This window comes from Apteryx mantelli, chromosome 7 (assembly GCF_036417845.1).
Source record: "Apteryx mantelli isolate bAptMan1 chromosome 7, bAptMan1.hap1, whole genome shotgun sequence".
Taxonomy (NCBI): Eukaryota; Metazoa; Chordata; class Aves; order Apterygiformes; family Apterygidae; genus Apteryx; species Apteryx mantelli.
The window spans coordinates 25,154,806-25,443,163 of NC_089984.1; the positions used below are offsets into that span (position 1 = coordinate 25,154,806).

At 39.4% G+C, this 288,358-nt stretch overlaps 5 protein-coding genes and 1 long non-coding RNA gene across 19 annotated transcripts in view; 2 read left to right on the plus strand and 4 right to left on the minus strand.

The window, feature by feature from the left end:
- LIPA (lipase A, lysosomal acid type) overlaps positions 1-4,897 on the minus strand; it is a 20,644-nt gene extending 15,747 nt beyond the window's left edge. For both annotated transcript variants that reach the window (XM_067300042.1, XM_067300041.1), the window contains exons 1-2: positions 4,668-4,897; positions 2,834-2,954 (exon numbers count right to left, since the gene is read on the minus strand). In XM_067300042.1, coding sequence (XP_067156143.1) covers positions 2,834-2,954; positions 4,668-4,799 — 253 coding nt within the window. In that variant the 5' untranslated portion in view covers positions 4,800-4,897. The remainder of the gene's footprint in view (positions 1-2,833; positions 2,955-4,667) is intronic.
- An 8,976-nt stretch (positions 4,898-13,873) lies between these two features.
- On the plus strand, positions 13,874-18,455 carry LOC106487841 (interferon-induced protein with tetratricopeptide repeats 5-like). The gene is made up of 2 exons (XM_013946643.2): positions 13,874-13,949; positions 16,492-18,455. The coding sequence occupies exons 1-2, from the start codon at positions 13,945-13,947 to the stop codon at positions 17,924-17,926; spliced, it is 1,440 nt and encodes a 479-aa protein (XP_013802097.2). The 5' UTR covers positions 13,874-13,944; the 3' UTR covers positions 17,927-18,455.
- A 2,690-nt stretch (positions 18,456-21,145) lies between these two features.
- On the minus strand, positions 21,146-60,734 carry SLC16A12 (solute carrier family 16 member 12). Of its 3 annotated transcripts, none has more exons than XM_067300044.1 (8): positions 60,666-60,734; positions 59,899-59,981; positions 34,127-34,344; positions 31,956-32,059; positions 30,514-30,657; positions 27,529-28,120; positions 26,176-26,435; positions 21,146-24,239 (listed from the first exon to the last, which is right to left on the minus strand). In XM_067300044.1, the coding sequence occupies exons 3-8, from the start codon at positions 34,234-34,236 to the stop codon at positions 23,977-23,979; spliced, it is 1,473 nt and encodes a 490-aa protein (XP_067156145.1). In that variant the 5' UTR covers positions 34,237-34,344; positions 59,899-59,981; positions 60,666-60,734; the 3' UTR covers positions 21,146-23,976. The 3 variants fall into 3 exon arrangements, with proteins under 3 accessions (XP_067156145.1, XP_067156144.1, XP_067156146.1); XM_067300043.1 differs by lacking the exon at positions 60,666-60,734 and adding an exon at positions 60,135-60,202; XM_067300045.1 differs by lacking the exons at positions 59,899-59,981; positions 60,666-60,734 and adding an exon at positions 56,908-56,928.
- Positions 60,735-62,485: 1,751 nt separating this feature from the next.
- On the minus strand, positions 62,486-64,892 carry LOC136992417 (uncharacterized). Its single transcript, XR_010884652.1, has 3 exons — positions 64,881-64,892; positions 63,096-63,177; positions 62,486-62,516 (listed from the first exon to the last, which is right to left on the minus strand). It is a non-coding gene; the product is annotated as an uncharacterized lncRNA (long non-coding RNA).
- Positions 64,893-73,835: 8,943 nt separating this feature from the next.
- On the minus strand, positions 73,836-125,185 carry PANK1 (pantothenate kinase 1). 9 transcript variants are annotated; one of them, XM_013946648.2, is made up of 11 exons: positions 125,062-125,185; positions 120,745-120,922; positions 116,732-116,833; positions 115,502-115,615; positions 115,053-115,171; positions 94,704-95,056; positions 83,937-84,190; positions 81,340-81,516; positions 80,800-80,923; positions 75,994-76,119; positions 73,836-75,349 (listed from the first exon to the last, which is right to left on the minus strand). In XM_013946648.2, the coding sequence occupies exons 6-11, from the start codon at positions 95,037-95,039 to the stop codon at positions 75,290-75,292; spliced, it is 1,077 nt and encodes a 358-aa protein (XP_013802102.1). In that variant the 5' UTR covers positions 95,040-95,056; positions 115,053-115,171; positions 115,502-115,615; positions 116,732-116,833; positions 120,745-120,922; positions 125,062-125,185; the 3' UTR covers positions 73,836-75,289. The 9 variants fall into 9 exon arrangements, with proteins under 9 accessions (XP_013802102.1, XP_013802099.1, XP_013802100.1 ...); XM_013946645.2 differs by having other exon boundaries at positions 115,481-115,615; XM_013946646.2 differs by having other exon boundaries at positions 115,481-115,615; positions 116,706-116,833.
- Positions 125,186-125,516: 331 nt separating this feature from the next.
- Positions 125,517-173,379, plus strand: KIF20B (kinesin family member 20B). Of its 3 annotated transcripts, XM_067300050.1 has the most exons (33): positions 125,517-125,562; positions 128,087-128,253; positions 128,756-128,842; positions 128,947-129,063; positions 129,255-129,393; positions 132,063-132,247; positions 135,683-135,731; positions 136,400-136,594; positions 137,004-137,115; positions 137,608-137,679; positions 138,122-138,268; positions 140,126-140,288; positions 141,302-141,550; positions 142,375-142,514; positions 143,088-143,235; positions 144,239-144,506; positions 146,990-147,051; positions 147,296-147,415; positions 148,988-149,153; positions 152,957-154,172; positions 155,562-155,700; positions 156,764-156,886; positions 157,386-157,446; positions 158,068-158,193; positions 158,463-158,602; positions 159,949-160,104; positions 161,280-161,456; positions 162,376-162,543; positions 167,872-168,075; positions 169,085-169,165; positions 169,916-170,063; positions 171,638-171,780; positions 173,122-173,379. In XM_067300050.1, the coding sequence occupies exons 2-33, from the start codon at positions 128,098-128,100 to the stop codon at positions 173,197-173,199; spliced, it is 5,535 nt and encodes a 1,844-aa protein (XP_067156151.1). In that variant the 5' UTR covers positions 125,517-125,562; positions 128,087-128,097; the 3' UTR covers positions 173,200-173,379. The 3 variants fall into 3 exon arrangements, with proteins under 3 accessions (XP_067156151.1, XP_067156150.1, XP_067156152.1); XM_067300049.1 differs by lacking the exon at positions 125,517-125,562 and having other exon boundaries at positions 128,041-128,253; XM_067300051.1 differs by lacking the exons at positions 125,517-125,562; positions 137,608-137,679; positions 138,122-138,268 and having other exon boundaries at positions 128,041-128,253.
- Positions 173,380-288,358: the final 114,979 nt, after the last annotated feature.

Consider the following 288,358-nt stretch of genomic DNA (forward strand, 5'->3'; position numbering starts at 1 on the left):
TGCAATCAGAGCAAATTCCTGGGAAAGCCAAACCAGCACTGGAGCTAGTATAGTTCACCACCACTTTTTATTCTGCTGTTCTTATCATACTTCATCGTTTTATTAACAGCATGCAGGATTTTCACAACTAACATTAAATTTGTTTTCAACGATGTTCATTTTTAGTTTTGATGCTTCCCTCCCCCTTTAACTCAACTCAGATTCACCAACTTCTGTTTTTTGAAAAACTCTCCCCTCAGGCTGCTACTCCCATGTTTCATAAAATAGGAAGGATAAAAAGTGTTTAACTATTTTAATGCTTTAATTTCATCCACTGATTAGCCACCGATTTCTGCCAGTTCCTTTTTCACTTATAAAGCAATCAGCAGATCTACACATGAAATGCACAGTCATATGACAAACTGACATGGACAATGATAATTTTGTAGAACCTTTGTTCCTAAAATCCCCAAAGGGAGAACAAGGGAAGGAGAATCTTAAACTATTCTTTCCCATATAGAATATTTTTTTCTAATCACCTCCCCCCTCCCAAATTCTAAATGCAAAACACTCTTCAAAATTTAAATAACTCCCATTCTTACCATCATCACCCCTTTCCGTATTACAGCTGCAACTTCTTTCAGTAACACAAGTTTATTAATTTATAACTGTAAGGGGCATAAATAAGCTTACTGAAAACAATTAAGTAGCAGAACCACATTTTAGGACTGCAAGTTCTCACAGCTGACAAAAACAAAGAAGTTGAAGAAGATATTATTTCCATACCCTATTTAACCATGCTATGCAGGGTTTTTTTTAGATTTTTAGTTAACACTAAAATTGAAAGTCACTGATGTTTTGGTTTTAAGCTCTCCAGACATTTTGCCACATTTTTTTTTAGCTGTGGAACCATAGGGGATTTTTTTTTTTTTCGCAAAACATCATGTGATACATAACTCCAATGGATCCTATTCACATTAAGTAAGTATTTCACAAGAAGAATTATGGCATACATATGCCAGGTCAGCAGTAACACATCATTAGTATCTTCTGAGAAAAGATACCAGGTCTATAAAAACTTTAGATCAACATGAACTTTGAAATGTTCATTCTTCTTCTAGGAGATCATACTTCCTCAAACGTGCTTAGTAATCCTTGTTTTTTTAAATTAAGGTACTTTGCAAAACATGAACTTGGGGTCGAGGGTGTGGCAAGGGGAATGTGGAGAATTCCCACAGGTCAGGAAACTTCTGTTTGCTTATGTCATAGATGAAAGAGCCAACAAAAAAATCAACACCTGCAAAGGCAGTCTGTCTTTTCCCTGGGGACCATCCTGAATTTTTAAGTACCGACACCTGTATGGTTTGACTGGCATCATCCATGCACTGATGTCCACACATCTACCCTGTGAGTGACAATGGTTAGGGCAAACATCCTAACCCGTATAATACCAACAGTTAAGGTCAGGAAGATTCTTGTTTGGCCTCCGGTAGCTAGAAGGTCTTTTCTCATAGGTCTTGTTCATACCCCAGGCTGCAGGACAATCACTCTTTCCTTATGTGAGCTGCATATTTATACCCCTCACTGCAAGTTTTTTAAGTTCAAAAGGTAGCCCATAGGATATGTACAGTTTCCATGCAAATGGACAGCTTTTGTATGTGTGTATTTGTTTGTAGAATCCTTTGTAAAGGATTGTGACATAACTGATGTCTGCCAAATTCAGTGATTGTTGTTCAGATACACAAATGCCATTTCTGTATGCAGAGTAAGAGCATAGCAAGTTAAAGGTTTGTGTCTCTCTTCTTCCAGACGCATTTTTTGTCTCATTTTTAAAGCATCCCATCATTCAGTCCTTGCAAAAACCTTTGCCCATATCTCTCCCTATCACTTAGTCTCAGCTTCCGCTACCCTTTTCCTTCTTCTTCCCATGACTCACCACCCAAACACCCCCTGCATCCCTTCCCACAGTTTTCATAGTAATTCTTACAGCTTGCAACAGTTCTGATGGCATATGCCAGTGCTCTTCCCCAACCCCCTCTATCAAATCACATCCAAAAAATAACATGGTGTGGGCTGACTGTTGTCAACAACCTGTCAGGCATCCTAATTTGCAATGTATTTTAAAATGTGTTGTACTCAGCATGTCCAGAAGGGATATTACTCTTATTATAATGTTTATCTATTTAAGTACCTGTGTATAATATAACATCACAGCAGTATGCAGTATTGCTCTAGCTTGTAATTTACTGCAAAGGCAGCTTCAAAAAGGTTAAAATTAACAAATTAATTCTTATCTCATGCAGAAATCAGACTGTAATCATTTTGTGAATGTTCTGCTGGGATCTTTTGTGGTTTAGTTATATTTCATCAAAAGAAAAATATGAACTGCCTCTACTTCTGAAAATGGTCAGGGAATTTTAATAAAATTCTTTTTATAAAAAGGTATTTTTTAAAATGTGGTTTGAAACAACACAACAGCAATATAATCACTTATCAAAATATTTTATTACTTGCGGGAAAAACAAAACAAATCTCACCCAGTGTTTTCTCTTTACTAGAAAATTCTGACATTCAGCCCCTCAAAAGTCAAACAACAACAAAGAGTTTGCATTAATGTCACAAAATACAAATGTCAAGAAAATACGGGTTTCTAAATTCTTCTCTCTTCCTTTACTTAAGTCACTCTACATACGTCTAATCTATTTTAGCTATAATATTCATCATTAAAACATTCTAACTGCACAGGTCATACAGGCTTTAATCTTTCTCTGGGTTATTATAGGAGCAAAGGTTTTGTAAATCAAAGCAATCATTTTCACAACTTTCCTTTTTTCCTAGCAAAAATTTATCTTACCTTTGTTCCTCTCATAACTTTTTCTTCCATAAGGAATTCTGTTAACGGAAAGGATATATCCATCTTCTGTTGTCACTTCATACTCCTCACTAGGGTATCCCCTGAAGGTAATAATTTGACTCTGAAGAAAGAAAAGAAACTGCCTTGGAGACAGACTGTCACCCTCCTTAATTTGTTAACATTCGTAAGGTACTCTGGGACCCTTGCACCGAAGGTGATGTAAAACTAAAGCATGCGGTATGAATGTGCCATACCACTCTGCTCTTCTACATAGACAAGTTTTCTTCTGAGACTCATCCTAACACAGAGTCAGGACCTATCCAGAGCACAACCCCAATTTAGCAGTTGAGGAGGACTCCCTACCCTGCCCTCATCCACTGTCACCGTAGTGAGACACTTACAGTGAGAAGGGAGATCAGAGCATTGAAAAGGAGTCTGGGAAAAGGAGATCACGCTAACAGGGCAAAGGACTGAGACACAGAAGTGGCAGATAAAAACCGAAAACAATGCCTTCTCTCAAGAAAAGCAGTATTTTCCAGCAACAAACAAGTTATCACACCAAAAGCCATCAGTGCCGCAGTGGCGTGTGGAGGGAAAAGAAGGAAGAGTTCATCTCTTTTCTGAAGGGAAAGACTTTAAGAACATTTCAGATTTGGATATGAACTTCATGCCTAATTCTGTTACACAGGGAACACGCCCACATTTAGGCACACGCTGAAGCGAACCACAGACACAACTCTGAAAGACCGCAGTCACATGCTTCACATGTGCGAGCGGCTGACAGTACCACCTCAACTTGTGGGTTCAAGTGCCATTTCTTACTCCCCTCTCTCCTAAAACCTTGCTTCTGTTGCATAGCTTTAAGCAAGTTTGCTGACAAACTATACAAGAAAATAATAATAATAAAAACAAACCACACACTTTCTTAATACTATGATTTCATTAGCAGTTTTCTCTCTCATCACTTACATCTCATCCTTTTTGTTATTTTCATTTGTTGCACCAGGCCCAAACTCCTTAAGGATAGAGAACTTGCTATTTAATTGTTTTTATGACACCAACTCCACTTTGAGAAAATGTAAAAAATGCAACAAATCTATTCTTAGGCTTTAGGACAAGGAAGAGAAATGCTCTGGGTAGAGAATTTAAGTAGAGCATGCTATTTCTTTTAAACATATCTTTAGTCATCTACAGTGACATTAATCCCAAGATGATTTTAAGACTAAACTCCAGTAGCTTTAGACTAAATGACTAGTTTCAATACACGAGATGAGATTTAGATGACATTAAGGACTCGACCATTTCTTTTCATACGGACTGTAAACGCTTCTGGGTCGAAATAGCTCTTCACACACGGTGAGAAGCGGCACAGTTTAGGTGGGGGAGAGGGAAGAGTGACCGACACAAGTTGCCGGCGGTACACACTTACTGCAGCTGGCTCTTGCGGCAGAAGGAGGGGGAAAACCAGAGGGTGAAGCCAAAGGGGGGAGGCAGCTGCGGGGAAGTGTCTGAGAGGAGAGGGCTGCTCGCAGGTGCGCGCTCGCCACGCGCGGACCGCGGCAGGGACACGCGGGGGAGACGCCGGGAGCCGGGGCAAAGCAGCGGAGGCAGGAGAGCGGCAGGACGCGGCACGGGCGCCCGCCGGCTGGGGGCCGGGGCCTTCGCCGCCGGCTCGGGCAGGGGCAGCGCGGGGGACGCGGGCGGGCGGCCGGGCCGAGAAGCGGCCCGCTGAGCGCGGTGCCCTGTGCCCGGCGCGGGCGCCGTGACGGCTTAACGGTCAGGCGCGAGGCGCGCCCGCGCACAGCGGCTCCCCCCGCCGTCACGCGTGACTTACGATGTTCATATTCGTCTCGGGATCCACACTCCGCCTCCCTCTGCCCACGGCGCCCGAGCTGGCGGCGCTCTGCAGCAGCAGCAGCAGCGCGGCGGCCGCCGCCGCCAGGCCCCGCATCCTCGCCCTGCACATAGAGGCTCCCGCGGCGCGGCCCGATACGGCCCGGCCCGGCGCGGCCCGGCCGCTTTTGAGCCGCCGCCGCCTCCGGCACCGCGTGACCTGCGCGCAGGGCCGCCGCGGGCCGCCGGCGGCGCGGAGGAGGGCGCTGGGCCGGCGGCGCCCCCGGGCCACGCGGCGCGGCCTATCGGCGGCGCGGCGGCAGGGGCGGCCCCGGGCCGCGGGGCGGGAGCCCGCGCGGGGGCGGCGGCGCCTCCCGCCGCTGCGTGACGGGCCCGCGCCGCGCTGCCCGCCGCTGCCGGCGCGGGCGCGGCCCCGGCCGCCGCCCCCTCGCTCGGGGCCGCGGCGGCAGGTGGCGAGCGCCGCCTGAGGCGCCCGGCGCCCCGCCCGGGTCACACCGGGGTGGATTTGCCCCCCGCGCTCCGGTTTTCAGCCCCTTCGGCCGCGGAAACGGGGCCCCTGAGTTTTATTTACCAGCGCGCCTGCCCTCTGCGGCCTGTTCCTAACCGGAGTCACAGTAATCCTCCCCGCGCCGCCCCGCGAGGGGCTATTTCGTTTCGTGCCCTGCGTGCCACCGCCGAGGCCGCTCTCCGGGGGGGGGAAAGCCGCAGCCAGCAGCGGGCCCGCGCTCCCTGCCACGGCGGCTCCCCGCAGGCGGAGCGGGGAGGCGGCAGGCGCCTGGCACCGCTGGAGGAGGCCTCACGGCCTCGCCCATCAGCGCGCTGCACGCCTACGTCCCTGCAAGCGCCGACAAGTTGTAAGGACTACAAAGCATTGTCAGCATTGGAGAGGACACGCGGAGAGGTCATCTATGCCTTTGAGCATAGCCTAAACATATCAAATCTAATACAAGCAGGCTTAAGTTACATGCTGGCGTGCAGCTCCAGCACAGTTGCCATCACAGCTTCCAACAAACCTGTTTACCTTCTTGCTCTGGTGCAACTAATTGGCATTGCGCATCTGTGAACTCCCAGAGAAGAGCGCCTGTGGTCAGAGGATATGGGGCCATGCTTGCAGAAACTTGGACTGAATTCAGTCCTGAAGTATAATACAAATATTCATGTTACTAGGTCCACAGCAGTATCCTCAGAATAATACAGAAACCTGAAATAAAATACGCAGTGGTAGAGCAGGAATGTGTCAAAGAAGAACAGAAACATTCCTGATTATTCAGAGAACATTAAGATTTTCAATTAAAACCTTAATGCTTTTCAGAAACCACACCCATAAGAGAGCTCTCAATTTTCTCCTCTCCAGTATGAGAACACAGGTGTTGGCTCATGATACAGAGTGGAGGGATTGGGAAGCAGAAAAGATCGTATGATGGAGCGGGTGGATTGCAGTGCCTGGATACAACTGAAAAACTCAAAATCACAGCTTTTAACAAGGCTGTTAACGAGACTGTGTTACACTGCTAGGTAGCCAGGCTCCCCGCAGCCCAATGCCTTGGTCCCTTGCTCTGCGAGCCAACCAGTTGTGCTTGGCACATGGGGTCACAGCACACCATGTACAAAAGCCGCCAGGTTCCCACACTGCGAGTGTGTGCCATAGGTAGCAGAAAGTAAATCCGGAGCTAACTGACCATGTCTCACTCTTAGCATCTCAGATTTGAGAGTAGCAGTTCTGCAACTTTGCATGAGAAATGGAAGAATTCTTCCACCCAGCAAACAGCAAAACGACCCTCCTTTTCCTTAGATTATATCCCGAAGACCTATCCAGGATAGCCAAACTGTAACACCGACTCCACTTTCTGCATATCCCATTCAGCAGTAAGACAGTCTCAGTCTGCTCTGTTTGCCCCTTCCTTTACGTGCTGTATTTCCTACACAGAAATCTTATACAGCTGAGACATAGGGAAGGGGTCGCTGCTTGCTCTCCCCTTGTGTACCAGAATATGAGAGAGCTAGGAAGGATTTGCCTTGATGTTTGTTTCAAGTTTATAAACAAACACATTTTTAAAATAATGATTTTAAAATATTTTAAAGTATCCTTAAAGCATTCTACCATTGCATATTCTTGCAACTCAATTCCAGGCCCAGAGCTTTGCAATTTGCTATTGGCCTATTTGCTATAGGGCCTTAGTCAAGGACCCCAAACTTGTTCTGCAGTAGGGGAGGGGAATAATTATTTGGAAATTACTTAAAAATGTACTAATTTATAGCAGAGATGCTAAATATCAGCATCAGTTACTCAGAGGGTGACACTTTGGCATTTTGCTTAATAGCCTGGCAGTACTCCAAAGAAAGAGTTGGGCTTGTTGATCCTGGTGCCTACACAAATTCCTTCTCTGGTAATGACATTCTGCTTGGCTGAAATCATCCTGCACTTTCTCTTTTCCCCTACTCAAACTGTTTTACATTGGTGATTACTGTGCTTTATTAAGCATTCACTTCAGGACACTGCGTAGTTTCCATTGCCCTCACATGTGAAATGAAGCTAGACCTCTCACACTGTGTCGGAGACTGCTGACACTGCAGTCACCTTCAGGTACTAGGAAAGCACAACCTGCTCCGGAAGTGGAGAGCTATCCCATGCTGAGCTCCAGCCTACCGTGATCGCCTTGCAAGAAACAAAACTTCAGTTAATAAGCTTAAAAGTTGGATACACCTCTATGAGCTGCAGTACCAGTAATGACTGCAGAGTAGATACAGCCAAAGGATTTAAGTCTGTGGAAATTACCTCCTGTGCAACATGGCCTGTTATCCTCTCTCCCCCATGATGGGCATTTCATTAGACCGCTACACTATTACCATTAATAGCATTCTTCTCTAGCTTTGTCAGTGGAGGCCTGCGCCTTTGGAGCCAGTTTTAGGCAATGAGGTATACATCTGTTTTACTTCCACCATACCTGTGGAAGTAATTCTTCTTTGTGATTTTCCTGCTTCCTGCAAGGAATTTTTGGGATTCAGTTAGTTTACAGGGTAAACCATCAGATGAAAAGCACTATAAAAAGTGCAAAGGTAAAATGCCTGACATTTAGAAACAGAATATTATAAAATAATACTAATATGAGTCTCAAGGGCACTTTTAATAAATTTATAAGTTTTTCTGTAGTCTTTTTCAATCACAAAGATGCTAAGGCCACAGATGAACTGCCTTTGGGGAAATATGATAGAAGAAAAGAGCCTTCTAAGGCATTTCAATATCACAGCATCCACTTGTTCTGATATGTAGGAGGTAGTTTGCGCGCTTGATAAAAGTGATGATGCACCCTTTGTATTCCCGGATCCTGTTTCTTAGGGCATACTCACTTGTAAGCCTTAAGGCTTCATATTTTATTTAGAAGAACTTGGGTAGCAAAAATATTGCTCAGTGTTTCACTTCGATTTTTTGTAAAATTAATTACAGGGTACTCTTCCCTACAGAGAAAAACCCAAGTTATAAAATGCCACAACTGCTGCTGTCAAACATAGTAATTATATGCTAAACTAGGCTAATTGTAACTAGCATAAAATGGGGTATTTAAAGTGATTCTGTCATTTACTATGGTATAGCTCATCTACATTATTTTAATAACGTAAACTACATTTCAGACAATTATTTGGCTGAGCTAATGATCCTGGGGGAGAATTCTTTGTCAGCAGGTATCCATTTCAGCTCAAAGGAAAAGTACAGATTTAAATTTTATCTCTAAAATGTGTAAATATTTTTGAAGCCATTCATATTCTTGTGTGTGCTCTGAACACTCAAGTAAATTAAGCTTTTGTGTTAAATATGACTGCAGTTGTTGTTTTTTTCTAGCCCTTTTCTGCTCATGCGTTTTCCAAGAAGCGCTTGCATTTGCTGCTATGCAGTGCAGCTCTCACAGATACCAGCCAACCCAGCTGCAGCTTTCCCTGAAGTCAAAGCAGCAGGATTAGAGAAATGTTTCTGAATTTTCCTGTGTTCTGTCAAGCAAGTTACAAAGATAGCTACAGAAAGGCCTTGCATACATTCTTCTCTTACATTCACTTACTCTATTTTAAGCACTTTCCTGCACTTATTTTATTCAATGATCATTTCTGCCTAACTGAAGCATATGGATGCAACTAAATTTACAAAAATATGGATGCCAGCACAAATCATTGCTTTCCAGATGGAAAATTCCTGTATTCTCCCACACGTACACATGTGCACTGGAGAGTGTCCACACCTTCTCATCCTGTTTGAAACAGACTTTCAGGCCATAGCATGGATACAGTAACTATGAGACATGCAAAAACAGTGGTGAGGAACATGCTTTCTTCACTAGAAAACAAAGGACCAGCCTATAAATCAATACTTCAATTCCTTAGTTATCATATTGCAGCTTCAATCCAACCCTGTTCTTTCTTGCCAAGAGAAAGTCTGTGAACACAACACAGACTAAATGCCAAGCAAGCAGGTAATACAAGGAAGACAGCCAGCCAGGACAGAAACAGAAACAAGAAACCCATAGATACTTAGTAGCACAGTAAATCACTAATGTCTACAGTTGATTTTGGCCTTGCATAAACATTTAAATACATTTTTCCACAACAACCCATAGCACAGATTTTCCATAAAATACATGGATCTGTGTAGATCCCCTAACCCTTTTGCCTGACTACTTCACTGCCTCTTTTCACTGCTCATCAAATACCTGATTGCTGGAGCGTTGCATGCTATGCAGAGTAATAGCTGTGCCCACCTTTATCTGGAACTCTGAAACCTCAGCTCCAACAAAAAAATTATTCACCTAAATGAGACAAGAAGCCCATATCTGAGCTGTGATCCATAAAAGCCTTACTCAGTTGTTACCTGTACACAGACATGCCTGACTTTTTTACTTTTTTAAGTTTTCCGGAACTGCCCCAGTCATGATAATGCCAAGCAGCCTGTGTTTTACTTGGATTTTCTTTGGTCCAGCTGGCATCCAGCCAGAGCCTTTCTTCTGTCCCCATCTCCAGAGGGCCTGACCCAGAACATACCCAACAGAGTGATCATATGAAGTCTTTACAATATGCACTGGTATCTATCATTTTCTTTCAGATGAGGTAGTAATGATGGTTGTTTCCTTTTCCATAATAGCCTAATGGTTGGAGTGCTCATTAAGAAATGGGAGAACCAGATTCAGCTCTCAGCTCAGCCTAAACTGCCCAAATTCACATTTTTCACATATCAAGAAGGTGCCTGAAACACCAGACTATCTGCTAATATAATTTGGGGCATTCCCACTCCCATTAATGATGGCCAAGAGTCACAGTCACTGGATCTCAAATCAGAGCACCAGGAAAAAAAGTATGATGTGGTCTTCTGGCTCGAGCACTTATCTGAGAAGGGGAGTTTGGGATTCCAGCCCCTGTTGCTTCTAATTTTCCCCAAAGTTTCATTACTGGCTGTGAACCAACAAGTGGCTAATCTCAAACACAGAAAGCCCTCAGATCAGTACCTGGTACTAACTAAGGCTCTCCTACCTCTTGTAGGAACCAGAAGCTCTCATATGTAAGGTTGGCATTTTTTTTTTTCCTTGAAGAAAAAGGAATGAACTCTTCTCTATTTATTTGGGGAAAAGGGTGAGGCATGGCTTTCAGGCTGTGGATACCAAGTAGAGAGAGGTGACTCCCTGCAGCTCTGAGTGAGGCATCTAAGACCAAGAGAAGGACAGATCTTAATCTGTGCTTCACATGTGGTGTTAGCTTGCAGCAGCTCCCAGAGGATGCGCTGACTGTAGCTCCCTGCTCAGCGATTTCTAGTTGTTGACAATTTATCCTACAGCAAGGGCATGCCCACTCTCAGCAAAGTTGTGCTGTGCAGATATTCAAGCAAGGATCAGTGTTTTTTCACACATCATCCTTCCAAACATGGAAGCCATAGGGCATTTTACATTTACATAACACCACTGATATATGGACCAAGTTTACCAAAGGTACTCTCAAAATTTAACATGAAAGATTCAGAAAGTGAGGACAGATTCCCAAATTAACAAGGAGATTATATAATTACCAGTTAGATTACAGTCTTCCTTTCTAACCAAGGGGTCAATACTTGTTTTATCTGTGTTCTTTCTGCTTCATCACGATCTTATTCACACCTTTTCAAACTCCAGATAACCTTCAGGACTCAGGCTCTTTCCCCACTTTCCTGCGGCATGCCAAAGGTATCACGACTGCAGGTTGATACAGGAAGATACATCTCCAACACAAGTGCACCAATACTCCTATTTATGGATTGCCACTGCTGTGGGAAGGGAATCACTCTGTTCCTTCAGCCATCTTGAAGTTACTTCTAATACTAAGGGAAAGGAAAAAAACAACATTTATTAAAATGCAAGATTAGTAAAGCTTACTTTGTTTAGAGACAGGTATTCAGAAACAAAAGAAAAATCTCTCTATAGAGTGTGTATACTTTAAACTAGCACCTTAGTTTGTTTTTAATTCCTTGATTTGCCTTATTCAAATAAAAAGCTATCATATTACCACCACACCAGCAACATAAACCAATCCTTATGCAAAACCTGCATCCAGGACAAGATGTCAGCGAAAGGACAAACTTGTCCTAAAGATTCACTTCTCTCCTGGGATTCCATTCAGATTAAAATCTCTCCCCAATTTCCTGTAAGACCTACTAAAGAGATCACTTTGTAAAACGTCATTTATTGCCCTTATTTAGCTCCAGACAATCTGATGCTCATTAGAGCTGGCTAGATGGAGCCATCTCCTGGCCAAACCATGAGGATGAATGCAGTTTATCAACAAATCAAGAACTGACCTCTACTTTGAATAAATGATTCCTACACACTTTTGAGGAGGGGATATGGACTTTTCAAACTGCAGTAGGGAACCTTTTAAAAATTAAAACCTAAAACTCTTACAAGTGTACAATTTGGAAGTCACAGAGTATATATGGCTTATAAATAACAATGAGTACTGTTAATTTTTGTCTCTTTACAGAGATTGAACATGGTGGCGGCAGCAGCCACATATATACATATACTTATATATATATGTAAGTAAAGCCAATAATTTGTTGTTAGTGTAATAAAAATCTTAACAGTCTAATTCAAGAATCATCATTCATCTAGATGTAATTATTCCAGAGAAATGAAGAATGATAATGCAGTTAGAGTACTTACATACAGAAAAAGTCACAATAAGAGTAATAATACAATTAAAATTGTAATATACACACACTTCTTGGTTTCTATCTCTTTTCCTGAAGTTATGCTCACCCTTCCATTGCTCCTCTAGGTCTTAAGTCAGTAGTTTTGGACTGCTGGGGAGAGTAACACCATAAGTCGTCAACTTCTGAAGTTCTTTGCTGGGAGGAATATGATGTTGATGTCACTGGTTTCTTCTTGCCCTCCCCAGGATCCACTTGGGGTCATTTGCATATGTTTGCTAACATGCTTTTACACTTTTCTGTTTCTCCATTGGTCTGCAGCTCCAGGTTACATCCAAACTCACTATATGTGGTGCAGTTTATGTATGTTAGATACCACTACTTTGTTCTCTTTGTTACCATCTAAAACCAGTTTTGTCTCTCCATGTTTGCCTTTTTTTTTAACTGACCATTAGTGAGTTGTTTATAGCCAAAAGTAAAACTGATTAGCCCCAGACACTCGGTCAATTAGAGAAGCTGCTGTCACTGTTAAATGAAGTAAAACAAAGCTGCAGGCAGGTCAAGAGAGGTTCAGACAGAGCCAGCCTGACAAGCCTCAGATCTGAGGCCTTGCAAACTCAGTACACAGCTTATGGCCTCATACTAGCAACAGCAATAGCACATTAGAGGACTACACGGTTAAGAGTGGTGCACGTAAAAAATAAAGCAAACCTTCTGAAAGGCCTCATGGCCACCTTACACCCACGACCCCCCCATAACATTGTACTGGGGCTCCTTGGACACAGCTGCAGATCCGGGGCCTGCGTGACTTCTCCACCCTTCTTCACAAACACACTGGGAATATATTGCTGTCTCTTATACCACTTGTCATTGCTTTACCTTTATTTCAGCACTGGCTGTAACAATAAGTAAGTCACTTTCACGTGCTTTGAGCATTAACAAAAAAATTTTCAAACTTACTTACATAGACATTCGTTATTTCCACATAGACTACAAATCTGTCTGTATAACATGTCTGTTAGCACATCTTCCCATAATGTGTTTCCAGGATACAGAGCAGTCCTGGATAGACTTAAATGAGTCTTCTGCTTTGCTATTTCCTCCTTATTTTCTCAAGAGGATGAAGATAACTGATGTGAGTATTCTGGTTCTGATCATAAAGTTTATCAAAGAAAAAAATCCTGCTGCCTGAACAAAAACTATTCAGAATTAGTCTCACCTCTTCTGGAAATCTATTCTATAGCTTGGTCCCTATGACCAACAAACTTTTGTCCTTAGGGGTTTGTGTTCTGGACAGTTTTAGAGGAACCCTGGCAATATCTGCACCTATAGCAAAGGCAAGGGATGTTCAGAGGGTCAGCAAGTCTAGGAGATAACTGACTGACTTACACTTGGGAATACTTCTGCACCTTTAAAAGTGTGATTTAGCCATCTGAAATAAGAAGGCCTAGATCTTCAAAAGGAATCAGGCTTCTAATTCCTAGTGAAAATGGTACTAACCTAAGGGCCTTCTAACTGTTATGACCTACTAACAAGTATTAAACGAAGTAGTTTGGAGCACCTGAGGATCTAGGAAGTACGAATCTGAATTGTTTTTATCCTAAATGCAATGCTGAGTGACACAATACCTTTAAACTAGGAGCTTAAACTGTAGCACAAAATTTTGCAAAGATTCATCAGCAGAGGCAGGAAGGAGAGGTGACCCCATTCCCTAGTCTATACAATGGTATCAAGTTCAAATTGCATTAGTCTGAAATATTTTCTTTAACATAGAGGTCTTTGGATTTTAAGCAAATTAAAATGCTCTGAGCTACTAAAAGCTGTTGCCACTTTCTCTGCAGCACAATTCACTTTTTGGCATAAAGCCAAGATGAAGAAAAAACAGCACAGTCACTCCGATGTTTCTATTCCCCTACTGGCAGCTATTTCAGCTTCTTTAGGAGATTCAGAGAACAGTCTGAGTTTCACTTTCTGATTCCCAGTAACTTACACACAGATCACATGAGCACCGGAGCACATAAAAAGGAACTCGTAACAACAGCGAGCAGCACTCCATTGCTCTTTAAAGCTCCCCTAGAGCAGCTATCAGAGAAGGAGAACCATGAGGTAAGTCAGCAGCCCAGCCTCTGAACTCTGCCTTTTTACTGTGTTCTCATGTCACATGAAAATTGTAAGTTATTATTTGTAAGAAATGGAAGCAGTCAAGGACTTGGAGGACCAAACATTAGGAAAAAAATTACAGAAATTACAGAATATTTACTGGGAGAATCAAAATAAAATAAGGATTCTGTTGAATGCTGTAATGTTATTGCTTCTAGGACAAGGGCCAGTCTCTATTTTGTAAACAGAACTGCAAGAAAATCTCTGCATGCCTTTCATGGATGAAGTAATACAGGTTGTAGTAGTAGCTGGTGAACAGCTAGATGGGTGATTGGCACTGGTATTTCTGAGAATTTGTTTTCTTTTTTCTACTACTGTGAGGAATAGCAAACAAGATAGTGCAAGTTACGTACTGCAGTTTGTAGCATAAGAGAAAGGATAACATTTCTGAAGAGTGTCACACTCACCCAAATTCAGCAAAGCCAAGATGTTTATGACAATTTTGAAAATATCAGCACTTAGAAATTATATGTTGAATTAAGCTAAATTATATTTATATAATATTTATATTATTATATTATATTTATATTAATTTATATATTTAAATTATATCTGCATCACAAATCTGTTTTTATGATTTATTCATGAATATTAATTTTCCATGAACGTCTTTTCATTAATTACTCTCCACTGTTGTTTTCACCCATCAGTTTTTATGGTTAAAATAAGGATCTAATTTAGAAGTCTTATTTATAAAGCTGTGTTTACTTCCTTCTTTGAGGGAGGCAACAGATTCTAAGACATTCTACAGCTTTTGTCCATAGACAAGACAGTATGGACTTTAACACATGCAAATGATCAAACTGAGGCTAGGAGCTACATACCCAAACTTCTGCATGTCCAGTTCAGCGCATGTTAAAGCCTAAGTTGTTGCTTTTAGAACACATTACTTAAAAAGTAGTGGTTAAACCTAAGACAATATTTAAATCCTAGTTCTTTACATGAAGCCTAAATGGAATCAAGTTTCTCAAGTTTTATTTCATCTTCCATCATACAATATTTCCATAAATGGCCAAGGGATAAAACAGTGAAGATAAAGAAAATACTGGTAAACAGAAGCAAGACAGTATTTGCCAGAATAAGCAATCGGGCAAAAGTACAGATTCTTTTTTTTTTTTTTTTTTGCCATTAGTGTTATGCAGTTGCATGCCATAGTTTATTCACTTTCAAACTGTTTTCTAATACCCACTACCTATGAAAATAACAATAGAAACAAAGGAAGAAAAGGCATTTTATAGAAATACATCTTCTTTTATCACTGTTCTACATTGTTAATGTGAGCTTTTGAAAATTCTGATGTGTAAATATGGCTTTAGAAGCCTACAATTAGGCAATTACTTCTTCAAAATCTTAGCCACAACTTACAGCTGTTCTGCATCACACGCTGCCCCAATCTTTGGCCTGGTGCTCTCCTGATCTGGAAGAGTGGATGGAGCAAGGGATGTCACCACACAGCATCATGCAGAGAAGGCTAAAACTCGAACAAACTTGTGCTTGTTTACAAAGACAGTGGTGGCAGAGAGCTTTGGTGCTGACACCTTAACTTTTCTGCAACTACAGTGGTCATATTGTCTTTCCATATTCTGAGGTTATGTTTCATGAAGCCAGCAGAGGTGTGGCGCTGTCCAAACACTGGAGCAGCTCCTAAATATGGATGTCATTGGTGCAGGATATGACTTTTCAAATCAAAGGCACACAAGAAACACACTTCTGAATAAAAAGCAAGCAGGTGGAAGCATGCAAGGTTGGTTTGACATGGCATGATTCTAGGGCAGATCTGTTTTGGCCTCTAATGCCCACACGTGTGCTTAAAATATACAGAAAACAAGAGTAGTAAAAGTCAAGAAAATTTCTTTGTAGGGTGTAATAAGTGAGTAAAAATAAAAATAAGTAATAGAAACAAGCATATTATTAAAAAACCATTACAGGAAGCAATAATATTCACAAATAGCTATGGGAAACAAATTAAATATCAATTCATCAATATCATCAGAACATAAAAATGGTGTTATGATCCAACAAGCAAGCATTTGCAAATTCAGGAAATTCAAAATAAATTGTATAATACAAACTTTAAAAACTACAGAGGTATGAGAAAGGCACTAAATCACTTCCTCCAATTTTGGGGGGAAGCTTTTATTTGATTACCTCTTTTGGGTAGGCTTCAGTGAATATTTTAAGGGCAGAAATATACTCCTGAGGCCCTAAGGTGTGCTAGCTTTACAGTAGAGACTGACCCTCTTCTATGACATCCAGGATCTTTTGTTGTATAACAGGTGACCTCAGTTACATTGGCAAGAATTACTAGAAGAGCTATTCAGCTCTTTAGAATGATGGTTTCCCACAACTTTGGCTTACTTGATGTATTGTTGTCTAGTGGTATCAACTGAGTTATTGCCTGCTTTTAAAGTATGTCATGCCTGATTTAAAAACAACAGTAGCAAGAAGCAGATCAGATGTAAGTAAGCTTTTTTGTGATTTCTTCTAGTATCATTTCCAAGAATGACTTCAAGAGCACCCTGCTGCAACTAGAATGTCATTTTACATGGATTTTGCTGAAGGATGATGTGGATCTAGATAACCTAGAGGACAAAACAGGGCATCAGATTGAATTTCAGTTCACAGAATCCAATGCTGCAAGTTACAATATGCTAGCATATGTGTGTCACCTAAAGCACTTAAATGAGGATGCCCTGAAAAATCTACAAAAAGCTGAAGAAGAAATTGAAAAAAATTATCCAAATGAAACTGACAGGAGACGTCTTGTTACCTGGGGGAACTATGCCTGGATTTATTACCACATGAACAGATATGAAGAAGTTCAAACCTATTTAAGCAAAGTGGAAGACACCTGCAAAAAGCTTTCAAGTACTGCTCAATATAAGATTCAGCTTCCAGAGATCTATGCTGAGAAAGGGTGGGCATTATTAAAGTTTGGGAGAACATACTATGCCAGAGCAAAGGAGTGTTTTGAAAATGCTCTGAAGAAAGAACCCAACAACCCAGAATTCAATGCCGGCCATGCAATAGCAGTGTATCGCTTGGAAAGTATTTCTTGCGGAAGCAGTGAAGATGAAAGCTCATCCCTGGAACCCCTGAGGCGTGCAGTGGAACTGAATCCAAATGATACTTCTGTTGTGGCATTACTTGCATTAAAACTTCAGGATTTAAATCTAGCTGATGAAGGGGAAAGATACATTGAAGAAGCAATGGAAAAAACCCCTGATTCTCCTTATTTTCTGCGATATGCTGCTAAATTTTATAGAAGGAAAGGCAAATTGGATAAGTCACTGGAGTTGTTGAAAAAAGGCCTAGCAGTGGCACCAACATGTAGCTTTTTGCATCACCAGATGGGACTCTGCTACAGAGCAAAACTGTTTCGACTGAAAAAGGCTGCAAAATATGCCCCCAGAGAGCAAGTGGAAGAACTCATTCGACTTTGCATTTTTCATTTTAAAAGAGTGACTGAGCAAAAGTCAACATTTTTTCCTGCCTACAGTGACCTAGCAAATATGTATGCAGAAGGAAATAAGTATCAAGAAGCAGAAGAGATATTTCAGAAAGTGTTTCAAATGACGAATCTACACTATGCAGATATACAAGAACTCTACTACAATTACGGACGCTTTCAGCATCTTCATAGGAAATCAGAATCTGAAGCTATTAAATATTACACAGAAGGGCTGAAAATTGAGACTGATTCCCATGGGAGAATTAAGTGCAAAACTGCTCTGAAGAAATTGTTGGAACAGAGAATTCAGGAAGGTTCAGAAGATACAGCAGCTTTTAGTACACTTGGATTCATTCATCAACTAGACAATGAGAAACTGAAGGCAATTGAGTGCTACGAGAAAGCCCTGGAATTGGATCCTGAAAACGAGGAACATCTGAATGCATTATATAAGCTACGACTTTCCATCTGAATCTAAAACTTTCAAGAATTCTCTCACAACACCCTTCCCCCCCCCCAAAAAAAAAAGTTTCAACAAACTCTCAGAACTATTTTTAAGGTTGAAATTATAACCAGATGGAAGACATGGTAGCATCACATTCTGGTGATAATGTAGAAACTGAAAGCGTTGATTCTTCATTTACCAACTAAGAGTACGCTTGCTAACATTCAAGAGCTTTGAATGCTTTCTATTAAGGTTGTGTTTGAGTTGCGATCTCAAGGACACAGAACTTCTAAGTTAGAAATCATATCTTCTACTGAGAAAAAGGAAATAGTAATACTGTAACATTTAATCTATCTGCATGAAAGGCATGATGATACTAAAATGTACTGGATATTTCTGATACCGTTCCAAACATCAATAACAATTCCCTTTTAAATGTTATTTAGAAATAGCTTGTGTTGAAGACCTGTGTTGTTTAGTACCTCATGCTGTTCAATGCCTGTTTGGCTAGCTTACTGGAAAGCTTATAAAATGTGTATTATTGCTGTGAATTATTAAAAAGCATGGCATCAATCAACTGCTGCTTTTGGTATCTCTCTGCAGGCCAATCCTCATGTTAGTAGATGAAAGAAATAGAAACAGCCATTTGAAGAAGTAACAGGAATAAAGTTTTGGCAGGATATGAAAGGGTCAGCCCCATTTATTTCCCTGGACTCTGCAAAGCTGGCTTCAGAGGTGTTCCACTGAAGAATTAAACTCTGCACTGAGTATCATCTGTCCAGTTCAGCCAAACCCATGTTCTTGGGAACCACTACAGCAAACATTCAGTGAGGAAGGATGATGCAGAAGAGGTGGCTCTCTGCGGCCATAGTTGCCAGGGTCAGAAAACAAACCCAAGACTCGTGCTGCACCAGACATGGGGTGCGAGTGTAGCTACAGCAAAGAGTTGCATGAGCACTGGCGAAAGGGAAAACAGAATACAAGGTGTATGTAGGAAAGGGAGTGAATGAACAGAGTATGCAGGAATGGAAGTAAGCACTATTTTTGAGAACATGATTGTCTTCAGACCACCAGCTAAAAGCAGTATTTTTTACAACTTGTTGTTCTATTTCAGCAGTACTCCACCTTGGTATGATAGATAATAATGCTTGTGGAAAATTAATGCTGCACTTCCAAAACATTTCTGAGCCCTTGCTGCTAGTGTAGAACAAAGCAAATGGGTGACAGAGCCCAGGAATCAGGTTAACGTGCACGTTTCAGGGGCAACAAGCACCCGGAGGCATAACTGCTTTCGTCATCAGCAGCAGCCCTGTGCACAGACAGGACGATGGGCCTAACAGTGTATATAACACACTTAACCACACCTTCTCCCTAAAAAAAAAAAACCTAGGCTGGGGCAAAACCTATCCTCATTTTCTAACCACCCGCCAGGTTTCCTCTTACAAACAAAGGTGGCCCTGCTAGGGAAAGACAGGGGAGGGAGGAGAACAGGACGGACTGGGAGCAGGACTGATACGCCAATCCTGAAAGTTGGCAGGAACAAAATTAGGGTTGAAGTCAAGAATTGGTGATGCTCTATTGCGTTGCACTGGCTACGTGACCCCACCACCCTTATCAATCTTGAGGTGTCTAATATCCACACTGTTTCCCTCTAAACCGTCCTGAGGAATTCAAGACACGGCATTTGCACATCCCTGCTCCCCTCCATACCATGCTACCAGAGCCCATTCTGCCCCTTTCCTGGAAAATAAACCTTGCAGAAATAAAGAGAAGCAATAAAATATTCTGAGGAGAAAAATGTAACCCTGAAATTTTCATGATGAGTCAGAGAGGTTCAGTCTCCACCATGAGAAGCAAGTCACAGTGAGACCCCACAATTCAGGATCTCTTATTTATCGTGCCTTGCCTTGTTTAGGCTCTGGAGGATTGTGATAGACTGTGGTATGCTACCCCGGGATGCTCTGTGCAAACATTGTTTTCCAGCCCTTGTTTAATATCTCAAAAATGCAAAGAACTTATTTCCCACAGGGCGGTGCTGCTGCATTGCCTGGCATGGTCACCCAGGAAAAAGGCTGAGCCTGAGCTTTTGGTAGCAGACAAAATGAAACACAGCATACAGTGTCAAATCCCACTGCCAAAACAGAACCACACAGAGGCTGACCACATCTCATCCGCATTAAGTATGAATACCTCCATGGAGTCTATGCTTTCGATGCAGGAAAACAAAGGAGTAAAGACAACCCTGCACGGAGTACTCATTTATGAACCAAAATACAAAATTAAAACACAGCAGAGTTGTCCAAAGACTTACAAATATATCAACTTTAAAAACCAATTAAAGATCATATTCTGCACTTACTTACACTGAATTCACTTTCACTGCATGGTGTAGAGTATTATTCCAAGCAGGATCCATTTGAGGTAGGATCCACGTGTTTCTGTCTTGGACAGATGTTACCCAAGCCAGGTTAGACCACGCTGTCCCTGGAAGCTATATAGGCTCAGCAGGGCAGCGCTCCAGCCAAGCTGAACTTCACCAGTGCTCAGCAGGGCTAGCAGGAACGGGCAGTGTTATCCTGGCTAATTCTTCACTGCTAGCTTGGGTATCTCTGCCTACCACTGCACTGTGCCGCGCCAGCACATCCTGTATGGAGAACAGCTTGAATATTGTTACTGTATAGTTCTGTTTCCAAGCAAACATTTTCTGCTGAATTAGTTCTTTAAAACAAGAATTAATTGTAAGTGTTAATTTTAAGTGAAACATACGAATGGAAATGCCTACGAAAAAATATCTTGAAATAAATAAAAATATATCTGAAAACACTAATCATTTGTTACACGGTACTATTTAACAGAGTATAAATGTATATATTATTATTCCAAAATTCTTTCATAATATGTAATTCTGGCATGAATAACTGCTGACATGTCATGAGGTTGAAAAAAAGTAATTAAAATTTCATTAACAACAGCAGTGACTTATAACTTACTGAAATAGTATATTTTCTTTATAGACCAAACTACTCCCTATTTCTTGGTATGAAACTTTTGCACTTGGATCTAAAAATGACATTTTAATTACTACTAATTAGTAAACTGCCTTTAATTTTTTTTAATGGGCATATTGTTCCTAACTCATTTTAGAATATTTATGGAGAATATTTTTTCTTTTTTTAATGAATGTATCTTACAACCAAACTTAAGGCCCCTTGATATATTTCATCTACTGTCATGAGAGTCGCAATCAGATTACATCCCAGGATCACACAAACAAAATTAAATCAACAACTGAAATTGCCTTTTATTTTTTCTTAGGATACAAAAGTCTCACCAGTCCTGACTCAGGCTAATGGTCCTTCCTCACAGGCACAGACCAATAAAGACAGCACCTTCCCTCTGCTCCTGTTCTCACAAAAAGATGGCTGCATAAACCTGGAAGAATGACTGCAGATTATTTTAGCCAGAGGAACAGTCACAAACCAAAAGAAAAATATGGTTCAGACAAGTCAAACTTGCAATAATAACATGTTATGAATTTTGTTTTCTTTCGGGGGTAGTTTATAGGAAATATTCATTAGGAAACAGAGGTTGGTGGAAAGATGAAAGACAGAGTTCAGTCTGGATGATGAAAATTTGTCCAGATTCTTTGGCGTGCAGGTGTTTTGAACTTCAGCTTTCAAAAATAGCTCTTTTAGGCTAAGTTAACCAGCTCTGTTATATTTACAATCGGAATCTTGCCTGAAGAATGACATTAGCAATCCAAATTCTGACTGAAATATTTCTGGTGTTTGGCTTTAAATATTAGTTCAGATTCAAGATAAGATTTTTCTGGTGCAAATACTCATTTCTATCTGTTACCTGTATGTCCATATCAAACTTAGAGGCCCTCTCACCTTCACTGTGACCAATTTAAAAGCATGTTAGGATGAAATGAAGGAGTCCTAAAGCTGCACTTCTGAAAAATACACAAACCAGATGAAAATAAGTTAAAGCCATGGGCTAAAGTCATTAGTATGGTGGGTCCACTTTGCTTGGCACTAAAGATACATCAGCCCCACAGAGGAACCCCTTGATCAAGAGTGCTTCTCCCACAGGATACCTCCTGCATGTACCACTCCGGCTGCCTCTTAGAAGCTCAGTAAGGAGAAAGGGGCACATTTGGGGAAACCTTTGGCCTATGCAGATACCTGGGGTGCCCTGGGTCATTGGCCCTGTGGCATCTGGTGGAAATGCAATCCATCCTTGGTTGCTCCAACCTGACAGCACACAGAGCTGAAGTAATGCCATGTCACTAGTTTTAAGCAGGTTTTGCACTCCCCTCTCAATCTGTGTTCTATGCACGTAAATCATGCCACTTGCTCTGAACAGATTTCTGGAGTGTGGTCACTATAAACGCTTTGAACGCTGCCAACTGAAGTCAAACAGTATCAAAGTTATATTTGAAATATGCACGGAAAATAGAACTACTTAACACATGTACTATTTATATATATGAAAAATACATCATGCCCTTATGGTTGTGCTCTTTTTACTCTTGATCTAAATCAACTTCACAGTCTACGTTGCTTTCCCTTCTGAGACACTGAGTGGAACAGGACATCACAACACTGAATACATTGTAGATGATTATCAAACTACTAGTTTAGCACTGATGAAAATTATTTGGACTCTGAACAATTTACTAATAAACAGAACAAAGCTTTATACAGTATCAAAATACGGAAATGATTTGCATTTCAGAATGTGAAGTTCCTCCATCTCTGACAACAGCTTCATTTTGGAAATGCAGAAGCATCCCATTATTTAATAAATCAGCACATCAATAATTTATCCCATGAGGTACATTCAGCGCATAGCATTTACAAAGCAGCCAGCTGTAGTATTTTACTAGCACAAGTAGCAGGAAATCATCAGCAAATCACAGCTGTTGTTTTCTGGCCACCCATGACAAATGACCTGATCAACTCTTCAGCTGGTAAAAATGAGTAATTTACACCATGTAAAGACAGAGCTCCTGGATCCAAAAAAGGAGACAGCCCTGACATTACAATATGCAGGAACAACCTGCCTGCCAACATCCTCTTTCCTAATGGCCTGTGGAGCGAGCAGTTTCTCAGTTATCTGCTTGCACACTCTACTTCAACTTCAACAACTGCTGATTTCACAGAAGGGAGAGGCAGTGCATTTGGAAAAACACGAGCCTCTCCGCCTGGCCTCCCAGGCTGATGGGCTGCCTTCGCACCTCCACCAGCTAACGCAGTGAAAGCAGGCTCTGTCTGTCAGCGCGCCTGGTCTCCCAGCACAGATGTACTGGCAGCACCGCAGCCACCTTCCCAGAAAGGGGTCAGCTGGAGGATAATACTTGGAATGGCAATGCTTAGAAATTCAGGCTTTAATGATCTCCAGGAAAAAAAGCGATGACTGTCTTAAAATTTTGGTGTAGCAGAGGTTTGGGAAAGTAGCTCTAAAAACATACTTCAAATGAAGTTGCAGCTTGCATACAAAATTTAGGCACACTGTAAAAAAATAAAGCTGCCTCAGAGATGCTTTCAAAACAAACTACAGCTTCCTGCCAGATTTTCTTAAAAATGACTTTGGTATGTGAAACAGTTATTTGCAAAGAGTTTTATGCAGATGGATAATTGTGAAGGTTTTTGGTGGGTTCTTTGAATAGTCCACTGAAACATAATAGACCAGGACACCAAAAAGCTTATTTCTTCGACACTGTTTAAAAAATAATTTAAAACTTAAATTTTGTTGTTCATTTTGTTGACTGATTACATCACAATTTACTTTTATTATAGCCAATTGTCACCTTTGATATTACCTGCAGAGTCAACATATTGCATTAGAAACAAATCTGTGAACACTTGTATCTATAAACTCTCTTTACTTTTAATCCAGCTCTGTCCTATTATTTATTAACTTTGTATTACTGTTGCTGTATGTCGATTTTAGCCTACTAAAACATGACAGAAAAATCTAACTGGGAGATGCTTTGTTTCACAGGAGTAATATCTTCAGCAGCATAACACCACACAGCCACCTCTGGCTGTGCTGAATCTTGATGGCACTTGTCATCTGTTGCTGTAGCTGTTTGTATCCGCAGCCAAAAATTCAACATCCTTTTGGTCTAATTCTCCTGTGACGGAATAAGCTATTGCTCCATTTGTCCAGATGTGCTGTTTGGTGTTAGTATCATTGGTAAGTGACTGCAAATGTGTTCTTTTGATTTTCTTTGCTAGTCTTGCAAAGCACAATAATGTTGAACTAAATATCATAGAAAATCCACACAGGAGGAATGATGCAGTATAGCTGCCAGTTGTATCCACAAGCCAACCTGCAGGAAAAAAAAAAATCATGTTTTTTTAAGGTTTCCAGGTTTTTGATAATTTATAAATTCTGTGATCAGCAGCACTGCTGCAGTTTTACCATATATCAGTACAATTAAACAATATAGACATACACAGCTGTCACTATGCCTCGGGGGTGGGGGGAGAAGGAATTTGACTTTAATATCAGCAGGTAGCTAAGGTTTTTATGGGCTTCTTTTCAGAGGTCAAATCAATGAGAAAAAGCACAGCAGACATCACTATAGTACTAAATAAATATCTTCCATATGCACTGATTTAACTGTCAGTCTTGAGACATGCTTAGGGAGCTCTGGGATTAAATATTGTGTGTGTGAGATTCTCACACAGAAACGTTATGTGAGTCATGCCCTAGGCTCATGCATCAATTAGAAATATTCCATTTTGCAGTATTTTTGCTATGGCAAAGCTAAATTAAAAGCATCAGAAACAGAGATTAATTGGAAACTGATGTGAGCAGCAAATAAAATATGCAAGAGACATACTTATACACATGGCCTTTTTAAAAAGAACTCTGACCTTCTGCAATGCTCAAAATTGTCTTTTTACTCATCATTACTTCATTAGAATGACACTGACAGGAAAAATGATGTTTAGTTATTACAGTGATGAGGGCTGCATAAGAGCAGACAGCAGTAAAGTTGACTAACCCAACTCTTCAAAGCACTTCAGAAAGTAGAAGGGTAAGTCCTCTGGACTAAAAAAACTTGTAACCAAAGGAGAGTTTCTTTCTATTTTCAAAATCAAGTAATTTCACAAAGAATCCTTTGTTTTCCCCACCCGCACAATTTCTGCTTTTAGGAGGCCCATTCCATAGTCTTTCTTTGAATTTCAGATTGCTCCATGTGTAGAAATCACCCCATCAAGACAGTACTTAACTGGGATGTAAAGTCTTACAAAAAGTCTAGGTGTGTTATTTCTCTACTCAGGGGCTACCTTCCCATTCAGTGTGCATTTGTTGTCCCTTCTCTCCTATTACATCACACCAAAGCCCTACAATTCTTTATGGGAGACTGAAAAAAGAGATGACAAGGTGCTTGGCATCTTCTTCTCCCCAGTCCAATAAACACACTAGAGGAAGATCATTCTGACCAGTTCAAAGGAAAAATAACAGGACTGTAAATAATTTATCCAAAATGTTGCAAAAATACCTAGCTTGAAAATCAAAGCCGCAATACAGTACTTACTCTTAGCCACCAATCTCTTTATCTCAGTGTCAATACAGAGAAGAATGGATAAGTTCTGTTTTCATTTTTGTTTTTTGGGGTTTTTTTTTGTTTTGTTTCGTTTTGAAGAGGGTCAGCCTTCTTTTCTTGAAAATTTTTGCTAATCCTACTAAAATGGGGCAAGGAAGCACATAACAATGTGCAGTGCTACCTTTACACAATGTCCTCCTTCTACTCAGGTGGCTCCAGGCAGCCTCTCAGTTGTCAGACATTTTGCTAAGGAGAGTACTTAGCTGGATGCAGTGCTTGCTGCCAGTCCTGATGGCTCTGTCTTCCCCTTCTCTGGGGACACAGAAACAAGATGCAGGAGAGCAGCCCTGAGCTGAATGGCCAGACCCCTTCCATGGCAGTGAGGAGATCATGCAGGAAAGCCCGGACTCCACCAGGCACACACCTGGGCTTAGCCTGCCCTGCGCTTTCATCTCTCGCTACACACACTTCCGTAGAAAGAGGATACTCCATCAGAAGGTAAATATGAGACTCTCAAAACTTCCATGACTTTAATTTTCCCGAACGCTATAATCAAAACGTAAAACAGTCATTAAAAATGATAATGTTTACTGTGACACTGATATCCTTTTTTGACCAGTTCTAAACTAAATGCTGGACACTTCTGCTTTGATCCACAGGTAAATCTGAAGTAGCAATAAGATTATAGGAAAGTCATTTGTGAACTGACCTGCAACAGGCGGGCTCACTAGATATGGTATGGCATGCAGAAAATACACGACACCCAAAGCTGATGACAAGGAAGAAGTTCCCACTACATCTGCTGTCACAACAGGGATCAGCGTTACGTAGGCTCCATCAAAATAGCCAAAGGTAAATGAAAAAGGCACAAGCAAGGGGAAGTTCTGGAGAACTGGCAGGAAAAGACAACATAGGCCATCCATTCCCACCGCAAAGAGGTAGCAGAAGTGCCGATACTTCTTCAGACACCTGCAAATTTCAACACAGGAAGGAATAAGAGTATCACTGGACACAGTATCTCAGTTTCTATGTCCCGACATGTAGCATTTCAGCCTCTCTCTCTTTTATATTGCTCAAGTTTAAGTCCAATTGCATACACAAACTCTTCAAAATGAAAAGCTCAACCATCCATGAGCTCAGCTAGGGAAAGCTGGCCATCTACAGCTGAAGAAATGTTCTGGAAAGCAACACCAGAAGCTGCACACGCTGCTGCTGTGGCTCTTACAGCTGCCCCTGGTGAAGGAAGCAGCTCAGCTTCCAGGATTTTGCAACCCTTCAATCAGTGCTCTCAAGCTTCAGTGTTCAAAGCAATACTCCACTGGACATTACATTTCAACTCAGTACCTCTCTTAGCTGTCGTGCTTCACATCAGCCCTTAAACACTGGAGTTAGTGTGAGCTAAGTGAGATGGCAATTCCCCTTCTCCCTGCCCCACAAAACAAATGATTAATTTTTCCTACAAACTGAATAGCAGAAAGAATAATGTGTCCTTTAGAATTAAGATACTTCTTAGCTCAGCCTATCTTTACTGATGTTACGGCTACTGCCCAGCTATGCATATCAACAGTTGGAATGAGCTGGCTTAGCAAAGCAGTGAGTCCTCATATACTGGAAAACGTATAACAAATTTAGGTTAGTCCTTTTGAGCAGATGTGTGACAACAGTGGGCCAGACCCTTTTTCCTTTTCCACCACTTCTGTGCCTCTCTAGCAGCACAAAAGAGAGAGAGGGGCAGGAGAAGTAGAGTGATATCCTCTACGGAATAGGTACAGAGGCTCATGCTCAGTATACCTTTTGCGGTGGGTTACATTTCCATTGTTGAACTCAAGAGTTTTGCACAAGCACTTCATTTCTTAGGGAAAAAAATAAACTAGCAGAATTCAAGGAACTCAGAAAAGACAAAACCATTAAACAGCAAGCACTTCTATAAGTTAGAACGTTTGTTGCAAAAGTTATGCATGCTACAGACAACCTGTCCATAACGTTAACTTTTATATGTACTACACTTGTATCCAGCCTCCCACCAGCTAAAGCTTACATTTGTTTAGCCATAACCCATTACCTTCTGTCTGTTAACCATCCAAAGGTGATATTACCAACAATATCAATGACACCAAGTATGGACATGAGGAAGGCAGCCTGGTGATGACTCACTCCAACACTCAAAGCATAAGGCACTAAGTAGACAAAGAGAGGGCTACAGCCATAGGCCATAAATAAAACCGACACTGCCAGCACCATGAAGCTTGGCATCAGTAAAAAGTCATATTCCTTCCATGAGCAGTAGCATAAACATTCATGGGACCATGCTTTGATTAAAGGTGAACAGATGGACATTTGCTTTAAGTCTTGTTTCTGTGCCTCAGGGACATAATCCTGTTCAAGAAACTCAGGAGCAGTTTTACGGTCCTCCTTAAGAGCAATAGGCCGCATCAAGGCACCACAGACACAGAGGTTTAAAACAAAACCTCCCAGGATGAGTAACGCTCCACGCCAGGAAAACTGCTCAATTAAGAGCTGGACCACTGGGGCCAAGATGAAGGTACCAATTCCACTTCCTGACATGGCTATTCCATAAGCCAGCGCTTTTCTTCTGTTGAAATATTTGCCCACCATTGCAATGGCTGGAGAATAACAGAGTGCAAACCCAAGTCCTAGAAAAGAAAGTATAATGCAGATGGCTTAACACTGAACATGACACATGGAACACATTAAATTAAACAACATAATCTACTTCCATTAGCACAGCTGAATAGTCCAGTCACAGTGCAAAAAGAAACCAGGATGATTCCTTTCTTCCACTGTCAGCATCACTGACTTGACAAATCTAACAGGTCATCATTAATCTATAGTAACAAGACTCAGTAAGGAGTGATGGGGTTCATTTGATAATAAGCACAAGGACTATCAAGAAACATCAGTAAAACTATATGCCAGCCTCTACTGGATGAGGTCTTACCCCAGGGCCTGTGCAGCAAATGGCACTGGGCACACCAGCCTGATGAGGCACTGCTTTGTGTTCAGGCTGTTGCAAACCTGTCCATTAATTTTTGTCTCTGAAACACAATATAAGGAATCTGTCTCTATTACAACATGTTCTATGGTATATCCTTTTCGTCAGCTAAACAAAGTCCACACAGCAGCTGGTCAGAATCCTGACCATTTTTAAATCCCTGTGTACAAGTAAAGAGGAAAAAAAGCCTCAGAAGGCAAAACCATGTCCAAATTAGTAAATAAATAAGAACCATCTCTTCAACTGGGGAAAAAAGGCATGGCTTCTGCTGAAGAAACCAGAGTGCAGACTTTAATCATCAAATGCTTGCCCTAATACTGAAGCATATATTTCTGAATCAGACATAAAAATAAGTTCCTGACTGGGGTTTTGGAGCATGTCCTACATTCAAGTTAAAACTGTCCCCATTGCCTTTGGCAGAAATTACCAACAGGGGACACAATCAGCTGGAGCTGTGACAGGCTTGCAATGTTCTCCTGAAAGGCCTCACTGTGTCCGGCAGGCACTAAGCCTCCTAGGACAGGCTAGGGGGATTTCACTGACTCAGTGCAATGCTCGCCTGCTCTGGCGCTCATCAGGATGCAAGAGGAGGAACAGGGCCTTGGGCTGGACTTGTCGGGGCAGCAGAGCCTGAGGAGAAGCTCTGCGCTACACATCACCACTTGCGAACTGTGAAAGCTATACTCTATCTGGTGTATGCACCATTTTTTTTCCCAAGTGAAAATGTCCCCAAAAGCCAATAAATGTCCTGTGAAAAGTAAAAGGAAAATTTGGGACTGAAAACATGTACATACTTCTCAGAAGGAACTCCGCTACTTATTGCCAGTCCCCCACCTCCTCTCTGCTTCACCCTTCACAGTTTTAAGTCTTGCTGCTTTTACGGATCTAGACCTTAGTCAGTTATGTTGCCAGCTCCTCTCTGGGTTGGTTATAGGGTGGCTGTTAGTGCATCAGCACCAACCATTACCACGAATTTTTTTTCTACATTTGTCAGTCCTTACAGACTAAAAGTTCACTGCTTGTAGAATGGGCTCTTTACAACTCCATGTACAAAGCGCAATGCAACTGCTTTCCTACCTCAATATTCATAGTGGTTCTCATAAAGGAAGCCTCAGTGGCATTTGAATGGTATGTGATACGGTCCTTTGGGTTACAAGGAGCCTTTTTATTTGTTACAAACACATTTGTCAAAGATTAACATTGTAATGCAGAAGTGACCTGCACCACAATGAGGATTTTTTTTTTTCTTAACAAATAAGCTGTTGGCAGCATGTGAACAGCAGTAATTCCACCAACTTGTTACTAAACAGCAGGGGACCAAGTACAAGGGCTTATATCACCGTGGCTACCAGGTCAGTATTAATGAGTAAGGAATGTCAGTGTAACCACCAGCCCTTCTTAAGTTCTTCTGTGTACAGCAAACGGAAAGATTGAACAGAGCAAAAATATCTGTTACCATCACACCTGAATGCAAAGGGATGATCAGCTACAGCAACACAATCAACCAGGAATTTGTTTACTTTTAAAATGGAATGTGATGCAGATAAATAAGGTGTGCAACTGAGGTGCTAGATATTCACCCAGTCGTCCTCTGCCCATTTACTCATTTGTTTTTATTTAACATTTTTAAATATGCAAATATTTTGGGGCACTCAAACTCCTACCACAACAAACCTCTCCCAAATCACAAGCAAAAAGGAAATCTTTTTGTGCAGCATCTGCAACAGAAGTCCCTCTTGCCACTCATCATTTCAAAAGGTTATCCATAGCCCTCTCTCAACAGATACTAAAGAGTTGCTTTTGCAGTATGCCAGTGTTGGGCTGTATCAGACTCATCAAGTGCTGAAGCCCTCACAAGGACAGCCAAAAGCTCTGTTTTATAATGAAGGCAACACATTTGAGTATCTCTACAGACCAGTGCTTCAGCATTGTGAAACAGCAAAGGAGATTATCCCTCTTTAATGGGAGGATCATCATTTTAAACAATCCTGCATTGCTTTCCTGACTGGAAGAAACTGGATGAATGCCTCCTACCTGTAAGGACTCCTAATGACAAGTAGAGATGTTCCAGGCTGGTGGCAAATGAACTCAAAATTAGTCCAGTAGATGCAAGCAGCCCTCCTAGTATGATACCAACTTGGCAGGACACATGATTACTGATGAGACTCCCAAGTGGGGCTTTTGAAAATAAATAAATAAAATAAATAAATAAAGCTGTTAGTTAATGGCAGGTCCTTATACAGAGTTCATTGCTGTGATCATCAAGGAAAAGGAAACAGCAGGCAAACAGAAGAAAATGGTGATGACAGCTACACCAAATGGTGTTCCAATATCCTGTCTATCATAACAGTGTGAACACCAAAAACTTTTTGAAAATTATTTTCCTGAAAATCAGGGTAAAACTGAAATTTAGTGTAGCTTTCTCAGTGCCCACTTTAATAGATCTAAATCATTATGAGACACAGCTATTTTGCAGTTTTTGGGGGTCAAGAGAGGCCACAGCCACAACCAAACACGGCCCACACTGTTCCTTATTCCACATTTACAACTGGAGAGACCTCTCCCCACCTGGAGTCTGCCTTTGGCTCTCAGTAGCTTCCAGGTGTCCTTCATGCAGCCTCACTCCTCCCCAGCCATGCATGCTTCGTGTCGCGCCCGCACAAGAGAAGTCTCACATCTTTTGTAACCATTCCCAGGAAGTCTCTACGCCTTCCCCTGTGCTTCTGCAAAGGTGACGGTTACCAGATCACCCTGCCTCTGCCCCAGGGTGTCACCACCAGCCCTTTTCCTCTCTGCCAACTCGAATGCCAGGGCAAGGTTACCCTTGTATCTCTTTTTCCAAGATACAACCTGGCTGATGCAGGAGAGTGGCTATGTCTCATTCCAGCTGTGTCTGCCTTCTTGGCAGGCCCTGTGCCTTCATGGCAGTTCTCATGGACTAACCCTCTACCACCGGATTAGGGCTTGGATTTTCACACAGCTTTTAAGTAAACCCATGAGAAACTCGGGACAACTGCAGTATTGATGCACGTCATTTTAGTGGCACAGACTTTTCTTTTAAGGGAAAAAGATCTTTGTAAACACACAAGTTTACTAAAATCAGAATGGTTGTGACTTGATCTGAAGGAAAGAAAAATAGTGTTAAGTCTGAAATACGCTTCCAACCAATCGGAAAAGAAACAAGCGTTCATTTAGCTCTCAAACATGACTTGTCCCACTAGACATTGTCAAAAGCACATTTCTGAAAACTTACATCATTTGACAAAACAAAGTTCTGTTTCTTTTCAGTAGTATGAAGACCCTTCCTTCCTGCCTAACTATGCTGGGGGGAGCAGCTTAGATAAACCATACCCAAGAGAGCCTATAGCCACAATCTTCCCCAACTGACTCCACCGGCTGGTGAACGCACTAAAACTAGATGTCCCATGGAAATGAAGAACAAGCAAGCACATTGGTCTTAAAAGAGTAATACACACCACAGAGCATTGTGGCACAGTCTACAATGGAATGGATCCAAGCTGTTCTGGCGTAATCCTGACCAAAATATGCCTGGAACTCCACAAAAAAAATGGAGATGCACCTAGGAAAGAAAAATGAACACCAATTTGTTAAACATGGGGCAGTTGCCTAGCAGAAAACACTAGTCTCACTATTCAGGGAAAAAAGACAACCTGCCTGAAGGTCCTCTCCAGCTCCTGAGAAAATCAGATCTGTGGACTAAATGAGATGGAGAAATTTTTAAACAGTGGTCAAGAAGAACTGGAAACGAAGGACTGCCTTGATGCATATGAAACAAGACATATGAAATGGGGCTCTGTGATTCTGTGACAGGGCGTGCAAGTTGAATAATTACAACAGTACTTTATGTAAAGAGTTTAGGCTAGTGGGATTCAATGGGAGAAGAATCCTTACTCTGCATTGACAACAACTGAATCACAAAACTGTGTCCAAGTAATATTCCAACAGTGGGATTAGACAAATTAGACTGATTTAGATCCTATTTCAGACAGATCAAGCTAATACAGAGAGATTATGAACATTAACAGCAAGTTTCTCACTATGGTATCTGATAACAGATTTTTACAACTTTTTTTTTTTAATTGAAATAAAATTTAAAGTGTGCAATTATCACCAGCAATTTATATCCTACATCATGATGTTGCTTCCCTGGTACCCAAAGCTCCAGTTCCTGTTCTTGACTCACCAAGTTGCCATGCAATGGTGGCATTCACACCTGTGCAAACCAGAGGGACAGGGCCACCATAGCACCTATAGAACCAAAACCACCTATAGCTACGTATGAATGAGTGCACAAGTGCAAAACAGCGAGAACTGAAAAGCAGTATCTCATGAATACAGACACAAAACACGGCAGGAGCCCACGGACCTTTTAACAGTTTTATTAAAATGCTTCCAGGAGAAGTTTCTTTGCTCTCCTAACAAGATTACTGTTCCACCTATCTCTGCAGGGAAGCGGATTAAAAGGCTGTACAGTTTCACTCTAGTTTCTGAATAAGCAGAAGAGCCCCCGTTCCACTCTCTTCCTCCTCCTGCAAATCAAAGGTCACTTTCTTCAGCTCTATTCTTGCATGTATGTACTCTGGAAGGGTGCCAGTCGTTAGATGATTTCATGGATGTAACGTGTTTCACATGTGAAAAAGGAAAGAAACCCACCAAGAAATCTCTGTTTTATTATGGAGTTGGTATGTTTGTAGTAGATAAACTACCACTGTGTTAACATTTGCGGGCCCCATTTATGCTGTTTATTCCAAGATCTTAGACTTTAGATTCCTAAACCTGGCAGATTTATTTTAAAAGAAATATGTAATTTATGTAGGAAAACTGTATTTATATTGACTGTCAAACAAGATACTGTCTCTGCATCCCACACTTACAGGGTGCCTGCCTATCTCTGCTTAATATATCTTACATGTCCATGTTCATACAGACCAGCCTCCTTGGTGTCTGGTCGACAAATAAAGTCACCCAACACCAGCTGTGGAAGCCATATTGCCCCCAATGTATATACTGTGTTTATACAGGACAGAAGTCTATTCCTGTTCTTTCTATTTCTGAGAAATACAGGAAATATTTCCTGCATATTTAGGATACCAGAAGTAAATATAGAAAGGGGCCTCTCCAGGTCACTGACCTTCTCAGGCTGGATAGTACCTGAAATACTTGTGGTAGGAGAGGGGATTATTTACAGATTTCTCAGATAGACTTGGGAGCCAAGCAAATCCTCTGGAACTGGCAAAAATGACCACCACTGTAGGGTTACAGGGACACAGTAGACCTGAAGAGACCCTAAATGATTCCTCCCTCCCCTACCAAACCACCACAGCCTTAAATAACACTGCCTGCTTGAGATTTTGGTTCTGCAAAAAATCAATGAGAGGGTGTTGAGAGATACAACAGTTGTCAGACCAGGCAGGACTAAAATCAGAGGGCTCTTAACCCGTTAGCTGTCCCCACACCTTTGCAGATTTTAGGAAGCCTTTAAAAACATAGCAAAACAGAGGTATGCATCTAGCCAGAATCAACCCCTTCAGCTGTGGGCCATTAGAAGATATCTCAAATATATTCTTTTCCATAAGGAAAAAAGAGTAACACCAGAATGGATCAGAAAGACAAGAAGTCACTTTACCTCGTCACAGCCCTGGTACAGATGGTGACAAGGAAACAACCGGCAACAATCATCCATCCCCAGCCGCCATCAGGAGGGGATGTGCACGGAGCCCTCCGGGGCGATGCCATGGTGCTGGGGCCAGTCCTCCCTCTTCCCCTGCTTACTGGAAGGGGCTGATGCCAGCCGACATGTTGAGTGCACACGGGGGATTACCTGGTGCATGGGTTATTTGCCATCTGAAGAAAGAGTGAGAGAAAAAAAAAGGCAGAGGGGGAAGGAGGGTTACATTGCACATAGTGTAAAACTGCACTGTCAAGCTAGAAAATACTGCTTCGGTCTTATCACATAAAAGTGAGGATTTTCTTTTAAATGCAGCTGATCAAAATTTCTTAGAAGCAAGACTATGTCATCAAAATCTGGCCCACTACCTGGCATAATCTATTCCAGAGTAATTTTCCCAGCAGTTACACTCTAACACATGATAGCATTTTTCCCCCAAAATGTGATGGAACATACATTTAAGTCACATACTTTGCTGGTACCAATCACTGCAGCTCCTTTAACTTCAGTGTAGTTTGGCTTGAATTTTATTTTGGGTTGCAAAGAATCTTCCTTAGCAATAACTATACTCCCTTCTACATAGCTTAGTGGAAAATTCATGTTTGGGGGAATACAATTTTTCCTTTTGTATGAGAGTGAATATTCCTGGCAAAATTAGAGCAGAGCTGCGCATCCACTGTGGGAACGGAAATCACTTTGTTATTCTCAAACTATGAGACCTAAACCCTAAATGAAGTCTGTAATCAGGCAGGACATGGCGACTTTGGTTTCTGAGCATGGACAATTCACTGAAGGTTAGAGCTGTCCCCCCTTCCATCCACTTAAACCAAAGTAGTGTCTGCATCCAGGCCATACCTCAATGTGAGCTCTAAATACAAGAGTGGTGCAGGGCACCTGCAGGAGACCAAATCATACCCACTGGGCCCTATAAGAGGACCTGTTGCAAGTGTTTGAGTAGCTTCACTAATCACGTCATGGTCACCAGTAGGATTTGGACCATGTTTTAGCCATCACCAGAGGGTACCCATCCCCTGAATGAAGAAAATATTTATGAGAAATAAACAAACATCTGACATCTGTTATGTCTTTCAATTTTACTTAGAGAAAAACCTAAAATAGCCTCTATATTACATAATATGACAGATGCTGAATATGAAACATTCCCACTGACAAGAACCATAGACTTCCCAGGAAATGTTACCTGTTACAGCATATAAGAGGGGTGCAGAGCCACACAAAAGTGCAACTCAAAAAAGCAGGTGCATGGCTCATAACATGCCTTCGCAATTCCCAAAGCTGCTCTGTCAGGTGCTGCTCAGGGCTTGGCTCTACAAAGCCTGGAGCTCCCTGGCCCAATCCAGCAAGGTACCCCAGCACTGACCCTTGAAATCACTGCAGGAGTATCTTTGCGAAGTATTCGTCAGCTGCGTTTCCCAAGACATCAGAAGTTGCATCACAAAACCATTACAAAATTATTTTTAAAAACCATATACGCATTGCCAAGCTTAAAAGTGAACAAAGTGGGAGAAAATAGGAAGAACAACAGCAACAAAAGAATCACCTTTGAAAGTTCAACTTCATTTTTATTAGGCTGTAAATGATAGCCTGTAACAACACTGTGCAAGAGGATCAGCGGACTCTTTTTAAAAAGGATAAGAAGAATTATCCTAATGTACCTGCTTGGCTTTCAAAGCCTGAGCATTGCAGCTGATCATACAGGACACAATCAAGCCCTATATACTAAAGCAAGTCAGTCCATAAATGTTAAAACAGAAAAAAACGAGTAGTGTTGTCCAAGACAGGAATTAAGTTCAAAAGCCAATTACCACGCTGTAGCATGAGGCACCTGAACTGCCAACTGGAAAAAAAAAAAAAAAACCCTACACAGTGAAGGGGACTATCTGTACCCTCACTACAAAATGTGTGCTTGTCAGCATTTTCAAGCAGTGATTTAAGGTAAGGGTGTTTGAAATACTATCCTTGAAAAATACTCACAAAAGATGACAAAATTATATGATACTGCCATCCAGTTACACAAATTAACGAAGCTACCACAGAATATCTATTCCAATTCTCTGTATATACCTCAAGTACCATTTATTACCACCTATGTGCTAGTCAGCTGGTTAGCTGTCACTCACTTTACTTGAGGCCAGAAATACTGTATACTATTTGGAAAGAAGTAGCACTGTCCTATTTTCTCTCTTTTGTATAATAGGCTTTGCTGATACTTATTTGTATGTAAATATTTTTATAAAGCTTTTTAATGATTCAGAGCCCTAAGCTATGCCCACTATAAGCATTAGAACATGTACTAATGCAGTCTACTATTCTCTTCTCCACTGTCACAAACATCTGTTTCATCTTAATTTAAACTTTTCAGAAACACTTTCCAGGGTCTGTATTATCCTCTGCGCTTATGGAGCTTAGCACAATAGGGATCTTCCCTGCAGCTTGAAATGTGTACTATTACAATATAACATGCACTAATGAACTCAAAGAGAGCTCAGGTATGACAAAAAGAATACCTCTAACAACCCATTTTACTTGTCACTTCCATGGCTCTTTGGACAGATACACATTGCTCCAGTCTCTCTGATTATATAAATATGTCACTGTTTATAGAAAGAAGAGGCCACCTGACATAGCTACAGTTTGGATTATATAGCAATGGTCATAGCAGGTCACAAAGATCAAACAAGAATTCACAGCTGGGATTATTAGAGCTTTTGTAAGCAGCCACCAGACCTGGTATCTCAGTCCTAAATGCTTCTAAGTGAGTTTAAAGGGCCAAGCTGGATACAGTCTTTACAAGTTCATTCCTACAACTGATTAGAAAAAACACGAAGCAACTGTGATACAACTGAGTTTGCAATTTCAAATCTTATCTTCGAAGTATTCAATTGCTAGGGCTCAAGTTATCTAAAAGATCAATGAAAACTCTGGAATGAAGACCAGGACCAACAAATTTGCTTTTCTGACACAACTTTCTAAAATATGGTAAAACTTACTAAAATAGGGTACAACCTATGCAGCTGATAGAGCTTTCTAAGCAGCCTCAGCAAACACCCACATGAACCAAAGAACATCACCAGAAGCCTTGCAACCTCCTGCTTGAACTGTACAGTTCATTTTTTCATCTTACCTATTTGCTTCAGGACAAATGTACAGCAACACACGGACCAGCGTGTACCCGCACTCTCCTTCCCTACTACATTCTGAAACGGTCTCCAACACACACACACACACTCTTCCCTTGTGAAGGTGTAAGGACAAATAGATCAAAAATAGCAAAACAGACTGGCTAACCCAATATGATAAGAAACCATGTGTGTAGGCAAGGAAGTATAGAATTATTCATGAAATCTATGTGAAAAGAGCATTAAGGAGGTTGGAAATGCATGCAGCTAAAAGTCAGAGGATGCCAAGCACATTACAGAGGAGACGCATACAAGAACTTGCCATTCAATTACTTATATTCTGTATTTGCCTTCCAACATGCACTGCAAATTTGTGAGCATACCATACCTCTTGCCATTTGTTGAATCCGTTAAGACAGACAATTTTGCAGGGTTCATGCTACATTTGGACTAAGCTGACATGAATGATTCTTTATTTTTTAACAGATAGTGGCAATTATACATCCCTTTCTATATAGCTCCAAGCAACGACTGTCCTATTAAATATGTGCAAATATTAGATTGATCAGTTATCGAATAACTAAGGCTGTGGTTACATGATTTTTCATTCTGGATCAGTGAATGACTAGACCTTCAAGCAGCACAATTTGATGTAAAAAACAACCACATCCCCTTCTACTTGGCTGGAAAACAATATTCAACACTTTTGTAGGTGTCTGCTTCTAACCTGGCTGGGGAACAGCTGATATCCATTCTAGCATGAAGTGGCACAAATAGATTATACCCTGATTTGGCATTAAAGTCTCCCATTACAACATCTTCCTGACAAATTCACTTGAACAAGCAGAGCAAGGAACAGTGCTCTGCATGATGTGGCCACTGCACTTTGGATGAACACTAAGAGCCTCAAAGGTTGATTTATTGTATCATTACAAGTTTAATATGTTAAGTTTTAATGTCTGAATAGTTGAATAGCTCATGAAAATCCATGACAGCTACCTGAACTGAACAGTGAACTGATAAATTTGCAATCATTTTGTTCTAAGTTTTACTGACAGTCAAAAGTAATACAGTCTGGTGGAGTTTGCATAAATGTGTGATACATAAGAGGGGCCCTAAGCAATTCAGATATACCTCTATAGCACTTTTGTAGCACCATAGCAAAGCATGACTTCTCATTCTGGATTTGAGCAATATATTTCACTGCCTCATCTTGAGGGAATGAAAATTTCATTTCAAATTCTGACTATTAAGGGTGGAGAGTAAGTTACAGAAATGCCTGAAGGGGATAGCAACATTCCTGTTTTACTATACATGTAAAAGCAAGGTGGAATTATACACAAAAATCTTTCAGAGGAATTAATAATCTCCAAATATGGAGTTCTGACTAATTTTTACATACATAAAGCAATAGGTAGAGTGCCAGGACCTGAGCCTAGACCTCTGGCCCAGCTTCCCAGGCAAGGGTCAGATAGGGTCTGAGACCCTAGTCAGCATTTTAGCTGTATGTTAATGTACTTGGGAAAATTTTGATCACAAGTTAGGTTAAGTAAGCATAAATTCAGCATTTGGTTACATGATCACTTGCTAATATTTTGACAGAACCCTGTTTGCCAATGTACACGTGAATGGCAAACATTTAGTGAAGTTACAAGCAACCGAAAACAGTCTTATCCTAGGAAATGCCTGGCAAACGCAGTAATAGGCCACCCAGCCCTCCTATAATAGGTCAGTGCAAACCCCATCTCCTTGACTTCATGTTCTCTTCAGGGAGTACTGCGCCCGTCATAGTCACTGAACTCACAGACAGGCAACGACCCTTCTTGTTGCTCCTGTCTAAAATACACTTCTTCTGGCATTCTGGCAATTTTATTCTGAGGTTAGAAAACTTCTTTTGCTTACACCCTGATGCTGTTTTCTAATTATGCTGTACTGCAGATAGCACAGATTGTGGCCTCTGCAAATGAAGCCACCAAATAGCCAGAAAGCACACCCCTTGTTTGAGGAGCAGTGTCCTCCCCTTCCCAAACCTACCCTGGTCTGCTCTCTTATGTTGCATTCTTCCTGATGCTTTCTGGTGCAGGGTAAGATTTCCATTACAAATCTGTTCAACTTCAGCACAGCAAGGCCTGATCCCAACTGTCCGTACTGGTTGCTACTACAACACATCTCATACATACACAAAAGTTCCTACTGCTTGACCTGGCTGAAACAAAGCAGGGTTAAAAGAAAAGTTCATGGAAGAGCTCTGCACTTTGCAACTTTTGTTAGATAATTTTCACTCAAGAATTAAATAAATATGCTTTAGAGTGAATTCATAGAAGATGGCAGTGGAGTGAAGGTGGCAACAAATTCTGCTGACACCTAAGAAAAGCCTCAGTTACCCAGTGTGCCCTCAAAGAGTGACCAGTTAGTGAGCTGGTTCCCAAGTTAATATGTTAGGTTCTAATTTGGCAGGATAAATAACCTATCAGTTACTTAGACAGCTGTTTTCAAGAACTTTGGAAAGAAAACAACTGTTCCTAAGAGCACCTGCCCGACTCAGCCAGCAGAAAGGAGCGGGTGAAGTTGCTAAAAAGATACTGCCTTAATGTTGCTCCTCCTCACAAGATCCCTTTTGCTAGGGAAAGGAGCACAGAAATCCACTGCAGCCTAGCAACTGGACTGCACAGAGGACGTGAGCCACTGACCTTTTTAAAAAGTGACATGCAGCCAATGAAACACTAACTGCCCCTCCGTCTGTCTGTCCCTCCATCGTAAAGATTTTCTTCTTTAAAAAAATTGCTTCAATAATGATATCACAACAGTGGGAAGTGAAGACGCGAAACATTGAGTGAAGAAGCATCACTGCATTGAGAGAGACCAGATATATTTGCTTTGGACTGTTTGGAGTCCTGGAAGGTTGATTTTTCCTATCTGATTTAGCTGCTCAGTTCACAGCATTCGTGTACCTGGGCGTCATCATTTCACAAAATGCTACCTCACCTGGAGCACAGTTCAGATGCTTTTTAAAAATGCTCAGGTCCTAGTAGGAGGAGACTTTAGATGGAAAAACAGACACAGGGCCAGATCTGTATCACAGCTGCCCCACAGCAGGAGCATACTGCCCCTGGACTGACACCAGCTCTTAGCCTGGCTACTCTCCACTTCTTCCCACTGCCCTGCAGGGTACATACAGGTAACCTTAAAGCGGCTATGCATTAAGACGCCTTTGCAATTCCTTCTAGAGCTGTGTAAAAGGATTTTGTGTAGTTTAGTCCAAAGCAGTTATCCCAAATACACACCAGCATAAATGAGCAAAGAATTCAACATGTATTTTTACCTGACAAATAATAGAGAAATGTGCACGAGACAAGAATGAGGAGGAGACCAATTTAGATAATTTTCTTTCTGGATCAAGGTATGATTTAAATACATAAATATATATAAACTATACATGCCATTTGCTACCTTTGCTGTGAAGACGGGTTGAGCTAGGCCCAAGAAACTTGTGACAGTCTCTGTATCCAGAATGACAGAACACACTCCTTCAACAGGTTAATTCACACAAATGAATTCAAATTCCATTTCTTGTGAACAGGAACATACACAGCTTTGAAAGTCACTTTGAGAAGATTCGTGCAGATGAATGTTCATGAAGAACAAGCATAAAGCAGCCTAAGCATAGCTAGAGAAAATTAATGTTAATGAAAGGCTAATGGAAATCTTTTAAGGAGGGGCTTCCCTATGGTATCAAATAATGAGTAATATTAACAGCCTATTTGTATTCTGATAGTACAGTACTTCAGGACTTCAGATCAGGAAGTGGGTGTCATTGTGCTAGGCACTGTATAAACATCTAATAAAACTTGCCCATCAACCAAAATGTATCAAGATAGAGAAGATGAACGGTATGAGAGAGCAGCTTATTAACAGGTCACTCAGGATGCTGAGTGGCAAACGTTCTTCATTTGCTTAAGTTTGTGCGTAGGGGGGAGATGGTTGCTGAAGAGGACAAATTGGTCAGAGCAGATGTGGGAACAAGAAAAACATCGTGGAAAGTGAAGGGATGTTAAAAGGCTAGTGGGAAAGGGAGGTGTCAGGCACAGGGATGAGTGAGACAGTGCAAAAGAGGGGTGGGAGCTGAAAAAACTCCCCGTTACCCACAAGAGAAAATACTCCGAGTTGAAAGAGACTGTAAAAGTACAGGTTGCAGAATGGCACAACGCCTGTTAGTCCCCTCCCCACCGAGGACCGTGTCCCTGGGAAAGGAGCAGCCGGGCTGGCCGCCCATTGCGCTCCTCCGCAGCGCCGGCTCCTCCGCTTGTGAAGTTTGCCAGGAATCACTGAACCAAACGGCACGGCTAGAGGCCACAGCAGAAATAAACAGGGCAGCCTGCTGGGTCAGAAGCGCTCCAATGAAACGTGTAACGTGAACTGACCTTTTCTCTGGAAACCATTGCAAGGGGCTAACAGAAAACCAACAGCTTGACGGAAGTGGTCTATAACAAAAGGTTAAGCAAATTATAATGAAAATCTTTTGACCCTTTAAAGTAGTTTCTAAAGCTACAGGAATGGCTAGGTTAGCCCTTAAACAGTCCTTTAACTACAGAGGATAATAAATACGAAGGAACATTTTTGTAGGAAAGCCCCATGTGCACACAAAGTTTTTTCCTACTTTGCCTGCTTACAGACTTTTTGCCCACTTAATATTAAGTCCACCTGGAAATGTGTATTTTTGATTGACATCCTGAAAGATTTTTAAACTAACAATTGCGGTGCTTGCAGTTTCATTTTTCACTGGGATGAAAATAACAGAGAGCTAAACTACTGGAGCACATGTTGCTAAACTGCTTGAGCACATGGTTGTTACCGAAGTGAGCCCTGAGCCTGTCAGCGTGCACCCTCTTAGCAAGATTATTCTATGGTAACATACGTTCTATAAAACACATACATATTCTGACTGAAAAGAGACCTCTACCAACTGACTAACCATAAGCCAGCAACTAAACTGCTAGGCTGAGGATTAATTATCACTGTCTATATATTAACATCTTTCTTTCCTTCTTCTGCAAATAAGTTAGAATAGCTGAATAGGTTGAATAGCTGAATAGGTTAGAATCAAATCTTTTTGTGGAGGAAATGATCACTCCCTACTGTCCAATAACTACAACACACAAGACTCTTCTATGACAACATTTTGGCACTGTTGGTGTTGATGTGTTGCTGGTGAAGTATCTGTTTATTAGTTGAGAGCAAGATAGTGTCAGAACTCTTTCAGATACTAATTGCTTTTCTAAATTCTGCAGCTAGGACATGGTGGGTAGGTAGTAGCTGTGGAAGGATCTGGGGGGGGTTTATTTTTTTATTTTTATTTATTTTTATTTTTTTTACAGAATTACTTATATGTTTCTTGATTTACAATTACATCATTACTTTTGATTTTTAAAGGTATCATTAATGATGATTAATCATTTTGTCAAACATTTCTCATTTATGGTTGAGCTTTTAAGTATGTGATATTCCAATCATTTTGAGTCATCCCTATTGGTTCAAGGAATCATAAATGCACTCCTCTGGATCAGACACTTATTAACATCCCATTATATCCTTAAACAAATATTAAGATATGATCAAAATTGTTTGGAAATGCTGAAAAAGCTTTTTATTTAAAGCAGTCTTCAGCTGACAATTTTCCCACACTTGATATATTAATTTTTCCATCTTTGGGAAAATGTTGCCATGAGAAAGAATAGCACTACAAAGTTGTCATGGAACATGTGGGAACAGGGACCTTTTTCTCAGACCATCTTGTGGTCAGTTTGTGAAAACTATTACTCTCCCCTTTTATTGATGTACACCAGATTCCGCTTTGGTGATAACAATCCAAGCGTCCATCTCTGCTTGGGTTAGCTGGAGACAACCTAGCAAAGGAAATACAACGCAAGTGCTCTCCTGGTCCCTCCAGGGAAAATGAGGATGCTATCAAGCGCCCCACGAGTGCCCAGGCATCAACACTGCAAATCCGCAGGGACAGAGAGAAGTGCACTGAACACGACAGACACGCAATTTCCCCCACTGACATGAAAGAAAAGTAGCAACGGCCACTCAAAAGCTGTGATTGCTGCCAGCTCTCTCGCCTCTCAGCTCGGACAAGGAACCTGGGCGGACGGACCCCGGCTCCAGCGCACGGCCCCAGCGGGGTGGCCCAGCCTGAGCTCGCACGGCGGCACAGCAGAGCTGCCACCCCACTCTGATGCACCCCTAAACGCAGGGGCAGCCGAGGAAGCAAGAGGGAGGACCACAGGAAATTGATATGCCCTCACCTAGAAACCTCAGTGATGTACTTTCAGAAAACGTACTTGTATTTTGAGCTCTTTTGCAGTTGTCATCCTTTCAGCCCCTCCTTTTTATGGAAGCGCCTTATTCCAGTTATGAAACATTCATTTGGTTTATAATGTCCCTGAGGTTCCCAGCTGGGTTTTAGTAAAATAAGAAACTGCACTTTAAACAAAGATACTTTCCTTTCCTGTTCTTTAAATGTACAGAGCCTGAGTAGCACTCTCAGGTTTATAAGAATTTACAGGGGAAAATACTTTTCACTATTAGTTTCCAAGATGCGAATCATACAAAATTGCTTTTCTAAAGGAAAGAGAGATGACTATTTCAGAAAACAAATTCTGTATCTACACAACAAGTTATCCAGAAAATTACCTCTGTTTATCTCATGTTCCAGGGCTGCTGTTAGCGTCCGTCCATTTTCTTTTCCTTCAATATGCAAGATTTGTTTGCAAAAGCTAATCAGGCATGAAAAGGCAAGGCAGGTTATTTCCTTTCATTCACACAAGCTTATGATTCAAAACAGATCTATTAGGCTACTTAATGCTGCATGTGCTATTCTAATGGACAATATGCACCATATGATACCAAACTGTCACCATGACCATTATTTTCCTGAGGAGGCTTACAGCTGAAACCATGAACCTTGTGAAATTATGATAACCTTATTATTTCAAAGCCACTATTAATTTTCCCTTTAATAATGATAACATATAATTATTGTATGTACAATGGTAGATCATTATAATTCCCAGGAATAATGGAACAGAATCTCTAAATACAGCAAAAACAAGAGTTTAAGGAAAAAGAAAAAAAAAAAGAAAAAAGAGCAAGCCTGCTGTTTCTTGAAACGAGCTTTCAACAGTAAGTACTGATGAATATTGCTTTATGGGGCTAGGTACTTCTGAGAAGTAACTGGACAGATCACAATTACCCTAAGAAAAGCAAAAATAGCATGGCCATAGGTATATACCAATGAATAAATCTCTGTACAAGAAGGTGCATGTGTATGTCATTGCACTGATAAGGCTACAAAATACCTCTCTGTGATGACCCCTATTGTAAAAATGTTGTACTTAATAATGAACGCATTTCACAAAACAGTGCCTGAAACGCTCTTTTACCTGAGTAAATATAGAATTTCTCATGTTTTTTATTCCTCATACACTATTTCAATTCAGTGATGAGAATAAAGTATTCTTATAACCTCTAGTCAGAGCAAAGTTAATCTACTTGCAAGGAATATTATTTGCAGTAAAGCAAATAATATGTAGAAATGATAGACCAAACTTTTTATATCTGATTTTCAATTTGTTACACTAATTTGCTACTTGCCAATAACACCAGTCAATACAATATCTAAAGTGATTCCTTAAGACCTATTACCTCTTATATCACTCATTCACTATGTAGTTTGCTACACATATACACAAAGAAAAAATGCATAATTAAAAAATAAAAAAGTGCAAAATTAAAAATTATGAACAATTTTTTTGGTCTCCTGTAATTAAGAATCTTGAAAAGAAGCCAGAAACCATACAGCTGCATCTGTAAAATATAACATCTTTAAAACACAAGTGAGATTTCTAGGAATCCATATATATATGTATATATGGATATACATAAAGGTAGACTTTAATGGGCTACTTCTAATCTACATAAAACCACCTAACTATGATTGAGGGCAGTATCATGTACAGCATGAACATGAATAAGTGTGTGAAAGAGTCAAATAAATATATTATATAATACACATCCATTCAATACATATAAAGTTTTTCATATTCCAAGAACTTATAATGAACTAAATTCCTTTGTGTGTTCAAAAAGCCATTACAGGCCTAAACTGAGCCTCAAAGCCTCCCAGAAATGCTAAAATAAGTAAGTCATAGTCTCATCACAGTCTTGTAAATGCTTTTCTATTTAGCTTCATGCTTAGAGCAATTTATAACCAAAACTATGAAGACTGAAAAATAATCAGTGTACAGGTATCAGGGGACGATAAATCTTTTATATGAACAGCTTTAACCAATCCTCAGGAAACAGCATTAGCTTCAGTTTCAAAAAATTCCTCTCTGCCCAGATGAACATAGGCTTGTTTTTTTGGCTAAATGCTGAAGTGTTGATCTTATTTAAGTGCTATTTACTATACTTCCTTAACATAACTTGCTGTCACGTACTGAGTTTGTTTTTTAGCAGTACTTAATACAACTTTTGCACATTTGCTTCTATTGCCTGAATGCTTTAGAGAGAGTTCTAGTGACTTTCAATCCATCTTCTGCTCTGCTACAGAAGCAGAAATATGTCAGCTTAAAAATGCACATCCTGTTTTTTTCTGCTGTAGTATATTCTGTGAGTTTTTGTATTAAGCTAAAAGCCCACCTGAGTATGTCTATAGCGAGGCAAACGCCTACTTTAGGTACATTCACATAATTCCCATTAAAGTCAGTAAGAATTGCACTGAGGTTTCCTAAGGCAAAAGTTTATCTCAACAGTCCTCTTTCCCACCTCCTTCCACCAGCTTTGACCCCATAATTATTACCTACCGATAACTCAAATACAGTCCTTCCAGGCTCCATGATATGAACTTCAGAGTATCATTCAATTAACTTCAAAACACATTTCATACAGGCATTTAAAGCTCCAAATCAGTCATTTACACTTTGACAATAAGATATCTTTCTATGCACTTCAAATACTTTAACTTTACTATGATACTGCTTATACTGGGTAACTCAGCATAAAGCAGCTTTCCATGAAATTAAACAAATGGTTCAGCTTCTGTTTAGAAAAAAAATGCCTATTCCTTGAGTAATTTTTTTTCATATAAAAGAACTCTGCTGAAACACTTAGAATTAAGTTTTCTAAAATATTCACCAGAACTGGTGACAATCCCATTTATCTCTGAATCACCAGTCTGTAGTTGTGGGCACTTGGTAAATATTTTAGAACATCAAAAATTCATCATATGCTTCAAATCACTCATCTAAATGGAGTGGGACTGTCATCTCTTCTTGCAGCATCAGCTCTGTTTAACGTAGTAACTCAACCAGCTGCTTCTGCTTAAATTGTGCAGTTAGACACATCCTGGACAGTGTTAATAAGCTCCTATATCCTCTTCTGATTATCATTATTGAATTCCTGCTCCTCAGAAATAAGGATGTATCTTTCACCAATAAGCCAAACATGCCCATTTTACAGATTCAGGGTGAGGGGCTCTACTTGCTGAAAAGAAGTTCATGTTCACATCACCACTCCTTATACAACAGCTCCAGCTACTGAAGGATTCATCAGCATAAGGGAAACTTACTCTGCTGTTTTGAATCACTACTGTTTTTTCCAGTCTAGCTTTAAAGAATGACACTGATGATGTTTCCAACACTTTCTAATAAAATATGATGACCAAAGAGAGTCACATTTCAGCACACCTGTCTCAGAGCCTAGACTGGTGTCTGGGTGTGATACTGAAAAGAACCTGGCTAAATAAGACTGCCTTCCTGGTATGAAGGACTGAAGCTAATAAGGCTTCCTTTAAGACACAAATCACATGAGACAACACATGCTACATATGCTGGTCTGACATACATCATTTAAAAAACAAGTTCTTCCCTAGAGAAAGTTAAAATTCAGAGAATTAGCTTTACTTAGTAGATGAACTGGCTGCTGCACAACTCCATACCACAGAAAAAATGGTCATCTCCACTAGCTCTTGCTAGGACTGCAGATACAAAAGGAAGAGTCTTGGCCCCACTGGGAGTTTTGCCACAGATGTCAACAGAACCAGGGTTTCATGCAACCTCTTGAAGGGTCAAATACAGAAGAAAGGACTGTACTGACACAGAGCATCTGATCTTGCTCTTACACCAAACTGGCCATGGGCTAACAATCTTGTCTCCTCGCCTACAGAGTAAAGCATGGCAGAGATTGTAGGGTATCTCTGCACATGAACAACCACAAGATTTGTACTGACCAGAAAGAATATAATTACCTTTTCTTGTATGTGCATTTAAATGTAATAGCAGGAATATTTCTTAGGAGAAGGCACAGGTAACAATACATTAACTGAATTAGCAGGTGTGACTAGCAGGACAGGCATTCTGAAATGTGGGTCTCTCCAGTCACCAGGTTCCATTAGAAAATGCTAAAAACATTATCAGCGCCATTATTTAAAGCTAGACTGGAGAAAACAGAATATTGAGAGCAGATACACTGATACAGGGGATAGACAAGTCACCTAATAGTAACTTTTCTATCCTCAACATGCGCAATTTTGATTCACACAGCAGCTGCCATATTTGTGGTGATAGCATCTCAAGCTGAAAGCTGGTCAGTGCTGAGAAACAAGGGTTAAATCTCAAATATAAATGTATGGAAAATAGAACAAAATCCTAGATGCTATGTGAAGCAGTAACAGAGACAACAGTCTTTCTTCTAAGTCAGAGATGACAAAATGTGCAGGAAAGTAGACAGACATGTATGTGTTTATAGAAAACTTTTAAAGTGCCACATTTTGAGGGAGAAAGAACTAAGATTGTAATTATTTTATTAAAGCACCATACCACTTTTCATATGAAAGGTAATGAGAATAGTGGTATTAGCTCTCATGTCTTGGCCAAATCTAACTGGGTAATTTGTATTCTATTTGCCTAAAAATTCTCTCTGTAATACTAGTATTTTTCTCCTTCTGTCACACACACTACCAACCTTTGACATTATAAAGGCAGAATTGTTCACTCTAGACATCTCTGCATTTTAGTAGCAGGTGAAATGATTTATATAAACAGTCCTGTTCTGAGCAATTGTTAATTATTTTGGTATTATCAGGAAACTCTAAACTCTCTAACTAGGCTAGGGCTGGTCAGAATCATATCTGCCCAAAGGATAAAATTGCAACACATGCCTTCTGTTGTCCTCTACATATATCTTTTAAAAGAGAGAGGAAAACTTCAGAAAATAACAACAGAGAAATGCTACTACTAGTAAGCTGGGAAGGAAACATCAAATGCTAAAATGAAAGACAAGGAAACAGATGGAGGTCAAGGGAAAAAAAACTTTGTTTGCCATTAAAAAAAGAAATCTCTGACCAGGAAGAACCTATTTGACTGCATAGACGTGGTGAAAACATGCATCTGCTCACAGTTTGTCTTGCTGAAATTACACACAAAGTAAACTGCACACAAAGTTAAAGAACAACTGACATGTCTTGAGCAGATCAGCACATTCTTCATGTTCAGTCTTCCATTCTGCCTCACCAAGCATCTGTATTTCAACAAGATCCTTGCTAAACAGCTTATTTAAAAGCTTTAAAGCTTTGAGAAAAGTGCCTCAGAAGTTCCCACCACAAAGTGAATTTTGGTGCAGCTGCTTGATTACATCATTTGCAGGAACCATCAGCAGGAACCTTCTATGCTACTTACAGGTTGTACCGCTGCTAATGCTTACTGCAGCCCAAAAATACAGTTTCTCTATTTTAGGTTAAAAGCCATCCGTCTTCATAGATAATGTTTTGTTTTGATAAGTGAAACATGAAGAAAACTGCCTATCCTATTACAAATAGTTATATATTTGCTTTGCAGATTTCCAACTATTTTCATTCTCTTAAAATTAATTTCCATTTTCACTGTCTTTAGCATTCCTATAAAGCTCCTCAGCTTGTGTCCTCTCAGTTCCATACATGCACAGAACTATCAGCAAGCAAAATATTAAAATAGTTGGTCTGACAAACATGCCAATGTTCACATTTAAGGAATTTATGGAGATATAGCTGAAAAGAACACTTGAAAAAATAGCTGAACACAAGAAAGCAAGGGACTGGCTAAACGCATAAAAAGCACAAGACCAGGTAAGTGAGAGGCAGCTCCACAACCAAGAACCCATGGGTGCCTCTGGCAGAAAACCTGTAAATGGGAACAGCTGGAATTTAAGAAAAGGTCAAGTTACATTAGGAGTAACGAGACAGTAGGTAGGAAGACAGGAATCCAGTTTTCCCAGATTGTATCATGCTTTCCTCTTCAGCAGCTATACTGACAGGGGACAGAAAGCCATAAAAGAAAGAGGGAAAGGAGAGAGTGCATATGGAGCAGCAAGACAAGACATTAGTGAATCATCTTGTTAAATGTTAGACAGCAATGATAAGAGAACACATAAATGGTGAAATTTTAAAGGACTTGAGAAAGAGAAAGAGAGAGAGAGAGAGAGAGAGAGACTGATATCTAAGGAAAAAAAAACACCCTAGAACGTATCTAAGAACCAGTTATAAATGAACCGATCAAAATGTCCCATCTCTTCCCTCTGTTAAACTCAGCCCTTCTAATTAGGGCGGATGGGAGTGGTGGAGCATTTAGAACCACAGAGGCAGCTCTGCCTGCCAGAACTCTCATAAAACATCCAAACTGTCCTATCAGCAAACTCTCAACTGGAAACATTTCAGAAGCAAACGATGCAGATTCTACTACTTAATATGTCTTACAGACCAACTGCAGACCATTTATCATAGCATCTTGAACCACTATTCAGAAATTACTGTATTAGAAAGTTTACAAAAACAAATACTTGACTAAGAAATTGAGGAAAAAATAGTAGGAAAAAATATCAGCTTTCAGCCTAGTACTGTACTCCTACAGGAATTATGAGAACATTAAAAAAAAAATCCTAGATCCACCATCTCATCTTCCTTCTTGACACTAATGGTCAAGGAGCAGTTGTGAAGAAAGCAACTGCTAGCTATTCACATTGGACAGTCACATGAGTATCATTTGGCCACAGTCTCATCACATGCATCTCAACTCAGGAACCAAGAAACCTCAATAGGAGGACTCAACAGTTATCCTCTTATCCTGTTATTTCAGCCAACCTTGTAATTGTCCTTTAACTAGATCCCATTATCAATAATCCTTTTAGTAGGATCAGTTACATTTTAAACAGCTTATTACATGGAATGACGAGAGAAACAAAAGCAACTCAAGAATGATTTTGCCAAAAAAAAAAAGTTTATCTTGATATACGGAGGATGATATTCCTTAAAATCTCTTTCATCTGAAATTAAGGTTTTCTCTGAAAGAGTGATTTTTTCAAGAGCTGCTTCTACTTATAATGGAAATAAATCCCAACTCAGAGATAAACTTTTATGAGAACATTAAATAATTTAAATTGCATCTTCTGAACGACCTGAAAGAATAACTCACAGTATATGAAAAAACAGATGTTACAGAGAACAGTTGGTTCACCCATGAGTTCATAAACACCACATTAATGAAAGGATAATCTTAATCTCCTTGTCAAAACTGATGAACAAAAATTAAAGGGCAAATTCAATTAATATCTTGTTCTCAGCTAAGACTTCTCCCAGCTGTGATAAGAGTGCTTCTCAAGTAACATCCATATGGAAAAATGTTGCTAGTATATCCTGCCTATGAATGTTCTTTCTGAACAAATTATTCCTCAGCTGACATGCTTCAAATCCTGCATCTTTAGATCATTTTTCTTCTGCAGTAGGCATTTCACATTACATCAGTTTGTGCTTCAAAAGCTTTAAAAGATTAGAAACTTCCAAATTCACCTGAAGAAAAACTTTTTTTTTTAATCAATCCTCAAGTGTCAACTGATCTCCTTTTTTTACTGCACAACCACCCTAAAACACATTCCACTTGTTTCACACATTATCCTGCTTGTCACTATGTTAACATCCTCTTTTTCTTTTTTTTTTTTCCCATCCGATTTTTATGTAGTCCCTCAGTACAAACTGCATAGTCCTTCCCTGTCAGGAGTTTTCGATACATTGTCAACATCCTTTATGTGCCTGTTATATTCTGTAGAAACAACAAAACTACTTTAATTTTCAAGGAGTCTGGCTGAAGAGTGTACCAGGTTTTTACAAGTGTCTCCCAAGATTTACTTCCTCATCTAGATACAAATAAAGCAGTAAAGTTACCTACTAAAAGGGTCCCTCTGCAAAATGCCTCTGCTGAAATGTCCGAGATGGCCATGCAAAAGCTCTCATTCAAAGTATTTAATTATCCCATCCTTTTTGGCACACAGTCAGAGCTTGGCAGCTCTGACCAGCTTCATTTTAACATCAGTCACGCGTGGGTTGTTTCTATCTAATGTGCGCTATAAGCAAAAGACAGGATTACGTGGTGTGGGTTTCAACTCCCGGAAGATCCGTAAGATTACTCTCCACTCCATTAACTTCATTAAGAATAAACTAGCTGTGTGGGACAATTCTATTTATTCTTTTCAACTTGCTATTCCCTCAGGCTAAATTAGATGGACACTAACAGAATGAACTCTGACCACAAACAAAAAAAGGTGAAACACTGGCTTCATCCTAAATTTCTGGTTTTCTCTTGCACTGCCATGCTCTATTGCCATATATATGCTGCATCTGGATCCCTAAGCAAACCGAAGGGCGATTGTTCAGAGCTCGAGATCTGTGCTGTGCACAGCTGAATTAAAGAATGTGGTATGAGAATACAGCGTTTGCTCCTACGGGAAGCAGGCTCTCGCTGGTGTGCACAGTGATGTCTCTGCTGGGAAACTTTGTTGTCCTGCCAATTTACATCTCAGCCACATGTCAATTTACAAAAATGAAAACCAAGCTTAACCAATGTAATTGTTCTCCTATTACATTCTGTTTTGACTGCTGAGATTTTCACATTTTTAGGGTGGAAGCCAGGTCCTTCAGTACCTAATGACACAAATTGCTTATTTTTGCTGTGATTTTGAGGGCCTTTAGTATCAGCTGCAATGCTGCATTCAGTACATTCTACATCTGATGTCAGCTTCTGCTGTCATCAAATTGTATTTCATGGCAGCTGCATTTCCTAAATTAAGCATTTTGTCTTAGAAGTGACCCAACTATCAAACAGAGAGAAACAGACTGAACTGTTTTTGATGAGGCAACATAAAATATTAAGTCCCATTCAACAATGAAAACAACTATTACACGGAAAAACCTTAGCTCTTACTGGAACACAGCACTGATCTCTCTCAAGTGGAGGGATTACCTGGTCTTTTGTATTAATTCAGTTCCTTCAAGAGGTGAAGTGATGCTGTTCTCAGCTGATTGTTCTTTCTCAACTGATTTCCATTTCAATGCTCTCTCTGCCCACAGGAGGACTTTTTTAATGCCTTCAAAAAAAAATAGATGCACTTTTGTTTGTCAGATCTGCTATTGCTAACATCATGGTATAGCTGTACACGGTGGTAGTTTGCCCCAAGGAGCATTCAGACTATTTAAATAAAGAAGCACCATTTCAGAAGTTCAGCAATGAGAGAAAAAAGGAGTCAACAAACAGAGGACATGTTACAGAGAAGCTGTCCAAATGCCTGCCACCTTTATCCAGAACAAGTACTGTCTGTTTGTTAGATTAAGCAGATCAGATATGTAGCTTTAAAGCCTTCATGGAAGGAAGCATAATTTAAGGAGGGATTTGCAGGAAAGCAGAGTGGTCAAGAGATGCACTTAATAGTGAGAAAATTCTCCAGGCACAAGTCACAGCACAGAACAATCACAGTGAGAAGAGACGCAAGGTGTTTGCTATCCACCCTGATAAGACATCATCTGGAAAAGTGGAACATTTAAAAGTGTGGGCTACCAGAAATGCAGTGCTCCTTATAAAATAAAATGTTGCTTCTAATGGTGAGGAGAAGTATAAAGAAATCAGCACAGTCAAACTGGAACATCACATCAAATCAATTCCTTGAATGCCACTCAGAACATCAGGCTACAAACTCAAAAGTTAGTCCCTATGATGAAAGAGAGAGCACCTATGTCCCCACCAAATTCAGTACCACACTGAATTTTAAGACCAATTATTTATTGAACATCAACAGTGAGCCCGGCCTGTTCAGACAAGGCTGAGTATGATGTCCCTGACCCAGGAAATTCAGTCTAAATAGCTGAGAGACTGGATGCAGCATCAGCAGTGACAGAAAGGTGAAGATGACACATGCATTGAAAGGGAAACCATTTTGGCTTTGAGAAGTTTTCTTTTTATTTCAACTCTTCCCTTCCCTATCCTTTTAATAACTTTTATGGGGAAGAAAAGGTGATGAGCTTGTAGAGCTGATTTCAGAGGCTTCTGAAGGAGAGGAACAAATGCAAAGCCAAGGAATTACCAATCCAAACACCCATGCCATGCACCTTGGGGAAAGCATACGAAGTAATGCATATGATCTCATGTGGAATCACATAGTCCATCACAGCATCGTCAAATTAGGTCAGAGCAGAGCTGGGAGAGAGACCACAGACAAGCAGCCCGCAATACCGTCCTACAAGCGTCTAAATGCTGTGCACCAATAGGTTGCCTGAACAAGCACCTCTGTCAAAGGACCTCCAATCTTGTCAAACACAACAACTTGAGGAGATAAGCCCTAAAATGGACCAAAGGAGGAGGAAAATATATTTGCCTAAGTCATTTGACTTTACTAAGAAGAGTTGTGTGGTGTTCAAGAAGCTCTCAAAGCCAAACAGATTTAAGATGTGTGTATGATGAGTATTCTAATACACGACTTAAAACATTGTGACGGTCCCAAAAATGCTGTGGCCAGCATTTGAGTGAAATGAAAACCATTTGAGTCAGGAGGGACACACTAATTAAGAAACTCAACAGCACCATAGGCTCCAAGAAACCTCTAGGGAGGTAGGGGAAAGATCCCACTTCCCACATTTGCATTTCACATCTGGGAACTGTGAGTCATCACATCCATATTGGTCCAAATCCAGAAACTGCAGGAAGGAAGGAAGCTTGGGGGTGGGGGGGGCAAAAAAATAAGTGAAAGACAGGGGAGTGTTTCCATCATGAACAAAGGGAGCGAGAGAGAACCCAGCACTGCCCTGCTGAGCATGAGGAAAGTTAAATTCCCAGCTTCAAAACTACTTTCAGGTCCTATTTAGACAAGAACATGCAGGAGTTAATTGGTTGTTAGCTGAAATATCTTCTTAGTTTTTGCCCCCTAAACTTGCCTTTAAGATCCTACGCAACAGCTGGGAAAGACCTTTTGTTTTTGAAATACAGTAAGACAGTGTTTTCTTCTTCTATTTTTTTCCTTTCTGGAACTTTGTTATCAAGAACTGAAATTTCTTTTTTATCATATTTTCATCTGCATTCTTATCTAATGCCTGAAATGAATTCAAAAGAAGCTTAAAAACATTAGGTACTCTGTTACTCCAGAAGAAATGGAGTATAAATGTCATGTGTAGGTAAACCCCCAAGGACACTGGAAAACTGAGACAGCTGAGGAACTCCAGAAGTTTCGTCATGTCTCCTGGCAAGTTGTGAATATCATTTTGATGGTATCACCAAGTGTCAAGACCAGAAGAAACATTTCTTTTGACAAGCACAGGCCAGCTCTCATCTAGCAAAGAGAAAATTTGTAATTCCAAATCCCTCTTAGATCACACACACAACTTGAGGAGAGTTGGAGAGGGAAGGGTGACAAATTAGGTCTCCATAAATAACGTAATAGTGAGTTAAAACAGCAATAGTGTACATTCTAATTAAATATCCACAAATGGCCTAAGGCTGCGCATTACCATTATTTATGGACACTGTCATGATGATCCTCTGGCAGCAACTATTGTACTTACCATTCAAAAAGCATTCAAGAACAATATTTCACAGTAACTTCATAGATTCTTGTGATAAGCAGCACCGTTAATGAAAATAGTGTTTAGTACTCAAAAGAGTTTTCTAAGAGTCCAATTTATCTCAGATGCATTGTTTTTACATTATTTTTATCTCTATTGAATTAAATGGACTTACCCGAGCTTACACTCTGTATCAACTTGTAAATCTGCTTCCTGGCGCATACAAATATGGAGATATGTCCGTAACATATATCAGACATATAACACACAAAAAAGACAGTTGCTACATATATCTGTTCATTCTTCTCTGTCATTTACATAACACCCTAAGACAGCATTCATACCAAAGCCAATAAAATGATCTCACAATGAAATACTCAAAAAGGAAGAAAAGAGTTAGTCCAAAAATCCTGCAGTAAAAACAGGTAACATTGAGTAAAAGCAAACACTAAGGACTGATTCATTTACTGCCATCTCAGTTCATTATCCCATCAAATGAAGCAAGCAGAAACTAATAAATGATACATAAAAGGAAAAAAAAGCACTGTTTTATAAAAAGATTATATAAAAATATAAATATTATATATAATATATAAATATGTGTATGTGTGTATACATGTGTATGCAAAATAAAATATAAAAAATAAAGCAGTGCAAGTCCCAAGGAAGAGAATGGAAGAACAAACTGCTTTGTAGACAGCCTGGGCCTCTACAACAGTGGATTACAGCTGAAAAACAACTTTTCAATGGTTTTTAGATTGTACACAAAGTAACTGACAGACTTTACTAATGAGTACACTCCTTCCAACTCAGTAATAAAATATCTCATTCCCTTAAGGCAGCTCCACAATCCTGAGCTGCCACAGACACTGGGGAAGGGGTCTGTCACAAACTGCTTGCTCATCTTCCTACTTAGTAAGTTATCCTGCTATCAAAGTGATGATCTATTGCCTCTGGTGCCTGCAAAGCTTGTAATTTTGCAAGGACAAAGTGACATATTTTGTCTTTACAGTGAAGGGTAAGATACTATTTGTGCCTCCTGGCTACAACTGGATTCTGCAGAATGCAGAATAAAATACATCCAGATCTGTACTACCATGAGTATCTAGCACCATGCTAGATAGGTATCATCTTAACAGCTGAACATGCAGCACCCACCCCTCTCTCCAGAACTCAAAACTGAGAATGCTTCCTCCTAAAGCAGAAGGATGAAGGACCTTAACTCCAAAACCTTTGTACTTGGTGCACAGCTCCTGAAAAAAGGTCTCTGCGACTCCCAGGTGAGCCAAAATGAGAACTAACACAAGAAAACAGAGCTGCCATTTCATAAGTTGGTAGTTCATGCCTATATTCCAGATGCAAAACTGCACAAGCCTGTTCAATTCAGCAGGAAATGGCCAACGTCCTTGCTTAATGCTGACCTGTGTATACAGTAAAACAGGAGGAACACAAAGGCTGTGCACAAATTACAGAATTTTATTCAAGATCCTAATCAGAGCTCTGTGTCATCAGAAAGGTAGAGAAATGTGTAAGATTACAGCTTGCCCCTGCATGTAGTTACACCCAGCACTCCACAAGCCTAAGAAAGACCAAAGAGAAAATTCCAGAAAAAGGGAGTCTCCATCTGGACATCTCCATCCAGACCAGTTGAATTGTTTTGCAGTCCTAGGGACAACAGCTCTTTGACTTACCATGTGCTAGCAAGTGCAGACAGCTTCCAGGGAAGAAAACAAAACCATCTTTGAAGTTTGATAAGCCAAATAGGAAACACCTACATTTTCAGAGAAGAAAAAAAGTAGTAATTAGCCTGAATGTCTTGGGTTTTGGTTTTAAAGGATTGCATCTTTCCAAGTTTCACCATATCAGGGGTTGGGAGCCCACTACCTGCAGGCAAGCTGTAGCTTGCAGTTTTACAGTCTGCAGCCACATTGATATATGTCAATTAACACAGGCAACAGTGCGGTGTATGAAAGATGTATTTGGCTTTCATAAAGTTGCTGATAAGAAACTCCGTTTCTCTTAGAAAGAACAGTGAAAACAAAGATATGCACACTGCTTTTTAAAAACTACACAAGACTATCAGAAGACAATCCAAACTGCAATTTTAGTGACCAACCATGGCACAAGCAGTAAGGATAACATTTTTCTCAACTCTAATGCAATTCCTTATTTTATGTTAGAATGAAAAACTTTATTTTTTCTCTGTTCAATAAAGACTGTAACAGCAAATAATTACTCCCTCAAGTTCTATGAACAATAAAGTGTACCAGCATTCTCTTAATACGCACACATTCTACACAAAATAAGTTGATGGCGTGCAAGTGCTTTCCGAGTGGCCATGATGGGATCATGGCACAGAAACAAGGTGCATACAAGTAAGAATGAGACAAGTCCTAAAACAATTTGCAAAAGCAAAAGTAACAGTGATTTCCAGATTCAAAGCAGTTACAGCACATTACAGAAAACTCATGCTCCACTGACTTTTCAGTCTCAATGTACAAATTAAAATCAATGCTATTTGCATTATCAATTCTGCCTTTCAGAATTTAACAACAGGTCTATGCTACATTCAAAGTATATTTAACATAATATGCATATGTAAAAGAATAATTCCGTGCAGGTGGCAATTTTACTCACTAGGTTGAAAGGTACCCTCTTAGAGGTGTTTTTAGAAAAGCAATTAATAATCTCTCTTAGAATTTTAGGCATCCTTCTCTCTAACAGAATATAATCTGATTAATAACACTCATTTCCTTATGATGCCTAGTTTTATCTTCCAGAAAAAAAGGGCTTTTAAAACCCTTATGCTGCAATGGAGAATAGTACAGAAAATATCTCCTGAAATTATACAAACACATAGGTAGACATCACTGACAAATTCATTAGGTGAAAACTCAGAACTGCATCTGTAAAAATACAGAACCAGTTCTTTGGGTATACAATCAGCTAACTGCATGCTAACAACTGCATTAAGATATCTGGGCTTTCAAGAACATTTTTCAAGCAACAACCATAACCACATCTCCTACAAGCCACAGTTTGACAGGCAATTCTTTCAGCAGCAGCAATGCCTGCAGAAACAGCTCTTACCTCCTGCTCCCTGCCTCATGCTCCCTCCTCCTGTGCCACTGGCAGCCGTTTGCAGGACCACAGAGTACAGCAAATCAGAATTAAAAGTAATCAATAACCAAAGAAGAAAAGGCTCTCTTGAACCTGTGTCAGCTCCCTGATGCAGTTCACCACCAGCCCCACAAATAGTTGTACTAGTACATCTCGGAGGGTGGCAGGGGGCTGCTTACGCAAGCACGGTTGTCTAAAGAACTGCATGCCAGATTTCTCCCTGAGGAAGCAATTGTGTTTGCACCAAAACATCTGAAAAATCTTCCCCCCTGTGCCCAATCCATGGGATCCTGGCCCAGGAATACAGATCTGGAATGGATCCCTGGGGGTCTCCTAGTCCCATCTCTTGCAACAGCAGGCAAGTACCAACTGAACAAATTCTGTCAGTCAGGAAATCTTTTTTGTTAGGTCACTTGCTAGTTAAATGAGTATACAACTTACAGTTGAAGTGAATATACAACCTGGGGAAAAAAAGGTTTCTTAGCTTTCCTCTCTCTACACAGTAGCTAAGTCAGTTTTGATAAAGCTTTGTGAAATAAAGTTGCATGCTGCTATTTTTTCTTTCTTTGCCACTTCCGAAATTGAGTTTAAAGCAAAAGTTAATGATTGAATTTTAAAGTAATTAAAATGGAAGCACCTAGTAAAGTCCTGAAAAACTTTTAATTAAAATGCAGCTGCTATTATACTGCTGTAAAAACATATATAAAATATAATGCAAGAGAAAAATAGTATATAAAACAAAACAAACCCAAACCCCCAAAATGCACAAAATGAGTGATATATAACTACACACAATTTGTATGAAAAGCTGATTGTTACAGTTAATGATTTGAAGTGGGTAATAACACACCTCTAACCAAGGCATAATAGAATGACTCTGAGCAAAATGCAATCCTGTTGCACTTCATTAAGCTTCATGTTATCCCTGAATTTCCCAGTGCTAACGGAAATGTTTCTTCATTGCCTCTGCAGGAGCAGGCTTACAACAACAAACAGACTCAGCTATTCCAACTAACTTGTTAACTTAATGAAATCAGCTCTGTCACAGGGCTATCTCACAAACCCAAATTCACCACCAATAACTAATTAACAACTTACATTTAGAGATATTAAACAGAACACTTAAAATAAATGAGTGGCAAATTAGTCTGAAAGTTCAAAATAATGATAATACTTATTGCGTCTTCTGGCAGTTCTTTTTCACGAACAGTTCCCTGAACTGTGTCAGCCTGTCTGTGAGCACAACATTTCCTGTAAGGTCTGGTGGTGATTTGGCATGTGTCACATGTGTCGCACCTGGTTAAGCCCTGCAACAGACTACGTATTCTTCTGGATACGAATTACTTATACATCCCAGAAGAAGAATCAATGACATCTGGGATCGGGATCACTACGATTTGCATGGCTTACTGCTTCTGCAGAAGACCACACGCTTTCCAGCCCTTCATCGAACAGCCGCCGCCAGAGCTTTCAGAGCCGGCCCTGCGGGCAGCCAGCTCCATGCGCCGCCACGGCGCGCGAGGCCCTGGTAACGGCCGCGAGCACGGGCGCGAGGGCGTCACCTGCGGAGCAAAGCGTCACTCTCCCACCTCCGGCACGTCAGCAGCCGCCTCCGAAGTGACTTGGAGCAGGTATATTCTTCCCACTTAGGAAACAGAAAAGAGAATTAAGTTCTCTGGTGTCACCTAGGAACTTGAAACTGCTTATTTTGCTTTAGCTGGCTCACTGGCATCTTGTCTAAGCAGCAGCTTATATGTGTAGTTTCTCAATAACGTGGTTTACAGACTTTTTTTCTTACCCTTTGCAATTCTAGAGTCCACGACACAGGGAGCGCACGGAAGATTTCCGCTGAAACGCCGCCGGAGCGCCGCAAACCGCGGCCGCGCAGGACGGGGCTGGCTGCACCGCCCCCCTCCGCGCACCGCCCGCGGGGCCCAGCCGCTCCCTCGCGGCCGCGGGGCCGAGCCGCGCCGCGCCGCGCCCCCCACGCGCAGGCGCCAGCTCCCGCGCAGCGCGGCGGAGCGCGGCGCAGCCCGGAGCGCGGCAGCGGGCGGAGCGCCGCGGGGGCCGGGCACCCGCCGCCCGGGCGCTCGCCCCCTCCCCGCCCGGCAGCGGAGCCTGTAAATCACCGGTCGCCCGACGCGTCGGACACCCTCAGTGCCCGTTGCCGGCGCACAGGGAGGAACCGAGCGCTGCGGTTTTATCTCACTCGGTACCTAAGGTTAAAACCACCCAGGAGCTCCCCGGGCCACGTTAATATCTTACCACACTGGCTGGCTGTGGTTAGAAAGCAAAAACCTGCAGGCTCCCAACTGCAGAAGCCACTTACCTTCTCCGTCTTTGTCCCGGCCTTAGGTTTTACTGCTGCGGCTGGGCCTTGGTGGACCCTCCAGGTGTCCTTCTCTGCGCTGGACCGGGACCCCTCCCTGGGCAGTACCTTCCTGAGTATGCAAAGGGCTTTTCAACAGCGCCAAGGGCAATTTCATCACATTAACCTGTTTTTTCCCATCAAGGCAGAGCCTGTACTGGGATTTCTGGGTGACTGATCTCAGGATTTTCAGAAGGTATTTTTAAGCTCTTCTAAAGACAGGCAACATTTAAGACTGGAAGTAATAATAAAACTCACGTATACAGATAACTGCCTGTCACATACAAGTCCCGCATGTCGTACACAGTTAGGAATCATGCTGCCATTGCGCACTAGTTTTAAAATGTTTAAATTCAACTCAAAACCCCAGACCAGGGGAAGGACTCACGGATTTCAGCAGGCTTTGGACCCTAGACTCTTGGAACAAGTTTCAAATTCCAGCAGCCTTTTGTTTATCCAAGAAAGATAAACTAAGTGGCCTGTTGAATACTGCATGGGTTTTCAGGCAAGATCTGGAAAACAACAGGTCTTTGCTCAGAATGGACATTAAACATCCTGTGACACTTTCTATAAGAACAAAGATAAAAAAGGACCTTTTCTTTCCCTTCCCAAACACACTTGTCTGACAAGGACTGCCTGGTTCCTGTCTTGCACCCACAACCTTGCTGCCTTTCAGTGCTGCTATAAACAGCAAGTGCGAATCTCCCAGGAGAGCACAAGCAGAGCCTAAGAAGAGGGTGGCTGTTATGTGTTTGTGCTGGTCTCCCAGGGTAAGTTCAAAATCCTTTAGGGTACGTAAGTACACACAGCTGCAGTAAGCAGAGCTGCTTCTGGGCAGTTTCTTGGTAGGAAGAGACTCCTCTTTCCAGGTCTTACAGCTACTCTGAATGGGACTGTGGCATAAACAGGACAGACTGGTCTGCAAGTACTTGCCCCTCGTTCTGCATGCAGTGGGATGAAGCTGTGCACTGGACAGCCTGTGCCAGCCGTGCGCACGTGCATTACAAGTACTCCCTTACTGCTGTATGGTAGCTCGCAGCAGCTGTAGAGAAAAGGGCTACATTTTCCCCACCAATTGTGTGGGGAACAAAACCTTTTTATTGATCAAGAAAAAATGCAGTTCTCACCTTCTTCGTGAGATTTGGATTTTTCTCTTTTTACAGTTCTGCAGCATTTTGGAAAGATTTCTAAGCTTACAGCAAGTCTCAGCAGCAGCGTTTCTATCACAATCCCCCATCAATGATGAGAACAACGGCGATTATGCAAGTTGACTGCTGGCATTTTTACCTCTGGGTCAACAACAGGTAATGCTTTCTTCTTCATGATGTGGAAAAGATATGGTCAGTGCACCACAGAAGAACAAACAAAGCACATCATATATTGTAAGTACTGGGAATACTCATGAATATGAGCTGCAACATTGCTCATTTTTTGCTGACCCTCACTAAAACAATATGCATGACTTCAGGTGGCTCTTTGGAGCAACATTCTAACAATAACAGAAATACGAGGTCTTGGTTTATGTTTCGTGTATTTGTGACAGGTTTCCTCTAGTCCCTGCTAGAACAGATTTTTCTCATACAAATTTCAGCTGCAGACACCTGATAAATGATCTGTTGCACTGCTCCATCTAGCAGTTTGACAAACAACACAGAATATAATTCACTTGTAGTGACCTTCTTGGTTGCTGGACTATGCTTGTTGCTTCTCTGGAACTGCTGTCATCAAGACATCAAAGGAATACATTGCCTCACCTGGACTGCCTGACCAGGTAAAAACAACACATCTGGGAGGGGTGTTTTGTTTTGGTCTCTATGCAAACATGAGCAAGAATAAAACCTTTATACTTTTTCTACATTTTCCAAACCAGAAATAATCAGACACTGTAAAACTAGAATGTAATGGGTGAGGTGACTGCTTTTACAGTTTGGAGGATGGTTAGGTGCCATGGTACAATGTATGAATGGCCTTTCTCTGCATGTATACGCTTTAAGATGTTAACCTTTATATACAATTATTTGTGATAAACTGAAAACCACACTACCCTCCTTCCTCTTCCTTCTTCCTCCACCTCCCTAATAAAAACAGCCAACATTACAGGGATATACTGTAACTGCATGCTCAGAATAACATTTTCAAATCTGGTCACTAACATTTGGATCTCCAGCCTTTGATATTTTATAATCAATGGGACTCACGGCCTGACATCTCTGAAAATTCAGCCAAAGACATCACAGGTTGGACAAACTGTAATCCGTATAGTTTCCTCAGTTTCCCATCTGCAGCTACAATTCTCATCTTGAATACCCCAAGGCAAGCAGGTAAGGTGTACTCACTTACCTACTAGTGAGCAGAGCCTCCTTTAGATGAGGTCCAAGCCCTGTTGCTTACCTACATAATGGACTGCAGCAGAAGATCAAAAGACAGCGATGAATTCCTCAAAATAGGTTGCTCTATTAGTCACATATGCAATCTGGGTTAGGAAAAAAGGGTATGTAATAGCTATTTCACAGCCTTCCCTCTTTTTGCAATAGAAATTCCTGGAAAGTAACAACCATCATATGGGGTCAGACCAAAAAATTGACTTAAGAACAGCCTTGTTTCTAAGGATGCCCAGGACTACATACAGCTACATCTTGCAGTTTATTTTGCCTAAGTGTCTGCATCACCTTCCTGAACTTTGGGAAAGGCTGGCAGAAATATCCTTTATTTCTTGATATAAATTAGACAGATTAATGTTTAATAGTATTTGAACAAGAGGATGATCCATCTCCTTTTAGTGATTACAAGCTTCCACACTTCAAAGCTAGGAATGAGAAAGCCCAGAAGTTATCCTTCGTTTTTTCTTCCGCTAACTCCAAAAGAACAGAACAAAAGAACAGAAAGACAAACCCTTAGTCCTGCCTACACATGGAAGACCCACAAGGTATGAAATCAAGTTACATTACACAATGTTAGACTATTTTGTTATCATGAAACAGGACTGTCATTTTTAACAACCTGTTGCCTTGCTGCTGTTTATCTGTGGTCTCTGTTCTGGTCTAGCATTGAAATCCTTTAAATGGAACAGCCTACCTCTAGAATTAACACCATGGCATTTCTCTTTATAGTAGGCATGTTTGACATCCAGCTACACAAATCATTATCAAAAGCATTTTCTAACAGACTGCATTTTCCCAGTATAAACTGGGCCTTATTCGCATAAGTAAGAGTTTACAAAAACAAGCACAAATCCCAGAGAGGAGGCACCCCAAATTCACTATTCCACTACACTTGCACTTTTAGGTCTGAGTAAATGCAGTAAGCTTTTGGATGCATATTAATGCACATAATTTACTGAAGATCAGCACTCCAGCTAGTCAGAATTTTCCAGTGCAATAATTTTTCACTAGAAAACAGATTCACTAAAACAAATGTTCTATGGAAACATGGTTCTGACAAACATTTGGCAGTACAAAAGCAAGAGATTTAGGAAATCTTGTCTGTCAAATAACTTTCCTTTGGCGGCCTGCGAGGCTTCCTGCTAGCTTGCTTTTTTGGTGGAAAAAGGGAAATTTCAAAATGTCTGAATTTCATTTCAGATCAGACGGAAGCCTTAATTGGATGTTGGAATTTTTCACAACATGGGAATAATAAATTTGAATTAGTTGTACTTGGAAGCAAGCCTTTGCAGAGCCATTCTAGTCTCTGGCTTCCACAGCCACTTGACTGTGGACAAGAGGCTCAGGCTATTTCGATCTATACAGGAATCTGACACCAAAAATAGCCATAGTGTTGCTCAAGTCTGAGGAGAGCTAAGCATTTCCCTGGCTCTACAATTTTTCATGGCATTTTATTTCTGTTCTCCCACTAGATGACAAACATGGCTTGCCATGTCCTTCAGCAGAGATGACGTTAGCAGCTTACTCTGCACATCACAACAGTAAGGATGCAATACCAGACTCCCCCTCGCTTGTACCAACACTTAGAGAAAAGCACAGCAAGGTCTGCCCCTCTGAATAGCTTGCACAAATAAGGCTGAATGGGGGTTCAAAGCCTGAAGGCAGTGCAGGTCTGCTTTATCCCACATCCCCAAACCTGGCCGCAACACCAAATGGAGGGAGATGGTGAGCTAGCACCCATCCTCCGCACCTCTACATGGCAGAAAACCTGTCACCTGGGGGGAATGGGCTGTACCTCAGACAAAACTACAGTCTGCATTCGCTGACTACTGGGGCTTTCAAGGAGAGCTCTTCACAGTTCACTGGATATGCTGTTGCTCCAGACTTCTTGTGTTCCAGCTCACCTGTAAAATGCACAGAGTAACAGCTAGCAATAATTTCAATTCAGTTTTTACTACTTAATTCCTGTATTTGCTGTGTTCACAGGCTGGGAAGGAGTTTCTTTGCTTTAAAGTTTAATATATTTCTTTATATAAAATATGCCCATTGATAATATCTAGAGCAAACATTTACAGAGCTACCGAACTCAGAAAATACTGTTATTTCAACTAGAGGGCAAATTACAAGCATCAGAGATTTCTGTTTTATTTGGAGATGTATCAGATTAGTTCCAGGGGTGCTTACATAACAGTAAACCATACAGAGGTAGGGGTGTGCATGTGTGCATGTGCATAAGTAAGGTTTTGGGGGGTTTTCCTCTCTTTAATTTGAGCATGTGTGGACAGAGAGCTAAACCAGAGCCAGCTAAATGTACAAAGACTCCCTGCTAAATATCCTGTAGCAGGATATTTAGGTAAATCTTGTGATGTTGATTCTCCATGGCCTTGCATTTCAGCAGTGGCTACATGGCTGCCAAGCTGGACAGGCTGCCACCACTCTAATGGACCAAGTTTCATTTCCCTGCCGCACTGGAATGGCTAAGCAAGGTGCCTCACGGTTTTCCAGCAAATTCTTCTTAACACAGAAATTCAGCAGCCACTTGAAATAAGAGAGAAGTGAATTTCTGAGACTGATTTATATAGAAAATAGAAGAAAATGGGAATTTTTCATCAAGAAATGAGCACAGTCACCCAGGTCCAGAGTGGCTTATGGCTATGCACACCTCCACAGGATACACTTACCACAGTTTCTAATAGTGATGGAATAAAGAAGGGTTCACTGCTACTCGCTTTTTTTAAGCCTCCGGATTTAACTGGAAAGGAATTAGGCAGGAACTGAAATAGGGGGTGGCAATGCCATCTAGTGGAAAGAATGGCATCAAGTAATTGACTCTCTGTGCCACTGATACTGTTTGGCAGGGGAAGGTTTGAAGCATCACTTCTATCCATGTAGGCCCAGAGCTACCAGGTCAGCACAAAAAAACATTTTTATCAGACTTTCCTACTGTAAAAATACACAGACATGGTACAAGGCTTGCAGATTCTGCAGTGGACCTGCAAAACATAAGAGACTTCAATCTCGTGCACAAGCACGCGCATGCACGAGTGCTTTCAGGTAGGCCTGGGTAAAAACATCCTTCACTATTCTTGGGTGATAAATACACATCTATGTGCAGCCTTGAAGCCTAATCTTGTCTGCTCAAGAACGTGAAATTTAAAACACTAAAGAGATATGGAATGGTAGTATCACTTAGTTGCTGTAAGACTAATGCTGCTAACTGTAAGACTAGTAACAGAAACATATTTCCTCATTAATAGATTTCTGATTCAAGCTTTACACTTGAAGCAGAAGGGCCTTGTTCATTTTAAAAAGCACTTCTTTGATGTTTGTGTATTCAGTCTTTTTCTTGTGGCCAGATGTTCCAAGCACTAAGTTGCCTATCATATGTGATAACCTTCCTAGCGGGATAAGTAGAAAGGTCAGGGACCGAAAGGGAACAGACTCTAAATTATCTTCTTTCCTCCAGTAGGCCAGCAAGGCAAATCGGTTAGGACAGGAAAAGCTTGTTCTTTTCTTACTTATGCGAATAAAGAGTTTTCAATCTCCAAGATCAAAGAGCTCCATATTTAGGAAAGTAAAACCTGTATACTGTCTTCAGGCAAGTGGCCATCACACTATACAGAATGATATTAATACGAGCTCTTTTGCTCCTAAGCTGATAAAGGCACTTATAATTCCAGGGTTGGTATCTGAGAACTTTATAGCAGTGTGCATAGAATGAAACAATAAAAAACATTTTTACCACAATGCTGTGAAGCAAATGCCCATGGAAATCTGACAAAGAGGATCTTGTAACTCTTTCCATGTTGTATGGCGGGTTGAAAATCAAGCTCTTAGTAACATAGAGAAAAAAATTCAGAAACTGAAAAAAGTTTTCCTGTCAAAAGCTAAGCTGACCTTGATGCTTGTTTTCATGAATGAATTGAATTCATTTTCAGAGGTTAGTGCCTCTTTTCTGCAGCTTCACTTTTTTGGATGCAGTTTCTAAACGGGGGGGGGGGGGGGAAGAATTTTGAGAAGGGTCAGCTCCTGAGTATTTTTGGGCCTACCTGTAAATGAGAAAGAGCAGCTGTAGCGTGGGACAGGTTATGGGTCGCAGTCCGTAGCCTTCACCAGGAAGCAGCCTTGGCTTCCCTTGTACCGTTCCTCCCTCTTCAAAGAGGGGGCAAACCAGTCACGCATAGAGCATCGCCACACTGCGCAGGCGAATCTGCTGGAGAGATGACTTCAAACCTCCTATATTTGAAGAAAAAAAGAGATAACACTTTCTAAGCTGAAAAGGAAGTGACTCTAAAACACTAGGAAATTTGGGAAAAGGTTTTTGGTTTACTTCATAAGTATTTCTGGATTTTTTTGTGCACTGCCTTTTGTAGCCAAGTGCAATATGCTGAATGCTAGCCGGGTAACAGCATGATTATGTCTTAAGAACAGTATGTATTTGCTTACTTAGTCAAATAACAGTAGGGGTGAGGTTGCTCAAAAAACCCAAACCAAAACAGTTCTACTAAAAGGAATTAAAATTTATTTTAAAGTAGATTCAGCTATTTTTTGTAATTCATTTAGTCAGCCAGCTTTGATAATGAAAAACTCATTCATTTAGTTGTTTGAATTAATATACATTATTTTAGGAGTTTTTTAAAGATATAAAAAATTTTTCAAACACAAAAGAGCATTCTCAATTTTCAAATCAATTCTAATAATTCTTTACTTTTTATATCAATCTCCCAGCAAAGTCTAAACAACCTTCTCATCTGAAGAAAGGACTTTCTCACAGCTCCAATTGCCCTTCCCACACTATACTACTACATTTTGCAAAACAGATGTTCACAGACCACATTTGATTATGCCGCCTCAGTGACAGACTGGACTAGAGACATACTGACAATCAGGATAGGACGGGGCAACGCCAGTGGGAAGGGAGAGGGGACAGATTCAGCAGAATAGATAATACTACTGTTATCTCAATGCAATATTACTTTTTTTATGATTTAGTGCTTTATACAAGAATACTTCAATTGCAATCTCCCAACTGGTGCAGCTCTTTATAAGAGCTTGTAGACAAGAATATTTTGATCTGCACATTTTTCTTACTGGCTTGAGGCAGTAGCTTCCACATCTTTTCTGCCACACACGTCCCTATTTCTTACCCAGCCTAACATTTGCATTGTTAACTCCTACAAGCCGAGACTAGTTTTCTGTTTTTGTGCAGAGACTAACGGTATGCACATAAAAAAGCAAGTCACGACATACCAGTAGCCACACCATCCTGTTGCTTGAAGCACTGTTGTCTCTGTTGCAGGTCTTGTGTGTTATCAAACAAGTGATTGCTCTTGATGAGGCTCTCTGCCTTCCTCTAAGCCTTGTTGCTTGAAGCTTTCAGTGCAGCAAAGAGACTATGGTTCTCCCTCTCAAGAGAAAGTTCCTCTCACTCAGGAATTTAAACCAAAAGCATGCAACACTTGGAAAAAAGTAGTTCTTGCATATTCTGTGAGCAAGTGGTAATGCAGTTAGCTGAGGCTGCATCGTGCAGCCATGGGCACGAACGGGGATTTCAGTTAAACTCAGTTTCTCACACACATTGACAAGGCTGCTTTGGGACATGGCAGCATTTGTTACAGGGTAACTTCTCTTCTGCTTTGTGCTGGGAAGTCCAGATTTGCTTCAAACTTTGAAGTTTTGGAGAGAGATGGGTCAAAAAAGCTGGAAAACAGTGAAGTGACCAACTTGGAAAGACACTTAAGAATCAGGAAGTTCCCTGATCACTCACAACTGTGGAAACAAAGCAAGCAAAAACACTTAAGAACAGGGAGTGACACTTGCTCTGTTTTCAGTACAACATAATGCTATTACAGGCTGTTTATCCTCTATTGCTTTGAATCATACCTTTAACTTGGTGCTTCATAGGTGCTTCTAGGGTGTTTAGAAGCAAAACCTGCAGGGCTGAAAGCCTCTGCTCTGGAGCTTGGCCCAGCCACACCACCCTGCTGTTTGCTAGCAGCCCGGGGCTTCCCCAGCCCAGGGGAAGCTGCAGGAGGGCTGACCCCTTGCTACAACCAGCTGCTTCCCACAGCTGCACACAACACAGCAAATTGCTGAAGGCCAGCACAAAAGAGCTGTGCTTCTGCCAATATGATATAACTGGTTTTGATGTCCAAACCGTTCGGGGGCCAGTACATCCCCTACTGTGTCTCTCACGTACTGAGAAAGGCCACTTCTGAGACCAGGCCATTGCCTGCACTAGAAAGCACATCCACATATAGCAAGCACACCTTGCTGGATAATTTACTCAGAGGTGCTCAACCCAAGTAGTAGCCATTAACTGCTGTAACTTGCCACCATCCAGCTGCACTCTTCCCTTACCTCTGACTGGGGACTACAGCCCCACTGTACTCCCTGCCTCTCCCACCCAGCCTGTCCCCAACCTCCGCCACACACCATGCGGCAGCAGGTCTGGTGTAGCCAACATGTGCAGCACAGCACTGGCCTTGGCTGCTACAGGGCTCCCCCCAAAAAGGTGGGCTGCCGGGTGCTCTGGCAAAGAACTAGTTTATTGCTGACTCTGTAGTACCCTTTCCAGGGTACCCCGCCAAAACCCCCGAAGGGGGCCCTGCCATGTCCCTCTCCAAGGCTCACTAGCTTCCCTGCTTCTGAACCTCAGAGCTTTTCTTTACTCTTTTCCATCTTTCCACATGCCAGTACCATCTCTTGCTCCAGAGGCAGTGAATCTCACCTCCGAGTCAGTTAGAGGTCTATCCAGTTCAGGTTCTCCCACCTTTCACAGTTGGAATCACTTTGCTTTTTGTTGGGATTTTGGGGGTGGGGAGTGAGGGAAGGGTGTTTGTAGGACAGACTCCCAGACACAGTCACAGTCCTATATTTCTTTTTTCTCAAAACATCCTCATATTCATGCTACTATTAGCTTGCAATCAGCTCCAGTAATACATAAGAAAAAAGAAATCAGAAATTGAATTCAGTTTTTAGGCTTAAACAAGTGTTTATTTTCCAGTATGTTCTACAATTTAGGTGTCCTCCACCTTCCAGGTATTGAGAAGTCACAAGACACAAAACAGACTGTGGTCTTCTTCATAGCCTGTATTTCATTTTAATCCAGAATCAAAGACATCTTGTACTTTGAAAAGCAGATCCCAATAGATGAACTCATCCGACTGGAAACAATCATGTATGTTTGTTTTGTCTCTAGTTCAACCCCATATGGTTTTCCCATCTCTAAAATTCAGCAGTGTCCTGCCAAAGATCACTTGCAAGTATCTTGTGACAGTCTAATGGGAACATAAGCGCTGATAACACTGAAACACTAGGACAGCTTTGCTGAGGTTGGAGTGCACTGCAAACATACCACTTGCCCTACAAAAGTCAGATTTTTGTACTTCCCCCAAGTATTCCATACCATTGTTCTACATCAAATCCAGTACATTAAGTACTGTATCTTAGTCACCTCTCCCTCTTCTGCCAGCTTTAGCAACTTTTACCCAATATTTTCTATATAGATAATATAGAAAAAATATAAAAATATATTTTATATATATTTCATATATATCATATATATAATAATATATATGAAAATTTGACTTTGTCAAAGTTGTTAAAAATTGGGCTTTTTTTTTTGGGGGGGGGGAGAGGAATGGGATGTGTTTCAATAAGAACAAATGTCTGAGTCCAAAAGAAGTGGAACTTGGCATAACCCATCAGAATTGAAAGCAAGGAATCCCACTCTTCTGCTTCAACTTACATTAATAATTACTTAGCATATTTAAGAGAGAGAAGCTAGATGATTAAAACAGCCTGGCTTGTTAAGAGGTCTCATGAATTTATGTTGAAACAAGTACTTTGAATACATATTAAACAATCTCAAACTCACTGATCTTCCTCAGGTAAGTCTGCTTCTTCCCCCTCCCCACTCTCAAAAAGTTTCAGATCTGGGTATTTCTAGGTATAACTCTTCCATAGTGGTGCAACAGAGCTTAGGTTGCTCAAAATTCCAGTCTATGCCAGTAATAGAAAAGCCCAAATTGCTTTGATTCATCTATGCAACAGAATAAAACTCGAACTGTTTTTAGGCCCTTCAGATACCTCTGTAGGAGGAAATGAAGCAAAGCACCCTCCCAACCAAAAGACTGCAGAGAGCAACTGGATACGAAACAACTGAAAAATTCGAGACAACAGCAATGCTCTGAAGTGCTCCTCTATGGCAAAAATATTGGAATAGTGCTAGAAATCAATCACGCACTCATCTGTGCATTACCATAATCATGGAGGAGATGCATGGGAGCAAAACAAAAGCTGGCATTGATGAAGGCAAAGCTTAAAGGAAAACAACGAAATTACAGTACTAGCAGATTCATGAGATGGTGCTGGTGGGGAAGTAGACTAGATTTCAAGGTAACAAAGAACTAATGTTGCAGTAGACTTTTCTCCTTCAGGAAAGAATTTTACTTACAACAATTTTCTCTTACACCAGACTCCTGATTTCTCCTACTTAGCCATTTCTCTTAATTCTGTCTATTCATTCAGTTCACTAATGTTTTTCCCAGCCAAAAGTATGCATTTATGTGGTACATATTTTAAAGCATTTTTTCCATTCTTTTAATTATGGCAACTGACTATTAGCCATTTCAAATTTCAAACCAGATTTCTAAAGTTAGTCTCATTTTGTGTTTCTCCTAATCACAGCTGTTTTAACTTACCTTACAATCCCTAGAATCTTTTCTACAGCTAATGTTAGGGCAACCAGAATTGTGCTTTCCTTCATTAACCACACAGGCTAAATTTATGCATTTTGCACAGTCTATTTATGTATTTTCCTGAATGACTTGTTAGGATTTCAGATTTGTTTTTTGTGGACCAGAAGGTTTCTGTCTTAAAAGAAATGTTATTTCATATTTCTTTACTTAATGTTATATTCTTCCTCCACATAAGTTTAAATGCTAAGAGGACCAGAATATCCAAGTGATAGATATTCCATATCAAATTCCCTTCAGGAAGAGACCAGGGAGAAAAAGGTGCACTCTTTCTCTGAAGAAGTGCAAATAGCTATGACCATCACCACTCTACTAGTAAAGCACATTTACATCATTGATGTTATGCTTCCCTCTACTGTTTATCATCAAAAGTGCAGTTACTTCTAAGATTCTAAAATCTGGTTAAAACATTAACATCAAAGACAGTTTGCAAAAATTCTGCATATTCATTTCCTCCTTTGATATACAAGAATTATGCATGCATTTTAAAAATACTGATTACAAAGAAACAGTGGTTGTTTTGACAAAATAGAAATCATTCACAGAAAACGATGGCTCTAAAGATTTTTTTTTTTTTTTTAAATCATGACCTGTACAATCAGCACTGTATCTTCATTACTTTGACATGTCTGCACATGGCCATATACGATACTTAGCACAACAGTACCTGAAGAAAAACTCCTCCTTATACTATTCTGGCTCGAACCACACAAGAAAAAGTGATGATGTTCAACTGACTTTTGCTAGGCAAGATCAGAGCAGACTGATGCAAGCCAGATTAAACTGGCAGACAGAAGAAAGGGAGTTGGTGAGTAGCCCCCAGATTCTGAGAGCAACCTGATATTTCAAAGTTGTAGTAATTGTTTCAGAAAGACAGTCCCTCTTCCCTAAAGAGGAGTATTCCTGCCATGTACTATAGACAACCATCAGATTGAACAAGCCAGTTGAAGATAGCATCAGCAGGAGGTGGTAGGGAGGACTTCCACATCTCATCCTTTTGTCTGCTCCAGTGCCTGCATATTCTCCCCTGCTTCAGTGTAGGGGAAGATCACAATCCATTGCACAAGAGTAGCCACTAGTAAATCTGCCTTACAGTTTCTTGGTAGTATCATTCAAGGGGGGGGGCACGGAGAGAGCAATAGCAAGCACGCAATTCTTCATATATCCAGCTAAAATATTTTTCTTTAATAGCAATTGATGAAATGTGTTCAGTTTTCAAATGTGTCCCTCTACAGGAACATCAGTAATGCTTATGTTTTGCATTGCCACACAAATAACTAAGTTACAGCATAATGCTTCATGTGCTGTATGATATTATAGATTTACAAAGGAATAAAGAACTGCACACCAAATGAACTTAGAGGTCTACAATTCTTGTCTAGTAGATTTAAAAAAGGGAAACCAAAAACTATTTCTTTTCCAAAGGGAAAGAACACTTACAAGTATTTTATCACCTACTGCTAGAAGTCCAGAATTACCTTGTCCTGAATCAGTGTCAGTGGAAGATTCTTTGATCAAAGGTCGCACTTCAAAGGTCACAGATCACTCTCTCCAATATTTCTGGAAACTGAAATAGCTATACATATGACATTGTATATACAGTTTTGTTTCCTCTGAATATTCAAAGAAACCTACCCACCCTTTAATTGCAGGTAAAGCTTAACAAATAAGCCTAATAAAAGTTTCATCTTGTTGATGAAAAATTAGAGGCACTGAGCAGAACTATCCCTGCTTATCTCAAGCTTAACATTAATGAAAGATTAACTACAGCATGTTAGTAGTCTCATATCGTAGTTGTTTATCATCTATGAACAAGTCAACTTTTAACAGGCAAAAAGCCTCAAAGACCAAAGCAATGTAACAAAGGGTATTAAAAAAAAAAAAGTACCAATGAGTGATCATGGAAATAACATGTCAAACAGCAGAAATGTCACAAAATAGTGCTATGTATTCCACATAATTAATTTCAAGAAATGAATTCCACAAATGCATTAAAACCTTCAAAATGGTAGTGGTTTTTATTTCTGTCAGACAAGTTAACACTTTGGTTAATATGAATTTACTTCAACATTTGGGAGATATGGAAATTAATGACTAATCCAGAAATGAAATCACCACCCTTCAAAAAATATATTGGATAATACATGTGTGTGAATTTTATACTGTTCTTCTGATGAGCCCTTAACATTATGTGACATCACATACAGGTTTGCAAGACAGAATCATTTACAGATTGGTTTTCAGCCTCTGATTTGTGAGCCTTTGAGGTGTCTAAGAGCAGCAACTTCACACATGCTATAAAGCAGCAACCTAAGTATATAGATTTCCAATGGGTCTTGATTCAACTGGAAAAAATCTAGAGGTCCACAAATCAAGGAGTTGAAAATACTGTATTGGAATAGATACTCAAAACTTAGTGCCCTGGAGGGAAAATTAACATTAGCTTAAAAACTGAAAATACATTACTGTGTATTTTTCCAATTTTAGAAACCAGGATTTGAATAATGCAGTTATCAGTTGTTTTTGATTAAGATGAAGTTAAAAATTGCAGACTACAGAGAAGTCTTCAAATAAATGGAAGCAATCTCCCTTTGTCATCTAACACCAAGCATGTACCATATAAATAACATCTGTACTACGGAACTCTTTACATAGATCAGAGATTTTCAGCAGAAACAGGATTTCATTTTACTGTCGACTCAATAATTAAAGTTTTAGTTTCCATCTTGTTTAAAGTTTTCAATAATATAAAGGAGAATTAATATCGCAAAAGCAATTAGCAGCCTGTTCCTGTTCTTAAAAGTCACATGACTACTGAAAAATTAGGATTTTAAATGCCCCCCACTTAGGTTTTCTTGCAGCCTTGCCAGAAGAAACCCCCAGTCACAGAAAGCTTGTCAATTTTTTTTTTTTTTTTGGGGGGGGGGAGAAATGTCTCATCTAATGAAGAAAGGAAAGGCAACAAATCAATAACTAGTTTTCACAGTAAAATGCATCAGCTTTGTAGTTTCATTTGAAACCAAGAACAAATCATGAAACGTCATGAAAATATAAGATAAAAAAATCTCCTAGAGTGATTACTAAATGAAGTTAAAATTACCACACTAATCAGTAAACCCCAGAAGAAAAGCAGATGCCTCATAGTACATGTCCTACATTAAACAGTATCCACCTTTTAAGATAAATCCATAAAATCTGTATGTTTGGCCACGTTGCACATATTTCCCCTTAAAAAAGACAGTGTACAGAAAAAAATCTTATTATTCCCAGTATGAATTCTGAAGTGTAAGCTCAAAACCCAGAAGTCAAAGATCAGCTAAAAGGATTTTAAATTATTTACAAATCCAGCAGGTAGAACTACCATAATGGCTTCATTTCCATCCTTGTAGTGGCTTTCACTCTCATCCAGCAGCATCTGCAGTAGCGATCTCTTTGATCAGCTTTATCACTGATCATCTGTCATTTTAAGCAATTCTAGAAGAGCCCCAACAGCTCCAAAATAACCCTATAAACAAGGCAAAGACAAAACAAATCCAATCAAATTCCAAAATAAAACACAAACATGACCATGTAAGGCCTTCAGTTCTGGTAAAGCAATTAAAGACATTTCCTGCAAGATATGCCATCCTATGCCAAATATTTTCTGTATCTGAATTATGATTTAATTTGATCTTGCTCATGTACATGGAAGAACATTATACCAAAATGAGTCTTACACAGTTCTCCAAATCTGTCACAGAAGAGGACATTACACAACCACTATAATGACACCATATTGAGGCAGGGCAGCTTCCATTATGAACATATTCATCTAATTGGTCACCTCAAGACTATGCTGAGAAAAAACTCACTCTAGTTGAGGGTGATATACATCCACAGAAGAACAGGACTGGGTAGTAGGGTGAGGAAGCAGAGGTAACAGATGTGCAGTGTTTAGCAATAAATACTGCAAGATTAGTAGTCAAGTCAGGGAGTTGACGTAGGTATTTTCAAATGAACTTGTAATTAAATGATATTTATGTAGAATTCAGTTTGTACTTTTCCTTCAAGCTGATGCCATTGAAATCCTCCCTTTTAATTTCACCCAGTCAAGAACCACAAGATTTTTTTTCCTTACAAAAGAGGTAAGTTTAACATATAATTCCTTACCTCATGTTCCAAAAACAGAGCTTTCAGCTGTCCTTTGGACCAATAATCCATAGCATATGCTAGCACCTTCATAGAAACCATATTAATTCTGAGAAAGTTTCCAACAAATACCACCTTGTCGATGTTCTGTAAAATTGAAAAGCAGACCAGCAAAGATTAGATTCAACTATGCTATTATTCTCACTCAACATGTACTTCAGGCTCCATTAAAAAGTTAAACTGGGAATTTTGGGTTACATTTCAATTCTCTAAACTAAAAAGCTCAAGAATTGTAGCTACTGACTGCCAAGAAGAGATCTGGAAACAGAAAACAGGTTTTATTCCAAGGACAGGGTGAGAGGCTGGTATCACAGACAGTGACTATTTACTTAAAAGCCCATGATCTTCCCATCACATGGAGCATTATGTGGTTTTTTTTAATTTGTCTGTGTATGATGTGGTTGCACTGAAAGGCATCTATTAATCCTGCTTGTTAAATGAAGCAACCTTCTGGGCATCAACATGATCATTAAATCCATGTGGAGAACCTCTGAAGGGTATTTGAGAATAATTACCTTGGAGATGGGATCTTTCACTATTATCTGAACACTGATCCCATTTAAAAATAATAATAAAAAAATATGGCCAACATGATACTTCACATGTATTGCATTCCCTTTTTTCAAAGTTAACTTGAACTTGTTTTTTGTATAGAAGCTTAAGGTTTTTTTGAACAATCAGCGCTACACCATCAGCAAGAGCACTCTTCCTTTGTGCACATCACTGCCTGTTACCAAGAATTTTGTTACTTATACAGTGCCCATAACTGTTTTACCAAACTCAATTTTGCCTATGATGCACAAAAAATGGACACACTTGCATTCAGAATCGGTGTACCAAATGATCTACACCACACACTAGAACTGGTGCGGAAAATTCAGTAGGAGGCCAAACCCTGGAGGCATAAGCTTTTATGGGAGTCTTGGGGGAACCCTAGAAACACTTTCAAGCGTCCTCAGCTGAAAAATACCAGCAAAAAACCTGCCTGGACACTACAACTACTTAGTGTTACCTCATTTGAGTCATACAGCTCTATAAAGTCTAACACTTGGTTCTGTAGCAATTACTTCAGCACAGACTGCAATTTTGTAGCGTACACTACTGCATACTTTACCCACCACACAGAAAATCTTCACCTGAATACAGAACTGAAAAGTTCTGATACCTAGATGCAATAATTCATTTAGTATCTAACAACTTTAAGTTAGATATCTGATTGTCCTTCTCAGACTAAACACAGCAAAACAAAAAATTTATTTAAATAATTCACGTTTATAGTCATCTATCCACTTAAACGGCAGCCACGTCAGCATGCATTCGCATTGTAGGGATGTGGATATATTGGAACTTATATGGCTGGAAATAAGGACTTATTAAATTTCAAAAAGTTGCTATTAAACAAGGGTAAGAGCACTTCGCATCCTCTGACAGCGCAGTTTTGGCTCTGCAAGTCATTTCTGACAAAGGAGAGACAAACACATAACTAGTTAATTTTCTGTAAAGCAATACCAGCGAACTGAGTTGAACTTGCATTTAAATTTTATTCTCAAAATTTCTTTTTGCTCAATATACATGCGAAGCTACTCTTATCAGAAATTCAAGCAAGCAATACCTATCATGGAGCATAACAATTACTAAGAATGACAAACCTAAAAATACTAGTCATATCTATCTACTAGGATAGCAGAATGTATAGCAACATGCAAATTCCATAGCAATTTTGTTTTCCAGCACTCCTTGGTTAGATTAAAAATTCTGTTAAAGATGTAAAATTACCTAGATTTTGGAATAGAACAGAAAACAGTTTTAGCATTTTTCACTAGATAGAAAATGAAGGAATGCTACTTTTATCTCTTAAGAATAGTCTTGCCAATTTTCTTTTTAAATTGTTCACAGCTGAAATATTCAAAGTTGAAAGGCAGAAGTCTTAAACTGATGAAGGGTTGGTGGTGAAAGGCATACTTAAGCTAATCAAATTACAACATCCTAGAGAAGACATGAGCTCTTCCACTTTGTCAGGTTTTGTTAAATTGTTCAACAAGCCTGCAGTAGAAAGCTACAGTATACATACATTTGTGCCAATTTAATTGGAAAGTGAAATCTGTATCAATGATGCAATAAAAAAAATCTTGTACACATTATTTTTGCAAGAAGCCTTGCTTGGATGCAGCTTGCACGCTCTGCCAGTATGAAAAATATAAGCCAGGGATATTGGTTTCCTTTATGTAGTCTATTGTGCCTAGGACAGACCGTTTCAAATGATGTGTAACCAAATGGTTCCAGACTATGGAATTTTTCTACCCTATTGCCAACTTTGTGCAAGCAAACTTAGCTTTGAAGTTCTGCAGACAGAATATTTCATTTATTCCCCAGCCTCATTCTTTTCCTGAACATATGTAAGTCATTTTCAACACAATATTAAAGCTGCAATCATTGAAAAAAAAGTCATCAAAACTCATACTTCAGGGCATAAATTGATTTTGTCAAAGAACTTAAAGTGAGCTTCACCATAATCCTCACCTAACACACAATATTCCACAAAGGACTATATCGCATTCAACTGGTGTTTAAGCATCCAAATCCTTTTAGGGCATTTCAATCATCAAGCTTGGTGAGAGTCAGAGCTAAATCTCCCAAACACAATTTAGTTGTCTAAATTATTTAAGTGGAACAACAGCATTGCTTTTTTCTGAGTGTAAGTTGTATGGTGATTAGCTGAATCACTAGAAGTGAGTAGCTTTGCCCCACTGATGACTTAAATGAAATATCATGTTTGAAATTTTTTTCAATAATACATAAAGCTACAAAAAAGATTTTTTTTCCTCTCAAACTACAGAAGAATTTACTGCTAAAGTGTTGGAGAAAATCTATTTTGACATTAACTGGGAAATGAAGGATACTTAGCATATCAAACTACATTCCTCCATGAAATCCTATGGATCATGTCCAGTTTTTAAGTAAGCCTGTCCACAAATTTTCTTCGTAATGACTCAAAAGCATTAGAGTTACATCAGTGGCCCATTTCCTCCTCTGCATGCATCATGTGGTTCCCTGCTGAAACTCTCCATGCTTTGATAGCCCTGTACAATGCTGCTTGAACTCCATGCCACAAGGCAACACTGTAAAGAAGCTGAAAGCAAAGAGAACATTGAAAGAGGATCATCATGACTGAAAAAGTCAAACTGTCAAAAAAAAATAAAAAAGTACGTAGCCACTTTTCACAATGAAGGGAGGTTATCAGTGGCATTTGATAGGGGCACAGGCTGAGACTTGTGCTGTTTGACATATTTAAAAAGTGCTCTAGAAAGGAGGATTAGCAACACAATTGAGCAATGCTGAAGAGTCCTATAATACTGAGTGACTAAGTAATAAAACGGCAGATAAAATCTAGATTTAAAAAAAAAACAACGGAAAGAGGGAGAGACATTCTATCAGTATTCAGACAGAGTGATGGACTCTAAATTAGCCATTACCACTCAGGAAGGACTGTGGAGGGACTGTAGATGGTTTCTCAGAAGTGAGCTCCATTCTCAGTGGCAAAGACAAAAAAATCAAACATTAAAGACTATTAGTAAAGGAACTGGTAACAGAATTCATCAATATGCCATTGCATAAATTTATGGCACCAGCACATTCTGAATACAGCATGAAGATCTGATCATTCTGTCTTAAAATTAGAACTATAAAAAGATTAAAGGGACAAAATGAAAGAGTGGAAAAGAGACACAATGTCTTCCATAGGAGGGGGAAACTACAAGTACCAGGTCGTTTTGTCTTGAAAAAAGAAAGAGGGAGATGTGGCAAAATGTTTTTATATATATATATATATATATATTTATTTATATATATATATATATATATATATATATATAAATAATAATAATAATGACTTAAAAAACACCCACAAAAGAGGACCAGTGATAAATGATTTACTATTTCTCATAAAGCAAAATACTAGATGGCACCCAACAGAGTCATCAGGTATCTTTTTTTTTTTTTTCTTTTTGACAGTAGAAACACTTTTTCCTCTCACCACAGAATGCTGTGGTGCTAAAAACATTAATGTATTCAAAAAGAAGATTACATAAGTTTGAAGATCAAAGTGATTCATTACCGCACATTTGAAATGATGCAACTTCCAGCTCAAAAGAAGTCCCTTGATTTTTTATTGCTGGAAGCTGAAAAGGTGTATTAATGAAACAGTCCATCCACAGTTCTCATGCTTAAGGAAAAGAATGTAACAAGCATCCAATAGGAGTTTGAGACAGGATACTGAATTATATTTATCTTCTGACCCAATATAATGGATCTTATGCATATCAAAATCTAGACAATTCTAATTCATCAGGCTGTGAAAAGAGCAGACCAAGCAAAAGCCCAAGCAAATGCCTTTTTTTTTTTTTAATCTCTCATGGAACAGTAAGATCTGTTAATAGCGAAGAGGTGATTATGAGTATTGATTTGGATTACAAAGCCATTAATATTCACGTCTTGCAGCTTGAGAGCAACTGGACACCTGGAGGCATCAACTGTTCAAGGAGAGCTTTATAGGAAAGCTTTCTCCCTTCTTCCCTACCTTTGAAGTGTGCATTTTACCCTTTGTAGCAAAGGATATATAACAAAATCACTAGAGTTAGGACCCAGCATTAAATATATGAATCTTTACCAAGGCCAGCCATGTAACTACTATTAGCATTTTTTAATTCTGATAATCTGTATTGTGTTGTTTCTAAAGGTTTTAAACTCATAGTAAATATGCCATCTTACCTCATTCAATGCACACATGCGAGCAATAGAACCTATGTTGTTGGTGATGGTGACCAAAGTAGCTCTGGCCAAGTCCTCTTTACTGATGGAATCTCTCTTTTCTTTACTCATCATATGGCCAAAGCTGTGTGAGGAAGATCATTCCTTTTAATATGAAGTATTTCGGAGTGTGAAATGCCCTTAGAAATTTTATTATTTCAGTAAGAAGTTTTGCTTGGATTTGATATTCATTGACTTGAAGCAAAAAGAGGAACACGTGAGAAGGTATCTCATTGTAAGGACAAAGCAATGAGTAAAGACACCTATTCTAAAGTAACCGTAATATAAATGGAAGCAAACTATATTAAGCATTGCTTATACCTGCTTTAAAAAAAAAAAAAAAAAGCAGAAAGTAGGTGAGAGATCCTAAGCACAAGCCACTTGATACACCAGGTGACATTTCCACATGGACATAGTACATAGTCCAAGGATTACACACTTAGTTCAGCATGCACAGTAAATTTCCCTGAACTCCTTAAAAGCAACTGAATTAACAAGTACCTTGAGGCTACAGCAGATCCTTGAAGGCCAAATCGCTCATAATCTCCTCCATAAATATCTTTCACCAGCTTATCCACATTGGTGCTGTCTCCTTTCGCAGCCATTTCTAATGCTTCTTCAAATGTCTCACAGCCAGTCAGCAAACAGCACAGGCCCAGGAACGTTCCACCTCCAAGACTAGAAAAGCACAATTCTTTGAGACCAGCAGCTTGAAGTAGTTTTTTCCATAGCTGTTCAGACCCCTGTTTTTGACACATTCTACACAGCTACCAATTATGACCTTGCAACTCCTACCTTGGAGAAGTGAAGAAAGACACCCTGTATTGAGTTTCTGTTTAACACTGGTGTGGCTCTAAGTGAAATATTAAGTCCCTAATATTTAAAAGGAAGAAATTATGCCAAGTAAAAGGATAGCTAAGAATATGGTCCAATCCCACTCACCAATTTGATATTTGCAGCACTCTAGCAAGTTTTCTGTGGGTAGGAATATGTAGCCAGCAGATGACTTGGGTCAGGGATAAAAGAACAACCAGCAACTAAAACTAAATATCTATGCAGAGGTAAGCAGCCAAGACAGACCATATCGTCCTAGCCAGCAGTGGGAAGCAGTTTGGTTGTTTCCTTCTAGAAGCAAGACCAGCATCAACCTTAAATGTCACAGCCCTCTAGAGTGTCCTGAACAAGGAACAATCAGTTTACTTGAAACCTTCAACAAGCTCAAGTACAATATTTACTGATTATATAAATGTAGCAGTGAGCATTCAATTATGCATAATAAGTTGCTAACTCATTTCATTAGAATTCTACTTTGGATCCTTTAGTCTCAACAGACACAAGCTCCTTTAACTTAATAAAAAGTTACACAGCTTCAGTGCTTCTGAAAAGCATCAGTGCAACAGGCTTGAAAACCATTATCTGCAGTCAACTGGGCTGAGAACAATGGTTGTGCTGAACTTTCCTATCTATCATCTCTACATCCTTCCTCACTCTTTTATCACCTTTGAGAAAGTTAGTTTATTTGCACTGATTGCAGTCGCACTGACTGCGGCCACCGTAAAAACAAGAGGACCAACGTATCTCAAATGAGATACTTCATTCGCACTTCACAAAAAACACAGAGGGCTACCTAGGAACACCAGTCAGTGCTGTTAGATTATCAGGAGTATTTTTCAGAACACTTCTAGTAGCAATATGATATATTCCCTATCTAAGTAGCAGGAAGCTCTGCATATCAGCCACAGACAATACTGATTTTATCATCTACAATGAGTCAACAATTCACTGCAGTTATGATTTTCCTTTTGTAATGGAAAGGATCAGAAGCGTATCTATAGATATCAAAATGGCTATGCTTGAAAAAATCACCAGAATTGCAGGAAAATCAAGGCCTCTCGGCTTCAACTTGGGTTCATTTATGTTGTATACAGAACAATAGTTTATGCCTACAGTTATGACAAAGATATACTCTAGTTAAGGCAATAGAAGACACATATGCAGTCATGTGCAGGATACAGGTGAAATTTTATTAGTATACACCAGGGACTGAAGGAAAAAAAAAAAAAAAAATGCAACTTTGGAAGGGACTAGCAAATCCAAAGAGCTGCTTCGGTTGCTGTTTTCAAAGGAGATGGTTATTTTGTTTTCCAATCATTCTTTTTTCAAAGTAAAACAAGTCTAAATCTTTTTTTCCAAGGTTTCTAAAATGAACCATTTCAATTCAGTTTGCATGTATGACTGGCAAGTGGGATAGATTTATCAGTATTTTTACTACTAGTCTGGATGGACCCATCTTCAACTACAATAGTTCCCTAGGGCCACAGCAGCCACATCTATACCAGTAAGTTTAAACATGCCTCAGACTGCTTTCAGACCTCAAGGACAAATGGCATGGGGTGCTCTGTATCCACACTGTTGAATTCCCAGCTTCCAAAATAGAGTGGTCACATCTAAATCTCTTACTGAGTATAGGCCAGAGACCATTCCAACTCAGCTGTACCTCACAAATTGCTTCACAGAGTACTAGCCAATCCAGGCTGAAATTATGCTGAGGACAAAGAATACAGACAATCAAATTAGAGTCTTTACACCCTGCCACTGCTTAATTTACCAGCATAGTCCAAAGACTAGGGCAATCAGTAAAGGAAGAGAGAGACCTAGTAAGATTCCTTTGCCAAAATCCAGTAGTATCAGGTAATTCTAACAAAGATCTCCTATATTCTGAATACATGCCCTAACCATCAAGCAAAAGGTTTCTGTTTAACCCAGACATTTTTATTTTACTGCTCTGGCTGTTCTGGGGGATCAAAGGTGGGGGCGGATTCATTTATTGGAACAGCTCTATTCTGTAATTCACAGCAAGAGATAGGAAACAGGCAAGAACACCAAGAGGAGACAAAAGCAGCTCTAAGTAGAATGGATCAATAATTTTGCTGACACATCCCTCTGCTCAGAAGGAATCCTGTGCTATTTCCAGCCTTGCTACTGGTGGGCTTTTATTAAAAACAAAGACGAGCACAATTTGGGGATGCACCTACTAGTCACACTGACTACAATCTATTAAAATATTAAGGAAAAAAAATACATAGAATTAAGTTTACCTGGACCCTGTGACTCTCTTATAGTTATCCTTAGAATACACAGCTAGGATGCTGACCCCTGAGCCTATGTTAACCAGCAACATAGGATATGGATTATCAAGGCAGTAAGGCTTTTTCTGGCACTGTTCAGGATCCGTGGGATTTTCAAAATAATAGCACTCTGGTTGGCCATTGAAACCAACAGAATCAACATAAAGCAGCCCCTGGATCAAACAGTCCAATTCATCCAGTTTATGGAGTTGTAGATCAGCAATCTGGAAGAAAACAACAAGAAGTTAATAACTGAGCATCTCTTAGTACAACACAATGCTGAGAAAGACAAAAGGCTCCACTGAAGCACTTTGATTACTTTAATAGTAACACATTATGCAATTTAAAGAGTACAAATATCTGGCTAAGCATGAAGTCTTAAATAAAAGGAGTTTGCCATCTGCCTGACAACAGGTAACTCCCAGAACAACGATATGCTGTGTGGTACTGGCCTTCGGTTCCCTTGCCTTTGAGATACTCCATGTTCTGCAAGCAGTCCAGGAAACTTCCCCCTACCCTCCAATAGTCTGAAGCAATAAATGTCCTTCCCCTCATCCCTATCCCAAGAGGAGCTGTGCTCTGCAACTTTTAGCATTTCTCAGGATGCATCGGGCCTTAACTCCTAATCCAACTACTTTCCCCAGCAATTTAATGAAACATTTAATAGAAGCAGCGAGATCAAGAAACTTCAGCTAAACAACAAGACAGTTCAAGCTTTACAAAATGCACATTCTTATGTTAATAGGCATTAAATTTGCAGTGGAACATTCCTGAAAGACCACGTTTCTAGAATATTTCACAAGCAATCAGAGAGCTATTTCTTAAAATTATGATGAGTACTTTAAAATGGCTCATGAAAAAACCCAGTATTCCCAATATGTGGTGAAAAACAACAATGAAGATCCCCAAGCAAAAATATCCTGAGGTCCGCGCCCTGGCAAACTGTTTGTAAAAACATCATTGTAACAGAGGGCAGAAAAACAGTTGTAAGAACTTAAAAAGGACGTTCTCCTTGAGATCTCACAGATCGCCCAAGACTGTGCTTAAGCAGGCATGTCTAGTTGTCACAGCATTCTATTTACTAGAATTAGAAATCACATCCCTTTCTAGAAATATGATGACAGCCTGTAGGAAGTCTCCTTTCCAGATGACACTGGGTTTAGACCTCTGTTAGGGAGATGGGGGGGGGGGGGGGGGGCAGAAAAATCACCCATCCAAATCCTGAGGTCATCTGCATCCTCACACCTGGGCAGTACGTCTTATCTACTCCACTTTCTACCCGAAAAGGCAACAGGATGTTAGGAACAGGAAGGCACTATATAGCACAGAGATGGTTCTCAAACATTTTCATATCACAAGATATTTTTGTAACTACCTCCTATTTTTAATTCTGGAAGCTATATTAAGTTACTATAAAGAGGAAAGATATTTTAGCAGAATAGGCATAGGCAGTAGGTTACATTCTTCTGAGCTATTTAAATCTTTTCCCTTCCCCTCCCATATCAAGCAGATTCAAAACAGCAGAACAGACCCAGTAATTCACAGGACTTCTGCTTGTCAACAGATAAAAGTGGAGATCATTGCTTTTGTTGCAGTATTTTACTACTGTAACTGTTGCAATCCCTAGATATTTTTTTCTTGGTTACCAAGTTGTTATGCAAATTACAATTACAGAAATACAACATAAAAAGACTTGAGCTATTTACCCAGCAAATAAACAGAATGAAAGCAAATAGCAAAAAAGTGTTTTAAAGAAATGTTACAAAAATCTTAAGGCTGCTTTAAAAATACCATGGATTTCAGCAGCTTCCTGATATTAGAGGGGCAAAATAAACTGCAACCGAGACGCATACAATACGATGGATTAACATAATAAACACCTTGTGCGCTCCTCTCAAAGTGAGATGTAAGCCCACTAAGCCGTCTCTACTTAGGGGATATATATATATATATATATGTATATTTAAAGAATCTCAGTGTTGCACATAGCATGCCAAAACACAAAATAAAGGTTCCACACTAACCAAGATCTTTTCTAGGTTATGCATTGTAAAGTCTCATTTTCATCATTTTACTGCACGAACTAGGTGCAGCATGACGAAATGTGATTTAACACAGAAAGATGATGCACACAGAACAATGTCACATTTATTTTCATGCATATCATCATTATTGAATGAGAGATACTAAATACTTTTTCTTCCAACTCGTGATTTCCAAATCTTACTGGTCATTGTATACTCACTGCTGCACAAACATGCTATGAAACAGAAACCTGCTATTTGGGAAAGAAGAATCATTAGTAGATTTGTGGCCCTTACTATCAAAACCTCTACTCCTCACATAAGCCAAATAGAGAGAAACAAGCTGCTTTTGTCTCTTCAGTGTTGCACTTTAATAAACAGGTAAGTATGAGTGACAAAGCTTGAAAAGAAAGAGCAATCAATCCAAATCTAAGAATAAAACACGTTATCAATGCAGAAACACAGAAAAAACCCTTCTTTCTACAAACTCTCAGGTCAGCCCAGCAATTCTGCAAGGGAAGAACAGAAGAAACTAAACAGAAGTTTCTTTCAAGCACCCACCAGAGAAGCTTTATTAGGTCTGACTTCTCACGTATAAAAGACATACTAGAATCTACTTCAACAAAATTTTATATCCAGTAAGTAGAAAAGTGCTCTTATTGCTTTCTTTCATATACAATATTCACAGCAGACAAACTGTTTTACAGCATTCTGTTTTTCATTATTGGAGGGAATAAGATCAGCATCAGTATTCCACACTGATCCACCTTTTATTCGGAGAACCCTAAGTTCTTTAGCCATTAGATCTCCGAGGCTCAAAATAGCCTAGTGAGCAACCACTGTTCTTGTTTCTACACACAAACTAGGGCACTGTTGCAAGGAACACAGTTGCCCAGCCTTGCAGGAGAAGCCATTATAGCATCGGGGTCAGAATTGCCAGTCCCTTTCACTGCATATAGAACTGTCTTTTCTCTATTCATTCTCTGCTCACAATGACCCAAGCAGCTCAACTGCATCACAGAATAGATGTGCCTGTAAACATCGTAACTAATGTATGAGCAGGCTTATTTCTTTTCTGGTGCCATCACCTGACCTCACCACATTCTGCTCCTTCTCATCTTTCAGCCACTCAAAACAGTTCTCCTTGCAAAAACTGAAGTTTACATGCACAAACACAAAACAAAGATGGAAGCTGTATGTAGAAATACATTTTAACATGACATATTTCCTGCAACTGGTGTTACAAAATGCATTTGCTGATGCTTTCCAACCATTAACAACCCTTACTAGGAGTACAGACAGCACAGTGCTCAGCTTCTCCTGCTCTGTGCTCCTGCAACTACATTCACCATCTTGCCTCTCTAGAAAAAATTTATGTCAGGAAGTTGTACTATGAGAGAAAGAACAGCAGAAGAGAGTAGTATTCAGGACTCCAGATGGAAAACCTGTGATGATTACAGGCAAAACATACATGCATTTTTTAAAGGAATGATTCTTCTGTGTTATGGCCAGAGCATAAAAATTCCTCTTTGTTTTAGACTGTTTTCAAATACTAGAAGAGGGGAAGGAACAGAACACACAGGACCTCAAGGAATTTTCAGGACCATCAAAAGCAGGGACTCAGGACTTTAACCAGCTGTACAACTGAGTACCACACAGCAGAGAAGCAGCGAATGCTGCCACATGACAGCTCATGCCTTAGCAACTAACTCCTGAAACTGAGTCAGCTCAAAGGATATGGAAAAGGGCCCATCGTTACGGTGCAAAGATGCTGTTTTAAGGAGAATGAAAGCCTGTCTCTTGCTGTAAACTTGCAAGGAGTGCTGGAAAACTGCACCTTCTGGTCTCGATTTTTGTATATGTACAATGCCAAACATAAGTTTTAGCTGTATTCAAATATCAGACAGTATGAAAGTAACTCATACCTAGCAAGATCACAACTGCTGCAACCACAGCGGGGCAGCTGACAGACCCTCGATGCCAAGAAACAACCTGGCACCAACTTGCTGCTTCTTTCAAGCGTGGGAGAACAGAAGTCAAAGACCTGGGTCATATTTGTTTCTATGGGTGAGTAAATACTTCCACTCCAGCAACAAAAACATGAGACAGTCCAGTCCTCTTCAGGTGAGCTGTGAGGGCAGCCATGACGCATGTGCAGGGGTGGAGGGGGGGGGAAGCCTAGTGGATCAACATGGGTATGCATGTATCTCTTCAATGAAACTTCAGCTCACACGAGATTTCGCTAAGTTTGAAATTTTAAATTGTTACTGAGTTATGGAGAAAACAGGAATTTTAGAACCTAGATGCAGTTAAGAGTTACAGCTGTTCACCTGTCTCTTGAACTTTCAATGAAAGATATAAAAATATTTCTGTAAGAAACTTACAGATGTAACATTTTGCAAGTTTTTAACTATCAGTTAGAATAGGCTTGCTTATTATATCACTGGCTTTTATGGCCCTTCTGGGCTTTGCTCCAGTTTTGCCTTCTTATAATAGCTCATGGTCTATCTTTTCTTCCCATCTATCTCCCATTACCTCTCCTCCACTTTCATAAATATGTACTTTACTTTCTTTATATTTTGATTGTCTTCACCTCACAAAAAACAAAACAAAAAAAACACCTCTCAATCTCTGAATCTGCTTCTTTTCTAGTTTAGATGAGGTATTCTCTCCAGGTCATCCCATACACTGAGGCTGGGAAATTTCCACTCACATTCAAATAAGACAAAGCCTAATACAACTAAGGGGTCAACCTAACATATTCACTGAGGCAGAAAAGGTAGACTCTACATGAGTTTGGGGGAAAAAGCACTAGTTTGGGATCCTCTTCAGAGGCTCTGACTTTTTGGCCACTTAGTTGGAAAGATCTCTTCCCTCTCCTGACAGTGGAAAGCAGCATGTGCTCTCCATCTCCATTCCCCTCCGACAAATCTCCTAGCTGCTGGCAGTGGCAGAAGGTATCTTGGCTACTTCACCCCTTCCCTGGATTCCACTTTAACTCCAATCCAGTCTCCACATGACAGTACAGTACAGTACAGCAGCTTTCCAGTCTCCTCGAGCAAGTGAGAGTCAACAAGAATCTTGGAAGTTTTACACGATCCTAGAGCTAGACACAGCTCACTGTTATCCAACAACACAGGAGAGCTTGCCTGATGGTAAATACGGTCTACAAGTCATTCACAGGCATTCAGTTCATATCACAACAGCTAGCTTTAGAATCAGCTAATAACTGGTACAAGGAAAACATTCTCCAGTGGCCAAAGTTACTCTTAAAGAATTTTTCTATAGGTTAAGGGGAAGGTCAAGACCTGAGTTTAAGTTTGTGTTGGTAGCAGATTTTTTTTATTTATTTTTTTTTTAAAGATACACACATGCATACACACACACACACACACACACACACATATATATGAATGTTCTTTATTAAGTGGTTTTTGGCTCAGGCTCTGCTTCCACTGAAGCCAGCAGCAACATTCCTATGAAGACAAGCCAGGATCTGTAGTAACCTATTCAGGACAGTAGTACAAAGATCCCAAATTCAATCCATTGCAATTGACAGAAATTTTGCAATCTAGCAGGTTTTAGATAAACGTCTGGAGAGCCAGACAGACATCCTTTCTTCCCTCTTCTCCCACGTACTCTTTACTTGCTTTACAAAATAAGTGACAGCCTAAGAACTTGTTCCTCATAATGTTAATAGCACACTTTTGTGATAGTAAAGTGTGCTACCATGGAAGAGGCAAAGAGCTTAAGAGATTTATATTACAAGTAAGCAAGCAAATAAGCCCATGTATTCTTCAGTTTTACAAAAGTGATGTTACTTATGCATTTACAGAAGATGTGAAGTGACAGCAGTTGGAAGAAGGAGGGAGGATGATCAGAATTAGGTGACAGATTCATCCATGCCTCAACAGCACTGCTACCTGAAAACAAAGAAAGTCAGCCATAAAGACCAGTCATTCAGAAAGGGAGAATAACAAAACAAAACAAAGCCTCCTAAACTGAAAAGAGTTCTTTTAGTGGATCACTTACTGATGCTCTCTAATGAGCATTAAGTATAACCATATGGCTGGTAAAGTTATTTCTGTGGTCTAGCTTAATGAATACAGTCAGTTTTCCTACTTCTAAGGAAAACATTCAGATCTTAAGAGTGAATCAAATAATTTGCCAGACTACTGATTATTGCCTGAAGCCACCAAACAGTCCCTAGAGACTTCTCCCTGTCTCCTCCTATCCATCAATGTGATTCACAAAAGAGGGAGGCCAGGTAGTCAAACCTCTCTGGCTTTATAGATTTAGTTCGTTTTCTATGGCATAGAGCAAGGACTTCAGGTAAACAGCAGATACTTCCCACTAATTTTTACAAAAGCAATGGAGATGTCTATATCAAACCTATTTAGCTTATTTAGAGATTCAGAATCAGATACTGTAATAGGCAAGCAGCAACAGGGTATTTGCTTGTTTATTTTAACAAGAACAGCTGCAATCTTAGAAGAAAAGTTACTTTGGAATCTGAAAGTTATTTTGCAATATGTTGAACCTTTTGTCTTAAATCTATGTAATCCTGAGAGACTCGCAAGCATTTAGAAATACTAAGAAATACAGAAAAGACTGTTAAAAGCATATGTGGGGGGAAATAAAGGTCTAGAACAAAAGCAGGTTACATATATCATAGTTCCGTAAGTTTGCTAGCATTTAACCAGATTTTGTTGTAATTAACACTCAAACATACCTCAGTTTTTCCATATTGCTTCCAAGTAACAGAAACAGTAACATTTAAGCCTCTGCCATATAAGGCATTATATAATATGGAATACTCCAACAGCAGGATATTAGATTGGCACTAGTTCTCTGTTCCTCCAGGTACATTAGAGTAATCAAGTATGTGAAACAGACATTTTAATACTTTGAAAGAGCAGTTCTGCAAGTTCTGACCAATGCCAACTTACAGTCAGCAGAGCATATCAAGATAGCCAGCTGCTATTACAACAGCTAATGAAGTGTGCCAATTTAAATGCCAGCACCCAGGACACTTAGCCCTCCTAGAGATATTAAACAAGCAAGCTTTCATATAATGGATAGTATTTCTTTTGCTTCTATAATACTGTACGGATATTACAGTTTGAGCCAAGCAATGTTTGCTTTAAAAGAAGGTGTGGCATTGAATAGCTGTAAGAAGAGGTGTCCAAAGCACTCTCCTTAGACATGACTACACTCCATTGATTGCACTATACTGCAAAATATCCCAGCCAATCTCATAAAGTAGTCTCTCTCTCGCTCTCTCTCTCTTTTTTTTTAATTATTTTAAGTGTTGCAGCACACAGAATGTAAACTGACATTGCAGAGCCTCAGGATTTCATGCCCAGGTCCACTAGTAATTTACTATGTGTCCTCATATTTTCGTACAATAACTAGCAGAACAATCTTTGGCTAAGGCTCCTAGTGCTACATTAATTGTATTGCAGTAGCAAAGCACTGCAATATATAGTGTTTGTGTACTAACTGACCTAGAATTGACAGGCGGATTACTAACTTGACTGGAATTACCAAAGCCAATAAGAAAAGTCAGTACAGCAACAGGTTTACTTGCACACATAACTTGCTAGCTAGAGATGTTTTGGGATCTGTACTGGGGAGAGACACCTGCAGCAAATAGTTGCTTGACACAGTTCCCAACCCACACTCTCCCCCTCGACTCCCCATTAAAAGCATTTAAAGCAGACAAGCTGGATCACATCTACTATTATAATGAAAAAATGATCAGCAGCCACAAACTCTGAGTAGCTTTCTAACTTCCTTGTTCAATTTTGCCCCCAATTACAAAGTTTTAATAAAAACCTAATACTCCATTTCTCATGTTTGCTACAACCTGATGCCAATGCAAATCATCAACGGAAAAAAAAGAAAATACAGACGCACCTCATAGGACTTTTTGGATTCACCACTTAAGTTAATGTGAGATTTCAGAACCCGGCTCAGTCTGATATGGGCAAGCTGAAATTAATCTTGAGAAACCCCTGCAAGAATGACTGGGAATCAGAAAATCAAAAGCTAAAACAGCCCAACATTTGACATAAGAGAGATTGGACCTTCATTGTAAACTGCATATTTTCCCCAAATAATACCAAAGGTATGAAGAAAGATGCCTCGGTGTGATAACCACCAGGTAACTTTCAGTTAATTTCTACAGCTGCAGGAGCAAGGGACATTCCACTCTGAACTTCCTTATTAAGCTACTCTAACGGCCATTACATGATGCAGAACACAGATGAATTCAGGAAGACTGACCATACCAGAGAGATAGCTAACATCTTCAGAAAGTCTCAAAATGACCTCCCATTGTCACAAGAGTATGACCTGAATCACACCTGGACATGTGCAAGGATGCTCCAAAAATAAACTAAGGCCCCACTGACTTGTGACAGAACTCACCTTGGACTGTGGACTCTGATACCTCTTATGTAAGACGAATGAAAATTGTCCCTTTTGTGGGCACAATCATCATCAGAACCTAACTGTTAAAGGACTTGTACCTCAGGCTGGTCCCAAAAAAGAAAATCTAGTGCTAATAGTGGTTTACAGCAATTCAGGAACTTGGTAGTCCTTCATTAGATTAGCTGCTTTTATATCCAACATTTACTGAAAATGGTTTCACAGTATAACAGCTGGAATTTGTGCTCACCTCCACAGCACTCACATTCCCCCCGAGAAATCGGAAGATCTTGATCCTCTGGTAGGCAGAGAATATTAACAAAGAAAAAACTTCCTGTAATGCAGGAATGGATGCTAGGAGCTGAAAATGAACACTTTAGATTCTCAGAGAGTCAATTTTGTCTGGAAGGAAGCTGTCAAGAGCAGACGGGCAGCTTCTTCCCTGCGCAATTTCAAGACCCTTGTGTATTGCCTATGCAGGTGACACTAATTACCAAAGACTGGATTCTATTTAGTTGATGTTTGGCAAGCTGTATGGGATGAAGTTCATGCATCTCAATACCAAGTGTGAAAGAGGAGAATCTGGATCTATCCCAACTTTTTCCTTTGCCTTCTCAGATCACAGTAAAGTCACTGTCTGCAGAGTCAGCTCCACAGAGCCCAGCCTGCCAGCCTTCTCTACTCCTGCAGTAGATACTGCGTTGGAGCATCCCCAGCCCATGTATGTCACAGCTGAAGAACAAACAGAATTGGAAAGGCCTAGCCTCGTATTCTTCCCCAGCATCACTACTGAAAACACACTTCGCTCTGGTGCTAAGAACATCAGTACAAAGGAAAGGCACATATGCCAAGCAGAGTGAAGCTAGTTTTTGCCAGGATCATGACAGTTTACTTTCAAAAATTTTACTTCCAGTCTTTGCAGAATCTGCAGTTTACAACCATTTCTGCACCACAGGCCCCTCACCTAGACAGCACAGCAACTAACATAAGGATCTACACATGGACTACAGCTCTCACAGGTGGGACAAGGCTGGAACATTACTATTCTCTGCCATGCAGTGTGTCAGATGGAAGAAAACAAACCAAGGATAGATTAACAATAGAAATCTTAGACTGCAATGATTAAGATAAATGATAGGTTAAAAGCAGGGCAGAAAGAAAGCAAGAAAGGAGACTATACAATCAAATTTGTCTGTAAATATCATAGTGGGTGTCAGTGAGCAGCTGATAGGATCCAAGATGGTACTGGAATGGACAAGGAATACACACGTCATCAAGGACTATAGTCAACAACAGCACATCAAGGTTGTATCTCTAGCATGAAGCAGGTACAGACAAGCAACTGCTGTAACCTTTCACCCTCAGTAGCCACTCCTCACAATCAGGTCAGAAGCTAGGGGCAGAAGCATCAGATCTGCCCCCTAAGGACACTGATCACATTAATCATGGAGAGAACGCTCTGGTACAGACAGGCTAGTCATTCTTTTACAGAAAATAAATGGAGATACGCTCCAGTAGATAGTCATACACAACAGGCAACTATCTCCCCAGTGACTATTTCTCTGCAAGGCAGTTTGCATGACAGCTGTCTATGCCTCTTGTCACAATTGGTTTCTGCAGTGCACTCTAGCTTCATTCAGAAGCTGTTACTATCATGGAAGTTCAGTACAGCACAAGCAGCATCTCAATACTTCAGATCTACATCATTTTTTTGAGCTCCATGCAGGGGACCTTCATGTGACACTGCCAGAACTGAAATCAAAAGCTGACTATATTACCATGCTTCCCTAGGCTTTCTCCCTCCACTCCAAGCTTGGTCTTCCAGAATCTAGACTTCAGCTTTCAAGCAGACTACTACAGGGAAGGGAAGAAGAGTCTAGTTGCCAGCCTGTATGGTTTCATTTCTGGATTTGCAATACATATCCAGTACACAAGATGAGTACCTGTAGTCTCAGGCTTCAAGCTGCTGTAACATGCTCTCAATTGATTATGAGCCATACATGATCACAGCTGCACCTGAAGGAACCATTCACAGAAGACAGGCTTCACAGCAATACTGCACTAGAACACTCAATGAGTCTCCACACCCTCCCCCGCCCTCTTCATGTTCTCAGCAATTCCATCAAATAACAAATTGGAATCAATTCTGTTAGTCTTAGCCAGTTAGAACTGACAAAACGACAAAAATGTCGTTTCTCTGAAAGTTTTCATCAATAGAAAGATTCACAAATTCCCCCCCGCAACATACTTCCCACTGAGGCCATATGAACTGTTCACGTACCGTTCTAAAGTCCTCCTCAAATTTGTAAGCTCCACCTCCTGTGGCACACAGTGTAGTATGCAAACTGGAGAAGTTCTTTTCACTACCCATCTGTATGAATCTGTGCATGGCACAGCTGGGGAAGCGGATGAAATGCAGATTTCCTTTGCGTCCACACATAGTCAAATTTTTCAGTTCAAGATGGACATCACGAATGCCAGTTTTACCATAAGCTGTATTGGAGGTCAAGTATTTCCTAATGCTTTTCAGGTTTTCCACCTCCTCCTGTTCCTCTTCTGCAGTAATGTCTTTAGGTTCAAAGTAGACCAGTTTAACCAATGTTCCTCCGATATCCATTCCAAACCATGGGAACGCTAAGGGCAAAGGGGGGGGAAGAGAGAAAGCCACTATAAATATACAGGTTAGCCATATCACAAAATATTTGCTGAATGACAAATCAGTTGGTGCAAGTTACAATATCAGAATCTGCTCCTGAAAGCTCTTGGTCACTTACATATCCAATTCACATGTATTAGGTACCTCTCTAAATTAGACTTTATAATCGAGCCTCAATTACCAAAAACAGCAAAGAAAAATCTCAAAATACCCTTCTTCTCTGGAGAAGCATATTCTAACAAAATGAAAATAAATTTTTCCAGGAAAACATTTTCTTCTTAAGTCAGCACCTCTTGAGAGAGCACATTGACTGCATTTCACCCAGTCTGACTCCTGTCACCAGTTCTTAAAATAGATTGGGGGAGGGGGTAAGGGGGGGGAACAACCAAACCAACAATATTTCTCAAGTCACATTTCTACTGCATAACATCTATAATTCCCTTTCCACTCCCTCTATACTTGATCAGCTCTGCTCTTGATTAAAAAGTCTCTCCAAAAATAGTACACTCATATCTCTAACACCAATCAGAATTTCTAGCACTACAATGCTCCTTCTGAACCGCAGCAATAACTAACACTCCTATTACAATGGGAGTCTCCTCAGCCCACCAGAACCAGGACCTGTTAGAACTGCAATACTTGCAGATACTAGCAGAAAGAGAATGAGCTGCATGAGTTCAATGTTTAAAATCTGCTGACAATCCCTTTTTCTGAGCATAGATCCGCTATGCTGGGGCATGCAGTAAGCTATCACACAATTATGCTAGAAATGCCACTATCTGCCATAGCCGGCCCAGGCGCACCAAAGCCTTTGTTCTGTTAACAGCAAGACAAGTTCATTACTGAAAACAGACCACTGGGACAGAGGATACTAACTGAACCAGGTTAGTTTGTCTGCTGTAAGTGCTCTGCTTAAATATACACACACAAACATTTTAAATACTAGCCAGGTAACGTCTTTATGGAAGATGAAAAGTGAGAACACAAAATTTATACACAGGTATTATAGAAGGAGGCAGCTAGTAATATTTCTTAGAGAAATTTTAATTATAATTACTTGACTATGTGGCTTACACAAGATCAGTTTCTTAAATAGCAGTCATGCAATCTTTTGTGAAGGGCAGATGGATAAATAATATAACCACAACTCTATTCATAAGTCAAAATGACCTCCCTACTTTCAGGAAGAATCAGGTAGCCCTGCTAGAAACATGAGTCTATGAACTGGGGCATCTCAGCTTCTTAGAGTTGATGCAAACTGCAAGCCATGGACACCATATGCATTACTGATTTTTCTATTGGCGAACCAAACTGTAAACAACTTGGGGTAAAGATTTCAATAAGCATAACAGGTACTGACCACACTGTTCTTCCTCAGGTAGTCGCAGCCCAGTATGAAGTTACTCAACTTCAGGCTAAGAAGAACTTAGAGTCTTTTCCTTCTCACCACAGAGGACTCAGCCTGTGCCTCATTCTTGTCTAGCTGAATAATCTGAAAGCCTAAATTTCACAATTATTAATACAAAAAAATTAATCTGCAAGTGTCAAATATTTGACACTTATTTGGCATACAGCAGTGGGACAAAATAATTAGTCCATCTGTTTCTCCCTCCTTTTCTTATGTATAGGGAGGGCATAGTACAATAAGCTCCCATGAAGTAGCTTGCCAGTGGTTCAGTTTTCTAAGAGCTGCTACTGTTATCTCTTGTAAGGCGGGTTTAATTTCATTTTCCATCCCTTACAAATTGCAAGACACAAAGATATCAAAACAACAGGCTTCAATGAAGTCTAATTTGAGGTTTGGGAAGATAAGCCTCTACAGATACTAAAATGGGAAGAATTAGAAACAACAAGTATTTTAAAAAACAGGCTTTATATTAAAGATGCAAACTATTTTGCCGTACATTAACCTGTAATTTAGTCACTTTAGGAAGTGCAGGGTAAATATTTAAACAGAAGTGGTCCATAATGTACAAAGGTACAATGCATTAGAGTTCAGGATGTCAATCTCATTTGTGATTTACACAAATCTTTGTTTAAGCTACCAAGAACTTGAATTATTTGTTGCACTAGGATAGTAAGTCTCCTCTTCAAGATGTATCCTAACTATGCAAGCAGGAAGTTTAACATTAAAAGCAGTGTGGTTAAACTGTACCCTACAGAACCAGCCTATAGCTAAGTATGAGCCAGCTGCCAGTCTTGTTCATTAAGGGCATAAATTCTGCTATGTTCTAACTGCATTGACAGTTGCTTTAAAGCTATAATGTAGATTTAATCTTCAAGACAGAAGAGAAGCATTCCACTCTCCTATCAAGTATAAACCCAACAGTAGAATTACAAGTAATAACAGCTGAAGAGACTGCCAGGACATTTACTCTTATAACTCAAGATTCTGAAGAGTGATAATTAAATAATTAATACAGAAAAAGTACTGCAGAAAATGACTATCGACTTGTTTCAAGACTATATAGCCCTTGGAATAGAGGCAGGTAATTTCGGATTTAAAAAGCAAGTGGAAATACCAAGACTCTTTTTTTTTCAGTTTATTCTCCCTGTGAACCTAAGCTCTTTTCATTTTGTGGGTCAAACTGTCAGCTGCAGAAGGAGAAGAACTTTGGTCCTAGCACAGAAGCAGTTTTCTTGTAGCACAAATAAAGAGCACAAAATCCCTCCACAACCACTAGTACTTCAGTTATCCAGAACAGCTTTGTTTTCTTCACAGCTGCTAACACCAGTTATCTGTTGGAATTCACTTGCAGTAAAGGAGACAAATACTTCAACTAGGTGGCCATCTAGGACAAAGAAACCAAGTCTCAAAGTCCCCAAGAAATCCCACTCAAATCCATAAAAGCTCAGTGTAACTGATATCACAGTAAAAAACTTTTGTACTCCAGTAATTATTTTAACAATTTCTTATAACTTCTGTTACTACCAGTATATTCTGAAACAGAGTGCAAAACTGAAGCACCACTAATTCTTACCAATTCTTTATAGCATCTTTAGATACCCCAGCCTAGTTTGTAACTACACACTTCAGCTTTCTAGAGTCTACTGAATGCAGTGCTAACAGAAACATGCATGCAGAATGCAAGGGGGTCCTAGGTCCTCCTGTCTCGCTGGCTACAGAAAGTAAGACCTTTCAGACACCACTGAGATTATTAGGGCCATCACTGCTGACAGGCAAGTATGAAGAATGTATGTATTTGCATACTGCCTCAGCAGATCTGAGGGGAGAGGGGTGAAAAAATGGTTTCTTTAAACTAGGAACCCAGCATTTCATTGATAACATGAATTAGAGTTCAGTTTCTTGTGTTATTAAAATCTAGAAGAGAGAGGGGAGGAAGGAAAAGCCAAAAGACCTACATCTTTGCTAAGTTATTCCAACAGTAATCAGAAAAGTGTGATCTATTATGAAAAACAAAGACACTGGATGTGTGGCAGAAATGTCTTCACAGTGTAAGAAGTGCAATTCTCCTTAGTTAAAATTGTCTGATGAAACTTGTTATGAGTTGATTTCTCTTTTTGCAAAGAGAGTTAGCAAAGTACCTATTGGCTCAATCAAATCTATTATTGTGGGGAAAGTAAGATTACCCTACGATATGGCTGCACTACGGTAAGTCATTAAAAAAAACCTTGATAATACTGTAACTCTAGTTCTAGGCTTCACAGAACTAATACGGAAAGCCTCAAGATGAATCATTCACTTTTAAGAGCCTGGCATAAATCAACAGCAAAGACTCCACTTATCTTCCCAGGAAAATTAATTCTCTTTATGTTAATAGACTGCACCAACGACTTACTGGCTTATTATCTAGAGATAAAAATCTCCATTACTCCAAAACTTAGCTGCAGCAGCATGTGACTATGCAAACAGAAGGTATCTACAGCATTGCATAATTAGGTAATCTGATGCACACAAACAGCTGGGCTATCTGGGGGAAAGGTTCACTCACAAGAAATTCCACGGTACACTTTACCTAGTTTCTCCACAAGCTTTGAACAGCATGAATCCATAAAGCTATCCCTACAAGACATGTTATATTCAGAATTGAACACATTTTATTTTTTAAAATTCTGTGCTTAACAAAATTTAAGCAGGGGAGAAAAATTGTCAAAGCATTACCTGTTGCTCACGGACAAGAACTCCAGGGAAGCAAGAATGGAAGGGAACACCTGAGTTACTACGTAACATTTCCCCCTATTAAAAGGGATAACAAACGATAAATCCCTTTTGTTTCATGCTGCAGACTACAGCAGTTTCTTCTTTTGCCAAAGTTGTTTCAGCTTACACATCTCTCCTTATTCATTGCCGCAGACCACCAGTGAGAAGGGCAGTAATGTCTTTGCAACCTTGTTTCATTAGCCAAACCCAGACAATCTCCTCTAGTTAGTAAGGAGCTCCATTTCCTTTTCCTGCACTTGTCTGAAATTATTTTTCCCCTCAAATAATGTAAGCTATCTCAATATTTTATAAATAACTTAAATAGTGGTATCGATACTCTTCAATATCTTCATCATAAATACCTCACATAACATATCTTAGGTTCAACTGCTTTTTCCCTGGACACACACAGGATGAAATCCCATGATTTCATTTACATTTTTCCTAGTGCTTTGCCGTTTCCAAATGAGCCCCTTTTCTAGAAGTCATTCTTAACAGTTACGAGTCCTTGATTAGTTCTATTAACATTCAACAGATAATTATCTAGGCATTCTTCAGAGATCTAAAACTTTTATCTCTTTATAAGTACAACAATGAGATACCAGTTTCCGATCAATAAGAACATTTTGTGTATGTGTGTGTGTGTGTGTGCACACATCTATCTATATATGTAGTCAAGGTCAGGTGATGAAGCCTAATACTAATTTCTCTTAATCACAATAATTAGCAACTTATAATGTAAAGATCTAAGACTCTTGGACTTCAGTACTTATTTGCATACTACATTTTGGGAGCCTTCCTCCATGCCTTTAAGCAGTATTAGGAACAAACTGAGCATGATTTCACAGACATGAGAATTTAAAAGCAACTGCGCCTTTTAGAAAAGCAACTATTCAATTACTACTGCACAATCTGGCTCCCCATCAGTTTGCTGCATAACCAGCTTTTTACATTGCAGATACTTATGCTTGATCTTTTGATGAGCTAAGAACTTCCTGTTTCAACTAGGACTGGAAGAAGGGAAGGAGAGTCAAAAATAAGAACGGAGAAAAAAACCAAAATAAATTATCACACAAGATGGGATAGCATTCTCACAGCTTCTGAAAGCTGCTTTCCATTAAAAAAAAAAAAAAGCTGATAATAGCTTACATACATAGCCCAATTATTTCTTTCTGTTTTACACATTTATTTTGAGCAACCCAAACATATGTTTTAAAATGGAAACACTTGTTTTCCTTTGAGCAAAACCAGAACGTATAACTAAAAAAAAAAAAAAAAAAAAGAGAGAGAGAGAGAGAGAGAGATCTCTGCCTAGGAAGTTTCTTCAAACCTTACAAAACTACAGATAAATAAATCATGCATGCATATTAGATCAAGCTTTCTAGATAATTTAAAGACACTGAGGTAGCAAGGGCTTACTGAATGTCTACCTCCTCACTTGAAAAAAAAATCTAAAACCAAAAGTACAGAACTGTTTGTTAAACAAGTGTGACCATCCACACATACTGTAGTCATATTACCAGAAACTGATTTCTGAAGATAGCAGTGCAAGACAAAGTCGTTACCTGAACAGTGTACCTTCATAAAAAAACAACCCCCCCCCCAAACTTACAAAGCTACATGGAACAGTGATTAGTGAATGGGAATCATATTCTTAGATCTGGCAGCATGCGGCCTAATGGAAGTGAGACGTGCATAAGTTTCCCATTCTTGCTGACAGCGCAATGCTATCTTGGTGGCAAGGGTGATATTCAATTGTAACGCCCAGGATGCTGGGCCACAACACACAAACTGGTTCAGTTTTCTCATGATCAGTCCTATTCCCTAAGCAATCCTTATTCCTACCTATATGAAAATCAACTGGAAATTTGCTTTAAGCAGCATGTCACCGCAAGTAATTCTTAAGATTAAAAATTTGTGGGATATTCTAACATCTTGGACAAAATTCCAGTAACCAATAATGTTATATTTATTCACTGCATCATACAGTATGAAGACCAAGACCATTTTTACTCCTGTTCTCTTCATCAATAGTATTATATAATCATGGCATTCCATATCCAACATCATTGTGGGTGAAAAACCCTAGGTCTTCCACAGTTAAGTACCCAGGCTAAGTAGTACTACATAATCATGTTGCATTCAAACATCACAGATGTAACAACCTAAATAAGGGCCAAAAACTTTCCTTACTGTGGAGCTATACCTTGAAGTGTTTAGAAATTAGTCAGAGCAGTTGTAACACATATTAGTTGTAAACAGTCATGCTGCCTCAAAATACACATCCTTTGACCTCTAATAATTACCAGCTAACTTGGGGTGACATGTAAGATGCTGACTCAACTTGAGACCTAAAAGCTTTATCTTAATTTAAAAAAGGGCAATACAATTAAGACGTCCAGCTGGCTTCTTCCCTACGGCTAAAGTAAAATAATGCTGTGATGCATCAGTGTAGTTAACTGTCACGCTGAAATCTTTGTTCCCACTTGGCTACAATACTGTTTCACAAGGATTGATGAAGGGGAGAGAGAACAAGAACAGTTAAGTGCCTTCAAAGATTACATTTAAATTGAACAACATGATACTTTATCAGGCTATTTTTACAGCATTGACAGCATTTAAATATTTTGTTCTCTTCTGGAGTACCTTACAGCACAAGGCATCATAACAGATACCTTTCTCCATTCATTAGACTACGCTGTGGTACAAAAAGCTAATGTCAGTCCTAGTCTCATTAAGGGTCTGCATTAACGATTTGAACCAGAAAACTGACATAAGCCTAATGTCCCTGACAACTCATCTAGTACAAGTGAGGAAAAAAAAACAAAGCAAAGACAAGTTTCTCAATGAAAGGAGGAATAGGGGGTAAGTCAAAGGGAAGACCAGTTAGTCCCCAAGCACAAGTTCACCAGCAAAGAACACTGGTTTCAAAGGGAAACTTCCTTTTCTTGGGAGTACAGAAGTCTACTTCACTCTTACCTCAAGACAGTAAAAATAACCAAGAAAATGTGTCATTCATGAGGATTTAAAGGAGTAATTGCTGTAGACAGGTTTTATTAGTTGGAATATTGGGAAATGCCAATTATCTCATTATCTTTTTCACCACACAAAGCAAACCCCACAATCAATACTGAAGTCTTACATGCCATGTGGCAACAGCACTTCATTTTGCAATGTATCCTTAAGCACAGAACAAACATCCGCAAAGGCCAGGATTGAATAAAAAAAGAGCAGAAAAAAGGGACTGTGTAGTATTCACTAGAGATGGATGCAGTAGAAAGCTATGTAGTACCAGGAGAGCCTGAGTAGAATATAACAAAGGTAAGCTAGTGACAATGTACTCTGTCATGCTTTTTCACAAGACTCATACTAAATTGCAAATTTACTCTTGTACAAAATAAGCCACACAAATTATTAAAGTGTAAGATCAGCAAGAACTAATGTCTTCTATTCAGCAAAGAAATTGTCCCCAAAATAATTCTATTGAGCACTTATACCCTCAACTGCTGTTTTCATTATAGCCTTGTCAAAAAAAACCCACATCTGAACACAACGTTGTCACGTTTGGGCAATACAGGCATTGTTGCCTATGCTCTTTACTTTCACAGGCTTTTTTCCCCCTGAAGATGGGAAGGAAAACAAAACCCTCAGCCTCTTATTCAAGTGATTACTTGAATTCCTAGAAATCTTATCCTTTTTTTCAAAACAGTTCTTAATATTATGAAGAGTCTGATATGCAAGTGCTGACTCCTCTTAGTTACACCAAATGAAAAAGTAGGCTAGTCCAGAATCTTGTTTTCCTGTAGAGTGAAAACCACACTGCAGTTTTTATTCTTGAGTGAAAGCCTGAAGCCGGAAAAAGACTGGACAAAACCAGCCTGCGACAGGGAATGGTTTGGTCACCAGTAGGCTGAATTTGGTAGAAGACAGAGTGAGTTAAATATCCACAGGTACTATAAGCACTAAGTGATTATTCAATACAGATAACTTTCTAAGGGAAAGGGGCATGCATAGTTCATAAAAACTTTTAAAAAGCCAGTGGAAGCACTGGCTAATAAGTAGCTCTGAAAGCCATAGCTCTTAGAGACTGTTTCTGTTTTAGTTTATGTTTTGTTTTAGCTTGCTATGCTCATACAGGTAAGTTTTCAAAACTTGGATATTCTTTTTGAGAAAAAAAAAAAATCCAGAGTAGCTGAACGCACACTACTTCCTACAGAGTATAAGCATCCTTAGACATCGGCAGTGCTGTGATCCAGGCTATCCCCAATTACTCTTTTGGGACACGCTGAACTTTTAACAAGGAAGCAAGCGTTTATTGGCTTTATTTGAAGGGCTACAGAAGTGTGAGCGTAAAGAACAAGGCTACTTGTTCGACTGCTTTGCTTCACTTGTAGAGTTTACTCTGGAACTGTTCAATAGCTCCAAGCCTACGTATAACAAGTTAGCTACGACCAAGTAAATAAAGCATATTATTTTCAACAAATTAATACAATTAAGTATGCTGCAAATATAGAAGCTGGAGACTCACAGCCTTAAAACAAAACCAAGTAGACAGCCAATTTACTAATACCTCCCACACCAGCTAACCAAAAGCAGCAAGCGATGCTCATAAGCAGCATTTTACAAGTGCTATTTGAAATTCGCTGCGTTTGCTACGTATAGAGTTTTTTTCCTCTAGTCAGCAGAATCTGTCCTCGGCTCCTAAGTCTTAGCCCGGTTCGGGGAGAAGGCGCACGAACGCAAGAGCACGGCGCCCTCCCAGCACGGAGCCCGCACAGCGAGGGGGCCGGGGGCGAGCGCGGCGGCGCCGGGACAGAGCCCGCGCGTTACTCACAGCGCTGCTTGGCCTCTATGAGCTTCATGGCCGCGGCGGCGGCGGCGGCGCGCGGGGGCCACCCGACGCGGAGCTGGGCGGGCGGCGCGGAGCGGTGCGGAGCGGAGCGGGCAGAACTGGCCGCCGCCGCCGCCGCCGCGTTCGTGCCGGGCCGCCGCTCCCCGCCCGCCGCCGCCCCATTGGCGCAGGGCGGGCGCGGCCCACGCGGCAACAGGGCCGTGCCCGGGCGCCGCCGCCGCATTGGCCGCCGCCGCCGCGGGGCCCCGCTCCGCCCGGCGCGGCGTGGTGCGGCCTGCCGGGGCCTCACGCGGCGCCGCAGCCCCCGGCCGGGGCTGGCGCCCGGGCGCGCGGACACGGGGAAGGGGCCGGGCCGCAGGGCGAGCCGCGCCGAGCCGAGCCGCTCGTCACTTACGCGGTCTGTGCCTCCTGCCCGAGTCCACCCTGCGGCGCAGCCTGCACTTCTTGGCCGGCGAGCCGTGGCCGAGCGGCGGCAGCTCCTGGCGGAGCAGCAGCGGGTGCGGCGCCTCCCCGCAGCCGCCGCCGCCGCCGCCCCGCGGCTGGGGCGCGGCGTGGAAGCCGTTGTGCAGCAGCCCGCCCAGCAGCGGGCAAGAGGCGGCGGCGGCCGGCGGCGGCCCGGCGGGGGCCGCGGGCTGCGCGCGGAGCTGCTCGCCCATGGCGGCGGCGGCCGCGGCCCTTTGTCTCCCGGCGCAGCCCCGGCGGGGCGCGGCGGAGCCCCCGCTCCTGCCGGCTCCCGCGCCCGCAGCTCCGTACGCCGGGATGCGGCGCCCGCCCCCCGCCGGCGGCGGCGCACGGCGCACGCGTCCTGCCCGCAGCGCGCTGCAGAGGGGCGGCCGCCGCCGCCGCCGCCGCCCTCCCCCGGGACGCGGCGCCCCCCGCTCGCGTGCGCGCTCCCGCCCGCCGGCACCTGCCGCGGGCGCGCGCAGGTGCCGCCGCGGGAGGAGCGGTGCCGCCCCCGCGCCCCGCGCGCTCCCGCTCACGGACACGGGCGCGCTCGCGCTCCCGCACAGGCGCGGCGCCTCCCGCCGCGAGCGCGCAGCCGGCGCCGCTGCTGCGGGACACCGCTGCGGCGGCCGCCTCGGCGCCCGGGCCCGCTCCGCGTGTGCCTGGTGCTCGCCGCGCGGCTGCCTGTGCACCGCCATGAACGGTCAAGTTTTTGTCTGCGCTGTCACATGTTTCTCTGCAGCTCAGAGTGACCTTGAGCGCATCTGACCTCATGCTTTCTTCCTATCTCCCTGCACAGCTCTGATTATCCTCTTGTGACTGTCACTTGCTGTCTGACCACTGAGCTAGCCCGCCTTTAAAAACATACTTTCCGAATGAAATGCAAGTGTATTAAATACCAAATGGACATGAAATAAAACTGGGTGAACTGTGCCGCAGTGTCACATGTATACTTCAAAACCAGTGCAATTAAATCCTGCTCTGCGCCTGAAGGTCATTCTTCATACTAACTGCTAGTCACTACATGGATGATTTTCCTTAAAGTACAAACCAGTCACATAAGGGCTCCTCTTTATACCTACATTTAGTACAGGACCCAGGCCCTCCACTGTAAAACACCTACAGAGAAAGAGGAGTTATCCTAATTGCCTCCAGAAAGGGATACTCTATTAGTAAGTTACTTCATGCAAGGTAACTTGTGAAGTTCTCTCCACTTCTTGGCAGAAGTCAGAATACTTCGTCTAGAAAACTGGAAAACTGGCAGGCCGCCGAAAAAATAGGTGCATGACGTTGGGGTAATCTGAAGGAATGCTTGAAAACAAAAAACAAGTACAATTTTCTTCCTAAAATCAGTAACCAATATGCTGAAGATGATTAAAACACTCCTAATTTTGTTCATATCCTAATGCATAAGCAACTGCTGTACTTGCCAGCCCAAACACTATTCCCCTGAAGAGGGTGGGAGGGGATGTAGACCATAAGCATTTATAGCTAGACAGAGCTGTAGCACTCCATATATTGGTCTGGAATAGAAAACAGTACCTGTTTAGAGTATTGTGTCCAGTTTTAGGCACTAAACTTCTAGGATAATACGGTGTAACTGAAGAAGTACAGAGAAGAGCGACAGAAAAATCAGAGGTATAAAACATGAAGGATAAACTGAAAACATCAAGCTTTTCTTTCTAAGAAAGGAAAAATTTGAAGGACTATTCAAATCTGGAACAGATAACAGCAAGGAAGCAGATAACACATCATCATTACTGAGAAACGAGTAAGAATTCATAAACAAACTGGAGGAAGGGAAATTCAATTTAGACTTGAGGCAGATATTTCCTAGAATAGAGGTAGAGAAGCACTGGACTGCACAGAAAGATTGTCCAGTTGTTGCAAGTTTAAGGAAAAGGTTAAACAAATATCAGTGCGGAACAGCCTAGGTAGAGCCGATCCTGACTTAGAGCAGGGAGAGGGCACGGCCTAGACACCTTTCTGAAGTTCTTACCAATCTTATTTTTTCTAATTAAATATTTCCCTGATGTTTTGCTGTAGGTTATTGCACAATGATGCCCAGGACAGAAGGGAACTAGATTGTGCTGAATAGAAGAAGTAGGTCAGGAAAATATTCTGTTAGGATATGATCCAAATTGCTGACAAGTTTAGGGAAAGTCTAGACCAGTGGTACACAACAAGAACAAAGTTACCTGCAAATAATGCTGGAGAACAATAGAAAAACTGAGAAATGTTAGAGATGGTCCAAATCAACCTTCAATATTATGTTTTCTCAAAAGACAAGTCTTATGTACAGGGACAGATTCACTTCTGAATGTGCAAGTTTCCCTGATCTAAGCTCTCTGGCAGGTATTAACAAAAAACACTCTCCAAGCTTTTTGTATTGCTGTGGTGCTCCTTTACCAAAACAATTTTGGACTCTTGTACTGATAAATATCACATGAATGGATTTATGCCCTTCAAAATGCCACTTTTTCATATTCTTTTGGTTCACACTTGTTTAATTTTGGAATGAACTTTTGGAAAGGTTCTATATGCCTTTTTCAGTTTTGATTTCAGAATTTTTCAGCTCTTCTACAATGCAGACTAAGACAATGAGAGTAAAATTAGAGGATGTTTAATGCATTATGTGATCACCTGTAAGGGTTTGAAATGAAGGAATCTCATACCCTCAGGCATATATAGCATTGCTTATTTTGGGCACAGGCAAACTACCTTGAGATTCATCTTCCATTCAGTGGAAAAAGACCTGAGTCTTTTTCATTAATAAAATTAAAACTGGGAGTGGATTAACTGCTCGTGCTCTTCTGCATCAAGTCTAAGCCACAGGTAGAACTACAGCCTGACATTTCATGAAGTTAACGACTGATGTGGTGATGCAGCCAGACTGTGCTCTCCTGATATTCTGCACAGAGGCTAAATAGGTGCCATGAAGCTCTCACATAACTATAGCTAATATTAATAGTAAATAGCAATTTAAATTTACTTGGGAAATCTGGAACTTGTGAGAAGACACAATCCAGAAGAAGAAATATGACAGGAGTGGCATGTCATCGCCTCAGAACAGGAAAAAAAAAAAATACATTGAAGAAATACACTGTCCTGCTATTCTCTCAGTTGAGCAGCTGGCTCAGGACCTGCTGTCTGCTGTTTTGGGTTGGTTTTTTTTTTCATCCATACTATTTACAAGACAATACATCAGGGCACAACAGGTTGAAGGCAGATATTGTTTCAAAGAAGAGGCATTGCCCTCTGTCGCCTTCACACCACATATACACATTCAGTATGTTACTGCCTACTGTACATCTCTTAATATTAATTTCTGTATATTTTATATATATTTGAATTGTTCCAAATCAAGAACTAGATTGAACATTTGTCAATGAAATCATGGCACGTATTACAGTTTCTAAAACTTTGTCCAACCATGCCAAAGTTTTCCTCTTCCTTTTACCCCAACTTTCTAAACAGCTCCTGTGAGCCAGTTCAGTTTTCAATCTGCCTTGCAAGATAAGAATGCAGGTGCTGGTGCAATACTGACCAACATCTAGGATGCTTCCAGGTCTTTAAATATTGACTCAGTAATTCTATCGTCCTTTCTGAACAAGTGCAGATGGAAACGACTTGCTTATTTTTAAATCATTTCTTACATGTTTCCTTTCACTGTAAACCAGCAATCTTGTGAGAACAGGACTACAATCACACACACTATACTGACGAGTCCAGGATACAAATGGATTCAGAACAGTGAACAAACCTGCTAGTACTGAGTCACTGGGTACCACACAATTGCATGGCAGACATTTCATGCATTATTCTACACCTCCCTGCAGTTCAGACACCTAGTTTTCTATCACTTTTTTAAATTATTATTTATAAGTACACAGTGCCAGGTGGTAATATTCTCACTCCAGAAGTCAGTTTCATCAAACTAATGACTAGGTTGTGGTTAAGATACTCTCCTATAGGATCAAAAGCACTGCACTCCAGCCCTTACACTAAAGTTTCTTCACTGGAACTGGAAAAAAAGCCCAGGTGCAATATTGCCAGGCAACCTGGCCTCAGAGGCTTAAGAACCTCCCCCCCACCCCCGATTCTGTGGGGTTTATGCATCCCTGCTCTAAGGCAAAGCTAAAATAAGCACCAAACAGGTGCAGTCCACATGTAAACCCATTACCCAAGAACCAAAAATATGCTACAGAGCATCTGTGCTGTGATTCTAACTCAAAGCCAGATAGCTACAAAGTTTTGGCCATATTTTGGAAAGAAATGGTAATGAGGAGCATGAAAACATCCTCTGAATTTACACAAACTGCATTATGCAATGCAAAGAGCATAATGAAACAGACTTCGGTTATAGATGCCTGCAGATTTACGTTCTAGGGATTTCTGGCTCCCTGCCATTCCTATTTATATTTCCATTCAGATGACTTCTGTTTTTATCCTGCTTCTATATTACAGAAAAGTCATACTAGCTCTCATTCAATTTTTTCCCCTTATAAAATAAAGCAAGTACAGTACTGCTTAATACATTAACATAAAATACTAAGAACATTCCTTGGAAAAAAACCCAGATACTGTAGATTTGTTTTAGCTATATTCATGTATCACATGCATCAAAAAGAAAGTGTCAAGTCTAAGAGTCCAGTATTTCTCCTTAATTTCTTTTTAGAAAAAAAAACCACCCTTAATTTTTTTTTTTTATGCATGCAGGGCCTTCTGTAGACACACGTGTTCAAAATAGGTTTTAATGATCTTTTTCCCCCATTTTAAATTGCTGGGCCAGAAAACCAACAGTCAAGCACAACTATATAATGACAAATAATAGATGTGTTAATCAAATGGGGCAAACCAGCTCACAAACTGAGTAGAATTCTTATCTGCAAAAAGCAATGCCAGCTTTTACAAAGGGACCCAAGTGGCTCTAGTATTATCAAATGCCATCACAGGAAAGCTAAGCCTAACTGTGATGATAGCTGCCTCACACAACAATTCTGCTCTCCCCAAAGACTAATGGATGACAGAGGGGAAATTGATTGCAGGTGACTGAGGAAGTGAAGGGCATAAATTTAGTTGTGTGCTTAAATCTTTGCCAGATTAAGGCCATGAAGGATTATATTGTTACCATCAGTTCTTGCCTTCCCCTCCTGCCTCTGGGTGTGGGCTCCTTTCAGTTATGCCTTCTGTGTCACTAAAACAAAACATGTTGATTTAATGAAGAAGAGCCCTGTTTCCTCTACACAGAGGGGAAGTTCATCTCCCCTTCACTACATGGAGGGAGAGGAAGATGGAGAGAAGTACTCTTGCTATGCAGGCACCTAGCTTTGGTAGCCTGAGCAGCCCTCCGGAGGGATGTTCTTTCAATTCCCTGACTACAAATGGGGCATAGATAGAGCACCTCCCAGCCCAGCTGCCTAAGGTCAGTGTCCAGGCAAGGCAATGTAAATGTTACCTGAAAAAGCTACCTGGACCAGGGCATAACCTGTATATCGAATAATACCAGCCAAGAGTAGGGAGTAACAGTCAGGAGAGTACATAGGTGCAGCCTGGCCTTACCAGTCTGTCCATCCCTGCAGCCAGACTTTGCACTGGCCCAAGTGGTTTCCAAAGTTATTCTCAGGAAGATCTGAGATGAGGCTATTGTTTGTGGTTGCCCTCTTTCATCCCAACTGAAAAAAAGGCATGTAGCAGTCACAAAGCAGCAAGAACCTTTGCCTTCTAAAGCCTTCTCTTCCAATACAGCAGTCTGTGTGTGCCCAATCAGACAATCACAACTTAGTTCAAGGGCATGTTGATTCTCCCCAACTTTAACTGATCCCTGGCAGAGTTGCTGGTGCTTATCTCTTATGGAAAACAAACCCTCAGTGCCTGAGTTCAGACATTTCTAATATAGCTCCCCAAATTAGTGAACATTTAAAAAAAACGTAGTCCTTGATTACTACTGAGAAGTACAAGCCAGTGAAGATAAAATAGGTGTTGGAGATGAATCACCTTTCTCCATGCCATAGTTCCTATTCTGCAGAGAGTTTGTAACAAGCAAAACCCAGGTAACGGATCTAAACTCTTAAGTGTTAAAAAGCTAAAAATCTTGTTACATATATACGCTCCTTTGCCCCCATCAGCTAATCCACTCCACCTCTGGTATTTTAGTACTTGGCTCGATGCACTGCTGCTTATCTTTAATTACCAAACTTAAATACATAAAAGTAATTGGCAAACATGTGAGCACACAACCCACTGATTGAGAAACACTGTCCATCATCATAAAAAGTGATTGCAACAAGTGGCAGAGCATTTGGTACAGAAAACAATGGCCTTTGCTCTGGGACTGTTCCCTCATAGACAATTATGCTTATCTATGTACGGACACACTAGTTTTGCTTGGCTGAATATCTTTACCTCTTTTTCAACTCAGCATTTTTATATGGTCCTTCAAAGATCCATCAGTAGGAAAGTGACAGTTTCAAAACAAGCAGTTTGAAAGACAACAGAGCAGTATTGACAGTTACAAACACCACCCTCATCCTCATTCAGCACTGCCAGACCTGTGGAAGAGGAGGAGAAACTGGTTCTCCCATCAACATTCAGCTGCACTGAGATTTTCAGTTGCATTGTTCTGTATTCCCAGAGCTTAAATACTGGCATGAAATTCCCATGGATATTAATGATTCAGGATCTAGTAAAAACAGTGGACCAGACCTTGCTATGCCTATAGGTGGAAGAGGAATAAAAGGCATCTCCCCCAAATTTTGTAGTCTGCCTAGGAATCTGACACACTTCCAATTTGGACAGCATTGGATTACTCCCCTAACCCAGCAGGGAACCCACAATACCCATCAGAGAGCAAAAAGGATGCAGAGCCTTATTTTCCCTCCTCCAAACTAGTCCACAGATGGGGATCAGTGCAACAGAGAAACAAACCACACCTCTGGCACTTCTCAAACACCTTCAGTATTAGCAGGGAGGTGTACCTCTGAATCAGCATTTCAGCGCAGTCCGAACAGCACAACTGAGTCTGGGGGTAAAACTTTAATACTTGAACCACATGAGTTTGCTTTCAGATAAATAAACCAAAGGTTTGTTTAGGTTTTTGATGCTGAGAAAAACATGCAATCTGTCCTTGTGAGATTAAGTTAAAACCACAGACAATAAAATTCAATAAATGCTAGTCTTTTAAAAATATCATTTTAAAGTCCATGTTTGCAAAGAACTAGAGAGTCCTGTGTAGGAAGGGACTGTGCTGTAAATGACAAGTTTGTTCCTGAAGGTTCTAGCTGCCTAGTAACCAAAGAAGAGGAAAAAACCAAACATTATCCTAATATCAGGTTGGTTTGATATAGTTACATTCTCTGATATTTCTGGGATTGGTGACCTTTCAGAGTAAATATTACAGTGAATAGTCTGTTCTGTGCAATGAATTTTGTTTTGTTCAAGAGGTCAGTTCAGAGATTTCAGGTTTTCACAAGGTCAATATGAACTATGTATACAAGAAAAATGAAAAACAGAATTATAATCATAGACTTCTGTCTCCTCATTGGACACACTGTGAAAAAAAAAACATTAAAAATAAACTTCCAGGGCCTCTCTTGCATAGGAAACAACTTGCATTTCATTGCAGGAACCTTATGTCACCAAAATGTTTATTTTCTTGTAATAAAATATAACTTGTCTCACACACACACACACACCCAACTCTTGGTCTAACAGGAATTTAAGACTTAAAGCAACCATCTGGGTTATCAAAACAAGTTCTTTGCAATCAATATCCAATTTGAAAAGGTCTAAGGAACATCTACTCCAGGTACAATGGGCCACAAAAGATTTTCAAACATCCGGTAACATATGACCGAGCATCTTGGGACCAAAGCATTCTTTTGACATTCACACATAAGGTCCTAATTATACATATTAATTCTTTTTAACCTAAGAATGGTAAATCCAACTTCTTCATTGAGCACTGCCAACCAAAATTGTTTTATTTATCCTCAATTTTGACACAGGCATCAGATAAAGAAATTGCAGAATTAGTTTTAGTGTCAACCATTTTGCAGAAGGGAAAATAAAACAAAAGCATTATGTATCTGCTGTACAATAGGAAAAAAGGATACTTTTTTGTTTAAAAAAACTCTGTATAGCTGTTGAAAACAAAACTGATGGGACTAACACATTTGTCTCAGATACTTTTTGTCTAACTACTCTAAGTACTACTCTACTGATTGATTTGTTTTTCCTTCATTTAGAAAATGTTTTCAAATACCAAAGATTCAAAGGACACGTACATCTATTATCTCTGTTCCACTTCCTCTTAGAAGAAAAGAAAAAAGAGCAATGCACATAAGCCAGAAAGGGAAGCGCAGGTGAGGTATGAGGAAATACTGCTGCAATTGTTATGAGGCATCAGAGGTCAAGGACCACAAATGATAAGAAGATCCCAACAAACACCGCAAGTGCAACACTTCCCAAGTTACTCTTTAGACAACTCCAAAGATTGGGTCTGTGATTCTTTGTGGACAGCCTCTTCCCTGAGGGAGTCAGCAGTGAAATTTGATCACAATCTGAACTATGCCTGAGGCTGACAAAAATCTTTCTTTCTCACCTCTTTAAACATAAAACCACCCTAATTAGAAGATCTAGTCTACATGTACAGGCACAAGAGAAGTCTAATAAGCTGACCTAAAATCCTAAACCAAGAGAAATTGTTTGCTTTATGACCTCCTTATTTTGCCACTTTTGAGCTTTTAAATCCTCCCAGCACATGTAAACTAACAATGTATACACAATCCAATGCATTTTTAGAGGAGATTAATTCCCACATTTTGATAGAAATGCAATCAGCACTTGATTGGAGCATCATGACTGCTTTTATAGGATCAGTAAGGACTACTTAATCAATGAAAATACTTAATAAAACTTTTCTGAGATCTCTTCCCTGCAGAGAGAAATCAGGCTGGAATCCTAGTTTCAGTGAATTAGAGAGTCTGTAGTAAAAAAATAAACAAACAAATCAAACCCCTCATATTTACCACCAAAGTATACTTTTGATTATAAGCAGATTGATTCCAGTCACAGCACAGACTGGCATAAGGAAAAAGGAAGAAGGCATAACATAGTTCTGAATTTAAATGCTTTGCATTTATGTAGTGCTCTGTACCCACAGATCTTCAGACACTTCACAAACTGTAAATAATTGCTCTTCTCACCTCCCATTTAAAGAAACAGAAGCAACAATGACATAAACAAAACCAAGTAATAGAGCTGAGAATGGATCTGCAGACAGCCCTCGCCTCCAAATTAAAACCAGTATTGGATCAGTTTGACTCAAAAAGGAAACAACCCCCCTACCCAAAACAGGAAAATGTAGTTATCTTATTCCAGAATCACTCAGATTTTTAAGCTGTTTACCCAGGCAGGATCAGTACTGAAATGATAATCTAAAAGACTTCTGTTTAAGAACATCATTAAAGTATATTAATTTTCTCAAAAGAAATTCCCATTTTTTCCTCAGCCAGTCATAGAATCAAACAATAGCTTCAGTTCTCCTAGAATTGTATTCTCAGAAAATTGGCTATTAATTTAGCAATGCTTTGGATTGTCTGATTAGCAGTCAAACTTACATTTCATCAGACAGAACATGCTGTCTTCCATTTGATATGGCAGGGCCCTGGAAAGACTCCTCCTTCATGCTGCATATTGAAAACAGGACCCATTTATGTTTAAAAAAATATCTTGCTTGCAATTTCAGCAAGCTAATTCATCAGTATTAGTTTCCTTTGTTGAAGCTCCCCAAGTCTATTAGAAATATACATTTTCACTTCACCAATGTTTTGCTGTTCCGTTTGTAAAATTCAGTGAAGAGCTACCTATTTATCTTTACATGTACATCCATAAAGGTTATGTCATTTGGTTGTTACCAGCGTGATCAAAGTTCTAGGTGCTTAGGTTACTGACCTCAAAACACACCGTTTGAAGTCCTTGTTTGACATAATTTCTGTTATTCTCTACGTCAATAGTTGTTTGATCTGTTCTCTAGTACATTTACAGCTGAACAAAATCAAAAGAATAGAAACTCAGTGCAGTTTTCTTAGACATTTTCTTGTCTCAGTACAGGAATACTTTCAGCTAAACCAGCAAACAGCCTACTTTTTAGAGTAAGGATGTGTGGCTATGAGCAATGAATTTGAAAAGCTTCTAATGTTACTACCCACTACCAGTTTAAGAATTATATTAGAGGAACATGAACACTTCTCTAAAACTTGCCAAAGTTTTTCTCTTCATTGCCTCAACTGAAAATAACAGTACTATGATAAAACCGTTTGATGTTTTCATTGCGTGATGAATGTCTAACACGCAGGTAACATCTGACTTCTTTAGGGAAGGGTGTGTGTACAGCCAAGTGAGACTGAGTCCTCTGCAACCAGTGACACCGAACTCTGATATGAGTTAATTATACAGAGGAAGGAAAGGGACAAAGGGAGTCAGGGGAAAAGGGGAGGGTGAGCAACAGACTTGCCTAATATGAGGCCAATGTTCCCAAGTTCGTGGTCTGAGTACTGTTTCCATCATATGCAGGCACCAGCATTAGCTTTGGTTTCATCAGATCAGATCCACACTGTGATATCACCTTGCAACCTGCAGCATTAAAAAAAAAAAAAAAAAAAAAAAAGTAAGTTGCAGCCAACAGCCTTCAGCAATTGTTTTAATAGTTTTTAAAAAATATTTTATGGGGAACTTCAGCAAAGTTGTGTACTCCTTGTCTTTTGTTTGTGCTTTGGTAATTTCTTTTACGTCACCTCCCACTTTTATCCCGGATCATGATGGGATGAGGCCAGATTATAACATACAGGCTCCTACAGGCCCTTCTATTTGCATAGCACTTGGATGTAGTGGGGTGATGATAGCATTTGAATCTTTCACAACAGCAAAAAAATATCACCTTACCTATGTATACTGCAGTCTTACCAGACAAGGGGTCAGTGGAGTTTTGGAGAATTATTGTTGGGGACAGGAATCTCTGCGCCCCACCCCAGCCTGCATGCTCTTAGGAGGTGGGATGTCTCCCTAGAAGACTGTGATCTGAAATGGAGATTGTAAAGCAAGATAGCACTTGGTCCTCCTCACCCTCCTCCATTCTTCCCAGAACACAAGATGCCTTGACCCAACACAATCCATCTGTGCAGCCACATCCCTCCAACTGTTTCTACACCTGTGGCAGCGCTGGTCCAGTATTTTGCTGGGGGGAAAGAATAAAGCCAATTCCTCCTCAACCCCTCTCCCTCTGCTCCGATGAAGTGGAGAAGCTATGTAAGTAGCACTCTCTGGAAATGTTCTGAAAAGTAGCTACAGGAGAGAGGAGGGAGCAAAGGGGATCCGGGCTCAATAACTGGACATACTTTTCAGAGGGTATAAAAGATAACAGTGCATAGCAGTGCTGACCTGTGCTGTCATCCTCATGCGTGCCATGGCAGATAGAGCACAAGGCTAGTAGTGACCCCATCATTTTGGTACCACGGGGCAGTTCAGAGTCATATTACTAGAATACCACTTTAAATTCCACCACTATTTAGAGGCTAAATTAAAAGAAACAGGGGTGTCTTTTTTTAAAAAAAAGTTAACTGATAATAAGCAAGCTCATTGAAATTGAGAAATGATTTGAAACTCTATGAGCAGAACCTAGCTAATGTTCTGAATGATTACAGCCTACCAAGAATGTGTGCAGCCAGTAATATGCAATATATTTCGTTTCACAGAAGTCCACAGTGTAGAAAGTATTATCATTGCAAATTACCAAATAGTGGTCCGAGGAAAGAAAAATATGAAGTTATTTGCTCAGACATACAGCTTACCATTAGTAAAGGTAGGACTCAATTCCATTATCTCTCAGATCCTCCAGAATAAGCTACACCAAAAATAACTATATAAAGCACAAATCTCTCAAGGCATTTATATTCTTATTGATACAATACCGGCTGCCTCCATAAAGGGAATTTTACCAAGGTACTATAGATCCATCCCAAGCAAAGATGGGATGGGTCTTCCCATCTTCCATTGAGAACATGTCAATGTTCTCAATAATATACAACACACAATTTACTGAGAATTCTGGGGTGAAAAGTTTATGACTAAGAATGTTCTTGCGATAAGATTTTGATAAATCAGTGCTTACATTCCTGGAAGCAAAGAAATACACACCACATTAGACTTCCTTTTCCCAAGTTCACTGCTGAGATTCCTTGTGGCCATGTTCCAGGCTGCTTTAGATTCCTTGTAGCTAGCTATACCATCCACCGAAAACTGAAAACAAAACATCAGATAAACAAATTTGGCATGTGTAGTACACCCTCAAACAGCACTGTGGCATAATTTGCAGGGTATAGCTATATTTGTTAGACCTGAAATCAAGCCTCAGGTTTATTTGTATCAGCAATAGCCATCTGACTAAAACAATAATAATACCATAGCATCTATTTCTGACTCATGTGTCTTGGATAATTAATTCCCTGAGACCATGAGTCACCCAGTCAGAAGTGAGTCATTCTTTAACTTTAGACTAATAGTATCCTTAAAATAATAGGCTTCCTCCTTTATCCATTAATTTTTGCATGTTTTTGGTTCTTTTCACAATGCCAAAAATGCTGCTTTATATAGAACATTTATGTTTACTGTTGGAATAGTTATCTTCATTTTACACAATGGCATACACCCAGAAGGATCTTATGGTGCTTTATAAATCTGCATACATCAAGTGTATATACAGGAATCAGAGTCCATTCTTCAGTGCACCTATATGAAAGATGGTAGCACTGCAGTACACGCCAACACTATACAAGAGCATCTCACTGGAACTGCAGTATCCTACAACCAGTTGAAATAGCAAATGGAAGTTAGATGCACAAAAAGGAATTACTGACAATGGAATTTAGCCATTTATACCTCTGTTTTCACAAAATGGGGTTTACATTCTGACTACAGAGGATGAAGTCAGCCAGTGCTTGGTAATACTCGTCATTTGCAGGGGAAACCTTTCAGTTTCTTCAGATATCAGTTGTGAGCAAACTCTCAGTAAGGAAACCTGGCCTGTTTCAAAACTCTTGTTATCTTTGGCTGGAGCATGTTGTGACAACATGGGGCAGGATAGTATCAGAGTAAGAACTGTATGTTGAACCACATTTAGAAATATTACCTCTGTAACTGCGCAAGTCTGGATAGGCCCAAGGGCAAATCTATTAGGCTGCATTCCAGCCAGCTATCTGCATATTTGACTCCTTGCTGAAGAATTGCCAAAGATGCAATTTCACAAGCAATTTAGCCAATCTAAGAGCACCTACCAGAAGAGAAGCAGCCCTGCCTTTCCAGCACTGTCTGAGCATTTCCACCTGCTGTTCTGCTGACCTTAGCACCTGTTTGGCCATGTAGATCTACTTGCTGATCCAGCTAAAAATAATTGTATTAAAATGTGTTTAAACACTGAGAAGCAACTGAGACTATCATCAGTTTTCATCATCTCTTAGACCTGCTTGTTCACTTTCAGGAAAGACGACTGTGTTTCTTTTCAATGCCTGCAAAGAGCAATGTAGCCTGATTACACGGCATGAAGGCAGGCTCTTTCAAGAATATGACTGTTCTTTGTAGGGCAGATGTTTGCTACATATTAAGAAACCCTACCTTCTGTTTTTCCTACAGGATGGGCACTGTTCAGTCTGAAATACTAATAAAATATAAGCTTAAAAAAAGGATGAGCTCAAACCAAAACAGGAAATGCCCTGAGCAATTTGCTATTTTCATAGAGCCATTGTTTTCAAGTGCTTTAAAGGCAAGTCACTGGTTAAGAAATTTGTTTTCTAGATATGCATTCCTTGCTCTTTTATCATACTGCAGGATAATCATGTCACCAAACACTGGACATCTAACTTTATACTTAAACCAAGAGGCTAGTGAAGAAAGCAAGGTTCCTCCAGAGGGCAACTCAGGTTGTGGTTATATTGTTCAGCTGTACCATGTTGTGTAACTGCATTTCCAGAACAACAATTTAACTTAGGCCTGAAACAATTCTGAGCACTTCTCTCCACAGGCTCTACAGCAAGCCTAAATTAAACACCCAAGGTCAGTGGTGCAACTGTCCCACTCCACCTGCATCTTCACATGAGTTCAAGGAGAAGCCCAGCATGCCCAAAGCCATGATGACATTCTGAGGAACAGTACATAATGTCAGAGAACAGCAATAGTTTCTGAGGCCAAGACAGACAGATGACACTGCCAAGAATAAAAGAATTTATGTCATGGGTCTCAGAGCCAGAAAGATGAATTAGACTACACTGAAATACTACCCAGCTCCCCTTCTCCCCATTTAGCTTGAAAGCTGGTGGAACCAAAGCAATTGGATCCATTCATAACTCACTAGTAATCACACTACAGTGAAGTGAACTGGCTTGTAACCCGTGTAACATATCCTGCTGCTTGGATTTAGCCCTCTCTTCACCCATATTACATGAGCAGTAAGTTTCTTGCTCCTGAACCTTGTATTTTTGAGATACAGAAGTGTCTAGTCCTGTGGCTTCTACACAGAACTAAAGAAAAAGAGAAGCTTTAGCAGTTCCACTGCTTCAGAATTGCAGTACTCTGCATATATACTGATTTTGTGTTCCAGTTTATCTTAAGTTTCTAGTAACATGACAGGGCAACAGTTGAGAATATAATGATCAACAGAATGTCCTTCTTTGGTAAAATAATTTTCTGGGGCTGCTCTGAGGGATCCAACATAGGGCAACTGAGACCATTAGACAGTTATTTATAGCTGTTACTTTATGTAACACTACAAAAGAAAAAAAAGTGTTCTCAAAAAAAGTAGTCCCAAAGATTAAAGCCTGAATTTCTAAGACAAAGAAAAATTTCCATAAGAAGCCTGGAACTGAAATAAAACTTCTGAAACCTCAATTGAGATAAATACATGTTTCATTTTAGAAAAGTCAGTCCTGAGTTTCTACTCGTTATGGTTACTCTTGTTGGTCTTTATACAGCTCTATGGATGATTTACAAAGAATCAGTAACACATGGAGAGAAACAAAGTTTTACTACTAAGATTTGGAATTCACCCCCAGTCCTTAATCTGGAGGTTACAAGCTAAGACGCAGTCTGTACAGGAAATAATGAACATTGTGCATTGCAGAAAATGGCAACAGGCCTACCCCCACACTCTGAGTTAAAATGATATGCAAATATTAGCAGAACTTAGGCCCAGATTTTGATATGACAAAAAAAGAGGGGGCATTTCAGGGAACCAAACAAAAGTTGGATACACTATTCAAATATCCTTCATGAAATATAAACGGCGTGTATAAAAAACACTTGATATTCTTAAGTATCCAATGTTCCTGGACTATGTCTGTCCTTCCGCATCAACAATACTACCCAACAATTTTTAAACAGGAAAGGAGGCAATAACATTGTCCACTGACAATTAAAGGATTAACTGTAAAATGTCAGTGTGATTGCGTATATTGGATTTTCTAAAACACCAAAACTAATGTACTGTTATTCCTACACCATTTTTTATGACCGAAGGACACGAGGACTTGAAATCCTTCTAAGACTAAGATGCAAGATTCTGGCTATATGAAATCAGTAGCAAAGCTTAAACTGACATCTTTAAGTACAGGATTCCATCCATTACTCCAGCTGCAGAGCAGTTTCTAATGGTATGTCTTGGGTCATCAGCTTAATGTTGATTAGGAGGCAAGAATATAACATCCCTATTAAATACCAACCATCAGTACTTGCTACTTGCAGATTCTGTATCTAGGTCTCCAGTGATGTGACTACCACTGGCTCAAAAACGCAAAGCTTACGTGTTGCAACACAATCATAACCCAAAGGGAGATGGTACATCACAAAGCCCCCTGAAATTATATTTATCAAATATTTTATGAAAGAGCCACCTATGCAGACTGTTCTTAAAAACAGTCAGACAGCACATAATATAAGAGTAGTCATCTTTTCTTGTATAAATATGGTTTTACAAAATACTCTGGACTGTACATTTTTTTAAATAATTGTTTTACTGTTCACAACACACATACTGTCATAAACACTCGATAACTACTTACACCATTCACTACAAGACAATGAATTGATCAGATGAAACAGCTGATAGATTTCTAGGACAATATTTGGGTCACTGGGTCACTGAATGTGAAAACAGGTCTTACCATTTTCTCCAGTGGAGCTCACTTTTGCTGTAATGTTGATTAATTTGGTCTTGTGTTGTTTGGCCTGATCAGCAGACTGATGCCCAAATGCTTCAGTTCTTTTCATCAATAAAGAAGCAAAATACTTAGCTATCAGTAGTGGTCCTATAATATTTGTTGCCAGAGTTATGGAAAGGCCCTAGAAAAGCAATTAAAAAAAAAAGTAATTTTTTTTGTCCTCCAGTTAGTAAAGCTTCAGTTCCTTTTGGTATTTTTATATATACATATGCATACACACACACACATATACAAAATATATTTATGTATTGGAATATCATCATTACCTTTTTCAAATATTTCTCTTATTATTTATCTTGAACTTAGCTCATTGCAATTTACTCAGACTGGCAGCTCAAATAAGTAGATTGCAGAAATGCTTAAGAAAAACACTTTATTATCATTAATGCTGTGGTCATGTTAAAAAGCCCCTGAGAGGTTAAGACTCTCATTATCTTAGGAAGACTAGAGTACAAATGCATTGGAAAACCCTAATGATCTTGTCTTGAAAAGCCTTCCATTTATAATGACAAAAGATTTAAAAATGGGGGATAGAGGAGAAGATACAGGACACTAACACAGAAAAATTAATTGCATTACTAATTCCTCAGAATACCTAAGTTATTCATTTAGTTTAGCCACTAGAGTCAATACAGAATAGTAGTAATGTGTGGCATTTTGTTACGTGTGCTTATTAAAGAACTATTCTAATTAAAATAACCTAAGAACCTAAGTACACTTGTAAGCATAAGCATCCAAGGCACAAAGTTATACCTTTAGGTATGTGTTAAGCCTTTTGATAACTTGGAGAGGTAGAGAGTTCTGATTTCAAAATACTAGATCTGACCTTCTGAACAATGATTATTATTATACTACAGAAAATAAACGATTTTGAAACTTTCCATTTTAATCACAAGGTTGAAAGTGATTATAGCTCAAATCATCTCTTTAGGTCATCAGAGAATCATGAAATAACAAAGAGGGACAAAATGAATAACCAGAAGGTGGAGGAAGGAGCAGGAAAAAAACAATAGCTTTTTCATCTCAATTACATCCTTTCCAAAGATTAACTTAGTTCTGAGTTATGCAACCAGAGCAAAACACACCGTCATGAATATACTTCAAACCTTCCCTTACATAATAAAATACAGTTCCTGCTCAAGGAATAATACCATGCTTGCCATACACGGGCTTTGAAGTAAAGCCATAAACGTCTAGAAACAATACGCTGAGCACACGCAGCACACGCAGCACACTTTCATTACACAAAACATAGCCATCGGGCAGATGGGCAGACTCCACCCATCGGAAGCACGCATCCCGTGCGGTGGCGAAACAACTCTTCCTAATCCAACCGCGGCCCCGGCTGGGAGCACCTGCAGCTCCCGCCGCCCCGGCCCGCGCCGCCCGGACTCCATTTCCCGAGGGCCCGCGCGGCGGCGGCGGCGCCGCCATGTCGGCGGGGCGGGGCGGGGCGGGGTTCGGGGCGGGGGCTCCGCGCCGCCGCGCCTTCCTCGCTTCACGTGTTTCCACGCCCGCGTGAAGGACGAAAGGCAGCGTCGGTAACTTGCCGGTAACAGGACGGCGAACTTCAACATTTGTTTGTTTTCCACTGAGGGCCCCTGCGCTTCACGGTTCAAGGGAAGGCTCGAAAGTGCGTATGCTAAAGCTCAAAAATCAGTCCAAAGAACCCGAGCCGGTTTTGTCGAGTTTGTGCTTTTAAAGCTAGTCTTGAGGTTTCTGATAGTACACACCAACTTTTACAAAATCCTGAAATGAATATGATAGGAGGGAAGAGGGGGAAATAAGAAAATAGGTAAAGAACCAAAAGTTAATCATAGAAAAACTATATTAAACAAACTTGGGAAAGTGGGACTGAAGGAATACCTCATTGCTTAAAAGATTTGATAAAATAAAACATACCTATACTACTAAAGAAAAATATGAACTAAATGAGCAATTTTCAAAGTCATATGTTCTTAAAAATAGCTATATATGCATTAGAAATTATGTCCTCTGAAGGCAACTGATTGGAGTGGGGCAGTGAGGGTACCACTATATAGGCTCCTACTAAAGGAAGTGTGAAATGCATCTACCTCACTGTGCAAATGACAGGAGAAATGAAAAGCATTGCCCTCAAAAATAGGGGTGAAAAGGGGTGGTCCAGCCACAGGCAAAACTGGACTAATGGTGCAGCCTGCTGAGAAGATCACGTGGACAAAGCGCTGTTCTCCTCTGTCACAATCTTCCTCCAAGCCTCCTCTGTAGCAAGGAACTGGAGCCTCTGTGCCAACTGGCTCCAGAGTAACCCTGCAGGAGAGAGACTTCAGCTCCAAAAAAAGATGGGAAAGCAGTTCTGTCTGTGCTTGATGGAGCATGGGGAAAGCACCGCAGAACTAGTAATGGTGATGGCAATTTTAAGTAGTTTGCTAATTCTCTGAGAAGGGTGAGTTGAGTACAAAGAAACAGAAGCTGAAGGCAGTCCTGACTTGGATGCTGCTCAGAATGTGCTGAAGGATGCTGGGCCAAGTCCCAACAGCATCAACTGTCTTTCTAATCACTTCTGACAGCAATGTAAAAGCTAGCTGAGACAGGCTGTCTCACAGGGCATCTTCTCATAACTCAGATGAGTAGAATATCCGTAACTTTTGAATCTTGTCCCAGATAAAAGAAACACATGTTTCTGAGGATAATGGGGAGAGTTCTAACAAGTCGTTTCTAAAAAAAAAAAAAAAGTTCTTTTTTTTCCCCTTGGGAAATGGCAACCTTGCTCTACAAGTTATATAGAGTTTAAAAAAAAAATCATCAAATTTCAGGGAGTAAGGAGGTACTTTAATAGTTTTGGCAGCAGATAATTTTGTTGCAACTGGTTGTCATAAGCAGACCGTTTAAGGAGAGCATACTGGTGGAAAGCCATGAAGATTATTTGCATAGATGGAATTTCATGGTCCCCCACTCCAAAACAGGCTGGGTTGGTTGTGCTGATCTAATGTTTTCTTTATCATGGTTTGTGTGAGGCTAGAAGCATATATTATACTGCATTTTAGTTTGCTGCTTTTGTATGTTGATGATAGTCCTTGGAGATACTAGATCAAGTTATGCAGGGTGTGCAGTATTATAAAAACAGTTTCAGAAACTTAATATTCAAATAAAACCAAAGTGTTGCTTGTAGCATAAGCTTTATGCCTGGGCTTAGCGAGGATTAATTTTCTGCATGAAATAACTCCCAAACTCTTTGGCAATATAACTTGCAAAATATTCTGAGATCTTGTTTTCCTTCCCAGCAAGTGGAAGAGAACAACTTTCAAGTTTGCTTACAGGAGCCAATTTTTCCTTTTCTCTGACAGATATTATTAACCCTCTCCTGGTATGAAAAGAGGTGGAATAAGGTTAGTTCAGTAGTTTACTCTTCTGTTTAGGATACAAACTAAGATAGTTTTTAAAAGTTAGCCTAAATCTTAAATCTTAAAGAATGTTTAAAAGGATTTTTCAGTTTTGTTTCACAAACAATTTCAAATTCAAAGTTGCATCATTTTATGGTGTTAAAACAGACCAACTCTTGCAATATGGCCTGCATCCAAACTGAAATATGCATCTTTTATTGATATGAGACTGCCTCTGTTTAGAAGAAAGAAGGGATTTAATCTTAAAGATAACCTCATCAAAGCAAGTGATACAAGATCTGTGTAGAATTACTGTTTTTACAAAATTGCTTGCACTAGGTGGCATTCTTTTCTTCAAAAGAAAAACAAACCTTTGGGTTTTGGTAGTTATTGACTACTTCCAAGTTACCTTTTCTTTCATTTAAATTTAAAACAGGCATATGTTCCTCATTAAAGTTCAAAGAATTCCTGTGTGAATCTAAGGAGAAACTTGTGGTGATTTTTGTTACCAACACCTGTACATTTCCATACCCCAGTGTTCTAGAAAAGGATGATCTGTTTGGGATTGTGACAGTGGATTGAAATAAAGCCAAAGGATTTCTCTCTTTGCTGTTTAAGAAATTAAATCCCTATCACGCCAACCTCGTACCAAGCCGTAATTTCTACCTGGGGAAGGTTTCAAACAAAGATGTGTTATTAAGTATTCCTACAGCTGTCACTGGGTCAATATCGTAAGCCAGCGTGAGGGACTGGCCCAGCCTGAACATAACACAAGGATTTCCTAACTCTGCCGATCCCCGCGCGGGTACGGGGCACCGCCTGCAGCTTTAGGCAGGTCACCTGGCCTCGTCCCCTTTCACTGTCTGCGCACAGTAATGATAGTGGTTGTTTACCTTACCGACATATTGCGAAGCCTTTGCTTGCCTCGGGGCCTTCAAACCGCACGTGGGAAGAGCATCGCTGTCACCACCCGGGCACCGCCGTGCGCGTAGCTGCGCCGCGCCGGTAACGGCCCGAGCGCCCGCGCCCGTAGCGGCCCGACGCCCGCCGAGGCGGGGGGCGGCCCCGCGGCCGGGAGCGCGGCGCCGCGGTGGCGGAGGCGCTGCGTGTGCCGGCGAAAGCACTGCACTGCGAACGGCCGCTCTGAATGCGCCCTCACAGCAGAGCCCCGCCGCTGCCGGAGGGGAAACCCGCCGCGCGGCTCCGCGCCGCGCCGCTGGGCCTCGCCCTGCCCCTCCAGACTACATTTCCCATCGCGCCTTTCGCCGCGCCGGTGCGACGGCCGACTCCTTCCCCCCTCCCAGGGTGCCGCGCGGCGCAGCGCGCTGCCATTGGACGGATTTGAAAAGAACCCGCGGCGGCGGCGGTTGCGCTGCGGCTTCGGCGGCGGCTCGGGCAGGTGAGGAGGGGGCGCGGGGCAGGTGTCGCCCCCACGGGGAGGCGGCTGGCGGGGCCGCCCGCCCGCGCGGGCTGCGGGGCCCTTGGCGGTCTCCCGAGGGGGGGCGGTGGCGGCAGGCGGGGGGGCGGGCTGGGAGCTGCTGCTGCCGCCGCCTCCCGCGGCCTCCCACCTCGTCCCTCCGCGCCGGGTGGCGCTGGCGGGGGTCGCGCTCGGGCGGGCCGCGGGCGGGCGCTCACCCTGCCCTGCCCTGCCGGCCCAGCCCGGTGCGGCGCCGCCGCCGGGAGCGGGAGCAGCGGCCCCTCTCCTCCCGGCCCCCAGCGGCGCCGGCCGAGCCAAGGCAGCGGCGCCCCTTCGGAACGGGAAAAGGGAGCAAAGCCTCGAGGATGAAGGCTGATGTTTGTAAAGGAATCCTGTTCGTTCGTTTAAACGTCAGAGGCTATGTTCTTGATATTCCTCATAAACTGCCAGGCTTTTCGCCTGCTTTAGAGCCTTTTATCCCCCGCTCCTGTGCGGCCTGGCAGTGTTGCAGGCTGTGTGCTGTGGTGACCGCGCTTTGCCGTGCCGCTCCATATCCCCTTCTCCTAAGGTGTCTGCAGCTCTAAAGTGGGTTAGCAGGATGAGCAGAGGTAAAATAACATATTTCTACGTACAAAAACCTTTCAATGGCTACAACCAGACTATAATTACAGTAGTTAAGTTGGTAGTCCTGATTAACTGAGAGGCTGGAGTTTTTTAGCCTCCTTTTTTCTTTTTTCCTCTGGCTAATTCTATTTTAATTAAAACTCACAGTACTTTGTCAAACAATAAGTGAAATATCTAAGGTAACCAGAGTGCTGCTTGAAACTTACAATGTAGAGAGAGATGGACAGTCTGCATCTTAGATTTTGCATGCCATCAATGGTCAAACATTACCAATCTGAGTGCTATACTCCTACATTGATTTTTCTATTCAAGCTTTGAATAGAAACTGATATTTGCCTTTTGCCTCTTAAGCAACAAGGCATGGAATGAGAGCATGATCTTGACAAATCCCAGTTTAAAAGAAGCCTATATTTAAAGCAAATAAAATGTCAGTTATCTAACAAACCTGATTCCTGACAAGGCCTGATAAAAGTTTAGCAATGTGATTTTTCTTGTAGCTGATGAATAAGGCCTCTAGATTGTGACAGCACAGATGTGTTTCTTTCTGGTTGTAGCTTATTTTCAGGTCAATATTTAATCAAACTGCGGTAATATTTCAGGCCAAGCTTCTCCCTGCGTTTTTTTTTTTGTCATGCAACTGGTTGAAGAGCTGTGGGTTAGAAGAAACAAAGCAATGTTTACTTTGTTTCTTCCAACCCACAGCTCTTCATGTCCAGGCCCCACAACTGTGGGAAGACATGCAGTAGATATCTAATCTCTAAAATACTTGCTGCCGTGGGCTATAAGCAGTTTCTAGTAAGTTATCCTAAACTTAATCTGTAATAAAAGCCCCAATGTCACAACTGTATTTCACAGGAAGGAGCAATAGAAGCAAAAAGAGCAGACATAATATACTAATATTTTTGAATAAAATTCACTAATGACTGTAGGAGGATGACCATGCTTCAAGAGGGTGAAAAATTCCAATGGTTCTAACCAGATCTGCCTAAGGAGGAGAACTGCCTTCCTGATGGTAAATCTGGTGATTGGTTTAGTCTTCTGTCTGAGGTCATACCAACTCTGGAAAGATTTTAATGCTGCTAGATGCCCCAGTTCACTCTATCTAGTATGTCCATGGCTGCAGTTAATCTGCCTCAGAAAAAGGAGGAGGGGAGCGAAAGAATTCTTTCTAGAGTTAACTTTTTGAAGGTTTTATGTTAAAATTTCACCTGTTTACTGTCTATTAACAGTGAATCAATTTAGCTTTCCTTTGCTATAGCGAATGTTCATTGCCCAAATTCTGAGATGCACAAAAGTCAATAGCTTATGGAGTAAAAAAAATGAATTACTGATCAAATGATTAGAGTAATAACTCTTCTAATGTCCCCCCAATAGCTCAAAATATGTTAGATTTTGGAATGTCTCTGAGTTCTGCCTTGCATTAAGCTATGTTAGGTTATGCCTATGATAACAAGCATATATTGAGTCCTGCATAGAGAGCCGTGAAGCCTGGGTTACTCTTGCAATGAGCTTTCATTCTAAATGGACAGTATAAACACAGTGGGATGATGAAGAGGCTGTGGAGCAATATGACTGCTTTTTTGCTAATGATATCTCTAAGCATTTCTGCCTCAGGCATCATGGTTTTAGTAAGCTGGTAGTATATGCCCAAGATTTTTCCCTAGTAAGCTGTTGCTTTTCATTGAAAGAATTTCTGTTCCTGCTTCATTTTGATGCTAGTCCCTAATCCTCCCGCTATCAGAAACTTGCTATGCAAATTATAAGCAGGATAAAAAAGCTCTCTCCTTAAAGAAATTGCAGCTATTGCTTAGTCTCAGACTGACTTGTCTTCTAAAAGCTATGCATTGTGTGGTCAGAGACCAAAAAAAATATTTTATTGTAGTGTCTTACAGAATGGAACCAGATTTGGATAAAGAGAAATTTTTCAGACCATCCTATATTGCTAGTGTTGAGCTGCCTCAAAGAACAGGACCAGTAAATGTGGAAGATATTAAAGCAGATCTCTCTGATGAATTTTCTTTGGTTTCTTCAAGCTCAGACATAAGCCAGGTAGGAATGCTTTAGTGTTTGCACTGTCTGGTGCCCAAATGAAAGGACGAAATTATCTTTAATATGCCTTTTATCTGAAGGAAATAAATGGGATGGGCTAAGTTGTTATCATTGCATTGATACCTTGTTAGGTGCATCGATTTCTTGTGCATGTGCTTAATGCCAGTTCAGAGCAGCTTAATCATAGAATGTTGTTATGGATTTCATTCTCAGTTTCTAACTGGCTTGAATGTAAAATACTATATGTGTGCTGCAAGATTGTTTTGAAACTCTGTTTTCACAGTGAATTTCTGCAGGAGCCCAAACACTTCAACTGGTGTGGTGAATTACTCTAGATTTACCTGATGTGGGAAGCAAAAGTGGTTGTAAACTCTCCCCTTGCTCCAGAATACTTAGACCTGATGAAAATAATACTGTCCTAATGTGCTGATTATCAAGCACAGAATCTAGTCACATCTCTAATCTCTTTTTTATTATTATTATTATTATTATTTTTATTTAGAGGAGCAGTTTGGAGTCTAAGGGACACATACAAGTTTGCCTTCGTATTAGGCCATTCACCTCACTGGAAAAAGAAAATGAATCTCAGGTGTGACACTTTAAATCTAAAAATACTTCAAAAGTTTTTCTTCTATAAGCTGAACTCTGCATGTTTTTTTTCATGCATGTATTGTTTGTGCTATCATTTAATAGGATTGCATTTCACTAGAAGACTCAACAAGCATCATACTGAAACCCCCCAAAAACTCTTTGAGTCGGCTGAGTGAAAAAACTGCTGGACAGCTGATACAGAAGTTCACTTTTTCACGAGTAAATGAGTTGTCTTAAGTTTTTAATTCCTAAACAAGTTGTTAAATTTTTGTTAATTAATACCAAACAAACTAGATAAACTGTTGATACACTTTAAGACTGTAAACATGTAGAATTTCTGACTTCTTAAAAGCCTCTAATGACTGCTTAAACAAAATGAAGATGTTAATCAATTTATTGGTAATGCTCAGGTGTTTGGACCTGAAACAACTCAAGAAGAGTTCTTTGAAGGTACTATGAAGCAACCAGTGCAAGACTTCTTAGAAGGATATAATCGTCTTGTTTTCACATATGGTGTTACAAATGCTGGGAAAACCTACACATTCCAAGGTATGAGTAGCAATAGTGGTGTTTCCCTCCCCCATTCCCAAATGGTGCATGTGTGTGTATTTGTTTAAAGTGAGGGGTACCTATAGCAGTGATATCACTCTGCTGTGTGGAGTGACTGGGATTTTATTTTGGTTAAACTGTAGGCTGTATACATTGGCTTATTTTGAATAGTAGTAAATGATCTTTAAAAGTTTCCTTCCCTAACAAATATCACTAAACTGACAACAATCGGATTTTACTTATATGTATAGTGAGTCTTTGGAAGACCATAACACACTTGCTGTGCCTTGTCCTGTTGTCCCCCCCCCCCCCCCCAAGTATTTTGAATGTGGCGGGGGTGGGGGCAGATAGGGAAACAAATGTTCTATGTATCAGGATGTGAAAAGTTTGTTTAATTTTCATATATGCATCTTCAAAAATGAAACAAACTCAGATATTCTGCCTTCAAATAAAGAATACATTTATCATAAAGAATAAATATTTTGAAGCATGTTTAACTACTTTCAAGTATGTGTCTATCTTCATGTTGTCTCTAATTGCTGAGCTTAGCAATAACAATACCGTTAGTGATCTTGTTTCCTCAGGCACTATTTCTGTACTACTAAAGCTCAATATCCTTTCCGAGCAGAAGATGTCATCCTTTCTCTAGTTATTTTTCAAACCTTTTTAACAAATGAGAGAATTGGATTCAGATAGTAAAAAAATCTTCTGTAACTAAACAGCAGTTTTAGATGCTATGCTAGTTATTTGTTACGTAGAAATTGTAGGAAGATGCTAAATATTTGTTATGCTGTATGAAATTAATCTTTATCTGACTGATCCATTGTCTTCTAAGTAATCTTCTATTAGATGGGTTATGACTAAAGACTACTGCTAGTACTTCAAGCTTATCACTAGTCTGGGGCAATAATGAGATGGTCTTTCCTGTTGTAATAAATAATAGGTATATAAGAAATTTCTAAAATATACAGTCCCCTATACTTGATTGGGTTGGGTTTTTTTGTTTGTTTTAGAACTGATTCACAGCTTTTCAGATTCTGCAGACTTTGTTGTGGTATTACATTTTGAGAAGTAACTATCCACTAGTAATAAGAATTGGAAGGGTAGAATGGCAGGTTGTGTTTTTTTGTTTTTTTTAACATCTTTAATACAGATAATCCTAACACTTTTTTGGTAGAAAATCAGCCCTTGTGCTTGAGGGACTTGCTGAGCGCTTGCTAAAGGTCTTTCTTTTGGAGAATCCAAAACTAAGTTTTGGATAAGTAGAAAATGGAGACAGCTGTAACACCTGAAACTCTTGAAAGTGTTGAGGCAGTGGTAGCTTTTTAGGGAAGTGCTATTGGGCAGCAACTCCAGGGCAGCCTTTTTGTCCTCACTGCTTTACACTGGCTGTTACAGTCAAACTAAAAGACTAGATGGTAAGAATTGTGAAACTGTACTTTTTAAAGAAACAGATTCAAGTCTGAGTAGTGACACATCTTGTTAATCAATTTATTTACATCTTCATCACCTAACTTGGAATATTCCTAGTCTTGCAATGGGCAGATAAGTAAAGGTTGCTGTCAGATGACTATTCTTCCTGGTTCTGCTAGTAAACTCAGAAAATATTGCTTATTGGGTACCAAGGTTTCCTTTTCTGTTTTTTCTGGAATTGTTAGTATAGCTTTCCACTTTGGCATTACACAGGAGTCTGTATTCAGTCAATGGCAAAGGAACTTTGTGAAGGAAGAATATCTTCAGGATTATTCATATACCATAGTTTAGCCAATGATGATTCTGTTTACATTAAGTTGAATTACAAAGGGCATTACAACAAACAAGGAATGGTTAGAGGAGAGATTAGGAGAAACAAATTAATGCAATAGTACTTGAATTTAAAATACATACTTGGTTACTGGCTTTTTTTTTTTTCTTTTGAGTGCCAGTCAGATTCTACTTAGGCTCTGATCTTGAAAAGACATCTAGTGATGTAACTGATAAGAGCCCATCTTTCTCAGGAATAGGAAAAACTATCAGCTGCTGGAGGGTGATGTCAGCAGAAACTGAGAATGCAGGACAAGTCTCATCCACTCTCTCTGGGTTAGAAGTCAGAATTAAGTGAACCTTTAAAACTTGCATTCAGTCTAAGAAAGATCAAGCACACACATGGATTTTCATTGTTTGACTCCTTTTTGCCTTTCTGGTACTTAAGCAATATGCTATGAGGAAAGAAGGAAGTTGCTTTTATCTACTGGTCACAGGCTTCCACAGTTTTTGTAGGCTCTGTGGGATTAGTGCAGGGCTGCAACTGAGAGAGAATGTTGCTGATTGTCTCTCAAGGAAATAATCTGGAAAGAAGAGAAAGCAGCCTATGAAATACAACTGAAAAACTCCAAATATGTATAAAACATTTTTCCTTGTAGCTAGGTTTGTGCAGAATACCCAACTGCTTTTTACTTTACACCCCTTACTATTTAAGGAGTGGAGCATGAACTGTTGCTGAAAGCCAAATACCTTCTAAAATGTACTGTTAAAATTTCTGACATCTAGAGAATACAAAAAGTATTGCTTCAGGTGGTAACTGGCCTACAAGTCCTCAGTTATGCCTTAAGATTGGAATCTCATCTTTTTATCTTTTTTGTGTACTCCTTGTTCATGAGAGAATTGGGTCCTTTGTATGTTGCTTACAGGGACAGAAGATGATGTTGGTATTCTGCCAAGGACTATGGATATGTTGTTTAAAAGTATTCAAGGAAAACTATACACAGCAATGGATCTCAAACCGCATCGGTGTAGAGATTATATAAAGCTGACTAAAGACCAAGTGAAAGAAGAAACTTCTATTAAAAATGCAATACTTCGCCTAACCAAAGAGGTAAGAGGAGTGCTTCCTTCTATTCCGATGAGTATGCTCATCTGCGGATAGCTCAGTGTTACCCTCTTCATTCTGCAATGTGAAGAGGCTGTCTGCGTTTGGGCATGGATGCTTCTATTTGCTGTTGGACACTTATTCAAATTAACAGTAGTTAAGCGAGCAGTGGAACTAGTGAACCCTGATCTTCTGTGGATTTCTAATCTGTGGCTGAACACTTGATAGGATGTAAACTCCAAAGTGTTTTCTGTAGTTTGGGCATTTTATAACTTGTCTTCTGGATCACTGGTGCTTGAGAAGGACTGAATGCAAGTAGTCATGGGACACTGCTAGGTCTGCTCCTTAAACAATTGACTGTCTTCTAAGATTTTAAAAAGATGCTCATGCTTTTGAGGCTGTTCCCTCTTTCAGTTTGCTATAGTACCATTAAAGGAAGCTAAAAATAGAAATCTTGAAAAGAGAGAAATAAGCCAGTGAATTTCTAAGGAGCTGAATCAAAATGGGTTTCTAATAGATTTTATTCTTAAACAGATCACTATTGCTCATTGCTGAGCAGTCTTAAAATACACTTCAGTTTTATGAGTTGTCTGAAGCTCTTAAGCTGTTTAGTCTAATTCCAATTATGGGAGACTTGTATCTTGTTTGATACTTTTTTTGGTGTTTTAATTACGAAGTGAATGGAACACTAAAAACAAAATTGAGCGGATATCAAAAACTGAAATGGGAAAGGAATTCTTGTCCTTTATTTTCCCTCCCCTCTGTGAGAAGGCTGAAGCATCTCCCAAATGGCTGCTAGGTTTTACTGGGGTATTCCGCTGTTGTGTGATGGAATATACCTGCTGTCTTGATCTTATCCGTGATTTGAATGTGGACTTCTCCAGTGTGGAAGGCAGGTGGCAGTAAAATTCTCTAAACAACATATGCAAACTTGTGGAAAGGAAGAAAAACAGACAGAATTCCCCCTCCACTTTTTTAATTTGCAACCTATTGATTTCAGGTAAGGATATTAAATTTCTGAGGAAGTGTTGCTCAACAAAAGCTCTTGATTACCTTATTCCATAAGTATAAGGCTGTGTTTTATCTCTAAATGCACTTTTTACTTTTTTATGGTGATGAAATGCCAAGTAGCATAGCAGCCCATTCACTACAGCATTTGACAAGTATTAACATGGATTTGTCACTCTTTCCTTGATTTATAAATAATATCATTGCTAAACCAGTGAAAGAAGGAGATTGCTATGGTGTGGATGAAATGTTCTGGCTTCTTCCTGAATGTATAAACTCGCTTTCCCTTGTAAAAGTCTGGCTTAGAAGACGCTTTGATTTACTTCTAACGGTGATTCAAGCTTGTGAAGCCAACACATGGTTCCATTTAGACAGCTAAGAAATCTTGAACAAGGAAAGTAGGACTTGGGACAGCAAACTTTGTCCTGTACCCTTCCAGGAGCAAGCAAGATTCAATGTTGGGTTTTCTTAATATTTTCTTCCTCACCTGTTTCTCAGTTACTTTTTAGTAAAGCCTCAGATCTCATGACCCCAAACTGACTTTGACAACTTTGACATTAGGTACTGTCTGAGACTATCATATCACTTTTTTTTTTTCCTCCTCCCTCCTTAGACTCTGTGGAAAGCACCACTTTGTTATATGTGTGTTTAATGGTTGCGTTCTTTTGCAGTACTTATCATTCTGGTGTTGCTATATGCTAAATCCTATGGATTTAACTTCAACCCATGTAGCTGTTACTATAGCATGCTTAACAATACTTTTTTTTTCCTAAAATCAATTTTTTTCACCTGGATACTTTTGTTGTCCTATTACTTTCCTGGCTTCAAGACTTATTTTAAAAAGGATCTAATGCCATTGTTAGTGAAAGCAAAGTTGTGTCACTTTCTCCATTGTGTTCTGTTCCTCAAAGATGAAAATGCTCTGGTTCAGGACAATGGGGACCTTTGTGGAGATCTAAAATTTGTTTATGGTATTTGACAAAAACTTGAGGTCATACATCTTGCTATAGAAGCAAGAATACTTTACTGGAAATACTTTAACAGCAACATGTTGAATCTGCAGTCTTATTTTTAATTTTGTATTTCTTAAGTTTTAGAAATCCTAAACATGGGATAACTTGTATAATACATAACTTCAAATAACTGGGAATTATGTTAAAATTAAAGCCTCCCAAGCTGTAAATAAGTTGAGAGAAACTGTAAAGCCATGCAGACTTCTAAGATTTCACCTTTTTAAGAGAAGAGGGGGAAAAAAAGTCTGCCTTAAAGTCCCTAACAATTTTTAAGGATTTCAGAGAAAAATCCCTTGCTTACATGCTGGAATGCAAGCTGTATAAAACTGATCTGGGATGACAGAGGATATAGGAATAAAATGCAGGAGATGAAGAGCTACTTGCAGACTCAGTAACACAGCAGACTGAGGAGATCTGTGTGCATAATGTGTCAATCTCTCTAGTTTCTAAATCTTTCTTTGTAAGAACAATATTTAAGTTTACGAATTTTGTTATGTCTACTTCAGCAGAGCCAGGTCTGGGCATGTTTTGTGTATGTAAAGCTAAAAAGCTTCCTAGAAGCTTTGATATAAACACTTGGTTGTTTCATGAATTGTTGGATGGAATCTAGCTTCATATGAAATGTACTCGTGACAATACATAGAGAAATCTGTTTTTTTTAATCAGCTTTCATTTCCTTAAGCATAGTGTTCTCTGTAGGTTAGTCACATTTCTCTGCAGCTCTATCTTAAATGTTAAAACCAGCAACTGAGTGCATGTGTATGAACCTCAAGCTCTAGCAATAAGAATTTATCTTAATTTTTTTGAAAGAGCTTGGCAAAAGGTGACTTCCTTCCCTTTCCAAAGTTTAGTCTTTGATTTTAACTGTGGAATGTTTCCATGGCCTATGTTATGAGGCAACTGGTTGCCTATCTAAACCATAAATGAGCAAGTGTTCTAGCTGTACTGCTGTTTCTGAGGGTTGAACTTGTAAGCCATGAGATCTGAAAGTCTTGAAATAGCAAAATAATAACAAAATTTCAGGACTCTCTAGATTCACCAGGTGAGGCATAATGTGGAAACTGCAGCTGGCCTATTGCAAATCATACTGTTAAACTGCCCTGTTTTCAAGTGGGCTCCTGCCCCTCCATTTTCTGTAAACTAGTTTTCATCTGGATCAGCAAACAAATGATGTCCACTGTGATAAGATGTGATACAAGGGAAGTGTCAGGGATGACCACGAAGGTAAGAACAATCCTTTCAGTGGGAGCGTGTGGGTGCATTGAAGTAGGCACAGTGTGTAGCCAGTATCTTTCCATTGGTATATATTGCAACTATGCCTTATGACTATGTAGTAGGACAACAGAGCTTTTACAAAAGTGGCAAATTGTAACTATTTTTACTGTCAACAATATTTCTTAGTCTTTGTTCTCTTTTGTAGGTAGACCATCAATATAGCACTCACAGCAAAGCACCAGTTGATTCTAAGGGTATGTTTTATATTAAAGAATTGCTATTTATTAAAAAAAAAAAAGGCTGGCAAAGAAGCTTTTTTTTTTTCCAGGTCAACAACTGATTTTTGGCCTAGGTTAATAACAAAAGAACTATTTGGCACTTGTTTACATAACTGTGATTTGGGTAGTGAGTGACTGTCTGGGTAGAAAAGCCAAAGATAAAAATAGAAGATGGTCACCTGTGCATCCAACCCAAACTGATACTCAGTGAGGTGAGACTTTGGCAAGGAAAGGTAGTACTGCTTGGCCTGCGGGCCCTAATGCTATCTTGACAGATTTTTTGAGCACTTTATTTAAATATAGAAGCTTATTTGGAGCATAAAACCCCTAAATACTATGTTTTTCTTAAAAGGGCAGAATTAAATATATTTGTTTTACTACTTTTTTTTCTTTAATCTTTTTTCTTTAATCTCTTAATTAATCAAGCTCTGTTTGATAGTGTTTGCAACTTCTGTACCAATGTAGGGTAAGCATATGACTTCCAGCTACTTGAGGAAGAGGGGAAAATTCCAATGGATTCTTGTCTGGAGAATCTTTTTTTAGAGGTTGCTGTAGTATCAATTTGAATTTCATTTCTAAAAAGTAAATATAAATGAAATCTGCTATGTCCATATAGACTTGTAATACTTTGTACTTTTTGGCAGATTTGAAAGAACTCTTAAAAGAATCGGAGCAATCTAGTCTAAGTGTGGAGAATTACATGAAGTTTTCTGTCTGGGTTTCGTTTTTCGAAATTTACAATGAATGCTTTTATGACTTACTGATTCCAATATCAAATGACAAGAAGAGAAGAACACTACGCCTTGCGCAAGACGTCAAGGGATGTTCTTATGTAAAAGGTGATTAAAAAACATTGCAAATACCCAAACTTGACTGTGGAAACCTCAATTTTTCTGTAATAAGAGGTGTGTTTCTTTCTAGATCAGAAACTCTAAACTGCCTTTATTGTAGCACTGTAAACTTCTGCCTTGAGTATAAAAGGTGACAGACTCTATGTATACATATAAATATCTGTATATATATAAATAATGCAAATGTGTGTACATATGTCATTATATATTACATGATATACTTGTCTGCCCTTTCCCATGGGAGGGGAATATTGATCCTCTAATAGTTTCTATCTGAAACAGACTTACTAAAATGTTTGTATGCCTTGAGTAGACAATCTGGTGGGCCTACAGTCTCCTGCTCCCTTTATCTTTGCTAATTATATTTACAAGATGTTCATGTTTCTTCTTCCTAAAGATCTGCAGTGGGTTCAGATTTCCGATTCTAAAGAAGCTTTTAGACTTCTAAAACTGGGGTTGAAACACCAGAGTATTGCAAGCACAAAACTAAATACTTCTTCCAGCAGAAGGTGAGAAAAACCTTGAGTATAAGGTGGTTTGGGGAGGAGAAGCTAAGATATAGTTTGTGGCTTTTAGGAGGGGAAGAGGCTTTACCAAATTCTGGATATCTAGGTTTCAGTTCTGACAGCCTGTGACAGTATGTGATCCAATGTTTTGAGCCAGAAGGATTCAATCCTGCCACAGGATGAACATGCATAAAAGCTAACGGCATTTTTTTTAAACACTCTCCTTCAAGCAAAAGCACATAGCTTCCTTCTGTCTAAATGTCAGCTTCTACTATAATGTGAAAGCTTGGTAGTATACCCTGAGTAAAAAAGCAAAATAAGTACAGCAAAAATGTCTTTCTAAAAAGCTTGTTGTATTGTAATTGAATGAGTAAATACTTAGATATGCTGACAGATTCTGTGAAGCTTTAAACAGGTGTTCTAGGGACTAAAAATACTTTGAAGATGTTGGTCTCATTTCATCACTTCTCAGCTGTCTTAAACTTTTTCTTTTAGTCACAGTATATTCACAGTTAAGGTACTAAAAATTGAAGATTCAGAAGCACCACGAGTGACACGAGTCAATGAGTAAGTTCAGAGCTGAGTCTCCCTCCTTTTCCTGTAGTGATGTTGCCAACTTAACTACCATCCTCTATATTGGTGCAGTAGTACCACACTATATACCCAGCGCTCCCCCCATAGCACTTCATGCACAAATGGTGGTTTCCCCACTTTGTGCACTCGTACAGTACTTGGTCCTCTACCTTAAGCCACCAGATAGCATTGCTGTTCTACATCTTGTCCCCTTTATTCAGCACAAGATTCCTCTAGTCAACAATACTCAACTTCTGATCTTGTGCAAGTCCTCAGAAGGAGCAGGGTGGGAAAGCCCTATTGAAAGGGGTGGGAGGATCCATGTGATGGAAGACCAAGAAATTCTTTCTCTGCAAAAACTAATTACATTGAAAACAATGAATAATTTGTAGGTGTTTTGAAGCAAGAAAAGTGAATTTTCCTTATCTGTCTTCAGATTGTCACTTTGTGATCTTGCTGGTTCAGAAAGATGTACCAAGACACGCAATGAAGGTGATAGATTGAAAGAGAGTGGAAATATAAACACCTCTCTTCTGATTCTGGGCAAGTGTATAAATGCACTCAAGAACTGTCAACAGTCAAAGTAAGTTCTTTTAAGAATTGCTAACTGTGGTTTTAGGTATTGCATGTAACAGTTAAAAGCTACTGTTTAAAATATACAGTACTAATACTGACAGTAAGTTTTGATGGAAAAGTTGTATAGACTTTCCAGGTCTGGAAAGTCTTGTTGACCTACTGAAGTTATTTTCAAACTTGTCGGTTTTGCTTTTTGGTAAATTACTCAAATTCTAACATCCTTTAAACATGTTGTCATAGACCTCAGTGATTAACTTTCTCTTTTCTTGAGTTTTAATTATCAAACAAATCTTGGAATAAGTTTTAAACCTTTCTTTCTCTAGAGTCATAGTTAATATTGTGAAGAGTCAAAATTTCAGCTTCTTTATTCCTCCTTTTGTTAACAAACTCCATTTTCTACACATTTTTGATGTAACCTTTTCCATCAGCAGGATATTGTTGTGCTTTGTCATAACTGTGTACTCTTCTACAAAATATGTTGGCTGCTGAGTTGATATTCCCCCCCCCATCTCAACATATATTTTAACACTCCTCTTGCTTCCCCCCCCCCCCCCCAATGGTATAACTAACCGTATGCAGACACACAGAAAAAAGCCTCTGCACTACTTAGGCCCTAGCTTTAGGCAGCTAAATGAGACTGAAGTAATGCATAAATTTCTGCTAGCTGTCTAAACAGTACAATATATAGTCACATTTGGGCATAACTGTCCAAGAACAGCTTTCTCCACAGGTTCTAATTTGAAGATCTGTTTCTGTCCCAGAAGCTAAACTAACTCCCAGTCAAACTGCTGCTGATTTTCCCTGGTGTGCTTTGCCAAATTTCATTTGCACCATAACATAGTTCCTGACAGCTTATTCAAAGTCAATCGCATCTTAAAATTAGATAAAAAAAGATTTGCCTATTGTCTATGCTCCTGATAATCCTAACTTTTGTAAATTTCTCTTCCTGTTGTTGCTAGATGGGACAGATGCATTAAAACTAGCTACTTGTTAAAAGGTTGCTAACATATTCAGAATGTTTTTTTTCTTATCCTAATAACTTTGGATTTTTAAACAATACAGAAGAAATGTTCTTAAGGTATTAACAGATGCATCTTACAGGCTGAGTAGGAAGCAGTAATTTTCTTAAAATGACTGTTTGTCACTCTAGCAGCAAAGCCACTTATGAGCCATATATGGTGCTCTAACAAGAGTGTTGCTTTCTGGAGTCCTGTAGTGCTATTCATGTAACTGAATAGCTGTCATATGTCCAAAATGCAGGTGACCCACAAAGCGGCAAGTGTGTTTGGTCATGTCTTGGGAATTCTCATGTATCTTCCTATAGACAACCAAACATCCATCACCAGCTGTTAAATCCAATGAGACAGCCTCTGGTTCAGGAAATGCCAAACTGCTAGGGGCTAGGAGGATGTTCTGGGAAGAATTTTCATGTTTGGTGTGTACTCGCTTTCTTGCCTGGGCACTTGCTGTTGTCCATTCGCAGAGACCAGATACTGAGTGTTAGGGATCTGTGATGTATTGAATGCTGCTTGCCTAGAACTAAACGTGTCCCTTCCACTAATGTGATAAGGAAAAGAAGGGTGGGATATGGCATACCCTAGGTTAAATGTTGGACATACTTTTGATTTAAGTGCTTGCATTGATTGTATTACTGTAGCCCATCAGAAGTGATAATGAATGGCTAAATAGCAATCTAAACTGCTACACAAACTGCTATGCAATCTCTCTACAAACAGCTGAAAACAATTTTAAATCACTTAAAGGCTACTGTGTGGTATAAATATTTTGAAGTCTTCAGACTAGATAGGTCTTGCATTGACTGGAAGTTGTCTAATTTCTGATCTTCTATTTTTGTCTTTTAAAGGTTGCAGCAGCACATACCATTTCGGGAAAGTAAACTAACTCATTTCCTTCAAGGTTTCTTCAGTGGAAGAGGGAAGGTATACATGATAGTAAATATAAGTCAATGTGCTTCAGCATATGATGAAACACTCAATGTGCTGAAGTTCTCTGCCATTGCGCAAAAAGTAAGTGTGATATAGTTGTGTTGTTGATTGTACTCTTCTGATTTGCATTTAAAGGGAAGGCTCCCTCATTTTTAAGAACATGAATTTTGTTACTAATTTTCTTTAGAATTTCTTGTGTTGTGATTAAATTTTCTAGTTACTTTTTTGTCAGGCTTTATTTCCTTGTAAAGCTATTAAAAAGGCTATGCTGGGGAATACCTTCTTTGAGTGGCAGAAGAGCATCTCCAGCTAAAAATCCATAATTTTGACAAACTGCCACAGACTTTTCATATTTGGAAGAAGTTTCCTGTGATTTAAGTAAATGTTCCTTCTCTACTTGTAACATGTTCCCACCAGGGAGAGCACTGCTAGCTGCCTCTGTATGCTACTGCTATCCTGCTCATGTCAGGTATTGAAAAAATAGATTGAGCAGCAAAAAGGGCCTGAAAGGTCCTTTTTGTGTCCTTAGAGGCTTTGGTGGGAAAGTGGAGATTAAGCAGAATGTGTAAGAGTGAATACAGTGCTAATATAACCCTGATGAAACTTGCTGCAGTCTTAAATGAAAGTCATGGAAAAATGTTTGTTGAAAGCTAATGTGTTTAAAGGACAATAGATATAGGCCTTTGGGAGGCAGACTCATCTAAGTAGGTTAAGTGTGAGACTAGAGGAAGAAGAGTATGAGGGTGACAATTGTGCAAGAAATGGGATTTATAGGGTGACATTCAGTTGCATGTAACACAGCTAGGAAAAATAAAGTAAGCGAAAATGCAAAAATCTGCTTGTAGAAGAGGTGGCAGCCCTCCTGTGGGTTCTCCAGCTAATGAAACTTGGTGCTCCAGGAATCAAAAGAAGGGCTGGATACTGAAATGACTCCTCTGTGTTCTAGCTGGAAACTGGTATAATAGTGACTCTAAACAGAGCATATACTGGGGAAGTACTGTGCCTAGGAGTGCTATAGGTAAGTGCAGGTGTTTCTTAGAAGTGCCAGGAAAGGTTTAAAAAATACTAATGGCTGTTTTTTATTTCCTGAGTAGGTTTTAGTTCTGGACACCTCTATTCTTCCCCAAGATCAGTCATTTGGCCAGAAATCAGCAAGAGAATCGTCACTTCTTAGTGACACTAAAATGCCAATAACAAGGAAAAGAGCTACAATACTTTGGGACAGGAGCTTGGAAGATGTGATTGAAGGTGATGAGATGGAAGAACAGCATAATATGTTGGGAGAAGAAGCAATGCAGAAATACGAAGAAAATAAAGTTGTTATTGGAAAGGAAGAATATATGGTATGTACCAGGATTATCTTAAGAATCAGTGTAGCGCTGTGTTTTAAAGCAATGTATTCTCCCTGTTCCCCTGCTTCTCCCTTGCTCCTTCCAATCACCCTCATTCTCCCCAAACCCAGTGTTGTGAACTGGAAGTGGGATTACTCATGGCTTATTGTCTATTGTGGGAAGTCTGTATCAAATGCCTGTAAATCCAGACTGAGGAATGAGAATTGCAAACTTGATTTTCTCTGCTATTAGTAACCTATGGTCAGTGCACAGCAAGGAATATCTGTTTTTCAGCAATACAAATATCTTTTGTCAGTTTTTTCTATGTACAAGAAAACTCAGAAAATACTTTTCAAGTGACAGTAGTTTTGGTCTATTTTGGAACAGTGCTTGCTTAAAAATCACTTCTAGGAAAGGCAGAAGGGAGAGAATAGAGGGCTTGGAGGATGTTTGGAAGTTTCCTTAATATCATTCAAGAAATGGTCATTTAAAAAAAAAAAAAAGCTAAATCCTTTAGAACTTAAGCTTGACTTTGTTTAAAACAAAGATTTCAAGAAATCTTGTAAGAAACATAATATTCTTTGCACATGCCTGCTCTGTGCAGACTTGTAAATTGTTGTGCCAGTACCAAACAACAGATACTTCGATCTAGTCATGAATGCTTCTGTTCATCAGCTAATAAAAGAAATGCAGCAACACCTCCCCCCAGATTAGAAGAATAAAATGTAGTGTTAGTGTTTCAGGAATGGGGGAAAAACTCGCTTCTGGAAAACCACTGCTTTATGGAAAAAAAAAAAACAAAAAAACAAAAACTAAAATACTAATGGTAATTCTAGACGCTGCTGCGTCTTATAGAAGACTTGAAGAACAAACTTATTACTGAGAAGAAGGATAAATTGCTGCTGGAACTAAAAATCCGTGAAGAAGTGACACAAGAATTTACCCAATATTTTTCACAGCGGGAAATAGATTTCAAGTAAGTTAACTTCAAGGATTTTTTTAAACCTTTAAGGAGGGGGGGTTTTGTTTGTTTTTAACAATTTCTGTCTCTTGGCCAGAATAATCTATACTTTTCTGCTAGAATTGACATCTGTTAATATATCAGTTTCTATTTGGACTATGAGTTCAGGAATAATCCTCAGTGTGTGTGTGTGTGTGGAATCTATAAGCAAAATGTATTCTTGCTGTACAGAAATCTCTTTTAGGCTAAGATCTTTGTTAATAACATGTCCACAGAAAGGATAACACCTACAAATTCTTTGGTTGCTGTAGTCTTAACGATACTCTAAATGAGTGTTTTGGCTCAAGAAGTTTATTTCTAAACTTTTTCAGTGGTATACATGTGTATAGTCAGTGCGCACATACTTGTCTCCCCCTGTTCTTGAGCAGGAAATAATATAGTAGGGCTGCTACACCAGGACAGAAGTATTATGCTACTGTGCCAAAATACAGGAAAAAATTGTCTTTGCCTATAGGAGGCCTGTTGTGCTAGTGACTTAACATCTCAAACTAGTTGGCTTTTAGCAGATGTTTTTCTTTCCTACTGCAGAGAGTGCCTTTCTCATGAACGGGAACGGCTTGAAGAAAATTCTGAAAGACGTTTGGAAATCTTTAAGGAACTTGTAAATGGTTATACCAAAAGCCTTGATGAGGAAAAATTAAAGGATCTGCCTTGCAGTGAGCAAGCTGGGCCTCTGGTATCTTGCTTTTTGTTTTGTTCCCAAACATCTTGCCTTTTACTAACATCCTGTTAAAGGGATTGCGTCTTTTGGCATTTGAAGGATTGTTTCAAGGAATTGCATGTTGCATAATTGTATCCCTAGATAAATATACCTGTATCTCATTTAATAGGAGGAAGTGTTGAGCCTTTGCACATGTTCTAAACCTACTGCATCCTTCCCTTCTCCCTCTTCCCCCCCCCCCCCCCCATTTTTGGAGTGAAACACAGTGACAATTACTCTGTACAAAGAAATTGAAAATAACTGCTCTTATGGTATAAATTACTGAGTTAAGTGCCTATTTAGTGTTTGAAGTTAGGATATTTTTCTCCTTATATGTGGATTGTACTAAAGGGTTCCTAGGTGGTTCTCCCCCTGCCCTACCCTGGCCCCCCTTAAGGCTGTTGTAGCTACAGCTGAAGCAATGAGAATTATATGTACACTTAAAGCATAACTAGACTCTTAGCTTGAGGCAGGCTCTTGTAGCTTTGGAAAACTTTGATTTTTAAAAATGACAGGAAAAGATTTAAACTCAATATCTTGCATATGTCTTCATTTTGCTTCTTACGAGGTTACCACAGAACTTATTTCACCTTCCAAACTTTTATTGGTGTATGGAAATTCCAGGCATATTCCTCTTTCCAATATTATTCACCTACTATGCCCACTCTATGTTCTCATCAGGAAAAAAATACTGGCTTGCACAATAAAGCGGAGTGTCTTTGGTGGTATAACAGGGAATGTGACAGTGGGTCATTAACTGCTGTGGAAATAAGGTAGCTATTAATTGATAATAGAAATTTGGGTGCAGAAAAGACAGAAGTTGGCAATCAGATAACATATGAAATAAGATGTTGTTGAGACTGGCATTAAAACTGTCTCTATATGGTTGAATTCATAAGGGTCTTTCAAATTTTCTGTAGAAATAATGGCTATTCTGTTGTCATTTGCTACTTCTAAAAGGATATGTATTGTCTTCCAGAATGGAGCATATAGCATAGTTCAAGACAGCTGCACTGATCTTGAGGACATTATTGATTCCCTGCAGAATGATGTCATTGATATTAAAAAGCAAGCAGAAGCAGCGCACAGGTACATTGTGTCCCTGGAGGACCCACAGGAAGCTATAGGTTGGCTTGAAAAACAACTAGGAAGAACTACCACTGAACTAACTAAGACTAAAGAGGAGCTGACAAAGAAAACCACTGAACTCATGAAAACTGAAGAAGAGCTGACACAGAAAAACAGAGGTGAGTTGGGCATAAAAGTACTCAGGAAAACAGAAGGAAAAAATGACTGAACTTCATATAGAATAGAAATAATGTTAGTATTTCATCCAATTCAATTGATCGGGAACGAGGGGGGGAAAAAAAGGAATCATCCTTGGATTTGGAAACCAAATCACATATACAGTGATGGTAACCAGGTAACCAGTTAACCAGTTCTGTGTTGCCTGAGTGAGTTCCACTGGTTTTGGTTATTCCATCTTTAAGACCAAGTTTAAAGCAGTCTGTTAGACTTTCTTTCAGTAAGCTCAACTTCCAGTGTGGAGCGAAATGTCAACATCATTAATTCCTGATTTCATGGTTATATTGTAATCCCTGCACTTCTTTTCCATTCTACTCTTATCCCCTTATTACAAAAAAAATCTGGTAAGGCTTTTAGGAACACTTACCGCTTTCACATCATACTGTGCTCATGTAATTTCTTGTTACTTTAATAGCCGTTTCTTTTATGGCTACTGTTTAAACACTTCTGCTTCAGTAAGTGAATAGGCAGAAGTTAGTGGGTCATTGTATGACTGCCCTGTGGAACTGACTTTCACTGAATACTGAAAATAGAGAGGTAATAGTTGCTGGTCTGATGCATTTCAGAAGCTTTTGAAAGGTATGAAAAACATGTTAAAACTGGTTGACTTATCATATTCTGTGAAAACTAATCTCAGCTTGTGTTTAGTACCAGACAAATGCAAGCTGACAGGAATGGATGATGTGTCATTGCATGATATTAATGTGTTCCAAAGTTAGTAAGGAACATGGTTCAGTGGTTTTATATAACAAAAACTGAACTCAAAACAGTTATCAAAGACTGAACAGGACTGATCTGTGAGATGTAAAGCTCAGAAGAGCTTTCTTGGCTTATAAAATGGTGTTCATCTGAACAATATTTACAGACTAAAAAGGTCTCATTTCATTATCTTAACTCTAAAATGCTACTTAAGTGGTGGCTTGAGCTCCATTTTTGTTTTTTACCAGTACTCAACATGACCCTCACTCAAAGGCAGTATGATTATGCCATAAGTGTTAAAGGCAGTCCAGTGTTGCTTTACTGTTCTTCTGTATGAAGACTGAATCCTCAGCTTATTAGCCTTGTTTAAACTTGCTGCTTTTTTTTCCAGATACATTTCAAAATTGTATGTAATGAGCAACTTGGAGAAGCTGCTGAAATGTTTGACCTTGCCTGTGTTATTCCAAGTATATTTGAACTTGGAAAAATTTGTTGCTGTGTGCTGCAAGTCAAAATGAAATAAATAAGAGGAGGAATAAAAGTAAATACTGGCTGAAAATATAGAATCAAATTGCTTAAAACCTGTTAATTTCTTTGATATGTGTGTAACTTGGATGTTGTGTGCTACAATTCTGAGCACAGAGTATTGTCACCTTAAGCAACTAATATGCTGTAGGTGCAATCATGCTTAACTTAAGTATATTTGGTGCAATATAAAACTTGCTGAGCTGTACCAAATCCCTCTTTTAAAGCTCAGTTTGCGAACTTCAAATCCTCCCTTGAGCCACTACCACCACAAGGACTTTCATCAACGCAGATAGTGTTTTGCCCAAGAAGTTATTCAAGTTGTAAGTTGGCATAACTATTAAAAGCCAGGGTAGGATTCAACAAAGGAGATGGTTTCTATTTTCAGCTTAGTTTCAGTGGTGGCTTTCAGTCTTGTGGGACTCCTGACTATGGAGACTAGAACAGAGGAAAGAGGAAAAGGGAGCCTTGAATTACTAAAAACAAAAAGCAACAAAAACCATGTTCACCCACACAATTTGACTTTCATACTTGAATTCAAGAGGCTGTGTGTGTCTGTCATCTTGGGAATAGTAAGCACAGAAGTTCTTGCTGTGGCTTACATCAAAATATGGAATATAACTCGGCATTTGATATGCTCAAGGATGTGTGTTCTGCTCAAAAGCGACTTTTTTTGGAAGATTCTTGGCTTGTTTGCAAGTGTTTGAGAAGAACAGGTCAAGGAATCGCTGTTTCTGAGAGAACGTGAGCAAGGGTTGGCTTTGCAAGTGGGTACTCCAGTTGTGTTTTACTGCAGGCTTGCAGAGTCTTTGGAGGTGGGGAGGGGGGAACAATGGTTGGATTCACTCAACAAAAAGCAGCAGTACATATGTAAGACTTGTTATTTAGTTGGTTTTAAATCAACAGAAATAGTTTTGCTCTACTGGGAGATGGCAGAAGAAAAGAATTCCAATTCTGAATGTTTTGTTAGCACTTCCAGTGTAAAACCTAGAGCACTGAGTGGTTGGGCAGCAAGTCTGTATAAAACAATCTGTTTTAATGTTTCCTAAACAACTTTTGAAGTGTCCTACAAGTAGAAGCCAACGCAAAAACAAATGATTCTCTCCAAAAGCAACTCAAATACCAGAGGATTTGGGGAAATGAGTTATTAGGAAAAATGTGCTGGCTTTTTATTTGATGCAGACTTCTGTTCCTGTTACAGAGTTCAAAATGCAGATGACTAAATTGGATGAGTCTGCTGAGCAACTTAAAGAAGCAACTGAGGTAAGCTGTTGTGGGGTGCATGTGTGGGGCTTGTTTGTTTGTCGTCCCCCCCCTTGAAAAACTGCAAGATTCTCTCTTGCTTTAATTCACATACAATTCCAGTAGCTTTAAATGATATGATGGTATGCTTCTAGCCTGTTCATATCAAGCGTAGTTTAACTGACCTTGCTTCTAGCTGCATGGCATAGTTCAGCTTAAAACGCTACTTCAGAAATTGACTGAATTACTATTATTTATCTCCAAGAAAATGAATACACAGAATAAAAGAATTCAAGAGCTAATGGACATTGTGGAGCAAAAAGATGATGTTATTACAAGACTACAAGATTTGATATCCCATTTAGAAGCAACTGTGAAAGACTATGTAAGTCTTAAACATCTCAATTTTCTTTATACAAAAAAAACCAAGCCTAGGTCTATGCTTGCAGTGGACTTAACTGTTTTGGAAAGTTGGCATTTTCTGTAAGTAATGGATATTTGCATGAAATGGTAACAGGTGAGTTGGCATTGAAATCAAAGTTATAGTGAGAAGTGGGGAGGGAAAAAGATGGGACTTTCAGAAGCAGGGATCTGGAGATTTTATTGGAAAACTAGATGAGATTCTGAAGAGCCACTCTAAAGAATAAACTCAAAGTAGGGGGATTTAAGCAGTGGGACAGGAGAGATTCTGTTGCTGTCTCTACTTCTGTCTGAATGGAAAGGAAGAATGAAAGGAGGCGTTGCTGCAGCAAGAGGTTAAGTTTGAAAGAAGTTAGGTTAATGTGGGAAAGACCAGTGATTGTGTGAAGTGGCAACAAAAGAGTGGTGTGGGGTGTTGATATTTTTGTGTGTGGTTCTCCCCCCCCCCCGCCCCCCAAAAGAAGAGCAATAGTACAAATGTACTGAGTAGGTTCTGAAGTAAGAGTGGATGGCTGGTGTATCTCTATTTTTGATATGATAAACTTTGTGACTGGCTGCTATATTGGTAGCCACTGAACACCTAAAGGCTAGCTTGGCCTAATGCATGTAGATTAAAAAAATCAAAATATACAGTTGTTGACTTTTTTGAGGCCTGATGTCAAGTAGCCTGAAACAGTTCAGAGAACACTTTTAAAAAGAAATTCACCTTGTCAGTGCTCTGATCCATTTATTTTTCCCCTGTAAAAGTAAGGCCTTGATCCTCTTTTTAATGTCCCACTTCCTCCTGTTGCTCCACAGCAACTTAGCTTGTTCATAGTATGAGTGTTCTAAGGGTGATAAAAGTTGTGATGACTGCCACCTATTACTACTGTTCCCTCCAAGAGCAAGGTTCCAACTCTCTAGTGTTTGTGTGACTTTTTTAATGTGACATGAAATTTAAAACACTGCCATGAGTCTTAACTCTGTAGACTTTAAGTACTATGGATGAGTAATTGGTACTTGGCAATGCCATCATGGCTTACCACTTGTGTGGTAAGTGAAACTTTTCTGTAGTCAAATATATAGTCCAAAGTATTGATGGCAGAACTTACAGGGCTTCCAGATTGCATTGTATCTTTCATGGTAAACATGATCTGTTCCTTTGCTAAAGTCAGTTAAAATGTCAAACTCTAGCCACTTTGACAAGAAAGTGAGGAACTTATTCAAAAAGCAAATAGCTCTACGACTTGGCAGTTTCTTCAACTTCTTTGATATCATAAATTCTTTTCACATGGTAAACAAGCTCCTGTTATGATGCCTGGAATTTCATAGTTTCCCAGTCTCTTTTTCTGCCTTCTGTACTGTGCTTTTCAGTATCTGAAGGTGTACCTGCTCTTGATTTAAGTAACAGGTATCTGACTGACTTGTATAGGGGCTGACAGAACATGTTATGCAGATTTTTTTTTTTTCTAAAACCACTTGCATATTAAAGCTTACCAAATCTTTTAGGCACTCACTTTGTAAAACTTAAGGTAACTGATCTTTTACTTTAACACAGGACAACACTGTAATTGCCATTAAAAGAAAACTGGCAGAAGAGGACTCTAAGAAAGTAATTGAAAGCTCCCAGCTCAAGGAATGTGAGGAAACTGTGTTGGAAATAGGAAGAAAACGTTGCTTTGAAAATAAGCCTACTATGGAAGAAGAGCCACCTACAAAGAAAGGTACAATTTCTACCATCACTGAACAGGGACTCTTCCAAAAAAACTTGATTCCTGTTCCAGAACAGAAGCAAAAAGTTGTGAAGCATAAACTTTATCGTATGAGGAGAAAATCTACTATGTTAAACTGTAAATGGAAGTAACTTATGTAAATATCTCTTTTGCAGAAGGTCCATTCCTGTTTACTTCTAAACACTTAAAATAAAAATCAGTTTTTAGAAGCTGCTTCCTTTCTGCTGCTTTTCCATATCTGCTGATGTACTTGCAAACTCGGCTGTAGTTCTCAAGATATTGCTTAACAGTAGTTTTTAGTACTATATTTGCTGCTGTTAGTCTTCTGTGAGAGTAGCTTTGCCTGCTCAAGTGCTTTAAAATTATTGAAGGAAGCATCAAAGGTGTCTGACTTGCTGATTGTTTAGTCATACAGTATGTGCTGTAGAACTTGATGTTTCATTCTCTATGAACAGTGTACACATCAGCACTGGCAAAGGTGATGGTGCTGGCAAAGGAAAAATGCTCTGCACTTGTGAAAGCAAAACTTTAAGTTCATATGTAGCATGTTCTTGTACAGTTCTGTCATGTCTGTACTTCTTGTCCTCATGCTTTCCTTGCTTTACCTGTGAGCTTACCAATCTTGTCAGGGGATAAATATAGAAGCTGGATCTTTAGGGACAAAACTTTAATGACTTTTTTAACTAGTAGGGTCTTCCTCAGTGAGACTTAGCGCTGTGGGCCTGACTTGTGCAAAATAGTATTTGCAATGTCTGCCAGCCTCTAATTTGACATGTGAACATAGAGGGACTTCAGTTCTTCATAGAACTAAGGAAAAGATATGTGAAAGGAGAATCAGACATCTCTTTCCCTCCCTTCCTTTCTTACCTTACTACTGCAAAATAAAAGCAAATGGGAAAATCTTCTAGGTGTTGCTTGGATGAGGATGGGGATAGGAAAGGAAATAAGCTTAGAAATAAGAAGCAGAAAGCCCCTTTCTCCATAAAGGGAGATTATAATATGTTGAAGGGGACTTGCCAGATTCCTTTCACATCATCACAGAAAACTGAGGCTAGAGATGGTGAATAAGCTGAATGCAGAACTGTTGTTCACCAAATCCTGCCATGTAAGAACTAGAGGGCACTCCAACTCAGATTGGTTTAAAATGTGTAAAAGAGCACCTCACACAGTGTGTGGTGAACTGGTATCTGCTGCCCTAGGAGGCAGGGGAAGCAGACAGTTCTCAACAGAATCAAAGAACGATGAGACAAACTAACAGCCAGCAGGTTCATAAACAGATACTGGAAGGGCTAGGATATAGCTTCTATAACCCCCAACATCCCCATTTTTTTGTTATGTGGGGAAAGGTCTGTAGAAAGTGACTGGGCTTGTGTCTTGTCCAACAGTGGCCAAAGGAGGTAAAATACTGGGGTGGGGCTGACCAGTGGTGTGACCAAAGGGGCACATCTGGTGTTCATATCACTTATTTGAACAAGCCTCTGACATAGTCTTGCTTGGGAGAAACTTCTGTCTCCGTACCAGGCATGTCTTTGATTTGCCTCTGACATCTTTGATTGGGTTGAATATTGGATCCTAGCACAAACATTTGATTGTGCCACCTGTATAAATGTTATGGGAACAAAAAAATGAAGCTGATGGCAGACCCTTGGATACACTAGATGGTAGTAAATTTGCTGTGATCTTATGCCTGCAGCTAATGTAAAAAAAAATGGTCAGAAAAGTGATAGCTACCCTTTTTAATTCCTTGCTTGATTAAAAAGCTAACACTGCCGCTTGATGTTGACATTGAGATTTTTCTATTGGGAAGCACAGGCTATCTAGTGAAGTTAAAGATCTGTTTCTCTTATCTGTGGGTATTGAAAGTGTAAGGTGTCAGACTTTGAAACTGAATTGTTAGATGTTCCATAATGGTGGAACTTATTCTATAACAAAAGTTTTACTTATATTTAAACAAGCATGGTTAAGTGTACATGGCACAATAGAACGACAAACATAGCTATATCACAATGCCTATGGGCCACTGGTATCTCTAAATTCTATGAAAAAAATCAGAGACTGTTCAGAGAGAAAACAGGTTATCTTGGCCTGAGGTTAATCTTTTTGTACCCTTCAAGTTTTAGGACCTGCCTGCCATGTTCTGGGTGGGGCTTTTTTTGTTTGCTTGTTTCTTAAAACTTTTTGCATAAAAAGCTGGGCTGAACATCATGTATCTTTTTGCAGTAATGTTTATCCTGCTTTACTGCATGATTGTGGCTGTCAGTGCAAAGCATCTAGATTGCTTCTAAATCCTCTTACAAATGATCTTATCTTCTCACTATGGGTGTTTTGGCTAGGCTCTGATACTATTTTTTTTCTTTTGCCACCTTAGATCACTAAATAGGTCCTAAGACACCTTATCTTTTCCCTTTACTAAAATTTATAAAAAATCATGTCTAATATGAGGAATATGTAGTGTTTGTTCTATTTTCTTGGGGCTATGGGACTGGGCTTTCACAGAAAACTGTCTCCTAGTCCAAAGTCCTTAGTCTTGTGATTTGAAAACATGGTTTTATTCCATAAATATTACCTTGACTTACAAAGCTGTCACTGTCTGACCCAACAGGACCATTTAATAGGTCTAATTAGAACAACAAAAAAAGGCATGGTGGGGGGAGGGATGGAGAGGGTCCTGTGGAACTTGATCCCTTTAAAAACAATGAGGAGGGAAAAACAGCAAACTTGAATTAAGAGCAAAAACACTATTGCTAACATCTTAGCATTACTTTTTTTTTTTTTTTTGTAATCAGCAATCAATGACTGCTTGTGAAATGTCAGCTCTGTTCAGAGGCTGTTGCTGTGCAGTACACATGTATCTGTGCTCAGTGCTGGCTACATGAGGGGACTACCAAGTTCTGCCTTACTGTAGTTACAGTACTCAGTATCTCCCAAAAATATGTAGTTGCAATAGCCTTACTATTAGGGTTTCTCTTTAATACTAAGACATAGCATGCATGTTACTGAGGGAACACTGTTAGATTCTGAAAAACTCTGAAGTACAGTTTTTTTCAAAAGTGACTCCAGCTCTGTCATTGTAGTGAAGAATTGCTCATTATCTGGGAAAATCAGTCTCAAGCTAAAAAAAGTATTTATAGGAATTTGAGCTTGTATTGCAATTTTGTACTTATTTCTGGGAGTATTTTACATCCAATATTAAGTGGGGACAAAAATAACTCTTGTTCTCTATTTACCTAATTGAAAATCCAATTAAAAAGGAAAAGGGGAAGGAGCCAAGCATTAAGTGAACTTGTGCTGCATTTTAGCTGCTTTTTTTTTTGTAAAGCAATCTTGAGTATGAATGAAACTTTTCAGAAAAATATTCTCTCCCCCCCCCCCAAAAAAAAAAAGAAAAGTAGAATGAATGATTACTGAGTAGATTAAAGGGAATAAGATTGAGATTGAGCCAGTGAGGGTAGAAAACTGATGTAACTAGACATTATGTAGCTCATAAGTGTTACTACATAATGGTTTAAAAAAAAGTTGTGTTTTCCACCAGCAGTGCAAAGTGAACAGTTTGAACAGAGCCATGACAAAATATTCTTTGAGGTTACTGAAAGCCTTTTGCTACAAACTGTCTAGAAGTCCCAGAGGCACTTACTACTCTGTTCAGAGGTCTTTAATGACTTCAGACTTCAAAACGCTATATGATGTGAGGGTTTAGCTTCTAAAGGGTGGCTGTGTTCTACATAACACCAAATAGTAATTATTAATAATAATCTATAATATTGACTTAACCAACCTGAGCTGTATCTTTTTAGGAGCTATCAAGGAATGTTGGGAAGATGATTTGCTAGAGCAAGAGAGAACTGAATACATGAAACAAAATACTTCTGAGAACAATGCAGAAATACTAGCATTGAAGGGAAGAACTGAAACCTTGGAATCTCAATTAGCTGTACTTGAAGAACAACGCAGAAGAGAGCAGATCGAAAAAGAAGAGTTCATCGGACAGATGACAAACTTGCACTTTGAGCTCTCTGCCTCTGAAGAAAGAGCATCTGGTCTGAATGAAGAACTTCAGCAGTGTCAAGCTAACTACCAGGAAATTGTTTCTGAATTGAAGAAACAGAAAACTATAAATAAGGAACAAGAAGAAAAGATTATTCTATTAAATAAGGAAGTAGAATGTGCCAACCAAAATATAATTGATAAAGTGTCACAAATAAAAACAATGCAATCCAAAATAGATGATTTATATAAATGTCACTTAGAGTCTCATGCTATGGATGTTGATTTGGTTAATTTAAAGGATCTCTTAGAAGAATCTCAAAAAGGTGAACCAGAGAGATCTGAAGTTGGTCCTTTCTGCATGCAATCCCAAGCTGCTTCTACAGAAGATTTGAGACGGGACAGCTCCTTTCGTTGCAGCATTGAAAGCATTTGGGAAGAATGCAAAAAAATTATTAAGGCTTCCTCACAAAAAAGTCAACAGATTCAAGAACTACTTCAACAAGTTGAAAACTTAAACAAGGGACTTGCTGACAGTGAAAATGATAATAATCAACTAAAAATAAAATTAAGTGAGCTTACAAATCAAGGTGGTCTGCCCATAACGGAAGAAGAACTTATGAATCAATTACAAGAGCAAATTCAAAAGAAAACCCAGGATTCTGAAAAACAGACTGCTGAAGATCATAGAGCTATTGCACAGCTTGAAGAAGAAGTTACCAACTACAAAGAAAAAATAAAAGAGCTTGAATATCTCTTGGAGGCTTTTAGAACTAAAGATGACAGCAGAACAAAGTTAGAAGAAGCACTTAAGGAAAAAGAATCTATTATTTTAAATCTAGAAAGTACTATAGTAGTCCTGCAAGAAGAATGTGCTAATTCAGAAAAAAAACTGAAAGAACTAAATGACCAGGAAGCAAATCTGAAGGAGCAAGTTGTGCAGTTGAAGAACAACTTGGAGAAGACAAAACATTCTCTTCAGGAAAAAGAGAAAAATGATAATGAGAAAGTGCAATCTATAGAATTGTAAGTAAATACTGAGATAACTCTTAGTCCTTTGAGGATGGACCCAAGATAAAACTACCTTCTGTGAGCATCACTTTTATGTAATACACTTGCACGCTTATCAACATTATCTGAACGGCTTCTTTAAGAAGTTTTGATACATTTCTTGAAATTTGTATTTGTATGTTCTGCTTGCTTCCCCCCCATGCCTGTTTGTATAGGCCTCCAGGAATATAGATTTAAGTCATGTGCAACTATTTTAGGGACAAAAAGAGCATGCAAGGAAATAAAAAATTTGGGGGGTTTTAAGAGTCTTATGTTGTATATCCTTTCTGAAAGAAATGATGCACAATCTAATCTTATATCTTACAATTTATATAAAAGCCAGGTAGTGTTTTCCTTGGGAAGTACAAAATACTAAAAAAAACCCTAGTCCTAGTAAGTAAACAACTGTTTGGTAGTAGCTATTCATGTAAACAGTCGGCTATAAGGACTTGAAAGGATAATGGGAGTAAGAAGGTAGAACTATCACCAGCCTCTTCTACTTAAGTCTTAAAGAAATTAGAGATTAGATATATCAGAGATTATATTGTAGAGAAATTGCAGTTACACAGAAGTAGTTTTAAGATGTTATGTAGCCCTTCTCCTCTTTAGGGTTTCTTTAATACCCTTTCCATCCAGGGATCTATATGCCCTCTAAAGCACAATTTAACGTGAAGGTCTGGGAATCAAGGGCCCTTTGCTTCTATAGCTTTGGAAAATTTTCTTCTTAAGAGACCTAGTGCAAAATCTGATTGTTTTGTACCACCAGTTATAAAAGCTACAAAACACACTTCTATCTAGTTTTAAAGTAAAAATCTAAGATATCTTGTTGCTTCCTTTAAATATAAATAAATATATGTGTGTATATATATAAATATATATAGTAATATGGCCTTTATTTAAAAGTAACCCATCAAACTTCTTAATAATTACCTTGTAGTACTTGGAACTGAGAGCAGTATTTGTTGCAGTGTTGTGATTTTTTTTTTTCCCCTGACTTTTTTTGACCCTTACAAAGCCTGATTGGGATGTAGATATCCAATTTAAATCTACTTGATACTAGCCTTGTTACCCTGTTAGTCTTGGGTGCTTTTTGTGTCTTGTTTGTGTCTTTGTTCTTTGTTTGTTTATGGTTTTGTTTTTTTAATTGCAGTGGTTGGAAGTGAAATGGACTAGTTTGTTATTTCAGGATCTTATTATGAGAAGCTCAGATCTGAAAATAATATAAATTTGGTCATAGATCTGAGAGAATGACTTATTTACAAGTAGAAATCAGTAGTCAGAACTTGAGTTAACCTGTAGATGCTGTTCCTTTCTGAGATGCATACCATTGTAATGTTGTTTATATTTCTTATTTTCTCATACAAGGCTAAGTAAAGAGCTCTCTGAGAGTTCTGCCCTCATACAGAGTCTGAAAAAAGATCTCCAGAGGAAAGATGAAGAATATACAGATTTGAAAGAGAAGTTTTCTGATGCCAAGAAACAAATTCAGCAAGTACAAAAGGAGGTTTGTAACTATAAGCCAGGTGTTTGTTCTGCAAGATTATGCTTAGGGGTCTGTTAGTCAAACCAGTTTTCTCAAACTATGGATGTTAAAAACATTTTATACTAAGGCTCTTCAAAGGCATGCATTTAGAGTAATAATGAACCCTAAATAGCAATGTTATTGAAGCTATAAGCTAATGAGAAGATTAGATTTCAAAATATGCATTAATACAGATATTAAAAGGGGGAAAATATTTTATTATTGATATTCCTGAAAAAGGTCTGTGAAAAAGATGGCTAACCTAGTTATGAAGAAGGGACTTTCTAATAATCATTATAGTAATAATAATAGCCTTATATTGTTATATGTGCTGACTTCATAGACTTGTGGAAAATACTGATCTTGAGAAAAAGGGGGGTTACCAGAAGAGGAAAGTGCTAACTTCCAGAGTCAAATAAATAAATAAATAAATTATTTATATAAATAAATATAAGCTATGCTTTCTATTAAGCTTGGGGAGAGGAAATGAAAGAATGGAATTACATTTAATAATGTGAATTGTTAGTGTTTAGTTATTAAGCAGTAGCAGTTCTTAAAACCTAACAAGATACTGCATCAGCTTAAAAATCAATAAAATTATTTCAAGAGCTGGGGCTTGAAAATTGAGGTTTAAAAATGTATTACTCTCTTCCACAGCAGCCGTTGACATTTGTTGTCCTTGTTCTAGTCAGTATTCAACAGTTAATCCCCCTCTACTTGGGAAGGAGCAAGGAGTAGATGAGATCATATTTTAGAAAACTTTCATTTTAAATGGACAGCTGTTCAAATTTGATTAAGCTATTTGTTGTTTGTTTGTTTTTCTGCCAAGTATAATACCTTATTTAATGGTGAAGTCCTTTCCTTAGAAAGGATGTACAGTACAGAACTTCCAGACCCTGAAATAATTCAGCTAAAATCTGTTTGTGTTTGCAACAATTTAACTTTTAAATTCAAATGTTAGGTTATTTAGATAGCTTAAAGAGATTGTAAACACTTTATGGTTAGCTGTAAGCCTTCCTTGCTATTTTTGTGGGCTCTGTTGTAGGTGTGCACAATGCGTTCAGAGGAAAAATTCCTGCAGAACAAAGTTAATGAACTTAAGAAAATTAAAAACCAGCTTGGTGAAGAGTTAGATATCAAACAGCGCACAATCCAACAACTTAAAAAGGTATTTTAGTTTTTTTAATTTTACTTGCTTTTCTTTTTTTAACCAATCTATTAATGAAGTTAGAAAATTTCCAAGCAACTAGAGGAAGCCTACAGAGAATGGGATAAAGTAAGACTAGCAGGCTGAAATGAATTTTCATGGATAAAAGATGCTGAGAAAACTTCTCATTGCAGGACTCTGTCAAATTACTTTAAATAGAACAATCTGTCTAGTAAATATTTACTTTATACCTGAAAATGCCCTGACTCTGATTTGAAGCATCCAAATGTTAGTTAAAAAGTCTCACTCCAAACTTTTTTATTTGTTAGCTGGTGAGCTTTTAAGTGCTCCTTTATAGTGTATATAGAAAATCTATTTATTCCAGACTGTCTCAAACATTCTGCGTATTATTTACTAAAACCCAGAATGAAAAACTTTCCAGACTGCTACTGATTTCTAGCATGTGTACTTGTTTTTTCCCATATTTTTTCTCTAAATTTCCTTTCAATGTGATGTTTAGGAGCAGCTGAGTAATAAGAAGTTGGAAGAACTCTCCATAAAGTATGAGAAACTATGTAAAGGTCAGCAAGAGCCATTATTGTTCTGTTCTTAGTGGGCAATATAACGAGTCATGTTATTAACCAACTTGAGTCTTGTAGTATTTGTTTTTAAATGTTGTTTGAGAAACTCCAATTTGGACATTAAAATGTTAGTCAGGAACCAGATATTTATTGATTTACAATTATCAGATGTATTTGAAAGCAGAGAAACAGAGACTCAGAAATAAAAGCGCCAAAGAAAGTGTGAATTTTCTGTATCAATATGTTAATTCTTTTTTTTAAAAAGTTATTTAGGCAGGAGTTGCCATTTTAACAAAATCAAATATTGAAACATGAATCAGTACAATGATGGTATCCCTCCAGGCTTGAGAGATATAGATATAGTAGATGAGTAATGGTGATTTTCTCAGATAACACAAACAATAGTGTGACCTACAGTAACACAAACTCTGATCTGAGTCATGTTGATGAGACCCATTAAAGAATTTTGGATAAAGTTATTTCAATAGAGATGCTCTCTTTCTTTCTAATAGAACCTTTGATCCGGGGCGGGGGGAAATATTTGTAGTGAGGCACTTTGAGAGAGAATGGTGGGGACTAGGAGAAGAAGGCATAATTGTAAATTTATTTTCAAATATTCAGATCTGTGTGCAAAAGAAAAAATAATTGAAGATATGCGAATGACGTTAGAAGAACAAGAACAGACTCAGATTGAACAAGATCAAGTGCTTGAAGCCAAATTAGAAGAGACCAACAGATTAGTTTCAGGTAAACTATTTCTGTGTCAAGGGAACAGGGAGGCAAAACTGTGGTTTTAATATACTGTGTTTTGCTGCAAACTGTGTTTGAAAATTCCATTTTTAATTGTTATCTGTTATTCAGGCATTAATTTTTGTAGTACATCAACAAATTTCTAATAGTTAAGTTTCTTCTGTCACTTTGTGGTTGTAGTGATAAATCCAAGTGATCTTAGTAGAAGGATATGTGTGTGTATTTGAAATTATACACCATGTAATCTCATTTTGTATACTGACTAGAATTGGAAGCATGGAAGCAGAAATATAGAGAGCTGAAGAACCAGAGCAATAGTGACTGTCAGCAAAAGGTACACAAAAGAGAAGAGAAAAACATAAATGCAAGTAGTGAGGAATCAGTAAAGCTGCAAGAAAAACTGAAGGTAAAGTATGGTGACTTAATTCATACTTAAATGAAAGTTTTAGCTTTAAACTAAGAGGAGACTAAATCTAAATACTTAGCTTCTGCCATTATATCCAAGAGCTAGGGCATGGTATGAAACATTCATATTGGTAAATGAAACTTCCTCTAAAAGCTGCTGTGCAGCTATGCAGCAAGGCCTGAATGCAGCATCACTGGTAATATATGAGGAATTGCATCACTGATACCCCTTTATATAATATGGAAAGCATCCTTCTTCATGTAATGCTAATGTGGACAGTGCTGCAATAGCTGGGTTCCCCTGTACGGTTGTCTTAACCAATTCTATTCTTTTTTTCATTAAAGAAAGAACCAGTCTGTCACTGAGGTTTCCTGTGTGGTTATACACAGGCCACGTACATTCTGTTAGTGGAATATTTTTTTGTGCTTCTGTCTTCCTGCATAACTTCGTAATGTTTCTAGTGACTAAAGCCAATGCCATCCTTCAAACAGAAGGGAGAGTCCGCATAATATTTGTTGTTTCACAATATACCTATGCAATAAATGTACTATATACTTGTACAATTTATTTTTACAATATATGCAAGAAAGGAGCACTAACTGAAAGCAATTATGACTTCAGAAGATGTCTCTGACAAACCTGTTTTCCGTCAGATGCTTGGGCAACTAAATTAAACTCTCTCAAGATCATGGGCTTACTTTTTGACCTGGAAGTCCTCCCTGTTGGGCTGAGGAGCTACCTCTAATTTTCCTTGGGTAGAAAAGGTAGCTTTTTCCAAGCAACCACTTGGGTGCATCTGTCTTACATGGGAGAATATCTGACAAAAGATTTCATTGGTGGAAATGGGGGGGGGGGGGGGGGGGGAGGAGGCAATGTTGCTGTGGGTTGAAGTGACATTCCGTGAGGTACATGCTGGCTCTGCCTATCATTCAAATTGTACTGCATTTTTTGCCTTTCAGTACTGAGGTAGAAATGAGTTTTCTAACATATCCTGTAAGGCAGCATAAGAGATTAGGAATTTGGAAGCTAGGAGGTTCTTTTTATCATTACTTTTTGTGTAACTTTCATAGTACTCATGATATTTCCAAAGCAAATTTTTAGAAAAAATTCTATTCCATGAAGTCACTTCAGTCTGAATAAAAAGTGCTGAAAACTGTTAGCTTTTTTAATAAACAGAGAAGAATAAGTAAAAACTTAATATTTGCACTTAGAAATATGCTGGAGTAAAACTGGGCTAGTATTTCCTCTGTGTTTTTGAAACAAGTCCCTTTAATGGTAATCCAGCTTCTAAGACTTCTTTTGCTTAATCTCTACCTATGGTGGTATTTCTGGTTTCTTTAAAATAGGAGTATGAGGAAAAGTATCAAACTGATAGAAAGAAGTGGCTTGAGGAAAAAATGGGACTCATAAGTCAAGTAAAAGAAGCTGAGAGTCATCGCAACAGAGAAATGAGGAAATTTGCTGAAGACAGAGAACGTCATGTAAAGCAACAAGCAGAAATTGTAAGCAATAGTTGATGGGGACTTCTGCAAGTGCTCTGTGGGAGGTCTCAGGGAGGTCCTGTTGCGTGAGTAGCGTAGAGCAAGTCTCATGTCAAGTGCTAACAGTATTGGTACTTGAGACTAACTGGCATTTGTCAAAGCCAAAACTCCTCTCATTTTCTCCCATGAGAAAGCCCAGATGAGATCTGCTCAGTATGGAAAATAAAACAATAAAGGTCACAAAATGAAAAAGCTTAGCCCATAATAGAAGGTAACATGTCTGTTTTTCTGCAAGAATCTTTCCTTTCTATCCCATCACCTCACTAGAATTCTTGAAACCTCACCTTGTGTGTCAAACGCCAATAAGGAACCTACACTAAAACAAAAACAAAAAAACAACTATTTAATGAAGCTAAAAAAATATATTCTTTTAAGAAACAAATCTTGTTTTGGCTTTTCTAGAAATAAAAAAGACTAACCAGAAAATTTCTAAAAATAAAAGCCTTGTATTCTAAAAATATAAAAGCCTTTCTCTTCTAAATGAAAAGAAAAAACAGGCAGAAGTTGGCAAAAAGACTCAGCTTTTCTCCATATATTTAGTAAAAATATTTGGTCAAAATGCCACTGATTTTGGTCTCATATCACTTTCAAAGTAGTGCAACTGAGACTTAATAGCAAGGTGGATACCTTGCCTGTTCATGGGACTGTTGTGTCATGATATTAACATCTTAAACACATGGAACTGTTTTATGAATCTGTACAATCTACAAAACTATATGTGCATCTAGAAGTAGTTGGCAGTGAATTTCTGGATCTGGAACCAGTACAAGGCAATGTGAGTACTATTATTGCTTCGTCTCTGACTTTACCTGGCATTTTGGTAGTAATAGAATTGTAAAGCAGGCAAATTGGTGTGGAAGTTCTTGCCAAAAATTCTCCGCTTCTCAAAGAGTTAATATAGATGCAGAGTTATGTGAAGCAGGCTTTGCTTTTGCATGTTCTTGGTGAAATTAGATCACTAGTTTTCCCTCAGAATTGATACAGAGTCTATGTGGGCTTTAATTTTCAAGTTTACTAGTAGCTTTTTTTAAAGCCATAATATAATACTAACTATATGAAACCAGTCAGTCAGGACAGTTCAGATAAAGAATGTAGGGAAGAGGTGTTTGATTCTAACCTATATTTTCCCCATTTAGGAAGGGCTTACTGCACAGCTGGTAGAAAAGGACAGCAACCTTCAAAAGTGGCGTGAAGAAAGAGATAAATTAGTAGAAGCTTTGGAAATACAGCTCAGGACTCTGGCTTCTAGCACCACCCAAAAGGATAAAGAAATAGCAGAACTGAAACAGGCTGTGTTAAAGGATTCGGGAAAGGTTGGCTTTGATTTTTGTTAACCATTAATGTTGCAAACACTGTATTCTTGCTCTTCTCATTTTGTCTGCGTTTGTTTTGTTCTTTATCACTATCATGCTGAAAATGTTTGCAGCTAATTTAAAAAAGAAGAGCCTTATTTATGTTCTTTTGAAACTGAATTTGTAGTAGTGACTGTTCCAAAATATTTAGCTGTTCAAATAACACTTGACATCTATTCGATCCTTTGATTGCAAAGTTGGATGGGAAATCCTAAACTGACTTTTTTTTGTAGTCACCAGAGCTACTTTGCCCCCAAGCTAGGCTGAATCCTCAGTGAGAAATTTTCTCTGAGATTTCTTTGAGTGTTTCAGGGCTAGCAGTCAGTGATGTGAGAAGACAGATGGGGAAGAGAAGAAAGAAGTTAAGGTGGGGGGAGAGGAATTCCAGGAGTTAAATTTTTATTTTAGTGTCCTGATTTTGCCAGGATTGGTAATACAAGTACTAGAGTAAGGCTTCAAAATCTAAATATAAGACTGAATAAGTTACTGTTTTGTGGTTGTTTTGGATTCAGCATCTTTGGGGACAGATGCTCATAATATAAACAACCAGAACAGTTGCTGCCTTTTTCACCACACCAAGGACATCATGAACGAATGGGAGGAGACCTTGTTATTGCTTGAGGAAGATGGAAGTACATAAGCAGAGTAAAATAGAAAACGTTATGTTGCATCTTCCCATGCTTTTGTGTGACTTTTCTTCACTTTCCACAAGGGCCCCATGAACATAGGGGATTAGTCGGCTTTTTGTTGGATAGTTAACTTGCTTAGTGTGCGATTCTAAAACATACATGCTACTGAATAGTTGTCGTGATGCTTGTATATGCTTTAATTTCTTTTTTTCAATCATTCTTCAATTTGTGCCAATTTTAATATGTTCTAGGATAATGGAACTGTGATAGAGGAACTAAGAAGAGAGTTGGCAGACAAAGATGACATTATAAAAGAGTTGAAACGAGGTATTCACCAAGAAAATCTTCATTCTTTAGCAGAAGTACCATTGCCTCAAAAAGGACAAAATACAATGGATCAGTCTGTATGCAACAAAGAGGTATATTTATGACTAGTAAATATCTTCTATAAATGTAACATGTTAATAATTTTTTGTTTTGCTGTCTCCTTGGTGTCTATTTCTGAGACACTTCCAAAAATTAAAAAGAAAAATATTTTTCCTAATGCAATACTTTAACTGTATCTTCCATTTTAAGTTTTCTCTCATTTTTGTTGCATAGTTTAGTTATGTGCATATTAAGGGATTTCAGCTTAAACATCTTTCATATCGTCTATAGTTTGGTAAAAAGGAATGATTTTGTAATTAGAGATGCTAGACCATATTGGGGTTCAGAAGAAAAAGACAGTATCCTGCATTCCACCTGTAAAAAGTATCTGAAGGCTGTGCAAAGAGAAGATCAACTCTGCATTTTTCCTGAACAAGAATTAAAAGGCTTGCAGTTGTGCTGAGACCCATGATTCTGACTGGGCCTTTGTGTGCTGCTTTTATTTCAATATTTAATGAGGTAGTTTTCCTGCTAAACTGAGTTAATACTATGTGGCTCTGTTGCTAATTAATAATGAACAGGGCTAAACATAGATGGCCTAACAATCCCTTCTTTAGCTACTGGGAGATGTAATTCATCTCTTGCTCCAGAACTGGATTGAATGCTAAAATGCATTCATCTGTGTAGCTGCTGTCTACTACCAAAAATTCTGACTAGTTTCTTGCCTTTTCCTCACTTCTGCCAGTGTTGTGTAGGTAAAGCTTGTGATGTATGCGACAGGACAGCACAGCTTTTGGAAAGCCACTCTGTACAGCTTTATAATAGCTGCTGAGAGAGCACCAGCAGCCTATACATATGCATAGTGTGGAGGCTGGTTGTGGGATCCAGTAAGGGCAGCTCTCTGTACTGCAAGGAGCAAGATCTATTACTCCTTTGTCTATATATCAAGGAAGAACTAGGAAATGATGCTGGGAGATATCCCAGGTTCTTCTGGAGAAACGAAGTAGTTGTCGTCTTAAACTGCTAAAAATGAATTGTGGTGGTTGGACATAGCGGGGCATCTGTACTGCTTTCTCATAAGAATGATCTCTTTTCCTAGTCCTCTTTCTGGAAAGACCATAAAAACCAAGAAACCTATTTTATCATATGTCCAGTTTACTGAAAAATCTTCTGATGTCCTAGGTGCTTTGCTCTCTTATCAAAAATACCATATATTAAGAAAAGAAGGTAGAAGAACTGAGGAAAAAGTCTGAGCACATTTCAACATTCTGAAATGTTGCAGGTTCTCAATCCCTTAAAATTGAGAAGTGCAAACTCCAATGTGTACGCTTGTCAGTCTGAGTTAAACTTGTCTAAATTAAACTTCAGTGTATAGGGAAACTTTTGTTTTTCCACTGTACTTTTTTTTTTTAATATCTTTCCCCTGTGGATTTCAGTGCTAGTCTTGCTAGAGTCTCTAGGCTTCTGCTGTGGTTCAGCCTTCAGAAAATCTGCTTGCCTTTGAGATAGGTTTCATGAATTCCAGAGATTCTAGTCACAGAAAGGTGAAAGATAATTTGTGAAGATAATGAGCAAGTGCAATAACTTCTTCCTTCAACATTTCAGGCCTTTCTCCTTTCACTGTGTGGTCCTAGTAACTCCTTCTAGTGCCAGAGCTTAGATGTGATGTGGTAACAGACGGGGCTCCCCCCCACCCCCCAAAGTAAAATGCCTCCGTAGATGTCATCTCTGACAATGACAAGTACCATATGTATCAATGGAAGGTCAAGAAATTCCAAAGTGAACTTTGAGGTGTTTGGGAAGGCCTTGGAAAAACATCCTCCTAACTGTTAGAAACTAGATTGTGATCTACGGTATGAATGGCTGATATCCTATTCAATCAGAAAGTAAAGGATTTTGGGGAAAATAGAAGAAGCAATCTCTGGGAAAAGTCTGTTCTGTAAGATGGTGATAATTTTGGTCAATGGAAAAAGTTTGCTTTCTAAACCTTCAGTGTATCATGGATATGCTTTTAATGACTACTGCAGAGAGTCATTACATTTACCAAAAAGCTTTGAAACAAGAAAGACCTCTTCCAATAAACTATGTTATATCCTGGACCAGGAAAGGACTGTAGCTTATCAGGCATTCTCCACTGGTCCTGCTGATGTATTTCTGGTATCCAGATGGAGCTTACAAATTTCATTACCTTTTCCCTCTGGCTTGAGAAGAAAAGCTAATGGCTGTTAGACTTCCCCTTTGATTAATCTCAGGTGTCCAAAACCATAAACCAGCATGGTTAAACAGGTTTGTGGCCAATGTTTTCTTTTGCTCTTGCAGCCGGAAGATCTTTATGCTAATCGTATAGCTACAGAAGAGTTTGTCTGAAGTTTTGTTCTGTTAGCTTTCTCATGAAACTTGTAAGCATCTGCAGATCAGTTTTACTGTGTTTGTCTGAACTTACCTAATTGGCTTTACTCTTCCTTCTTGCTTCTGTGAATGGATATTCATGGTTGCTCGTTTTTTATAAATGAAAAGCCAACCAGGAGCACAACAACTTTCTTGCTTGTTAATTTTCTTTCTCAGCAACTTTTTACCTCATTGAATCTAAGCTCAATGTAGACATCAAGTAAAAAAAAAAAAAAAAACAGGATACAGCTGTTTTATTGACTTAATCTTTTTTCCTGTAAAAGAAACAATTTGTTGCCCTGATTTTTGTTGAACATAATTCAAGAATCATTGCTATAAAATTAGTTGTTGAGAAGAATTCTTGTGAAGGACTAGTGCTAAAGTATTTGTCTCAAGCCTGTAGCAACAATACTTGAATTCTACTGGTGAACAGAGTTACTTGTATGTTATAAATGAGGAAAGAGGCTGCTTATGGGATTATCATATGAGGAAACCCTTGTTATGATGTTCTTGAAATGAATGCCATAAAGTTTTGGGGAAGTGGAATCCTTAAAAAGGATGTAGTGGTGTTAGATAAGAACAGCTAAAATGATCAAGGGAATGTGTCACTCCTGCCTTAAAAGGGGAGACTAAAAAGCTGGTACTCCTCAGTTTGGAGAAGTTAAGGCTACTGGAGGGGTACAACTGAGGCTTACAAAATCATGGAGGTCATGGGTAAGCTGAAAGCAGAACTGTCCTTCGCTAAATCCTGCAAGAACTAGGGAGCACTCAGTGAAACTAACAGGAGATAGTTTAAAAAAAAAATAAAGTACTCATTATGCAGCAGCTAGTGATCTTTTGGAGGTGATGGAAGCAGGTAATGTCAGCAGGTATTAGACAAATTAACAGTAGAGAAATCCATAAACGTATTCATAAATGGACGCTATAAGGATTAGGTGAAGGTGTACCTTCTGACACTTCCGGTGTGGCGCTTCTGGGTGCTGGGAGAGTATGGAGCGAACAGACTGTAGAAAGTAGCCATGTTCTCGTTAAACATCTCTCTGCCACTCTTGGAGGCAGAACACTGAACTAGATGAACTATTGGTGAGACCTAATAGGGCCTCACCTCACCAATGGTCATATCCTCAATAGATGCAACTACAGTCTTAAAAATTTGTTGTCTTTCAGCCCAGATGTTCATTAGCTCTGTGCTGGAGCTTTTATATTGAAACTTCTAGAACGCTCAAAATATTTTGAGGTTTACGATCTAGCATAATCATTATTCATTCTAAATACTTACAGTTTATGGAAGAACAGAGCAAGAGTAACCCTATAGCTGGACAAAGTATTCCAGTAAGATATGATGAAGTTAAAGAGAATTATTCATTATTTCGATGTCCTAGCAGTGCTTCTTCATTAAGTGAAACTGAGGTTGGTCTACAACTTTAAATCTGGCTGTTTCCTGTAGCTGTGTGGATTTTGATAGATAATGATGGGTAGGGATGTCTGTGTCACATTACCTGAACAATTCTAAAGCTTTATTCTGCTTATCCCTTTCTGGGTGCTGGGAAGAACAGTTAAATCACTTGATTTAGTGGCTTTTGGTAGAAACAAAATCTGTAGAAAAAATAATTGTATGATTAACTTTATCTGACTTTAACTATGTGCTGCTGAAAACATACCTTTCAGTGATGCTATGAAGTGGCTGACTTAGATGAGAATCACCTGGAAAAAGTACTTATAAAGCAATTTAAATGGGCAAGCAACAGCAGGACAAATTCAGTTTCCTTTCTGCTGTTGCAGGATTCCTGTGTGCAGTGTTGTTGGCTAATGACTCTAACCATTCTTAACTTTTGAATTGCAAACTCTTTCATGCAATAGCATTTATAAAGAAAAATATTTCTGTTAACCAACTCTCTAGTCCTTGGGGATGCAGTGGTGGTGGAGGTACCCCCACTCAAAATCCCAGCAGAGCCTGTTGAAGAGGGTGACAGCCTTTGACTTTCCTTGAGTGTTCTTGGTTTGAGAGGAGGAAGGTCTCAGCACCCTCCAGGGTGAACCAGCATGAGAAGCAACAACAGCTAGTCTGTGTTTGGGACTCTACCACCAGTAGTAACAGCCACCTGCCATCCCCTCCCAGAGCAGTAGCCTACTTTCGGCATTGTATCCAAACAGGTACTGAATTCACTTTGTATGCTTGCCAGCAGCTGCACTGCTGCCATGGAGAAGCAGGAGCTGAGGAGGCTACCACTGCAACTCTTTCCACTAAGAGAAACAGCGTTATGTGGATGGTGGACAGCAAGTGCTGCTGGGAAAGAGTTGTGCAAACTGACCTTTCCATCCTACTTCCACCATGCAGTTCTTCTGGTTGTCAGCTGGAACAAGAGGAGGTCTTCAGCTTGTTTGGGCTATGTTGCTACCTGAAAGCCTTCTCTATCTCCAAAGAAAAGATAGTGATATAGAAGTCTCTCACAGGTTGAATTCGGCTTGTAGTTTGACAGCTAGACTTATGTTATCTACATAATTAACATCTCTACTGTAGAAGGGGAAGGGCAAGCTCTCTAAAAATAGGCTGAAGAAGAGTTAAACTTGTCTGTCAAAATACCTCCTGCCGAGATCCTGAGGAGCAGCAGCACTGAGCAGAAAATCATGTCAATTCTATCAATTGACAATCATGTCAATCTTAGCTATATAAAGTGTGACTAGCTGTGTCCTTGAAAAATGGCTGGGAAACAAGGCACCAGGTTGAGTTCAGCTTGGAAAATTAAGTTCTGTGGTCATACTCAGAAACATTAATTTTGTTAAAATTTAACAAAAATAAAGTTCTAGAAAATAAGTCTTAAATTCTGCTGTAATTGAAGTAAATTTTCCTACTTCCATTACAAGTCTTCCATAAGTTAATAGCTGGAAAACGGAATGCCTACTTTATGTACACTTCCCTACCTTTTTTGTTTGTTTGTTTTCCTCAAACTTATTTTAAAGGTTGTTTTCTTAAGTTTTCTGTATGCTTTCAGGGCCATTCAGACATCGTCCTTGATTCTTCTGAAGTTTCCACAGAAAACGGAAGAACTAGTCGGTTCCCAAAGCCAGAGATGGAAATCCAGTTCACACCTCTGCAACCCAATAAGATAGAGGTGAAGCATCAGGGCAGCACCTTGCCAGTGACAGTTAAAATGCTCAAACCAAGAAGGAAAAGGAAGAGTGAAGAGATGGATGAGGTATGACCTAAACCAACTGACAAAGTCTGTTGTGCAGTTTTTCAGTGTATTACTGTGATAGTTTCTGCTAGAATCATATTTTTATTTTCTGGTCCTCACTAGGATCACTAAGGATATGTCTAGTATATATTTAAAGCCCCCTTTCCCCCAAAAGTGGTCAATCTCTGGTCTGTGTTGAATACAGCCAGGGACTTGAATTTATCCAGACTTTGGCCTCCTGTCTGACTTGCACTTTCTCACTACCTTCTACACTGGACTCTCCCTGGGAGTACCATTTGCTCCTGTCCATGATCCCACAGATCAGAGTGGCGGACCAATTCTATAGGATTGTTTATTTTGCCTTAGGAAATTATTGGTATCAATTACAAGCTTATACTGTTATCATTAGGTATGGCTATTGGTTATCATACTTGAAATCTCTCACTTTTCTGAAAAGCTGTAGGCACAAATCGTCTTTATTGACCTCCTGAACACTGGCTTTCTGTATTCATCTGATGTATTGGAGTATTTCTTTTGATGAAATTATCAACGTGCAGTCTTGCTTCACGTGGATCTTGAAAGAAAAGTTTATTAAATACAAAGATGACATCACATCCCAAGACAGAAATGTCTTATACTGACAGCTTAACAATGGTACTATGCTACCAACCTGTTCTTATAGTTGTCACCGTAAATCTGAAGCTGTATTTAGATTTATTGAGTGACTTTCAACTTGTGTGTTCACTTGTCAAGTATCTCTAAGCTGAAAGCATAGCAAATGATGGAGAGAGAGGAAAATAGCAAATGTCAGAATGGTTTACCTACAGTTATTTCTAGTTTCCTGTCTTTCACAAGATTGTTCAGCAATTGATTCAGATTTGGATAGTTTCTTCTATCCAGTATCAACCAATACCTCTCTACTGTTAGCCATAGCATTTAAACAGTGGCTGCTTCTATGACATAAATAATCATTATTCTTTCCAGAGCAATAATAGTAGTGTTAATATTTATCATATATTTGTTTTCTTAGGATTTTGTGAAAAGTGAAAACAAGAAAAATGTAAAATCTGCTATGGCTGTTAATTCACCTTCTACAAGCAACAAGAAAATGGTTTGATCTTGTGCTATTTTTGTAGCTAGTTTGGCTTTTTCCCTAAAGATGGATATGTGAAAGTAGCAAACATTTGTACTCTGCAATATCTTATCTTTATCCATGTACTTAGATGGAGTTCTTAAACACTTGTGTTAGCTTAGAGAGTTTAACAGGAAGATAACTGAAGATATTAAGTATGTATTTGGCAAGAATATATACTAGCATTTGTGTATAATGATTCAGTGGGAGTTACATACTAGATAGCTATGAAGACAAGTTTGACCATGTTATTAGGGTATGTGCTGTTGTAGGTGATGCCTTTGAAGTAAAGCTAAGGCTCATATCGTCCATGTGTGCAAAATGAGGATGTTTTCAAGCCTTAGCAGTGTCCTGGGCAAATTCAGAGAGTAGGTAGTAGATCTTCCTGTCAGTAATCCTCCTGTTTTGTTTATAAGTAGAACAGTTTCTGTAATGAAGTACTCTACATCTTGGAATCCTTTTTTAAGAAACTTTACTTGTAGTTTCATATATTACTCATGCCCTTAAATGTCATCTGTCAAATTTTGAAGGATTTTTGATTTTTTTTTTCTCTTGGGTGTAAAACGAGATTCTCTAAATTGCTGTTGTCATATCATTAGTATAATGAACAGAGGTGTCAGTAGCAAAATTCAAAATACCAGCTTAAAAATATTTAACTTAAAATCAAAACTGAATTAAACTTGAAGATAGCCAAATTTCTACTTAAATAATGATCTCATTTCTGTTTAGATGTCTACCACACAGTCATTTAGAAAAGAATACCCATTAAGAAAGCAAGAATCTACTTCAGGTACGAAGTCACCTAGAAAGAAGGATGGAACCCTACAAAAAATTGGAGATTTTTTCCAAAGTTCTCCTACTATTATTCATTCTAAAGGTTTGTATGGAGAAAAGTCTCCCCCCCACCATGTTTTCTGCTGAGCTTTACAGAAAGACTTGTAGCTACTATAACCATTCATATGTAGCTAAAGGCCATGTCTGTTGTATAAAGCTGTTCATGAAATGATGTCTGAACTGGGGCCTGTTACATCAGATCTTGCGGAGTAGAAAAGGCTGTCTTGGCTGCAGGGAGCTCATAATTCTAAGGTTTAGGTTAAATGAAAAAGGTAAACAAGGTGGGATGAGAAGATACGACAAGGGATGTATGTGTATAAATTCAACATAACAGCAATGGTAACTGATGTTAATTTCAAAATGTCTGAGTTATTCTTTCTTACATTAAAACAAAAAATGTCAAGGAAACTTTTGCTACTGATATAAAAATCAAGAGCTGAATCCAATCCCCGTATCCTATCTTTTTCTGTAAGCAATTTCCTCCCCCACTTGGTTTCTGTGGAAGCTATATTAATCATTTTTGATATGTGTGTGTGGGAGGGGAAGATTAGTTGTATAGAATCTGAAATCTGGTATCTCAAGAAAATATTTGGAAAACTTTAATCAACTGATTGTAAGGCAATTAATGGATTTATTATGTTTAAGCATAGCCTTGGGAAGTGTAATTGCTAGGACTTTCCACTGAGGAATATGTTTTTATTCTTCCCTAGGGTAGCATATGGATCCTGAGTTACTGGGATTTTAAATAAATAAATAAAGTGGGTGGGGTGAGGTGGGGCAGAGGGCACAAGGGATCCCCAGATTTAACTAACCATATAACGATGTCTTTTAGAATTTAAAAAAACAGGTCAGTCAGCATTCTATGTAGATACTTAAAATTAATATCTTTGTACCAACCTCAAAACTTGCTACAAAAGAGCACGTTACCTTTTGCTGTCAGATAGCCTAGACAACGATAGTGGAATTTTGAAAAGTTTTCGGGTTTGTCAGATATGGTCAATGAGGACTGCATCATTCTCAACAGAAACCAAATTCAGACAACTCAAAATTTCACCCTGAAAATACTTAATTCCAGCAAATGAGTTGCAGCAAAGAAATGAAAATGGAAGAAGTTCTTTTTGTAACCCTTATTCCACATCCTTAATTTCTTTGCCTGTTCCTGTAGCTTGGTGTTGTTGGGGTTTTCTTCTTTCTCTCTAGTTCATAATACACAGTCTTCTCATTACAAATCTAGTCTGAAGCTATACAAATATAGAGAGAACACTGACTCTACCCTTCACTTCTGTCAGCCCAAAGATGTTAAACCCATTGTTCAGCTCCTGTTGAAGCATCCAGCTTCAAATGAAATCAGTACCCTAATTGATTTGATCTGCTCTTTGAATGTGCCCTCTAAGGGTTTGCGTCTGATGCTATAGAATGCTTTTTCAGAACAGCCCGCAGATTCCATAGCAGTATGGTCTCAACGAGGCCACATACCTCTTCTGAATTTTTATATTTAAACTTCATTCAACATCTGTTGAAACAAGTTTTATTAAAAAACTAGTTTAATCTTATTCATTAGTTTTGGGGCTCACAAGACCAGTAAGGTATTGATTTATAATAAAATTCTTCTTCTAGCAAAGAAACTGATTGCGACAATAAGCTCTCCTAAGTCTGCAGAACCAGAAAGTCTCAAAGAAAATGAGATCAAGCCAAAACGAGTCAAGAGAAAGCTGTATTCAGCTGACATTTCTGGTCCTCTAGATATCCCTGCCTCTTCGGTAAGTGATTACAAGTTACTGTTTGGTGTAATGCAAAGTAAGTATTTCTTCAATCTTGGCTTAAAATAAACTATTAGGGGGACAGAACAAATCTGAGGGTCTAATCAGTTTGAGAAGAGTGTTGAAAATACTGACTTATTTCTTGATTCTGTCTAGCCATTCTTTTTGGTCTTACAACCTTGCTGTTTTACTTTTCTCCATTTTTCAGCTATCTTCTCTGTAGCTGTTTGCTGACTTACTGTATAAATGATATAGCAATCCTGGAGATACCTATGCATCCAAATTTAGAAAGATATTTTAGCTGTGGTATGTGGGGATTTTCTTTCTCTACTACAGTATTTGAATCATAATTTATTTGTTGTTCCAGCAGATAGTATTCACTTAAGTGTAGCATAAAGGGAAAGTAGAAATAGAGACCGCAAGTGAACCATTGACTAGGGACCGCGTGTTTGAAACACTAAAGATGAAATTCTGCACACACAATTAGCTTTGTAAGAAAAGTGAGTACCTAAGGTAGTCCCAAACTCTGTGTATGCCTGGATGATCTTTGAATAACTTTAGGATGTGTATACATCCATGTTTCTCCAGAGCACTGTTCAGACAGCCTTCTGGGTATGCTTAAACTATGTCCTGCCTCAGCCAGCCTCTAAAGGGTTTTATATGCCAGGGCTTGAAGTGGAGTTACTGAAGTGCAGTTTTATGGCTATGTCAGTAGGTCTGGTGCTGAGAGGACTCCTGCTCTGTTAGAGCTACATCTCTTTATTCTGTTCAAGCCTTTCTTCCCTTCACTATGGCAAGCTTTTGCCTATGCTAGGATATCCCATTGACTTTTTTCTGTAAGTTGTATGAGTGAAGAAGCTAGAAGCCAGAATGCTGAGTGTCCATGAGCAGAAAACAAGACACAAATGCAGACAAAGGCTGAGAAGCACAGGTGTGAAAGGAAAAGTGAGAGACTGAATCCTGGGAAAGTCAAAGAAAGTTGAAGGAATTTAAGCTAAAAATAGACTTTCTAAACACTTCTTGTTTCATGAAATTAGTATCAGAGTTTAGAAGAGAGTAGCTTTCAGATCAGCTTTTTCCTAACAATTTTAGACACTACATAAGCTAAATTTGTTATATTCTCAGTAGTTGGTCACTTAATTCATGAACTAATTGCTCTGCATCCTATGGGCCTTCATTTAAAAGATAATAGGCAACTTTCATTCTGCAAACAGCTTATGGGAAAAATCAAGTAGTTACATGGGTCTAGAAGTGTCCAATAGAGTGACTGTTTAATATGCAATGTTGCATGCCAGACATTTCTGAGGAAAAGCTGAGTAACTTTTGAAATATCTCTTTCAGATTTTTATAGAACAGAAAGAAAAGGAAAGCGATCACCTAATCATCAAACGACGTCTACGATCAAAAACAGCTAAATAATCATGTAAAAGCATGTATATTTTTCCTAGTTAGGCATATATCTATTGTGTTATTTCAGCTGATTGTACATAGGAAACCATACATACTTCATCACGCTCCTAAGCCTGTGTATAGATGTATAGATTACTTTTGATGGTTTCAAATTCTGACTCCATTAAAGCTGAAATATAGTTCAAGAAAGCCTGCGTCTGACTCTTCTTTTTTGGACTGGTATCTTTTGAAATGTTCATTATTTTCCCATTGTGCAGTAAGAATTATGCCTATGCAAAATGATTTAAGTTGCTTTTTAAATAGCCAGTATAATTACCATAACTTTAAGAGTGGAAAAAATGAGCGGACGTTAAAACACTTGTATATCCTTAAATCTTAGAAAAAGACTTTAAAATGCTGTGCATGGAGAAAACTAAGAAATTGGCACTGAGGGGAGAAATATGACATGTTTTCCATCATCATTTGTGTAATTTTAACTATCTTATGTTTATTCTTCTAAAAATAAATAATTTATAAGCCTAAAACTTTTTCTTTAGGGATTATAGTTTCTCTAAATTATAACTTGCTATCTTAAGTGATCCACTCTGGCGTAGCCACTTGACAGCTTATTCTAGCCACTCAGTTCCACTCAAATAGAACAGCTACTTTTATAGTAAGGTTTAGATTGTTACTTTTAGAACTGATTCCATGACTTTCACCCACTTAATAGTCATAAGTTCTTCTCTTTGACTGTTGTTCTGTGTTGTCTTTTGTGTGATTAGAAAAAAATTCAGCTTGGCTCGTTATACCTGCCATGAACATTAGAGAGATTAAAAATTGGTTCTCTTGAAAATAAGATGTGACCTTTTAAATGACTGTTGTAGCTTAGCTTTAGCAGATAAGGTACCTTTTCAAGTGTAAATTGACAGAAAAAGGACCATCTTTCACTTTGGTAGAAATAGTTTTGCTTTCATTCTTGTGATTATAGTTGAAGTGTGGACAAAGATGCTGTCAGATCAACGGCAGCAAACTGATACAGTTTTTTCTACTGTAGGTTGTCTGAGCATGAGATGTCCCTACAAAAGGACAATGCTTAGTTCAGTTCTGTAGATTCCGGTTAGATAAGATCAGGTTCCAATACAAGATGCTTTTCTAGCTTCTAGACTGTAAGAGTTGTATCTCTAAGCAATACTTTTTCTCTTACCTTCTTACTGCTGCAGACTGAAGAAAGATTGGTGCTTTGCTTTCCCTGATTTGAAGGTGGCAAAGTGAGCCTGATTCACAAATTACATTCAGCTTTTCCAAAGCTTCAGTTTCGTTTTCTTCTTGCACTTCATTCTGTATGTGTGAATGAGAATTTAGGTTTCTTTTTCATTGGCTTCAAATCTCATGCTTTGTATTGCCACCTTCTCTTCCCTCTTTTTGTCCTAATAGGAAAAAGTAGAACCTGGGAGATGATCAGATCATTCTACTTCCTAAATAAAATCAACATATTGTCATTAGTTTCTCTCAAGGTAGGATTTTATACTTGGAAACCTGTGTCCCTCTACAGACCTTCTCTATTTTCTGCTATCTGTAGTCCAGATATTTGGACCAATCTCTCTTCCAACACTGCCAAAGAGCACAGCAGTGAGGATTCTTACATGATGCAGGTGAAAGTTACTCATTTCACTCAAGTGTCACGCTTGGATATATAGTCAATCTACCAGGTGAAGCCATATAATAGTCTTATACAATGGCTTGTACAATAATGCTTTCCGTATTTATTTTTATCTGTCTCCTAACATTTTGTCTGCTTTTTTCCACATTGAGATGTTCTCTGTCAGCTGTTCATCTTGACCCCTAACTTGTTTTTCCGATAGTTTCAGTTAATTTTAGCACCCATCAGTGTGTGCATGTTTAGCTGGATTGTTCCTTCCATTGTGAATAACCTTGCACGTGCCTGCAGTGATATCCATATGCCATCATGTTGCCTTGAATGACAGTTTGATTGCTTGTCATTAAATCATCAAATGGGCTTATGGCTCTCATTTAGCAGAAAAACATTTGCAAGGTAAATGTAGGATAGAAAGGATGCTGAATTACTTGATTGTTCCATGTATGATTTCTTTATTGATTCAAATGTATGGAAAGTGATAGAAATATTTTCAGCCATTTGATGTCTCTATTAAACTGCTGATTGATAGTGTTTGTTCCTCTCCCTATCGAATATAAAATTTCATAGTTCCAAACAATTGATGCTTCTATGAAATTTTATGGGTAGATAAATGGCAAGTGACAAACCTTTAAAAGACTTTATTTTAATGAATTGCTCTGGTAAATTGCAATTTATTTTCGAGTCATCTCTGCAGCTGACTAGAATCCATCAACTTAGTCAAGCTACCACATTATTCAAAGAAACTGCTTTATTTCACTATCTGTAGATAGTGAAATTTTTTGTAAAAATCTTGTATTTACTACTTAAAGTTCATCAGTTATGCAGTTATTTGTAGGCTCTATGAAAAACTGTTCTTTCTGGAAGTAATTTCAATGCATGTTTTTGGTACAACCACTGACAGGACTGAACATTAGAATAGCTATACACACAAATTTTTGTCTTTGTCTTTTTCACTGTATTTTAGGGTTTTTCAGTCCCTAGGGTAGCCTTTACACTTGCAAGAATTGCGCTGAATTAACTTGCTTCATAAGTGTAGGTTTGGTTACCAAACTCCATGACTATAGATTTTAATACAAACAGAAGTAAATCATGTTCCCTTTGGCATCAGTCAAGGGATTGTGATTTTTGTACTTCCTGCAGTTCTTGGAGGTTGAGCCTACACTTCACTAGCCTAGGAAATGAGTCACGCTTTGTGCATCATCTTTGTCCATGTTAGGAAGAATCCAGTGGTGTGGTGTGGACTTCAATCCTCCCCTCTTCTCTTCAGACATTCCCTGGTTATAAGAAGGTGTACCCCCTGCAATGTTTCATGATGCATGTATTGCCACACATCACTGGCTGAATTGGAGGGGAATAAGAGTTTCTATACATGGAGTTGGGTCATGCAAGGCTAGTATCCCAAGAGAGCTCAAATCCTGTGAAATAATCCTGGGGTTTAGGCAGCAATTTCCACAGGCTTTTCCTAAACTCGAGTAAGTCTAGCTTCTGCAACTATTTGGAATAGGACAACTTAGTTCAGTATCTTTTCCATATATTGAAAATTTCTGATAGAAGAAAGTTTCCTTTTCCCAAGGAGAAAAAGCTTAGATCCTTATAACTTTAGTAACAGACTTAAGACCTAGCCTTATTTTTCTGATGCTTTGTTATCTCACCCAAGGAAGGAAGGATGAATCAGTTCTGTAACTGGTGTGACACCTGAATCCTACTAGGTGCCTTGTACAGTAACACTTTTTTTTTCCTCTCTCATTTCTTTACCAGTTGGACCTAGCAAAATACTGTTTACCATTCTTGTTTGAGCAGCAGCAAGCTGGGGAGATATTTTCAATCAGCTGTTAGCACACACTTCATCTCTTCAAAAACTTGGGGTTTTTTTGTTTTGTTTTTTCTTAGGGTTGGAGATGAGCTGTTATTATATTCAGTCCTTAATTGCATGTTACAAAATGATTGTCCATGTTGCAAATTAATGATACAGCATGTGAAGTGATGCATGATATTGGCTGGAAAATATTTTTCCTTTCACAGAAACTCAACTCCTACTAACATAATTTGATAGTTTTCTGTTAGATGTTCTTGTATACATCTGTCTGTCTTCAAATAGTTCTTTTTTGACCTTGTCATACTGTAAGGGATAATTCTTAGAAATGGATTATGCTATACTTCTGTCAAGCTGCCCAAACTTTTCCAATGGATAAATCATATCTTGGAAAGATAACTACTTGCTCAGCTTCAGCTCATCTGTGGTGAATATTTCTTCTCTTCACATCCTCATGGCACCCCAGTTGTGGCCACAGTGAAGGCTTCTGAAATGCAAATATGATGAAAATACTTCAAGCTTCTGTCTTTGGCAAGAGAAAAAAAGGAGGAGCAGTAGCACCATTTGACCAGATAATCTCCACAATATGACAGTGATATTGTTTCCAGAGTCTGAGAACTTGAGAAAAGGGAGCAAAATATTTGGGAGTGATTTTCAATAACAAGATCATGTCTTATAGATAATGCATGTAGTTCAGTGTTCTTGAAACTTGATAGTTCTGTGAAAGAAGATAAATCAAATTATTTCAACAAAACGTTCATTTAGGTGAGTACTTGCCTCTGCAAGACCTAGTTAACATATGAATCTTGCCAGTGACAGCAAAGTGCCCAGAAGATGGCGCTGAGGCACTTCTTGTCTCATCTGGAGACTCTGGAAACAATCTCAATTGGGAGGTGCAGGAAGGCAGAAGTGTTTCACTTTGTTTTAAATTAATCCACTTTTCATCACATTTAGCCAAGCTTCATAAAAAGTTCAGAAAGAGGCCTTGCTGGAGTACATTCTCTTGCAAAGGTGTAGTCCTTCGTGTCTTCTCTCCTGCTACAGTGATGCTGCCCTTGCACACAAGCTTTCAGCATACAACCCCATCGTACAAAATTTTCTCTTTCTCAGGTCCTGTTTCATTTCAAACACTGAAGTTTGAGAGGCTGAAGTGCCCAGTAACCTTCAAGGTGGCCTGCTCCCTGATGCAGAGCTGTGATTCCCCTGAAGCAGGTGAAGGGATACTGATCTTTGCTGCTGATAGTTCTTCAGCTCTCATTCCTGGGTGACTAGCTGTATCATTTGTGGTGAGCATCTCGGGCATGGTGGACTTGGTGTCCTTCCTCCTCTGTCACTTCTGGAGATACTTACTTTTTGCAGTTCTTCATCCATGGAATATTTTCAATATCTTGTACTTCCTCCTTTCATATTCTTACCATCACTGCATTTAGAAACATATTGATAATGTTTCACTTCTATATGGAGTTCAGCAATTCTCAGACTTCTATAGTGTTTCCTATACTTGATTTAACTGAAAACTATATAACCAAAGTACTCCTGCCTGAACTATCTGTTATCAAAAGTTGGGTAACCCTCTGATCATCATTTCTTCAGAGAAGTACTGTTTTAAATTTCTCCTGTTTTGGGCATATTCAGAAAATTCAACTGTTTGAGCAGACAGACTGAGTAATTAAAAGCTCTGTATTCTTTTATTTTACTCCTAACATATGATTGGTATTAAACCACAACGTAAGGCCGGTGAACATAAAGCTGTGCTTCGTTCAGCACCTGTTTTGCACCTCGGCAGATTGTGTAATACCAGGTTCAGTACCACAATACAATTCTAATTGACTCTTATAAGAAACCTTTAAAAACTTCTAATAGTGTAGTTTCCCATGGTAGAGTTTCATAGAGAGGGAGGAATTTCAGTTTTGGTCTAAATCTCCTACTTAAGTTGATAGGAACTTTTGCTGCTTATTTCATTTGGAGCAGGGTTAGACTAACACTGCACATTTTCAAAAGCCTACTTTGCTTGTAAAGCAAAACATGCAAGCTTGAGAGAAGTCCAGAGATGAGACATTGTTAAATAAGACCCTTGTGAACGTTCAGTGCTGGTGCTAGACAAGCAATGTCTTTGTAACAATGAGCCAGTGGGACATCCTCTTAAAAGTTCTGTAAAACAAGAAAAGTAAGAATTGTCTTATTACTTACTGCTGTGTGCTTACAGAAGTGACATCAGTTTTGCCATTAAATTCTACAGTCTGTGCAGAATGCCCTTCCTCCCCAGAAGCTAGAACCATTTACCCAATCTATCTATCAGGAGCCATCAGCAGGCACAGTCTGTCAGGCAGATAAAGAAGGCCTTTGCCTTTTGAGACCATCTAGTCTAAACAAGAGTAAGTGCAAACGAACAAACGGAAAAGCTGTACCAAAAGATTACTGGCTGCCACCTAGATCAAGATTAGCCCCTCACTTGCTCTTAGTTTAAGTGCTGACTACAGAACCAGGTATACTTTGTCTTCCCCATTGCTTTTCCTGTTAATTTTATTATCAGCAAATGGGTTTCTATCATAAACTGATTATAACTACTGACCATTGAGTGAAAAATTAAAGCTGTTAACAATTTTCATGACTGAGACAAAATATTGGTTTAAATGTATTGATTTCTACTGCATCCTGTTCATCCATTGCCATGCACTAACATTTTACAGGAGTTTACATACTTTTCACTTGTAACTGAGACAAAAGATATTTCTATTTACAAATTCACTAGGCAGAATTAGAGGTCCTCCAAAAAAAAATTTTTTTGAGATCAATTTCTTTAAGAGAGAGTAAGTTTTCTAATAAGGCTGAATTTTAATGTTTTTAGACCTTTATATGTGTAGATTAAGGGTTTTGCCGTTTGTTTTTTCAACAGAGATGTTAATTATACAGAGCCAGTGTACTACTCTGGGGACTTATATTGAATGTATTTCAAGCAAGTGTTATAACATTGTTCTAGTTTTTTTGAATTATCCGCAAAAATAAGGAAACTCCTCAGAAGCAAACTTTGGGTTATTTTATGATATAAAAAGGCCAAATTGTGCTGCTTCTAAGCCAATTTTAAAAGCTACATTTGACTTACTCCAAGTTAATATAGGTAATGTCTTGCTCTGTGGGGAAGTGTGTGTACTACGTCTATCCTGTATTACTTATTTTGCTTTGGCTTTTAGCATAGCCCTGGAAAGGAGGGGGGGGGGGGAAGAATATTGACAGAAATAGAAGAAAAAGTCCAATCAAATGAAGACTGTCATATCTTTCCAGTATTAATGAGAGTTGGGCAAATACTTCAAGTAGACAGCAGAACGCCTCATGAGCAGATTGCAAAATAAAACAAACCATAACTTGAAATGATCAGTGAGACCATTGGAGCTGACTCTTAACTACAATTTGCAAATTACTTGAGCAAATATTTCCATTGCAGAAGACTGCAAGTTATTGACCGTGTGATTTTAGAGGCAAGGGCATAGTAGGGGTGATAGTGAACAACTTATTCCAAGAGATGTTAATAGAGCTTTCATCAGCACCAAGCTTTTCATAATACACATTTTATTACATCATGGAAATACTATTTTTAAAGTAGTGTTTTTATAAAAATAACCTAATTGCTAGCTTCCACTGTACAGAAAATGTAGCAGTATATTGTCTATAATCTTATGGGGTTCCCTGTCACAAAACTGACCTTTTATAAAGTGTCACATGCAGTGTTTGAGTCTCAGACTTGACTTATTTGTGTGCATTTTCATAATGCAGAATACAACGGGAAGGGGAAATAAATGACTTCATTTTAAAAAAAAAAAAGTAATCGAAACATTTAATACAGCTGTTCTTATCAGTTTTACAGCCTCTGATATTTTAACTGCTGCAGCTTATTAGGGTATCTCACAGAGCCATTGGGAATTTTTTAAGACCAAGTCTTGTTAATGGGATCCATCTCGGCTTAGGCTTTGTGAGGTGATGAGGGCAAGAGAGAGATTATTTTGTGACTGCTTTTCAGGGCTGCTCTTTTGCTATTAGATGTTACTAGCAAATTAGACGGTTCTGGCTCCTTTCCACCCATAACTCTCTGGGATGCCGCAGACCCAAGCCAGGCCATGGGCACTGCCTAACAGTCAGCAAAGGAACAGATAAACTCACCGGCTAGTCCTTTCTGCAAAGTCGCTAAGCTCTCTGCTGCCAGTTAGAAGTAGAAATAATTTACCTGTATTTATTCTCAGCTACACGAGCATCTCATCTCACTTAACATTACATGTTTTTGTTATATTACTTAGACCTTGTCACTGACTTCAGTGGACCTGGGATTTGACTTCAGAGCGAGAGGTGTCAGGAGATCTCAGACTTGCTCTACACGTGAGGTCACAACCTCCCTTCTAAAATAGACATTACAATCATAGATCCACAAATTTCCTTACTGGAAGAAAGCTTTGTGACTATCTGTGGCAACAGATAGTTTTAAGTGATAGCTGAGACCCTGTTGCACAGACCCACGCCCTCCCTTTCTCCTACAAAAAACTCTAGCTTCATGATCCACACCAAGTTGGACATGTTTTATCTGTAGCTTTGTATTTCGATTTTAAGATGTTGATGAGGGAAAGACACTGGGAGAAAGGATGAAAAAGCCTGTGCCTTTGCTCCCCACAGGAGGAGCACACTGCTTCTGTAAGAGGAAGGTCTTTGAAAAGCGCCTTTGAAGCAATCTTACGCTTTGAATGTGGCTAGGTGTTGAAGTAAAGGCAATGACTGAGTTCCTGAGGAAATTTGCTTTACCTGTGAGCATGGAGGTGTCTCTGTATTTGAAAATGTCACTTATCTCTCTTCTGGCAGGGATGAATCTCCCTAGCCCTGACCCAATATCATTAATATGAGGTTCGTGCAGGTAGTTGCATTCCTTTTAGGAAGGAAAACACAAACATCCTAGGAAACACTTTACTCTGACATATTCCAGCTTCCCTCTGTTTACAGAATTTCTGTCCCTCCTTAATTGTGATAGGAGGACAGGAGAAAGAATATTTTCCAGTGACCTGTTTAAGTTTTTGCTCTTCTTATGAAGTGTAAATCTCCAGGTATGCAGTTTTTTTGAGCACTAAGCCCTTTACAGGGGCTAAGAAAGAAACAATCTTAGTTTGTTTGCTTTCAGTGGTTCAATGAATAATTCTAAAATTGGGGAAAAGATTGTTTTGTGGATAGTCAGCGTGCAAGATGCTCTGGATATGCCTTGCTTTCAGAGACATTTAGCCAGCTAAAATGTATTATCTAAGTAATACATTTGAATAATCTTTGTTTTTCAAAGTCATTTTGAAACAAATTCTGGAGAAAGTATTTTGAATTCTATTTATGTCATTCTTCTTAAGGATGCAATGTTAACATGTGAAACGCCATGTGCCCTTAATTTCCTCTAGCTTCTATTAATGATGTTCAGATGACTGGAAAGACTCAGTAAAATTGACTGTTAAACTTCATGCTTATGGGGGGTAGGGGGGAGAAATGAAGTGCTTATACCTGCAGACAGTGGTTAAGCAAAGCTCCTAGTGAGGTCAAATAATTTTGTACTAAGTAAAGGCTGAAAGCTGGAGCCTGCATGTGTCTCCTGGAATGCCGCGGCTGGAACTCAGAGTTCAGAGTAGGAAATCTCTTGGACAATAATCTTGTATGAAGAAAATAAGTTTCTCTTCCTGGTAAATTAAACTTCATAAATATAGTCAGACTCTAGTGAGGCAAATGAGTAATAAAAAATGAAATAGCAAGTACAGTCAGTCTCCTAGACTCTTATGACAGCCTTTCAAAGAAAACCTTGAAGTTGAATTTCATTTATGGGATGACTTCTGTTTGTTATTGCAATAGATATAACTGATAAAAGAAGAAGTTTAACTGTTATACAGATATTGCCAAAATATTAAGTACTTCATAACTTAAACATTTCATTGTTGTGGAAGGTAGAAATCTATATTTCAGTAGAAGATATGTATAGCTATATGCAAGCCATACTTGTTTATCATGTGTGATTTATTGAAAATGAAATGTTCTGCTTGATTCAAACACATTTATAATATTTCATTCCCAAAGAATTTTGAAATTTCACTTTTGCTTGGGAAAAAAAGAATTCAAAATCCTGTGCAGAATAACCTTTCTAATCTTTGTGTTGCTTTAATGTCATAGCCACTAGGGATTTTTTTTTTTTAATAATGCTCTACAGATAATGATGGGAAACTAACTGGTACATGCCATAGATTCCTAAACCTCTCTAGAAAATGAGATGAAGTTAGGGAAAAAAGAGGGCTCTAATTATGGGTTATTTCAAACAAGCCCAGAATGCTACATTAAAGATTATATATTGTATCAAACACTATCCACATATATCCTTTTAGAATTTCTTTTCAAAACTATTGCTATCTACCTCTGTCTCAGTTGCCTTTCATTCTTTTGACTTGTGTTTTCCCTCTCTTAGATGTCATTTTTACTGTTACCTTTTAAGCCCTGCTGTTACATGTATTTTTAAGTGTCTATCATTCCACTTGTTCTCCCTTCCTTAGAATTTACAAAGTGCTGCACTGTGTATAGTTCTTACACAGTTTTATTCCCCAGTTAGTATTTATATTCAAGCTTAATCATTCCATTTGAAATCTGATACCTTGTGCTATTTTATAGCTTGACAGAGGGGTGCAACTGCTTCTGATTTTGACTATTTTAATAGCTCTTGAGTTTGCATCAGCAGTGTGCTTCTACCAGCAGGAACCTGAGGGAAGACTGGGGTCTATCTGTCAATCTGATATTGGGAGCAGAAGCTCAGTCTTTAGATGGCTTCTCTTATTGCATGTTACTTTACTGTACTGTTGTCAAAAAGGGTCCATTTCTTGCATTAAGATTTTAAAAAAGAAATCAGCAATGGTGGCATTATTTGGGGAAACTACTAAAAAAAAGATTTCCAAAGAGCTGATGGAACGGTATTAAGGCATTCATTCCAGTTCCTGGACTGATTTGCCTGACAGCATTGCTGAGTAACGTTCAGTGCTGAGCTGTCTGCAAATTGCTGATTTGGACTAGTCTTGGGTTTAGAACTGGTGCCAGAGTTGCACTGCATTCACCTTTGACATTTTTTGAACAGAAGTATCACCAAGCTCATATGAATTGTTAGTGGAAGAGACATGTAATGCTTCCTCTCTCATTAAGGTTTTCCCATGGGGACTCCACATATTCAAATGCTGAAAAATTAGTCCATGGCAGGTTAAACTGGAGCAGGTGACACAGAAACCAGTCCCAGTTGTGAACCCCTCCCTCCCTCTCCCCAAGTTCCTGCCCCAGCAGTGGGGCAGCAGGATGATCAGGTAAATGCTCCTAAGCTGTAGGAGTTTACAGCCTGGCATACTTAACATTAGCAGCCCTCTGATGTTAGGTTTTTACTAACACTCGAGAACTGCAGTGGTTTAGGATGCACAACCTGTTCAGCCATCCTTTCCAGAGCAAGAGCTTCCAGGAGCCGAGATGGCTGGCGAAAGATGGGCCTCAGCCTTCCCTGACGAATCTGCTGCCACACGTGGGTCCTCGGACTCCGCCAAGCCCAGGGCGCCAGGACCGTACTGGTGGAAGGGGTGCTGTGGGACTCTGTGACCAGCCATAGCTCTTCATGCCTGAGAAGCTGGGTACAAAACTTCAATGAAGTGACTGCAGTTTGCTCAAAAGTCCTATAAATGCCTGATGTGACTTTCTATTCAGTGAGCTAAATGTGAATGCTTGCCTCGCAGAATGGCTGCTTCTCTGTGCTGCAGCGCTCGCTTTCCTCATGTCTCTGATCGGAAGTGGGAACGTACTTCACCTCAGAAAGATTTCCCCTCCGTTGTTTAGTTGGATCTCAGGATTCAAGAAATCACCTGTGGTGCTCCCCATCCCACTGGAGTATTTTGCAGCTCACCAATGGAGGAGGGAGCGTGCCTAGGTAGGAACAGACAAATGCTCCCTTACGAATACAGGAAAGTTGATCCCAGGTATCTAATGCTGCTAATGTCCTGACCTACTGTTCTGCCATCCTCTGTAAATGACATAGCAAAAGCAGGGGAAACAATAGGACTGTCTATCCACAGTGAAGAGTGCAAAGCAGTATCACAGCAGAAATCAATCATCACATGTGTTTTGTTTTAAACAGGAACTCATAAGACAGGAGCAGGAAGGAGGTGATAAAAAGGAGGGGGAGTCCAAATGTCTTGCAGGTATGGAAGGCTAAAACTTTAGGGAGAGAGGTCCTGTGAGCTGGTAAAGTAAATACACTACAAACTGTAACTGTGTATGCTACTTGGTGGTGACATTGATTTGGAGAAGATTATTTTAGATATGCAAATCCCAGTGAAAGGCATTTAGGCATTTCTCTTTTAAGCCTTTGGGAAGAATGCCCAGAATTAGTCTGGAATCTCAGCTTTTTACTTATGCCCTTTCCTGGGCATGGGACTTCAACTTACGTAAATCGAAGTAGCTATAGCATGGTCCATGCCTGAATTTTCACTAGCTGAGCATTTGGTCCATGAGACTCAGGAGTGCTTTGGGACCACCAAAGGAGTCAGCCAGGCTGTGCATTGTACTGATGAACTCTGTCCATATACCTCTAAGAGGTACCTGCTATGAGCTGTGGGAGTTCCCCCAGAAGCTGTGTGCCTGCCTGATTGCAGTAACTGCGTTCACTGCACCACCCCTCCTTTGAGCTGTCCTGTGCTGCAAGGGCTCAGTGTCACCAGCTCCAGGTCAAGGCTCTTTATGTTCTCTGAGTGGCATCTGAAATTGCCGCAGAGAACCATGTTGACTAACCCCGCTGTGCTGATGCTTTTCTGCCCTTGTAAAGGGGGAGAAGGAAGGACTCCTATAAAGCACTGAACTTGTGTTGTCTACAGATGGGAATGAATGTCTTACTAACCACCTTCTCCACCTTTCTTCCTTCTCCCTCCTGCAACCCTTCCTCCTCCTCCCCCAAGAAAAGCTGCCAAAAAGCCAGATATTAAATTTTAAAGTTTGGCTAATTAGCAATGAATAGTGAGTGAAAAAGGAGATTAGTTGCCAGTAGCAGCTGATGTGGCCACAGTCAGTAACCCAGAATCGCCCAGAGAGGCAGAATCGTGGCCTCGCAGCTGAGAAGCAGAAGGGCAGGATCTGAACTGGGGCAACAGGAAAAGGAGAAAACTTCAGACAATTCATCGGTCACCACGCACCTCCCCTTTTCCTGGAAGCTACTGTAGTGGTGGAGTCAAGAAAAAGTCTCAAGAGATTAACACACATGTTACAGTCAGAAGGACATACAAAATCTTTTGCAACTCTGCCTGACATCTTTTTTCTAATCTGCCTCAACTTTTGGAAAAGAGACAACAGTTTTCCTTAATCCATTCTGTTCTCCTTTAAAGGTTTATTTTGGTTTTGTAGTTTAATAAAGTATCTTCTAAAGTAAAACAGCTATTGAAGGTCCTGCTTGCTACAATTGGAATGGGCTGATGACCGCCAGTTCCCATTTTGTATAACGCTAATTCACTTTGTTCCTTTTTCTTCCAGTCTATGTGGGGTATCTTTTTGTTTCTAACTTTACTGACAAAGATCTTATTGCTAGAAAAAAAGCACAATGGCACTTCTCACTTCTCTTTTTAACATATCATTTTTCAGATTTTGTAAACTCCGTTAGTTAACAAAATCTTAACGTTTAAATTAAAGTCAAAAAATTCTAGCTTCTAAATGCAATGAGTCATTAAATAGTATTTTTTTAACAACAACATTCAAATGACTGAGAATGAATTAACTTATTACCTTATGGAAAACAGTGAATTAAATTTAAATTTAAATTGTGGGCAGAAAATTTCAAAACCACCTTTTACATTATCCTTCTTTGGATGTAGTTTTCTCTTGGTTACTCAGTGTTCCTTGTATCAACTAAAGACACTTGAAACATGAGTTTATGTAATAGTAAGACTAATTACAAAAGATTTGGAACAGCTCATGATAGATTCAGTGATGGAGAGAAAACCAAAAATATGTTCAGAACTAAGGCATTGTAGAACATTATGTACTTGGATTATTAGACTGGCACATTGGGATTGCGGAGAATTTCAGATAATGGAGTTATTTTTTTCACACTTCGCAGATTTGCTTTTCAACCCTGTGATTCAAAGTTAAGTACACTAAGGACTTTAAAGTGGAAAGAAGGGACTATGTTGTTATGTTGGGAACATGCCTTACTGATAGTGTTCTATCCCAGCTTGAAAGGTGATCTAATTTATAAACTGCATTGGAACGTGCAATGCATGTGTGATAAATAAAACATTTATATTAGCTGCCATATTATTCAAGTTGCACTGACTGACTGTTTTGTTAACTACAGTGGGCCAAAGCCAGTCCTTAAATGCAACTGTATGTGCTGTGTTGGCTTCCATGGAAATTTGCCTGCAAAGCAGAATTTAGCTCTGTGGTTGCATGAGAGACTGTATTTAGAAGCAAGTACTTTAGGAGATAGGGCATGTGAATTCTGAATTAAAAGTAAGAAACCTGTGGCTTAGAGTCCGCAAAACCAACAAGAAATTACTGTTTTATAGACACTGATGAAACAAAAGCTCCTAAAGCACCAAATTACTTGTTGATGTTATCAAAGTGGCAGGCAGCCACCAACAAGGTGATTTTGTTTAAATGAAGAGCTGGAGAAGCTTTTAGCAGCTGCTACTAACAGTGTAGCTTCCAAATCAGCAAAAGCATAAAGGTTAAACTAGTTCAGCTATTTTAAAAACTTTTTCATCTGTGGGTGCTTAGTCTCTGCAATGCTTCTTTATAGCACTCCAGATGAAGGGATTAAAAACAAATGAATTAAACAGAACTACATTTCTAGCCTCCTGCCTTTAGTGAACGTCATAAACTTTTTGACAAAAAGCAATCCTACAAGCCTGTCTCCACAAGCCAGTGTCAACCTCCTTGTTCACAGTTATGGCGGCATTCTTGGGAGCAAAGAAACCCCTTGTAGCTCCACGGGCGGCCAGTGAGCGCAAAAATCAGCAGGGAAGAAATCTGAATTCCTACTTCTCCTTCTGTCAGAGCCGTTATCTGAAAGCTGTGAATTTGCCCTGCAACTGCATAAAAGAAAGCAGGAAAGATCTGAACCTGAGGGTAAAAATCTGAGGTGGTATAATCTAAATTGCCTGTAAGCAAGAAGAGTTTCTAATGTCAGTGTTGTAAGTTTCCTGAAATGGAGATTAGCAGCTTTTGCAGGCACTTCAGGTGTGATCTTAGTAAGAGGAGAACAACAAAAGCACAAAGGAGCAGCATACCTCTGGAAGGGGTCAAGCTAACTTTTAACTTCCACAGTATCTGTAATCAACCTTTGCAGGAAACAATCTTCAGAAAACGTCCTATGTTGCCACTCTCTATGTAATGTATTTTTTCCTTTAAAACTTCAGAAAATATCTAGGCATAACCATTTCACATTTGTTTTGATCTTACTGACCTGAAATGCCTTTCATGTGGTTTTGCATTTTGAGTGCTTCAGTAGATTCAGTGGCATAAAATTACAGGGGCAAAAAAGGGTGGAATACCGCCACAAAAAATTAGGGAAAAGATTACCTGAGTAGAGTCAAAATGATCTGAACAACAGTAGCATGTAGCACTGTAGGACTAAGAGAAAAAAAACTATAAAAATAAGAGACTGGAAGAGGGCTGGACTGGAAGAGCTTTCCAAAAATTAACTGTCTGCTTCATCCATTACAGATGGTAGTTCAGGCCAATATTAAAGCTCACTGAAGTGAGAGTCCAGACCTGTCTGGAAATCTTGTCCAACAGATAACCCTCTTTACACTTAGATTTCCCTGTTCTCTAAATCTCCTTCCTGCAATATCAGTTCATTATTCCTTGTGCTAGCCTCATAGGATATACCCTCATTATAGCTACTTTTACATATTTAAAGATGGCCCATCATGTCCTCTGATTTCCAGCCTTTCCTGAATGGTCACATTCTCTAGATTTTTGCTCTTTCCCTGTGCTCCCCTTTGGTTACCTCCACCTGGGGGAAGACACCTATGTCTCTCCCAGCCGCCAGGAAGCCCCAGCTCCACCTGCCTCAGGTCTCTGCACTGCGTTATGTTCCGGGGGATCTGGAAACTGCTTTGAGATTTGCGGTATTTTGCTCTAGCTGTGATAGAACAAAGACATAGACAGAATGAAATATGTAAATATAGGTATTTAGGTATTTTTTTAGACTGACAGGTGTATCTGGAAAAATCAGACAAGTTTGTGGACCACACAGGCTCTTCTTCAGGCCTCATTTTGTAGTTACTGTTTCAACCAGCAAAATTTGTTATCTTCCGTGCTCTGGTGGATTTGCAGCAGCTGTGATAGTCCAAGCATGTAAATGTCCTTATGAGATCAAGGAGGGCTTATTTGTCTAAATGTTTACCTAATTCTTTCTTCTATACAAGTTTGTCTAATAAGTGGCATTTCCTCTGTTTATAAACCTTGACCTGACCTGAGAAGTTAAGAGTTTTTGTGGCCATTTTACAAATTTACCAGATCCATGGGTGGAGAATGGCTTCTCATTATTCAGTTATACTGAAAGTGCTCTTAACTTAAGTCCAGGCTAAGGTAAAATGTAAATAAAACATCCAAAATAGAATAGGCAAGCCTGATCTACTGACCTTATGATTAAATCAAAAATTATGGTCTCTCCATTATTCAGGGACTGGCTGTAGGTTTTTCCTGATGTGCTGATTCTGCCAGGTTTTTGTCCTTTTTTGCATTCTTGAAAGTAACTTCATCCTGGCAGAATATGTTAACCTTTACCCTTTTGAAGTATTCTGGGTGACCTCATCCCACCTGTGATTTATTTTATTTTTTTTTCTTATTCCAGATGCTTTGGCTGTTCTTAGAATAAGTATTGCTTCATTTCTCACAGGTGCAGATGTCTCTTTATCGGCCAGATGTCACATCTAGTTCTTTAATGGCTGAACAGTAAGTCCCTGCCAGAGCAAGGGATCCAGCTTCTCTGCTGATTCAACACACTCGTTTCAGCCTCTGCTCAACCATGCCACAGGGTGTGGTTTAGTGGCTGAGGTGAGCTGATCTGGTGGCTCTTTGCTATCAGACATGGGAGTCTTGTGCCTCTGCTGTCCCTCTTCTTGCTCCCATTTCTTGTGCCAATGCCAGCACCCAACCATCTGTGTGGGGAACCGCAGAAAACTGCTCCAGGAGCAAAGCAAACAGGTCTAACTGTTGGTTGAGCAAGTGGAATCAGCTCAGTGAAGGGGCTGGCAGTTCCCATGGCTGTGGCAGAGAAAGCAGCAGGACCGCAGAAGGGTGGGAGGATTTGGGTGGGTGCAGGGGCTGCATGGGGTGGGAGAAGTGGTCCCGATGGCCTTGAGCCTGTTGATCAGCATTGATGAATGCTCATCTCTCTTTAAGTCTGACCTGCAGCTGGTGTATTTGATGTAGATATCTACTGGTGGTAGCTGTCAGTAGTTTATTACTGGCTCTTGATGGAGACCAGACCCATTGGTAATTGATTTGGAGGTGACTGCTTGCCTGCGTCTTTCTTCTCCGAATACCATAATCCCCTGTCTGACACTCTAGGCTAGCTGGGGCTGTGTTGGGGCAGGGAGCTCAACTCCAAGGCAACGTCTTGCCCCGCAGTGCAATGGGGGCACCTGCAAAACTCAGAGGGCCTGAGAAGCATTGCCCACTTGAAAGGGGACTGAGATGGGCTTAGATGTCATTTTGGATGGAATAAAGCAACTTTTTGCTTTAGTGGAGTTTTTGCAGTCTCAGTGGAAGCTTAAATATATTTTCTCTAGAGATGAATATTTGCTACATGGAATGAGACTTACGTGCTTGTAAGGAAAAAACTAAAAAAGTAATTTTCATCTGTTTTTTAACTATGAGATTCCAAGCTCTCCAGGGAAACATAACACTAAATACAATCCATAAATGAACATAAAAATTCTCTTGATCAGAAGGTGATTTTTTTTACGCCGTGTAATCTGAGCTTAGTTTTCCTCTGTATTGAGGATAAAAAAGAGTTATTGCAAGCTGTGCTTCAGACACAGTTTTCCAATATTAGCAGATAAAACTTAAGGTAAATTTTTTCCTTAGAAACAAAGATCAATTCTCAGCAAATGCTGTCCCCAGACTCCTCTGAGGACACAGCAAGGTTATTCTTCTGTTAATTAAAGTTCTGGTCACAAGTGTTACTAATGTTAAAGTCTTAGTGCACAAAATTGCATCTCAGTGAACAGTTTCAGCTGAATATGAGGGATGTATCAGCATTACAAGTTTTATGCCTCAGTATTTGAACAGAGAAGCACACAGCAAACTCACTGAGGACATTTACAAGTACCTGTAGTGTCCTCCTTCAAAGTAAATCTGGATTTGTCACACCTGAGGTTCAAGATGCTTTGGCTAACAGTCTGCTGGCTATGGATGTTGCTGCATGAGATGTGGTTTTCTGCTGGCTTAGTAAGCAGGATCAGCTTGTACAAGGGCCCAGAAGGTGATAAAAGAGAACAGAAGGGACTTGTGTGAGTCAGGAATTGTTTAACTTCATTGTGTTGTACATTTTTTGTGTGTATATGTGGGAGGGATGGAGATAATTGGAATTATCATTTTCAGTTTAATCAAGAATTTCTAGGTGCTAAATGGCTCCTAAAGATGACATGCACCAGATATATTGAAAGATGGTGGAAAGAACTTTGACATGGATAGTTATTATATGACCTGCCTATTAGCTGTGCCCTTTCTGTTTTTTGACAAGCAAAACTTAAATTCCATCTCTGGGTTTATTTCTTTGTCTGAATGTCTCCATCTAGATATCTGAATTGACTCACACTAGTATTTCAATAACAGTTTAATGTAAAAAAAGCAATAATTTTTTTTCCTGTTAATTTCTTGGTGGTCTTCCTGGTGGTTGATGACCAGTTGTGCCTTTGGTGTCCCAGGAGTTATGGGAGGAGGGTTGGAATTATGGACAAGAACTCTAAATGGATGCTAAAAAGTGCTCAGTGCTGAAACTATTAATAAAGTTAATATTTCTGACAGGCTAATAAGCTACTGGCTTACACGGAGCAGATGATACCCTGTAAACCTGTTTCTGAGGCTGAGGTAGACAACATAGCATCTGTTCTTACATTCTTTGGATAAGCTTTGATACACTGATATGTCTATAGAAATATTTACACAGAAATGTTACTATGAACAAGTGAAAACTTTGATTTCAAACAGTAGACTTGTGGTAAGGGATGCATTTGAACTTATTCAGCCAGAGTTTATTGTGAGAGTACAGAATTTGTACTGCCCTTTGTAACACTGTTTTGGGGAAACATCTCTATGAACTCTTAAGGTTGTTGCTTACTTGGTCCCTGTGGCATGTGGATATATCAGAATTTATATAGCTTAAACTTGCATGTCTCTCAGATCGCTGATGCAGTTAATCTGCACAATGCAGTAGAAAGACAGCAAGCAGTCAGGAGCTGATAATCTCTGAATATTTATGAGTGCCCAAAGGCACGTTATTATCAATAAGGTAAGTGAGAACTGCCAATCTTCTAGTGTTTGGCAAACTGCTTTTGGGATCCCAGGCAAATTAGATTGTGCGCAGCCCATCAGGGGCACCTTTGTTTGATTTACACTGGCCATAAATCAAGAGATGTCTCTTGAGCTACCTTCTATGCAAGCATGAAGAAAGAGGTAGAAATTGCCTCAAATTCAGCAGAGAAAATCTTTTTCTTCAAGTACAGTTTTTACTTTAGTTAAAGTAAGTTGAAAGTATAAAGAGCAAGGAAGCTCCTGCTGACACTCTGCCTTGATAACACTTGGCTGAGTGGTTGCTCTACAACTGTGTTTGGGGGTGAGACAGATATACCACTTTGTACTGGAGAACAGGCTTTGATTCACCTTGGTTGTACCAACAGCTAGCAGGAGCAGGGAGAAGGATGGTTAAAGTGCCTTTCCATGGCTTTACTCTGAGGTAAAGCAAAGGATTTTGTCTGCTCAACCCAGATATAAATGGTTACTTGTTTACCTGAGCTGTAGACTTAAAGGGCACATGTGTTAGTGCCCATGGAACGATGCTAAATTAAGGGCTCATGTGAATCTAACATGGATCTAGTAACTGTGCCTAATGGGGAGCTTGATCACGTGTCTTAACTCTGCAAGCGAAAATACTCCACAAGAGATCTGCCTTCATCTCAACCAATTCGGTCTGCCTTTTAGAATCTTGCATTACCTGATATACAAATAAAATTATGATGTAAAGCCCTTCACCAGTAAGGCATTTGCAGCTTGCTTTATCTCTCTCTTTACACAAATTTAAGTACAAAGCTTTTTTCGGCTTGACTTCTCTCACAGCATCATGTGTGCTGAGGTGTGCACCCTGATAAACATCTTTCTGCCAAAAAACTTATAAATAACATAGGAGAAAATCTCTGAGTCAAATATAGATAAAAGTGTGGTGTGGTGTGGTATGGTGCCGTGGGTCACCTTTATTTGTCATCTTTGGCAGTGTTTAGATTTATTTTAACTTTGTTAATTAGTTAAAAAATCCCAAGAATACCACAAGGCCATCTCTGTAAAATCTGGCTGAGTCCTAACTCTCAACTAAATTCTCTCCTTCACACAATCCAGTCCTGATTTCCATTAGTGGAAGAAAGGATCCATGGAAAATATAGAAGTGTTAAAAGGAGTTAGTCTGAGGCAGGTCATGGGTAAGATTTCTCACAATTTTAATTTGGATTTTATGGAATTTTGTTTTGCATTTCAGGTCATTTCAGTATAAAAAATGGTAAACAAATTTACGTGTGTATGTGCATGCAGTTTGGGAGAGCAGGATTTTTAAAGTCCAAATTCCACCATGGTAGCCAAATCCTTGCTCTGTCTGATTTGTCAGCATAGTTTTACAGATGCTCTAAGTCAATTACCCACAAGTCTTGTAGGCAGCACAGGCTCTTGGAGCACAGTAGTATATAGACCAAGTTTCCTCTCATTTAGTTATAGCAGCTACACTATAATCAGATCTAGAGAATTTCCCTCTACATCACAGAGGATGGGAAGGAGCAGCAGGAACTCAAAACCAGGTCTAAGTGGTTAGAAAGGGGCTGTAACTACGTGTTGTGATTTATTTTTTTGAGAATCTGAGGGTTATAGACTTATTTTCTTTAACAGTTATAATTCCCATTGCATTGTATTTCACTGTTTACTACTGACTTTGAGAATCAATGAACTGGGCTTAAGTCAACAATTCCAGGTATAATTGATTCTTTTCCCAGAAAATAACTAGATTTGAACCTGCCACAGAAAAAGCAAGTTCCCTGGGGGAGAGAGAGCGTGAACGTTTGTACGCTGTTCTCTGTACAGACTTCTGCTGTCTTTGACGTCAGCGCTGTGGGCGTTGTCCTGCCAGGCACTCCTGCTAGCGGTTGGCCAAAGCTGGTTACAAACGTGCCATGACCCATGTACATGTGCTGAGAAAGGGAAAAAAACTAGAGATTTCCTTTTCATTCAGTCCAAGTTGCCCTATTGCAAACTGTATTTTTGCTGTCAGTATTGTCTCGAACTCTGACAGGTTCTTGGTGCTATTGGAAATGTTGTTCACTGAATTAAACTTATTTTCCTTCACGTGTGATTTAAACAGTTCAATTCAAAAACAAACAAACAAAAAAAAGCAAGGAACCATGGACAAAATTCTCAGAAAAGAATTGGGGTTTGAAGGCACAGATAGTACATGATTTTTTTCCATAATGCGAAATTGTTTTTTTATTGTTTCTTCCTCAACCAGACCCTTAGTGCTTTTGATTTTTTTAAAAAGATATATTCTACTGTTTTTGTTCCGTATTCTGTACATTGATCCCTGGTGGATTCTAGTCCATTTCTGTTCATCTTTTCCTGAGGGGGTAAGGAAGCCTATACAATGACTCCTGTCAATGAGTAAATATATGTCTGAAATGGCTGTTGTCCTGCATGCTGCTAACACATCACTTTCCTGTGCAGGGAGGGAACATGCCTTGTCTGCCTGAGGCCTGGAGTAGGGATGAGGGTCTCTTACCTTCTGGCTCTATTCTAAGACTGAGCCTTTTGGGGGATAGCACCTGTAACATAAAGCAATTAGCGTTATACTTATTAACACCGTAAGTTATCAAATATGGGGAAAACATGGCAATAACTAAAAGTGATCTGCACCTTATATCTGACCTCATCTCATATATGATTGCAAGGTAGATTCTTCTCGTAGAGAAAGAAGAAAAATCTTGCACCAGAATTCAGTCTCTGATCAGCCTGACAGTTCTTTACAGCTGAGAGAAAAGGTCTCTTTGGCCTTCCCCAAACTGTGTCTCAAATACAGATGTCAGAGCACATTATCATATCAGGTGAAGTTGCACCAGTTTGTTTACAGAACAGTGTGTAATTGGATGCCCTCTCTATAGCAAATGCCCCAGCCTTGGGTTTTCACATTCAGGATCTCACTGGGTCAAAATGTAATCTTTCACAAGGCAGTCTGCTCTTGCCACACCTGGATGATCCTCACTAACCAGGGTGGTTAACTCCTGATTTTTGTGCCATTGTGTTAGACATAGAAATTCAACTGCAACCTCATGCACTGATTAGTTGCCCTTTTTCATGAAATCTAAATCATCATCAGGCTAAAAATCCTCTGTTATAGTGCCTGTAGGATTTTCAGGATAATTTCAGTCCTAAGCAACAGTTCAAGCGGTAACAGCATGCAGCAGCAGATAGTTGCTGAATGTTCTAATGAGGGAGGTTATAGGTGTCCCAGGCATATGCATTTCACAACGCCATAATACACCCACACACTCTTACATGAGAAACATCATCCTGAGAAGGAGGCTTTCTTCTATGGAGCGTAAATAGGGTTAGAGAGGATATTTAGTAATACGTCTCAAAGGCTTGCTGAGAGCAAAGTGTCCTGCCACACCAGGTGAAAACCTGTCTCTTGGAGTTTTAGAAGCAAGCTGGCTGAAATTTTGGACACAATTCTAGCCAAGCACTTGTTGACATCTGAGAACAGGTCCCAACTATGGACACATACTTCAGTCTGAATGTCTGACCTTAATGAGTGTGATGATCTGTGGGCTACGCAGATTGCAAGGGCTGAGCAAAATGGATTTAGAGGAAAAACTTCAAACTCAGCAAGATGTAGCCCTTGAAATGAGTCAAACATCCCAAAAATTTCTAGGCAATGGTCAGTTTCATAAACGTGAAGAGCCTTACCTAGGCACTGTCCTGTGTCACTTAACTGAAAAAAAAAAGAAATAAAAGGACTGTATGATAACAGTAAAGCCTGGAATAAATGGTGTATGGACTGGCAGATCCCCAAAAGTAGTCGTCGGTGGAAAATTATCATTATATAGCAGTATTTCCAATGGAACTTCAGAAAGACTGGTGCTGGGTCTGATGCAATTCAGTGTTGTAATAAGCAACAAGGAAAGTTACATAAAATCATTTACAAAGGCTCAGGTTGTTGAATTACACTGCGAAATGAGTCACAGAGGTAAGGTAAACCCATTCAACTGACTTGCTTTAAATGCAAACAAATGCAAATTTCAGTATCTAGGAGCAGGCACTCAAGGTCACACAGAAAGGAGGAATACTTCCTGGAGTATAGTCTCTCTGAGTACCTTTGCAGAGTTTAAATCTCAGACATTAAAATGTTGAGTTTAACAAAAAATGAAAGACCTGACTGCAGACAGCAGAGCAATTCGAATGAAAAATTAGACTTCGCTTTTTATCTTTAGAAGGATTAAGCATTTGTAGCATATTGCTCCAGGAACAGGTGAACTCCTTGTTGCTTGGTGTCCTCAGACCTTTTTGGAAAAGATGTTTCAGCCAAACACAAGTGAGTGGGTTCAGTTAAAGGATGATACCCTGCCCTATTCTAAGCAGTTTCAAAGAAATCTGAGACCAGAAGGCTCCAGTTAGTCTCATCTCCACATGACTCCTTCTGGCTTCAGTTCCCTTTGAACCTAAACCGGGCCAGTTGCAGAGGTGCTAAAGACCCTTAAGCAAAGGCTGATGGTAATCATGTTCCAGTTATTTGCAATGTCAGTGCAGGAGAGTAGAAGCCCACAGAAGATACTGTGCTGAAGAGCAGCCACCGCGCTGAAGGTGGACATTTTGTTCCACTGGAAATAGGGAAGTTCAGGTGTACAATGCAGCAAAACTCGTGTTGGAGACCGTAGATCCCTACTACATTATGGCAATGACATAAATTTTTTCTGAATGAGAAACTGGTAACTGGATATTTTGATGTGAAAATATTTAGAAGTAATCCTACTCAGCAAATCCTGGATGGCAGTAAGAAAGGGAAATGGAATTTTGAGCTGACCTTGAAAAGGTGCCTCATCAACACCCAGCAAATAATAGCTTGTTAGCTCTAGAGTGGCCAATTTTGGACACTGTGCTGAATATCAGTGGTTTATTCCAAACAGCTAAATCAGTTCAAGACATTCAAAGAACTTGTCCTCTGCAAACAGAAAAGGGTGTTAAAAACAAAACAAAACAAAACAGAAGAACATGAGACCTGGGGAAAAGTGATTAAGAAAATAAAGCAATTTGTTTTATTGGAACCAGAGTACATTGTATAATTAAGCAATTACTGCCATTTCTATAATTCTGCTGTTTCTAGCTTTTAGGACTGGTTGTACAGGGAATTAATGCCAGGCTGGCCTTGACCTTCCTTTCCAGTCTGCATTTGAAGTGGCTAATTGTACTACAGGGGGGTACTCTGAATTGGCAGGCAGATGTATGAGTGGTAAAGAAACTCTTCTAACTCCTATCATTCTATAATTATTCAGCATCCATCTGTCCTGAACTTTTCACAGTTTCTGAGCAGCAACAGTTTCCATGCATGGCTTCTCTGCCTAATCCAAATTTCTGTTCTCCCAAGGCTTTTGGATCTCTCTTGTACAAATCAGAAACCAGTTTAAATTGCCACTATATACAGCTATTATTTGCATTATTTATTTTGGCTAGAAATTAAAGGCTTAGCTGCATTAACAACTACAGTAATAGTCAGACGGCAAGGCTCTCTTGAGAGGCGTCACTGAATATTAAGAACTCTCCGAGCAGTAGTTGGAATGGAAGATGTCTTTGGGTGTGCCTGAAACAGCAGCCATCACCTGGTAGATAGCAAGGCTTTTGGAGGCACGTATTCTCACAGCTTCAGAAAGAGGGTAGGCCTCTGTTCTCTGCTGCAGTCGAGGTATGACCAGATATAATATTCATAAAGACTTAATTTTATAATAAATCCGAACAGTTTTGGCAAGTGTTACTAAAAGAGGTTATTTCTCATGTAAATCAGCTTGTTCTCTGTGTCAACGACTACATTATAAACTGTCTATATAAAGTCTTCCCTATTTAAGGGAATCTGCAATTAGCATAACTGTCTTTTCAAAGAAATTCATTTCGAGAGCTTTTGTAGCCCTTAATTATAAATAGCTTTCCATTTCTCAGGAAAAGGAAGACGATATAATTGCCTTCTTCCCTCCTTTTTCTTATAGCTTGTTTCTGATATGCCTTAATCCAGTTCTGAAGCTCACCCATTTTTTCATTTTAAGCCTTGATTCAGGCAGATAGTTGCCTAAGTTTAAGCAAAAGGAATATGCAGAGTGGTTTTAACTGAGCTGAACACTCACTGAAAATATCTTGCTGAATTTGCACTAAGGTAGCGAGAATAATATAATTGTTAATGTGATGATAATTTGGTGGCTGAACTGGGGAAAAAAACCTTGAAGATTGGGGTTGCATCAACTACAATAATTTTTGAGATTATTGATTCTGGAATGAACAGGCACATACAACATTCTGCATAGAACAAAACATTTTGCTTGATCCAAAGCAGAATACTTTGATTTGGGAGCATTTGTAATAAAGCCAAGGAAACAGAAGGCTAGAATTACAAAATCAGAGGCCGTGATGAAGGGTGGCAGGATAAGGGGAGGCCCCATGTGAGGGAAGTCTGGGCCAGCAAGGTCTACAAGTAGCTCAGGGCCCTGCCAGGCCCTTTCCTTAAGCAAAGGCAAATTAGAGTCGGTCCAGAACTGTTTTACTAAATAAACCAAAGGAGAAATAGGCTTTAGTGTCCTGGGAAATGATGAAACGCACAGATAGGAATGTCTGCATTTCCTTATCTCAATTGATTCTGGCTTCCTTTGAGAAGCTTTTGTGCAGCTATGAATTTTTCTTTTGATAAAAGCCTGAGCTTTCACTCTGGCTGAAAAAAGTTTAACTGAGTACAATTCAGCTGGATGATTCTCTTCTGTAAAGAGAAAAAGAGCTGTGACTTTTTAACAGGGTTCTAGTAAATTTACCACTTTCATTTAGTGCTTCTTTCTTTGGCTTCAGATGCCACACTGAGATTTTGATATTAGGACAGCCTGTCTTTGTTGTGTGTTTATCTCAAAGACGTTTAATGGATTTGAATGTTTCACAGAACGCTGTCTGCTCTTGAGAGGGCTGGAGTGGGTCAATGATACTTAAATTGCCAAATGACAAGAGGATGCACTGAAACATCCTATAGCTCTCTTTCTACCTCTCCCCAAAGTAACAGCAAGACTAAAAACCAAAGCTTTTTGTATGATTTTTTTGCTTGTTTTTATACAAAGGTACAGAGAGGAAGGAAAAAGAAGTCCTAAGGGGAGTTTTGTTATAAAAATTCCATCTAGAATATGGCAAAGGCATATTCTTCCAGGTCGCGAGATGCTTTGCCTATTTCTTATTTACTACCAATATTTAGCAATAATTAGTAATTGCCAGTGGCAGCTGTTTTTTATTAATAGCAAAATAAGTTTTACAAGAAATGGGTTTGCAGTTATAGCGAGTTAATTCAAGAGCCCTTCACCCCTGGGGACCTGCCTTCCAATTCTGATTGAAATAGATGTTAAAAGAAAATAATGTTTCAGCTGCTTTTTACATCAGGTGTGACTGAAAGTCTGCTTCTGTTTCGAGCACCTAGGCAGGGACCGTTCCTGGACTTTCTTTAGGCTCAAAACTTAAAAACACGTGTCTGGTGGCTTGGAAGGCAGCACAGCAGCAGGGAACGTTCAGCAGAGGAGTGTATGGGGACTGTGGCAGCCACATCCATCCTCCTGGTGAGCAGATTTACAGCCCGCAGGTTTAGAAGATGGGCTGCTCTGGTCCTGCAGAAGTCACCCATGGCTTTTGCTGTGCTCCGGGATACAGATCAGATCAGATATTGGTAAGTTATGATGCCAGCAAATTGATATGGTAGCCTGTGAGTGCTTTTACTTGGTTTCCTACAGATACAAGATTTACACGATCATACTACATAAGCGTGTCCACATCTTAACTGCTGAATCCACTGGTCAATTGCAGACAGATTTAGAAGTTTGGCAGATTCACCAAAATTATTACAGCCCTACAGGTTTCATGAAAATAAGCAATCAGGGGAGAGAGGAAAAGTCTGCAGTATGATCTCATTCCCTATCAGATAATCTGCTCTGATGAAATTCACTGTGCTGTAAATCATATGAATCTAATCACTGAAACTGATAATACTTGAATAAACAGTATCTTGGTAATAAGACTGCTATGCAGCTATTTTCGTGCAGTAAATGGGTTTCATCCCCATTGGACAGTATGTATGCTAGCTCAAATAATGGCCTACATTAGAAATAATGTCATGGAATTTAACTACAAAATCCTGCTATACTTATCTTGCTGTTGTGAATTAAATGCTTAAGCAAGTTTGTGAGAGCATTTAATAATGATATAATTTAGGAAAGCACAGTGTGGTTTATACCACAACTGAAGATAAGAGGTTCACTGTTGAATAAAGACAGAGCATTGCATGGCAGGACTCGTAGATTCCTCAGTCCATTTTTGTCATCCCCGCTGTTCTAACGCGTCCGCACAGTATTAGACCAGGACTGGCAGCGGAAACTTGTATCTACCTGTAATCATTGCATTAGTTACACAGACCGATGCTTTACAATCTCAGTCTGCCCACAACAGCCACAAATTTATTGGCTGCTTTAGTTATTTAACCTATAAAAGAAGTTGCATAGCTTAAAGATACCTTGCACTGACTAATTTTAACACTTCTTGGAGTATCTTTTCATACCATGGGAGACACTTGGAACCTATTATCAAAATGATGTCTCTGTGGTTTTACTGTTGATAATTTTATTAATCATCCTTTTGGACTCTGACACATAACTCTCCCCAGTGGTGTAAGAACAGCAGCTATAGCACTTTGGGTCTGTGGGCAGAAAAACAGTGCCTCAGGATACTGGCCTGGAGGTCATCAGGTTGCGGTTAAAATTATAGGCATAGTACCAGATGATTACATCTAGAAGTAAAAATTCAGTTACTTTTCACTGTCTACTTTCCTTCCCTTTCTATCTAGTCTCACGCTAGATGTTTTTCATTCCAAGAGCTACTGATATGCGATGTTCATAGCTTGCTTTTCTGAGTAGTTACCTACATGTCTTTCTCATGCAGTGGTTTATGTGGCCCAGATGTGATTTGATGGCAATTAAACACAGGTGAATCACTTTTTTTATTTTAAATAAATACCAGTCTTTTGCTGAAGACTGGGAATGAAAAACCTTCACCTCAAAAGAACTACTTAAATTTATTGGGGTTTTTTGCTTGTTTTTTTAAAGGAATGAATGTTAATTGATAGGCCAAAATTTGAAGTGGATGGCATATATTAGAACTAGAAATGTTCAGCCAATTTCTCTAGGACCAAGGGTTAAACCTCTAGCAGAGAAGGATTACAGTTGACTGACAAGAGTTCTCATTTAAAGAGAATGCTACACTGAAAATTGCTTTCTATGTTTATGAAAAAACTGTGCACATCACAATGCCTACCCACCAGTTCAGGTTCTGATTTTCAGTAAAGCGGGTATTGAAATTCTCTGAGAGAGTGGCTGGGAAATGCCTGCTTTAACTGAAAGTATACAAGTGTCTCTTTTATACCTGCCAGAACACTACAAACAGAAGAGCTGCAAAGGCTAATCCACACTTCATTCCTGTCTCTTAACCTCTGCTGCAGCATTGTCAGCAAGAGTTTAACAAAAATTTTCTGCTTGAACTCACCAATTTGTTAAAAGTTAAACATTTAATACAAATATATCACTGTCTGAAACTTTATTTGCAAAGGAAAATTGAGGAGATGGAAACATGTTGATAATTATGATTTGTTCAAATCATCTTTGATGAAGAAATGTTTTCATCATTTTGATTTCAAACAATTTTCTGGGTTAGCTAATTTATTCAATAAAATGCTGGATTGAAACAGGAATAAAACATTTTAGTTTTGTCAAAATAAAGAACTCAACTGCCTGAAAATGAAGCTTATTTTAGAGAGTAAGCTGTGTCTGTGTAGTCTTTTTGTTTGCATGTTTTAAAGTGAAAAAAACATATAAAAGAATCCTTTTCTTTCATCCCTAGACAAAAGTAATTTCCCCCCACAAACTTCTGGAGGCAAATATAAGGTCTTCTAGCACATAGGGAGTGACCTTGGCTCTGTTAATACTTATAGACTCTAAACAGAATTATTTACCGAGGTAATTTAATTAAAGGTGTGAGAGTTTGCAGGTGTCACTGCAGGGGTAATTTGATGCTTCAGAAATTGCTCAGGTGTTGCTGATGATGTTTGATTGGAGAGGTATTAATTACAGCTGAAGTTGATAACTATACAGCTCTTCCAGACATAAGTTTAAAGTTGGGGGGAAAAGGGATGTGTGGTGTGGAATTACAGTGTGGTGTCTGCTCTGTGGCATGGAGAGCAGCGTGGAAGAAGATGACTAAGGGGCAGGCACTGGTGAAGGTCTGTGCTGCTGAGCACAAGTCTGAGGCTCTGTCTAAGGCACCAAATGAATCTGTGCACCTCCAGTCACCTGGTAGGTAAAAGTTGGGTGCTTGCTGTCATATAAATTATCACTGCTGTGGTGCTGATTTTCTTTAAATCTTTTATTAAATCTTCTTTCTCTCAAGAGGTTAATATTTTTCCTCACAGTTGGGATCTTCATCTGTAAACTGTTTCTGCTATTTGTCTGGGAGGTTATTGAAGTGACTCCTGACGTAGGCTTTATCTTGTCTGGTGCAGAAACAGATAAAAATACCAAAGATTTTTCAGGTTCTCTGATCTTTATTTAGCCCACATTTTGTAAAACTTTATTTCACTTCAGAGAGCTCTGCTTGCATAAGAACTGGAGTGAACTGTTTTAAAGAACAGCTATTTCTGCAGCAGGAAAGGAGAAGGGGGGGAAAAAAAAACCCAGTGCTTTTTGTAGTGCATTGGACTATGTGTTCTGTATCATGGAAGGGATTACTTGATTAGGAACTCTGTTAAATTTTACATGTTGACTTTTATGATTTTGCAAGTGCAAGATTTTGTTTCTTATCAAGATATCAACAAGTGGATTTTAAAATAAATGTGTAGATAAATGTTATAATGCTGTTTCTACATAGAAGGATATGAATTTAACCAAATATTAAACAAAATTCTTTGAGGAAATTTTTTCTTTTCTTACATAATTTAAAGTGAAAACTGGTTGTGCAGGCACTTCAAATACAATTTGTGTGTTGTAGTTTGATGTGAAAACATAGTGCTTTGCAACCATTCTCAAGTCGTACAGTATTTTGCTTTCCTTTCACTGCTGTGTGTAGTACAGAGAACTTTGCAATATTTCAATTCAGAACACTAGGCAATTCAAAGGGTTCATTGTATATTGCTCAAATAACCTCTAAATGTTCCCACTTCAGATTTATGTTTCAATCTTGTCTTATTCTAGACCACAACAGATAGGACAGTTGTGAAAACTTGCATCTGAATTTAACTTTGGTGCTCTAGGGCTTTGAGGCAGTGGAACATAGGCTATGGTTTAACAAATCTTTGTAGCTTCAAGATTTCAGAAAATAGAGTCAGGAGGTACTGGGCCTCCTTTCCTATATACATATCACTACTTAATTCTTCAGCTCAAAAAACTAATTCCGTAACTAACTTGACTATTATGTATGGCTAACACTATAAAACAAGCAGAGTGCTTCATTGTGTATATTACAGATGACTGATGTGTAGATGGACGAGATTAGTTTTCTGCTGTAAAATCAGGTTGTTCCTGGAATATGAGATTTGGTTAAATTGTTGGTAGCTTTTTGATACACTTGGGCATGATAAAAATATATATATATATCTATATTGTACTGAACTTATTTGCTTCCACATAAGCAAATGTAGTACAGAGTGGTTGTTTTTTTTCCCTTCTCCCTCCCCCTCTCCTGGCTGATCCAGTAATCCAACAGAGAAATAGAATGGGAGCAATGAGACTTTGCACACTACTGCTGTTTTAAATAATACCCTAAGAAGGTTGCTGGGCTGGAGTCTTTGAAATATCTCCTTGCATTTAAAAATGCTTGTAGTTTCACATACAGTTCAGATGGGAATTAGTGCTCTGACTGTGTGAACTTTCAGAGGGCTGGGCTGCTGATATAAAGACCAGTGTCTTCAAGATATCTGGTGCCTGTTCTTCATGCTGTCCTTGTATTAAATTCCAAGTTCCTGGAACTGCTCAGTCTCTGTGGGTAATATATGACCAATTCTGCCTTGGAAAAGGTTTAGTATCTTGTCTGAACTGTGAAAACTGCTTATAATTAGAGAACTGATGATGTGATTCTTCTATGGCTTGTGTAAGAGGCATTGATAACCACAATCTTTGATAACAGTTTCTTTTTTCCTAAAGAAAACATAGCTTCTCTTCATGTTTGAGACAAAAATAATCAAAGCCGTCTTCTAATGCAGCAAAGCTCTGCTGTACAATTACGAGACCAAGCCGTGGTCAGACTGATGCACAAGACTGAGGTTGCTGTTTCTGTGTGATGGCAAGTTCAATTGGGGGGGGGGGGTCCTACTGCTTTTGGTATACTTCAGATTTTTGCTTTCATCTCTAATGCTGCTGGTAAGGTGAAGGTGGCAAAGAATAAAGGAGAACCTTTTGTTTAGCCTGCTGTATCAATGCTTCTAAGGGCTCAAATGCATAAACTAGAATCTCCTGTGATTAGATATTTAGGGAGCCATGGTGCGTATTTTGTGATGTACGTGATAAAAATTGGGCAGTTATTGAAATGAGAAGGGAGGGATTGGGATCAGTCTGTCAGCACTCAGTCTGTTTTTACTATTGCTGTATTGTGCAATATGCTCCTAGTTTGTGTGGACATGCTGCTGTAATAATATAAACTTAATTTAAAAAATCCTTTTAGTGAAAAAGGAACTTTTGAAACTTGTTTTCTGCATGTTGTGACTATCATTTAACATGAAGATTTGTACTTTCGAGGCAACAGATGGTCTTTGGTTTTGATAGAGATGCTGATATCTTTGCCTGTTGAATGACACAGGTGGCTAGATAGAGCCAAAAAGGACACTGGGGTCTGATGCATTTGGGTAGGAGTTAACCTTTCGGCTTCCTTTACCTAGTTGTTCTGTTTCCAAGGGCTCCAGGCTGACCCAGCCAAGCAGCGCTGCTGGGGCCGTGCCAGCAGGCTGGTGCGTGCAATGCTCAGTATAGGCACCCCGAAACCTGAACGCGGCACCTGCCGAACCTGTGGCCGCTGCGTGCGCTGCCATGGGCCGCGCGACTCTGGCAGCATCCTGGAAGGCAGCGGCTGCCGTACGCGGACGACGGCTACGGGATTGCCAGCGCGCCTGACCGAGAAAGGGCCCCGAGGGACGTCCTGAGCACCTTTCTGGAAGCCAGCGCAACCCTCTCCAGAGCGAACAGTGGGAGTTTTCCTCCCAGTAACCGTCGCAAGCTGGTAACTGCGAGTGAATGCTTTACAGCCTGCCTGGCAAATAAGAGCATCGAGGGGAAGAACTGGAAAGATGCAACTAAGCGGTCGGAGTAGGAGGCTGAGGAGCTGAAACACGAGGCTTCAGGTGCCCAGAGTTGGACATGTTGCCTTTGCTACCGTGAATAGCAAGGTTGCGTGTCTGAACAACAGTTTAAGTAAGCTGTGGAGGGGTGCGTTGCGCAGAACAACGTGTGGAGCAATTCATGAGAGATTAAATGGTTTCTTTTTCTAGGACAGCTAATAAAATGTGCAAAAATGCTATTACACAAGAGTTCAGTTGTCTCCAAGGAGCAGCTCGCCTGTTGTGACACGGGGGAGCAGTGGCTAGAAACTGGCACGCTGCATCTCTAGGTAGATACATGTCTTTGTTAAAGAGGTTCTGGCAGAAAAATCCGCTGTCTAGCGTGCTCCAAAGTAGGAGTTATCAGTGCCCCCTTTTGGCATGGAGAAACCTCCTCCAGCGGGTGTCTCCAGTGCCTAGGGGCTGGTTTCTTTCTTAAAAACGCTTGATGAAGAGGCAGGGGTGTGTGTGTGTGTGTGTGTTGGTTCCCCCCTCCTCCTTTCCTGGTTGGAACCAGCCCCAGATGGTTCCTGCCCTTGCCCCTGCCAAGCTGCTAGCATCCTTGTACCTGGTAAATCTGAGCGGGTTTTGGCACCCATGTGTAAAGGCCTGAGCTAAATTTTCAGAACCTGCTGGGAAAAGAAAAGTGCCCGAACTCCAGCAATTCAACATAGGCCAGAATAAGAGCCAAAGCAGGTGCGTTTCTCTTGCTCGTGTGTGTTAACGCGACATAGATGCTCCAAGCCATGAGAAACCGAGGGAAACGCCTGCTCTCTTCCCAGTTTAAGGACACCTGGCATGCTGCACCCTTGGGCTGCATAACAGCAGCTGTGCCAAACCCAAGAAGGCCTTTCCAGCCGGGTTTGTGTCTACTGTATCCAGCCCGAGCAAGGAGAGGCTCTCGGAGCAGCGGCTAAGCGAGGGAAGTCTCCAGGCACCGAGGGGTGGGTTGCAGGAGGCGGGTTGGCCCGATATCGAGCAGAGGGATGAAATAAGGCCGAGCGTTGGGTCTGTCTACATCAAAGGCGACCTTGAGGCTCCTTAAGTTGTCCATGGTGCGTCTGAGCAGGCTGTTTGTTTCATTATAGTTGCTTGTAAAAAGGACTGACTTAGAACAATAAAATGTAGAAACAGGCTGAAAACCAATGTTTTGCTTTGAGAGAAGTGTGCTCAAAACAACTGCATAAAATGACTTGGGAACTGGGGGACCTGTAGGTGACTTTGTGGGGGTTTTGTTACAATTTCTGGCTAACCTGTTAATTTGGTAGCTCCCTTGGCTTTTACTGCAAGCAGCCTGAGAGGGGAGTGACAACAATTTTCCATGAAATGTGGCAGTCTGAAATACCAAGCTGTTAGCTGAAACACATGAGATTTGTGTGAAAGATACCATTCTTATGACATTTTACGAGAAAACTGGCAGAAAAAATTAATTGAAAAAAGCATTGACAGCTAAGAACCGAAATTAAAATAGGGGAGGGAGGGGGAAAAGGGAAGTTCTGCCTGCAAGTCGGTTATACTCAATAAGCCAGGACAGACTTTTTGTAGGTCTGGCTTCTGTCAGTGTGAGCCCTGCCAATACAAAACCAGGTGTTTCTATTCAGACTCTGAGCTTCATTAATGTGTTTCCATCAGGACTGCTGTGGACAGAATTTTTAGCAGCTCACTAAAGCAATGAGTATCTGATCTGTTAAACGGTGTGAAAGGAGAGAAATACAGCCAAGAGCTGTAGTATGCATTTCCTGAAATATCTGCCTCCCTGTGGAGGGACAGAGGTGAATCTGGCAGAAGGAGGTTTGCTCACAGGTTGCTCCTATCTACAGGCACATGCAAAAAAGGCTACGTGCTTTGGCTAGATCTGCCCTGTCCCTGTCATTAACCACGGTAAAGGCTGTTTGGTAGAAGCTTGTATTTATCCGTAGTACCAGTTTCCGCAAGATTCAAGCATGCGAAAATCCTAAAGTATACAGGAGCTTATCTAACTTTACCTGCACTGTCTGGAGTTGGTGGTAGCCCAAGAGGATGCACGCAGGTTTGGGTTTGCATTAGGTGCAACTGTTGCTAGATTGGCTAGGGCAGTGTGGCAGTGCTCTGGGACTTGAATAAGACAACACACGTGCCAGATTCTCAGCTCGTTTTTGTGCTTTTGTACTGAAAAGGCCCAGTACAGTCTTGCTTAAGCACTGATTGCAGGTCCTCAGTACTGAGATGTGGGGGTGAGCCTCCTGCAGACCTTTTCAGTGGCTGAACTAGAGATCAGCATGATCTTGAGATGAAATGAGGGGTAATAAGGATCTCAGGATGTAACAAAAGGTAATAGGGAGTAAGTGTGAAGTGGACTGATGGCATTGTGGGAATCGACATGGAGAGTCTGTGACTCTTATTGTATAGGGGTGTCCCTCCATGGATTGAGGGAAGAAGGGTAATACAAATGCTCTCAGGCATTGCCTAAGGATAGTGGAGTTGAGAGGAAAATATTGTGTAGTGGTGTTTTTGTTTTATTTTGTTGTTGTTTTTTTTTTTAACTTGAATACTGCTTAACTTGGCATCCTAGGAGAGTACTAAACATCCTTGGGCAGCCTTAATTTTTGGTTAATAATGCTGTCTTATTAAATTTTTCAGGGAAAAGTGCTTTTAAATGGGGGAAAAATCTTATACACTTATAAGAAACTTTATCCAGTAAATTGTTGCTGTGTATGAGGTTAAAATGCAGCTGTGACAACACAGCATGCAATGTGATTCCTAAATATCCAACCGTGTTCGTGTGTACTCCCACTGGAATGGGGATTACGGCCATGTGTAAAGCTTGCGAGGAGAGTGCATTCAAGAGAAGCTGCTGAGACTCTCTTCTGTATCTTGTTAGTAGTAGTATATGATGGCTGTACCTGAAGATGTCTTGGCTGTGCCTGGCTGGTCCTGAGCGCTGCCTGCTAGTCCTCGAGGGCTGGACGCGTCTATATGCAGACACAAAGCATTTAAGGTGCATCTGTAACCGAAACAGAATATTTGGTCTGTACAGACATAACTTGTCTCTGAAACGCTAACGGATGCCCTAAGTTGAGTACTGAGATTTCTTCAGGAAGTAACCACGGGGCTTGGTGGTTTGCTAGAATTATTTAAGGTGGTTGTGGCCTGGCTTTGGGCTGGGGGATGGAGCTGAGTAGCTGCACAAATGAACATTAGCAAAGGCACTAAGCATCTGTCTCATAATGTTGCTGCATTTGGAGTGGCTTTCAGGAGCCATCAGCTGATGTAGTGTGCTGAGTGTGTGCTGCCAGCTGCAGTGGGATGGGGAGCTGTCGGGGTGGCCTGACAGAAGACTCCTCATCCTATTTCATGTCTGTTTGTTTCTCTGTTTCATTTTCCAGGACCTAAGTACTTTGGACAGCTGTTAACATTCAGTTAATCTGTGCTTTTAATAGTGGAAAAATGCTTAATCCTTTCTGAGAAGAGAGCCCACAAATCCTACTCCTTTGGGAAGGGAATCTGCAAAAGGCAGCAGAGGCCAGGAGGCATTTGCGTAGCCCTTAGTCTCTATTAGCTTCCTGTGTCTGAGGACAGGACACAGCCTGACTGAGCCTCAGTTTCCCACTGGTGGAAGAAAGAGTAACCTGTAAATTTCATGAAACAGTTAAACCTATAGCTGAAAAGTGCTGGGTATGCTGCAAAATGCTAGTTAGAGGGAAAGAATCTTTCAAACTTTTAACTAGTCATGTGACAGTCTTTTAAAAAATATCTTATAGTACAATATTAAAAACAAGAGAAGAACTTAGATATTTTTATTGGTAGCTTGTTTTATATCCTCCTTAACTTGAATCACTTCAGCAATAAATGTATCTTATATTTGCACAGTTTTAACTGGAACAGTATTTGAAAAGACACCACTATATTTCCATGCTAAATATTACTTCCCCCCACATCTGTTGCACAGATGTGTTGCACAGCTTGGGTCTGTTGTGCATCTTCTTTCAGACTCTTTTAGGGGGAGTAAACCAAAATAAAACCCTCAAACAAAAAAGTGCCCTTGTATTTTGGGGGGGGGGGTGACGAGTAAGGAATTTTGGGTCTGTTTACACTATATAGTGGAGAGGATAAAGTAATAGTGTTGTGTTCTTTGTGGTTTCATAGGAACTGCAAGAAACACTCTTGTCCAGTCCTTCACAGCTGCAGGCTGCACTGTAACTGGTTTATAACACAAAATGAGTTTCATCTTCTCTGCTGTGTATGGTAGCCCTCACACTTCCCAACAGCTTAGTTGAAGTTCTGGGTGTGCAGAAGGCACTCGACACATCTGCACAACGTGGTCCTGCTTGACAACACTTGGGCTAATGGAAGGAGGCAGCTCAGAAACCAGAAGCAGTATATATGCATTAGCAGAGATGTCCGCTGCGCTTATATAACCAACTTCTTCAGCTTCCTGACCTTCACGCACATGTGAGTCTATTGAGCCACAGAGCAGTTTGGGGTTGGAAGGCGCCTCTGGAGATTGTCTACTCCAACCCCCTGTTCAAAGCAGGGTCAGCTACAGGAGGTTGCTCAGTGGGGCTTTGAGTATGTCCAGGGATTGAATCTCTGCAACTTCTCTGGGCAAATCTGTTCTAGTGTTCACTCACTCTTGCAGTTAACAAAAAAACAACCCCCCCCCCCAAAAAAAAAAACCCCAAACTTATGTTTAAATGGAATTTCCTGTGTTTCAATTTGTGCCTGTTGCTTCTTGTCCTGTTACTGGGCACCACTGAGAAGTCTAGCTTCATCTTCTTTCCAGTCTCCTATCAGATATTTATAAGCATTTATAATATTCTCCCCCCTCTCCACGCCACCTCTTGTCCAGGCTGAACAGTCCCAGCTTTCTCAACCTCTCCTCCTATGACATGTTCCAATCCCTAATCGTCTTTGTAGCCCTCTGCTGAACTCGCTCCCCTGTGTCTGTGCCCTCTTGGAGACCCCAGCACTTCAGATGTGTCTCACCAGTGCTGAGTAGAGGGGAAGGATCACCTCCCGCAACCTCCTGGCAGCACTCTTCCTAATGCAGGCGAAGATGCTGTTGGCCACCTTTGCCACAAGGGCACGTTGCTGACTCTTGTTCAGCTTGCTTACCAGGTCTCCTGCTTTGTCCTACATCCTGCTTCATCACCCCTGCTTGTCCTGTTTCATCACTGATAATTTAACCATCTGATAGGAATATTCCTGTCCCATCCAGGGATGGGAGGAGAAAAAGAAAAGTAGACCTTCTTACCAACAAGCCCTAATTCTGGTGTAACCTTGCTACTGCAAAGGGATCCAGATCCCAAAAGCCAAAGATATTAATCTTCAAGGCTATGAAGCAAACTGTAGCCGAATATACTCAGGAACTTCGATCTTTTCTTTTCAATGGCTAAAATAGTTAAGAAAGAGTGAACCAAGGGGCTTAAGACCTGTTCTTCCAGTCTCTGTATCCTAATGCTCAAATAGAAACGAATAGAGATGCTACGGAGGGGCTTATTCTAGCATAGTCTTTTCCCAGAGTGACTACAATAGCAATACACTTGCTTCTTGGTGAGAAGAGCTCTATGCAAGTGTGTGTTCCAGCTCCTTGGTTTATGGGCAAATGAGATGCGTGAATGGCTCTTCAGTGTTCAATTTTTAAAATGATTCATGTTTTAAATCAATATTTCAAGAGGGGCTAATAATTAACACTGCTTCTGTTCAGTTAATGCCTCTTGCAAGATGAATTCACTTGACTGGAATTTCTTTTTATTTAAGTTCTTAGCACCACAGGTTATCTTAAGGGGAAAAAAGGAGGGGGAATATTTTGAAACCTCTCACCGGGCATCAGCAAGGTGCCAGTTTCAGTCAATGACAATGAAAAGATTAGGAGTTTTTGTAGTAGCTACTACTACTTTTTCTGTCACAGGGACAGAAGCAAATGTTGAAATGCAAGAATGCTGCTTCTAGATGATAATTGTGTAGTGCTCTCTGACTCCATGAAGGCATAAAACAGGGAGGCAGGTGTTCAGTGAACTATTCTTACAAACATTATTACTGATTAAATTTTCTCATAAATTGTGGATGCTCTCTGCTTCAAGAAACATGAGGGTGGTACCAATTCTGAAATAATTGACAGTGGCACATCTCTTTCCAAAAGAGATTTCAACTAACCCCTTGGGTATGATGTAATACTAATAGGAATAGGTTAGAGGAGCACGAGAGTGCTTTATTCAGGCCTGTCCCAGTGGGACCAACATATATGTATATATGGTCTTCCTCCTGAGTTCTAGCTGTTCAAGTAGTGCTGTTCATTTTACAGCAACTAGAAAAAACTATAGTAATGATGAATCATTTTTACCCTAGAACTTGGGTTTCAGAACGTTTGTGACATGAAGTCATGGGGAATGACAATCTGACAATTATGGATGGTGGGTTTTTGTATCTTGATCTTGCTGAGGTTTGCAATGATACTGCAGAATGCTTCCTCTTGTGCGCTGCCTGACCTGTATAAGACAAATCGGAATAAACAGTCTTCCGTTGTGTTATCACCTTTGAGCAGCTGAGCTTTTTCTGTTGGCATGGGATTACTCTTTCATCTTGGAGCTATATTCTTACTTCCTACCACTGTTATCAGTGATATAAATTAACAACAAATGGCAAAAACTTGGCTTTCTTTTGAATGTATTTATTCATTCAGAATCGCAGTGAAGAAGGTATTTTACAGGTAGTTGAGAGGTGACTTGTGTAACAATTACATCACACACTTCATACCAGTTAGATTAAAGTCCTTTTGTATTATTTTCTCTTTTTTGTTTTTTTTATGGGAGCTAGATAAAAGCAATAATGAGAGACAAAATGTATCTGCAAAATTCTATATAAATGAGAAGCAAGAGGCATGAATAAAGGATCTATCGAGCTGCTTGGGAATCTCTTTAGAAAATGTCATTTTTAAAAAATTTCATGTGGAAACATATGTTTCATTGCAACTTTGATCTAGAAGAGCTCCCTGTTGCAGAAATGCAGGAATGTGTGCCCGGTGCTGGAAAGCCAAATGAGTGGAAGAGAGCAGATGGATGCTTCCACCACCTGGCTTGCGCTTCCCTGTGTATAAGTGGCTGGTCACACAATTCAGGAAAGTTGCAGGGGGGTCCCCTTCCATTCCCCTCCACACCTCTCTTTCCCAAAAGTCTCCCTTTCATTCTGATATGCTATTAAAAAAAATAATAAAAAATAAAAAATTAAGCTATTAATTTCTCCCCTAACAGAACTCTTATTTTTCTGGCTAGCTGTATTTTAATTTTCAACCCTCTTGTGTGACATAAAACATGATGAAAAATCTCTTAAGTAAAATTAATAGATCTGGTGAGGAACAGCTTTCCAATCTCTTACTAATAAAAAAAAATATAGAAAAGTCATTGGTCAACAAAAAGCAAACCATGGAATGCCACTGATAGAAAATGTTTATGAGCTAATTTCAAAACCATAATTTGCATTTGGTAACAGCAAGCAAGATTCTTCTCCTCCTCCTGCCCCCTCCGCCCCCAAAGGTGGCTCTAGTCATTTTATAATGGAAAAATAAAGCTAGTTCATAGTGATTGGGTGAGTATTTTAATAGTCTCTAATTTCAATGTTGTTATGAATAATTAAGGTTTAGAAGTACAGCCAAACAATAAAACTGATTATCCTGGATTTAGGGTAGGTATAGTGATTATCCAAGTATATTCATGAGACAAGCTTCTCTTTATTTTTTAATATAAAAATAGAACTAGCTGCTTCTATTTTGCACATAATTAGGTAGATCTTTTTATAAACCTTTGCAGTCAAATCCTTTCTCTCACCTTGCCCCAAAAGCACATCCACTGTCCTGTTCATATAAATGTTCACCAGGCTCACAGCATATTGCTGAAAAAGTTTGAAAACAAAATTAGCAATATTAATAGGTGCCAGATAGAAATAAACTAATTTTTGTAATGTGTGTCCATGAAGAGACAGCTGTATTAACAGAACCTCACTATTTCACCAAGCTTCCTGAAAAACTGTCCGAAGTGTGTTACATGATCCAATTAGCTCCGTTGCTCTTATTTCTTGAAAAAATGATAGAAAGTCTGATTAATTCCTTTGTTTTTCTTTTTGAGTTTTACAAGAAATTTAACATTTTGTAAAGATTAATGCCTAAGAGATGTCACTTTAGTCTTTGCTCCAATCTGATATCAATTCATTTAATTTTGCAGTAAGAGTGAATTAGGGAATTCTGCAGCAATCTGTCTTCACAGATGGAAACTTGCCTTTGAGCACTTTTTAAGCTGAAAGAATTTAAGAGTAGTAAATACTACAGCTGAAAGAAAGCACTCAACTCCTGTGTCCTATGGCTACAGTACCACACTAAACAAGTTCCAGGAGGTGGTTGAGTTGACCAGTTCATTAACTCTGAAATACTGCGGTGCAGATGCCACTGGATTTTAAACTGCATAGATTTCACCAATGTGGTGCTCTCTTGGATGCTCTTAAAAGATCTTCATGATACTGTAATCTTATTTCTTGCTTCTGCTTTCAAAGAAATTGAAGATGCTGAGATGAATAAAACTCCCTCATGAACTGGCTTTAGTTTTCCAAGACATAAATTATTCAAACATTGTTCACTGTATTGAAATAATTTTGGTGGCTATTTTGGTCTAGGCATTAACTTCAGGTGCTTTAAAGTATTTTGTCATAATTCATGAAACAGTTTCATTTAAAAAATCAAAATGACCATCTTTTTAATATATAAAATTGGATATTTTCCCCTTACGTAGTACTCCTATTCCTGGGTTTACACTCTAATGGAAGTCCTTTGGAGACCTGAACAACTTCCGAAAAACTTCAGTTAGGTTTCTGCCACTTTAATGGAGGAAAAATCTGAATAGGAAAAGAAGCAGATGTTGCCTAGGTAACTGCAGTATTCACAGTTCTGATTCTAAATGATGCTTAATCTTGCTGTTGCTACGTATTTATACTTCTGGGGTTTTTTAATTAGCACTTATGTCTTTTTTGCTTTTGTTAGCCTGTGCTCTCTGCCTATGTCCAGGCTAGTACATAACATCACCTAGCAAGTAAGATCCAGATCAAGACTGGAGTTCTCCAGAAACAACCAGAATCAAAATATATGATATCTTTAAGGTCTTGGCATGTCTTGTTTTTATTAGGTCTGTGTAAACACTGTATTGGCTTTGAAAGTCTCTGTAAGCATGTCTTGAAGTTACAGCAGCCTATGACTGTGTGCAGGGGATATTGACAGACTTTAAAAATCTGTGGCATTACAAGGTGTATATGAAGCCTAATCAGTTGCAAATGTTTCACAGAAGAATCGGAAGAGAACTGTAATTCACTCCATATATGTATATGCATCTAACTTTGCCTGTCAGGCATGCCCATAAGAATGACGGGCTAGGAAAGGTGTCTTAAATTGTGCTGGTGGGCTGGAAGAAGAGGCAATCATCACTTCAACTTTCTGGTTATTGCATACTCATGTATGCATTTGCTACATATGTGGTTTTGCAGGGGATTGGTAATCAGAATTAAGCAAGTGCCTGGGGGTTTTTTGTATTCCTATTAAAATGAATTTAACTGAAGCTTAGGAAATGGAGTTTATATTGATTACATTTCTTCTTGTGATTAGGTTGCTTAGATCCATCTTAGTAATCCTTTCCTTGACTCTGTCTGCAAATCATTATACATAAGAGCAAGTATCTTCCATCTCAAGCACTAGCACCCTTTTCAATATAGGTATAGAAAAAGCTGTAAAGTTTTAGCTGTGTGCCGTACAGGGAGCTAGAAGAAAGATGACTGGTAATAGCCAGATAGCAAAGACCTGAAACAGAGCAAGAACGACACCCTCCAAATGAGGAGAAACACTTAATGTGCAGAGTCACAGGGGCTGAGTGGGTCACCTCTCTTCCCCCCACCCCCCCCAGTGTCTTTTGCTGGTATTTCCTGGTCTTCTGCCACATCAAGGAAGATGACATACATGTATTAGCCTACTGAAGAACTTGCATAACTATGAGGCAAAAGAAGTCAGCGCTACTAAAGATGTCTTGGTATTTCAGTCTGGTGCATTTGTGCCTGGATGCAACAGGCTTCTGGATCGAGGAAGAGAAGGGGGAAGTGCTCTGCCTATGTTGCTGCTAAGATTTTGTCTGTTTAAGCTACTTTGACAGAGTTTCTCTTGGAAGCAAGCAAGTGCTTCACATGTTTTTTTTCTAAATAAATATGTATTTGGGGGAGAGTTTTGCTGAGGTGAGGTGTGAGCCCACATCAGGTTACCACGCAACATGTGTTGAGGAAGAATGAGTCCTTCCAGCGTGCCAGATACGGTGGAAGCTTGTTAGGGGCTGGCATGGCACAACCCTCATTTGTAACTGTAGTGACAATAACTGAAAAACTATCAAAAAAAAGTTGAGCTGAGCATGAGAATTAACTTAAATTTCTCCGAACAAAAATTCAGTTTGAAATAAGAAAAGAGAGATGGGTTTGTACTGTGCTTTATAGGATAGAAACTACTTAAACGCTAAGAGCAAGCAGGACAGCCTGCTAATACAGAACCAGCGACGTACTCAAGTTTTATACTTTAAATAAATAACAGTATATATAAATCAGCAAAAGCTGTTATATTTGTGCATGAAATATCAGTAATGCATGTTTTATAACACGTTCCCTGGATACTGCTGATTGAAATGCACTAATTTTTCCAATGTGACTTCTTTGATTATATTCTGTGCATAAATTGCCTGTTTTAACCACTTAGCTTTGCTTTGCTGTTCTCTAAAGAACTTCCCATCACCTGTATTATGTCCACATATGTCATAATTAATACTAAGGAAAATATGGGGATACCTGACTGCTGCAGATGATAGATGCATGAAATACTATGGGATTTCTATAGCTACAAAATGGTGGAGGAGCCACCAACATGATTCTTTCCCCCTTCAGCAGCACTGTGCCTTTCTGCACTGCGACTGGGGCTGCTATCATTTGAGGTGGGATTGCTCCATAATGTCCCTGAAAATTTTTTTCTTCAAATATCTGTCATTCTTGTAAAATTAAACTGAGAAATGATGACCAGACAGAGTTTGTATTATTTATGTGTGTTCCTGGTCTGCTGATCAGGCAAAAACTTATGTTTTCTTTTGTGCTCTGTTCATCTGAAGCAACTTATGGTGCCTGATGAATTCTCTGTAAGCAACACTACTCAACTGTACTGTAATTTAATGTAACAAATAATGCAAGGTGAACTTTACTAACTTGTACACTGATATAATACCTCAAGTTAACTGATTAGAAAAATTATAATTTGAAGTGCTTCATAAAAACTACTAGAGTCAAAACCAATTCTCAGTAAAGCTGGGATCATAAATAGTTACCAGTTTTGCACAAGAGTAGTTTCTGAAATAACTTCTCTAACGTTAAACTTAATTCTTACTGAATTAAAATTTGGTCTCTTTTGGGAAATTATTTGTTTGTAAGCTAAGTGCAATTTTGGTCTTATTATAAGAGTGAGGAAAAACTGTAAGATTCTTCGTCTGTCTTTCAGGTCATAAATAGCCCCATTTCTATATCCTCAGGGACTTCTGCTTACTACCTCCTGCATGTCAGGAGAAGGCAATGAGGCAATAAGAGCAAAGAAGCTAAGCCTTTGGGACTGCACAGCTAGGGAGAATGACAACTGGCGTCTTGAGTGTCCAGAGCTCCTTTTCTTGGCTGTCCCTCTCCCCAGGATCATGTCCTGGTATTTGCTGGCATGCTTAAACCTGGGGCCCCTGTACGTGGGAGGAAATGATTCTTTGCCCGCCTGTTGCAAGCAAGAGGCGTATTCTTGCAAGCCTTTGGCTTCTGCAAATCTCATAGCAGTGATATGCATCTTAGCTTCCTGGGGAGGGTGCTTTGTATAACATAACATGTTATTTTGGCTCGCGTGCCGATTAAATGACTTGCTATCATAACTCTGGGTTTTAGTCCTGTTAAGTGCATCTCCCTCAGCCAAGTAATATCTGTTTATAATGTGATGGTTCAATTTTCTCTTGGCCCAGAATTCCTGTTCTGTCTTCTCTGATCTATACCCAGTCTTTGCTGTACTGCATGTTATTTACAGTCTTGCGTTCGGTCAGTCTGGAACTAACCCTTAAAATCCATTGCTTCGTTGCCCTGAGAAGGGATAGGAGTGTTAGTCGCACTGAGGAGATGGTTGTTATTTATTGGTTTGTCTCAACTCTTGGCTGACATAAAGAAAAGCTGGTTGAATTTTACATAATGCTGTTTACTTTAAGAATGATAAGGGCCATTCCTGAGAGGCAAAACAGTGGGGCAAAAGCAGGGTTCTAGGCCTTTGCAATGTTGCTAAAAGTTTCACAAACCCTGTTCCGTTATGGGTATTCTCCTTGCAGCAAGCAGGGGATTTTTTTTGTTGTGGTTTAATACCTTTTCTCAAGATGTGCTTAGGCCTCACCTAGATCTCTCATGAGCCCTTTCCTATTCCTATGACATAAATGATGAGTTATTACTATCTTATGTAAATCTTATGCTGTTTTGCTGTGACATTTAAATACAAAATGAAATGATTTATGCTGTGGTAAGATGGAACCCTGGGGGCACCTCTTTTTTATGTAATAACTTCTGCCTTTGTCATGCAAAAAGGTTATTGCAGCTCACTTTACTCTGCAGGACCTACAGGCTGAAAATGTAATGCTGCAAATACAGTTCTGACTCAGCTGGTAGCCTGTGTTTTTATGTGCTCTCCATAGTGTGGTGTATGTGTGGTGGTTTGTTTTTGTTTTTTACCAAAGATAGGCTAATATGGGCTGTTTCTTCTAAGACAACGGCATGTCCTTTTTGAAAGGTTTGGTAGGCTTGTATTCTTGCTGAGCTTTGTTTTCAATTTTTTTTCTCTGAGAAAGAAACAAAAAACCCAAAATATCCTCCTCAAACCTGCATTACCTCAGAGCAATCCTGTTAGTTCGCCACACTGCTCCTTTTGAATGTTCTCCCATGCTGCTAATACACTTTCAAGAGACTATGGTGATACGATACTGTTGACACCTGAATGTGATACTCGGCATGCAGGAATTCTGGTATTTTGCCACTTTGTCAATATTCTCCATTCCTAACCTTACCAGAAAATGTTACCACCTCTGCTTCGCTCTTGTGTAGGAGATAATAGCATCGAGAGCCAACATGCATAATGATTACCATCATGTGTCAATACTATTTTTATTTTGTTCTTTTAGCTTGTTCTGAAGTACTTCTTAAAGGGGCTTTATGACTCAATAAATAAGTCATAACAACACCACAACACAAAAACTTCCATGTTTGTACATACCTATAAAAGATAGCATTAAAAATAAGTTATTGTCTGGTACTTATTTTTAATAAGTTACAAAGTATCAGTTGCAATGATATCTTCTTATGCTTTTCTCATATTGCTGTTCCAGACTCCCTTTCTCTTCAGCTCCCTCCTACACATCTCATTATTTTAAATCTCAAACTCTTGCAGTCAGTGTTAACTCTTTGATATGACTCTCTATCACTTTGAGGGAAAATAACAAAATAGCTAACTATAAGCAATGAAGACTGGGAAGAGACTGCAAAATGATTCAGTGGAAGAATACGGAGATGAGTAAAGTACTAGTGCCAAAACTTGCATAACTAAGTAATCACTCTGAGATAATAGGATGTTATTATAGAAATTTTTTTAGTGCAGACAAATCCAGAGCCAGCTGGCTCTCAGTCTAGAAGAACTGTAATATGAACAGGTACAAGTCAGTGTTTTAATATTAAGAAAAATCATCCTGGTGCAGAGGTCAAACTTTTAGTTCTCTAATTCTCCTGTGGTACTACGGGGGGTGATATACTTCTGCACACTGTCAGGGCAAAAAATGCTTCTGTTGTGGTGAAAATGGATTAAACTTTTCTAAGCGCGTGACAGAGCTAGTCATCTTTATGCTTTGCTAGTTCTGAAGACAGTTTAAGAATGTATTTATCACTTGATGGATGACAAAGTATAACATGAAAAGTAAAAGCAGTATTGTATATAGTCAGTAGTTTGCCTTAAAATAAAGGGTTTACTAATTATTTTTACCATATTCATTGCTCTTCATTACTGTAATACTAAATTCACTGTTGGGGCAGGGGGATGGGTAGAGGGAATCCCGAAAAATGAAAATGGCCATGCAATTGCAATTCCGTGAGCAGTACTGAAAGGGGGGGAGGGGAATGGCCATTTCCCTTCTAACTCTTAAATGCTAGAGGCATGATTCAAGTTATGGGCAATTACTTGGAGAGAAGATAATTTCTTTATACCTGTTGTCTAACTAAAATGCATCTTTTCAAGAGGCAATGCAACACTCTTGAGAATGATTTCCTCTGCTGCTTTTTCTCCTGGTTTTGGTTGACTGTGTTATTTAAGAGCCCAATAACTGAATAATTCTCTGAAGAAGCTTAAAAATAAATAAAAAGTGTATCAACACCTATAACTTTGAGCCTTGCCCTAAACTATTCCTGCTTTTGCTTTCTGCAGTCCATAAAATTGGGGCACAAAGGCCCCTGAAGTTTTTTACCCTGAAGTAACTATTGTCAGCGTCATGGCCACTGTCATAGGCTGCCTAAAATGAACTTGGTGTGTTCCTTCCTTGGCATTCTTATAACAGTCAGTTTTCCTCCCAGGTTTTTACTAAAACCTGGGGTTTTCTTTCAGAAATAGAGGCTGGTGTTGTCCTTCTTCCAGGAGGTAATGAAAACTGGGCCTGCCTCTTATCAGTAGAGAATAGTGACCATAAAGGACATGCATCTTCTGTAGGGTGGATGTCAGTGGGTTTGAGCCCTACTGAGTCAGGAAAGGCAAGTATGCGCTTCTGTTGGCGACAGCAGTAAAGGCATCTCTGCAACCGCATCTCATTCAGAGCTGAACCTAAGGCTATTGAAAAGCAGCAGATCTCAACACTATATGGGAATATCTGCCTGTGTACAAATACAAAGCTGTAATCTATTGTGTCTTGAAATAGTTTTCAAACTAACTATGATATTTGCTGTTTTGACACAGGAGGCCTTTTTGACTGTTTTACCTTTAACTCTGAATTCTTGAAACAATTGATGCCAAAATATAATGGCATATTTGCCACCTCAGATATCTTAAAGTGTCAGATTACTATAATTGTCTGGAAAGTGTCAGGATGTGCCTCTGATCAGTTAGACTTGATGGCTCAGAACATTTTAGCAAAGATGAAGGAAAGTGCACTTAGAATTTTCATTATCTACTTCTGACATCAGATGAGAGTTTAATGTTTAAGAGCTGGGAGATGCAAAAAGATCAAGTAATATTTGTCATTATCTTGACAAATATTCCTTGCTAAATGCTTCTCTGCTTCATATCGTGAAGATATGAAAACAAATACAGAATATTTGTGTTGCTGAAAATAACCAGTGAAAAATAATAGATTTGCACAGCTGAGCTGAACAAATGTTCAGCCGTTGCATCCCTTTCAACCATGCAAAAAAAACCCCAAACCCTACTTCCAAAACATATTGGGAAAATGAGTCAAATCTATATAAAGAATTTGAAAAAATAGGATTGTAGCCTATGGATTCCTTGCTTCTAACAATCTTGTACTACACTATAGCAGGAGGGTAAATCTCCTTAAAACAATACTCAGAGCAGGTTCATCAGAAAACATTAGGATGCTTCACTAGAAATGAAGGAGGGGCAGACTGAGTCAGAACAGCTCCTGAGAAGAAATATCAGCAAAATTGTTCTGAAGGCTAATATCTGACTGACTGACTGCCCCAAAAGCTCTGTTCTCTTGGCAGTGGTGCGTTTTCTACTTTTGCATGTGAAGAGTAATATACCTCTGTGTGCATGTATGTGTATTTTAATTTTACTTTCTATTTAAACAAAAAAGCTCCTCAACTTGAAAGTTGCCATGTCCTATTAAATGCTTACAGGTTCCAAGGGAAATAGAACCTTTATACGTAATGCCCCATCAAGACTGACAAGTTATGATGGTAACTCCTTTTACTCAGTAAAAGTAACATTCTTTTGTTTTGAGCCAGACTTTGTAGAAGACACTTGATCCAGTACCTACTGAGGTCAATCAAAAGACTGACTTAAAAGGAGCTGGATGAGGCCTTTACCCTTTCCATGTTGCAGGAGAAAGGCAGCCCATGTCTATTATAGTGGTTCACAGAATGAAAATCTGAAAGTGAAGAGTTGCATCAGGCTTCTGTCAAGACAAAGGACGTGAACGAACAGCTTGGCTCAAACACCATAGCAAAAATAGATATATTCACTAATAATCAGTACTGCTTTTTTAAAAAAAAAATTGGGTCTCTTCACATGTAATCTGCCACAATATTGTATAGTTTAATTAGTTTTTAGAGAGATTCTGTTCAAGTTTTAAGCACTCTCCAAGTAACTGGCCTGTGGTGAGGCAAGAGCATGACAATTTGGATAATGGTTAACTTTACACTTTTATATAAATTCCTAGGAGTTACTTGAAATATAAATGAAAAACAATGAACTGTTTTAACCTCAGAATCTACCTTTTCATTCATACAGCACTGAAAAACATTCTTACATGTTTCACCCTGGCTTGTAATAAGGCTCCGATTTATTCAAGTGAAGAATCATAAATGATGATGGATGATCTATTCATGGAACAGAAGAAGAAAAGGTCTTAGGGGATTAATTACTAACTAAAGTTAACCTGTGTTGCCTAAATAAGATGAATTTATTCTAAGTGATTTTCTGCTCTGCTGCGATTTTCTCTAAGGAGATAGGACTATAATATCAGCAAATACCACTTACTATTATGCTCGGATGTCTGCTCTTGTCTGGAAATGTGCTATTCCATGAAGTTCACTGGAAAATTATTCTTCCTTTTCTGGCTCAAATGCACTTTTCTTCTACTGTGTCTCACTCTGTAAAATAAATCAATAGCCATGAACTCTATTATATATGAATATTAGTGAATGACTCTTTCAATTATTCAGATGCATCTGAGGCATTTAAAATACCACCACACATTACACTTTCAATTGTGAAGAAATAGACCTTTTGTAGCTGCGGTCCTGGAGGACTTTTACATGGATATATATCTTGGTATCTTTGGATATATATCTTTGGTATCTTAAGGATACGTAATGCATGCTTTAAGAGGCCCAAAACAAACCAAAACCAAATCAAATAACAAAATAGCAAACTCTGAAGGCTTGAATAAAGGTTGTGCATCTTAGTAAATATCCTTGGGGGAGTCTAGCGTATTAAAAGCAACAGAGGAAATTTAGTTAGTTCTGCAAAAGCTAACTAAGTTCACAAGTTGGGTTCAAAGACTAGCTTATCTATGTCCTGGGGCTGGATGGAATTCTGTGGCCTTTTCTTCCCCATGAAATCAGTTAATGATCTAATGCCCCCCATGGCCTTGATGTCTGCATCTCTCTCTCACACAGAACATTAGATTAATAACAGAAGGCTCCTCCCAGTTGTATGTTAGGGAGGCTGAAATAAAAATATAGTTAGAACAAGAGTAGTTGTGCTGACTTCTGATGTGTTGATGTAGAAGAGTGAGTGTATGCTCTTTGAAGTAAGAAGGATGCAAGACTGGCATAAACTATTTCCATAAGTTTCTTCTCTCCATCTTTCCCACAGCATTCCTCTCCATATCTTACTCTCCAGGTCTGTTTTTCATCCTACTTCCTCTCCATTTTTCTAAATCATTATGCTTCATCTCTTTCTCTCTCTCACACTCTCTTTTTCTTTTTTCTTCTTCATAGAACCTCCAAAGACATGAATCTCAGAGTGTTTGAACCTTCAAAAACTTTACATTAGCTACTAATTAGGATTGCTGCTATGGAAAATGTGCAGGGAAGTTGTTCAAGGTGTGAGGAAGAGGAAGGGCAGTACATCATAGATGGCTTGCAATGTGAGAAATGTAAGTTTGGTGTCTGGTTACTTTCTGGATACGACAAAAAACATTACATTTTGCCATGGTAGTGCCTAGTCACTTCTAAATCATGTCTCATTTAGTGTGCCTGGTCACCCTTGTAATAGGGTAACTCTGGACCAAATACCTTATCATAACTCAGTGAAAGAATTATGTGACTCAAGTTTTATTCCAGCTATGATTTCAAAGCATGTGTGTCAGTGCATCAGAGGCCGAGAGCTCAGACTTTCCTTGGTCACTGAAAAGTCTCCTGGGAGTGACAAGATTCTGTTAGAACGCTGGATGCTTCTGAACTATCCACTCCTCTGTTTGTTATACAGGTAACTTCAAAAACCCTAAAATGCATAGTAAGAATCCAGAGAAAGTGGTGTTTACTTAGCTATTATGTAAGGCTGCTCTGGGTTGAAAAAAGCATGTATTCCTGATGGTTATTGTGTCATGGGCTTATGACGTTGCAACTAGTGGCACAGTCACTTGCGAAGCCTGATATTAACATATGGTCTGCTGCTGTTTTCCAGGTGGATAGGTATTATATTTACAACAAACAATACTGGGTCTCCACATTGCCCTCCCAGCTTCAGGAAGCCCTGAAGTATATAAAAACTGATGATAAACCAGCATAAAATATCAGAATGGAAAGCTCGGCAGGACATCAGCAGAGAGAAAAGATCTACTTAGGGATTCAGGAAAGGAAATGGCAGTCAAGGGAGGAAAACGAGGCACAGGCTTAGGAGGAAAGGCCCAAAAGGTAACCCCAATAATCAAACAATGGTTGTCTGCTCGGAGTAGGTACTTGCCCAAATGTAAATGGCTACTGCTTACTTCACCTATGCCAGAGGACCTATAAATCCCGAATTTCTGCTGTTGATGAGGGAGAGTTGAGGAGAAAGGCAATGGTTGCACTGCTGTGGGGGAGAGGCAAGAGAAAGGCAATGGTTGCACTGCTGTGGGGGAGAGGCAAGAGAAGAGTAAAACAGCTGTTCTTTGTGGTAACATTCATGTTGGCCAGCCAATGCAGTAAACCTGTTTTTTCTATTCTGCTTACTTAATTTCCATCCCAGCTTCAGTACTTTATTTATGAGAATGGTCTGGCTTGCCCCTTACTCAGTTCTATCTATGCAGCTGAAAAGCATTAACCCAGATTAGTTTACTAAACTCCATTCCTTTAAAAAGATGCATATAGATAATAGAAATATTATATCATCAAACCTAAAGAAGAATTTGCCATGTACCGCAAAGGCACAGCAAGTCTTATGTCCCCAGATGATTTTCTTCTGATTTGTTTGATAAGTGTTATTTTTGAGGAAAGGCTAATGCAGGCAAGCAGGTCTTGCTCACAGATGTGAAAGCAGTTGGCTTATTCCAATTCCTTCAAAGGGAGTTGTAGAATAGTAGGTTGATTGCAGGAAGAATTTTTGTACTATTCTCATTCAAGCTTTAAAGTTGGCATGGAAAAGACTATAATCATTGTTTCCATTCTTTAGTCCTTGATTTTTCAAGAAAAACAGTAACTCAGCTTTCTGGGTTACAGAACTTAAGAGCAAAACATTCTTTTTCTCTTGTTAGGAGCTATGCTATGGCTTGTTTAGAGCAGTTCTGCAGCTGTAATGACATGAGGTAAGCAGTTCATTTCTAATAAGAAAATAGTCTTCATGCAGAAAAGCTTGTGAAAACTACAGCAAAAATAATTGCTACAGCAGCTTTTAAACTGTTCAAAGTAGGAACTTCTGAAAACTGAAATTAGCAAGCAATCCAGATGCCCCAAATATGATTTATTAGTAGGTTACCTCTTAGTGATAGCTGAGCAGAGGTAGGCTCCATGGACATATGGAGTGAGGTGAGATGAATGGGAACTTTGTGTTGACTAAGATTTAGCTTGTGTACAAGAGCAGGATTTATACTCATGATCTGCAATTTTATAACTTATATGTTTGACCTGAGGAATCACTAAGAATCAGCATTAACCCTTGACTTCACTTCATGTTTCCCTCTTTCTATTTCCTCCCAGTTCTACTCATGTCCCATGACTCTTAGTTCTTCATACTAAAATCTAACTCCTAGCAAACTATGGTATTGCATGTGTCTTTTTAATTCCAGTTTGTTACTTATGTTCCTTTCCTTGCATCATATTTCTCCCATATGCTTGTACTGGGAGCATTTTGACTGTCTGCTGTTCTGTCTGTGATGCCTGGAACAATACAGTCCCATTTGTAGTTGATGCCTAGTCATGATTAGAATAAAAATGAACAGTAAATTGGAACAAAAAATGTAGTCACACTTGAATAAAAGAATACCTTAAAGAGAACTCCAGAGACAATATAATTAATTGAGTTAGAATCAAAGGAAAAGATCTGTCAAAATGTATGTTTTACTGTGCTGGCTTTCCTTCCCCATGCCCCCCCCCCCCCCCACGCCATTAAATACAGAATGCACTGAACTCTTCCAAAACAAATAAATTACACTTCTATATTTTATTTAGAATTTTAACTACTTTTCAGAGCTATACTTTATCAGAGGAATGTTTTCTTATGATCTTTCTAGGTTTCTAATAGCATTCTTTTCTTGTTTTTTTTTTTTTTTTTCTGAGAAAGTATTTTGTGTTTAAGTTTGTGTATTTGTTTGGAAACACATTTTTGTAGAAATTCCAGAAATAAAAACACTCAATGGATTACTGCTTTTTCAGTTTTGGACTTTGGTCAAGCATAACTGCAGATTATAGGTACTTTCGGTGTGGTGGGAGTTCTGTCTGTTCTTCTACCCTAACTGTGCAGTGCTTAACATGTCTTCAAGACTGCACCTCTAAAACATCTACGTTCAACCTGGAGGAAAAACTGCAGAGGGTAAGGGCAGCCTTTGAGTTTGAGCAAAGCAAATGGGCACTCAAAAAATAAGAGATGCTCACAGATGTATGTATGCTGTGCATGTGTTACTTCAAAATCCCTTCTATTTTAAACAGCCATGTCCTTAGTTCTTCAGGGCGCCATTCATTGTGTGACAGTGTCGGCTTGTAGTCCAGTGGCACTGGTCCCAATTCTCTCATAATTCAGTGCTTTGGAGGGAAGCAGAGGGGGGTAGTTGATCAGGCAGTGAACATGCAGTGCTTTTCCCCCTGCTCTGTAAAGGGGGAACTGCAAAGGAAAATACAACAACAGACAAGGAATATGGCCAGCTGGCCCTTACCAGTGTCCCAGACAAATTCAGCCTGGCCTTGAAGCCTGAAATAACCTGCCTGCCTATTACCATACATGAGTACTGGAAGTAGGTCAAGACCAGCATGAAGACAGAAGAGGGCAGGTCATCTGGTTGTGTAAATTTATTGAACAGGTTTACATTTCTACTCAAATAATTCTGAAACTCTTAATTATTTATTGATATTCTGAGATTTGTTGATGAATTTTGCCTTGCTCCTTTTATTGCTTCTGTCATCAATCACGGAATGCCAGACCATGGAGTAAACACCTCCCCAGGAACAGAGAAATGAGAGTTCAGTGCTGTTCAAGCAGCAAGGGATAGAGGAGTAATGGTAGTTCATTAGTTGCTTACTGTTAAATGTGTGTGTCTAATTACCTGCTTAATTAACAGTTGGAAGTGAAGTATCATGACAATAAGCTACCTTGCACAGTGGAGCTCTATATAGAGTAATTACATGTGTTCCTGGCAGTTTGACCTTTCAGCATTCGTTACCTAGGAATGTGCATAGTGGGCTAAACTGTTCAACCACAGTAACTCAATGGACTTAAGGGTAAAAGAAAGATGTCATCATAAAAGATCAAATTTTCCTTTCTTTATAAGCACTTATGACGCTTATGGAAATCAGATGCCAGCTCTCTTTCTAGCAGATTGTTAGTTACTTTCCATGATGAACACATGTATGTTGAGGAGTGCTGGGATTTGACCAAAGGGAGAACTTCTGTTTATGGTCAGAGCTGCTGTAGGGCATGCTCAAGATCACCAGGAAGAAATGGCAGTCCTAATGTACTGCCATCCACTATTTATGTAACACAAAGTGCTGTTTTGTGGGAGAGCAATGCAAAGTGCTTCCTTGGAAGACCCCTGGAACTTGCTTCAGCCGGGAGCTGAACCTGCCTTATTCAGTGTGTGACAAAGCAGAAGCAGAGTCACCTCGACGGTAGGGTTTGATGCTCCACTGAGGTGTGCCTCATAGAAGGCTAGAGGGACTAGAAGGTTTTATCTTATGTAATTTCATCAAAGACCTTTCTTCAGTGGAGAACTATAGATTAGGGCTTCTGTTTTTTCCTGTCTCCCATGAAATTCCAGTTTTGCAAAGTCTTCTTTAAACAGAAGAACCTCTTCCAAGGGTGGCATTGCTCAAGGGCTGTTTCAACGTGCTTTAAGTTTCACTCTTCAATATGATACAAGGTAAGCTTTTCAGAATAGAGAGTCCAAACCCAAATTTCTTCCACTCCTGTCTCTTCCCCTGTCTTTCCAAGGTTCAGACAACTTTAGCATGGAACCTCAACCTGCTTGATTCATCCCTGCTTTCCATTTGGAGGCTGTGGTTAGCTGTTATGATATAGAGATACAAAAATTATGGTACAGAAAGTGTGCCTGTTCCTACCTCATTGGCAGCAATGTTTTGACTCCGCACTGAACTATTGCGGTTCAATATCCACTCCCATTGACTATGCTGTGTCTTTCAAATACCAATCACATTTTAGTGAAGGTCATACTAATTTTCTTTCTATGAAGTGGAGAATTTTTTGGACCATAGAATAAGCCCAAAGTCACTGCAGCTGGTGTTTCTCTTTCTTACTCAAAGTGAGATTGTTCAGTGTAATATTAGCCCTGTGGTATTCTTTGCCATTCAATTTGTTGTTGGTAATTCTCTCTTTTCAGAGGTGACTGCATTCTCGCTGCTTATGTTGCTTAATAGGTTGTCTTCAGAGAGCATTCAAAGCTGGCGGGGAAAACATAACTGCAAATATGGTTGTGGAATTAAAATTTCTGCTGGGGGCAAATCTGAAGCTATTATTTTTGAAACAAAGTAGTGTAGGACTAAATTTTTTTTTAGACAGAAAACAAAGTACCGCTCTACATGCTTTATTACTGTTGTTTTATTAGAGGCACATAAATTTCTTCAGTGGTACGCATTATTATTGGTGTGTTAAACTGTAGGAAAATTCTAAGGCTAAAACTTTCCTCCCCACCCCCCGCCCCATTTCAGGAGTGCTGCAAACCCCTGATTCCAGTGGAGAAAGCATCTGCTTTCACTGGGACAAATTTTTTTCTGTAAGTCTCTGCAACAACTTCACTTTATCAGACTATATTAGTTATAGTCTATCTGATGAGAGTGTAGCAATACTAAATACAGATATTATTTCAGTAGCTCTGTTGTAAAAATAAAATATTTTTGAACACTTCATAAATGTAATCTTATTTTTCTTTTGATGAAATTACTGTTTTGTGTTTCTATGTTTCATTCTTTGGCCTTAGAAAAGCTTTGCACTCCATGTGAAAAATCCTTTGTGCTGTTGGAGTTGTATGGGCTGCAAGGGCAGAGCTTAGTGATATTCATGCAAGCTGGAAAATAATAATGTTTTCAACCCACCTGACTAATAATTTTTCTATTAAAAATCACTAGGTTGAAATTTGATTAAAATTATGTATGGATAAATATATTGAACAAAATCTATTATGAAATATATCAGTTATTAATTTTTTAAAGGATGTGTAGGAAGATGTTTACTCATATAATACAAAATTTAAATTTTATGTTATTTCCAGCAATAATCAGCTAGGTGTTTTCTTTGTAAAGTTTATATGGAAAACAAGTAGGTAGTAAGAATGGATTAATTATTCTAATTATCTGTGACAAATCCAGTCCCTTTTACTATAAGCTCAACAAGAAGTTATGAGAGCTAATAACAGTACTTCTCCTTAAAAAATGCGAAATTACACTAGAAGCTAAGAACTGTTGCTGAGCAACTTGAGCCCTGGTGTGTGTACACACTGTGATCATTTCTTGTTGTGTTAGAGAGATATTGGGCTAGTGGACAAAGCTTTTGTGGTTTGAATGGTTTTTTGTGGTGGTGGTGGTTTTTTTTAATTCTGAGTGCACAGTAGAACACTTGTTCAGAACTTGACTGATTTCAGAGGTGAATCATTTCTTGAAAAGGCAGAAAAACACAGTGACTGCAGCGTGAAATGTACCGCGGCAGCAGACCTGAGCGCTGGATGCCTCCTCTGACTCCTACAGCTCTTCTTGGTTGTGATCTTCCATAGAAGTAGCAGCTTCCTATTGATTTTGAAGAATGGAATTATCCAAAATTGAGCAAAATCACTAGCAAGCTTTTGTGTGTGGTTCAGAGGTCTGTGTGTAATGTGGGGGGAGCATTGGAAGGGGATGGCTCTGTTGCATCTGACTTCCAGGTGGGAGCTCTGCCTCCATTGAAACTCAGTATCCCTTTCTGGATAGCGAAGATATCCCAGTGACAGCCTTCAGTCTGGAAGTCCCAGATGTATAAAAGCAAACATTGATGCAAGAGAGGAATGTTTGGTGCTAAAGGTTACCCAGAATCTTCTGAAATGGGGCTTGAACTGTGGAGCTCCTGTAGTGAGGGAAAGCAACCTGAAGAGTGAAACGGAGACGCTGTACTGTTCTTGTTTCTGTGTAGGACCATGGAGAAAGGAAAACGTAGCCATGTGTGACCAGGAAAGCCATCCAGATGTTTCTAGCCCTTCCACAAAAAATATGTTTAGCAATCAGGTGAAGACTCTGCGTGTCTGCTGACAGTATATGTTAGTAAGCCTTGCAGAAAATCCCACTGCCACTTATGGGAGTGGATAAATAAAGGGTGTGATAGAATGGTGATCTTGTGCTGTGGGGTTGTCTAAACACAGCTACTGAAGAAAAAATAAAAACCCACAAGTTTTATATTTCTTATCATACTAAAATGGTTCCAAGGACTAAGGTTTTCTTTATACTTGGAAATGTACCAAAAAAAAAGAAGGCTTCACAGTAATTATTCTGGAATAGTTATTTTAGTTTCAACCAAAATAGTTATTCTGGGATAGCTATTCTGATAAAATTCCAAGTGTTAACAAACCTAGGTCTGTCGTTTTGTTCACACAAGGTGCACTTCCACAATTAGCATTCTGTTTACCTTCTTAACTGGCTTTGTTCCACATGCCGTTATCGTTGTCACTCACAAAGCTTTTTGTACTTCTTAATTTGCTGTGGCACTGAGGAGATCTGCTATGCAAAGGTTATGAAAACTTTCATCAATTTAGGGGAGGAAAAAAGGTTTATATCTCAATAGTGAAGTTTCTAAAATATGTTTCAGTGACAATTTTCTTCCTGTTAGAATCAAGGTATGCTGCATAAGAAAAAAAGCATCTGTGATGTGATTACCATTTAGCAGAATGGTTCTGGATGCTCAGAAGAGGGAAAGTAGGAAGGATTTCTCTGGGCTTAGTGATGATATAGTGACAGCAGATGGTTGAGAGGGTTTTTAAAAGCTCTCTTGTAATGAAAAATGGTCATCTTTTACCTCTATGCTTAATTTGTTCAGTGTCATGTATATTGTTTTAAATTGCTAAGAATGGAACCTTTTGCTGTTTTCTCAGTTTTTACTTAATTGGCTTTTCTTTTCTTGCAGCTGCCTATTTTTCCCTTCTGAATTAGTCTGCTAGAATATGGTATCTTTTAACTGCTGTCCTTCTATCCTAATAAAGATGCTTTGGGAGGAAAGCCAGATGTGCTCCTCCAGTCTTAACAGAGGAGGTAAGGAAAAAACTCTTTTCATGAAAATATCTTCCCTCTAACATCTTTCTCAGGTGTTTCCTCCCTTTTTCTGTGCATCATCAGAGATGCTTGACCCTGCTCTGATGGAGACAAGAGTAGCATAGCTTTTGCCCTTGTCTTTCCACAATCAAGCTTCCTTGATCTTTCTTTTGCATCTTCCTGGCTGTTTGTGAGATGCCCTGTAAAGGACCAAAACTTGGTCATGGAAGAACATCTAAACAAAAATCTCTGGGTAAGAATAGAGCTGTATGAGGAGGTGTGGTTTACTGTTAACAGATAGTAGTTAGGATCTGTTCCTTCCTTTTTACACTTCCTTTTGTCCACTCCTACTCTAGTCTTTCCCTGGGACTTCCTTTAGCATATGCAGACAAAACCTCACTCCTAGTAGACATCAGCAACTAAATTCTCATGACATAAGACAGCAGCCTCTGTGGTTACCTTGTGCTTTCAGAAGTTGCTCAGAGTCTCCCCTGCCCAGAAAGGGGCTGCTACTACAGTGACCTGGAGAATGAGTCTATCTGGGAGAGGAGTTAAGAGCTTGATTTTATCCTAACAGATACAAAATAGAAAAATTTACCTGGCTTTTTATTATTAAAAAAAAAAAGTACACTGTCTGGTGGCTTTTTTGTTGATATCTGGATAGAAGATATTCTCCCTAATTTTGCCTCCAAGTTTAATGTTTTTATTATTTATTTTTTACACTTTTAATTTTGAAGGAGTAGAGGGGCTGTGTTCACTTAATCCTGTTCTGACAGAAACACGAATACAGGGTTTTTTGTGCCTCTTTTTAAATGCTTTTGGACAAAAACTGAACTGCTGGGACACCTATCCTCCTTATTCTCCTCACTTCTGAAGTTTGCAGGACTGGGTTCCACATTTTGCTAACACTGCAGTTACTTTGCAACTTCTATCACTGTAACTTTTCACAGGGTTAGGGTGATGCACATTCGTATAAGCATGTCTCTGAGTTTGGTCCAGCAATTGGTTCTGCTTGGTCTGTAATTCTGCTCAGTAGATGCAGGGATCTATCCATGTGAGACCAGTGGTAGTTTCAGAGCCCATCACAGTCATTTGTTGACATTTGTACTGTTAAACTACTTTTTTTTTTGGTAACTTGGGGGGTTGGGGGAAGGATGGAAATGGGATTTATGTACTTTTTGTGCCTTGCAAAAATGCAGTTAAATTATAAATGTTATCTCTTTCCCATTAAGAAATTTGGTTCTTACCCATTTGTGACTGGTGCTGTTCTCCCTGCTATTTACATAGTGATGTTTCAGCAGACTCTGTGTATGTTTCTTGGTATGCTTTGCTTATCTAGCATTCACTCCATCATGACAGGAACTTTTCTCAAAGAGAGATGAACAATATCCTCATAAACAGCAGGAAGCAGTTATGGTGAATCAGCAAGGGTACGTTTACCAGAGCTGCTAAGCTCTTCAGTACAGACTATTTCTGGACCTCCTGATGCCTAGAGCTAGTAGTTAATTCCATCTTACTTTGAACATTTGTTGATCTGGCTGCCATTTCTTCAAAGGTACTCTTGTTCAAGAAGGAGAGAAGGTCGTTTTGAGAGCAACAGTGCTTCTAGACTAACAGGCTCTTCTTCCTGATAAGAGCTGAGTTTAAGGATCTTGGAATTGGACTGTGAGCAGAAGCAAGCATGAAGTGAAAATTCACTGTTAAAATGTTTCAGATGCTTTCCAAATTGTGAATGTCTCACAGGAGCTGCCAGCATAAATAAAACCATGTTTCATTTTAAACACAATCAAATAAAAACTTTAGTGATCTTGGGCAACATGTGATTTTTAAACTTGGTTTAAAAGAAAAAATCAACCCAGCAATCACAACAGAAAAGCCCTATGATCTTTATTCAAGCTAAATGCATGGATTTACTAAAATAGAGAAGCTTGGCAAAGCTGAATTTCAATCAAGAGAGTAATCATAGTATATGGAGAGCTCTGTTCAGGAAGCTGATTAGTCAATCAAAATGCAAGTAATTTGCAATCTGCATAATATCTTGAAGTATTTGGTTTATGGATACTTTTAGCAGAGTTCCCCTAAAACATTCACTGTGTTTGCATTTGAAAGCATGTGGTTTGTAAAAGGATTAGTGAACCAAAGCGAGGTGACGTGATTTGTCTGGTAGAGGGAAGCTGTTTCTTTGAGCTTTTGTGCAACCTCCGTGTGGATACAACTTTGTAGCTCGCAAGCTTGTGCCTGTTCTCTCACGTAGAGTTGTATTCAGTGCGCTTGGATTCCTTGGCTCGCAGCTCTCCTCTGAGTCCTCAGCAGACCCAAGTGGGTTTTGTTTCATTAGAGAAATCTGTTTGGGTCCTGTGACTGGGGCTAGGGGAATAACTGGCTTCATTTCCCTCCCCCCTCACCACTCCTTTAGCTGTTGTGCGGGTGAAGGAAAGGAAATCAAAGGCAGTCACTCAACTCAGATTTGAATCAAATTAATCTATTTTTATGTCTTGCACTGGGCTAAAAGCTCCACATCTTGTTTCATGCCAGATGGAACTTCTTATTTTGGGGCATTTGCAAGATAAGACAACAAAGAGCTGTGCTCATAGCGCTGGAGGAATGGGCTGCTCTTTCGTGTAATCTAGCAGTGAAGGTGCCCACCTGGCATGTAAGACTTGAAATCGTGTCCTTCCCCCTCCCAGGAGGATGCCCCGATCTCCTGTTAGAGCTGTCCTACCTGTGTAAAAGAATTAAACAGCTGATGAGACGGAACAAGAGCAAAGGAATAGCTCCTCAGCCTGCCGGCAAGGATGGACGTAGAATACTGAATTTTTACTCACTGCCCCAGTGATTTTTTTTCTGTTTTTCTACAGAGAAGACATCTCTCATTAGACTATGCTGTATATGTTTGGGGGGGAAAAAATAGCTGTCAGGCATACATGCAAAGCACTGATGTTGAAAGGAAACTCTGTTCAGGATACCATACAGCCTAGTGGTCAAGGCATTTCCAGGAGAGGGAAGATGTGGGACCAAATGAAAACAAGCAGAGGAAGGAATTCAGGACAACTCTATCATATCTCTATCAATATTCATGGCTGCCTTAATTGGGGGACTTTCAGGTATATGGAGATACCATCACTACTACAGTCGTCTTCAGGAAGAACAATGCCAAGGTTTTGGGAAACTTACTGTTGGCAGTGATAATGTGAAAGTATGGTGAGCAAGAGTTGTCTGCACAAAACTGAGCAGTATTTATCTGTCCATGTGACAAATACATTTATATAAATAAATCGTTATCAATCTATTGAGCAGCATGGACTGAATTGAAGCCATTATATACTATCCTTGGGATTATGTGGAAAAAATTTTTTTAACTGCCGTTTAACTCTCTGTCCAAATAATGGACAGTGGTTTTCTTGTATCATTATGATTACTATCACAATCTCCTGCATATTTTGCACTTTGTAGCTGGCAAGCTGAGAGTGAATAAAGAATAAAATTTCCACCGTTAATATTACTGACACTTAACAATCCAGTCCGCCAGTTTCCGCAGATCACTGTCTCGTGTTGAGTGTTCTGTCAGGCCTTGTGCATGGTTACCAGATGTGATCCTTTATATCTGCTATGTTGCTTACTGGGCTGTAACTTCAACTATGCATTTGTATGCATATATGTATATAAATATAATATGCAAAATGGTAGAGATGATACACTTGAATAATGTATTCTTCAAAAATACATCTGGCATATTAGATAATTTCAGCCCTTTCAGAAGTGCCAGCATTAAATCCACCCCATGGTATGGATTACTGCTTGAAGGCTTATAAAAACTGACCCTGGTGGAGCATTCATTATTATCTTATCTCATTTCCTACTTACAGGCAGTTTCCAAAATGCTGAGCAGCACTTCCAGTAAAGTACCTGGAACTGTTGCCTGCCTACTTCAGAAAGAGCATGTTCAAATTTAGCTATGCTCTGGGCAGGGTAAATAGTTTTCTTTCTCCTAATATTATAAAAATCATTTTCATGGTATAGTGTAGTGGGTAGAGGGACTAAAAGAAGCCAAAGGCTGGGGAAATTTATATAATTCTACTAATGGACTCCAGCATCACAAATCAAGCCCTGGCTTTGCTGAAGCTACCTGGGAATTTTGCCATTGAGTTCTGTCAGGCTGGAATTTTTACATTAATACTTGATACTAGAAGAAACTTGCTTTTCCCTTTTCTCTACTTTCCCCTTTTCCCAAAGATCCATTTTTACAAAAAATCCTTCTTTTAAATTCCTTTTGTGAAGATTGACAATTATTGCTCTAAATATAACTAATTGCTTAAACAAACAGAAAACTCAATATAACGAGCAGATAAATGAGCATGAACATAATCATTTATTTGGATGGTTTCATATAGTTGTTGTAGAATGTAGTGAGTTTTTCTTGTAAAATTTAATTACCATGGCAAATCACAGCTCTATAATAAACCCTCAGTGTAATTTAAGGTTGTTTTAATCTATTATCCAAATAGTGATTTCTCTGAAACAGGACTATTAATGTAAAGCAATGACCGTCCTAATGGAATCTGTGGAGTTGCTGTAATGTGGTTTTTCTTGTGACATGCTCTATTAGAAACATTTTTTTACAATGCAAAAGATAACCTATGAAAAACTAATGGCTTTCTGGTTTTGTCAGAGCATTTCTTTGTACCCTTTCCTCCCATGTCTCCCCAGCAGTCTTTTACCACCACGGTTCTCATTGATAAGCATTCACCAGATACCAGTTACTTGAGATGCTCTTAATGTATCTGTACCCAGAACATCCAGGGTCAATAGTCAATCCATTGTAATTCTTCAACATTTTCAGTCATATAATAGAAGCTCAGGCATCACTAACTTCTAATGAATTTTTGAAGAACTTTTGATAGTATCTCATGTTTCTTTGGCACTTCCATGCTGATCTGCCTTATTCTGAACTTGTGTTGAGCAAATGTTTAATATAATGACTGCTTTCTGCCAAAGAGTGGAGTTGTGCTGTTTGTTTTTTTTTTTGACTGAGTAGTCTTGCTTTTCTTGAATATGATGCCAAAGAAAGATTAGGAACATGAAAGCTATTTATTAGGAAAGTAAGCCTTGAACTGGTGGAATAAATGTTCTGGGAAATGTCAATATTAGTGAATATATTGGAAGACTGAGGTCACTGCATCCCCCCCCCCGTTTTTCTATCACATCTATAACTGAATGTGTTCTGAAATCTCACCTTATAGTCAAGGACCCTTTTTTGACTTGTAATTTACTGAGTGCTAGTCTGCAATATATTGATGTCTATTTGGTGACTTCATTGGATTGCCTTTTTTTCCTCTTTTTGAAGAATTCATCTTCTATTTGCTAGAGAACCCTTAATTAAAAAGCAAATAAAAATCACCATTTATTCACTGTTTCTCACAGTGCTTTTTTTAAAACCTAAGTTGAATGAAACATAATAGCCTGAACTAATTTTTCTGTTTACTGAATACTTTTTAACCTGATATTTCTCTCAACCACTCTTATTATTCAAGAGGCATACTAAGTGGAATGTTTTCCAGAATAATAGCTACTTAATTGAAAACATCTTGCTTTTAAAATAAGCTCTCAGTTATAAGAGTTGTAGTTAAAATTGTGTTTGGATGATTTAAATCATTAGTTGTATTGAAGGTACGAAGTCATATTGAATGACAATAATGACTAGGATTATTGCAGTGCAGGATACAAAACTGAGTGTTCCTGGAGAGAGATCATTTCGTCCAGTGACTTGCTCAGCTTAACAGACTCTCCGTCCAACACCTATGCAAAGTGGGGTCCTCCTCCATACTCTTGATACCTGATATTGCAAGTTATCAGGCCGAACTTTTACACCTCCAGAAGTGTGCACCCAGATCTTGAGAAACCTGAAAGATGGAGCCTGCTTGTTTTATCAGGCAGCCTGACAGCAGATGGCTTACCCTCTAATGAGAAGTCTCCCGCCCCAAGATTTCCATACCTCTGTTGTGCTTTGTAAGCTAGTCTGTCCCTATCTGTTCAAAAGCTTGTTACAGACATTACAAATGATATAGTTTAAACACACAGAAATACATGTTGATGCCACCTAACGCTACAGTATCGTAATGAAGGAGCATCTAGGTCAGTAGGGCTGTCTGAGTGTAGTCGCAAGTGGATGTGTCAGACTGTACTACAGCCATCAGCTTGCTTCCAGCAGTTTGTAGAGATGGCAATCCCTGTACAAGGGATAGAAAGCAGATGTGAGAATGGGACTGCTCATGAGATGGAACGCTTCCTTTTCACCCTGGTGACTTTTTGGAGGAACTTGAATCACAGTAGCATACCATGGAGGAAAGTCCTTACAGTAAGAAATAAAAGCATTTTACAGGAACTTTATTTGCAAAGTTGATAAAGGTTAAAGTACTCTTCTTTGAAGCACAGTGCATGCTCTATGTTGTAGAGCAGACACATAAGAGTAATCATTCTCACTTTCTCCTTGCCCTTGCGGTCTTAGATCGTGGGTTGCTCAAGGGCTGGAAAAGAAAGTGTATGTAAGACACCTCCCTGCAAATTGGACAGAAATGCAAGATGTCAGCAGATGGTCTTACCTAAAACTTTTGCAGGGAGTTTTACAGGAAAAGTTGTCACCCTTCCAGACAAAGAGAGATGAGGTTGTACATGATGTGAATTACACTGGGAAAACAATGATGTCTTCATTTTTATCTTAAGGGAGGGTGTCAAGAGGATGGAGCCAGACTCTTTTCAGTGGTGCCCAGAGACAGGACGCGAGGCAACGGGCACAAACTGAAGCACAGGCAGTTCCATCTGAACATGAGGAAAAACTTCTTCACTGTGAGGGTGACAGAGCACTGGAACAGGTTGCCCAGAGAGGTTGTGGAGTCTCCTTCTCTGGAGATATTCAAAACCCGCCTGGACGCGATCCTGTGCAATGTGCTCTAGGTGACCCTGCTTGAGTAGGGGGGTTGGACTAGATGATCTCCAGAGGTCCCTTCCAACCTCAACCATTCTGTGATTCTGTGATTTTTAATTTCTGCTCAACAGGGGAAACTCAGTAAATTGTGATTGATATTTCTGTGCTCACAAAACTCCTAGTGAAGCTGCAGGCATGCAGATGAAACTAAACTGTTACTAGCCTAGCTTCATTTCTTGGTGGTATATCTATATAAAGCATAGCTCTGTTGGTTCATTTGTGTTCGTCCCAGTTTAATATTGCAGTATCCTTGTCCCAGCAAAGAGTTCCCACTATAATGAGATCCTGACCTCTCGGGTTTTGAAAACTTTCGCAAATATTTAACTAGTAGTGATAATTCATGATGTTTAATTAAGCTACACAATCTAGGCTCAGATGTTTTGTGGGATTTTTGAATAGATCAAAATTTGTAAGGATGCTGGCGACAGTTGCTTGGCCTACAGTGAAGCTTGAAAAGATAAGAGTAGTTTTACTGGTATAAAACAGTTGGAAGCAGTCTGGGGCAAAGATCTATTGTGCACATTTGTTTTATTACTATTCAGTACAGATGCTCAGACGTTAATGTGTAGGAGTAAACGGTTATGGCTTGAACTAAGTCACTTAAGCGACTCTCTAATCGCTACTAGTGTATTCAAGTCTCTCCAGTGGTTGGGAAGGATAATCTTCCTATACTGTAGTGTGCTTTAGATCAGGTACAAAATTTCAATGGCATTGGTTAAGAGTGTCATGAGAGGTGTTTTCTGGCTTCTGCTTGCCCAAATCCTGGCCAGATACAGCATTTCAATTTAAAAAAAAAAAAGAGGCAACAAAAAAAACCCACCACCAAACCCTCAGCATAAGCTACCTGGTGAATTAGGGGTAATCTACAGCTGGAAAAAGCCTTGACACTTAGCAGAACTTGCCTATTAAAAACTATTCATGTTGGAAATTTTTTCCTACAGTCTTATGCAGACTTGAAGGGTAGAAGGCCAAAAAAAATAAGTGCTATTTTGTCAGCTGAACCATATACAGAGAAACTGAGTTACTTTACTATGACATGCATAGTAACAGCTGATTCTGCAGAGCATGTGGGATTTACAGAGACATCTTTCTCATCAGTTGGCAAACTTTGAATATCTTTAGTACTGTATTTTTAGTTACTAATTGATTTATCCTATTGGGAGGTATGTTATGATGACAATTTTTCATGTAATTATTAAAAAGTACAGGAATGCTAAAATGTCTTACAGCAGGATTCAAAACTTGTCAGTAGGGTTTGTTAACTCTGTTATTAACCTGAAGATTGCAAAGTTGGGAGGGGGGCTGGGAGTGGTGGTACAAGTCTTTTGTGTGTTCTTGGGATGGAGGCAGAGCCAGGAACCTAGTTGTGGAGGGTGCAGTGGTTTTGTGGTTGGACGGCCATGCTTGGGCAGCTGTTAGGGCTGCTTCAGTAATCAGAAGAAAGCTCCTTCTATGCAAATGGAATCTTTATGAGGGAATGGTCCTGCAAACCTGTCTGCAAAGGTCCCACAAGCTCCAAAATCTGGCTTTACTGAAGTGTCACTTTTTTGGTACATTATTATTTTCCTGTGATGTTTTTGACAAGCAATATAATCTAGTCTGTGTGTGCCTGTTTTCATTTCACAAGCAACTTCTGTTCCCAAGCTAACATAGGTGCTTCTGAAACTCTAATCTACCATCAGGAACACTGAAAGAATAGCAGTATGTTAGGCCTTCCTTCGCTCTGACGTGGAGGCTAATTCTAATCAGTCTAAATGAAAAGAGTCAAAGGGTGTCTGGAATAAGAAATGTTCAAAAGTATGAATGATTCATCTTGGTTTAAATGAATGAACATTTATAGTTACATTTTAATTGACTAAATCGGTCTTCAATACAAGGCACTATAAATGGCTTGACAAAATTTGTTACTTGCTTGTATAACGCAGTAGGAACAACTCATGCAATTGTAGCTCAGCTTGCTACTGGATCCCAGGTGACTGTGCTGTCAGCTGGCCCTCCAGATGGCACAGATCTCGAGATGACGACATGCTGGTTTATGAAGTGGAAATTGTAATTACTGTGTTAACAACACACAATGTTGGATTTACTGTTAGTACTAAAGCTAGGGAAGTTGAATCATACATCAGTAAAAACTCTCCTAGGAAAAGACCAAATGCTTTAATCCATGAAGAACAGCTTCACTGGCATCCTTCAAATTTCCAAGCACCTTTCAAAAGCAAATCTTCCTCCTCCTCCCCCCCCCCATCCCCCATCAACATTGGGAACGATACACTGTGAACAGAAGCAAGGACCCCCATCTGTTCTCCAGCTGTGTCATGACTTGGTTACCAACATCAGCTTGGAACAAGTGTACCTGTCTGAATAGAAATAACACATGCATGTGGAGCATGATCATATTTGAGACACATGGACAAAACCTTTAAAATGCTAGTTTTGAGGTACCAACAATGTGTCTTAGATCACCTAGGGACTTTCTTAATGCCTTTCTAATATCTCTAACTCTTTTGAAATTCTTGAGGCATTATGAAGTGATACATTACTGAAAAGAATGCAGCAAAGCATTTTATAATAATTCATATTTTTCTCCCTTCTTCTTGTATTTGGTAGTATTTAAAACAGTAGTTTTAGATATTTCTATTTTGGTCAGTAGTTTCCACAACTGTTGTTATTCACTCATTTTGTTGCTTGGTAATTGGTCCTTGTAGCCAATACCAAAATGAGGAGTGGGAATTTGGATGGAGTTTTTTTGCATACATGATTGTTTTCAGCTATTTACTCATGACTGGCATTTTCTTCTGTTGAGTAGGTGCATTTAATTGCTATGAGTCCATTTTTACAGTGCTCTCCAATTCATATTGAATTCTAGATCATTAAAAGCAATTTAATTGCATTTGCTATCACTTCAGGAATTTCCAACTCTCCTGTTGAGCTTTCAGAGTGGGGAAAATCCTCTGAGAAAGAGTTTACAAATTACTGGCTGTAATTAACAGTGTCATTGCTGATAAAGATTTGTAAGACTGCTGAAAGTAAATGTTGTCAGATTAAAATCCCTCCAGGACTGCTTGTATTTTAAAAATCTTCTTTAGTTGCAGTTTCTTTTGGGGGAAAAATTTCTTGGCTGATAATACTGTGTATGTACCCATTTTGATATTTTGGGCTTAAATGTGATATTGATAAATACAAAGGATAATACTTCTCTGTGAAAGACAATAGTGATTGAGGGCGAGACTGTTAGAGAGGATATTGGCAGAATGAGATAGGGCAGCATGTTGTTCTTGAGGAAAATATTAGAAGTTGGCATTCAGTGCTTGCCGTTGCTGGCTGATAGGTCACTTTGAGCTCTTGGAAAATATTTCTTAGCTCCTCAAACTCCAAAAAAGGCAGTGCACCTCGATAGCCCAGGTGGCAGCATCTCTCCAGCACAAACGGCAGTGTGTAAGCCAAGCTATTCTTTGCTCTTAAGTTTGTTACTGGTTGTTGCCTCTTGGATAAGTTTAAGGTAAATCCTTGCTACTGCACAGTGAGCATGATTAGAGAAGCTGAAGGCTTTAATATCTTCGTCCTCCCCAGGGAGACAGGCAGGTGCCTTCATATTTATTGACATAGAGGGAGACGGGCAATAATTTAAATTTCTGTCTGGGTGATGGAAGCTTAATCTGATGCTATAAGAAGTTAATGTAGCATGTTTGCACAGAATGATGAATGTGATGAGGGAGATGGGTCCCAATAGTCAAGTGTCAGCCCTTTTCATATCTTAGTATTTGTACTTGCTTGTTTTTCTGCACATGGAAAAGAGATATTGCTAGACAGACAGTAATGGGATCCGCTGTGTTCTTACAGGTGGATGCAGGACTGATGGTATAAAAGCCAGTTTCAAGTTGTATTACCACCACTGAAATCAAATGCATTTAAAATAACTATGAGCATAGGAATACAGAAACCGGTAATGAAATCATTACATTTTGGAAAATAACCTAATAAATTGAAAAACTAACTTTGTATTTCTAATGCTCCAACACTGTGTAGTTAATAACTTTGTGGGCTTGTTCTTCCGAGGAAAGATACTCCTTGGACTACCCGTCCTGGAGTCCAGAACACATGGTACAAATCTGAAAGTGAATCTCACAATGAACTCTATGAATAACTGCAATAAGTTCAAAGTAACGTTTTTTTGTTTTGCCTTCCTGGAGCTGTTAAGTGCATTCTTTTATTCCTAAAATATTGCTTTATGCAATTTATAATCATCTGTGCCACCTACCTATTTTCAAGTGCATAGATTCCATATGTTGACTTATCAGAACCTTTCCTCTAATGTGAAAAAGACGACTGTAGGTAACAATTAAAGTCAAATGTTTTATTTTAGCCTGTTTGTTTCCAAAGTCTCTCTGCACTGGCAAAATATGCTTTGGTAATTTATTTTATAATAGCAGCTTTGTAAGCCATCATAGTATTTGTAGTTTGGTTTTCTGACTGTCAATATTTGCAGCCAGCAAGAGAATGTTAGAGTAGTATATGTACCCTATAGAGCAGATCAACCACCCTTTTGAAATAAATATTAAATGGCATCAGCATTTTTTCAAGGGACACTAGATTTCATGATCTCAGTAGTGCCTTCCTATATTTTTGCCATATTTGCAGGCTTTTATGCTGGTTGTATGCTGGATATCTTGGAAAATACCTGCAATGTGGATTTTATAATAAATGTCATCTGTTTGTAAAGACTTATATGCCTATTCATAAACAGAAATGTAAATATGAACAGTTATTGTAAAATTAACCTATAGTTGATGCATACTACTTCTGTCTTTAAAAATTTAATGATGCATAGGTCTAGATTACTTTTACAATTTTCTTTAAAAACAAACAAACAAAAAAAATCCCTTAAGCCTTGTGCCAATATTTAAAGGTGATGCCTTGGTATTTAAAAATTCCAAGGTTCCAGTAGGTTAGGTTCCAGCAAACATCCTATGTTCTGTTATTTTTAGTTGAAGGCACTGTTTTCAGAATATTAAAACCTGTAGGGTCTGATTTTGCAATGTTTTATGTCTTCCAAACCTCTTGAAAGGAACAAAGTTAGTGTTCAAGGAATGTACATCTGTGCCTATCAAAAGTGGTAACTGCTACCTAGAAAAATAAGGCAGTGCTCTGTCAATCAGTTGTCCTTTAAAATGCTTTCCATAGTGAATTTCAAGTTATGAAATAATTGCTATGGTTATTAAGAGATAACAGTATTAAGAACATCAGAATAAATTCTCTATTAAATAATCCTTGTAAAATCAACTTTTTTTTTTTAAACCTTTTCATCTGGAGGAAGAAAAATGCTGATAGTTAATGACTTTTGTATATCCATATTTCACAATATGTATTTTCTAGTTCTTTGGGCAAATAGCTAGACACCAGTCAGTGATACTAATAAATTCATGCCCTTCAGTTTTGACGCACAAGTTGGATACATTCATGCATTGTGCCACTCTAGTTTTATTATACTACAACACTGACAACAGTCAAGTGTTCTGTGGGATTTTTTTTTTTCTGTTTTTTTTTTTTTTTGACAGGAGACCGTTGCAGAAGGCATTCTCCTGACTTCTGGTTGAGCCAGTGGGAGGATCTGAGCCCATATAAATAGAAATAAATGTTGACTGATCTTATATTTCCTAATGTTATCTTCACTGAGCTTCACATTTAAAGAAGGATAATAGTGAGCTCTGTTACTCAAATCAGTGCACATTTAATTAAGCCAGGTGAAATATTTTCTACCAGTGTTTTTCAATTGCGAAAATGCCAATTATTCAAAATCAAAATGTTCTGTGAGAATGTGTAAATTTTGGCAGTAGCTCTGGTTTCCAGTCAGCTCATTTATCCACCTTCTTGGCAGGCTTTTAGCACAACGAGAGCACACATGGGTTGCCTGATTTCTTAACAGCCTGTCTGGCAAGCTGACTGGGAGCAGTGAAACTGGAAGCCCTAAGGAGTCATCTTCTCAAGATCCAAGATCAGAAATCCTTGTGGTCTAGGCTTACGGGATGCTTAGCCCTGCCTTGGGCTGAGATTTTTTTTATAGCGTTATTCTAAACTATGACGTGCGTGTTTTGAAAAGCTCTTTACCCTTGGCTTCTCGATCCAAGAAAAGGTCTTGATCCCACTAAGAGCTATTTGTGTGAAGACCACATATGTCTCAAGAGAAGTTGACTCTGAAGTAGGGCTAAAAACCCTGACAGTCATGAGCTGAAACATTTAAAGATCAAATAATTGTTGGTGAAATCAACAGTGTACTAGTTTTGACTTAGCTTAAGAAATATCCAGGAGACAAGGAAGGCTTTGAGGATAAAAGTACAACTAACTAACACATCTTTTCAATGTGGCATGATGTCCTGTTGAAAACACCATTCTTCAGATTCTTTTCAATATGGAAAGTCTAAAGCAAGATGTTGCCTTGCCTTGTATTTAGGAAAGGTGTGGAAGGGAAATGAATGAGCTACTTCATAAGAGTAGTTTTTAAAGAATTGTGAAAACTATGAAGGCAAGATTCAGCATCAGGATGAGCTCTGGATCATGTTGACAGTCACCAGATATTCCACTGGTTTGTTTTCCTGTGTCTGTTTTGGAAAATTTGTCTAACCTCAGCATAATGTCTAAAGCCATAGTAAATCTTATTGTATTCCAAAGTTCAGTGGTGGAATAGTGGTTGCAAAATCTAGCTCTAAATTATGTTCTCCTATGGCAAATGAAGATATTTTTCAGTCCCTGTGATTATGACCTCTTTGTGTCTGGCTTTGACTAGACTTTGTTTGCCAGCTGCGTGCATCTTACTCATTTCCCTGTCCTGCCCTGTAGTAAAATTGAGAGTAGGAAGCTGCTTGCTTTTTGAATCAAACTAAAGATTGTCTCCTTTTTACTGTTCTTAAATTGCCTCTGTTTATATTTGCTCTTTGCATTTTTTTTTCTCACTGCAACACTCTCCAAAATACTTGATATTCAGTGTGCATGTAGTACAAATAGATTGATTTTTAACATGTCATTGGGCTAGAGGTGATGACAGTACTTGATTCTGAATGCATTTGTCCCTCAGTACGTTGAACATTTTTATAGCATACTATTCTTTTAGAGCAATTTGGAGATGCTTTTGGAAACTGTTTTCAAATTAAAATGACTAACAGCAGGAAGAATAAGAAGGTCATGAAACCATGTGTGGTTATTCTAAATCTTAAAAATATACTTTTATATTTTATGTCCCATTTTTAAATAGTAGCTGTGCAGTGCTGGCAGGTGTATACCTTGACATATTCTCCATTATCTGAGCTTATCACTGCCTGCAGCGGCATAAAACTGGCCAGTGGTGCGTGAAGTCAGTGGCTATTCAAGAATCAATAGTGATGTGGTGTGTATGGTGTGAATATATATATTTTTAAATTATTATTTTAGCATACAAGATTGAGTGTGAACTCAGCATGTCCAGGGTAATCTAACAGGAGTAAGCTGAACTGTTCTGATCACTGGAGAATTGCTAATTAGTTTAACCTTTGAATGCATTTGGTGTGTGAAAACATTTCCTCTTGTTGTCATCACTGTCCTCCTTCTCCTTCTAGTAGTCTTTTAGTCAGATCATAACTGTAGATACCTCCAGCAGAGAATGCACAGGAAAAAATAATTTTTCATATAGAAGCATCCAGGCAAGTGCCCATTTATTTCACTGAGCCCAAATCAGGATTTGCCAGCTTGAATTTAAGCCACAATTTAAGCACAAAGGTGCATTTTAAACATTCTGAATGCATTCAGAATTGCCTTTTGCAAGACTGCAGTACCTCTCTAGGAAATGTCTAACCAGCCATGATAATTCTGCTGTCTGTCCTAGCTCTGGAGGACTAGATCCTCGTGTCTTAATCTGGAGCTGGCTTTGGTGTCAAAGGGCTTTCCTTACTAGTTTATATTCCAGAAATGAAAATCAACAGTCAGTGAAATATTAAATAACTAATTTACTTTAAAGGCCTTTGGAATCCTTTGTGGCTAAAGAAACAGATAAAATTTGCATTGATCTATATGAGATTTTTCTCACATGCTTCTCTCTAAAGAAATAGAAATTCGGGGCTGCAGTTGGAAAGAATGTTGAAATGTTTTCATTCTCCTTCTGCAAGTTAAGACATACTCGTGCTTTGAGTGGTAAGTTAATTGCATTTTCAAGCCATGCTATTAATCTTAGCAACCTTAATATAAATGTACGTACGATATATCCCTGGGACGTAACAGATGCTGCCTTATGAAGCATGTATCAAGCATATAAGGCAACAAGGCATCGGTCTGTCAGATGCTGTGTAGCCTGAGGAGTTAATAACTATAATCAGTGCAAGCTGAATTATGTACACTGAAAGGGGGGTTCTGTGGGTTTTCCTTATCTTCAACAGTTTTTAACACACATGAGTATTTGAAGGATAAATTGCATTAGCCTGTCTCACTGATAGCCATCTCAAAAGAATTCAGTTGTTTGACTAATCCAAAGGTTACAAGCATTAGCGACTTCCTCTTGATATGCCCTTTTCTGCTCAGGGTGACATCTGACAGGCTTGTGCAGCGTTTTCTGTTAACATAGTTTCTGCAACCGATAGAAAAATAAGACAAAAAAAAGTCCCCTGTGTTGGTCGGTGCAACTCCTTTGCACCATTCAGTGGCCCTTTGCAGTAGTACACTCCATGTGATTTGCTTGGAATGCTTGTTTGTCAAGATCTGTCTTAATGCTTACATATAAAATGGGAAGAAATAAAGATCATCCTTATTTTCTCCAGCAAGAAAAATTCTGCTTGGAATGTTTCTCCCTTAAGTCCGTGCACGCCATGTTCTAAAATTTATCTGCAAAATTTCTTTGTTACAAAAGTGTCTCAGGATAATTAAGCAAAATGTGTTCTCTTCCCAATGCTTATTTCAATATCTTCACTACCTCTGGTTTGCATAAAACTGCTATTCAGATCAGGCTGCTGATCAGTTCAATATAATTCATCATTTTTCTTTCTCTAAAGAAGAACCTGTTTCTATTTGGAACTGGATATTTGTGCATGCGTGTGTACATATTTCCCCAACTGCTGCTTTGCTGTTTCTAAACACTAATTTATGATAGTTTCATTCTTATGCTTGTTCTGTTTTGTCTACATAAAACAGCAAATGCTGTTTACTTTCATCCTAGATGACTTTTATTGCAGTGAACAAATGTAAAGACTCCAGGGGACAAAGGAAAATAACCGAAATGATGGTCTAATATTTTGCATGTGCAATATGCAAATAGAAGATGTCAGTGGCCCCGGTAATTGCCCTTGTGGCTGACGAAGAGACCCAGCGATGGCAGGCGCAATACGCAGGAAACGGGACATCCTCTTAAATGTAATAATATAATGCACTGCCAGCTAACTTAGGTCGAGGTCTGATTCTGAAAACTAGTTAATCTCCAAAATGATGATTAGAGGCAAATTGTTTTGATAAAAAAATATATTTTTATAAAGCATTTCCTACTAGAAATAATACAGTACATGCAAAATAAAATGTCTCATATAATAATATCTTCAGGGGGATAAAGTAGGAAGTTAGCAGGGGACTGGAAAGAACTGTGGCCCTTGCTATAGGCAACATTTTTCTTTCCACTGGGTTGCATGATGACCAGAACGGTGTGTCCTACTATTAGCACAAATGTAACGCTCGCTAAGATGTTCATCTTAGAAAAGATACTGTTCCATTTGTCTGCTCAGGGAGTTTAATCATAGCAGAGAGCAAATAAATGGCGAGCTGGGGAAGGGAAGGTTCTCTGACTGCATGCCGCCCAGCAGGTACTGTTGCAAACTGAAATTTCAGAACAAGCCCACTGTGCTCCACTTTTCAAAGGCTAAAAAGCACCACAGTTATAGAAGGGCATACCTGAAGCTCAGAAAAACCCCTTTCGATGCAAGCAGAGGGTAATTTTTTTCCTCTTGAAGTAGACAGAGATTTTTTTCCCCCAACCGGTAAATTCTCCATTAAACTGGAACTTCATTTAAAAATGTCAAGAAAGCATCGTTTTCAATAATATTTTAACACAAATTTTGAATGGATACTGCAGCATTTATTTTAAGCTTTTTATTTTGTAATTGCATTTTGGTTCAAATTTTGAAGAGGTTTTCTCCATCTTTCCTTCATCCCACAGGGAGGAAGGTCTGATAAGGGGACCTCTTTCTGTACTTCTCCTTTTGTGGGGGGAGGAGAATGGAAGCTTAAGAGAAGAGTAACATATGAAAGCATTAGTTGAAAATTTCTGTGAAAAATTGCACTTTACTGGACATCTCCGACAGTGTAGGTGGATCCCAAACTAGGAAAGTGCTCTGTGGCATATCAAGGTTAATCCATACAAGAACTGAAACTTGGATGGAGGAATTAGCTTGTCACTCAAGACAGCACTGTTAAGTTAGAACAGGGTAGATGATGATGTGTGTAAATTTCTTATCTTTGGTAGATATTTATTCAGAACCAGGAAAATACAGGATTAGTTACTTGTGTGTTTGCACACTAGCTTGTGCGTTGCAGTTAGCTTCTGCCTTTAAGGACTGCAATGGGACTCTTCCTTGACTGGGAGCCTGAAGGTGTGTGAACACATTTACGTGCCCTACCACGAGAAGTACACGAACTGTTAGCGTGTCGCTATTGCTGTACGGGGAGAAATCCTTGACCTTGTCTGCGTACGGTGTTGCCTTTGTGATGGGTCTCTGATCTCCTCAACACGATGATTCTTATCACACAAAACAAGGCCTGTGCATCTGGAAGATGATTAATGAAGAGTGCTAACTTTATATGATTTGATATCTGTATTGAGTAGAAAGAAAGCTATGCTTATTGTTTGCATAGATAGCCTGCTTTTCTGAGATGCCTGTTTTGGTTTCTGTGGGCTGTGATTTCCTAAACTTTTCTGGTACTGAAGAATACAGTTAGGGTGTCACAATGTTTCCTGAGAAACATTCACTAATTTTATCTTTCCATTTTTTTTTTCTTTGGTCTAATGCTGCTTTTCACAGATCATTATTTGTTTTGTTTGTTCCTGAAAGATGATATTTAAAAGATGATATTTATAAGTATGTCCTTGGTTCATGAAGCACAGATATGTTCTGACAGAATGTCTTTTTCATTAGATTTAATGGAGAGTATGATGCAGTGTGCTGTCAGATGAGAAATAAAGAACATATTTCTTTCCAAGGTGTATCTTTCAAAACTGTTAGCTGGCAAAACTCATCTGGAATTTGATCGTGCCAAATGCTGAATGTCTCTAAATGATAATGCCTTCAGAGTTAAGGGTGCAATACTACTGTCCAAGAAGCTCTGACCAATCTTCAAGATTTTACAGGAAAGTTGGTCTTGTGGATTGCATGTTGGTCTGTCTTAGGAGATCTGATTCACCTATAAACTTCCTCTGCATATTCTTGGTCAAGTTGCTTCATCCCCCTCAGTATTCATTTTGTAGAAAGGAGTAATACATATTCATACAGTTCATATTTCATCCAGAAAAGCCTAAGTACCCATGAAAGACAGCTGACAGGTTGGCAGAGCACATGCATCCATTTCCTTTCATAAGTAAAATTTTGTTGTAGTCGGGGAGCCTGGAGATGTCGCAGCTCTTTTCCCAAAAGATGAGTATCGATAATTGCGCTATACGTTACTCTGGTTCTGAAATCGTATAGAATTAACAATATGCATTTTCCAGGAAAAACGCATGCTTCTGTTTATTACTACATACCTGGTTATGGGGAATCATATCTGAATGCGTACTCTATTTTCTGCTTTAATATTCTTGATTTTTGTGTGTGTGAAGTATATTGTATACTCCTTGGAAGTTCTTCATGTTAAATGAAAGAGAAATGTTAAGTTTTGCTGCTTTTTCCTTTCTCTTCCAGGTATTTTACCATACTTTTAGGCTACTGACTGCTGAAAGCTCACAGTTTAGTATGAACCTTATCTTAGCGTAACTCTAGGCATCCCATGCTTTGATTAGTGCCTTGTCTGCTTGTTGCCTCGGGCTATATCACAAGGTGTTCTGAAAGACTCCTGTTTTAAATTGCTAGTGCTTCTGGAAAGTCAATAAAATGTCTGCTTAAATATTGAAAATGAGAATACTTGTATATCCACTCAAAACTAACATCAGTCCATGTAAAACAGGAGGACTGTGTGTACAAGTAATATGTTTGCATTTTTTAATAATTACAAACAATTACTCTAAAAGCAATAATGGTTTACAAGAAGCGTGTGTGTCTGGAAATGAGAACAAATGTTGTCTTGTACTTCTGGTACGTAGGTTATACTTCTTGATTAGCACAAGCACAAAAACCTTTTGCGTTCTTCGCAGATCTGAAGTGTGTAACAGACAGCATCAATTGATTCTGTGTCCGAATTGCCAGCTCCTGAATCTAGTTCTTAACAGTAAGAGCTGAATTCCTGCCCTGGTTTCTGTTAAGAATTGAGTGAAATTTCGGTAAGATTGAAATACGTACTGATACCAGTGAGAAATGGTTGATTCTTTATGAAACAACAGTGACTTCTATCTTGCCAAAAAAATACATCTATTCTCCAAACTAAGGCATGTATAAGCTTGCTTAGTTATTTGCATTACGTGTGAAAGGGCTTTGCTTGATAGGTAAGTAAGAGAAAATTAGGTGAGATGCCGGAGTGTACTCGTTTGGCGTATCTATTCTGCCCAAACAAATATACTGAAGAGACTCTAGGGAGAAGGTGTGCATGTCGCAGCCCAGCAGCCTGTGAGATGGTTGCTTGTGTCTGGAAATAAGGGCGCCGCGTTAGGTCTGGCCGCGGCCAGGACGACAGCAGCGTAAGACTTCGCCTCTAGCACCCGCCGCGCTGGGAGCAGTCAGAGTGTCCCTGCACCGTTACGGTTCTCTGTTCCTAGGGCTGGATGATGGGGACCAGCTCTGACGCCTCGTCGCAGAAGGCAAAAGGAAGGCGAGCAAACATTGGGAGTGCAGACCTGAGGGAAAAACAGAGAGAAGCTCTGGGCCTAAATAAATGCTCGCGGTTGGGAATACAGAAACAGTCTCCTGTGCTTTGTCCGTTGTTCAGGAAAACGGGATGTGATTCCATGAGTTCCTCTCCACCACACGGCAACAGCACGTAGTGGCTTGAATGCTTGCTGCTCCGGTCAAAATGATGGTGTGAAAGCAAGAATGCTAGTAGACGTATGAAAACAAATCACTGATTTGTTGTTTTTAATTAAGCGTGCTTTATATGAAATCAAGCAGGGGTTTGGAAAGCCAGAAAAAGGGATTAAACTGAGGAAGTTCACAGGGGTGTTGTGTGTGTGTGTGTGTGTGTGTGTGTGTGTGTGTGTGTGTGTGTGTGTGTGTCTTATGTATATTTGTGAGATATTGAAAACAGATCAGGAGAAATTAAATACAACTTTACCGAGCTGCAGATCACAGTTTTGTTTCCAGATTTCCCTCATTAGCTGATCTTTGTCATGAAATGCCATATCAGCAATAACAGTAGCACTAATAATTGTAGGAGAATATTTTTAAAGGCTCTTTTAAGATATGAACATACAAATTTACTAAGATTTCTAAGTACCTTGCTTAAAAGGTTCTCAAGGTACAAGTGTCAGCTATAATGTTCCATCTATACAGCAGTCCCTAATGTGATCACTGATACTTTTTCCCAAAAGTTTCTTGTGCTCGTTCTCTACTTTAAGATTTTATTTAAATCTGTTTTTATTTGAAAATGTCAGTGTTGGTTTGAAAAATGTTGTTGTAGTGCAAATGAACTCTAGTAAGATACTGCAAATCGCCTGTATTGGGAACTGGATTTAAACTTTTCCTTTTCTCTTTTACAAACTCCTTTTGCCGTGGGTAAACATAAAATGACTGGGGGGAACATGATGTACCTGGGCCAGAATCCACTGGAGTGGACTGTCTCCACGGGTCTGTACTGACTGGACCACAGAAGGCAGTAGTTGCTAAAGCAGCATGATTTATTATCATTAATAGTTTGTATGAGGACTATTAACAGTTTAAATATGCAAAATTCATATTATCTCTTTTTATGGATCATATAAAAGAGACTAATTTTTTCTTCTCTGGGGGAAGTTGTAAAACAGTTTATGTGGAAAATACATTCATCTTACAGAAAGGGTTTACTCTTTTTTTTTTCTTTTTTAAATATTGGTGGGGTGAATGAAAACAAATACCACATGGGATTGTAAAGAATCGCAACTGTGTGATAAACTTCAAACTGCGACGTTAGAATAACGCTGAATTCTAAGTTATGCCTACCAAAACAAATCTCGTTTTAAAATTGCTTTTGAGATACTTGAGGGTTGTAAGTGTTTTTCGTGTGTCTAGAAAGAGAAAGGGAAGGACATGGCGCAGGAGCCTGTTCTAGCACGTCTGGGCTGCGTGTTCGCGGGAGCACAAACCTCTTCTGGGGAGGCAGAGGGAAAAGGTAGGAGCTGATGACCGGGCCTGTGCCGTGGATTTGATCCTGTGTGGGGGTGAGGCTGGGCGCCACAGGGCACTGTGCCCTTGCTCGGGCTTGTGTTTGCTCCCTCTCCGGAGACCCGCGACCTCGGTTCCCCTCGCTGCGGGCTGACGGAGCTGCGTGGCTGCGCCGGCCGGGCGGGACTCGGCTTACTAGCTCGGCTCAAGCGCTGCCCCAGGAACCCGCGGCAGCTTCTTCACTCTGTAGCGTGTACAGGTGCGTACAGCACCTCTGAGCAGCCAACGCTAGAAATGCCTGAAAACGATGCTGTGGTTCCCGGGGAGCTACGTGCACGCACTGTCCAAACGGAGCGGTGCTGCCAGGAGCAATCTAGGGATTGCACCTAGTATGTTGTGTGCATGTATTTCCCCCTTCCTAGACTTTCTATTCACTTCCTCAATCTCTGTACCACATTCCTTTTTCCTTCCTTTTCCTACTGGGAAGTTAAGACAGGCAGTGAACAGAAAATCTGGACCCACTGAGACGGCTGTGAAATATTTTCCTGAATCCTAACCTTGCCTCTTGAATCCTTTTTTTTCACCTGTGCTCTAGTTCAGGGTAAGATTGTTTGTGCTTGTATTGTATCCTGAGTAATGGTTTCTTAATCCTAATCAGGACTGAGTATTGCCAAAATATAAACAATAATTGTTTAATGATATTTTAAAGCCTAAAAGAGGTTGCTGTTAAAGAAACAATTGCTTGGTTCTTTGCTGTTAATTAATAAGCTTGCTTGATTTTTTTTTTTTTTTTTTTCCCTTTAGGCTTTATCTCCTCCTAGTGAATTTTTCAGCTTAATCAAACAAAGATGCTGAAAATGTGCTTGGAATATTCTCCCCTTGACTAATTTAAAAATGATGTCTTTTTGCACTTGTCCCATTACAGTCAATTTAATGAGATCCGATTTATCCCATAGATTAGCATTTCTTTCATCTATGGCAATAATCTTGGATTAATGATTGAAGGTACGTAGCTAAAGATTTAAGATATGATAATGCTAGGGGTGTATCAACAAAGAAATATTAGGACACTATTGTAAATGTATTTCTAAATCTAATAACATGGGGACACTAAGCCAAGCATACTACTGTGAAACTGAGTTCAGTCAAGACATTAGAAAGTAACATCAGATGTTAACAACAGTTGCAATTTGTGAAGGAACAATCAGGCCTAGCTGACGTTAAAACAGTCAAGGCTGACATACCGATTGTGTTCACAGAAAAGGTAGATTGTTTTTGAGCTAGTCTAATGCCTGTTTTTAATTTCTTATATCTTGCACTCTTGCAGTAAGGTTAAGATATTCAGTGTACGAGATGAGATTTACCTAAAATAGGAAAGTTCCTTAAAGCTGTTTCCTGTACTGCTATTAAAATAGCAGTTTGTCTGCTGCAGGGTTGTCACAAGCTCATGTGGAGTTAGGGCACAGCTCTGCAAGTCTAAGGGTGACAGACACGAGCACCGGGGTGCAGCACGCAGAGTGCCTTGGGTTCCAGATGTTCCCTCCTCTGACAGCTGGTTTCCACCCCAGAGCCACAGGCTACCACCTTTTACTGATGACAGTACAGCTATAAGGCTGCAAAGTAAATGATATCACTGGAATTGCTGAAAAATAAATCCCTAAACATCTGTCTTCTCCTTTTTATAGAATTATTGAATATTTCTAAAACAAGAAAGAAGTATGTTTCTAACACAGGTCACTTCAGTTTTGCCTTCCTAGTTCATAGTCGAGCCTCACAAACTGTGCTACTGCTGCAGCCTACAGGCAGTGAACTGTGAGGCAGGGGTGGGAGCAGCTCCACCACCGATGCCCTCGTCTTGCTGTGGCTGTGCTTTGACGTTATGCAGGGCTTGGCATAAGACTGGGTCTTGCTATGTTGCTGCCTCCCTCCTCGGTATGTCCTCCCATCACCTCTTCAGCTGCGCTAGTTTGACTTGGGCAGCCATGTCCAGGAACAGGAAATCAAACTGGCTTAAATAAATAATAGTAAAGAAATCAGTATTTGTACCTACTTGCGTTTCTCAGGCCAGTTCAAATTGTAGCCGCGCAAACAGTTGTACCAGCACCACTGAAGAGGCAGTGCAATAGGAAAGGAGAATGAGCAATAGGGATAGGGCAATTTCTCAAACCTGTGTTGCTGTCCAATGCTCAGTAATGTCAAACCCCAGCCAGCATTCCTCAGGGACATAAAAGGAAGGTGCCTTCATGCTGTGCTCTGCAGTCACCGTGAAATCCTTCTCTTGACTGACTAGTAAATATTCATTGTTCAAAAAACCTAGTACCTCTAAAAGATGCTTTCATTAGTATCACGACGTAACAGATGTGATTGCTATGTTGCAAGTGTAAAATATCTTTGCTGATGTGCCATCTTTTCATGTAAATGTAGTTCAAGAAATGTTTTGATGTGAAATTTTCATACCTGTTCACTCAGGTGTAATCTGATAAGATCTGGCAAAAGTTATCAGTTGGTTAAGACAGAGAGCAAGATTTTGATTTCTGTTGGGTAAACTCTTACAATTGCTCTGAAAGTTGCAGAAAAATAATCTGGATACATGAGCTTAAATTTGTCATAGAACTAATGGGCTTAACTGATCCTTGTAGTGAGGCTCTCAGCTTTCTGATCTTCAGAATGCAAGTTTTGCATTTTAATTAGCTTCTCCTAGCTCCTCTGTATTTGCCCCATGCCCAGGTTCTTGATCAGAGCATTATTACATCAGACAATAATAATGCAATAATAATGGAAGTTACAATAAAATGTTATACTATAAAGTAGCACCCCAAATACATTTGAGCTTAAAAAATACTGATGTTCTTCCTGAGATTTGTCAGTATTGAGCATCTGACTTAGAAAATAAACAAATTAAAATCCAAAATGCAACCCAGATAACCAGTACAAGCAAGCAAAGAAACCCCAGAACGCTTGAAGGAAAGACCATTTACAGTGTTTTGGCTTACAATAGAGCAGCTGTATGTGACCAGCCAAGGCTGAAGATGTATCAGTGATGTTAATCCTGTACTGGAATTCAGTTTTCTGTTGCCTGCCATAATTTCATTCCATGACATTCAAAGCCTGTTATTGCACCCCTGATATCAAGGCAAGACCTGGTCTCTCAGCCTTTTTGTCTCATTTCAGCTCAATGAATACATGCGTTCTCAGAGTGCATTCTTCTAACTTTAGGGTTCTCCATTCTCTTTGACAGCTTAGTCATCTTAGGGAAGATGGTGTGCAAGAGAATTTTCTGTATATAAACTCTGAGCTTTTTATTCAAGACCTCTTTCTGCTTTTGATTTCCATATTCCCAGAGTCCCTATTTACCATAGTTGTTTTTGTACCTGATTTGTGTATCATTAATTTTAAAATTGAAAATATTACCAATGAGTTGTCAATTGTTTTTAGAAAGCACAGCTGTTGGATTGAGATTCTCCTATAAGCATCAGCAGAATGTTCCTAACTTCATTTGCATTATGCATTTATTGTGGAGCATCTCTTGAAAACAGATAGCAAAAATCTCCATGAGAAATACTTTTTAACATTTGTCTAAGACTTCCATGTTGCTCCAGGGATCTCTTTCTTTTGAAGAGCACGCTAGACATGGTGTCTTTTTTTCCTCTGTTGCCCTCTCCTCCTCTGTTAGTCTGAGGAGTCAGAATTTAAAAGTATTGGTACTGGTAGCAGTCTCTTTAGCTTCTGTGTTGCTAGATCCATGTTGAGATGCTGTTCAGAATAGCTTCTGGATGCTGACCCATCTGTTACTGGGCTGAAGACATGCTGCTTCAGTGGTTCAGGAAGCAGAGTTTCTAGAAATAAAACATTGATCTTCTAACTGTAAGCCCAGCGTGCACAAAGACTACTTGTCAGACTGAATTTTTTTTAATCATTCCTGCCTGTACCTGATACATTTTGCAGGTAATAATCAAAACTTTTGTATAAAGTGTCGGAAATATCAGATACGGCATTGGCTTGAACCTTTTTTCTTGATTCTTATTGATCTGCTGTATTACTTTTAGGCAGGTTGCCAAATGTGCTCCAGCTTCTCCGTGTCTAAGATGGGGATAATAGAGTAAGAATTGTCTGTGAAGATGTTGACATTTATGGATGTCAATGGATGGGAACAGACCCAGTGTTTTATCTGATGATTTGGTTTTCAGTAGCTATAACGAAGAGCACAAACTGTGTGTGTATAGATACAGATACAGTATTTCTAATCTCCAAGTGAGTTCAAATTTTGTAAACTCTTCTACTAGGCCTCCTTGCTTTTTTCCCATCTGTTTTTGATGTCATCGTGAGCTGAGGTCACACTGACCAAAGCTTCCTTCCTGGGAATTGTCTGGTTACCTTTTTCCAAGTCATTAAGCCTTTTAATTTAGATGTTTTCAACTTGACTTTCTACCTGAACACTGGTTCTTCATAAGAATTGTCAAATTGACCTATATTACTGCCGAATAAATCGTTCTGAGTGTTTTTCATCATATGATAATGTTATCTCGGAGGATCCTATTTTTATGTAGAATATTCTGAGACAGATATAGAAAAAAATAAAAGCAGAAATAGGGCTATATTGAACCAAGAGTAGACAAAAAGGTAGTAATAAGCAATGTTGAAGCAATCTCAGAAATGGCAGTAGTAATCTTTAAGAATTTATAGAAGATGAAGTTTTAGGTGTTGTTTCCTTTTTGCAATCCTAAAGAAGGACCTATGGAATTACAGGATAGGCTGTAATTGTCAGTATGTTCTACCACATTCTTACATGTGACGTTCTCATAACCAAATTATGCAAACAGGGCTTAGCTGGAATTAGGTATACATGTAACCGACTGTAAAACTGTATTCAGAAAGTAGCTATCAAACTGAAGTCATGCACAGTGGAGTTCTGCAAAAGTTGGTCTTGGGTTCAGTGCCCTTTAATATTTTCTTTGAGATTTTTGCTGGAAAAGCACAAGCCTTAGTTACTGACTTTGTCAAATACGTCATGCTGGGAGGAACCTGAATATTGAAGGAGATGGTTAAAAAGGAAAAATAATCCTGATAAGTCAGAGAAAGGGTCTAGAAAAAAACGGAGTATACTTAAATAAGGACAAATGTACCTGTAAGTAGGAATCACCAGCAGCACGCATATGAGCAAAGCGCAACTGGCTGTTTGGTGGTGCTCGTGCAGAGAGTCTGAGGTTTACAGTAGATCACGAGTTGAATAAGGATCTATGATGTCCTGCTGTTGAGAAAGGCAAATGCCATACAGGAGCTACAGTACTGCATAGAAGATGTCTGAAATAATTTTCTTGCTCTCTTCTGATAAGACTTCACCTGTTGTTCTGTCCCCCATATGAATAGGTAAGATAAGAACCAAATAGAGGCATCCTGAAATACTGGAATCCATCAGAACCAATGTCCTGTGAGGAGAGGTTGCAGGAATTGAGGCTGAATTAGTCTGGTAAAGTAATGATGTCTTGGACTGCGACACTAACGTTTTCAGGAAGGTAAAAGTTAGGAAGGATTAAACTCTTACCTCTCTGTGTACAGATAATGAGGAGGGGGCTTAAATTACAGCAAAAGAGGTTTATTAGGCATCACAAAAAGCTCTAAGGAACAATGGCAAAGCACTATAATAACCTACCAAGGGAGACTGCTAAATCACTCTTGTAAAACACATTCTCAAAGAGCTCCACCAAGCATCCGTCTGGAATGGTGCAGTATAATTGATTTTGCCTTGATGAAGGAGATGCAATTATCTTCTGTCTACCTCCTATGGAGGTGGAAAAAGACAAAGCAAGTTAAAAATTTCGATATAAGCAAAAAGCTACCAATAGGTTTCCTGCCAGAGTAGCTGCAATATGGGGAGAATGGAAGAAAGCAGTTACAAAGAAATGGGCAAGTTAGCCAGGTTAAGAATTGGCAAATGTGTAAAGGGCTAAATCAGCAAGCGCACATGTAAATATGCTCTTTGTAAAATAGCTGCCATTTCTTACAGGAGGCAACAAAGCAGCTGAGTTCCATGAATAGTGACTGTCCCCATGGACCTGCACAATGAACCAGGTCAAAGTCCCCCAAATGCTGAAAGTATGCCAAGTACAGTACATAACCAGGTTTTAGCATTATAGAAGAAAAACTGCAATGCGCCACCAGACACCTGATAGCATGAATGCTAAAAAGGGAGTGGTTTGATACAGTCTAATGCAGAGCTGCATTAATTAGAGAGTGTCTTAGAGCCAGAGCTATGAAAAAATCCTCAGATACATGTACTCTGGCGCAGCAGTCAGAGAAGAGCTGGCCGAAAATGTCCCAAGGGTATTAATCTAATGGTGATTGCTGCAGAAAGCAGAGGGAGGGCTCAGGCCAAACTGCCAATGTCTGAAAAGGCTGAAAATTCAAAGAGCTGAGGGAGTTGGGCCAATTGTTGTAATACATTTGCTGCCTGATATCATTATTAATCATATCACTTTGAAATGTGATTGCAGTCCTACTGCAATGTTAACACACTGTGCTGTGCATGTCCAGCTCACACTTGGTTCTCATTTTTCTTGCACATAGATTTTTGGGGGTGTTGAGTATTTGGGGAAGGAGGGAAGCTGTTGCTCAGTCCAGGAAAAGAGGAGTGTGACAGAAAGAAGCAGAGACAGGAAGGGAGAGGTACTGGCCCTGGCATTCGGTTGGCTTCAGTTGAATTGCCTGGAATTGTTTTTAAGATAGTGGTAGGCTTAGAGTTCCCTGGGGGAGAGAGGAGAGAGACATACTTGCTCTTTGTACAAGATCTGTTCTGACCCCTTCTGCTGTTACGATTAGGTTTTTTTCCCTTGACAACGGTAAAGAATTATCTATTGAATTTGCTAATCACATCGTCTGTTGAGGCACGAAACTGCTAGAAATGGTCAGAAATGTTCGTGGAAGAAACCATCTATTCCGCCACTTGGTTAATTTTTTGGCATTTGCCATTCCCGGTACATAGTCAGGTGTTTTATCCTGATTTAAAGAGAATAATTCTGAAGGTATTAAATACAGAGCTGTTATTGTTACTCTAAAAACAGATTTTGTTATGGAAGATGTACTATAGAGCAAACACACATGTATATGTAGTTGCACACAAAGTGCAGCTAAGCTTTATAGCCCTGACCTACCATCTTGCTTGGAGGTGAAGATGACCTTGGCATTTACTGGTAGCTGTAGCTGGAGTCTTGTACATCCACACAGACTAAATTAGAATAGTCCTATAGTGATCTGCTTTATATTTTTCTCTACTTTTCCAAAGTTATGACAATAGTTGCTGCATAACACTGCAGTGCAGTCATCAGGCTTCTTACCAAATTTCCAGCATATAAGTTATATGATCTCTATGTTGTCTTGCTCTTACTAAGTGTATCTTTTGCTGATTCTGGGCCACCTTAAAGTTCACTATATCAGAGAAACCTCTATTTGAACATGCAAGCTAATGCTGAGATTAAATTGGACCACTGATACAGAGCTGAAAGTCCAATCCTATATATATATATGTCCCATTGCTGAAAAGCTACTGGAAAATATGGGAGAGATTTAGAGGGAGCATTGAAAAAGCTTATATGAGGTTTGTAAGTTTGGTTAGAAAAGTGATTAGCAGTTTTTTGGAAACATTTTCTTTTCTTTGAACAACGAAGGCCTTTTTGTGGATTTTTTTTTAACACATTTCAAAGACCAATGGAATAACCTTGCTAAAGAAAAAACAGGCATTTTATTTTAAATAACTTTGTAGTAGATGGCTTTGTCACCTAAAGTGAATTTTCTGTTCTGTGTCAGAAAACTGAGTCTGTAAGCAGAGATTCAGCAGACTTGCAAACTTTAGAAAGAAAACAGAGTAACAGTAAATAATTTTTTTGTGTGTGTGTCATGGAATGCAGTGATGGGTTTTAGATAACTTACAGCAGGTTGACTGATGCAATAAATTTGAAGCAGCTCATTGAGGTCACAGACTACATCTAAGGAAGTACTGAATCTCAGATATTGCACAGCAATTCTCACTGGAACATAACATTTTTGTAGGAAGATTTCATGAGTGGGATATATCTGTCACTATGAAATACATGAACGTTTTACGAGCTATGCAACCTAGATTAATAGTAGGAGAAGATTCTGCTTTGAAACTCAACTTTTGCCAAAAAGTAGCTTTCTCTCTTTGCTTTTTTATCTTAAAGAATATCAGTGATTTCAAACAAATAGTTCTGAGGAGAGGATAAGATATATTTTCTTGATAAAATAAACCAATATATAAGTTCTAGTTCAATCTTTTATTTTCAAAGACACAACAAACATTTCAAATAAAGGGCACTTTTTTGCCAAAGAATTGTACTCCAAATGATGAACTAAAAGGGAAACAGAGCTTTGGTAGATTACAAATGATGATATTTTGAATAAAGGAAAGCGAGTCAGAGTATTGAACATGCTGAAGAATACTTCGAAAAGAATAAAGTTGGAAAGAAATCTAACGTTGCTTCTGCCTCGATAAAGTGTTAAAACATTAGATTCAGAATTAGGAAACAGCAGGGGATGAATCTTGCTTGTTTGTTTTACAGAGTTAAGCCAGGTTTACTTGAGTTTAACTGAATCCAGAATTTAGTCCGCAGATTTTACTCACTGTGTGACCATAACTAAAAGTAATGATGCTGACTGGGAAAACAATACAGCGGACTAATTAAAAGGAAGTTAATGCTAGTTTTCAAAATCTATATTAAATATTTCATGAACAATTTTAATCAGGCTATTATACTGTCTCACGTTTAAAATATTCTTCATGCAGTTGTAAGCCCAATTTGAAAACAAAGTATATTGACTGGTCCTTTTTCACCACATGGCAGGGATGCAATTGTGACGGGTTCTGTGAGGTCCCTGCCACCCACTGTGAACTTCTAGCACTGATGGCTGGCAGCGACCCAGCCGTGTCCACCCGTGCGGGACAGCTCAGCGCCAGGCCCCCACAGCAGCGGGCAAGCGGCACAGCTAGAGGAGCATCACGCTGCAATCACACAATTAGTCAAGTCATGTGTGGCGTTGCAGTGATGCAAGGTGAAAGTCCTGAGCAAGTAACTCTCATGGTTATCTGTCATGAAGTTTAGACATTTATTTATGGTTTAGATATACTTTAAAACTCTCTGGAGTGGCCTGACAGGGATGCCTGCCCTGGTCACTCTGGTAGGAAAGGGTCAGTCTGGAGTAGCCTTGAGCCTCTGACTTAGTGGCATTTGGTGGAAGAAGAGTAGATTAGAGAAGTGGGAGCCCAAGTTAAAAGCATTTTGTCCTTGAGATGATTCCCAAGACTCTTACCGTGGTCAAGAAGTCCAAGAATGGAAATGCTATGTACCTGTTTTCTGAAAAAAGAAAAGAAGGGATGTAATTATATTATTGTTAGAATTGGCCAGGAAAGGGAAATCTCTTGCTGAGAAAGAATTTAGCGTCTTCCAAACTGGAACAGAAATTCAAAAAATTGCTTCCAAGAGAGGGATTTTCCAAGGAGAAAATAAATTCAAGGAGAAGCAAAATGCATTCTTCTGGCCTATTGTGACTTATTTTTGTGTGCGCTTTGAATGCTCTTTGATAGTAAAGGAAATTCTTCTGGCTAAGGAAACTTGATTTTTTTGCATGAAGGAAGTTTTCTATCACAAAATTGTTCCAAAATAGAAGTCTGAACTAGCTGTAGCTGTTGCAATTCTGATTACTAATAATAGCATCCTCTATGTGCAGGCCCTTCCTAAATACAGAAGGTAAACAGCCCATGTTCTTAGGATATTTCTTAAGAAATATCAGCTGTTCTTGCTGGTAATGCCTGAGATGACGGTATGCTTTCCACTGATGTAATCCTGACTACCCTATGGACCGTGGAGCTCCGCAGCAGGATTCCTCACCGCTGTGCAGCGGCTGCCTCCTGACAGAGAGCTTGGGCTGGCTTCATTTCAGTCCGTGTCGCTCTTGCTTCAGAGTCCATGAGCTGACTGTATTTTTCTCCCCACCCCCCCCCCTTTTTTTTTTGATAGAGATCACATGTAATTTGCTTGTCTTTCCCTGTGGCACATAGACTTCACCTGATGCTCCAGTTCATCATCTGTTTTTTATTTAAAGCATTGCTGTATTCATAAATTAGATCTAAAGTAGTGAGTATTAAAAAATAGGCCAGAAAATCAGTTGGGTCTGAAACCCAAAGATGAGAGTTGCTTTTCCTTGGGGAAAAATCCTCTGGAACATACTAGATCTCTATAATACAGTCTTGGCTTTGAGATAGAGGCATGTCAGCTGTTAAGTGGGTAATTCTGTGCTAAGGCTGCCAGTTTTATGTTTATTCTCAAGGCAAATACAGAATCTGAATATCTAAAATAATACAAGATGAATATCAGGAAAGACAGATCTTCCCTCTTTCTCTCTCTCAGATCTTACTTTGAACATCCTGCCCACAGATGCTAAACAGTTTTAAATACCTCAGCATGAATTTCAGGCTTTCTGTAACAAATGCATACATTTTAGCTTTTCGATAGAGTGCCTTTCATAAATGCATCCTATTTAGCACCAGAGCTGTATTTGGAAGTTGGTGAGGAAGAACTGAGCAGCATATTTTGTAAAATTTTGAATAGTAAAAGCACAAAATTCAAATTAGATTCAAAAGCTGTTAATGATTTTACTTTGCTCTGAGAGAGATCAGCTCTATGAAGATTCAGATTATGTTTTGCCTTTGAAAATGTGGCCTAGCTGGCTTATTGGGTCTTGCTGTACTTTTGTGCAAGTATTATTAAACATTTAAACTTTTATTGGTCACAGGACTGAACTAAGCATGTCCCAAATAATCTTTCCATCAATATTAAAATTAGACAATGAAAGCTATTACAGCTTTGGAGTTGCCATTATCAGTAGTTATTTGTTTTCACACTTTTAGTACTTATTATTTCCTGTGATAAGCAGAGAGGAAACACAAATGTAACCCTCAGTGTTAATAATTAGAAGACCAATGGTAAAATTTTATATTTGGAAAAAAATCACTGCAAGAACAAAATGGTAATTACTGTAGGCAATCCAGAAACACTTGTACTTGATGGGCACTCTGATTTGTGAGATAACTAATTTGCTAACCACATATAGTACAGCTACAGTAACTTTCTAAAATTGTTTTGTCATCATAATTATACCTTGTGCCAGCAGTTCTAAGCAAAACTTGCTATTAGCTTAATTGAGGAAAGAAATGAAGTGAAAAAATATCTCATCTAATCACCCAAAAGCTACAGCAGGTGCATGGAAAACCAAGAAATAGGTTGCTGGAGCACACAGAGCTGAATCTCCGATCCTTCGGCAGTACAGTAAACATTACCAGTTACTCCAGAGGTGCTTCATGAGTAGATGTACTCAATGCTTTCGCCTCTTTTTGAAACAGACCTTGGACTGAATTCAGCGATATGTTACTGTAGCTTTTAGCAAGGCAGATGTCCTTGTATAGGACCTGGTAGTGGTACTCAGAGGTGCTGGTACTTTCGCCCCTACCGGAAGGGAATAACTGAAGTTTCCCGCTGCGAAGCACAGGAAAGCGGTGTGGTGGGGAGGTGCTGATCTGCGTGTGCCTAAGGAGCGGACGTGGACAAGTTTCCCTGATGTCCCTACGGCAGTTAGAGCTGGATTTTGCTGGCAGAGAGCAGCAAAGCTGTCGATACCTATTCCTTTCCCTCCTGAATCCCATCTGAAGGACGAATGATCCCTGCGCTTGCTGGCAGCGTAACTGTCATCGCACCTTCTTTATGCAGAAGGTGACTTGAGCCTGGTGAGCAAAGACCGGGAAGGGGGAGAAACCCACAGTTGTTCTTCAGATGCGAGACCTGCGGGGTTAGAGGGGCCTGTGCTATAGGTGGAACAACTGAATGAAGTTGAGGTATGAAGGGTTCCTCTGGCAAAAGGAAACCTCAGCGTGCAGCACGCGGCCGGAGACCCGGGCTTTCTTCTTGGCTGGGTACGTCAAGGGTTCACCGACAGGGTGCATGCCTCTCCTGTGAGCTTAACTAGGAAGGGAAACGACGAACTGAACACTGTCACAGGTCAGTTAGTGAACTGAAAGAATGCTGAATATGCTGATTAAATACAGATAAGGTCAGCTGTGCCCTCAGTCTTTTGGCTCCAAGAAAACCTTTAATGTCTTAAGCTAAATGTAAAACTGTGTTGCAATAAAAACAGTGACAGCAAAAAGCATAGTATCACCCACCTTAACTTCCCTGACGTAAAGGACCCACAGGTGGCCTTAATAACTGAGATATTCCCAGCTAAGTGAACTGCTGCACTTAAGTTTGTTCAGCTGGTCAATATATGCAGTGAGCAGGGCAAAAAACGTTTCCTTGGGGCTTTAGCTCATAGACCCGCTGGGATCCCAAGCTTTGCCATTTGAATTCGGCTCTGTTGTGTGATAGCTACATAGTTAACATTATGTTTAGTTGTGAGGGGGAAAAAAAACTTTAGAAGACTGTTATGGCTCAAAAGCTAATTTCACAAAATTCAGACAAAAAGTCCATTTTATAAAACACTTTCAACAGCTCTAAATACAGAATAGTTCATTAAATAGTATTTAGGACAGTGTTCAAGAAACTTGCAATAAATTGACATATTGAAAGCAGTATAATTTTTTCTATGGAGCTGTTAAAGATGACATTTCATGTTATGCAGTACCTAGCGCTTACTCTAATACTTTGAATTCTGGTGGCACTGCGCAAATACTTAACGAGCCAAATGCTAGTGCCATCAAACCAGCCTCACCTGCGGCGAGTTTCGGGAGAACGGCCTCTGTTACAGCACGAAGCTCGTAGCTATGTAGCTGCCTCTCTGAAAGCGCTACAGAAAATGTAAAATCAGTTTGGGCTGTAAATGCGAGACCTCGGTAATAGCAGGTACGTGTGTGTTCTTCCTGTGTTCTTGGCTTGCTCGATGGGGGTCTGAAAATCATGGAAAAACATTAGTTCTGTGATTAAATGGGTATGTCCTCTCAGAGTCATTACAGAGTTTTGCTTTCCTCTGTGTTTTTTTTTCCTACAGAACTAGGTTATTCTTACTAGAGTGTTTTTGTGAGGATTTTTTGGTTTTCGACTCCAAATCCATGGTTTTACAGGGTTCATTTCTCACAGCTATATATTATGTTTAATTAAGTGATACTTTTTTCTCTATTTCATAGTTTTTCGTGCATAAAATTCATGTTTATAAGTAAATAGAGTCAGCGGCTAGAATGCTAAAATGATTGTTTAATATTCCACTAAATTAGAAACCCAATAATAACTCTAGGATTTACATGGAAGCCTAAAAATAAATTAAATTTCAGGAGATTATAAAAAAATCTATATATTATCTATAAATATTATCACACAATTACACAGTCTTAAGTCTATTACTGGTAAATTATATGTATATTCATTCAAAAGAAATTGCTCCAATTTGTATAAGGTGATAAAATAACATTGTGTTACAGTGAGCTTGTTGCTTTTGGAGCCAAACACCAAAGTCCCTGGGACCTGTAGTTGTCTATCGGATGTTTGTAGGAGCTAATGATCTCTAGATACCAGTCTTAAAATAAATACCTAGCTCACTCTTTGTATTAAAAATGTTAATGCCACTTCTAGGCAACTCTTGATCTTTTGCCGGAAGAAAACAAGACTGTTTTTCTCAGAGTTTTGTTGGCAGTAATGTGTTCATCCAGATAAGGCTTCTGTATTTCATGAATTGAACACATGGGCTCCCAAAGAGATAATATTCATTGGTGCTTACTTACCTTGCTCTAATTTGCGTATGATTTTCTGGGTAAAAGGCAAGCAGGAACCACAAGTCTATCCCAAAAGTTTTTATGGCCGTGCCTTCTATGAGCAATAGCGCTGCGGGCAACTTCAGTAGTAGCAGCATCTTCTCCAGTAGCCCTAGTTCCAGCCCTGGCTCCTCCTCTTGGGAGCAAGGCTGCCTTGCAGCTAGCCGCTTTTGGCTTGCTGTAGGTAAAAGCATTCCCGTGCTTTGCTTTGCTATGCTTAGAAACCAGGAGAAAATAATAGACTCAGCTTTATTTAAAGCAGTAAGTTCTATTTGCTTATTAAAATGTTTTGCTTTTTATTGATGTCTAGGATAAAGCTGATTCTCGGTCTCTCAGCTTCTAGTTTCCCTGTTTGTCAGCCTTTATTTTAAGTAAATCAATGAGAGAGAGTTTGGAAGCTCTGCAAAACTGTCAGTCAGTTACTGAAATCCAAAAGATTTACTTCATCGTCTTTTTGAAAGTCGTTCCTTTCTCCCAGAATACTTTCATGAGTTTTAGATTACTAAAGAGTATTATAGTCTCCTGGAAAATTGTGTATATTTTGTGTATTTATGGAAAAAAGTAGTGTTCTTCAAGAATTTGGGCTGCAGTGCTTTGGGTAAAACTGAAGTAAATATCTTACAATCCTTCCTAACAGTAGACAGTGCTAATTATTTCCCACTTTAAAATACCAACCTGCTAATGCTTACAGCATTTTTCTTCAAATGCCTTTAATGAGATTTCAGTAACTACCAAAAATAACAAACACTATTAACTATTAGGTCTAAAAGCAAACAGTACTTCAGGCAATAGAATGTACAGCTTAGAACTAGCTGTTAATTATTTAAAGATTCAGGAGTTTAAAGGTTGCATAAAATTTTACATTAGCAGACAGTCTGCTTAGGAAAGGTTTTAACACTTATTAGAACTAAAGCATAATACTCTTTCTGGGGCTTGATTATTTTCTATTTCTGCTTATTTGATTATTCTGATGTTACCTTCCTCTGTTTTTATGAATTGGTCTCAGTAAGCAATTTAATCAGTCAGTGTTTCAAAAGGTGATAGCACACATACGCATTTAAGCAGTATCCAAATAGTCTGAGGCTTGGGCTCAGCTCTACAAATAAGCTGTAATTCTAGTTCCCTAGTAGCTGTGTTTTAAATGTTCTCTTTAAAAGGCATTTTACACAGACACTTCTGAAAGCCTCTGACTGTTGGACTGTAGAATAAAAAAGGAATAATCACAAGAATTTAAAAATCAAAGTTTAAATCTATTTTATGGTAAGGTAATCCTTAAAGCATCCATATATTGCTTGAGTAGAATAGCTGAGATCTGTTTCTGAGCAGAAGGCCAGAGGTTCTTAAAGACCTGGTCGCATCTCTCAAAGATGCTTTTTTAACAGTGAGTAAGTTAAAAGTACATAGTATAGTGAGTTAATGTCAACACCCTCTCCATCGGCCATCTGCGGTTACGGTAAATAAAGGTAGGCTGGTTTTCGGCAGCAGGAAACAAATGTTGCACAGGCAACCCCAAAAAAAGGGCTTCCAGGTTTATCTTCTGAAATATTCCGGTAATGGGATCCTTATCTAATAACTTCTGCTTGAGAGGCCGTTAATGTTCTCAGTAACCACAATATCTAGATTCACAAACATTCATGCAGAAATATTTTTAAGTATCTGTTTGAACAATAGTTTAATTCTGTGGTTTACTTGCTTTAAAATAACAATTTGTTGGCTGAAGGGGCATAGAAACAAAAAAGTTAGATTTTTTTGAAGCAGCATGAAGTATTCTAATTTTCATGTATCAGTCTTGCTGATGTAGAGTTAAATGAAATCTGTCCTCTGTCAAAATGCTGCCTTGATTCTGTTTTTTACTGCTGTTGGGCCTGCAGTGTTAGTAAAACCGATTCTGAGTGAATGTTTGTATTGCAGCTTGTATATTCCTCTGCCTGATATGTAATCGCGACAGTAAGGCATATTTATAGCAGCCTGATACTACTATCCAGAGAACTGTTCTCACGAGATACAGCAATAATGCCCACCACCAGCAGCGCAGAGCTATGTAGCTGGAGCTATTTGTTGTTTATCTGACTTAAATAAAAATGTTTGTGAATTCCTTCGAATGAGTTGACTTGGATAAACATTTTTATATTCTTTAAATGATTCTTGCATTTTTCACATGCAAATCATGAAATAGATTCTGAAAACAGATGTAAAGGTGGACTAGTTCACCTGCCTACCCCACGGCAGGATCGGCAAAGTCTGAACCACTTCTGATGAGATACTTACCCAAGCTGGTCTTACCAAAGCCCCTTTCAGTATTTAACTATAGCTGTAGTTAAAAAAAAAAATCTTATATCTATGTAAACTTCTCTTGCTGACATGTAGAGCTGTTTCTTCTCAAGATATTTACAACTGGTACACAGAACATTTGATTTCCTTTTTCTCTGTGGCAATATTATGTGCAGGATAAAATTTACCCCTGCATCTAGTTTTCCCATATCCAGATCTAACAGGCACTGTTTGTGCAATCTTTTCTCACAGATCCCAGTGTTAACACCTCCAGTCATTCTTATTGCTCTTCTGTTCATGGTCCAGATCTTTCCTAGACCGTAGTGCTCTGGATCCAGCAAGATCTTTCTATTGAAGTCCTGCCGTGGACAGGTGGAAGTAAGATTGCACTTACGTGACTTGCATGGGACAACTCTGTTCCTATATCCTGGTATGTTATTTGTTTCTCCTCTTTCATGTTCAGTTTGCTTTCTGCAGAACTGTATAACAGCTCACATTTTGTATTGCTCAGCAACTAATCACTGTTTATTGCTTGAAGTGTTTGCTATTCGTAATTTGCCAGCCATGACATGGTTACCTAAATCAGGCTGTGGGTTTTTTCCTTCTTTCCTGCCTCATCCAAGTAGATGGTTGACAAGTTACAAGCATGAGCTCATGTATTTACAGGATGAATCATGTCATGCATATCCATGCATGGTAGAAAAATATCATGAATCCCATTATTTTGCTTAAGCATCTTACTGGTGTTTCCGCATTCTCTTTTGTCTTTTTGTTATAGCATGTTTTCAAATCCAGTTTGGATGTGCAAGATAGACAGTTGTGGTTTGTGATCATCAGATATTCTGGGGTTTATTTTTCTATTTTATTTTACTCTTAATATCTTTTCTTAAAGATTATGATGAAACCAATTCACGCGTTGAGGTGTTCCGTGTATCCAAAAGCTTGCATACAAGGATTTTGGACCAGCCAACATAAAAGTTACTTTAGCTAATTAAATTAACTGATATTGTTCTTCTATCATTATCAAAATGCACTATAATACTACTACTAAGTGCTAATGCCCACTTCAGATGGTTTATTGGTCTGATTTCATTACTTACATGCTACAATGGGAATTTTTGGTGCCCTGCATGTCTGCAAAATGGTTTAGTCAGCACATCTGTGTAGATAACAAAGTTTTAAAATAACTTTGTCCTACTGTATGGTGGCGTTCTATGTTGTATCTTGAAATTACAGGGTTTTTTAATCCTTACAAAATGCTTGAAGGAGTATATAGGTCTTCAAGAAAGTTTCAAAATATTTTAATTGTTTAACTTATGCATATATTAAGAGCTTCTGCAGATTCTTTGAGTATATTTTGTTCCAAGGTTGTTCTCTATGTAACTATGAAATCTCTGAAAGTTGGAAAAATATTTATAGAAGTATTTTTGATTCTCTGTACGATAAATCTATTTCTAATCATCCTTTTGCTGCTAGAAAGGTTTTGAATCCTTCTTTGCTTTTTATTATGCATATTCATAAGGCTTGTTTAAAAGAAACTTTGTAAATCATGGATAAGCTCCCTTTATAATAACTAGATGAGTGGAATAAATCTCCCACAGATGTTTAATCTATTAATATCTCTTCAACATTAGCTTCTCTGTAAAAGAAGAAAAGAATGTCCACTAGTTACTAGTCCACTAAATTAGATTGTTTATCTGGGTCCTATACTTTATCCAGTTTGCACGGTATTACTGGCATAAAAGTCAAGTACAGAAGCCTAGGACAAAACATGTGTTCTTCTCTACATTCCTTTAGGTGGGAAGTAAAAGCTTAAGATGAGAAAATGAAGTAGGTTTTTTGAGGTTTTTGTTTGTTTTAAGGCTCAAGGAGGAGAGGTCAGTAAGCACACATTTTGCAAAGCAGCAGCCCCCTACCAGCAGGACCCTCCTGAGCTCTCCTACCAAGAGATCACATGCACAGGACTTCAATGTGATGAGTGTGGTGTTCTCTGTGCCTGTAGATCTCTGCTAGCTTCATTTCATGGAAAGCAGCAAAACTGATGTCTGAAAAGCTGTTGTCCCTGTTTATTAAGGTCTTTGCAGAGAAGAATGTACTGCAATCTTGTGAAGTATGGGAAGGACCAAAAGTTGGAATTTGCATTCATTTCTTTTTGTTGATGAGAGCTGTGTTGCATCATGTGCCAGTTTCATGCTTTTTTAGAAGATGCAGGTAGCCCACCAGTAAATTTACAATGGCATAACCCCATTAAAATAATGATTGAATGAGTCTTGGCCTAGAATGGAGCATCCCACTTGATAAGAAATCTTTTATATCTTCATTGTGGAAAGTGGCTGTGACTGCATGATAGTTTCAAAAAGTTATCTAATGTACCATTCAACCAAGAATGACAGAACTGCATCCTGAAAGTGAATGATTAAATATATGTTAATACAGCACTCGTATACAGAACAAAATGTGTGTTTGATTTAGTTTTAATTTTGCTTGTTTGCTTTGGTGAGAGCTGCTAAACCGAGATACAAATCTCGGGCAGATATTCATTAGCATGAATGCCCTCCTTTCCTCTCTGTGCAGATGAGAGGAGGCCTGGCAAAGCTAAAGAAGAAAATTCTCTCTGCTGTGCCAGTGACATTTCTACTGAATGCATTGGCCTACTGCAAAGTTAATAGCTGCTTAAATGCTTCTCAGACTTAGTAAATGGAAACATGAATGTTCTGTATAGGTAAATTAATTTAGTTAGATTTTGAAATTGTGACAAAAGCAGTATCATGAAAATACATGCCAAAGTTTAGCTTATTTTCAGTTAATTTTAGTAACTGTGATTTAGATCATATTCGTTGTATTCTGATATTTTCCCAGAAGCCTTCCACACTGTTGTAATAGGTTATACGAAGACTAGTGTTTTGTATGAATTGGTACATAATAATAGCTTTCAGCTTATTGGTCTAGATCCTCCTGTTTTGATGTCAATGGCAAGAATCCCATTAATTTCATTGGGAACAGAATATGCCTCTTGAGAAAGGAGACATATGTGCTGGCTTTTGAAAGACTTGATACACAGGTTTAAAAAAAAAAAATGCTATTACCCCACCCAAATACAGACTGAGACAGTTCATACATATTTATTGATGTGTATTAAGAATTGAATGGCCAGAACAGCTGGGCCAGTTCTTTTCATTTCAGCTAATCTCCCACTCTCCCTTTTATCTCAGGGGATGAGTTGACAGTGGCAGTGTGGGTGTTTGGAAACTGTTTCTGAAATCAGCTTCTGTTATATTTATGTTGGTCCTGGGTTATATATTTTGATCTGGACACATTAATTTGTCTGTTTATATATATTTTTGAAAGATAATCAAGGTTGCCAGCAGCATTGACTAGCCGTGTTTATAAACTGTAAAGAAACTCTATAATAAACTGTTGAAATGTTTGCCAATAAGTCTTTGCCTTTTTCTTGTATGGAACTTCAGTTTCTCCAATTTTATGATATTAAGAATACAGTGTCTCTTTTCCTTTTCTGCAACGTACCTGCAATAACAGTAAACCTCTGTTCCTCCACTCAGTCACCTTCCAAATGGAAAGATGCAGTAGTAATGAAATATCATTTTGAAGAACACTAAGAAATTAACTATACGACAACTATTAATATACCCAGCTGCCTATTCTTTTCTCAGCAGATTGGTTGTCACCTGGGCTGGGATCAGTTGTGGTGTAAGTGGAGAGGCCAGGACGAGCTATTGCAGCAGTAGGGTCATAACTGGGTGCTGCGCTATGCCTGCAGCTTCCCTACTGAATCCGCGCATCTTCCAGCAGCCCAATGCTTCCCTGGCTGTGGTGCACTGCTCGTTCCCTCTCTTCCTGGGGCCAGTGCACCCAATCATCTTGGCAGCGCTCTGGAGGGCACTTTGTTCCTTGGCTTTGGTGAAGGGCTGTATTAAATGGACAGCCCACTCTGCATTTAGAAATTGAAGTCAAAGAAATGAGCTCTGCACATCTATTGAAGTGTCCTCAGTTTCTGGGGAAGTTTATAGTCTCAGGCTGGCATGGAGTTTTGTCCTTTATGTTAGCAAATTCTGTTGTGTTAAAGAAGGTTGGGTGTTGATTACAGTATTCATCTCGGAGCTTTAGCACGTGCATATGAAGTCTATTCATTACTTGGGAAACAACAGCACAAGACCTGTAGGTAAAGCTAGCAGGATAATTTTCATTTAAACTTTTTGACTAAAAATGTATATAAGCTAGAAGAAAATAGAAATCATCAATTTCAGTGTTTTTGCCATGCATTTTGCCAAAATGTGTATTAACTTTGCTGTTTCATTTCATTCCCTTCACTTCTGTCATATCGCTCTGTACAAAGGTGGTGAAGCCTGCTTCCTATCCCCATCCTTTCCCCTATGTTGAATGCTGAAATGAAAATCAGAACTTTTTTCATATGACACTTTTGTTATTAAACACATAGAAAACTGTCTTGCCGTCTGATACTCATCAACATTCTCATATTTGACATCAGGATTCTCTTCAGTGTTTGTTTGTGGGGTTTTTTGGTTTGTTTCAACCAGTTTCTTCAAAATGAAACTTTCAAAGTTTCTGCTTTCCAAATGTTTTCAGATTCTAGATTAAAAATTCTTAAAGTAGATTTTTTTTAACTCTAGCTAGCTACCATTGAATTTAAGGACTATTTAAAAGCATATAATAAACTTCATCCCTAATACTAATAGAGAAGCTGAGTATTGGCTATATTTTGCTAAAAATTATTGATCAAAAAGCATTGGTACTTTAGACAAAGTGTTCCACTGAAAAGATACCCTGGAGGCTGGATGCTCCACCAGACAGTGAGCATTTCCAGGAAGCTGCCTGCTAATTCAGGACAGGTGGATTACAACAAGCTTTTTCCCTGCATGCCAGAGCTGGATAAAGAAGTTGCAAACCTTTGAAACTCCATAGTGTATCCTAACCCCTGAGCAAGGTAACTTCTTACCTGCTGCTCAAAATGTAGTGTTCAAAACCTGATTTTGTCTGGAGACTTACCAAGAAAATCTTTTTCAAAACTAGCAAAATTTTCTCTTAAACTTGTTGATGATTCCTAGTGAAAAAACTATTTACCTTTTTTTAAACCTAATTGTTAAATGAGAAAATAAAGCTTTTTGTCTGCTGATGGTACTTGTTGATGTTGTTGCCTTGCAGAAATGGTGTTTTAGAAGCAGGACAGCTTTGGTAAAACCTTTAAATAGAATCCAGGTAGAAATTTCTCGTAATATGAGGCAAAATGGCAAAATCCAGCCCCTCTGATTTGGGTGAACATTTTTCTATTGTAGAAATATAGGTAATATTCTCTTGAAGATATATTTTTATGTATATATTTTGCCAGGGTCCTTACAGCATCACTTTGCCAATTTTCTTCATATCATAGTTTAAGGATGAATATTTATGCAAATTACTTTTGTTGGCTTTGAAAAATTTATTACATTTACTCCCTTGATTTAAGTAGCACTAGGCAAAAACATTTTCAGTTTGTAATAAACAAACTGTACTTTTATATCCCCATAACACAGGGATCACCACACCCTCTGACCGTGGGACCACCTCAGCTACCAAATAACAGAAATCACGATTCTCTTTGTGCTTTCCAATACAGTGGTTCAAACAGTAAAAATGCCTGCCTTCAGTAGGTGTAATAACCAAGCATCTTCCCCAAAAGAAGTTTCACCGAGAAAGTGAGCTGTCGCCCAGGTATACTCTTATTTTGGCAAAAGGCTAAGCAGCGGGGGCTTCTTTCTGAAAGTTTTCAACTAATCCTGGCTCTTGTGGCTCCATCAGCTGACCCACATGGACATCAGGCTTCACCTGCCACAGTCTAGGTAAAGTTCATAAGCAGAAAATGTATGAGGTGAAATCTAAGGCAGGGGTGCCTTATCTTAATACGCGTGCTGGAGCATCAGTCTCCTGGAAGTCAGTCCTCACTAGCAAAATTATTCTCCAGTGCAACTAATGTAGTGTTCAAATAAACGTTAATGATAACAGACAGTAGTGATGATTCATGGTGCTTAACAACGATGGAGACGCTCTCAGTGTCAAATGCCTTCTGCAATGCTTTCTCACAGCTCACATCTTAAAGTGCTTTGCTGATTTGAAAACTACTCAGTAACACTCCCAAATACTTTAGCGGAGAGGTTTCAGAGTCCTAGATTATTCATCATGTTGTGCCTAGATGGGTCGAAGCTATTCTGCCTGTGTTCCCAGAAGAATGTGCTAAATTGTGTTAAGTACAAGTGAGACATCAAACCATTTCATGCGATCGCGGCACTTAGCTCCCCCACCATACATTTTAGATTCTATTAGATTTGTTTTACAACACTCTAGATATTTCTTTACAAAAAGAGAAGGTAAGGACATTCACTATTTCTTCATAGAGAGGCTGCAAAATTTGAAGAACTGTGTATTTCGGTTTAAATATTTGTGTTGCATACTCCAGAGAGCATTTCAATTTCCACCTCAGTCATTCCCTGTGGGAAGGAACCTTTAATATACTCAAAATCTTTTTCCGGTTTTTCTTTGCAATATCATCTCATGGTCAGCTTGTAGTCAGGTGTCTTTGATTCTTTTCTATTTTATGAGACATTTTCATTAGCTTTATTACATAATGGTCAAAATATTTTATTTCAATCATCAGTTATTTAACCAGAGCAATTGAGAGTCTCATTTAGAATGTTTTGCTTAACAGGTTGATTGTTGGAGCAAAACCAAACTTTAGTAGAATAAATTGGTCCATTCCAAATAGCAATATTGAAGATACAAATGAGATATTGAAATGCTTTATTAGAAAGGGATTTTATTAGGTCTGGGCTGCAAAGCAATACAATCAGTTCTTGCGATCTGCACCATTCTCCTCCCAGTGTTGTATCCAAGTTCTGAGTAGTGCCATAATACTGGCTAGTCATTTTCTGTAAGCTACTGGTTTTGTGGATGGGGAAAGGAGGTACTAACAGTGATGAAGGGAAAAAAAATGGAATCCAATTTCTGTTTCTAAATAGTAGATTCTAATACCTTTGACTGGAGTAAAAGCTTCATTCAAAGAGAAACTGCATATTGGAAGCTTACAGAAGTAGGTCACTTCAGTTATATAATCAGGGTTTCAGAAAAGCTACATTGCCTTAGGTTTTTTTTTTTTTATTCCTGAGGGTGAGGATGCTTTGTTATATTTGGCGCAGCAATATTTGTTTCACTGGCATGGCAGCATGCGGAGCATTAGTCACAAAGACAAGAGGCTACTTCATTACATTGCCTCAAAAACAAACAAAAAAAGCAATTCAGGCCAAACCCTTGCATATTATACATATTTAAAGATAAGGTCTCTACTGACTCTTTCTACTGTATGATTAAAAGTTAGAGAAACTGAAGTTAAAAAACGTTAATATTAAATTCATTAATCTCTTTGTTCATTTATAAAGTCTAAGAAATAAGACTAACATCTGAAAATTCTTATGTAGGCTCAGCTGTCAATAAGAGGTAGTTTTGCTGGATTCTGAAGTGTTAAAAATCTGGATTCCTCGCATGTATTACTGGGTTTTGTTCACTTTATTTTCTACACCCACACAGTAACCATTTATCATGTGGAAGAACTCAAATGTTCCTCTGCTTGTCTATGTGATTGTATTCAGCACTACTAATAAGCCACTCTAATTTTATCAGTTTGTATTGTTTCTGCTTTCTCTTCCGATTTCCTCTTTAGCCTCTCAAAGGCCCATTGCCATTTATCACTTGACTCTCAAACTCTTTTTTTTAATCTACTTAGTTTACACAGAGCAGGCCTGAAAATCTGTTCAGGACAAGACTAGTCAGGAGCTGGTCTGATCATGCTCAAATATGCAAGGCATCTTATAGAAGGAGAGTCTGCAGGAGGGGTAGGGCCCCATGCACCCTTGCACGTGGATGACTGCCAAAGGTTGTGTTCAACGTGTCATACCTCTTACTGAGGTTTGAGGGGTATTCTTCCTGTGTTTGGATGCAAAATGGCAAGAGGCATGAGATGCTTCTGGAGAGGTCGTGTCTGCATCCAGCTTGCCAGGCACAAAGGCTGGCCCTTGTGCTCCTTTCCTTTTTTCTTCCACCAAGAAGGTTCTCATCAGAAGTTTCCTGAACTGTGCTAGACATGAACTCTTTCCCAGCTTTTTCTTGAGTGTTCTCTGCAGAGGGGGAGAGATGAGTGATGGTCTGGCCTATGAACAAGGTCCTTCCACCTGTAGGGAGCAGCCCTGACTGTTGAGTCACATGCATCTAGAGGCTCTGTTGTTACACCTCTCAAATACATCAAGTAGCTCCTGGTAATGCTTGCGTATAAACAGGCCTGCCATGGAAATCTGGCTGCTCTCTGGCACAGCAATAAGCAGGCATCAATTTTTGAGGCTTGTGCCATCAAGGTTTGCCAGCTCCTGTAGAGCCAGCCTGTGCTAAGGTCTGTTAGTCTCATGAGCAGCCATCTCTCAGCAACATCTTGCAGATGAATGTGGCCCTGATCCACCAGAGGTCCCATGTGACCTCTCTTTGTGCTCCTCCCATGAATAGGCACTGAACAGTATTAATGGGAGAGCTGTTTTGCAATCTTCAAGAGATAAGTGAGGGTGCATGGATGTATCCATAGGGTGTATGGGAGAGGTGAGGGCAGAAGGCACATGTAAGGCCATAAAAGCTGCTGCAATACAGTTAGAAAGTTGGAATGGGCTGAGGGGAACTAGATATCCAGGTTTTTCCATGCTCCGGAGTGAAGCCTGCCTATGAACTGATGTGTGGAGTGTGAGTGAGTAAGGGTTAGCACAAAACAGATCACTTCAACCTGACAGTATAGTTTTATCTTCTGAAGTTATCAAGGTATTTTGAAAGACTCTTTTCCATCTCGTTCCAGCCCACAGTATAGCTCTTTGTAGGTAGGTATTAGGAACTAGGTAGGTATTAGGCACTAATGGGTAGTTTTGTGAACTTGGCAATCTGACTATAATTTTCTGTAGCCTAGGAATTTCAGTCCTATGTTATTGCTGCTAGGTATTGAGGAAAATAGATTTGGACCCACTTGTTAGGGACTTCATTCAAAGTAATAGGCAAATTTCTCATTTTATCCTTAAGCTTTCAGTACATCTTAAACTTGTCATATAGCTTATTTGCATTAATATTTATCATTCGATGACTAAGAATATATGTCAATGAATTAACCAAAAATAATTCCTAGAAATGTTTCTAGGAACATTGAAGGGTGGATGACAGAATCATGTTAGAAACAGTACCTACTTTAAAATGAAAATTTTCAGAATAAGACCACTTTTTTTCCCCCTTAATCTTCTAAAACAATAGATTGATAAAACAAAGAAACTACAATAATAAAAGAAGAAAAAAAGAAATGAAAGTCAGGGAGATGACCTGGATTGCAAACAGGTATTTGATCACCTGGATGTCTCTTACTGTGTACATCTTGTGCTACTCTCAAAGACTTTATTCTGTAACCTTCACGAGCAGGAAAGCACCAGAACATGAGAAGGTCCATGTTGGTCAGAGCAAAGGCCCATACAGCCTTGTCTCCATGTGCAGCAGTAGCAACATGTAGGGCAGTGAATAAGAACAGGAGAAGCATGCAGGAATACTTCTGCAATATCCTCACCAAATCCAGCGGTCTGCGGCACCAGGGCTACCCGAGTCAGAGATGGCATCTTTGTGGTGTTTCCATACTTCAGAGATGGAGACATTTAAAGGCTAATATATTTATCTCTAAATGTCACTCCTAAGTGACCTCAAGGTTGCAGATAAGTTGCAGATTCTGAAATAGTATCCAACCTGGACCAGCCTAAATTAGCAAAAACATTTTTTCTCGATTTTCTTGCCTAATAATTACTTTACCCATTAATAGTTCTTAATTTGTGTCTTATTAATATATATTTTTGCTTCTGTTTCATAAAACAAATGAGTCAGAAGAGATGTATTAAATAGACACTGTAAACTTGGATTTTTAGAACTCATAAATAGTTCTGCATCTACCACAAATAGTATTTTCAGGTTTCAGCATAAGAGAGTATTTTTCAGTAGAAAAATAACAGAACCCCTCAACACTGGTAAATCATTCCACTAAAGGTAGTAGACCTTTAGGGTGAAATACCACCCTAGCTTAAAGATCATTTAATGTTGCTCAAGAACTGAGGCTGTAGAATAGAAAGGCCTGTACTTTTTTTTTCTCTTCGCAAAGCTGTTTCTGCCTTACTTCAAACTAAATGAGAACAGCTGCATATCTCATAAATTATGTATTCAAAGAGCACTGTGACATTATACTCTTCAAAACACAGTTAATTTTAATCTTTCTCATGCAATTTTTATGACAAAAAGATTGATGGTGCTTTGTTTCCTCTTCTTTTCATTGTAATTTTGACAGCAAAATATCAGAGTATATTGAATTAAGCAGTCTAGATATCTGATTTTAAGGTAGGAAATTGTTATACAGACTATGTCCAGAGCAGATGTAACCCATCCATTCCACATCTGAAATTTCATAGAGCTTATCCAAAGTATGTGACAGATATGCCTAAAAGGGGGGGGGGGGGGGGAAGTAACTTGAACATGCTGCCATGCTACGTTGCTTTCATTCGATGGGAGGTCTTCAAGTATCTGTCTGTTACTGCGATGCAGTTAGGCAGTGACAGCTTGAATTTACACATTTCTTTGGTATATTTGTAAAGCGCTTCTTGTTTGGAGCTGAGCAGCTCAGCTGCACAGCAGAGGTGACACTCTCAAAGGCAGAGTGCTCAGAGGCCAAAGTGTGTGGCCAGAAGTTCGTATCCAAGAGCCATCGCTCCGGCATATCCTCAGCATCCAAGCGCTGTTCTCAAAAATGATGTCAATACAGCAAGTGGCTGCTTGAACAGCAGCCTTTTTTGAACAGATTATTCCTACTTCCCAATTTATGAGTAGTATCAGCAAAACTGTTCTGTTGTTACTAGGAATCTTATAGATCTGCAATTCTGTACCTAGAAAATGGAGATTTTGTTTCTCCGTGTTTTTACACCTGTATAACACGTGCGCACATTAATGTCTGCGTTCTTGATGTCACAAGCAGCATTCCTAACTGTGTCAGCTAGGAAAGAGCCGTAATCAGAAGTATCATCGCTGAGTGAGAGGAAAGAAAAGCTTGCCATGCTGAACATCAGTTTTTGTAAAATAATTTTTTTGTATTTGGTTTCTTTCATCTGAAGTTTGATGTATGCCAGTAACATCTTGTGTGTGTGCACATGTACTTTCATGCATACTGTATGCCTAGGAAAATATTACGGGATGTCAGTGAACAGCTAATTCAACATAGCTGAATCATTTCCTCCTGCTATTTGTGTTCTGCTAGCACTCGCTGAGTGTTGGCTACTTTCATATATATAAACATCTATGTCATCCAAAATTATATTCTGGAACTTGAAAAATGTATTTCTTGTGGCTTTGGTAAGAGAAAGAAAACACAAAATTTTCTATTTTTTCACTTAAAAATCCTCCAAATTTCCATACTCTTTTTAGTTGCCTAGTTCTTTAGTCATTGGAGCACACAAGAATGAAAAATAGATTATTATACCAGGGGAGGGTATTCCATAATAAGGGGAGGCCATGGTACAAAACCTGACATTGGGCTAGTGGATATTGCAGAATTCAGAATAGTTTATTCTAGGTTTATCACCTGATTTCCTTCACCACTTTTGCTATAGGAAACACTGAAATGTTCCTCAAGTTAAGAGAAAATACTGCGTAGGTTCTTCTGTGTGCCTTTCATTGCTGTTATTTTTTTTACGTGAAATAGAGGAAATGAAGGGAGAAATAAGAAACAAAACGGCTGGAATTCCCTATTACATCATTTTTTCATTTGTAAAGTATAATACTGGTGGGTCTCTCTTGCTGGATGATTTTAAAGTGCTATGATGAATGACACAAAAATGTAATTCTCTACAAAACTCTTTCAAAACCATGCATGTGTAGCTGGACAAGCTGTTTGGGATGTGCTTTAGCCAAAAACTGCCTATCCTTCTTTTAGCTACACATTTTATGCCACTATTGCAGAAACTGCTTCTTTACGGGAGTAAGGTTAAAAAGAGAACCCTTAGGAAGGCCTGTATGGATTGCACAACTGGAGTGAAAACATGATGCAGACGCTTAGAAATTGAAGCAAATTAAGCAGACTTGTATGCAGGCATGGGCTGGCCTGGGACACCACTGTGTAAAATTAACCTGTTTGTCAGGATTGTATAAAGAAAGGAAGCCTGCTTGAAGCTCTGAAGTTTGGAACAAGGACGAACAGAAGACAGAGGAAGATGCAAAACTATACTTTTTTTTTCCCTCGTATTTTCACTGAAGAGATGAGGTATACAGGCATACCTCATTTTATTGAGCTTCATTTTATTGTGCTTCGCAGATATTGCATTTTTTACAAATTGAAGGTTTGCGGCAACCCTGCATCGAGCAAGCCTATCGGCGCCATTTTTCCAACAGCAGGTGCTCACTTCATGTCTCTGTGTCACATTTTGGTAATTCTCGCAATATTTCAAACTTTTTCATTATTATCTGTTATGGTGATCTGTGATCAGTGATCTTTGATGTTACTGTTGTAATTGTTTTGGGGGGCCATGAACCGCGCCCATATAAGACGGAGAACTTAATCGATAAATGTTGTGTGTGTTCTGACTGCTCCACCGACCGGCCGTTCCCCCCTCTCTCTCCTTCTCCTCGGGCCTCTCTATTCCCTGAGACACAACAATATTGAAATTAGGGCAATTAATAACCCTACAATGGCCTCTAAGTGTTCAAGTGAAAGGAAGAGTCACACGTCTCTCACTTTAAATCAAAAGCTAGAAATGATGAAGCTTAGTGAGGAAGGCATGTTGAAAGCTGAGATAGACCAAAAGCTCGGCCTCTTGCGCCAAACAGTTAGCCAAGTTGTGAATGCAAAGGAAAAGTTCTCGAAAGAAATTAAAAGTGCTACTCCGGTGAACACACGAATGATAAGAAAGCGAAACAGCCTTCTTGCTGATATGGAGAAAGTTTTAGTGGTCTGGATAGAAGATCAAACCAGCCACAACATTCCCTTAAACCAAAGCCTAATCCAGAGCAAGGCCCTCGCTCTCTTCAATTCTGTGAAGGCTGAGAGAGGTGAGGAAGCTGCAGAATAAAAGTTGGAAGCTAGCAGAGGTTGGTTCATGAGGTTTAAGGAAAGAAGCCATCTCCATAATGTAAAAATGCAAGGTGAAGCAGCAAGTTATCCAGAAGATCCAGTTAAGATACTTGATGAAGGTGGCTACGCTAAACAACAGATTTCCAGTGTAGACGAAACAGCCTTATATTGGAAGGAGATGCCATCTAGGACTTTCATAGCTAGAGAGGAGAAGTCAATGCCTGGCTTCAAAGCTTCAAAGGACAGGCTGACAACAAGAGAACTAGAACTGACAGCAAGAGAACTAGAATTAGAAATGGAGCCTGAAGATGTGACTGAATTGCTGCAATCTCATGATAAAACTTTAACGGATGAGGAATTGCTTCTTATGGATGAGCAAAGAAAGTGGTTTCTTGAGATGGAATCTACTCCTGATGAAGATGCTGTGAACACTGTTGAAATGACAACAAAGGATTTAGAATATTACATAAAGTTAATTGGTAAAGCAGCGGCAGGGTTTGAGAGGATTGACTCCAATTGTGAAAGAAGTTCTGTTGTGGGTAAAATGCTATCAAGCAGCATCGCATGCTACAGAGAAATCCTTCATGAAAGGAAGAGTCAATCGATGCAGCAAACTTCACTGCTGTCTTATTTTAAGAAATTGCCACAGCTACCGCAACCTTCAGCAACCACCACCCCGATCAGTCAGCAGCCATCAACATCGAGGCAAGACCCTCCATCAGCAAAAAGATTATGACTCGCTGAAAGCTCAGATGATGGTTAGCATTTTTTAGCAATAAGGTGTTTTTTAATTAAGGTATGTACATTGTTTTTTTTAGACATAACGCTATTGCACACTTGATAGACTACAGTATAGTGTAAGCATAACTTTTATATGCACTGGGAAACCAAAAAATTTGTGGCTTGCTTTATTGCAATATTTGCTTTATTGTGGTGATCTGGAACTGAACCTGCAATATCTCTGAGGTATGCTTGTAGATGGCTCTAGGGATAAGCAAGGCAGGGTGGCAGAAGGCAACAGAGTCCCTACTTTGCCTGTGTGCGGTGGCTGGCGCAGCCTGGGTAGCTGCTCTGCGGCATTGCTGCTGCCTGCCAGGTAGGGCTGTGCTGTGCGAGGCAGAAACGTCTGCGTTCCTTCTTACTCTTTCTCCTAGGAAGAGAGAGGGAGAGAAATCCTCTCCGGAGGGGAGGGTGTTGGGGCCCAACGACAGGAGCGCAGGGGAGCTGGGCTTTGTGAGCCCTGGGGTTGAGAGTAGCACTGGAGACCCTGTTCCCTGGGAGAGTGGAGGAGGAAGAGATACTCCAGGAGATGCAGGGGAGCTGGAGAAAAACTCGCTCCAGCCAAAGCTTCTTGTAGAGCGCCATAGCCCACCTGTTCTTACTCCCTCCTTGAGCCCATAAATCAATTCCCCAAAGCCTTTCTGAGATTTCCCAGCCCCCTAAAAATGCCTGTGTCCTGTTCAAGCTCTCCTCTCTGATCTTGCCAGCGCTCTTACTCAGCCTTTGGAAATCTTTCTCGCCCCAGGGCTCAGCCCTGTCCTGCTGGGCTGTCGCTCCCCCAGACCACGCTCTGCCATCATGGCAAAACTGAGGTTTGCTGGACCGCAGATGACAGCAAAATCCGTGGTATGGCAAAATGTACTGCGTCTATGCTACTGAGAAGTCTTGACCTGTCGCTGAATACGAGCATTTGCTGAAGCAAATGAGTAGGGAATGTTTTTGTCACAGTCTGTGAGAATTTTCTGGGCTTCAAGAATGCTCCTGTTCAACACTGTAAAACGAATGAGTTGTGACGGGCTTTCTCAGAACAATAATGGTAACGTGCTAGACAGCGAAGGCGCCAAACTAGTCAGCCAGCAATAATTAGGGTGTTTACCTGAGCAAATCTCTGGTCTCAGTTGTATGGGGGAGGGAAACTGAACTTATTTTATGCAACCTGGATTCATCCTCTGGTCACGAATCACTCCTAAGTGATTGCCTGCCTCTTCAGGTAAACTTGTTCTACTTTTATACGAAATAATCGTTGGAACTGAGGCCCTGAACCCAAATCTGTCATATCTTGGACATATGTATTTACTGCATAGAATAGAACAGAATGATCTGTTCTCGGAAAAGTTGCTGGTTTCTTTTCTGAAAATTTTAACCTAGAGATGGGAAATTTTTCTATTCGAGCTGGGATGTGTGGTTTTATAAGTTTTGATTATGATGATCTAGGGTTTAAACAAACCTAAAACACAGCATCTTGGCTTGAATGTTAGAGGATTTCAGTTCTGAATCTTCCAGACATCTCACCCAGGAAAAGGCACTTCTTACACTAGAAAATGTGAGATTATGCTCACCCATTTCCAGTAACAGTGAAGGTGGCTAGTGAAATTTCATGCTAGAATGGAAAGTGATTCATACTATTTATGGTTTTTTTCAAAATAGAAAGGTCTCATTTCTACTGCTTTCCAGCTTAAAGAATACAATTTTGTACCTCCAGTCACAGACAGCAGCTGACTGTCACAGTAGGGATTGAGAGAGCCTAAAACCTTTTTATTGGCTTCAGATTGGCTCGCAGCGGAGCCCCAAGAAGCCTCACAACTGGATGACTCCCGCATGACTGCTGTCTGTAACTACCTGCTGGGAAAATCAACCAGAAAGTTTGCTTTAAGCAGCTGTACCATAATTATAGAGAAGTGTGGAAATGAGATAGGAGGTGTCCCTTGTGCCTCTTCCTAAAGAGTGAAAAACAACTCCAGCTCCTGAAATCCTGCTCCTCAGGCACAAGAGTTGCAAAGCATTAGAAAAAGGCACTCTCAATTCAGTACAAAAAGTGCCATCTTTAAAGCTATACATATGATTCTGAACTACAAAACTACATGCACTGTTATTAAATGCAACAAAATTTTAATGGTAAAGAGAAAATTCTGCTTAAATTGTCAAAAGATGTTTTGAAAATTAAAACCATTTGGTTCCGTCTTTCTGTGAGATTTGGAGAATTGTTTCTCTTCTAAATTGTGTGAAACAACTTCTAATTGTTGGAGATTGCAGCTTTTTTTCCCTAGATTAATAATCTTGAATTGTTCTATATGAAAAAGAAATGCTTATATTAAAAGCAAATTTAAGCTTTTTAATTGGACAGAGAAAAATGGACCAATTAACTTGGTTACAGATTAAGTGTTTTACCTGATTTTAGTACTGTTTGGCATTTCTGAGCTAAACATATTATTCTTCATTTTATAATAATGGAGATCCACAAAATGTATTTTTCCTACCAGAATTATGTGAAATGTTTTCATGGAAAAATAAAATCTTTTCTATCTTTACAAAAGGTAGGAAGAAATACCTTTTCAGTGTTCCATATTACTGAATTTTCCTCTTAGATGCATAAAACTTTGTAAAGAGGAGAGTCAAGCTGAAGCTGATGGTGAAAACTAGTTATCTTAAGTCTATGTAAGTTCCATAAGATAACGCTTTAGATCATAGATAACGGTAAATAACACTCTTCAGACTGTTTGCCTATACCGGTCTTTATCTTGGATACACCAATAGAATATATAAAGAGAGTTGTCAGTCACTGAATACAGCATATTCCTCTCAGAAAAAATTTTTTTCTGGAGAATTTACTCATGGAGCAAACTGAGCAGGGGACCAAGTGTGTTTGGAATTGTGGGGGGGGGGGGGGGCTGCTGTTGTTCTGGGGGCTTTTTTGAAACAAGGAGGAGGGAAGAAGGTTGCCCGCAAATGTGTTGCAAGGCAGCGCGATTCAGCCCTTGCATTTACTGAGACAGTAACTGTTGTGATTTGGCAGTGTATTATCCAGCCTGGAGTGCTAGGGCTGGATCTGAAACCCTCTGAAGTCAATGATTCTCACTTCAGTTGGTTGTAAATAAAATCCTTTGCAGTCAAATACTGATGTGCCCTAATGCCAATAGCTACACTGAAATAACACAGTGTTTTTGTCAGGGGAAAAAAATGCAAAGAAATGCTTTCTGTATATTTTGGAATTATCACTAGACACGCGGGGTGTTGCTTTAGAGAATCAGCTCTGGGTGTCTCATATCTTTATTATGAGGCTGTACCTTGGCAGTCATCTAAATATCAGTAGTAAGCTAAGTAAGTAGAGGGTGAGAGAGAAACCTGAAAAGTCTTGTTGCCAGAGTAGACAGTGACCACTCGGCTGGACACAGGGAGATTCGGTGCTTCCTCTCCCATTTCCCCTTCTGCACCAAAACCCTATTGCAAATTGACTTCAATGTCTGCTACTTCTTTGGCTTTGCCTTTTTGAATAGGGTTTAAAGTGATAAGAACAGCATAGATTTATTTTACTTGAACTTTTAATTCTCTTATGCTAGAGATACTGTGATTTGACGATAGGAGATACTCGCCAGCATACAACTAATATATTTTAGATTACTTAATACATGTAATAGCATTGAGGGACTTGAGGGAAACCTGAAAGCTAATTATAAGAAGCAAGCAATGAACCAGAACAATGTTAAATTGGTCAAAGTGCATGTTTTGGGGAAAAAAAGTATATTTAGAGTTAGGAAAATGGGTTTAATTGTAGTTTTAACTGTACTATCTTAGTAGTGTTTTGTACACTGGTGATTGTCTTAAATCACAAAATGCTATCAAAAAAAGGGACTTTTAAAAACTACTGTTATGGTGAGTTATGGGACCAGTTGCACTATAAGCAAATTATTATTTTTAAATTCAAAAAGAAAATCTTATTCCTTTTTCATTGCTGGAGTTTACATGCAAAATCCTTCTGTTCCATGGGCTCAGGAGAAACAATGTGAAAGTTTTTGCTTTGAGTTTATAACACTTTGCTAGAGATGCAATAAGTTTAAAGAAATGCCTGATCACCAGGACTGAGAGTGCCTAAGAAAGACTTAGGCTAATGACATTTGTTACTTGTTTGCAATGCATCTTAGCAAATAACGTTTTCAGTTGTATAAGATTTCTGTGTTATTTCTTTCAGTATTCACTTGTTGCATCATTTCCTAGAAAATGTACTTTAATATACAATAGCATATTTCAGTGGTACATCACAGCTTTTCAATAAGTATAATAGACCTAATTTTTAAAGTACATTTAAAAGATTGAACTAATTTTTGTATAGCACTGTTGAGGTCCAGTTTGCAGAGCTTCCAAGTCCGCCTGTCCTCTGTACAGTAACTATGTGAAGTCTCATGTGTTTGTAATATCCATGATATTTTTGCTTTGTGCAAAGTCAATTCTGGAAGCATTACAAGAATAACAAACACTGAGTTTTTAAAGCTATCCGCTGTAACTCAAGCTTGATGGCTTAACATTTTCTTAACAGTTGCAGTTCTCATGCGTGTTGGCAATATGTTACTGTATGCCATGGCCTTTGGGCACCGCATCTGAAGCTGAGAATAGCTTCCTAAAATCTTACAGTGCCCTGACACACGATTAGGCAGTATGGTGGAAGCAGATGCTCAGATGTGGTAGGATGTCATACAAGCTTTTGTGCAGGCACAACCCAAACTGTGTTATTTATCAGCTGATGAAAGTTCTGTATTTCTAAATGGTTGCTGACACTTTGTTTGCTGTGCGTAGTCAGCTCGTTTGAATCTAAAAAGCAGACCTAAATGCCTGATTTAATGGAAATCTATCCTGATTCTCAGAAAGTTTGAAAAACAACTCTAGGAACAGTTTGAAGACATAAACTGTTTAGTTTATCAGTTATCCCCATGTCTTCTATTTCTATGAATTTTTGAAACAGTGCTGAGACCCCATACATGATGATTAAGCTCTGAAAGGTGAGATGTTAGCTGCATCGTGAGACTTTCACATGAGACGGAAAATGTCCACTCAGGTGAAAGGACAGCAGGAACGATGGTGTGAACAGGGTTTCCTTGCTACAATGTACTAAATGACTTTTCAGGCTGAATAATACTCAGTTCAAAATTTGTGCAGTCCTTCCATGTACTCTTCCATCAAATAGATGGTTGTGTTTTCTGTGCAAATTTGTTACCTCGTGGGGTACTAATTGGTGCCTGGTGCGATGCAGATGAGCTATCCAATGCCATCTATGTAAGGGGGGAGCCAGACCTCTACTCCACAGGTAAAAGTACGGTCTTATCCTAAAGGAACCTTCTCTTAGACAATTTCTTTATTGTCTAAGGCATGAGGCAAAAGCAAATAAATGTATGTATTTTTGCTTTCTGACATGACTCTGTGAAGTTATAAGCAGTATCATGCCTTTTTCCAAGCGATAATCGAAACTGGAGCAAGAGGAGTTTAACAGCAAGCTGAACTTGCTCGGAGTAGAGACTCTGGTTACTACACACCTCCGCATTCTCATAGTAATCCCAATATTCACACTCTGTTAGGAAAATAATGCAGTGCAAATCCATTCTTTTCACAACTAGCTCTTTCACCAAAACATTTTTTTCTTCATTTTCTTGTTATGAATTCTGCTAAAATGCTATTATTTGAGTCATTTGAAGGCTGTCTGGTTTACTAGCTATATT

Excerpts from the sequence above, each read along its gene's own strand:
- SLC16A12 (XM_067300044.1), bottom strand. The coding sequence starts at position 34,236 with ATGGCATCGCCCCGGAGGGCTCCGTGCACATCCCCTCCTGATGGCGGC. Across the intron at positions 30,658-31,955 it reads CTGTGCCACAATGCTCTGTG|CCCCACTTGGGAGTCTCATC; the intron begins GTGTGTATTACT and ends TATTTTCAAAAG. Across the intron at positions 24,240-26,175 it reads AGTGAGCCCGCCTGTTGCAG|GTTGGCTTGTGGATACAACT; the intron begins GTCAGTTCACAA and ends TTTTTCCTGCAG.
- PANK1 (XM_067300046.1), bottom strand. The coding sequence starts at position 104,748 with ATGGGCGAGCAGCTCCGCGCGCAGCCCGCGGCCCCCGCCGGGCCGCCG. Across the intron at positions 95,057-104,486 it reads GGGCAGGAGGCACAGACCGC|CGTTCCCATGGTTTGGAATG; the intron begins GTAAGTGACGAG and ends CTTTGCCCTTAG. Across the intron at positions 84,191-94,703 it reads TTGAGGAGGACTTTAGAACG|ATTGCTGATCTACAACTCCA; the intron begins GTACGTGAACAG and ends GTTTTCTTCCAG.
- KIF20B (XM_067300049.1), top strand. The coding sequence starts at position 128,044 with ATGCATTGTGTGGTCAGAGACCAAAAAAAATATTTTATTGTAGTGTCT. Across the intron at positions 155,701-156,763 it reads TTCAGCAAGTACAAAAGGAG|GTGTGCACAATGCGTTCAGA; the intron begins GTTTGTAACTAT and ends GCTCTGTTGTAG. Across the intron at positions 158,194-158,462 it reads GACCAACAGATTAGTTTCAG|AATTGGAAGCATGGAAGCAG; the intron begins GTAAACTATTTC and ends TATACTGACTAG.